The sequence below is a fragment of the Lagopus leucura genome, unplaced genomic scaffold (assembly GCF_019238085.1).
Source record: "Lagopus leucura isolate 7727_CA_CO unplaced genomic scaffold, USGS_WTPT01 Super-Scaffold_1, whole genome shotgun sequence".
NCBI classification, from domain to species: Eukaryota; Metazoa; Chordata; class Aves; order Galliformes; family Phasianidae; genus Lagopus; species Lagopus leucura.
This window is the reverse complement of record NW_024962250.1, coordinates 22,179,152-22,421,465: the sequence shown is the minus strand read 5'-3', so window position 1 is coordinate 22,421,465 and position 242,314 is coordinate 22,179,152. Positions and strand designations below refer to the sequence as shown.

The 242,314-nt window shown below is 45.0% G+C and overlaps 11 protein-coding genes across 15 annotated transcripts; 8 read left to right on the top strand and 3 right to left on the bottom strand.

Annotated features, from left to right (window-relative positions):
* The first annotated feature begins 21,084 nt into the window (after nt 1–21,084).
* On the top strand, nt 21,085–80,484 carry SPTLC2 (serine palmitoyltransferase long chain base subunit 2). The gene is made up of 12 exons (XM_042866159.1): nt 21,085–21,210; nt 32,494–32,688; nt 39,559–39,713; nt 40,734–40,882; nt 41,194–41,318; nt 41,912–42,005; nt 44,534–44,639; nt 45,443–45,662; nt 47,444–47,570; nt 74,568–74,703; nt 75,477–75,606; nt 79,763–80,484. Exons 1-12 carry the CDS (start codon nt 21,085–21,087, stop codon nt 79,880–79,882), a joined length of 1,683 nt encoding a protein of 560 aa, XP_042722093.1. The 3' UTR covers nt 79,883–80,484.
* A 5,951-nt stretch (nt 80,485–86,435) lies between these two features.
* Nucleotides 86,436–102,100, top strand: ISM2 (isthmin 2). Of its 2 annotated transcripts, none has more exons than XM_042870461.1 (6): nt 86,436–86,940; nt 95,704–95,964; nt 96,314–96,674; nt 97,070–97,210; nt 98,036–98,107; nt 98,550–102,100. In XM_042870461.1, the coding sequence occupies exons 1-6, from the start codon at nt 86,806–86,808 to the stop codon at nt 99,065–99,067; spliced, it is 1,488 nt and encodes a 495-aa protein (XP_042726395.1). In that variant the 5' UTR covers nt 86,436–86,805; the 3' UTR covers nt 99,068–102,100. The 2 variants fall into 2 exon arrangements, with proteins under 2 accessions (XP_042726395.1, XP_042726391.1); XM_042870457.1 differs by having other exon boundaries at nt 98,030–98,107.
* Nucleotides 102,101–107,197: 5,097 nt separating this feature from the next.
* Nucleotides 107,198–112,639, bottom strand: AHSA1 (activator of HSP90 ATPase activity 1). The gene is made up of 9 exons (XM_042863628.1): nt 112,515–112,639; nt 112,229–112,419; nt 111,995–112,077; nt 111,526–111,643; nt 109,877–109,965; nt 109,432–109,566; nt 108,587–108,688; nt 108,019–108,070; nt 107,198–107,613 (listed from the first exon to the last, which is right to left on the bottom strand). The coding sequence occupies exons 1-9, from the start codon at nt 112,592–112,594 to the stop codon at nt 107,441–107,443; spliced, it is 1,023 nt and encodes a 340-aa protein (XP_042719562.1). The 5' UTR covers nt 112,595–112,639; the 3' UTR covers nt 107,198–107,440.
* Nucleotides 112,640–113,007: 368 nt separating this feature from the next.
* Nucleotides 113,008–125,836, top strand: VIPAS39 (VPS33B interacting protein, apical-basolateral polarity regulator, spe-39 homolog). Of its 2 annotated transcripts, none has more exons than XM_042863664.1 (20): nt 113,008–113,029; nt 113,132–113,224; nt 113,329–113,428; nt 114,662–114,802; nt 115,767–115,805; nt 116,132–116,196; nt 117,635–117,691; nt 118,642–118,734; nt 119,377–119,410; nt 119,859–119,961; nt 120,049–120,076; nt 120,265–120,338; nt 121,272–121,347; nt 121,627–121,761; nt 122,116–122,157; nt 122,526–122,615; nt 123,060–123,146; nt 123,525–123,614; nt 123,961–124,065; nt 124,333–125,836. In XM_042863664.1, exons 2-20 carry the CDS (start codon nt 113,132–113,134, stop codon nt 124,351–124,353), a joined length of 1,473 nt encoding a protein of 490 aa, XP_042719598.1. In that variant the 5' UTR covers nt 113,008–113,029; the 3' UTR covers nt 124,354–125,836. The 2 variants fall into 2 exon arrangements, 1 of the variants encoding a protein (XP_042719598.1); XR_006177500.1 differs by lacking the exon at nt 113,008–113,029 and having other exon boundaries at nt 113,092–113,224; nt 124,333–124,550; nt 124,633–125,836.
* Nucleotides 125,837–126,997: 1,161 nt separating this feature from the next.
* Nucleotides 126,998–132,151, top strand: NOXRED1 (NADP dependent oxidoreductase domain containing 1). The gene is given in 7 exon segments (XM_042862996.1): nt 126,998–127,076; nt 127,430–127,616; nt 129,316–129,488; nt 130,051–130,231; nt 130,472–130,626; nt 130,823–131,045; nt 131,669–132,151. Coding segments are annotated over 7 exon segments (1,290 nt in total). The 3' UTR covers nt 131,961–132,151.
* A 6,656-nt stretch (nt 132,152–138,807) lies between these two features.
* TMED8 (transmembrane p24 trafficking protein family member 8) lies at nt 138,808–145,867 on the top strand. Its single transcript, XM_042864044.1, has 6 exons — nt 138,808–138,901; nt 139,086–139,164; nt 140,948–141,077; nt 141,991–142,132; nt 142,437–142,736; nt 143,670–145,867. The coding sequence occupies exons 1-6, from the start codon at nt 138,808–138,810 to the stop codon at nt 143,885–143,887; spliced, it is 963 nt and encodes a 320-aa protein (XP_042719978.1). The 3' UTR covers nt 143,888–145,867.
* Nucleotides 145,868–150,396: 4,529 nt separating this feature from the next.
* Nucleotides 150,397–158,280, top strand: LOC122175355 (probable serine/threonine-protein kinase DDB_G0272254). The gene is made up of 13 exons (XM_042862984.1): nt 150,397–150,521; nt 150,786–150,962; nt 151,502–151,607; nt 152,136–152,258; nt 152,777–152,996; nt 153,940–153,963; nt 154,755–154,877; nt 155,287–155,474; nt 156,224–156,423; nt 156,725–156,816; nt 157,131–157,185; nt 157,695–157,792; nt 157,968–158,280. Exons 1-13 carry the CDS (start codon nt 150,397–150,399, stop codon nt 158,174–158,176), a joined length of 1,740 nt encoding a protein of 579 aa, XP_042718918.1. The 3' UTR covers nt 158,177–158,280.
* A 358-nt stretch (nt 158,281–158,638) lies between these two features.
* On the bottom strand, nt 158,639–167,092 carry GSTZ1 (glutathione S-transferase zeta 1). 2 transcript variants are annotated; one of them, XM_042866093.1, is made up of 9 exons: nt 167,014–167,092; nt 165,374–165,425; nt 164,407–164,474; nt 163,657–163,737; nt 163,057–163,182; nt 162,482–162,557; nt 161,647–161,699; nt 159,670–159,719; nt 158,639–159,080 (listed from the first exon to the last, which is right to left on the bottom strand). In XM_042866093.1, exons 1-9 carry the CDS (start codon nt 167,032–167,034, stop codon nt 158,954–158,956), a joined length of 654 nt encoding a protein of 217 aa, XP_042722027.1. In that variant the 5' UTR covers nt 167,035–167,092; the 3' UTR covers nt 158,639–158,953. The 2 variants fall into 2 exon arrangements, with proteins under 2 accessions (XP_042722027.1, XP_042722037.1); XM_042866103.1 differs by lacking the exon at nt 167,014–167,092 and adding an exon at nt 165,909–166,011.
* Nucleotides 167,093–167,145: 53 nt separating this feature from the next.
* Nucleotides 167,146–196,636, top strand: POMT2 (protein O-mannosyltransferase 2). Its single transcript, XM_042864865.1, has 21 exons — nt 167,146–167,339; nt 167,553–167,637; nt 168,382–168,486; nt 169,561–169,669; nt 170,480–170,588; nt 172,307–172,466; nt 174,812–174,918; nt 175,967–176,049; nt 176,501–176,610; nt 178,628–178,694; nt 179,528–179,600; nt 180,954–181,032; nt 181,768–181,919; nt 183,550–183,641; nt 184,920–184,996; nt 186,563–186,634; nt 186,850–186,909; nt 187,110–187,215; nt 190,646–190,786; nt 191,398–191,512; nt 192,063–196,636. Exons 1-21 carry the CDS (start codon nt 167,146–167,148, stop codon nt 192,166–192,168), a joined length of 2,202 nt encoding a protein of 733 aa, XP_042720799.1. The 3' UTR covers nt 192,169–196,636.
* Nucleotides 196,637–203,974: 7,338 nt separating this feature from the next.
* NGB (neuroglobin) lies at nt 203,975–206,560 on the top strand. Its single transcript, XM_042871567.1, has 4 exons — nt 203,975–204,078; nt 204,345–204,456; nt 205,317–205,436; nt 206,091–206,560. Exons 1-4 carry the CDS (start codon nt 203,975–203,977, stop codon nt 206,235–206,237), a joined length of 483 nt encoding a protein of 160 aa, XP_042727501.1. The 3' UTR covers nt 206,238–206,560.
* Nucleotides 206,561–208,229: 1,669 nt separating this feature from the next.
* Nucleotides 208,230–233,014, bottom strand: TMEM63C (transmembrane protein 63C). Of its 2 annotated transcripts, none has more exons than XM_042871218.1 (24): nt 232,914–233,014; nt 220,552–220,665; nt 219,924–220,144; nt 218,897–218,976; nt 218,443–218,530; nt 217,381–217,418; nt 216,808–216,950; nt 216,524–216,575; nt 216,128–216,236; nt 215,537–215,610; nt 215,335–215,415; nt 215,142–215,262; nt 214,904–215,037; nt 214,571–214,693; nt 213,959–214,112; nt 213,455–213,561; nt 212,242–212,328; nt 211,756–211,821; nt 211,498–211,660; nt 211,302–211,407; nt 211,009–211,176; nt 210,595–210,710; nt 210,202–210,273; nt 208,230–210,092 (listed from the first exon to the last, which is right to left on the bottom strand). In XM_042871218.1, the coding sequence occupies exons 3-24, from the start codon at nt 220,119–220,121 to the stop codon at nt 209,880–209,882; spliced, it is 2,493 nt and encodes an 830-aa protein (XP_042727152.1). In that variant the 5' UTR covers nt 220,122–220,144; nt 220,552–220,665; nt 232,914–233,014; the 3' UTR covers nt 208,230–209,879. The 2 variants fall into 2 exon arrangements, with proteins under 2 accessions (XP_042727152.1, XP_042727143.1); XM_042871209.1 differs by lacking the exon at nt 232,914–233,014 and adding an exon at nt 232,537–232,593.
* Between the last annotated feature and the right edge of the window lie 9,300 nt (nt 233,015–242,314).

Here is a 242,314-nt window from a genome sequence, read left to right as displayed (position 1 = left end):
TTTAGTATCTTACTTCAAATTCCATGCCAGAAGAGTATCCTTTCTATGCCCTAGGTAGGTTAGGTGTAGTTACAGCTAAGCCCTTGAAGTTTGAATACCGTTAAGAGAGAGGTTACAATATGACCAGAAGAGAAATGTTAACTCTCTGGGAAGGTCTGGGAGAGTAGCTGAGGAGCTCCATTAGTGGCTTTAGATGGAGACAGGGAGGGGAATGCTCATCTCCCTTAGATGAGATGAAAAGGCAAACTCTGTTCTTAACTCAGAAGAAAACATAAAACTTACCTACACCCTTATCACTGAAGCTGAAAGAAGAGGGGATGCGTGGATCTAGACAGTTAAAAACTAAACCTGACTGAACCAGGCTGAGATTGAAGTATCTTTACATTTTCATTTCTTAAATGCCTTCAATTCCCTACAAATATGATAGATCATAGAATGGCTTGGGTTGGAAGGGACCTCAAGGATCATCAAACTCCAACCCCCCTGCTACAGGCACGGCTGCCAACCTTCATATCTAATACTAGACCAGGCTGCCCAGGGTCCCACTCAACTGTGACTCGAGAACAAGAAACCATACTGTTTGAAATTGTAGTAAATGCTGAAACACAGCAATAACTATTACTGATGTCCATCCAGGCTTTTTATTTAGATATGGCTGTGCTGAAAACCTGAGATACAAACTTGCAGTCAAGCTTACTATCTAATGCTACTGTGAAATACACTCAATATAATTTTGTAAGACACCCACAAAAAGAACAAGAAATGGGCATATCAGAAATGACCCCAAAGAAATGAAGTCATCCTTGTATGAAGACTAGGAATATAAAATGGAAGAACTTCCTGAATAGCTGTTAATAACAGCAGTGTTAAGTCTGCAACTGTGCTCACAGCAAACAGTAGAGTACAGATGGGCAAACCACAGAACTTCTACAAATTATACTCCTGAACATGGTTTTGAAAAGACAACGTCCCTTGAATGACAGAGTAATGAGCCTCCATCCAATAAGTACTCCACTAATTTTTCCTTCAGGGCAGAATGACTAGAAATCGGTGGCCAGGTCAATACCAGTAACAGGTTGTGGCATTTGCACTTTACCTGTTAAGGTTTGCAATGACTCAGTAGGATTTTTCATAGCCCTAATTTTTTATATCAATCAATACCACAAACATTTGCCTCTAATCAGAGGAGTACATGCTGAGGTAATCTCTGTAAGTTCCTTTTTTTTTTTTTTTTTAGAAAGAAGCATTGTCCAAGTGCCACAAGCTGAAATGCTTCAGTACCATAGGTATCAGTCTTCTAGGATGCCCTGCTGTGTGCAGTTGAGGGGAAGGAAAGAAGAGGTCATCTAGGCTAGCTCTGCAAGAAAATGTATGTAATAAGCTAATTACCACAGAATAATGATGTGTTTAATTCAAATCCACCTGGAAATGAAACATCTTGTTTAGCGTATGTACTCTGTTTACTGTGTGATCAATAGATAAACTGTCTGTCCAAAAGAATACAAACAACCACTGATACATATTTTTTTTAATGTTCTACAGTAAAGAAAAAATAAAATCTGCAGTTAAATCAGAATCAATGTACAGTGGGATAAATATTGGAAGTAGAAGAAAAAACTGCCAGTACAAACCTAGCATTTTAGTGCACCTGATAATACTGTGCTAGAGAAATCCACTGTTATCAACTGGGCTGCACAGTAGTGCCCAACACAGATATACTGCATGTCTTTTTTCTTGGCAACCAGGCAGTAACTTACTGGCAAAGCAGTCCCTAGAGCTGTGCCTGCTGCCTTAAAGATTCTGCTCTTAGGTATTTTTCCTTTGAGAGCTTGTTGATGTTTTTTTCCTTCAGTGTTCCATGTCAGATAAAAGATGGACCTAAGGAGTAAAATGGATCTAACCTCTGCTGTTTATGCTTTGCTGAGCTAGTATATAGGAGAAGCTGGTGGATAGGGAAGAAGCTAGTTAGTAAGAAATACCCACATAACAGCACAGTATCTCAATCTTACTGCCATGCCTGTAAGTCCAGGTTGAAACTGGCTTGCATTTTACCAACTTCAGACAAGAGCTTGGATTTATCTTCACTTACATAGGTCACCGCCATTCTCTGCATTACAGCTCAAGCAGGACAGATTTAACACAAAGAAAAAAGTAATTAGTGACAAGACTTACTCCTATTCAATGAAGATAAAAAATTGAGTTACAACTCAGTGAGCTCTAAGCTTACTGTAGTTCCGATGAAATCAGAAGACTTGCCTACATCTGAACGTGTTACATCAAAAAGTTAACAGATGTACACAGAGTGTGGGAATTAATGATCCAGAAAAAGAAGTTGCTGGAGGCCTCAAAAGACCACTACATTTAAAAGCTTTGGACTGTGCCAATGCCTCTATGCATTGTAATAACCAAATCTAGTTGATCTGGTACAAGTAGCGCAAGACGCTGTTGACACAGTTTTAACATGGTACAAAATAAGTTCAGCTGTTTATACTTAGTAAATGGCAATCACAAATACCTTAAAATAACTTTCCTATGCAAACAACTGAAGACTGTCTAATAATACATTCACATATACTCTAATGGAGTTGAGATAAGATCAAAGTTGCCATTGTGTGAGTTACAGCTTAGCTCATACAGGTCTTTCCTTGCATCAATTGATACCTGTAGTCAATGGGCCGCAGAAACAGTGCTTTTAAGGCACCTCTAGAATTCTCATCCAACCTCCCTCTGAAAGAGTACTGTTGCCAACAGATTATCCATGCTAGACTTTGAAACCTCCCACTATGATGACTGCCATTTCTCTCAGTAACCTGTACCAACGCTGCCCCCCTCACCTTATGAAGAAGTTTTGTCTTATGTCCTGCCTGAGTTTCCCAAAACACCCTTTCTTTGCCTTGCTTTTCTCTTACCATCTACTACTACCTCTAAGAATTTGGTTCCACTGCTTTTGTAACTCCCCAACCTTTAGCCTCCTCTGTGCCACACAGAAGAAGGACTCAACACCCACATTTATTTGCACATCATCTCCCCTGTGTCCTTGGCTCCTTTGTAACCCTCCCCTACACCTTTTCCAGTTTCAGGTGATAGACCAGCCTCTCAGCTAGTGCTGATCTCTATTACAAACAAGGTGCCAACAACAAATGAATGACTGAATCCTAGTTTCCAAACTCACTAGATTCACTTAAATCCACTGGATGGATAGGGTGCTTTGTTTTTGGGGTCCCAGTGGACAAAGTAACAATCTGAAGTGCCAGAGTAATTCTAGCCCAATTAGCTCTATCCCCATCCAGTTCCTGCTATTTTAAATGTAAGACCCATCTTAGGAGGCTCTGACTATGCACAGAGACGCTGAAGGAATTAACCAGCTAGCCATGCATCTCTCTAAGGTGTAAGCATTTAGAGGACAGCAAGGAGCCAGATCCGACTTGTATTCACATCCAAGAGTTTGTGCTCAGATAGGTACCACAGAAAGTATCTACTGCATCTACTACTACAAGGAAAAGGACAGAGGGGATGAAGTGTAAAAGTCTACAGCAGCTTTCCCTCTCTTCAGAATAGAGAATATGATTACTCCACATCAGTACAGTGAAAGTTCTAACCCTATTTAGGCATTTCCCATCTCATTTCCATTCCATCTCTGACTTTTTCCTACATTGTTCCTATGTTGCTGATGAGCACCTTCCACAAAAATTCCCATGTGCAGTGGACTGTACCCTGTATACTACCTGGGGGTTTCTTTGGGTTGACTCCCTTTTTTTGTCTGTAATAACACAGCTTAGCACTAGTGTGAAATGAACCGAATGGTAGAGTCCTCCTTCACGGTCCCTTGATGCTTATTAACTCAAGTGCTCAGTGCTGTTGACTGAGCCAAAGGAGGACATTTGCTCGCAACAGCTTTTCTAATCACCTTCATGCATTGATCTCAAGGCTCTTCCAAAAGTTAGGTCAAGACCATTACTCTTTGGAAAGTCGCAAGCGATGTCAAGTTATAGCAAAACACACTAAAACTGAAATAGAATTAAAGCAAGGTACAAAGAAACATTCACCACAGAGAGAATAAAAAGTGAATCAGGTGAGAAGACACTATTCCTTTATTCTTTCATGTTGGGAAGTCAGCACTTCACGCTGGCTTTTAGCTTCCTTCTAGGTGAATTTAAAACTCATTCTATATTTACTGAGAAAGGCCAGAAGAATCAATAAAGGGCTCGGCTTTCTAGACCTGATCTTCTCACCAATCATTTCTGTCTCTGTTCTGTGCTAAGGGCTCAGATAAGAAGGCTTTGTTTTTGTTTTCAGTCTCCTTAATGGATAGGTTTCTTAATTACGATGGGGGAAAAATGACTGCAATTTTGCAGTGGTAAATTAAAATCAAAATGAGGTAGCAAAGAGCAGGGTCTGGAGGGGAGGGGTGCAATCAGAAACAGCTATTGATTCTGAAATGATGGAGGAGGCCAGGGGAGAGCATACAGACTGGAAAGGAGACTCATCTTTCAAGTGCTGCTCTTGCATAAAAACAATCAGGCAGCAGTGTTGGTTGTTGCTGAAACTTTAACATTAGCTTTGTTTTCAAACTGAATTTAAATTTTGGAAACACTTGCCTGTTCATAAGGGGATGGCTCCTCACACAAATCTTGAGATGATGGAAACCTGAGTGTGAAGAAACTCTTAGTTGTAGCAGTAATAACAAAATATTTGGAAATAATTTATTCTAAGAAAAAACATCACTGTTCACAGCCAAGTAGGCAGAGAAAATGCAACATCTTTATGCTGAGCACAGGACAAGCTGCAAGATCTAACACCCTTCTCACTCACAGTTATTGCATAGGATGTCCCAGCTTTTCTTGAATAGAGAGGACTGATCTGGCATTGTCTTACCTCGTTGCAGTGACTGAGACCAAGTGTGGGCACAGCTTTCTGCCACTCCAGACAGCACGCTTTCATATATTCTGGCTTTTTTCCCTTCAGCTTTTCAGCTGTTCCTTTAACAATGAAATCAGATGCTAGCCGGACATTTTGTCAAATACAGCCAGCACCTGGACAGACTGTGCAACAGGACTAATCTTCTAATAACTGGTTTGTCTGACTGTTCTCATTGCTGTGATGAAGCCTGACTTCATAAAAATGCTGATTATCAGGTGTTTGGGGCATAGAATCAGGAAGATTTTAACCCCACTATTGCAAATAATATTCTAAATACAGCCATTCTAAATACAGCTGAATACTTCAAGTAAGTAAGACTCTATTTTCAGCACAGACAGCTGAAAACACCTTGGAGGTCCTCTGAAAGCAAGAGGTTTGTTGCACCATGCAGGAGACATCTCTTCCACTCTTCACACTAACACTGGTCTACAAAATCCTCATCCCAATGCTGGTGACAACATGGTGTTTCTCTTGCTCCTCCCACAGGGGCTGGCATTTTGTATGACTATGTCCTTGTTCATAAGCCATTTTCCTCTCATTCTCCTCCAAGCAGTGCAACAAAATCTGTTATTTTCTCACTTCCTCCATCTTTGTAGCCACGATTCTGCCATGTCACCTGTTCCCTGCCTGACTCCCAGCAGTAGGGCTAATTATCTGGCAGTGAGAACTCCTCATCTTTGCCTAATACCCTGTCCTCACTTGAGAATGGCAGAAGCACACCTTTCCAACAACTGTATCTGTGGCTGCTCCTGCCTTTGACAGCTGATCCTGGATATCAAACTGAAGTGCAGGACAGATATTTCTAAGCCCTTCCTGGCTGTCATTGTGCTCTAGAGAAATCTGGATTTGGCACAGTGCTTGGATGCTTCAACACTTACCTGGGCCAAAAGTGGAATCAGTCCACAGATATCTCCCTCATCATCACAGGAGTTTTACGCAGCACAGCAAGTCTTGTATATTCTTATCACTACCACTGTCTAATTCACTGTCAGTTCTTTTCCTAGGACAAAAAAAAGGACAGAAGTTAAAAGAAAGATTCCAGGTGAGCAAACATAAGAAGTGAAGATATGGCATGCTTCTGAACCCTATGACCTACTTACTCTTTCCCTGAAGCTTCAATGATCACTGCTGCTTTTTAGGGAACAGCAGAGGCTGCTTAACGCTGAAGGCTGCAATCCCTGGCTCCACAGATCTCTAATGCCTCCTCTTCCTGGTATTCACACAGGAAATGCTGTTTTTTCAGGTGATATGGAACCTACCAAGAAACCCTGTATCCTATTCTTTGATTAAGTGTGCAGGTACTCAGTGTTGTTATCATTGGATATTCTTTTCTGCAACAGAAAAGCAGGAGAGAGAGAGAAAAATATTGGTCAGCGTTGCTTAATTGAGATCTAATAGCCAAGGTCGGTGCTAAGCCAAGAATAGATAGCAGAAGCCTCCCATGATATATTTTTGTGATGAGATGTTCATAGCACACAGACTGATCTATTATTGGTTTTCACCATGAAAAATTTAGCTATTGCCCGGAATATTCTCAAATCTATTTTGCATTATTTCCTTGCTTTTTCATTTAAAAATATGTTTCTAATGAGACCTCATGACTGTGTGAATTAGCAAATCTCTGCTGAGTAGAGAAATTGCTTCACCTTGCACAATTGCAGCTATATGTTCTTCTGCCAGACCTCTGCAAGATGACAAAACCTGTTTATCCAAGTCTAGCATGCTCTTCTGGGCTAGAAACAAGAACCTTTAAAGGGAAAGGTGAAGACTCAATTGCCAATGTGCTACAACAGGCACATCTGTGAGGAAGAGCACTGAGCAGTTGCCTCTAGCAATGTTCTGCACATCTGTAATGTTACAGTGCAACAGAAGGAATGTGATGGTCTGCAGCACCTCTCTGGTATTATGTGGCACTTCAACCTACAGACTGGCATGACCACCTACTCGCCTTGCATGCAAATATTGGAAAGAACAAGTCTGTAAAAGATGCATCAGTGCTCTTCCCCAGCCCAATCATTTCCAGACATCTTAGGCTTCCTCCATTTTTTTTTTCCCCTCCACAGATCACAAAGCATCCTGCTCCTCAAATCTTTAACCGAGAACACAGGAGGGAGATGATTCGCATGACCTCACAGACATGTGAATACTAAACCTAGAGAGCTGATGAAAGAGTTAATTCCTCTGAAGATGAAAGGAATAAGGTCTCCGAGGAATGCATCTTAGTACATCTATTCCCTAGAAGATGCTGCTCTACTTTCTTTGCCAGCGTCTATAGCACAGGATATGGTCTGATCCTACTCAGTAAGAACAGAGAACACAGTCTGCATAGGCATCACAAAAAACGTGAATACAATAGGTGCAAGGAAGCATTGTCTTCTGGTGCACGGTTACCTTGTGTCTACCTTAGAGCCTTCTAATACCTATCACTGGAGAGCACCAAGCTCCTATTGCTGCTATGGTTGAAGCTGTTCACTGTGATGCTCCCTAGAGCACCTCTCTTGCAGTATGGGTGCAAAGTCCTCCAACAGACAGCTCTCTGCACACACACACACTATGTACCTAACAACTGCCAACTGGCTCACTTCACTGCTCCTGAGAACACTGTGTGGATGATGATCATAGCAGTTCAAACCACAGTTGTTCCGCTTCTGTACTGCACCAGCAACTAGTGTGGAAGGTGCCCAAATAGCGGCTCTCTTTTACTACACCCCAATGTTCACCACTTCTTCAGTCCAGAGACAGGGCAACACAATCCTCAAACCTTCTTGTAAGAGGAAGATTGGGTCCAGGCCTTCCAGAACAACATGCAAAAATAATTGCCTAGGAGCCTGGCATCCAGCATGGAAAGGAGAGGAGAGTGTGGTCGCCATGGTAATGCTGTGCCTCATTTAACTGCAAAGCAACCTCTCGTGTCCTTACATGCAGCCATTCCCACACATCTGCCCCGTGCATAGCACAGGCAGCAGACTGCACATGTAACCAGACACAGGCATTGCCCCTCTGCCCACATCCGCCCCACACAGGGAGGGCACAGATATATTGTAACCTCCACTATTCCTCATATATGATGCACACAACACATACTTGCTGAGCAACACACATTCTCTCAGCTCTCTCCCACTCATGCACTCTCCGTCTCAAGAGAACCAGACAGACTTACAGTCTCAGCTCCTACAGCTATAGGCCCCTCTGCTGCATAGGTATAAGATGCTTTATAAGCACAAAATCAATCAGTCTGCCAGCCACCAAAAGCTGCAGACTCTTTGCCTCCCTCAGCCTTGCCACAACACCTGACTATGGATCCTATGCAGATTATTTTTGGATGCATTTTGTTTCAGTTCCATGGGATGAGCACAGAATAAAGGCCCCAGGAAACTGATTTATAACAAGGCCATATGCCACTGTGCAGTACAAAACCCAAGGGAAGCTGATGGTTAGGTCACTTGGTGCTTCAGATTGGATCATGCTGCACTCACTTCTTGGCAGATAACCATAGGAAATCAACATCAATCCTGTTTCTCCTCAACGTATCCTATGGGTACCTGAAGGAAAATCCAACTCCCTGCAGGAAAGCAGAAGCACAGCAGCAACTCATTTCATAGCAAGAACAAAGTAGGTAGGAGCTGTGAGCAGCATCCCTACCCCCCTACCATGCAACAGACAGGTATCAACAGATATCAGGTAACAGTCAGCTGTCATAACAAACCATTCAAACTCAGCTTTCATTTACATCACCAGACAGCCTGGAGTCCTATCCAGAGATGCCACTGTCACAACATATTCCGTGAGTTCTTCAAGAAGGTGCTGGCATAGCTAGAGCTTGGGCAATGCCACTGTGGCAGGTACAGACCAGCCCTCAGTGAGTTCAGGCAGGAAGCAGAAACTTCTCAAACACACATACATGGCAGCTCCAGCTAACAGGGCCTGTTGGGCCTGGCAGGCACAAAGTTGCTGGAGCCTGAAGTTTCTGTATCACACAGTACCAGTGTCCTTTTCTGCTCTGTGCTGCAGAGAGTTTTAATCAGCACTTGGCAAATGACTGGCATCTAGCAAATGATGAGGTAGCTCATACTGTACCAGCCACTAGGGTCCAAGCAGTTGCAATCATGTTCCATTGCCACTACTTTGTTTGTGTGCTCTACACACGTGGCCTCTAAAATGCTCAGAAAACTGCCCCAGGTAATGTCTCAGACTGCAGGCAGGATGCCTGCCCATATTCTGTTCTTCGTAAACCTCTCAAGCTCCCCCTGCTTACTTCAGCTCACTCTTGAGAGTGTGATCCAGTTAATAGAAGAGTGACCTGATGTACTTGTATGAGCACACAGCTGAAGTAGATTTCCCTACCTGCTTGCTCAGCACCTCTGGACAAGGTGGCCCCAGTTATCGCAGTACTGGTCAAGATTGCACAGCACATCCTGCCCTCTCTCCAAGAAGGGATAAGCACATAATTCCCATGCATCTCCTTTCTCTGTTCACTCCCATCTTCACTACCTGTATGCCTGACTATACCTGACCTCGGGTACCTCTCTGAAAGCAGAGGCCCCACGTGCAGCCCCACACAGAGGTAGAACCCGGGAAGGGTCTCTGCAGCCTGCAGAGCCTACATACAGCCAACCAAGCTGACATCGCTCTGGCACAGAGAAAGGCATCTAATGTCTGAGCGCACACTTCCCCCTTATGGCTATGTCTGATATAGCAACGGCCCAGACCTGCAGCACCTTCGCCAGGCTTGTGATTTTCCCATGAATGTTGAATATCTTTCTTACACTTGCCACACACACATCTCTCCTTCTTCTGCATTAGGGGAATAAACACAGAGCCACTCTTACCAGCCTGTTTGGCTGATGCAGATCAACACACACGGTGAGCAGCACAAGAAAGCAAGACAACTCCAAGCACTCAGTATGTGTCCTGCCTCAGATGTCACACTGTCCCTCTGACGGAATCTTAAGCATCCATCCCTGGTTCTGGGGCACACTTCCCCTACTGGAACATCTTTCCTTTCCCCAGATTGAATACAGCTTTTACTTTGATTTTGAATTGAAAGTTTTTAAGTAGATAGTTATGATTAATGATTCTGTTCAGTTTCTCCCTCTCCCTCCCATTGCACTGCATGGCTAAAGTCTCTCTCTTCTTATCTGAGTAATAATGTCTTTATCAAAAGGAGAATCAGCAGTCTTTATAAGTCTTCTGGTTTCCGGTGCCCATCTTCTTCTCTGGACTAAGCTTCAAGTAGCTGTTTCTCTCTGTTCTCCCATCACCCCAAATACCATATTTGTAATTCAAGAACAATTTGCTTCACAGGAAAGGTAGTTTCCTCTAACATCTACCCTATGACCACCTTACCCTTCCCCCACTCACCTCTTATTTCTGTTCACTGCTCTGAAGGAAAATGAGTCAATTTTCTGGCTGATTCTTTTCTGTTGGATCGTTGAATTGAACTGACCTGTTGCAGATGGACACTGAAGTACTGCATGCTTCACTCATAAGAGGAAGGCAGATATTTACTGATATAGATAAATGGTAATTTGAACAATGAAGACAGCAACTTAACAAGATTCAAAATGGCTAGATATCCTTGACTATTTGCTATGCAGAGGGTGGGGGATGCATAATGAATCTAAGATCAAATCTTAGTGAATCTAGGATAGCTTAAAAACAATAAATCACTTGTCATCAGAAAAATGCAAAAAAACCTACTGACCCCTATTGCTAAAGGAATCTATATCACACTTACCAAGGATCTGTCAGCAAGGCATCACCACATACTGGGTGAATTCTGCGCAGGCATGAAATGACCTTGAGAGGTGTCCCCATTCAAGGAGAATTCTTCTCACTCTGGAAGTAGAAAGGTGAGTATATAAAAAACAGCAATAACAACAAATCTTTAAGCCATCTCTTCTATCAAGCTTTTCCTCCCTTCATCCAGGTTTTTCTAAAGAGTACAGGAAGGAGAACAAAAACCTGCAAAACTGTGTGGTACCCAAAGGGGGACAAACTTCTCCTTCTTTCATTCCTTCTCCAAGCTAAGGATTGGTCACTGCTCACATGCTAGTATACCATCCTTGCCACCTCTCTCTTCTCTACAGGATGTTCTCTTCTCATGTATCATCTATGTAAAAGCATCAGGAAGGGATGAAATGAACGCTATCAACAAAGACATGTTTTCAATGGAACACTGCAGCCCCACGTGCCCTCCTACTTCAGTCAGAGGACAATATGCCCAGTCCTGACTCCTACGTAATAAACATGTAATGCCTGTTGCCACTAATTCCCTGGCTGATCAAGCTCTCTGCCAAACTGACAGACTTAGCTGGATACCACAGTTTCTCACAGCTTTGGCTCTATGACCTTTATGGCAGCTCTTCAATGCTAAATGCCGAGGTGAGGAGCTGTGATTTAATTCCCATAAGTTAAGCATGTTCAAAGGTCAGTGACTCTTCGCATTCCTCTATGGACTCGTGCCAAGTGCTCAAGGCGCTCTCAGCTGACAAGAATTATGTTATACCACAATCTTCATCGTCAGAAACTGGGGGCTACAGGGACATGGAGTTAAAGAAAAGAGGCTGTGTCGCAGTTCAAAAAAGAGGCTGTGTTGCTGAGCCATGGGACCAGGGACAGTGGCTACAAAGGAGAAGGCTTCAGCAAAGGACAAGCATCCTCTGATTCTCATACATGCTGCAACCAAAGGGCTGCAAAAGTCAGGAGCTGGCACACAGTTTCACAAGAGGAACAAGGATAGCCACCCAAGTGACACTGCATGGAGCATTCTCTTCCACTCCCCTATCAGTAGTGTCAGTGGTCTACAAGGGCTTTTAGTTCCGATCTTCACATAAGACCAGGTGAATAAGGGGGAACTTGACCAGTTTCCTGTGGTACCAGCAATATTGTCAGAACAAGGAGAAACAGCTGCAGTTCTCCTTGAAGTCAGCCATAACACCCTCTGCCAGTGCTTCTACCCATTTCTCAAAGTGCTTGCAGCTACTGATAAAGAAAGGCCCCATCTGTTCTGAACTTGTTTGCCAGGATATTAGTGGGAGGAGTGTTTGGTTTCTCTTCCATATAGCTAAGTCTTAGGCCCAGGCTATCAAAGGCATTTAAGTGCCTAGAAAGAAGTTAGGAATTAAGCATTTAAGTGCCTAGAAAGAAGTTAGGAATTAAACTATCGTGAGGCTCTGGGTCCTAATGAGGATGCAGTTATATTGGTATTGAATGTTTTTTGCTGATTTGGCTGACAGTGCTTGGAAAAGTTCTGCTAAAAAAAAGAAAAAAAAGCACCCCATTCTGCTGACATAAGCTGCCTGCATATAAGGAGGGCTTCACTGGTACAACTCTGCTGCTACAGCGATATCACACACATTTACATGTAAATTAGGGCTTTGTTTATTATGCCGCACAGATGCAGCCTTTCTCCTCGTCTTCCATGGAGAGGGTAATGGTCTCACTAAACTGATTCTATGGATGAAGAAAGCAAGCCACAAAAAATGAAAAATAAAAATCAACTTATTGGCTCAGTGCTGACAGAAAAAGCACAGAACCTGGTCAGTGCCTACAGGAACAGGACTTTCTTCAGCACTAGAGCTGGGGTGACAAGTGAGCATGCCATTAAAAAGGAGCCCACATCACATCAAGTATGCAGGATAAAATCCTGTGTTTGAGGTGGGAGAGCTAACAGTGAATGCACTAGGGAGTCCCAAAATGGACAAGAGACTGAGGCCTGTTTAGGTGCAGGAAGCATTATCAGCAAGGAAACGAATCCAAAACCTAAGGACAGGTTCTACCACACTGCCTTACCACGCACCAAACTGAGCAGCCATGGGCACAAGTGACAATGAATGTCCATGCAAGAATACGAAAGCTGAGGCAATACAGACGACTAACAACATACCACAGGAACCACACATGAGACCAGAAGCTGCTGAGATTACCATGCTTCCAATCACTGTTTCAGTTATATACACACTTATTTTACCTCCATTCTGCCCGTAATCCTGCATCTTGACCACACTCTGTCAGACCACACTGCTGTTAACAAAAGCTAACACAAGACGAGAATGATGATAAAATAATGAGTTTCACCTCAGCTGTTCATTCCCAAATCTGCCATTCCTGCTCTTTTAACACAGCTCACTGTTTTCTGCTAGGATAGTTTTAACTCCTATCAACTCTTGTCAGTGGTGAATGCAAGAGTTCCAGGAATTACAGCCTTTGTTGGCCCTATAGTGCTAGAGGGAGACTTGAGAGAAGACACATCACTACGTAGTTCCACTGTGATGGCATAAGAAAAGATTCAGACTTAAGACTCCAGAAAAAAGCGGGTGTTGCCAAGGGCTGGATGAAACAGTGAAGGTGGGTGAATGTTACTGCTGGCCTTAAGTCAACTGCAACCAACAGTTCATCTCAGCTATGGAGAAACGTCATTCTCCACTCTAAAGTACTACACAAGTCACTGATCAAATGAAAGGCACATATCCAGAAGTTTGAACCGGGTGGAAGAAGATACTTTCTGAATACTATTTTGTACTGGAGTCTTGAAAATGGAGGATGAGAAGAAAAACAGATAAATCACAAAGGCTTCAAACAAGGCTAGGATGACCTTGGCAGTCAGCCCCAATTGAAACTTGCAGAAAAACAAATCTTTGGTACAGTTAGTTACCTACTTCTTTCTTAACTGAAGGATTAAAGCTGTACGTAAAAGGAGTAATAAATGTAGGTGGTTAAGTAGGTGGTTAAAGTCATTAATCCCCTCTAATAAACTGGATTCCCGCCCATGCTTAGTTTTGCTGGTCAACACCCAGATCCTACACACATCATCTACCCCATCCTACATCAGTTTTATTATGGCTCATCAGACCCATATTCATACACATTTTTCAGTACCTACATCCTCTCAGGCCTCTTGCATCTCCAATCACAAATCTCCCATCCTGACTTGCTTCCCATTTCACTGAAAGCCCGGCTAATTTCTCCAGGCAAACATACAAATTCTGATCCAAAGATTAGTGAAAAGGTGAAACAAAAGCTGTGGTGATTCTAGAACTGTGGCATTCACCACAGAAGGCTTCAGGGAGACAGAGAGAGTCTTTCCAGAAGCAGAAACAGAACTCTCAGCTTAGCTAAATTTAAACCAGCTAACTACATTGTTAAAAAAAATAGTGGTACCTATTTTCACTTGCCTGCTTGCAGCAGAAGGAAGCAATCTGTTGTGAGCATTCAACATTTATCTAAGCTGAGGACAGAAGAATTGTCACTCATACACCAGACCAGCCAATCTCCCAAACAAGCATCATTCCCTCTTAAGGGCTACTCCAAGTGCTCTCCAGCTTTCCAGGAAATTTAGCTACTGTCTTGACAGATTCTCCTGGGACACTATTATTGCTCTGTGTTTTTTTAAACTGCTATTTAATTAGCTATGAGATCCCCAAAGAGCTTTCCACACTCCTGCTGATTCTTTCCCTAAACTTCAGACACATGTTCTGCCATTCAGAACTCGAGCTAAAATTCAGTGCCTCCCTGGAGTTATTTCCTTACACAGTCCCTGAAGGTTCAGTGCTAAGGTACCATAACTGTAAAAGAAAAACAAGAAACAAAACCAACACCCACCTCACAGCACTGCAGAGGTCTGCCCAAAGTGTAGCTTTTTCAATTACACCTTCAGCAGTGAGTTCACGTTTAGTTCAGCTTCACCCGGAGACTGAAGATGAAGGAGAGATACTTGGAGACTGTGGACTGTTCCTTCCCAGAGCAACCCACCTGCTACTAACCGCTTTGAATGCAAGCGCTGAATCATGACTTATTCTGTCTGAATTGCAAATGTGAAAGCCAAAGATTTAGGCTCATTTCTGACTGTAGCCACCTCGAGATGTTCGATTCCCCACAGAGCTGACTTTATTCACATAACTAGTTTTGTCTCAGCTGCCAACTCTCTCCTCAAAAGAAATTATAGCCCACAGACATAAGTTCTGACAATCTCTAATTATTGTAGAAGGCAGGCCCAAGTTCTGTTTGGGACACAGAAACACAAAAATTTTTCTGCTACCTAAAAATAAATGTCCCACTGGTTACCTAGCTGCTCCTTCCTGAGTTTGTTTTCTGCTGTTCAAACTTCACAGCTCTGCCCTGTGATCCCCAAACCTACAGATGATTAGCAACTGTATGCACTGACTCATGCCAGTGATGTAAGCTCTCTATCGATATGAGCTCGGAGTGCAGCAATCCCTGACTAACTTGTTACTTACAGTCTACTCTTCCATTTGACTCATTTCATTTTTCTTATACAGTTTCTTGCTTCATACAGATGGCTCAGTAAGACTATTTGCTTTGCCAGCTCACAGGTAAAGAATCTTAGAATCATTAAGATTGAAAAGACAACAAAGATCATTTAATCCCACCATCAACCCATCACCATTATGCCCACTAAATCGTGTCCCTAAGTCTCACATCTACACTTCCCTTGAAAACCTCCAGTGACAGTGACTCCACCACTCTTGGCAGCCTGTTTCAATACCTCAACACTCTTTCTGAGAATAATTTTTTTTCTAATATTCAACTTCAACCTCCACTGGTGCAACTTAAGGCCATTAGCCCTCATCCTATCCCTGTTACCTGGGAGAAAAGACCAGCCCCCACCTCACCACACCCTCCTGTCAGGGAGTTTCAGAGAGCAATAAGGTCTCCCCTGAGCCTCTTCTTCTCCAGACTAAACAATCTCAATTCCTTCAGCCATTCCTCTTAAGGCCTGTGCTCCAGACCCTTCACCAGTTTTGTTGCCCTTCTCTGGACACACTCCAGGTCCTCAATGTTTTTCTCGTAGCATGAGGCCCAAAACTGAACACAGTACTCGAGGTGTGACCTCACCAGTGCCACATACAGAGGGATGCTCATCTCCCTAGTCCTGCTGACTGTACTATTTCTGATACAAGCCAGGATGCCATTGGCCTTCTTGGCAATTTGGGCACACTTCTGGCTCACATTCAGCCAGTTGTCAACTAACATCTTCAGATCCTTTTTCTCCATTCAGATTTTCAGCCACTCCGCCTCAAGCCTGCAGTAACACATGGGCTTGTTGTGACCAAAGTGCCACTTGGTCTTATTGAAGCTCACAAATTGGATTCAGCCCATCAACCCAGCCTATCCAGATCCCTCTGCAGGGCCTTCCTACTTTCAGGCCAATCAACAATAACTCCCAACTTGGTGTCATCTGCAAACTTATTGAGGGTGTATTCCATCCCTTCATCCAGATTATCAATCAAGATATTAGACAGGGCCAGCCTCATTGCTGACCCTCATGGAACACCATTCATGACCATTTGCCAGTGGATTTAACTCCATTCACCACCACTCTCTTGGAAAAGCTCTCCAACCAGTTTTTACTCAGCTAAAAATATAGCTGTTTATAAGCCATAGGCTGCCAGCTTGTCCACGAGAATACTGTGGGAGACAGAGCCAAAGGCTTTACTAAAGTCTAGGTAAACTATATCTATAGCCTTTCCCTCATCCACTATGCTTGTTGCCTGGTCATACAAGGAGCTCAGGTTGGTCAAGCAGGACCTGCCTTTCATGTACTCATACCGGTCAGGCCTGATCCCCTGGTTGTCCTGAACATGCCAAGTAATTGCACTCAAGACAATCAGTTCCAAGACCTCCCCCAACACCAAAGTCAGGCTGACAGTTCCCCTGTAGTTCCCCAGATCCTTCTGACCCTCCTTATAGATGGGCATCACATTAGCAAGTCTCCAGTCATTTGAGACATCCACAGTTGACCAGGGCTGCTGATAAATGATGGAAAGTAGCTTAGCAGTCACTTCCACTAGCTCCCTCAGTATCCCCAGGTGGATCCCATCTGATCCCATGGACTTGTGACAGTCTACATGGAGTAGTGAGTTGCTAACTAATTCCTCCTGAATTAGGTGTTATTCTCCTCATCACCATCTTCCAGCTCCGGGGGCTGAGTACTCTCAGGATGGTAAACACTTTTTTTCCTGGAGTATCAGCAGAAGCTCTCTGTTCAAGCAGGCCGGTCTTCTCCTGTTGGGACCTAAAAGGAGGTTCAGAACTTGAATTTGTTCTGAGTTTATTTAGATCATCTTCTGTGCAGCCATGTAGTCCAGAGACACAAGCTGCAATCACCCCTATACACAGGTACCTCATATGTCACACTGAGCCTGATCCGAGCTGCCCACAGGTATGACACCAGGAGCTCTGTGGGATGTGCTTGATGCTGCTTATGGCATCAGCTGTGCCCTGTGATGCATCCCCGTGCTGGGACCTGTCCTCATTGACATCCTGGGCTCTTCTGTCACTACAACCCCAGGGTAAGTGTGGCTTTCCCTCCCCCCGTTCTGTACCAGAAGGGGAAAGGTGTCCCTCAAGCTCCATGTTAGCCTGTTAGTTCATGTTAGTTCACTGCAGAAGACAGGGTGGGTCTGAGGCCCCAGGCGCAGAGAAGCACTACAACAGCTGCATGAGACTGCCAGGTCCTGCAGGAGTCTATCAGCAGGTTCCTTAATGTTTTTTCTTTCTTGTCATTCCTAAACCAAAACTGAAACCATTGTATTGTACGACTCTGTGCTAGTCGTGTTTCAGGACAGTCTGCAGGTGCCCATGTGTGGAAGGGGTCTGGGCTCTCTCACTGAACAGGTAATATAACAGTGTGATCCAGTGCCCAGCAGCAGAAGCAGCTTGTCCGCTCCAGAAATGAGGCATCAGCAAATGAAACTCCTGCGTACACAGTGGGCAGGGGGCAGAGGGTGTTGCCTCAGACATTCCCTGCAGGTGCTGGCTGATGGGGCATGATCCCATGGCACAAACCGGCCAGTACAATGCAATCATTTCTGTTCAGGTGGAGAGGAGCAGGAAAGAAAATACCAACAGTCAACCATGGCAACAGGGGGAAAATCCTTCAAAAAAATGATATAGTATGAGGGTCCCTAGTACACCTCTCTCACTTGCTCACTCATTTCCTTGCTTTTTCATTCATAATCTTCTTTACATTTCCTCAGAAGTAATTTCAGCTCTACAAAAGCTCTCTGCTCCTTCTCCAGAAAAAGCTCAGCAGCAAGAGCAGTCCATGTGCTTTACCAATAGCACTAACTGCACGTGCAATGAAGCAAGTCCACTTGCCACAAACATCCAAATGCTGAGCACAGGTGATTGCTGTTCTGATCATTAGAACCTTCCTAGCAGCACCAGCTTCACAGACCTATCTTGTAACATGAGAGAGGGGACGTGGCCCATCCCATCCTTTGTCTCTGCTTACTGAAACCAGGTGAAGAAAGAATGTTTCTCAGACAAGTCTGTACGCGCTCCAGTGGCAGTCCAGATAGGGGAGCAGCCACAGCCCGTAAGAACAGGAATATGGCCTCACACAGATCTAACTCTTCGTGCCCTCACACCCAGCCTGGACTTGCAATCCTTGGGCCTGTATTTGTATCCTCATTATGAAAACCTCTCGTGTCCATAGGTGAGTCAGAGATATGAAGCATGTTGGACATGCTGCTCTGCCCATAAATGGGCTGAAAGAAACTGTAAAGCTCTCTCAAGCCTTTCTCATGAAAGAAAAATGACTTCCAAAAAAACTAATTAACTTTTGCTAAGGACCCTACATTCATATCTAGCTTGCAGTGTGATTCATGACAGAGGCCCCAGGATGCAACTACAACACAGGAGAAACGAAGAACAAAACCCACTATCAATAATAGCAAATTAGAAGAGGATGAGACTATTCACTCAACTTCATCCACCTGCTAAATTTGCACTGTGCTGAGATTTACTCTGGTTGTTTCAAATTACATTCTAGTAAATACTACAGCCCTTCCCTCTCAATTACTCTGGAGAAATCAAAGGTCAAACTCTTCTACATTTTCAGTATTTACTAAGGCACTTTAGTTTTATTGCTCTCCTCCTACCAGCTGTTTGGTGGTGTGGTTTTCCTTTTGTGGGAGTTTGTTTTTATTGGTGGTACCAGCAAAATCTGGGAATTAAACTTGCCAACTCAAATGACAGGTTGGAAAGCCAACATTATTTCACTGCAGGACTGGGTGCATGGGCAAGCATTCCCACTCAGCGTGCATACCTGTGATCCAAAGCACAGAGATTTTACACATTTTAACATGGGAATGTTCATACAATTTCTGTGAAGTACCTGCCTATTCCTGGAATCGCTGTACATATCAGAATGTGGTACTACACATGTACTGTGTTAATTTAAGATTTGAGTAGGATGTCTTTGGTGATAAAAGGTTGCATGTTACATAAACCAGGTGCCACGTATCTTCAGAAACCTATTTACAAAAAATATGGCTGTTGACTAAGTTTTTAACCGGTGCTTTGATATTGTTATCGCTCTTATTATCAACCCCAGCAGAGTAGTTTAACTCTTCCACAAAGTTGGTGGAGTATTGAGTCTCTGCTTCTTAGGCTGCAGATGTCCTCCTTATTATCTAGGAACAAAAACTTTCCAAAGAGAACAGTTCCACTGAGGTGTTCAAATTACTTGCTGAAAGTCCTTAATTTATTGGCAGGGAAGGCACAAAATCTATTAACAGCTATCAGAGGTGGGTTTTTTTCATTTGTTTCTTTTGAGGGGAGCTATGACAGTAAACAAAATCTCCCAACCTGCAACTCAGCAACCACTTCTTGCTGCCTTCTCCATGCTAGCCCCTCAGGCTGTAAACAGCTGTTTACGAGGGTTGATAGTGACAGGACAAGGGGGAACTGTCTTAAACTGAGACAGGGAAGGCTTAGGTTAGATATTAGGAGGAAATTTTTCACACAGAGGGTGGTGATGCACTGGAACAGGTTGCCCAAGGAGGTTGTGGATGCCCCATCCCTGGAGGCATTCAAGGCCAGGCTGGATGTGGCTCTGGGCAGCCTGGTCTGGTGGTTGGCGAACTGCACATAGCAGGGGGGTTGAAACTAGATGATCATTGTGGTCCTTTTCAACCCAGGCCATTCTATGATTCTATGGTGCTGAGAATTAGCAGAAGTTGTATAAAACGGCACAGATACAGACGCTTTTTGGTTCCCTCTGGTATGATGTTTGCCAGCTCAGACAAGTAATATGAACCCTCAAAACTGAGGACAGAGCATTTAGTTTGTCTGGTCTCAGGACAAATGTATTTCCAAACCCCATCAGAAAATTCATATTCAAACATACAGTGAGTCTAAACACAGGCAATTATCAGCCTACCAGCAGCCAGGGTACCACCCCAGCAAGGCACTCAGGCAGACACAGCTTTAAGTCCCCGTGTAAACGCTACTGACTTCAGCTGTGTGTGGAAATGGTCTGCAGGGTTTGTCTGTCGGGTCACCTGCTGTCCAGGCAAACAAGGGCCAGAACTGCTCCTCTCCCTGGCAATCCGAGGGCATCAGCAGCTGACTTTGACATCTTAAAATCGTTGCTTGGTGAATCTTACCCAGTAGCTCTTCCATCCCAACGCTCACTGACGGCTTCTTTTGTCCCTCACGAAAGCCGCTGTGACCCAGCCCGAGGCCCGCTCGCCAGGGACAACCCCCACGTCCCAAGGAAACCCATTCCCTTATAATTTCCTTCACTTTGAACAACGAGAGCGGGCACGGCGCTTACCGGCCAGAGCTCTCCTCCTGCTCCAGTGACCAGAGCACCGTTGGGAACTGCAGGAGCACCAGCTGGAGCAGATGCGCACACGGACGACCATCGGCGCGCCAGCCCGCCCAAGCGCCCCATTGGCTGCCGCCTCAGGCACCGCCCTGCTATTCCCCCTGTCATTGGACACAGCCCGCAGTCCGGTTCGCGCCCGCCCTCCGTCTCGTGCCGCCATTGGTTTCCTTATCCCCTTCTCTTCGTTCCCGGTTCTGTCTCTGAGGGCTGATTGGGCAGCTCTCATCATCTGGCTCCGCCTCGCTCCGAACTTTCTGCTTTGCGACTGGCCGGCAGCTCCCTTCCCCTCGTTCCCCGCTCGCTGATGGGCGTGCTGCTCTCCCCATTGGGCCGCGCCCTCACGCCTCGCTCCTCCCCCCGTGCTCCACAGCACGCCGCGTTCAGTCGCCGCTCGTCTCTTCCCCGAGCGTGACGTCTCCGCCGTCCATTGGGGGAAGCAGCGGCTCGCGCTTCCGGTGCGGCGCGGCGCGGCCGGGTGGGGGCAGCGGAGCGGCAGAGGCGCGATCGTGTCCGGCAGCGGCGGGATGGAACGGCCCGAGCGGGCTGCGGCGGCGCCGGGCGCTCAGCCCCGTGCCAACGGCTGCAGCGGCGCGGTCCACGGAGGGCTCCGCAACGGCTACGTGCGCGGCCTGCCCGCAGCCGACACCCAGGTCAGCGCGCCGGGAGTGTCCTGCCTCCCGGGCGCGGCCGGCAGCGATGCGAGGGAGGAGGTGGACGGGAGGGGAAGGGAGAGGGGGGGCAGGGCAGCGCCCGGCTCGGGAGTTCGGGGCGGGCGAGGCAGCGCCTCCGTGCTGGACTCTGAGCGGGCCGAAGGCAGCCGGCGGGCCGAGGGGAGAGCTGGGGGGCTGCGGCGGAGCCCCGCGGAAGTTCGGGTCTCGCAGCCCGGTAGTGGCCCGGAGCCCGGGGGCCCCGCGGGTAACGGTGGCCGGGCCGCTGCCCATGTCTGGGATGCCTGGCCATCCGGGCTGGCCGTCCCGTGCCGCTGGGTTTCTGTGGCTTTAAGCTAGAATCCCGCTCCCGTGTAACAGGTCCATGCTTTAGCAGAAAGCAGCAATTAGTTCCTTGATGCTGCTCTGTTGCTACAGGTGCAGTGTGTCCTCTGAGCAGGAGCTTCCTAATCTGGGAGAGTGAAGGGCTTTGTGCAGTGCTTCTCATCTTGCTGTGTTATGGATGTATTGCTGGGCGTTTGCACTTTCACAGTTCCAGTTGTTGTCCTGCAGAGCACCCAACTTTTGTGTGTTTTGTAGTTAGTGGTTCTCCCAGAAGCGGTCCCAGCAATATGGAACTTATTTTATCAGAGATCTACACCTGATACTGCTGCTGGAGAGAAGCTTTCCCCTGCTGATGTCCTTCCTATTGCTCCCTATTCTCCCTTGCAGTTCCTCAGGGAAAGTTCATACTGTCACTGAGTGAACCAGGTTGAGAACTGATGCAGGCTAAAGGCACGCTTTTTGTTTTTCTTCCCAGGTTTAACCCAGGTCATTTCCTGCATTTCTTTCCCTGGGTGGGCACTCATGGTCTCTCCCTGGCACTCGGGAGCAGATAGCAGCACACTGTTGGGAGTGAACAGTCGGGGGAGGTTACGACACCTTTTCTTGGCAGCTTATCCAGGTTTATTGTTGAGGAAGTTATGGCACTGTCAGTCTTGCTTTGCAGGCACCAAAAATTGCTCACTATGAAGCCTTAGGTTTAAATCTTTGTACTAAGCACGAGTAGTGGTGGTGTGTGTTCTGTTGTTCTTCTTTTCCACCCCCTCCCCCAGCCCGTTCCACACATTTTAAGTGGAGGTTCTGCTTTAGAAGAACAGCAAAGAATGGAGTGAGGGAACATTTTCTTCAAGGATTGTATACAGCTGCATGTTTGGAAAACGTGAAAGATGGAGTATGTGAATGGAAAAGCTGCTGATGTCAAGCTGAAGAAGTTCAGTGTGTTATGAGAATTCATATTCATTTGTTGGCTTGTGTATGATAGTGTGTTTGAATATGTCTTGCAAACCAAAGGCACTTGAGATGATCGCTTCTACAGGGAGGAACTCTTACTGTAGTGCTGATGATCATTAAACATCTTGGCAAAAAGCTGAAGTCTAGTCATGCAAGGTGATTATAAGAAAGCTTTAAATCTTTCTGGCACCTGCTTGTTGATCAAGAAGTTGTTTATGATTAAAAACCATGTGTTCCTTTCTCCAACATCTTACATGGTCCGGATCCCTGACTTTCAAATTGAGGGTCAAAGTGTTAAAAGTCCCTTAATTGATGCTTGGGACTGCTCAGGGCTACTCATAGTTTACAGGATTTTTTGTTTGTTTGTTTTTCAAATATCATCTGTTCTAGGAGTTCAGGACCCCCAAAGATACTGTCCCGAAAACAACAAAGATTTGGCTGTTTGGCTTTTTTTTTTTATTTAAATCTTCATTGCTCTGTCTCTCCATAGGAGAACATGTTAATGCTTATCGTGCGTTAAATATATTTGTCTGTGTAGGTAAACGTTTGCATGTATGTATGTACCATGTATAACACTTGAGAATATGCAAGTGGCAAAGTCTGTGGAATGCAAAGTAATTGAGTACCAAAAAGGAGGTAGCTTATAGGTGTAGTAACTGGGTAATAGAAAAGAACAGAAAAGTAAAGGATGGACAGGGAAAAAGATTCTTTTGCAAGAGTGCCTGTTTGGTGCCTGAGAGAAGTAAGAGGCAAGAAGAGAGGTAAGGTCTAGAGAAAATGAATATGTTGATGGAAAGAGGAAGGGGAAGAAAAGCCTTTGGTATAAGGAAGTGTTGCAAACGCTGATGATTTATCTGGAAAAACCTGGAGCTTGTGAGAGTATCACTCAGATACATCACCACACCTTCCTGTAGGGCTATGTAGGACAGGCAGACTTTATGTCTTTTTAACAGTGTAGAAAAATAGTAAGATTAACTGTACCTAAGATGTCTGTGCTGTAAGTTGCTCAAGTAAGCTTTATTTTATTCAGTTTTTTTTCCCCTATGAAAAAGTTCAGGTTCAAGGGGATTATCTTTACAGCACAAACTTCAAGTTGTGCTTACAGCTCTCACCACAATGAGAGACTGATATTTAAAATTGAATGTTCTCTACTGCCATTCCATCATGAACAGAAGAGGGGGGAATGTTCACCTTCATTTTTAAATGCTACTTTGTCTCCTGCTGGGATCTAAACTGCTCATCCTTTTTCTTGCTAAGAGAAGAAACCTGCCTGCTGAAACTGTGGGAGCTGACTTTGGCTGCCTTGGAGATAATGAAATATTATCAGTAGCTCAGAAAGGAATAATTTGAAATTAGGATTTCAGCATGTAAAGAAAATCATTCTGTTCAAGTACCGAGATAAAGAAAGAGCTGTTATTTTGCTTTGCTAGGAAGTCCTGTGTTCAAAGTACTTTGATTCTGCAAACAATCAATCTCTTTAGAGATTCAAATTCAGTGAGTGCAACAATCCCACTGTAAGCTTTTTTTGTTAAAACAGGAACAGTAAAAATGGTTGAAGAACCATCTAGTAATTAAAAACTGTGGAAAGTTAGTGAAAAAAGTGAGCAACTTCTGATGCTGTGTACATTTAAGAGCGCGTGATTAAAATAAACTAATATTTGAGTTCTTATGCTTTAGTGTAATACCACGCTAGGTAAGATGAAGGCCTGACGTCCCAGAGAGTATTGTCTTGAATAGAGGAAATAAACATAACTGAGAGAAAGAAAGCAAGTCAAGTAAAATAATAGCACTCCAGGTTGTGTGTGATTCTGCTTTTTCTGTTCTTCTGGTCTCTTGGAGAGGGTGCTATGTGGGCTCAGTAGAAAAAACAGTAGTGAAGTTTTATCAAGACACTTTGGAATGCTATTTAGAGTGCAAGAATAATCACTTTTTCTTTCTGTGATGCAATCTTAGGCTGGAATATGTTTCTCCAATGCAGTGTCTTTCTCTGAAACGAACAACTAAGGATTTTTTTAAGATTGTGTTAAAGTAAATAAATTCTTGCTTAGAGCAGGGAGATTGGGACCTATTTAGTAAGACAAGATGCCCATGTTGACTTATTGTAATCTGTCTGCTACTTTGAACAGAAGTTCACTAATGTGTTTTTCTGGATTTCTTAATTGAGCTTCTCACATTAGGATGGCTTCTCTTACAGTTTTAGATGTTGCTGAAGAAATAATCTCAAACTAAACAAACAAAAGAAAAAAATGGAATATAGGGTTGAGATTTCAAGTTTTTAATTTGTTGTGCACAGTACTTCCAAGTCAGTTACGTAAGTGTACTGTACAATACACTTATACAAAGAATTGTACAAAGAATTTTTAAATTTCTGGATGATTCTAGGTTTTCAAATACTGTGCTAGAGTGATCTCCAGATAGTGTATTACAGACATCCTTTAGTAAACAGGGTTTCACATGACTTCCTCAGGAAGGGAAGAAATACTTTGATTAAAGAGAGGGGGATGACTGAGAAAGCTGAATTCCTTTAAAACTGTTACAAGTCCTGAATTCTCACAGCATTAACACCAGCAGTATAAGCTTTTTGCTAGTAAGTTTGGCATGTACATGCTGAACACAGCTTCTGTGGTCCTTTAAGGTTACAATTAATCGCATTGCACAAAATCGTCTCATGAAGCGCTTCAGGGTGCAATAGAATGCTGGCTCCATCCTCATTTTATAGATGCTGTTGCTGGAATCGGATTGAGACTTCTTTGGGAGACTGTACTTCGGAAGAAGAGAACAAATACTGGAAGTTTTTCTCATTACAGCGAGTTCATGATTGCGGCGATATGAATAACCTTCGTTCGAGGTGAACGAATAACCTTCACTTGAGATGAAGGTTAAGATAAAGATTTTTGAATAACTCTGTCTGCTAATTTTATATTAACATAAGAGGTTTGAGTATGAAATTGGTTGGTTTTTTTGAGCCTGTGTGCAAATTTTAAAATGCGAGTACTTCATGACAGACAGAGAAATTGAATGCTCTTGGATCTTAAGAACTAAATCTCATGAACATACTCACGAGGAAGTGAGAACACATGGAGCACTGTGCCCGGTACTGAGCTTCCCATTAAGATAGTCACGCATCTTCATCGGTCTATGAAACCATTGGAGGGCAACAAGAGGCTGAGGAAACTGAAGCATACGAGGTATGAGGAGAGACTGAGAACTACATTTCTTAGCCTGAGGAGGAAAAGGTCCAACTGGTTGGTTGGAGGTTGTAGAGAAGATGGTTCCAGGCTCTTGAAACTGTGTGGCAATAGGATGAGAAGCAACATGTTATTTGGAAGAATGAGAAACACTGACTAGATATTAAGGATGGTTTTTTTTTGTGGGTTTTTTTTTTTTTTTTCATGAAAACAGTAAAATCCTGGAAGGAGTTCCCCAAGAGGCTGTAGTCTGTCCTTGGAGGTGTTCAAGCCTAGGCCGAATGTGGCCCTCAAGACCCTGCTGTGCTCAGACCTCCTCTGAGCTAGGGGTGGACATGATGGCCACTGGGGGTTTCTTCTGACTGGAACTAGTCCATGATTGCACAGATAAACTCCTGGACTTTAGGAATGTGCCCTGGGTTAGACATGAGTGTTTCATCCTTGAACCCCGATAAAATTGTAGATGTTAGGGTTTTTAGCATGTATTCTGAGGCTTGTGTCAGGCACAAAGAAATTTATTGCGTTCTGTTTCTAGCTCGGCTTTTTCATAATATGTTGCATCAGTAACACAAAACTGAACGGAGTAGAAAATTGGCTGACCTAGAAAAGACTGTGATCTCCTTCAGATGTTTTAACTGACAGAACTATTTCTGAAAAACCCTATCTGTGCAATGAGGATACTTTCCTAATAACAAATGTAATTATTAAAGTCTGTAAGCCTTTGTGGAAGGAATAGCTAAGCACATCTTTCTAGCTAATGAGTATTAGAAGCCATCATATTAAATTAGTGACTGTAACATCAGTGTCAGACGTGTCTGAAAATTTCTTTATCCGTACTAGTATAAGAACAAGCCCACAGTATAAGAACAAACCCACAATTAATGTGACTGGCTTCTCTTAAGTCTGTGTGTGTGTTACTGAGGCCAGTTTGAATCAAATATTGAAATGATGTTGAAACTACCATTTTAAATTAAGCTACTTTGTTCCTTAAATGCTCCAATAACATTTTATAACTATATGCAAAATCACTTTTTGTTAAAGCAACTACGTGAGTGGGATCATTTTGAAGCAAGTTGTTGTCCTGTCTTAAATGTACAGCAAAAGCTGTTTTTCTTAAGTAAACATCATACTTTCAAACTCTTGACCAGAAAACCAAAGCTTTATTTTGACTTTTTTCTATTGACCTCAGTTTCTCTAGGAGCACAAATTGGGAGCCATGCTGAAGCTGGGGGCAAAACTCCCAGCCTTCATTAAAACATCATTCCCTGAGAAAGAGCTGCTCTGCCTTGAGAAGTGCAGCCTTGCTGACTGCTTATAGCTGAAGAGGCAGGAGCTGAAATATGTAGGAAGTGGTGGGTTTTAGCGTTTGTAAAAACCTGAGAGCCTGTGGCTTGGTCTGTTAGTGATCCACTGACTTGTTCTGTCTTTGAAATTCTTCATTGCACACTTAATAACTGAATGTATGTAAGGCATGTTTTATCAAAATGCTGTGTATGTATCAGACTGATTGAACATATTAAATAACGTAGTAGATCTGAGGTAACAAGATAAACTATCAGGAAAAAGTGTATTCTCAGAGTTCTAATGGTCAGTTGTATACATGTAGGTCAGTACTAATCACAGGCAAAAATAGCTTTGATTGTATCACTCATTTAAAAAAGGAGGTATACATTTAAACTGTGAACATGTGTGAGGGATTTATACTTCTTGCGTGGATACGGCAAAGGCATCCTAGTTATCAAAGGAGTGTCAAATTTGTTGGGAAATAATATTTGCAGATTCAAGTGTTTGATAATCTGCACCAACAAGAAGCAATACTTAATGGCAATACACCGGAGTGATAAAGTTTGTTGTGTTTAAAAAAAAAAAAAAAAAAAAAAGTACCTCCAATGATTTTTTTTTTTTTTTTTTTAATTTTTATTTTTCTCCTGAAAGATTAAAATGTGACTCAAACCAGTGCCTTCTAATTTTGGTAGTGAATCTCAGTGTTTTTACCATTGCAGCAGTTTGAGATGTGAAGGCTAAGAACAAAGCAGCACAAGAAGAAAGTCTGGAGGTGACAGGGAGGAGTTAACACAGAATAAGTAATAGCTCAGGTGAGGCTGCCTCTGGGAAATCACCATTTAGTGCTGTAGTTTCTTTCATTCTGATTCTCTTGATTCCATATAACAAATGTGACTGCTTTTGAGGTACATGCCCTGTCTTTCCACGTATTCCCTGTAGCTGACAGGAATCTTTGACCAAAAAAAGCAAGCAACATTGGGAAGTAGTAGTATTATACATCTAAAACCAGGAGCTGTATGACTCCTAGTGGAATATCTGCAGTATGTGTGGTACGTGTCATCAGAAGCTGCTACATTTTAATAGGAATTCTGCAAAGTTGTCTTCCAGCAACTTTTAAGGCATTTACATAAAATCACTGAGCTCATCTGGCTTTTGTTTTTCCTTGCAGCAAGAAGCAGAGCAGTTTTTTTTAATACGTAGTGTTGTGGTTTTCCTAGGATAGCAGTATAAGTGCTTATGGTGTTCACTGTTAACTGTATTGCATGTGCTGTGCTTCTCTGCCTGAAGTGTATGCCACTTGTGCAGGGTATTTACCATGGCAAATGTTTTTGATAAACAACTTTAAAAGATTCATTGATTAAATCCTGTCTGTACTGTCTGCGCTGCTGTCTATGCATGTTCCTGTGCTTACACATGTCTTTTGTCTTCTTGCAAAACTTCTGTAATGCTTTTGGAAGTTTATGTGCTGTCGTCCTGCCCTGCAGTTGGAGTTTGGCTTTTGCATGCTCCTCTGTATCCACCTGTTTCTGCCATGCTGACTTTGATGAGAGGGAGCTCTTAGCCTAACTGGCTGCTGACATAGGTGTAGCACATGCCCTGAAAGCCCTTTCTCTGACTGACCTTGAGAAGTAAACTTTTCATTAACAGATAGGTTAAGAATAATGCTAGCTTGATGTGTCCTGTTTTGGCTGCTTGCAGTGGGAACTTAATAATGCAATTTATCTGTTTGCTTGATTCTTTTTTTCCCCTTTGTAAATCCATGATAGGGTGACACATGGAGGTCCTTCTGTGAAGACCTGTCCAAACTTAGAAAAAGGGCAGTTGTGAAGGTGCAAGTAAAAGCAAGTTTACTGTTAATGACTTTTATCAGTTGCATTTTTCCCTTACTTTGATAACTCTGATGGAGTTATCTGTGCACCTAATAAGACAGCAGAGGTCTCTGCTGGTGAAGCATGCAGTTAGCTACCTATCTAGTTGTGAATTTATGTTTAGTGGGGTGACTTAAATGAGAACTGTGTCTGTGTAGAAGACACTGCTCTGTCCCTGATGTCAGGTGGCCTGTAATCGTGCTAAGAGCTACCAATGTAAGAATGTTACGTGAGAATTTGTTTTGTACTTGTCATTGAAGAATTTGCCTAAAGTGAGACAAGAAGCAAAACCTTTTCTCTGTGGAGCTGGAGTCTGGTTCTGGTGGTCCCTGAGCTTAAGGCACTGCAAGAACTGATGCTATCTGTAGTACAGAGTGTTCTTTAAAGCACAACTTTGCACAGCACTTAGGTAAGAATGTAAGCTGAGGTGTGCTTACAGTGTGTGTGTACATCCATAATCCCATCCTCTGTACCAGAGACATTATCATGATAATTGTAGGAATTGTATGTAGGTCACTCCAAATCTAATGACTCCTATTTATTTCCACGGGAATCACAACAGTTACAAAGAACACTATAACACTACTTTATAGAGCAAATTCTCAGCTACAAGATGCTGTGTTTTTGTTGTGGTTTTTTTTTTTTTGTTTTTTTAACATAGTCACTACCATCAGCTATTTGCTGCATTTTTACCAGCTGTGAACAACAGCCTGCACTCATCAAAATCTGTACCAGCGGAGGATGACCTGCTGTTGCCACTGCTGAAACACATCACCCAGTGCCTCAGTGTGCTCACATCCACTCTTTGGTCTCCATAAACATTCAGCAAGTCTTGATGAATGTCAGTGGGTGCCATTTTTTCTGCCTGGAGGAATTCGGTGACGCATTTTTGCTTTTTCTTCACTCCCATGTCAAACACTGTTTTGTCAGGCTGTCCTTCTGCTCTGTATGAGCACAGTGGTAGAATAATACCAGGAGGTGAAATTAATTTGTCTTGAATCGATGCTTATATTACTTAAAGAGTCTTTCTTAATGAAATGTTATTTTTGACAATGCAAGGCAACCTTAATTTTAGCATTTTTCACAAGCAGGGGCATCTCTAAAAGAGAAAAAGTGTTACATACTGTTTCTGATTAGAACTGATTTATTTATTTATTCATCAGTAGCTATTGGTGATTAACCTCAACTGTTAGTTTGCAACCTTTTGTCTCTTCCTGAGAAAGGCATTAGAAGCTTTGATGTGATCTCCATTTATTAGGTGCTAAGCCATTTGAGTTGTCACTGCCATCTGTCTGCTCATCCAGAAATGAGCAACTACTTACAGACAGCTATAGATGTAGATGTTACACATCTCCAGAGTAGCTGCTATTTGGAGCCCAGGCTGTCAGCTTGAGGACACCAAATTCAACTGTAATTCATCAAGTTTTGAAATTGTAGTAACCTGGGAGCTTTGCTGCATGATGCAGTAAAACTTTGTGGTTTCATGAATTGGAGCTACAATAATAAAGTTAAGAGGTCTTGAGAGTATTAGGGAAGAGAAGGCACTTGTGTTTTTTTTCCTGTGCAGGGTTGACTTACAGAGCCTGCTGATTGTCGTTTGCTTTTACCCCTCCCCAGCAGCTGTTCATTCTTGTTTGTTGAGATCTCTTAAATGAGTTTGTGGAGCAGTGCTGTGAAGATTGTTAGAGTCTAATAAATAACTTTCTGCAAATCACTGTATTTGCAGCCTGCGTCAGTTCCATGTTGTTGGAGAGATGCTGTGCTGAAAGTCAGGTTAGCTTTCATTGTGCAAGCCAGAGGGTGGTGCAGATGGCTCAAAGTGGGAGTGAGTGGGACAAAGGGAGACGCTTTGGTTGGCACTGTTTGTGAGGAAAACATACTGTGAAACTCTTGGCCTTGATAAAACTTTTAAGTTGCCTTCATCTTAGCTGCAGTGTAGTAAGCCTGGGGGGATTTCTACACTTGTCCAAAATTTTCTGACTTAAGCCGCCACTGTAGGCAGCATGTTTTAAAACTACTTCAGTATTAAACCTTGCCTCAAAGCACTGCAATTCTGCTATTTATCTCTGGCATAAGTGCAGCTGCTAAAATACATTTCTACAGTATCGTTGTTTTGTTTCCACGCATGTACGAGTTCTCAAGTCTTGACAACCACAGTCACTACACTGTGAAATTCTATATTGCTCTGCAACCACCTGGGTGTGTGTTGGCAAAGGAAATAGGTAGAAATGGGTATTGGGGGAAAGGTAGTGTGAAGTTCGTGCTCAGTTATTGACTGCGTAGCTATAGCTTGATTGTATCTTATGAAGCTTCTAAAAAATTAAGCTTAAGATAATAGTATCACACTTGAAATACAGACTTGCTACAGCATCTGGAATGAAGAGATGCTGGTTTCCAAAGAAAGTATTGCATGGAAAGCTTGTGTGCTTTAATTGATTTGTTAGCTGTTAAATAAGTTACTTCAACTCTGGCTTCCCTTCCCATATGATCCTATGGATGCCATGCAAAAATGACCTGTACTGTTCTGCGGGGTATGATTATCATTCTTTGATGTATTTAGGACCATCCTTTTCCCTAAGTGTTGATGTTTCTTTGGTTACAATGTTTTATAAAATAGACTCCTTATTGTATTTGCCTGTAAACTGAAATTTGAGAACAGTCTACAGAAATTCAAACATCATTATTGACCCGGCTCTTTTTTCAGTGTGCTGTTATTATTAATGTAGTAATTTATTGAAGCTTATCTTGGTTTCCTTCTTGTCGTCCAGCCACTCCCTTGCACATCAGGCAACACCCTCCATAGTAGGTTTGGAGAAAGTTACAGAACTGTATGCCAATAAGTAGTGTAGTTGAAGCTGTGACATTCTTACAGCTATGGTGTTGCCTTGGGTGAGCACTTGCCTTGTTATTTCAAATATTTTCTGTAACAGTCACCAATACAACACATCAACCATAATTGAGGTGCACACCTATTATGCAACTGGTCAAATTCTTTTTTTCGGGAGATAGCTTTTAGGTAACAAGATGATGTGCCGTGGGGATTTGATGCAGAAAGCTTTGCTCTGTTCTGTGTTCTGACATATATGCAATGTTGAGGCTGTGTATACAATGAGTTGTTTGTCTGTGATGCCATGTCCACCACATGGATGAGTACAGTGGTTATGTCAGCATCTTTAGGCTTAAGGCTATGGAGAAACACAGAGGATACTTGTTTTCTTACAGCAGTGTAGGCTTCCATAGCAGAATCTTGTTTGAATATTGTCCAGTTCTTTTGGATCTCATAATCCCGAGAATACATTCTTTATCTTATTGAACTGTTCATTTCTGTTTCTGGATTTCTGTGGGTTTTGTTTAGTTGGATTTTTATTGTGGGTTGTTTTTTGGTGTTTTTTTTTCCTCTTTAGTAGGTCTTGAAAATCCCTGCTCTGTGAATTCGGTTATTTGAAAGTCTTGGTGGATGAGGAGGCTTTTTCACACCAGCCTTGTATATGGAGACTAACAGTGTTTGTCATGACTGAACCTAGCTGGATTAGGGATTTGGGCGAGGGAAGGGCAGAATCAGTTACAAGATCAGAGGGATTACTCAGAAATGCCTGTTTGATGTTCCTTGAATGAGTATCTTACAGCTGCCTCTCTTTAAATTTTTACTTCAGATAGATCACATCGTGCACAATGGAGGATTATACAAAAGACCTTTCAATGAAGCTTTTGAAGAAACACCAATGCTGGTTGCTGTGCTGACCTATGTAGGCTATGGTGTTCTCACACTCTTTGGGTATCTGCGAGATTTCATGCGGCAGTGGAAGATTGAGAAGTGTCAAAATGCAATAGAAAGAGAAGAACAAAAGGTAAAGACTGAGAAATTTCAATGTGGAAATTGTGTGGCTGAGGCCTCTAGTTTAAATATTTATTTGCAGAGCAATATTGTTCAAAATTTTCTACTGTTCTTCTTGTATCTGAAATGCTCTGTGTGTTATGCTAGTACTGTGGTATGGTTAAACAAAACAATGTTTTGTTTATTTGGGTTATGTTTTGGTGGCATAGTTATATGGTCTGTTTTACTGGAAACTACATCAACAATTATGTCAATGTGCTGAGTGATGCCTCGGCTGCAGAAACAAGTGTTTCAGGGAGAAACACCTCATATGCCAGCACAAGTAGCAAGAGAAATGCTTCTTGAAGGATCGAGCTGGAGTTTCACAGCAGTGGTATGCTTTCTGATGCTGTTCTGGTTGCTGTCTGTGTTTTGATTTGGAAGCATTCCCTCCAGCCCAAGTATCTGTAAAGAGAAGCTTGCAGTAAGAGCCAGAGTGTAAATTGGATGATTTTGAATTAACATGAGATTCAAAACGGTATTGGGTTAGCTGGTGAGTAATTTGAGGCACTGACTCACTGATAGCATTTAAAGAATTTTAAAAGCCTTTTAGTGAAAGTTTCTGTTAGCAGTTAAAAAGTCTTGCCATCTCCAGCAGTCAGTGTAATACCGATAATCTTAAATTGTTTTAAATAATTTTTAGAGGCCTTTAGTCCCCACTCAAGTTACTGTTAAGGAGCTGCCACTTAAACTGGCAGTTTGTAAGCTATTTCTGCTAACTCTCAGTGTGAGCTGTCCTAGCATAGTGTGAATACCAGTGAGGTTTCCTCCGAAAGTCAAAGTAGATTGGCTTACTCTTGCTGACCAGGGTTCTGTTTTTCTCGGTCACCGATCCAGCTTGCAATACTTCAAGGCAGTTTGTTTTTCGCTTGCTGGTTTCTGGTTCTCTAGGCAGCCACACAAGCAGTTGGAACTGGCTAGCAGAAAATAAGGGTGGGGGGAAGCAGCTCAAGAATGTAAACAAATTACTAAGGATAGGAGGGTGGAAGGAGGAAAGACAAAAGACAACTTCTTTTAGAGGCAGCATGAGGCAAAGTTTGTATCATGCTGTGGTAGATGAGATAAGATGCAGTGCTGATGCCTAAAATGATTTCATGGTAGCTTCTTCTTATACTTATAGTAGCTTGTGGTAGAATTAAGCTGACTCATGGTAAGACACATAATTCCAAAACAGAAATATTCTTTCAGGAATTTAATGAGGAATAGATATTTCATGTTTGGTAACAGTGGGGAAGCTAAATTTATACTATTTCCAAAACTAACTTCTGGAATCTAGAAGCAAAACTTTTATTCCCTTTCAATATCCAAAATCTGAATGAATATTGCAAGCTAAATCTCCATTTGTAACTCGATGTGTTGTTTAATTTGAGCTACTTTGGTTTATATCACTTGAGAATATGACATCATTGTATTTTTCTACTTATATCCTTGAAATTGATGCAGAAAAGAAGAGCAAACAGCTGCAAAAATATACCAGTGCTAGATGTTAGGAGTTTAAGTATTTGTACTCATGATACTTGAGGATTAAAAAGAAGTAACTGAAAGATTGGCTACTGTATTTCTGTGAAACACTTGTTCCCATACCAAGTGGGAAAGGTGCCTGCTTACAGTAGCCTTTTTCTATGAGAGTGGTGATAACTGTACGTTCACTTCTGTTACAGAAGACCTCAGGCAGCAGTTCTGATTGGGGGTAGGTTATTGATATTGGGTTCTCCATAAGGACTGTCACAGGTGACACAAGCAGAGAGTTTGTTAGCAACTGATTATCCCAGTTCAAAAATAAATTTAATCTTAATTTTTTTTTATTTTCTGAATTAATTCTAGCATTGCATCTTCTCCTGAAAGGCTTCTGTTAAACAAGTAAGTTTCCCAGACAGATGAATTGAAACTCCCTGTGTGTTGACCTTGGCTTTCAGGGAAGAGCTGCACGTGTTGTGTTTTTGTTTTGTGCATAAGATTTCTGTGGCTGGATCTAATGAGAAGCACTTCTATCTGAAGGCTCAATTTGCTGTGTATCATGTCATGGATAGGCCAGTCAATACTGCATATGGATGGAAAATAAGAGGTCCTGTTCAAAAAAGTTCAGGAGTGAAAGAAATGCCAGTGTAGTGTACTTCCCTAAATCATGTTTTTAGTGCTTAGGTTGGAACAGCTATTTCTGATGCTGGACAAATAGAAAAGTGATCATGTTAGATTCAGAACTTGACCTCACATTTTGATGCTTTGAGTTTTTTTGTCTGCAAATGAATTGATGGTAAGGTGTTGCAGTGTACCCAGTGTGGGAGCCAGGTTTTGTTGTGGTACAGGGGAGTGCTCAATATCTTGGTTTGAGACATTTTGTCATTTTCACATACTTGAATCTCTCAGGCAACTGGCTGACATCCCTACTGATACCAGCGTGCAGGAAAAGCTTAAAACTCCTGTTTTTTAAAATTAATATATCAGAGAAGCCCTGGTGTAGTTTCTAGCAGATTTAGGTCCAGTGACCTCTTTATGTGAAGTACTATTTTTATTACATGAATCTCAAATTGATTATAATTTTCTTAGCAATCAAGCAAAACAATTGGCTTTAGTTTTCTGAAATAGTTTATAAAACACTTTGTAGGTGAAGAGCTCAAAGCAAAGGCATTGGAAGTAACTGTGTAGATGAGCAGTATGAAGATGTTCTGTGTGAGCAGAACTAAATTACACTCTGCAAGGAAACGTCCCCGAATGATGCGTCCTGAAGTCATGGAATTGAAGTATATGGATATTTCCTCGTGGTGTGTTTCTGAAAACGATTGAAGTTAACAGCACTGAGTAAGCTTCAGTCTGGAATGTGGTTTTAGGGGAAAAAAAAAAAAAAAAAAAAAAAAAAAAAGGGGGAGAAAAAAGCCTTGTGATTTTTTTTGTTTTGGAGAGCACTTGATTTCAGTAGCTAAGTTCTTGCTGAAACTGTTACATCATACTGTGTGCACCAGAACTAGAAAATGGAACTGGACAAAGATAACTGGAAGAGTAGGATTTCTAATGCATGTATGTTGGGACTGCCTCTGACAGTGGGTAAATATCTTGCAACTTATTAGAGAGCAGCACAAAGCAATGAATGATTCTAGAAAAAACTAGTATTTGCCAGCACTACACAAAAAGGTAAAGGCTTTGCTAGTGTGGATTACCAGGAGGGTGTAGTCATTGTGTTTTGGCATCAGTTCAAATATATCCATCTGGGCTTTTCCTGGAGACTGGTACGTGTAGCATATCCTGTCAGAAGCACTGGTCTGTTTTAGGCATGGGTGAGTGGAAAGATAAAAACTGCCAGTTACCCTGGAATCACTGTATGTGTACTCAGTTTAACCTGATGCTCAGGTGTAACTTCTTCAGTAGCCATGCTTGTAGCATTTCATAGGTAAAAGGAAAACTGCTTTTATACTTCTCCTGATCTGATTTACCTACTAATTACATTGTCTATTTTATACATGGAAGCAAACTGTCTGAATGGGAGTGCTAACTCTTTAATGTACCTCTCTGTGCTTGACAGCTTCCCTGTGCCAACAGTATTTCTGGTATCTGAAGCTTTCAAACATTCTACAGTTGGATTTGTGGGGACAAGTACATTTGGGGTGGTGAACTGCAGACTTCTGCTCAGTATTGTCGTAGCATCTGCAAAGCTCATTGTAGGCCTGCGAGAATATAAAAAATTGCCCACAGTTGCTGCTGGACTTTTTCTTGTCTCACGTAGCAGTGAGATGGAAGCAGCCTTTTTCATATATATATATTTTTTCCTTTTAGAAGCCTGTTTGTTGCATTTGCCTGCCTGATTTCCATTCAGAGTTAGTTTTGTTTTATTAGGGGAGGGATGCATTAGATGAATTGCAGGTAAGCCTTGTTGGTGCTGGTGGCACCATCTGTTAGCTTAGATGCAATGCTGTAAAAACTTGGCTCTAAAAGCAACATAATTGCTGTGTTTGCATGTTACTGTGCTCCAAGCTAATGGTTACAAAGCTCTCATTCTGACCTTCACTTATATTACTAATTAACAATATGATGAAATCTTGGATTTACGAGTTGCCTGTGCTAAGGCACTGCACCCCAAGGGAGAGCTTTATTCTTCCCTTGCTTCAATTCCTTACTGAAATTGCTATACTTTTCAGGCTTATGGAAGATCTCTAGTCCTTAAGTTTATGCATCTGGGGTTCTTTCACTATTAATGTTCTAGGTTTTTAATGCTTCCTTAGCACTCCTAAAAAGTAAAGTTAGTGTCCTGTATTGGACATGAGTTCTTTTACTCATAATTTGTTCCTTGAATTTCTGTTAACTTTTGAAGCACACTTTTTTTTTTTTATCTCACGATAATCCATAAGGTTTAAAGAACTTCACAATAATGTCTTCAGAATTTAAAGGTTATGCTGCTTGTCTTGTAAGATTGTACTTGCATTATATCTTGGTGATATCGACCTGTTGTGGGTGCCTATCTTTCTCTCACCAGTTGAGCTTGTTAGTCTTCCTGCTTTGTCACCTTGTTTCAAAATGAAACACGATTTATCTGATTAGAAACATGAGGTAAGATTGGACTGTATCAGCCCAGGCATACCTGCTTGAGTTAGAACAATGACTAATTTGCAGCCTCCATTCCTAGCCAAGAACCTTGGCTAAAATTTCAGTTGACTTCCTGGGTCACATATTTAATGTGCTTCAATAACTACTGCAAAGTCACATTCTTATGCAAAGTGGTTGAGAAAAGCTGGAAGTGGTTAAAAATATCTGAGGTTATAACTAAAGTTCAAATCTCTTAAATTTTTTTTTTTTTTTTTTAACCTCCACTTCATCCACCCCTATGAAAGATGCTGTAATAGAGGTTTCAAATACTTACCAGTTAACTATTCGGAATCTTAAGTCATGAATTGGGATCTTAGTGTGTTGCTCCAAGTACTGTCATGCTTATCACCACTCTGTTAGAGTGAAGTAGCTGTGTAACTTTTCATATATGAATTAAGCTTTTGAATGTGTTGATGTTTTTTTCCACTGCAAAAGGGTCAAATTTGTAAGTGCTTCAAGCCTGAAACCTGCCATCTTTTTGGGACAGTGAGATACTGAAGGTGAGGAAGGTTAAAGTTGTGTTACTTCTTCATAAAACTAATGATTTTCCAGAGGATTATAACATTATTTGTTTACTTTCCACCTTGTTAATCCAATTTGATGGAAGGCCTTCAGAGAAGACATGGCAAAAGTGAATGCCAAACTATACTTGAGTAAAGGAACAAGGAAGAAATAATTCAGTGCATCGTAACTCTTTGAAATCTCATTCCCATTGTCTTCCTTTGCTGAGGAAGGACATAGAATGACTTGGGTTGGAAGGGACCTTAAAGGTCATCCAGTTCTGACACTCCTGCCATGGGGAGGGTCATCCCCAACTAGACAGAGCCCCATCCAACCTGGCCTTGAACTCCTCCAAGGATGAGGCATCCACAGCTTCTCTGGGCTGCCTGTGCTGGTGCCTTGTCATCTTCTGAGTAAATAATTTTCCCCTAACATCAATCTAAATCTTCCCTCTTCTAGCTTAAAACCATTTCCCCTTGTCGTATCAGTACTGGATGGTGTAAAAGTTGATCTTTATCTTTTTCTTTATTCTGTGAAGGGGAGATCACTGGCTAAATCTCGTTTTTCCATAATTGAAATGATGAAAAAGAGTATCTTTGTGCCTTCTTGGCGTGTCATTATGTGCAAGAAATTCAGAAGGGAAAGTAGATGCAGCAACATTTACCTAGAAGCTGTCTTTCCTGTGCATCTTCAGGCAGGAGGATGTAAAAGGTGAATCTAGATGGTTTGTTTACTCCAATCTAAAAGTTATGAAACTTGTTATGAAACCGTAAAATGGGGAAGCTAAAGGAAAATGTACTCTTCCTTCAGTTGAGCACTGCAAGTAGAAGCTTCTCAGTACTTATTTGTGTGAATTGTTATTAAAGAAACTGGTATAAATGCTCCCAGTTCTGCTTCCGTGTTAGAAATACCAGGCACTAGTAGTCGGTCAGACAGATCTTCTATCTTATCCTGCCACCTAATAAAAAAATGCCTCTCTCCATATTTTCAGTTATGTTGTGAAAAACAGGAAGAAATGTGATGCTGGCTCTTTACCTTTGTCATAAGTCTACATTTTCCTTTTGTAGTGTTTTACAAAGGCTTGTTTTTGTGACATTAGCAAATGAATTCTGTATTGTTATGATCACTGAATGTCAAACTTCCTTTACATTTAATAGTAGTGATGGAATCTCATGACTTTCAAGCATTTTAAGTAGGCCAGAAAAACACGTTCTTGAGTGCTCAGATGTCCTTGCTCTCACACTTTGGGTGACACACAAGAATGTCAAACTGTTTTCCTGACAAAAGTTGGAAGGGAAGCTGGAATTCAGGAAACTCTTGTGCACAGAAAAATCCTGTGGGACTTCAGTCATGATAAGCTGTGGAGAACAGAGGTGCCGTAATGAAGTTTAATTGTTTGGCTTCTGAATAAAAAAAATGTGATAAGTTCTAACAATAGCTCTGTAATAATAGTAATGCTGCTTTATTATATGCTTTTCTAACATACAGAAAATATAATAGAGTGCCTCAACCTTCTCAGTGCTTTCTCATTTCCAGGTGATGTTGCACTGGCACGTGCTCTGAGAAGTAACAATACTGTGTTTAACAAAGTTCGGTTGGGATTTTTTTCAGGACTTAAGAATGAAGAGTTCTCAACTTTTTCCTGCATTTTCTTGATTTATTTTACTTTATTTTACAAATTACATTCATTGATTCAGAAAACACCTTGTTCCTTTTATTACCAGTTTGCTGTATTGCATTGTTTCCTTTCATTTTCGATGTGTTTCAGGACTTTGTCCCATTGTATCAGGACTTTGAAAATTTCTATACCAGAAACCTCTACATGCGCATTCGAGACACCTGGAACCGTCCAATTTGCAGTGTGCCAGGGGCCAAAGTGGACGTGATGGAGAGAGTTTCCCATGACTATAACTGGACATTCACGTGAGTCAGATTGAAGGAAAGGCTTCCACCAGCTACTTCTAAGTAGGGTCTCTGAAAGCACATTGAAGGCTTTGCGGTTAAAGAAGTGATGAATTATGTTTATTTTGAGATTTACACTGGCTGTTTTGAACCACGTCTGGCCACCAAGATGACTATATGATCTTTGGTAATAACACTTACTGTGTTATTATACTTACAGAACATGATTCTGCATGCATTAAGATTTCATATATAGTCTATGAAATCTATATTCCAATGGTAAGACATACGCTTTTGTGTGTGGTGCACAGAACCTGGAGTAGGTCCTTTGGATTGCCTGACTTCTCGTGCTCACTTAGAACCAGTCCAGACACTTGTAAATTTGTGAAACACAACCAAAAATTCAAGGGCAGATGTATTTTGTTGTCTTCTGTTTTTTTGTTTTTATTTTTAAATTGGAAATGACATAGCACAAGGCTTGACATGAAGAGGTTTGCAGCATAGTATTTGGTGAAACTAGTCATATTTTCTTGGCTTTCAAGGGGAAAATAATTAAAACTTCTTTTTCCACTAAACTTCTTTTTTAATCTCCTTGTCACGTAGCATCAGCACAACAGTGCCAGATGTGTTTCCTTTCCATGGTTAGAGGATATCCTGCTTGAGGGGCTGCCAAGTTAACTGATCTAGATATCTTATTTTCTAATTGGACAGCAAATTGTGTGTTTCTGAGATGGAGGAGGAACAATTTTGAAAACAAACTGTTTGAAAATCCTGAAGTAGTATTTGATATAATAGCATAACTGCCTTTTTATATAGACTGTTGCGGGAACTTCCATTTTTAGTTTGCAACTATGAGAGAAGGAGAATGTATTTTTTGTTGCTGGAGTTTGATAATGAGGATCAGTGCTGAAAAAATTTAATTGTTGATTTTATAGACTTTTTACTAATGTTTCAGTACATACTCTATGAAACTCAAAGAATAGTCTTCTGGCTGAGTTTTGCAATGTTGTGTGTCCTAATTTTTAATTTTTTTTAACACAGGTACACAGGGAGAGTGATAAAAGGTGTTATTAATATGGGTTCTTATAACTACCTTGGATTTGCACAGAACAATGGGACTTGCCAGCAGGCAGCAGCTAAAGTTCTGTCCCAGTATGGAGCTGGGGTGTGCAGCAGTAGGCAAGAGATGGGTAAGTTGGAGGAAGATAGGACGTTCCTTCAATGTTTGTTTCAAAGTATTTAATTTGATCTCAAATCTTCTAAACATTACTTATTTCAACTCTGGAACTTTAGACTAAGCAATAAAGAAATCATTGTTTTAGTGAAGATAAATTGGCCTTCTGGGTTTAGTTTATACAGCACAGCTGTTGATTTGTTAATGTTTGCAGTGTTACTGTCTGGGGTTTTGAGTAAAGACTGTACTGGTTGATGAAGATGTTTACTGTAGAATACAGCAATAGTGAAAGCTTTTAACCCTGAATTTCTTCTGTTTAATGTGCAGGAAACTTGGACAAACATGAGGAGCTGGAAAAGCTGGTTGCCAGATTTCTAGGTGTGGAATCTGCAATGGCATATGGCATGGGATTTGCAACCAACTCTATGAACATTCCAGCCTTAGTAGGCAAGGTATGGCTCAAGTTACTGGTAAGAGCACATCTAACAAAGACTGTGGGTTCAGTTTTCTAAAATCTACTTGTCTATTTTTTATTTTTTTTTTTACTTCCGTGACAGCACCTGCAAATATTCTCTGTGGAAACTAAGTCACAGAAAACATTACTAGCTTTGTAAAAATCTTTGGGCAGCAGCATCCTATGGACCAGTAGCACTCCAAATCTTGAAAGAACAGCTTAGCATGTTATGGCTTGCTTCCTCAGGCTACTTGTTAGTATAGTAAACGGTGGTTCATTGACTTAAAGATATTTTGATGCTCTTGAGACACCAAGAATTAACTGTCATTCTGCAGGACTTCAGTGGGTGGTGAAACAAGTAATTATTTAAGCTAGCAGCAGTTGTGTGTCTTTATTTACCACATTAAGGCTGCAAATCATTTCTTAGCCAGTCTTGCCTGAGCCAGCTGCATTTATGTTGGATTTTTTTCCTTTGGCTGTTTGGGTTTTTTTGTGTTCTTAAATTAGCTCTGAGCAATTGAGAGTTTAAAGGTGTTGCGTGCTGTGAAAATTAACTTTTTCAATATCTTTTCCCTTCCCCTTCTAATTCAGGGCTGTCTAATTTTGAGTGATGAACTGAACCATGCATCTCTAGTACTTGGGGCAAGACTGTCAGGAGCAGCTATTCGAATCTTTAAGCACAACAGTAAGTATCAAATGGTGGACGTTGCCTTTCTGCTGCGTCTTCAGATCAGATGGAAACTCTTTTCTAATACTTGGAAATCCCATTTCATGTAAGAAATCAGTTGCTGGTTACCTGAAAGGTCTGCTGCTGACTGCTGCTACTATTCAGTCATTTTGAGTTGGAAATTGTTTTATATATTCAGTCTAAAATAGTAGGGCTTAGATCATTAAGATGGGCTGACTTGCATCTCTGCATGTGAAGAACAACACATTGCTCTCTGGCAGGTTTACAGGCAGTAGTGTTGTAACGTAGCTTCTTGTTACCTGGTTAGCTCAGCACTGTCAAGCTCATCTAATAGTCCGTGTCACGTAGTAACGTAGTCTTGTAGAGGTCTAGGTTATGATTTGAGGCAATAGGAAAGTTTTTAACTTTAGGATGAGATGCTAGCATGGTCCTACATCTAGAGAACTTTAACAATAGAGATGTCATGGCCAAACTTGACCACTGTGTGCTCATACAGTGTAGCACAAAAGGGATTTCAGGACATGAAGCATTGATTAACTGCTACTTGTGTGTATTTTGAAAGCAGATACTTAGAATTGTCATTTTGCTGGTTTCAGCTTCCTCCAAGGGAGGCGTTTTATTTTTCAAATTAAAAAAGACTCTTCTTAGTCGCAGTGAAGGACATACCATCTTCCTGATTCATGAAGTCACTACCTTCATTCTTCAGTTACTCATAACTCGTAATGCACTTTTTATGTTATCATTCTCTGAGATCACGTTGACTCTTCTTCCTTTGAAATCTCTGGTGGTGACAGCAGAGTTTGGGTGGCTCTAGTTCTTTTTCTTTCCTTGTCCTACTGGGTGGTAAATCCTTTACTGTGTTTCTTTGTTTATTGTTTATTGTGTTTATTTAGTCTTTCTTGCTTTCTCTGTTGTTTGAGTGCTTTTCCTTAAAGAAGTACAGAGAGTACTGGTAACACTTCATTATTTTTTTTTTGGTCACCATTCTTCATCAGTCTTGAATGCAGTGCGTTTTGGTTGCTGGGCAAGATCACAAAAACTTTGCACTCATCTTCTGTGTTTATATAGGCATATTTCTGAATATTGTCCCATGTTCCAGAATTTTAGGGAGTGCTCACAGAAATATAGTCCTGGTTATTATGTGAGAAGGACTTAGAAGCTCTGGCATTATAAGGAAGAACAGATGTGGGATTATAGGGTACAAACTAGCAATGGTGAGCCTATGGGTTACTCTAGAAACTTCCTACATGTTGGGGATCCATGAAAGAGAATGGAGTAGCAGATTAGAATCAGAAGGTAAAATGCAAGCAATAAACTGCATGTATTCTTAGTACTATCTTGTTATGGTCTATGCTGCTTTAATTAATCTCATTTTTTCCAAGACACGAATGGCTTCACTCATTATTTTTAGAAATTTTCATTTTTTCCCTACTTCACTGTGTAGTTTGTTCTTTTTATTAAGGTTAGACTTACTTTGTAATCCTTCTCTTCCTTGAAAGATTAGAGCAGAAGGCATTTACTCTAGTATTTTCCATAACTGCTCTAAATTCATCCTTTTTTCCATGGGGGAGATAACGGAGAAAGGGATTATTCCACTGTTTATTTGATCTTTGTCTTTTTTCTGATCACTATTTCTAACAGTTAAGTTGACCTGTTTTATTCTCTAATTTCTAGTCTAGTTCTACTTCATAAACTCCACTTGCTGCTAAAATGGTTTTAGTCTACTGGTCGTCTTTTCATGATTTATGAGGTTCTTTGTGCTCTTTTATTTGCTTGTTTCTTGCTCAACATCTTAGTTTTTATGGTTGGATTGCTGCTATCTCTGTTTCTTCCTCACGATTTTTTATCTTCAGGACTGATTTCACATGTATGCATTTGTTTATGTTACACTGTTAGGTGTACTTGGATTATGTCAAGTGTTTTTAGTCAAACCTAATAAGGTTTCAGATTACATGTCTACTAACATCATCATCCATCTAGCTTCTGGTATGCTTAGCATTGTCATTATTTCCTGCACTCGTTCTCCCTTTTTCCTCCCTGTTTGTTTTTGTAGTTTCCCGTTCCACACCTTTTGTCTCTTTGTCTTTTAAACAGAAAATCCTTGTTCTTCACTTTGGTCAGTCTTCTACTTTGGCTGATTATCTTTGAGCTTGCTCCTTATTTCTATACCTAAAGACACTGTTGCCCCTTACATTCCTTTCTCTTTTCCTAGCAATGGTATGCCTTCCTCCACCCCGTATTCATTCTTCCTCTGCCCTCCTAGTCCTTCTTTGCAACTTGTGCTACTGCTTGTACTTTTAATTTAGGATGGTCAAATTCTTCATCAGAGTTTGTGTAATCACCCAGTCCCCCTGATCTCATCTATAGGCCTGCAGCTAGATGAAGCCTATGCTTACTGATTTATATATGGTCTCTCTTCCATACGTAATCCATTTGTGTGTTTTTGGAGCGATGCTATCTGTTGTCATGTTAGAGCTCAAGCCAGTAGCTGTTTCAGTACCATTTAACAGTAATTTCTGGTGCAGATATGCGAAGCCTGGAGAAGCTGCTGAAAGATGCTATTGTGCATGGGCAACCTCGTACACGGAGGCCCTGGAAAAAAATTCTTATCTTGGTGGAAGGAATATACAGGTACAAACTATACTTCATATTCCTAAGACCCTCTGCATATGATCTAGCTGCTTAGTGTTTGGGTTCATTTGTCAAATCAAACTGAATATTATCACTTCACAGTTATTTCATGAATCTCTTATCTGAGGTTTAATTGAAGTATGTATGCTTAACATCCTAAACTTTTTGTTGCTAGTATGGTAGGTGCACCTGGTATTATCACAGTGCTCACCACGTCTAGATCAGGTTTTAGAAGTTAATCTAAATTGATATTCATATCAGAGCTGAGGTCTTAAATTGCTTGTCTATTCCATTCTTACTGTGCTCAGTGGATGATGCTGATGTGAATGGAATTATGCAATGTGAAGGTTTTTTGTGTGTAGGAGTATGTAGTTTTTGCTAATTGGCATTAAAATCATCAATGTGACTTTCAGCACAAAACAGTTCAAGACTATCCTTAGCCCTAAAAACAGTAAGCAAGTAGGATGTCAGATCAAAATACTGATGTTAGAGTGGAAGTGTAAAAGGGATAATTTAATTTATTAAACTATCAGCGATGATGTTCCTTTGCCTCTTATTGCTACTGCTACTGATTTTTCAGTATGTCAGCATCCCAAAGAGGTTAAACAGGTAGTATATAGTTACCTGAGCAGTAGGTCCAAAGAGGACTTGTTTTTCAACTCTGCAGAAGAAAAATGCATATAGAAAGTTCTATGTGGTCACAATTAATAAGAGTAAAGAATAGAAATTTTAGTGATGTCTGGCTCTGCAAAGAGAACCCCAACCATTAAGTCAACTCACAATTAATTTCTGTTTCTCAACAGTATGGAGGGATCCATAGTCCGTTTGCCTGAAGTGATTGCCCTTAAGAAGAAGTATAAATCCTATCTGTACCTTGATGAGGCTCATAGTATAGGTGCACTGGGTCCTACTGGTCGGGGTGTAGTGGAGTATTTTGGACTCAATCCTGAAGATGTGGATGTTATGATGGGAACATTTACCAAAAGCTTTGGAGCTGCTGGAGGATACATCGGGGGCAAGAAGGTAAAAAGCTGAAAATGAAAAAAAATGAAAAAAAAAAAAAAATGTTTGAGACTGGTGTTGTAGCTCTTTATTAAGCATTTCCATGTTGATTTGTTTCTTAAATTGCCCTTATTGTCCATTTGTTTCATAATTTTACTTACTGTCTAGTACAGTGAAAGTCTGTTCAGTGCCATTGAGCCTAATCTAATAAACTACCTCATAATTCTGTAGTTTGCATGTCGTCAGTGGTGAGCTTAGTTTTGCAGAAAGTCTGGTTAAGAGTGTAGTATCTTAGGAACGGTTAGGAGCCAGGAAGCAGGAATTTCTCAATATTACTTCTAATGAAGAAGGAAGAATGCCAAAAGCTTGAGGTTTTTCAGCTCATTTGGAAAAAATCCATTTCTTAGCTTAGCATAGTGGGGATGATTTCTTCTGGACATCAAAAGTTTACTTTTGAAAAGACTTCCTCGTGTGTATGGGCACTGATTCTTTTGTATTGAAAGGTACTACTAGAACATACTGGCCTTTGTCAAACTGCTCCTTTTGGCAGGGATGATGTAGACAGTTACATGTGTCCCTTCATATATCCTTGCATGTATAGTACAGATGAGACTTATAGTAAACCTTTAATTCAGAGGAAAACTCTACTGTTTTCCTGTCAGGATGATTAGTTGTTTAGATGCAAATAGTGATGTACTTCACTCCATCCGAATGGGGATGGGACTTGCAGAAGTTCTTTTCTGAGATTTTACTGCAACTGGCATAAAATGAGTCTGACATGTTAACCAGAACAAAGCACCATCTTATTCTTTTTCCAAGGTAGCAGAATTAACTCCCTTGGTGTATGGTGAAGCAGCCAGGAGTCCTTCATGGTTGCTTTTTAGGTACTCTTGTTTGTGGAATTACTTCAGAAGAGGCCTTAAATGCTCCTGCCCTGGGTTATTTCAAAATCCTTTTACAACTTCCTTTAATTTAACTCTGACTCCAGGCAGACAATAATATAAAATTGAATGATTCTGCCTCTTTATAATATATTCCCTGCTTGTGCTGTGGATGGGGCAATCTTAACAGTTTTATGATGGAATCTGTCCTGGCGTTTGTACTGGTTTTTGGGATATTTTACTGGAGTTGTCTCATCATTATGAAGGGTTTTGTTTCAACTAAACAACAAGCAACCTGGATCAATGGTATGTTTGTCTTTTGTTCCCATATGACCTGTCTTTACCCCCTAACCAATCTAGAGTGTATACTTACTTGGGAAGTGCAGGAGTGGTAGCCTAGATTCTTGCAATCTTAAAGAGGTTTTATTTATATTGCAACAGTAAATGGGAGAAAGTAGTGTTTTGTAGCCTGTGCTCTGTTTGGTGATTTCTTTTATGGGGAAGCAATTATATTGAGCATAATACATAAGCTCCTATGGATACTGCTCCCCACTGTTTCACTTGTTTTATACTCCTATGATTATAATAAATGCTCTTGAAATAAGGGTTTGCACACAATTTAGTAGTGCAAGACACCTCGTTGCAATCTAATGCTGTTGTTATTGCTAAGCAGATCTGTCATAGTCACTTATCTTTCATCAATGGATATTCTTGCCCTGGGGATATAATTATAGGTAGTCACATCTCTGCTGCTCACATCTCAACTGTTCATTACTTATACTGTAAAATAAGTCCCTGAGCTATCTGTTGTTTTCCAGGACATGCTGGAAGAGGTTTGTTGTAATGGCCTTACTCTGTTGCTAAAGCATTCCTCTGGAGTGCTGAAAAAGCTGTGTCTGATGGCCTCTTGTGTTTTTCTAGGAGCTGATTGATTACCTCAGGACTCACTCTCACAGTGCTGTGTATGCAACATCACTATCACCTCCTGTTGTGGAGCAAATCATCACCTCCATGAAGTGCATTATGGGTGAAGATGGTACAACTTTTGGTGAGTCTTTGCAACATTAAGCACCTGGAAGAGGGCAGAGAAAATTCATTCAGCAAATACATTCATGATTGCCTGTAGGCTTACTATCCTACTTGGCATATCAGCATAATAAACGTGTAAAGTGTTTTCGGCTAAAGGTAAGTCATCCTAGGCTTATGCAGGAAAGTACTGTTTTGTATTGATTTTTTTGTTGTTGGTCTGTATGTAGCTTTTCTAGCTTTCCCCTCTTTTGTTCTTCTGTCCATTGTTATTTTCCCAACTTTTTAGAGTACTTTGTTGTATGTTTTACAGTCTTGCTTGGTTACTGGAGGGGACAGTGGTTTCAGTTTTTCATCTGTAGCGTAGCTTGATGTTTTCACCTTGGTTAAAGTAAATGAGGGCATATTTTTAAAATCCCTTTTTACTTAAGGAGCTAGAGGCAGAATTCAAGATCAGAGGATTTAATACACTGACAGAGGTGTGTTCAGCTCTCTTGATTCAATTTTTTTTTTTCATGCTAGATAAGAAAGGGAAGATCTGTAGAATTCTTGATTCATGTAAAGTCCTAAAGCCAAATTTATGCAACTTGTTTGCTTCATAAGTAGAGGTTGTTTTTTTCAGGCATGAAATAAATAACTTACACATCAGAAGGGCAGGCTTGAAACTGAAATTGTACAGCACTTTGCACATAGAATACTTTTCCATCTTCATTTTTTCTTAAAACATTGTGAGCAGCTCACACAGCATGGCAGCATAGCTCACAGAGGATCTCTCAGTGGCTTTCAATTCAGATGCTCTTAATATATTTAAGCATTTGAATTCTCATTTACAGTAGTTTCAGGCATCTGGCCACAAGGTGGTGGTGTGCACTGATGAGTGGTATTTGCTTTTGAACTTGGATAACCTGGTCAGTTAACTCAGCTGGTAACTCTTACAGTGGAAAAGTATACTGGTTAAATAACTTTAGAACCGAAGTTGTCCCTGTTAATGCCCTCAGAATGGATAATAAACTAATTTCAGACTACCTAAAAAGTTGTGCCAAAGTGCTGCATTTTGCATCTTAAAAATGATTGAGCTCTTTTTAACTAACGATGTGCTCAAGTGTCGATTGATTTGGGTTTCCTCCAATATCTGTTTAGCGTAATGAAGTTGAAAAAAGAAATGTGAAACAGAAATCAGTTATAAACTATGCCATTTTTGCCCCTTTCTGAGGCTACAGGATAGTATTCATTCAAGCTGTGATAAGGGAAGCAATGTCCATGGTCTGCCTTTCTCCTGCCATTATACCAGCAAGACCCATCCACACTGAAATCAGGAACCAGTCAGTTAAAGTAGCCTTAAAACTCAAAATACCTTTTTTTTATTGTGTTGCTTAATATGCACATCAAGCTATATCCTAGTTTGGTGCATAGGACTGCCAGTATTCCTAGCCACTCTTTCTACTGCAAAAAAAAAAAAAAAAAAAAGCTTATGGTGTTTGAAGGCTGGATCATTTCAAGGAAGCTTCTACTTCAGAATTATGATTGAGTTTTAGTGCTTTTTTTTTTTTTGTAGAAGTGCTGGGTATTGCAACTGAGTAGCCTGTATAATCAATGAATATAAAGGTGTTATAATTATGAAATAAACAAGAGAGTTTAGCTAAGCAGGTTAGAATAACAAAAAGAGAATAGATAGAAAGCTTACCCATGTCCTAGGTTCGCTGCAAAACTCCAGAGGAGGGATCTCCAGATGAGATCCTTCCCCACTGGCAGTCAGCTTTTAAATGGGTCTAGGAGAGGTGCAGCCAGGCTCCACCCCTTCCGGCAGTACAGGTGAATTGCCTTCAGCTGAGCTCCATGGCTGACTCATTGCTCACCTCAGGTGATCCATCAGAGGTTCAGGCTGTGATTCAGCAGTTCCCATACACTTGCCACAGTTCTGTCTGGTCAAAAAGGATTTCTCAGCTACAGCTCTAGTGAAAGCGTTAGTGTCTCTGTAATTATCTAACTCAGACTTTATCTGGCGTAAGTTCCTTACAGAATAATTCTTGCATGGAGTTGTGGAGTTGGTTTTTTCCTTTTTTTTTTTTTTTTGTGTGTGTGTGTGTGTGTGTGTGTGTGTGTGTATTGCTGTTTCCTAGTTAAGCTCTTTAATTTCTTTGAGGCTTTAAAGATAGTAGTACTTCATAGGATTTTCTGTGCCTGAAATTAGCTAGTGTAATTGTGTGAATTGAACAGCTGCTTAGTGATAACATGACAAAGTCTTCTCCTTATTTAAGGGATTTGGCTGAAAAACTTGTCGTTTTGATTCTGTGGAATTGTGTTTGAGGGTCTGAAGAACTGCTGTCTGCATTTGGTTTGACCACAGAAAGTCTGAAGTAGAGTAGTTCTGGAGAGTCGTTAACTGTGGAAGGCATGCAAGAAGTAGTGCTAAACTGGGAAACTGGGTTGCTGATAAGCATCTCTGAATAAACCAAGCATTACAAAAATGTAACTACTTTTAAATTAATCAAGCTGAACTAATGGATAAGGTGGGCTGAGATAGGACAGTGGGTTTTCTCTGTTTTCCAAGGGTGCAGTAGGTGGAGCTGAATCAGAACGATAAACTGTTTGCTAGATCCAAACCTTATTCATTCACAACTAACTCTTTTAATGGCTTCAGGAATGCTTGCTTGTAAAGTCTTTGTGGCTTCTTTATCTGCCTGTTTCTCTTCACCATTGTTAGTAAAAGTAACCATTCTCCGTGGCATCAAACCTTTGTGGAAACTGTGGTTTCAGATTAGGATGATCTGTAACTGAGGAATATGTCATAGAAAGTAATTCGTTTTTATGGATAAAAGATTTTTGTGTATTACTTTGCAAGAATAAATTAAAATTCTCTTCTGTGTTTAGGACTATTTCTGAATTTAGTGAAACATCTAGAGGCTCTGAATTTTCAGTACAAGGTGTTGTAGTTACTAAAACCTTACATAACTATAAAAGAAAACATCTAGTTTCAGATCTTTCTCACAAGCTGCTAGAGAATAAGCAAAGTATTTGTAATAGGCAGCACGCACAAAATACAGATGCTATGAAAAGTTGAATTGCTGTTCACAGAGAATGTAGAACTGACAGTCTGCAAATATGCTGCCTGAACTGGGACAGCAGTGTCTTGTGTCTTGGATTCATTCAGTTCAAACTAATCTGTTAATTCCAGGTACTGTTAATGCATGTAAGTGACTGTCTGGACTCAGTCTCTGAAAGCAGTTACAGGAACACATTTGTACATAAATGCAAGCATATTACTTTGCCTTTCAGCCAGACTGTAGAAAAAAAACAAAACAGAACAAAAAAGCAGTTTAACAGACAAAATGATGGTGGAGCCCTTTCTTGATTAAAAAATGTTCTTCCAATACTACTTCTGAAACTCCTCTACACTACTTGGTTACTGTAGTACATCTGTCCTATTTTATTTCTCATTATTTCTCTTACACTTGAAGACCAAGTAAATATGAAGGTAAAACATGCTTAACTTGTGATTACTTTGATAACTTTTTCAGCAGAACAGTCCTTAAGAGTGGTGAACATCTTAGGCATGTTAAATGTCTTCAGGGAGCTCTCCGGTCAGTGATAATGTACCACAGTCATTGTATTTGATTCTGCTATGTAGTAGAGTAGAGTGAGGAGAAGGGATGGAGAAAGCCTTTTCCACAGGTGAATTTTTGGTGCTGGTGTTCCAATTCAAAGTCATTATGACTGAGCCACATACAGGCAAGTGTTGCAGAAACTTGTCAGCGGCTCAAGGTGTGCTTCTCTGTCTCTCTGTTCAAGTCACAAAGTTGAATAAGTTATGGCTGGTTTTATAGATGAACATATTTTCGATAGTAACTGAAAGAAAAGCCATAAGCAGCTTTTTGGGAGTTCAGTCAGTATACACTAAGATGACAAAATGATTCCTAGAATGGGGCTCTGAAAACTTGTAGGGCCACTGAATTCTTGCCATTCCCATGGTGTTTTGTTTATTTAAATTGACTGGGGAAGATGAGTCACCTGGTGGTTATCCCGGTACATTAGATATTGTTAGCTTATATGGTATTAAGTACTTAACCTGCCTTGGTGAATTTTTCAGACTCAATTGTTCTATTTGAAAGTTGACTTTTTGCTGTTACAAGCTCACTAGGACTGGGAATCTAGTTATCTCCTTTTTTTTGTAAGAGATCGTAATGTACCTTGTGCAACTGGGGCTCTGCTAGTATTGTTGGTTTTCAAGACCCAGCCTCTTTGTTGCCCTGATAATGTTGCATGGGGACAAATGAAGAAAAACATATAAAGGAACAAGACATGGGTAAATTAAAACATGCAAGATGAAGCCAGTCTAGGGACTGGTTAACCTCTGTCAGAGATAAAATATAGTTTGTTCTCCTGCATATTAAAAACTGAATGCTTAATGTTTAAGTTTTAACTGTTAATAGCTTATAAAGAGGTGAACTGCTTCTTTCCATGTCCATAGTTCAGCAATAGTAGTTATGCATACAAGTTTACTGTCATGTATTTCATTGTCAGGAGGTAAGTATCCCATGCCTTATCAGTGCTGTACTAAAATAGCATTTGTAGAATAAGTTATGGAGACACCTTCGACAAGATAGCGTTTCAAATTTGTGTGAATATTGGCTTCAGCACTGTATAGAAAACCAAGTTTACTATCTTATATAGCTCTAAAGTTTTAGACAATGGAGATGGAAGTATTGCAGTTTGTCTGAGCTGCTAAACTATCAAAAACAACTAACTTTTGAAGGCTAGCCAGTTAGCTGCGTCTAGTTTGATAGGTGTTTGTCATCTTAGCACCTTAAACTTGAGTAACTAGTAGTGTATCTGGTCAGTTTTAATAATTAAAAAAAAAAAAAAAAAACCATGATTTGTAATCTTGCTGTTGTTGTATGCAGTGGATTTGAGTGAATTAGATTAAAAAAAAAAAAAAAAAAGTCGTGTTAAACCAATTATTACCAACAGCAATTAGGATGTACAGCTGTGTTGGCAGGGAACCGTGAGCTTAACTCAACAATTCAGAAGGCTGGATCATTGCTATGATTTTGATATACCCAGGAAGATACACATTGGAAACTAAACTAAGCCTGACCCCTGTAAATTCTAGGAGAGAAAAGACTGGAATTATACTGTATAGAGAGAAGAGACTGTATATTTAGTTAGGCCCTTGAGTGTGCATATGACTTCAGCTAAATCAGCTGCCTTATCAGTAGGCTTCTTCAAATCAGACATTCTGTAAACATTCCTCTTTTCCTTATAAAAATGATCCAGAAATATATGCAACTATACAATGTAAGCAGTGGCAAAGAAATGGCTCACATTATATTAGTTGATATAGGATTCTGAATAATGTATAGCATATTTGTAAATAAAGTTTATCTCTTGTCGTTGGTAGCAGTAGACAAGCAAATGGAAGCCCTTCTGCTTGAAGGGGGAATAAATACTCCTTGTACAGGCTGAGGTTGAAAATGTTCAATTAGCATTAAAATCGTTTCGTTTGAATTTCCTCCAATAATGCACTTGTTAATGAGGTGTTAAATTATCACCTTGAGAACCCAGGTTCCAGTCAAAACTAATTTGAGCAAAGTGAAAACTTTTTTTGTTTCTACCCTTGAGAATCTCAAGCTGAGCTGGGAAAGGGTTGGAAAAACAAATACTCTAGGGGTTATAAAGAGAATTTCCTGCTTCTCTCCAGGGGACTGACAGCTTTAAACATCACTCTGTATTTGTGCTTCCAGCTGGGGATCTTTTAAATCCAGCTTGTTGCTGCATCCTTACCTCCCTCCCACTGTGCATGGCAAACCAAGAAAAATTGCTTTAACTTGAGCTGAGGAGGAGAAATCCTTCAGCTGCTGGTGCTTTGAAGATTGTTTAGAGGCATTAACAGAGCAGTTCCCATTGTTTTCTGCATTGGAACGTGAGATTCTTCAGTCCCACTTCTTTTGAACTTCAGTCAATATTGTGATGTTTGTGCAAGAGCTCGTAAAGCTTGATAACTCTGCATTTGCTTTGTTCTGGTAATATCCCAGTACATGCTATTTATGTTCCTATATCTACATAGCCTAAATATTGATCCATCATAGCAGAAATAGGACTAAGAACAGGGCTTTGCTGAAGTATTTTCATTTTCTTTCAGTTTGTTTACTGTGTTTGAATTGAAGTGTATGGCTCTCTTTTTCCTCTCAACTCTTGGTGTCACATTTCTACAGTATGTAGAGTGCTGTTCCTCCTGGGAAAGGAGGAAAGCAGTAGGCAGCAGCTTGCTGGCATATATTGTTGGCAGCAGAGTAACTAAAAATGTTGTTAGTCTGTGAATGTCAAAGTAAAGCATTTGAAAGGAAGTAATCACAAGTAAGGTCGCGTGCCCTCTTTTGGCTAATGAGGAAATTGGGTTTGTGATTCACAGTAGTTTACAGCAAAGTTGGTTTGTTTCTGTTTTTAATACCTGAATAACCCACGTAAACACAGTTTCCTATCATCAGTCCTGGCAACTGCAGCAATTTTCTTTGTAGAAAAGCTAATACTAGTATTACAGTGTTTGCAATTACAGGCACGTGGCAAAACTTTTTTCTGTGAAGTACATTTAAGGTCATTTCAATTCAGAGCTTACAGGGAGAAAATAGATAAATTAACAGGTTTTTTTGATGTATTAGTGAAATTGAAGGATTGTTTGAAGGCTGGCATAGAGGACTTTGGAAAGATATTATAGTAAGACCTTTCCTAAGGTTATAAATGCTCAATTACTTCCCTTCTTGTTTGAGAGTAGGTTAACATGCAAATATGAGGCCTATGTAGTCCATAGGTACTTTTATTTTTCCCTATAGTAATGTCTGATGTGGAGTGGACTGGAGCCTTTTTCTTTATGATATTCTCTATGTAGATCAGATTTGTTAAACATTAGCACAATTTTTTGAAAAGATGGTTTATAGTACAGATTTTTTTTTGTATGTTCCTGGATGAAAAATATGTGGCTTTCTACGCTATTTCTATAATGTATGTGGAGAACATCTATGCTTCATAATATAGGGTGAGTTCCAGCACGGCAGCAGTAATGCAAACAACATATAGCTATTGTTTGTTTTTTTCTCTTTGAGGAGAATGGCTTCAGAAGAGATTTTTTTAACTACTAATGTGAATGAGCTTTAGAGATGAAATTATTTCTTAGAATGCAGTCGTTTTTGTTTTTCTCAGACTTAAGGTGACTCTGAATACATGTTCTATACTGAATATATCCTTACTTTTTGACTATAGCTGTCTTTAAAATGTGGAAGTGGGCTTAGTGGCTGATCTTATGCCTGATATTCGGCTGGAGGTGATAGTCTGTATGTTTCTGTGTAGCATTTTATGACATTTGGCAATGAATAAAGGAAGGTAGTATGTTAGGTTAAACTGTTCACAACTCATCCTGGTTTAAAAAAAAAAAAAAGCAAAACATGAAAAGACAATATCTTTGATCATCTTCTCTTGCACTACAATGGCACCCTTCTTATGTTGGTGTTAAAAATCCCAAAGCGTAATTAGCTTTGATATTAGTTTCCATTGTAGAAAAACAGTATGCACAAAACAGATGGTAGATATAGTTTGCACTCGTTGCTATGTTGTAACGCTACTGAACTGTCTCCATGGAAGTCTATTATAAACATCCTTTATATAACATGCTTTGTCAAAGCTTGCACATTCCTTAGCTTGTAAAGAAGTGTGGTGTTTTTATGTGTTCCTGATGTTCTTTCTCTCTGGTGACTTCCAATTGGCCTGCCAACTTGTATTGTACCAAGGTTTGAATATGTTTATTTCTCTCTTCACTGGTGCTTTGTCTTGTTCACAGGATTAAGAGCAAAGATACATGCATTTTAAGTTCCAGTGTACCGTAGTAAAAACAAAATTGAGTTCTATTTTTTTATTTTTTCCTTTGGGAGGTTAAGTTTCACTGATACTGTATTTTTCATTTTCTTCCTCCTCTTTGCAGTAGAGGCATCATGGTTAGTTCAGAAGAACAGTCTGAGCACATATTTCTTCTCATCAAGGCACAAGAATAGCTGTCAAGTAGGATATTTGCAACTGTCTTAGCAATGGCTGTGAATGTTATTCTTGGGACTCTGCATTTGTGAGAATGCACAACTTGAGTCAGTAGCAGTACCACCAATCTTACAAATCCTTTCAGAAGTTAACATACAAAGTCAGATAATATGTGTACTCAGGCAACACAAACTTAATTTGTTTGTTCTGGAGTGATACTCTAAATCTCATTATTTAAAATTATTGATCCATCTGATCAAATGCATTTTATATTGAACTTCAAAATAAAGATGACTGCAAATCATAATTATTAAGATGCAATGAATTTTATGCATGTCACGGGTGTGTAACCAGATTCAGTTAACAAAGCACATTAAGCACAAACAGTTAAACAGTGCCCATCTGTGGAGGTGTTTAAGACCAGCTTGAATGGGACCCTGGGCAATCTGATCTAGTACTTGATCTAGCAGTTGGCAACCCTGCCTGTGGCAGAGGGTAGAGCTTGATAATCTTTGAGCTCCTTTCCAACCCAAGCTGTTCTTTGATTTTATGAATTCACGGTAAGCATAAATGAAGAATGTGAGGTGTTTTTTCTTCAGTGTGTGAATTTCAATAAAGACTGAAAAACCTTTGTAAAACTGAGGAGACGGTATTTCTAGGTGTACCTGTTTTTGATCTGGTGTAATATTGTAGTTACTGTTGAAGTAAAATAGCACATACAGGCTAGACTTAATTCTAGTAGCTGTTAAATAACCAGTTGCAACAGTAACCTTGTCAGCAGAAAGTCCTTTCCAGAGTCTTAAATAAACAAAAGCACATTTACTTTATACCAGGGAAAAGTCTCTGTTATGTTCTCCTATCTAATGAGAATAAGTTCTTGGAGTAAATACAAGTCATTGGCTTTACGTTTGAGGATGAAATGGTTCTTTGAGTTAACTCAAATAGGTAGCTTACATTGATACGTATCTACTATCTGGCAATTCCTGTGTTTAAAATCAGTGTGCTGCTGACAATAAATAATGTACTTTAATTTGTATCCTCTCTTATATAAAATAAAAGCTCACATGAATACGGAATTGTGCAGCTCTTCTGTTTAGGAAACTCAGAACATTTTGTTTTTGTCTTTTTTCTTAGTGCTACAACTGTGTAATTCAGTCTTTTGCAAAGCAATGCTTACCTCATGGTAATTTAGGTTAAGATCAAACTGATGTGTGAAGTCTGTTTAGCTGTTGTCCTTGAACATTGTCTATAGCATCACATTTTGTGGTGGCCCAAGTATTTCCAAGTTTTGACAGAGAAATCAAACATAAGGGAATGTATGTCCTGCTGAATAATCCTTCTCTAGGTAATCCTGCAGACTTCAAAGACAGTTTGAGGTCAGCAGATATCTACTTTCATTAGCATACAGGGAGTCTGAGATGCTAATCACTCTGTATCCCTGTTATGCGTCACTTTCTTATCTATATAGAAATAAAAGGCAGCTTTTTAAAATCAGGAGAGGGAAAAAAAAGCACTGTAGCTCAAATATTAAGTCTTATGAATGTTACTGCTACAAACAAAGTCAATGGTACTTAATTTTTTTTTTTTTTTAAGACTTAAAAATGTAAAAACATTCTGTTGAATTCTTTACAGCTGGAGTAGGCAGTTGGTGTCCCTTTAGATGTGAACTTCAGAGGACTGTATGGTGCCTTAGAACAAAGAAATTATTTTGAAATTTGACACTTGAACTGGATGATCTTGGAGATTTCTTCCATCCTTGCTGATTCAATGAAATAGTCCCATGAAAAAAGCTCTAGACTTGGTGGCCCGATAATCTCTTCAGCAATGTGAGAACAAATGTGTGGAAGGAGAAAATGTTATGGGCAACAGGTCAGCTGATGCATCATATTTGAGGGCACAAAAAACATGAGCTTCACTGAATAGTATGTTACATGTCTCAAATGCCAAACTGGCATAGGAATTATCCAGGTATTATGACAGCTGAAATGTTTCCATATCAAATTACAAGTAATCCTGTCTTTTGTTTGTACCAAAGAGTGGTGGTCTTCCTATTTTGGAGTGGTATTTTAAAATGTGAAATGTGAAAAAATACATCTACTAATTTCAAGGATGAATTGTAGGCTGTTTTGGTGGGTTGTTTTTTGTTTTTGTGTGTCACAATCCTGAAGGTGTCTTCTATTTTTTGAGAATTGTAGCTTGCGTAAGTTTTGCAGACAGATGGAGCCTTTAAAAAATTTGGACTCCCAAGAACTGTACTGAAGTTCACGGGACATAGGTCGGTAAAATTGACTGTGGACTGTGTTACATTTTTCCTGTTGTTTAATATAATGGCATCTCAATGCAAATATCAGTCTGCTTGTATGGCAGGATGGATTGGGGTTTTTCAATTAATAATGAGTTAGTTGCTGTCTTTAGAAATTTCAGGTTAATTAGGAAATGAAAGCTAAAAGAATAGCAATAAAACCTGTAGCAAAACTATTTAATACAGCAGAGGTGGAGAAAACAATATAGTACAAAAGAATTACGGTGTAAATGATTCATTATTAAGGTAAGATGATGCAGTTAGCATGTGATTGAAAACAAACGATGTCCCTTACCTTGTGTGTTCCTGTATACACCCAATGGGAGTTGCCACACACTCTTCTGTGTATTCTTAGGGATAGCCTGCAAAATCTTCATTGGAAGCTACTGCAAAGGTGCAAGCAATGCTCAAACTCTAAGGAAAGTTAGTCATATTAGAAACAGAAACATACATCTATTTTTAGTGAAGCTTATTTGTTGACTGTGTTGTCATGGCCTCACAGCATACATTCATTAATTAAGAACTGTAGAGTCTTTACTGTCCCTAAGGTAAGAACTATCCTTGCCTGTACACAAAGAGGAGACAATTTCTTTTTTCCCTGTAAATTTTTTGTTCACGTGCATAATTGCTTCTTAGAGGACTGAGAGATGTTGTGTATTATCTCATCCCCACACACACCCTTTTTTTTTTTATTTTTTTATTTTTTGAGTTGTAGTATTCTGAGTGGCCAGCCTCTAGCTACTGGTGGAGGTAAAAGCAGAAATGTGCATCAGTTGTGTGCAAAGTCATCTCTTCAATTTTGGGCTTTTTCCTCCTCTGTTTTTTTGTGCATTTTTTTCTTCAAAGGCTGTAATTTATATGTGTTAATTTGATCTTGTTTAGAGGATCATTTGAGAGTAAATTGAGCTAAACCATCTTTTAATAACACTTTCAACAGACTTTGTTTGTTGCCATTCTAGAATTAGAACTACATGAATGTTTCCATTCTATTTTGTTCTATGCATTTCCTGGAAATGGTCAAACTTGGGCTTGTGGTTCCCCTTTCTTTTCCCGGGCCTGACACTCACTCTAGCTTTCCAAGATGAACAAAACATTCCTGTGTTATGAAAAGAGGATGTGTTTCTTAATCACTGCATGGAATATATACTATTGAAAGAAGGGGAGAACAAAAGTAAAAATTTGGCTTGGAAGCAGATTTGGAAATGTTTTGTTCAAGTAATTATTGCTTTTTATTTGGCAGAGTTTGAAGTTCTAGCGTGATACAGTCTGTAAAGAAAATCATCCAGTCTCCTATTTTGTTCTAAGGGAAGGTACTATTTTTATTATTACTTAGTTATTCTTCAAGTTCTAGTTCTCTGAATTATTTGAATGTAGTTGGGATGTGTTTCTAGATGTGTTAGTGGAATGCCAACTAGTGGTGTTTTCATCCAAAAGAGGTGGAAAGCTGTTCGTCCTTCTCCAATTTATTTTGTTAGCTAGCCTCTAGTTCTATGTTTAAGAACTCTTGCATACTAGTTCTCAGAGAATACAGGTTGCTATTCCTGCTTTCAAAATGCAACACTGTGGAGAAGAGGTACATAACCAGGAAAGTGATAATCTACTGTGGTTTATTTAAACTTCAATCTATGTCATGGACTGTTAATGAAGTACATCTAACCTTCTGTAAGACTTGTTACGGAGGAAGTTGAGGTAAGTAGCTTTTAAAGATAATTCAAGATGTCTCTCTAGGTTTTTTTTGTTGTTTGTAATTGTATATCATCAGTGTCCTTCATGAGAGAATTGAGTTATGCTTTTCAAAAAGTGATCTCCTTCACTTCTGTGAGTCTAGTGAACCCTGGAGCTGCACAGTAGGAGCCTGACAGACTGGAAGTTGCATTAAACAGCTTTGGGTTTTTATTGAAAACACTGTCCTTGGTTCAAAGGGAAGGTAATTATTCTGCCCTAGAGTGACAACTGCCCTTTTATTGACAGCATACCATCTGGTTGTGGTAAATTATATGACTCTGGCAGGGCTGCAGCTTTTTGGTAGCAGTGGGTGACTTAGATGCTTCGTGTCAAGATTGATGGAAAATAAATGAATATTGTTTATGGTAATGATTTATTCCCCTGTTGTTGGGCACAAAGCTTTTTGCTTCTTTTAGCGTCTTTCAAACATACCTCTACAGGGGGAGGGGGAGAAATAGGAAGCAAGATGGTGCATGGGGTTTTCCAGCAGCAAATTCTTGCTGCAGGTTCAGTTCCTTTAATCTCTATTGAGATAGAGCTTGAATAACTGGTAGTGAAAATCTTGTGTGCTTCACTTGTAATTGGCACCATTTATTGTCCTTTACCACCCTAGGACTATTAATGTAGTAAGGAAAGTGCGTATTGTTAAAGGGTTTTTCCTCAAGGAGTGGTAGTATTTAAACTTGTTGGTTGCTGTAGCTTCAGGGAGGTAGGTTCCTTTTCTGAAAACTTGCCAAGTAGTGAATTTGCATCTATAAGTAAAAGGTAAGAGTGATGTTAGATAGCTTGTTAGCTAATTCATCCTCCTGGCTACAACTGCTTTTTGCTTTCCCAGCCAAAGTGTTATTTCTTCTAATCTGCCTAATTTCATGATATGCTCAGGCTCAGTTCTGTGCTCTGGCAAAAAAAAAAAAATAAAAAAAAGTCTGAGCCAAAGATGATTGTTAAACAAATGTCTGCGTGGTTCTTGGGGAAGAGAAGCAGCTTTGATTCTTACATGTAAATTACAGCTCCCCTCTAAGATGGGGTTAAATAATTGCAAATGGAACACGTTGAATGTGAGACTTACTGTACTGTATGATTTGTTGAGGATGTTGGATGGTCTCCACTTCCAAATTTTAATCTTAGTTCAGAACATGATGATTTTTTTGTCACGGATTATAACTTCTGCTTCGGAAACCCTCTCCGTTTACTGTTTGTATTTGCTTTTTGTAATAATCACATCAACGCTATGTTGAAGCCTTTTCTTGCCAGGGTATGTTGATGCCTTTTGTGAGGCTAATTGCTGCAGAGAAAAGTGTCATCAGCCAGTTCTGCAAAGCATTTTAGGGTTTTCTTTACTTGGCAAAGGTAGTGGTAGTAACGCTCATTACCAGTTCTTACTTTTCTACCACTTCTATTTTTAGAGCTGGAATTCTTGCAGTTATGTTTGCACAGGGTAGCATGAATAACATTTATCTTAGATTTAGATGTAAAGAGAAAACACTTTGAACTTTGCTTTGCTATGCTTGTTATTTCTGTGGCTAAGCAGTTTGGACATTCATGGGGGGATTGGCTGCAGGTTAAAATAACTGGAGCCATGTTAAGTTGTAACTAAAATTCAGCCAAGCATTTTACTCATAATGAGCAAAGTGCCCTGGCAACTTTGACTTGCTTTTTGGCTGCCAAGATATATAAGAAACGGATGTGTGTTATTTTGGGGTTTAGCAGCGTAGGTCTGCATCTTTTGTGGGCAAAATACCTCAGCAGCTTAAATCCTTTTGGGGTAGATGGCTCATGTCACTTGTGCGCCATGTTGATGAATAAAAAGTTGCAGCATACTTATTACTAGTTTGTCAAAAAGAAAGACTTCAAATGTCATCATCTGTTGTGGAAGCTGGCTAAGAGTGCAAGATGGAAAGGAGTTAACATAGGTAACTGCAGGTGTTTTCTGTATCTAGTACATGATAAGTTTTGGATAATTTTGAGATTTATCAAAGAGAATGGAGTAGGAATTCCTGGAAATTGAAATTTAAGGTTGTTCAAACACTGGAACTAGGCTAAGTCATAGAGGTTGTGGAATCTCCATCTAGGACAACAGTCAAAACCCAACTGGTTATTGTCCTGAGCGGCCTGCTGTAGCTGACCTTGCTTGGCTTAAACCTTAACTTAAATCTACTCTTTTTCAGTTTAAAACCATTACTCAACACTCTGTATTTGTACAGAACATATCTTTGTTTAAAAAAAAACAAAAAAACAAAAAAAAACAACACCTCACTTCATCCTTATTACAAACCCTCTTTACTTATTGAAAGACTACAGTGAAGTCGTCCCAGAGCCTTCTCTTCTCCATGTTAAACAACTTCAGCTCTTTCAGCCTCTCTTCATAGGGAAGGCGCTCCAGCCCTTTGATCATCTTCAGGGGCCTTCCTTTGAACCCTCTCCAGCAGGTCCACGTCCATCTTAAGTTGGAGCAGAAGATAACCACAAAACTGAACATAGTATTCCAAGTAAGGTCTACAAAGAGTGGAGCAGAAGGAAGGCATCACCTCATTCAAGCTGCTGGTTACACTCTTTATATTGCCCAGGATATGACAGGCTTTCTGGGTTGCGAGCATGCATTACCAGCTCTTGTCCAATTTTTCATTCAGCAGTACCCCCAAGTTGATTCTTATCAGAATCACTCTCAATCTATTAATGCCCAGCTTGTATTCATGCCCGAGGTTGCCCCAGTGCAGGTACAGCACTTTGTGCTTGACTTTATTGATGGGTCCACTTCTCAAGCACATCCATGTCCCTCTGGATGGCATCCTTTCCTTTGACTTTCGACCAAGCGAATACATTATCTTCTTGCATTTCTTGTTTAAGCCTTCTACTTCAGGACCAAACCTTTTCTTCCCGCAATGGAGAATAAAATAAAGAAGTTCTCTCCAAGACATCAGTTCATTAGTGGCTACAGTCTGTATACTGATTATTGGGACCAGCTACTGCAGATTCTCCTCTAGGAGTGGAAGCATACTTTGGTAAAATATTCTGACATAACCTGAGCTAAATAAGGCTGTCTTTCTGACACTTGTAGGTCAGTCACCTCATGTTTCAGTTGCAGCTTAATCAAAATCTGTCACTGAGGCATCTGGTAATGATGGTATGTTTGTTAAAGCAGCCCTTCATTCACATACTTCTTAATGACTTGGACCCTCTTTTGGCTAATTGCAGTGACAGGGAGTCATTCTTCCCTGTGGATTTTTTTGATGTACCATTCCTAAGGAATGCAAATATTGAAGGATGTGCACAGTAACCTCCCTCTGAGTCCTTAAATGTAGGATTTGATAAGAATACAGGATGTGAATTAGTGTGACTGAAACAAGGTCAGCCTGGGGAAGATGCAGGTTGATTTTAAAAAAAAAAAAAAAAAAAAAAAGAGAGAGAGAGAGAGGAAAAGGCAGAAAGTGTGATAGTTGGTTACTGACAGTGTATGTGCATAAATGAATACTGGTATATGAGATGCTTCCCACTGCCAATTCTGTGAATAGTTATGAGGCAGCTAGAACATACTTCTAAGGACTGGAGTGACTAGTTCAACTGTATGCAGAAATATGTGGTGTTGAGGGTGGTAGACAGCTCTTAAGTGTGGAGCAAGTTCTTAAATGTTTATCTGCCACATGGTAAAGCAGCAGAAGTTAACAGCTAGAGTATGTCCAAGTGTTACTTTTCTAGTCCCAGAAAAGCCACTGCTGTTTTTGATAGGTGTTCATTTATACAAAAATGGTGCTGAGTCTAGGCAAAGAGATAACATTGGTGTTCTTTCTTTAATGGCTAAGGATTAATAATTTCAAAGTTTCATTGTTTACTAAACATCTTTAATGGAAAGCTTATTACTATTGGAAATTACTCCTTTTGTATATTCATATATGTTACTACATATTTTGTTTATGCTGGTTTGAAGCTGGTGAATTTAGGAACCAAGACTAACCAGGTTTGAAGCTGGAGGGTCTTTTAACCCATCTTATTTTTTGAGCGTTGTATCAGTAGCATTATACAGATTTACTCTCATTTCTTTAAAACTTGAGTTTTTGGACTGTTATAGCAGGTATTTTCTTGTAGAAAAGCTCCCTGTTCTAGCTTGGCAAGCATTGGCTTCAATCAAGTCAGTTGCTTTGTAATGCTACTTTTATTTAACTCCATAAAATATTTATTCATGTTGGTCTCTAACCCTATGCTGTATGTCAAAGTGCCTGCACACATAATGAAGTCTGTTGTTTGTGGCAAAAGGTGCCTCATCAGATAACTGTAATACTGTCAAGGCTGTGCTTGCATGAGTGACTGTTTTAGTTGATTTTATTGCCGTGTTACGCAGCACCTATTTTGTCACAATTTCTCTGAAAGCCTTAGGTCTGTTTGCTTGTGTCAAGAAATTACAGTTTAAATGATGCACAGATTGGGGGAGTACAGAAAAAAATAGATAATACTTCTTTCCAGTGTTTTGAATGCATATGTAACCTGCTCAGTCAGGTTCTTTTGTGATCACCAGCATAGACTTTCCGGGAAACTGGGGCAGTGCCTGTGTTACATGTCACCATAGTTTTTGAAACCTCTTTTAAGTTTGAATGTTTTAGATGGAGTTTCCTTAGCAGATCGTATTTTTTCATTCACATCAACAGATTCACATGATCTCTTTGTGGTGAGAGCTGTATCTCTTTATGATGAAGTTTGTGGTGCTAACAGTCTGTCTTGGCGAACTCTGAATGCAGTTGGGAGTTGCAAACAAAATCAGAAAGTTCAAATATAAAAACATCCATCTGGGCTTTGAAATATGCCAAAGGCTTCATTCTCACCAGTATATGTAAACTCAGTGAGTACACAATACATGCACCCAGCTGTTTTTTGTCGTGCCTTTAAACTCTACTGGAACTGTTTAGCTTAACAGCAAATGCAATGACAGATACTTCATATTAGCGTAAGTTTTATTTCTCTGGGACCTTTCAATGCTAGGAACATTAGCCGCCGTCATTTTTCTTTTCTCATTTTTCTATTTCTGAATCCCTGGCTTTGCTGTTGCTTTTTTATTTATTTATTTTTTAAAAAAATTAGATTTAACTGCTTTCTTCTCTCCTTTACAGAACTGGGCATTTTGCTCTCCATTGCACTGGTTCCGCTGTCAGCACACTCATGTAATCCAGGCAAATCCCCTGCATACAATTGTGTTACAAAACCATAGACACGAGGTTAACTTGGAGTGGTCGTTAGCCAAGCCCTCCACTGTGGCTCCTAAAATAAATTGCTGCTAATGCTGCTGCCATATGGCTGACAAACATGAGCTCTCTACAGCCTTTTGATTTCCTAGCTCATGCTTTCAAGTGTGCTGGCTCTTAAACAAGGCTTCTCCTCCCACATTATTTGTAGTTTATCTCCTGAGTGGTGAACTCAGGAAGCACGCAAGTGTGTCAGAAGAATAAATAACTTGATTCAGCTGTCCACCTCGGTTAGTGGCTCTGCAGTGCTGGGCTGCCTCCCGGCTGCACTCGGCCGGGCTCTGGCCTGCCGTGGTCTGGGCACCAGGGCGTGCTGCTTGAGGTACAGCTGTGAGAGCAGAGGGCTTCAGGTTACCCCTGTGTAGCACTGGCCCCTAGTGGAAGTTCCTGGACCCTCCATCACGTCGGGTTCACTATTAAGCGTGCTTCCCGTTTCCAGATTGCTTTTAAACCCAAAAAACCCAGCAGAGCTGTTGCTTCTCTCTTCGAACATTTTGCTAAATACTGGCATTTGAGTTGTTAAGCAGCAATGCACATCTGTAGCACTGAATTAAAGGATGATACTAATTACTTTCTTTTTTTAAAGTTTCTCATTGCTTTGGCAGGTTCTCTTGGTGTTTGCATGCATAAGCTGTTGCTTAATAAAGCAAATGGGAGTATAGTATTTCACCTTATATTTTTTAACATGTCTGTCTGCCATCTCAGATCACTTAGTGTAATTGTATATAATACTTAGCTGAAGACTTGTAATGAAAATCTGCAGACAACATCTGAAATGAAAGATGTAGAATTCTTACTGCAAATATTGGCACCAGTGCAGCATTCACGAGTGCAAATTCAAAGGAGATGGTTTGATCTGTGTGAAGCCACCCAGTTCTTAGAACTCAAACACTGACGTAAGAAAAACATGTCAGAGGAGACAAGACCTGTCATGTGTGATGAAATTTTTACTCTCATTCCTTGTCATTAGCTTTTGTGCTATGATCTCAGTACAAACCAGGAACACTGTTGTAAACCTTCATGTTTTTTTCTGAGCTGTTGTAATTCTGGTTCAGGGTTGCCTGTGTGGGGGACTGAAAAAAGAAAAGATTGCTATGTGAGAGTGACCATTCTGGCCTTGTACAGGTGAGGGCCTTTGGCAAGATTGATCATTGATTGATTCCTCCCTTTCTGCCCTAGGATGTGAGTTCATGTCATCTTTCTGACAAATGATGTTACAAACCTCTTAATATCTAGCAGATATTATGTTCCTGAGTCGTTAACATTTATTATGGCATTTGAGCATCATCACGCTCTCTCTGTGTAACTTTTCTCTGTGTAACTTGGAAGATAAGTAGTATTTGATGAGTACTGAAAAGGAATTTTGCTCAGTGTTCTGGTATTTTATACTTTAAAATCTCTCTCCTAGTTTTCACCTTGCTGGCTGTAGCCCACAGATAGGTACTACCTGGCTTTGAATCTGCCTCATGTTTCCACTCAGATGTTCTTAACTGTCCTTTCTTAACCTGTCCTTTCTGCCATTTGGCAAATCTAAAAAAAGTTTTGCTCTTTTGTTTTGTTCTGCAAATATAACCACAAATCGTGCTTGACTTTGTGCTTCTTAGGATAAGTATTGAAAAAGGAATTTTCTATACTGTATATGAAAAATACTTTTATGTAAGTAAAAAAGAAAAGAAAAAAAAAAAGGTACCTTTATGCCTGTTCTGCTTCTCTAAGAAGTTGTCTGTGTTTTTTAATGTTGAGATATTTACAAGTTTAGTGTCCAGAAAACAACTTGAGTTAGTATGTTAGCATTGCAAAAGATCTTCAAGCCCTCAGGAGGCAGCTTAACTTCTGAAAGCTTAGTGGAGAATCTGTTAAATCAGCAAAAGAATATTGAGTTCCTGGTTGAGATTTGAAAAATGCTTGTTTCCAAAACAGAGTATGTTGAATTATGTCTTCCACTGAAATAGCCAACCAAAAGACAGAAATGTAGGAATAATAAACAGAATAGAAGTGTAAGCCTTTGCAAAAACAAGGGGATTTTAATGTGGAAAAATTTACAGGCATGAATATATTATAGCATCACTCAGACTTGAAAAAACAAAGTTCTGGAGGATGATATGTAACCAAGTTTTCATCACCAGTTTACGCAGTTAAATACTTCAAAATGTCAGAAACTACAGGTTTTCTGAAGTAGAAATTATTGCTGTCTGGCTTATTGATAGAAACAGATATGGGGAAAGGGTTTCTTTCTATGCTAATGAAACAGTGTTGTATCTTCAGCTGTTGATGCTGGTGCTCTCAAAGGCATATATAAGAACATTGCAACTTGATCCATATCTTTTCCAAGTAGCATGTATTTAGACCACTTTAACTTCTGCTTAGGGAGCAGGACATGATGGCATTACTGTTCTGTCTTCATAATGGATTGTGGCTGTTTTTTTTTTTTTTAGTGTGTTTTCAGTGATGGATGGGTATTCTACTGTTTTTGTGATCTTTTACTATGTACAGGTTTTGTGCAAAAATAAAAACTTCTAAGCTGTGTGTGGTGAAGAATTTCCATAAAATTGGGTTGTATGTTAGCCATATCATTGTGGACTGATGATTAATGGTCAGAACAGTCTTTCCACTTTTATTTTTATTCCATGTGGGGATATGGAGGCTCAGTTGTTACCAACAGCAATCAGTAAGCATTGTTGTTTGTGTTATCAAATACTTTTCAGTGTTGTTTCACAAAGAAGGAAGTTGAGATCTGCTTCTTTGCTGGTTTTTATACGCACACATTTTCTCTCCCCAGCTACCATAATCTGCACAAGCACTTTTATTTGACTGGGAACTTTTTTCCTAAAATAAGAAAATTAACTTTAGTCATACAAAAGCATTAATAGAATCATAGAATCACCAAGGTTGGAAAAGACCTAAAAGATCATCCAGTCCAACCGTTCACCTATTCCCAATAGCTCCCACTAAACCATGTCCCTCAACGCAACATCCAGTCTTTCCTTGAACACCCCCAGGGTCGGTGACTCCACCACCTCCCTGGGTGGAGTCCCTGGTAATACAGGGAGAGGGAAATTGTTTAATAAATTCTCTAGATAGATCATGGCCATCAGGGTAGGAGAAGCAAGAGACCTGCCTAGGTAGTCCTGTAAAATCAATAGACATCCTAGCAAACTGTTTCTGTGGAGGTCATTTTTACATAAGTATTGCCGTGGTATTTTTCCCTATTTCCACTTCTTTTCAGTGGTCTGTGGGGACAGGACAAGGGGAAATGGCCCTGAACTTGATCACTGATATGTGAAGGAACTTCTTCACAGTAAAGGGTGATGGAGCACTGGAACAGGCTGCCCAGGGAGGTTGTGGATTCTCCTTCTCTGGAGATATTCAAGATCCACCTGGATGCCTACCTGTGCAGCCTGCTGTAGAGAGCCTGCTTTGTAGGGGGGATTGGATCTAGTGATCTCTAGAGGTCCCTTCCTGCCCCTACAATTCTGTGATTGTGTGATTTTATTCAGGGTAAACTTACTTTGGGATAAACTCCTTCCTTGACTGAAATAAGCCATACTAAGAGAAATGATTCTGCCACAAATGAGGAATGGTACATCTCTCAGTAGATGGTTTAAGGCTTCTTACCTGTACCTCTGCACTATCAAGAGTTTGTAAGGTGGGTACACCTGAAAAGTGTGAAACAAATTGCATTCGAGATCTCATCTGTTAGAAGTTAATAGAGAGTTTCCATCTCGTGCCAAGATTAACATGCCCTGATCTTTACTGAGTTCTGGTAACTTAAAATATGCACTTAATATGCTGCAGCCAATCTTCAAAATCTGCTTATTAGATGCATGCTGTTTCTTATCACAGGCAGTGTGCTGTTATTAATAAGTATCATTGCAGGTTCTCAGGGAATTTTTACAAATACTTACTAGTGTTTATCACATATAAAAAGTGGGACTGAGGACATTCCATTTTGTTACAGCTTCAGCTGTTTCAGTGAGACTGAGTACTTGGAGCAACAGATGTCTGTTTAGAGTGGAATAATTCTGCATGTACTGAACAGCAATCTGTTCATATCCAGAGATCTTTTTTTTTTTTTTTTTTCCTGTCTTTCATTTAATCATTAAAACTGAAGGTGTTAGCCTTCACGTGGTATGGAAGATTCAGATATGAAATTGCTCAGTTTAACTTTGTTGTTCATGTTGGCAACAAAATACATGTGGAATTAAGAATGCAAGATTAAAGGTATGTTGAGCAGTTACAAAATTAGTTAATGAGCAAGTATATAGTAATTTCATTATAGTTGTCTGATGTGATATATTTTCCATTGACTGATATCTCTTGATCAATTAGAATTGTATAGGAGCTTTAGCATACTGATAAGTTTCACTAGGAACTATTTTATGTGTGTCTTGCTGTGTTGCTTTGAGGCCTCTGTATAAGAATTAATTGAAAACTTTAGCACTTAGTTTCCTTTGCTACTGTTTCACACACTTTTGTTTCAGATCCAGGTGACAGCAATCCCTGGTATAACAAGCAAATAAAATCCTGCTTGTGGAGTGGGTTGTTTTGTTGGTATTGGTTTTTGTTGTTGGAGGGACAGAGTGCCGCTCACCCCCTCCCTGAAGTTGGTTTCCTCCTCTAGGACGGCAGTGTCGGTCAGTAGACAGTTTATGTACAATGCAGCATGTCTTTTATTTCTCATGAAGCCCCACTGTTGAAGTGTTGCATTGTTTGGAAGGACAGATTTGTGACTGTTTTCCAATTACTGCCTTGAGATCATAAGAGGAGCAGAAAATAAACGTGTCCTAGTTGAACTAAATTTTCCCTTGAGTCCAGTGCCATCTATGTTAACTTATTCATTAGCCATGATAGCTGACAGAAATATTATAAATATTAGATATTTGTAGTGGGGCTTTTACTACAAATTCTAGGTCGTCTTTGTTCTTTGTAGAAACTATTTCTAGTTTGGAGTTGAGAAGTTACTCAGATATAAAAGGGATCCATCTTTTACTTTATTTTTTTAATATATTCAGCCTGCCCGTGCAAAAATTCTTGGATAGTTTTTATTAATCTGCTTTTTCACTAAATAAAGAGTTGTCCAAGAATCCTCTTGTCCAAGTGTTTGGACATTCTGTTCAAGCACAAGCTTCTGTGGTTTAAAGAGCAACGTGGCTAAATGATTGTCACTATTTGTATTTAACCAACTCACTGCAAGAGTTTAGATTTGGTGCGCTGGCATGTGCAAATTTTTTTTGTTGTTATTCTTTATTCTGCAGATAACTAAGGTAAGCATCAACTTCTGCTTCAAAACTCTTGAAGTACTTGCTTGAGTATCTCTTAGATTGTTTTCACTATAGCTAAAGTTTATTTAAATAATGTGATCCATAAAATATGGTAGTCACCATGGTGATATATCATCCCTCTCACCTGTGAGAGTCTCCTCTGGCAAAGATGCTGATTTACTTTCCACCAGTGTTATGGTAGATATCCATCTTATGTGTGTTGGCTCAGCTTGCAATACAAAACACTCCTGTTGCAGTTAAATCACGCTTCAAAGGTTCTGCGCTTGATGGAATGGGCAAGTAATTTGCTTAGAGTTTAAAAATATAAAAGCATGCATCTGGCATTCTTGGCTGTGTAAAGTTGATAGCAACCACAAGTGCTATGGGCAGCACAAAGGCATTAGAGGAGCTTTTAGTTACTCTCAGTCCTGCTGCTGTGGGAGTTTGCATGTTAATAATGCTTTGGGGGGGGGAGGAGGGGGGACTGCAGCTCTATCGGGTATTCTGCATTCAGTGTGTACAGCAAGCTGTCTGTTGGTATGAAAATGAGCAGGGTAGGTTTAAAGTGACTGATGCCATCGTGAACTGGTATTAGGTTGTGTCAAGTAAAAGCACATTCCTCTTCTCTGTCAGCAGTAAATGTTGAGCTTGTTTTAACTACGTGAGCAAAGGTAGTTATTACATTTCTTTTCTCTGTTCTTGTTTCTTTCTCTGCTGAATCCACACAACTACAGCTCTGAGCTAAGGGCTGTAAAGGGGGTGTGCTTCTCCTCCTTTGATGGCATGTGACCTTTAATTCCATGGTAGCATGTTCTTTAGGGGGGTGGATGTAGGGTTTAGGTTAAATGATGTCCTGACTGCTATACGTGTTTTACTAAATTGCAAGAGCAATCTTGTTAGAACTGCAATAAACTTGTAAAAGGGTACAAAAGCAAAGGACAAGTTATTAGCTAATACTCCTAATTCCAACATAGGTCTGTCAGTAGTTAGTTTAAGCTATTTACAGGGCCCATAAGGGACTTGAGATCAGTTGCTGTGATAAGGGGTTCTAGTTTTCCAGCCTTCTGAAGAATTCAATTCCAGTAATCCTCTCTTTCTTCCTTCCCCTGAAGGTCATCACATTCCACTTTCCTAGATTAAAGGATGTTACCAGAACTGTTGCACAACTCCTGTGCAAGAACAATTGGCAAGGGTGGTGTCTGAGTAGGCCTTCTCTGAGTGATCTGAAAATGAAGCTGTGCTGGAACTGCCAGGAAAGCCAGCTGCTGGAGGAGTGTTGCAGGCCTGGCAGTCTTTCTAGGCCTTCAGATGAGTAGATGAGGACAGAGCTCTGAGCTTTAGAAAACATCTGGGCTGGGAAGGGATTTTTGAAGATCTGTATGAATACCTGAATGTGATTTGGGTAGGTGTGGAATTAGCAACACCGGTACCTGGTCACTGCTGTCTCCAAGCAATGCGTGCTTCAGCTTTGTGCTCATGGAGCCCATGGCAAAAACTGTAGAAGCAGGTAAGAGCCTGCTACACCAGTGGGGCTGAATCCCAGCTCATATTAACAAAGATTAAGACTGAGTGTATGCTTCTTGCTTTATACTGTAAACTGTACTCAAAATAACACTTGATATTCCTCTTACAATAGTAGAATCCTTAGAGTTGGAAGGGACCTTTAAAGGTCATTTAGTTCAGCTCCTCTGCAGTGAACAGGGATGTGCACAACTACATCAGGTTGCACACGGCATGGTCCAGCCTCACCTTGAAAGCTTCCAGGGACACGGGGCATCAACCACATCTCTGGGCAGCCTGTTCCAGTGCCTCGCTGTAAAAGACTTCAAGTGCAGAATTTTGTATTGGTGTAGAAGACTAAGCTCAATGATGTGCAGAGGAGAAGAGCTGCATATGGTGCAGGAAGAAGGGAAGCTAGAGGAACCTCTGCCAGGTTCTTGTTCATGCTGTCTGCACACTTGACTTCGTTCACCACAACTGCCATTCTTTCTCAGACAGTGGTAATGATGCATGGTTGGTACTGAGAAGTCACCATTGGATATACTCTTATGATCTCAGTAATTTTGTTGTGTTTGTGGCAACAAGTTTTTAGAGAGAGAATCAATTAAGCTGACAGCTCTGGAGCAGAGTAAAAGCTGACAAGCTTCTCAGGCCACAGGCCTTTGAAGAATGCAGCTGTCTTCCAAGTTTGTCTGTTGCTTTAGTAGTTGCTTATGTCTCTGTAGAGAGCTGTGCATAAAACTCGTATCTCAAAGCACTCTTCAGTATGTAAGGACAAATCTAGAATCATTAACTCATTTTATGAGAGTTTATGGAAGACTGTGGAGCAATTGCCAACTACAAATTAAGGTTGCTTTTTCATCTTTAGCCTGGAAGGTTCCTGGCAATTTGGAAAACTATGAAGGTGTGGAAGTTTCATCTTCTGCTTAGCTGTACTGTAAACTCCGTGCTGTGTGGTATGGGAGAATCTGCATTCTTGGCTGTGTAAGAGGGGCAGATCGCAGCAGTTACATCCAGCAGTGTAAGTTATCTCAGTGCTCCTGCAGCCGTGAAATTTCATGTTTAATTTGATAGAATTACTGACATGAAATGTTGTCAAAAGTTGTGCATTTCTGTACAGGGACAAGCAGATACATCTTTCTCAGGAGATAATGTGTAGCTTTTTTTTTTTTTTTTTTTCCTTGTATATAGGTTGTTCTTCTAAGCTGGCCTTAGCCATTTGTGGTTTTATTGTTTGCCTGAACGTTAGAAATGCAAGCAATGCCATTTAGCCCACTATCTCTTGTCTCTGGACTAGGCCTAGTTTGATTCTTTGTTTGTGGGATTTTTTGTTTTAGGGTTTTGTGAGATTTAACAAATACAACAAAACATTGCAGGTTGGGGTATCTGAATAACCAAGTCATTAGTTTGGAAACATAGGAAGAAGCTGAATCTCAGCTAGATCAGCAAAGATCAGGGTCTGATCTAATGTGAGCCAGTTACAAAGTAAGTTTCATAAACGCAAGAAGCATTTTAATGAAGTCTTGCTGGTTTGGGGTGAAGAAGGGAAGAAAAATTAAGCTCCTTTGGAAACTCTAGGGGATAAAAGATTAAGAAAGCAAGCTGTTAATGGAGGAGAAGGGAAGTTTTAAATGGCAGCAAATACAATTAAAAGTACCAGCTCCTGCCCACAAATAACAGACCAAGTTTTGCAAACTCAACAGGTTTCATTCCTTTTTGTTACATTTCTTTGATGGGATTTTGCCTTTGATTCTGTGGTGGTGGGTGGAATGTCTGATACTCTTGGCTACAAATACTGTATAGGTTCTTAAAACTGCATTTGTTCTGGCATAGGAGCTTAGCTGTGTGGGTGTGAATGTTTCGTTGAGGCTTGGTGTTTGTTTTGGGTGATCACCTTATGTTATCTACAGCTTTAAAGGGGGGCTATTGATATCTAGCAGCCAACTTCACTGTGGTATACATCAGCACTGCTGTAGATTTAGTGCTTAAGTATATGAATTACTCTTTTGGTGAAGGTAATGTCTAGATGATCAATTATCCAAAAAATATACTGCGTGGACCTGAGACAAGCAACTATAAATGTTACCTATTGTTGTCTTATCAATGGCATAGTGTTTAAACTTTTAAGCACATTAGAATACTAGCTAATCAGAAATGTATTATTGTCAACTGCTTAGGAAAGATGGTGCAGATCTTTTCCTGGGCAATACAGAAAAGTAATACACTGTGCTGGGTTAGAATTTAGCTGATAAATAGGTTATTCTATGCATATCTGAGTATCTGGGATATTTGAATTTTACTAGCAGTCTGATGTCCTGTGTGCAAATTTTGCCAGGTGTCCAAAAAAAATCAATTCAGAATTGGCTGATCACATGATAAATTGGCTGCTGCTGCTTGTGCATAATGAGCTGGATTATCAGAGGTAATCTGTTTAATTTAAGCCCAGCTTGCTGTCAGTGAGAAAGGTTACGGAGCAGCCGCTTGATCAGTTCAGCAGGCAGATCTGAGAGGAATGTCGTCATTCCGTCAATACAGACAGGCAGGAAAATATATGGTGAGAAGCCCCAGCTGATCAATATAATGATACCAATATTCGTTAGCTATTCAAACTATAAACCAACCATTCTTTAGCAGGCAGGTATCAGTGAATTTTGAACAAACTTTGCAGCTTGTTTAAAAGCAGCTTATTGTACTGTTTTGATACTCTTTTGATACATTTCAGGTATGGAAAAATTAGGGGGGGTAGATTAGACAGTTATGCTTGTTCTTCTCCATTCAGTAACAGCCTTATCAGAAAATGAGAAACTAATCTTGATTAAAAGAGAAAGAAGAGACTGAATTCTAGTTTGTGTTTAATTTTAACACTTCTGTAAGCACAAGTTTTGCATTTGTAGTCTGTACCTAAGTGAGAAGAGATCTTGTGCTGCAGTTACACATGTGGTTTATGAATGTTGTTTCTATTGTCTTCATTTCTTTTCTAGGGAGAGAGTGTGTGCAGCAGCTAGCAGAGAACACAAGGTATTTCAGGAGACGACTGAAAGAGATGGGCTTTATCATCTATGGAAATGAAGATTCCCCTGTTGTGCCTCTGATGCTGTACATGCCAGCAAAAATTGGGTAGGTTTAACAGATTTTTTTTTTTGCCCATCTGCTTTAAAGTTAGCATGCTACAAGAGTATTAAGACTTTTCTAAATGTAAAGAAAGACTGTTTTGAAACATGGCATGTAGTGGCAAAGCTTGTTCTTATTCACATATAGAGATTTTTGCATCTTTCTTAAAAATGTTTGGCATTAGATTAGATGGTTTTTTGGTGGGTTTTTTTTTTGTTTGTTTTTTGTTTTTTGTTTTTTTTTTTTCAATTTGAGTGTTCCCATGATAAGCACTTCAAAAAGCAGTACATCCTGTGGCTCTGTAATGTGCCTCAATTGAATTTAATTGGTAGAAACAAACAATTTTGAAATAGCAGAAGCATTTGCTTTGGGATATTGCAGCAGGGGGCATTCCTCATATAGTCAAACTTCTGAGCCTTAGTTCCTGTTTCCTATCTGAAGGATTTTCAGGCTTAGGTTACAAATCCATTTAGAAAGAGCCTGCCAAAAGACCAGCCTCTGCCACATATAATCTTTCAGCTTTGTTAGAACTTAATACAGTGAAAGCTTTTGAGGAAGACCACCTTGGGATTGAGTTAAAGAGAGCCTTTGTAATTAGATGTTCTACCTCCCTGAGAAAGAACTGGAAGCTCCAACTTGTGGTGTTAAAGGCTTGTTTAACGAAGGCATTTATAGGTAAACATACTAAGACCTTTGTGCTGTCACTGCTCTGTCTCTAAGGTGTCATTCTGACCAATTTTCCTTGATTTATTTTTTTATTTATTTATTTATTTTGGCAGTGCATTTGGGCGTGAGATGCTAAAGCGGAACATTGGTGTTGTGGTTGTGGGCTTCCCTGCAACTCCCATCATCGAGTCCAGAGCCAGATTCTGTTTGTCTGCAGCTCATACCAAAGAGATGCTTGATACGGTAAGTGTCTCATCTTGTCTCTGTCTTGCTCGTGTCTTCTGTAAACAGAGATAACAATTCTAGTTTTCCTGGGTTCTTTTTGTTGTGTTGGGTTTTTTTGTTTTTTTAAAGAATGGTTTGGTATACGATTTGTGTTTGGTATACAAATTAATTAAACCTGATGTTCAAAGTTGTCTGTAGTAAAGTGGACGCCATCTCCAACAAATCAGAACAGCCTTCTTCAGTAAATTTCAGGGACTTTTTCCCATTTCACATATGCAAGAGAGATGGTCTGATTCCCTTGAGATACTTTTTTTTCCTTTGTTAAATGGGAGCATAGTGACATTCTCAATTAGCTCTGTGAAAGATCATGGTTATTGGAAGAGGTGCTTGAGGAAAGACAAGAATATGATCAGAGGAACTGCAGGCTGGACAACCTCACCTTGATCCTTGGAAGGGTGATGAAGTAAAAAAATTCCTTGAAACTAAACTACTTCCAAGCCTATTACGGACAAGGTGGTTGGGAATAGTTATTGTAGAATTATGAAGGAGAACTTGTGCCCAGTGCTCAGGTATGATCAGGTGGAGACACTTTATAATGTGAACAGCAAATAGGAGTTGTAGTTTAAGCAAATCCTTACCAGCATATCAACAACAAAAAATGTAGTCTTAAGCCTTTAATCCTTAGCTGCCACACAGTTTCTACATCAGTAACGAAAAATGGCCCTTCTTGATTTTAGATTTGCTAGGAAGAGTAGTAAGGCAGTAGCATGTAGAGCTTGATAAGTGTATCAGGTGCAGCTCTGTACCAGTAGAACCACTTGCTTTATATCTGTGTTGCTGTACTTATCGCTTTCAAACTATTTCTGCCCTTTAAGACCTGAAGGATTCCACCCTGACACTCCAACAACCAGCTGTTAAAGGGGTTCCTTTCCCAGCTACTTGTCCTGTTACTTTTCCTGTAATTATGCTAAGTAAATTGTTTCTGTTCTAAATAATTCTGAAATGCTGTTTTTTGAGAGCTCTCTCCTTCTCTTTCTTTTCTCTATTGTAAAATCAGTAATACTAGACTTAAATTACTTGGAGCATAGCATTAGAAATGAGTGCATTGAAACAAATGGGGGAGCAATAGCTTCTGATCGGGTAGACACAGGAGAATGAATGGGAAATAGGTGGGAGGAGGGGAAAAAAGAAAATGTAAGTCTCTGAAATCGTATTCCTGCACGGTGAGCTGCAACTTAAACTGAGCGAACTTGATGTGCTGATGCTATCTGAGCAATCACACCATCTTGCTGTCTGCTACTCTGTCTTCTCCTGGTGACTAACTGGCTGGTTTCACAGGGTATTTATAGGCACTATACTTGCTCTCTTCTAAATCCAATCTGCAATTTTTATTACTCTGCTTAAAAAAGCGCTCTTTTCTTATCAGTCTACTTACACGTCTTCTAGCTTTCCAGAAAGTTTTGTGTGTTTAGCTCTGAGGACTCACTTCTGAAGTATACATCTAGGTGCTAAATGCTCCAAACCAAGGAAAATGCTTGTTTAATATATTGGGGTTTGTCTGCCTAAGAAAATTAATCCAGGACAAAATGTATGAATTTTGAAGTGAATGAAGAAATCTTGATTTTTATCTTGGTGTGTGAAGGCTTTGTTCCAAGTTGGCATGAAGTGCTTCGGAGTTTAAAGTGACTGCATGCCCTGAACCCAGAACAATGGCAAGTGGAGTTAATAAGTAGCAAGTCTTTGTGTCAGTGACTGTGTTCTGCTTTTCTGCTGACACAGTGAAACAGAATCAGCTTCAGGCAGCTAGTAATTAAGACCATGGTCAGATGGGTTCCCTCTGCTGAACTGTGGCAACGATATCCAAGAGGAAAATAAATGAAGTGAGTAGAAGTGGAGAGAGCTGGCACAGTTTCCACAAGTCAGTGGTACAGAGAACTTGGTAGCCCATCCATGTGTGCATGGATACTAATGCTGTTATTGTGGCATTTTTTTTGTAAATAAAATTAATCTGAGTACAGAGCAAGGGGAGGAGAAGTTTATCTTATACTTGTATAAGATATATACTTGTATACTTGATATTTGTAATGCTTCCTTGTTCTTATTAAATAAAACCATGTGATGGGGAACAGTTCTCAGTTACAATTTTAACCATTTTATGTAAATAAAACTTTCCTGCCTGAAAATATTTGGCTCAGGATCAGAGTGAGGTCCTTCATAACCTGCATCCCTGTGGGTTGGTGCTTTCTTTTTAGTGATGAATAATATATATTACACTCTTGAAATCAGAGTTCACCAATGCCATTTCTTTTGTAGTCTTCGTTAGTCACATGGTCCTTTTTTGTTTTAAATTAATAAAATCCTAAATCTGCATTCAAGAATAACAGTTAACAGACTCTTTCAACAGAAATTAACCTTAAATTGTTTCCATATGGGGTCTTTACTTTAAGCTCTGGCAAACTGTGCCCACGCTCTTGTTTGGTTTTGTTTTTATTGAGGTCTAACTTCTGGTCTTGTCATTCCCCCAGATTTTAGAATGGAGAGGTTCTTGCTGCCAGATATAACAAGCATGAGGGGCCATTGTTTAAAGAAATAAGAACTTGGACTATTCATCCAGGAAGGAAAAGCATGTAGGGATATTAACCTCCATCTGCCAGCTATTCTCAAGAGATAGGCATTTGACCCAGAACATGTTAAAAGTAGAGTGTTGTTGTTGAATTAATGGCATTCTGAAAGAATGCTGAACGTACCTATCTGAACAAATCTAAAATGTAAGGGAGTGCAGAATGCCAGCCTTGGGAGTTCAGAAATCTCACTTAAGTTGGAAGTCATCTTCTGCACATATCTTTGTCACTCACCATGGATAAGATAGATAATTAGTATGACATACTGTTGCACATTTATCTTCAACAGCTGACTTATTTTTACCACCTTGTTCCAGGGATGGTCTCCAGAAAAATAGAAGCTTAAGGTCTGACTTCTAACAAATTCTACTGTGAGCCAGTGTCTTATCAAAGAGATTGCATCATTATAGTGGAGATTCAACTCTTTGAAAGGGTAGATAGCAGCAGGACAAGGGGAAATGGTTTGAAATTGAGGGAGGGAAGGTTTAGGTTGGATGTCAGGGGAAAGTTCTTTACAGAGAGAGTGATGAGGTGCTGGAGCAGCTGCCCAGAGAGGTTGTGGGTGCCCCATCCCTAGAGGTGTTCAAGGCCAGGTTGGATGGGGCCCTGGGCAGCCTGGTCTAGCATTAAGTGGGGAGATTGGTGGCCCTGCATGTGGCAGGGGCATTGGAGATTCATGATCATTGAGGTTCCTTCCAACCCTGGCCATTCTGTGATTATCTGAGCAGGGACTTTCCTCATTTCTTATGCTAGCAAGTGCTTGACTTCTGTAGAACTTCAAATGATTAGCATTCAGGTCATATGGTGAAAGATTTTGCAAGCTCATTAGCAGTGCTCTTGGCCACCCGTTGGCTAGGTGTCCCTCTATGGCTACAGTTAGAGAAAGCTTTTTTCCAGGTGGAAAAAAATGCTTGGGGTCCTATTCAGAATGGCTTTTCATTCCTTGACAAAAAATATCCCATACAATACTTAGCACATCTCTAATTGCACATGGGCAACTCAGTCTAATCAAATACAGATATTTTAAAATACACCAAGAAAAGCTGCTAGCATAAAATATGCTATTTTTCACTATCTTGTAATACAAAAATTATGGTATTTTAGTAGTAGATAGTATACCAACAAATACAGTATTTTCATACTGAACGATAGAAAAAGAGGCATCAAACCTCAAGTACGTTTTCCTGTTTCGGCTATCTTAACCCCCCCAGAAATGGAGGACTGCTTTTTCTCAACTGATCCATGTATGGACAGGCATGGCTTTAATCAGGCTGACAGTGAAAATTAAAGTAGTATTGCTAGCTGCTATGTTTGTGCTTTGGAGTTGGAATAGTCAGGTATGTTCAGAGTCACTGTTGGTGAAATTACTTGTGCCACTCACTTGGTCTGGAGTCTGCCAAATATTAAAACACAAAAAAATTGTGCGTACCTGAAGCTACATCATTCTAGTCTGGTAAATTTCCACTTGGCCTGTGGGCATGCAGAAAGGAAGATGTGCTGATAGCTTTCTTGCATTTGTTTCCCCTGCTGATACACTGTGGTCTCTTTCTCAGGCTTTAAAAGAAATCAATGAAGTTGGGGACCTTTTGCAACTTAAATATTCCCGTCACCGTTTGGTACCTCTCTTGGACCGGCCGTTTGATGAGACTACATATGAAGAAACAGAAGACTGATCTCCCTCCATATGCCTTGGTGGGAGGGACATACCCCCGTGGGACACTCTGTGGCATGCAAGCCACAGTCTGTGAACAACACACTTCTGACTGCTTAGTGTAAAAGACATTTCCTCTCAATACTGAAGTGGCCACCATCAACTCTAAATGGCATTTTGTAAATAGAGAGAGGAGAAGGAGGAAAAAAAAAAAAAGCTTTGATTCATGTGTCTTCAGGGTCTGGCCCTAGAGGTGCTTGGCTTTATTTCTTCACGTTGCTTTTTTTATTTATTTGTCTCAATAAGTTCACAGCAATCCACGTTGGCTGTGACTGATGAGCTCAGTTTTTGTATGCACCAATAGCCTCCCAGATGCTGGCTGAGATGTTGTGAGCATGTGTGATGCTGGCATGGCAGCATTTCCAGTGTCACTGCTACATGTCTGACCTTGTAGTAAGGGGTGAGCTGACCTGTCTGTTGATTGGAGACTTCCTAGAGAAACTGTTGATTGCTAACTTTGACATATTTAACAAGACTGATAATCAACCAAAGCTTTTTTCTTTTGCTGTTACTTGCTTAAAACTTGAATATAGCATTTTTTAAAATAAATGTGTTGCTGACGCATCACTGACAGGACCATTGTTCCCAAACATTATTTAGTTTTACAAGTCTCAGGCAGTAAGACTTCTGAGACTCCAACTACTTTTCCTTCCCAGTATGGATACCAGATTGTCTCCTGGGTTTGACAATAATTATCCTCTTCAAATAGGGTAAGTGGTGGAGAGATTGTATTGTTGCTAGTGAATTTTAAAATGGGGATGATTCGTCTTTTGTCTGACATACTTCTGTGGCGTTTTGTTTTGTTTTTTAAGCTGGTCTTAATGTGTATTGCTTTCTTGATTTCTCATCTTCACATTTCTTTGTCTTTGCTTTAGAACTAGTATGAAACCACAAACAAGCATATCTAGTAGCTGCTAGGTTCTGGAAAGATGTTCTTGGAATTAAGTAAACTATAGCAAGTGTTCTGCTGCTTGTTAAGTCTAGGACCTCTGAATAATCAGACTTACATGATGGATTGGAACTACTTATCTCATACAGGTCTGTGAAAGAATGATTGCTACCTTCTGCCACACTAATTCACTGTTTCTTGTCATGTATGGGATTTTCTTGTTGTGCAAGGCTTTTATGCAGAGAGTATGAACAGCCTGGATCTGTATCAAAATGCTTCAGCTGGCCAGCAAAGTCTCGGTTGGTAGCTGCATATCATGTCTATGTAGGCCTTCCCTGAAAAGCAAATGTCTTCACAATTGCGATTAGTTTGAGATGGTTTTTTTTTTTGTATTTCTGTTACTGTGACATCAAATCAGTGTTCACTGAGCCAATTGCTGTTAATCTTTTCTTTCCAAATTCCACACTGTCCTACTCTGATCGAAGTTTTGAATAGCCTCCTTTGCTTTAGCACACCTAGGAGATGGACTATATCATAGTCATTGTGTCTTGAGTTTTTTCAGTAAGCAAAATGGATTGCTTAAGTGATACCAAAAAATGTTATGAGCAGGATCAGTTGCAGGATAGTTCTTGGTGTGTTTTGTTTTTTCCTTTTTACATACTCCTTCCTCCTTCCAGGCATACAGATTATCTGCAAAAATACTAGTGCTTTAACATTGCATAATTTGGGTTTGGGTTAGCATGATGTTCTTTGCAGAAGTTTTTAAACAAATTCTTCATCTTAAAGTTAAAGCAAACTGCAGTCCAAAGTAATGTGGTGTTTATATAAGTTATTTTATGTTCCTTCTTGCAAGTAACAGGGAAAGAGCTCTTTGGTCCCCGGAACCAAGCAGTTCCACGAGTACATATTGTTGATTAAAGCAGAATTGGTTTCTCTTTTACGCAATATCTTCACATCTTTGTAGATCTTTTTAATATAGCTAAAATTAGAAACATCGTTTTGACTTCTACCATTGCATTTCATAAATTTAATTAGATGAGAATTAAAACTGCTATCAGAATAGGTTTGGGTTAACCATTTCTGTTTCAGTCCCCTAATGCTGATTTGCTGGCCTTCTGGAGCAAGGTGTGTGCAACCCAAGAAGTCTGTAACCTGCATGTGCAGCCTTGCTAGCTATGAAGTAATCTCATTTGTTCAGACACAGAGTAAACTGCAGTTACGTGAGCTTACTTTAACATTCGACCTTCTTCACCTGCATTCTGCCCAGGACAAGCTCTGACATTCCAGCAGATGACCTGCTTTCTGACTTGAAGCAGCTTTACCTCAAAGAATTGTTCTTTTCCTTTCTTGTTTGTAGCAGGGAACAAGAGGAGGTTGGTGCAGGAATCCCCATTCCTGACTCCACTCCTGATACTGTTGACAAAATGGAACAGCTTGAGCTGACAAAACCAGCTGACTCAGAGACATAGGCCATGGATCAGTGGGGAGCTGTTGAGCCTTCTGAGATGTACAGCATGCTTGTATCTGCAGTGTGGTCAGCCAATTTGAACTCTGTGCTGTGTTAAATTAGAGATGGTAATAGCAGACAGTATAAGTCTCCAGTCTTAATCTTGTTCCTGAAATTCAGTTTTAGGGCAACTTATTTTTGGACAGGAGGAAAATGGCTAAATAAATTTCAATAATCCAAATAACTCCTATGTAATGGGTCTGGAACTGTCAGTGTTTTAAAGTTATAAATCACCATGTTGGAATTCCTGTTGTGCTTGTCCCAGTTGTACTTGTTTGAGGAGATGGTGTTCATGCTAAACTTCAGCCTTTAAGTATTTTTCTTCTGTGTTACGCTGTCTGCATAGGACTTTGAATTCCAGGTTTCAAAGACATTTTGGGAATCATCCAGGCCATTAGTAGCATTTGCAAACTAACTACTTGGTCACATTTCTTTGCCATGTCCTTTTGGAAAAGCAACATTTCCAACCTTAACATCGCCAGAAGGCGGTTATTTAGGGGAACCTGCTTTGCCGAACTCTGGTACCTCATAAAACTACTCCTGAAAATGAATATTTCTAACAATGGAGCTTTTTTGTGTAAACAATTCACCGAGCTTGAAAGCCAAGAAAATCATTTCATACCTGTTGAAACACTCTGCTCCCACAGGTGAAGGAGCAGACCACTGCTGGTTTGTGGTAGGTAAGCCTATAGCATGCACACTGTCACTGTGGTGTACGGGGAGGACTGCTGATCTGATGTTTATGTACTGACGAGAAATCCGTCTCCATTCATTTCTACTGTTAGGACGAAAGGAAAGAACCAATCTTGAGAGATCACAAAGAAAAGCTACTTGAGAAATAGACTCCAGTCCCTGCCAACTTCTTTGAGACATTCTAATTGAAAATGACTCTTGGTATTTCTTAAGAGGGACAAAATTCAAAGGAAAATGAAAGCTACTTTTGAACAAAGGATTTTGCCCTGTACTGTACATTGTCTAAACTTATTCATAAATATACAGTAGTTACTTTCCCCATGCCTCTCTAAAGAACTTAGCAAGAAAGAGTTTGCCTCTGCTGAGCTGGGTGATAGAAGTTCAGAAGACTTTAGAAGCTGCTGATTGTATTCTTTTAAGAAAATAGACACTCTTATTTCCCATCAGTGAAGAGTGTGAGATCTGATGCTTGTTAAAATCTGGCCTTTGCAAATCAGAGACCTTTGTCTTGAGGAGCCTGATTTGTGTTTTTTCTAATTTTTTTTTAGTTCTTTGGCAGAGTGGAAACAAAGTAGGGTGGGTTTTTTTCTGTTTGTGTTTGTAACAAAATATTCAGGGCTGCTTTTTTTAATTGCTTTTGGTTTTTTTTTTTTTACACAAGATGTGAACTCATGTATAATATATGTATACGGTGTATTTAACTTTCAGTTTCTGTGTTTTTTTCCTTTTGAAATAGCATCTTTAAAACTATTTTGGTTCTTGGTTTGGTGGTGTAGTATGCTTGTGCTTTAGGCAAAATCTCAGGAGTGAACCAACCAAGCATCTTAAGGTGATTAAGTCATTTAGTGAAGGAATCACATCATCTGTCCTCTTTTGCTGTCTCTTTAAAAAATGTAGAAGTGGAACCTGCTGCACCTTCAAATAGAATAGGAAAGGGGAGTGTTCCAGTGAAATCAGTGATCCAGCCCTGTGCTGTGTGGATGAAGGAAATCTGACTTCCTGATACAGCAGGGGTGGAGAAGGGGGTAGTTGGTCGTCAGTAATTCTCAGTGTGCAGGGATTTTTCATGAGTACTGGAACAAGGATCCTTAAGGTAGGAATGCAACTTCAGTGCCCCAGAGGGATACTTCTCTAAAACTTTTCCGTGCCAAGTAATCAAATACTTTTCCTGCGCAAATATTTATTTCTTTACCTTCAAAACATCCTTTACTTATACCTGTCTTCTCACCAGAAGCAATATGATCTATTCAGGCAGATCATAGGAGAGGTTAGAGAAAAGCTGTGAGCGTGAGCTGTGTGCTTCTTCTGAGACAACATCTTGCAGCATTGTATTTGGAATGCATGAGCTCCCTCAATTCATCACAGAATGGAACTTGTGCAGATTTACTCTGCACTGAGTAAATTGCTTAGTGAAAATGGCTGCAGTTCGTATGCAGCCTGTGAAAGCCAAGCTCGCCGGGATCTCTGTGGCTTGCAGCTTGTTTGGAGCTCAGAGGTAGTGGTGTTCTTTTCTAATGGTGGTGAAGCAGTGAGCTATCAGTGAATGCCTCATACTCATGCCTCAGCAGGGGAATTGCTGGCTTCAGAGCTGGTGTTGGACACCAGTTGGGAAAGCACCAAAGTTTGTCTCTCAAAGTTTTAAGAGGAGGAAAACAAAACCCAGAGCCTCATATGTCACTGTGATAGTTTGTGTTCCTGCAAGCATTCCCTGTCTCACAAGTTGTCTGTTTAAGGGTTGGGTTGTGAATTTAGAGCGCAGCCATGTTTGTGTGAGTGCTGTGCTTTATCTGTGACAGAGGAGAGGTGTTTGGTGCAGACACTGTTTACATCCCCGGAAGGGGTGGGTGTAGGAGTTGATGACTGTGTGTTGAAGGCCTTAAACTGTGACTCTTGGTATGAAGAAGTAAAATTAAAACTGACCTTGGAAGATGCAGTGGATTTTAACCCGTGTAAGAATACTCTGTGCTCTTAGCTAAGCAATATGTGCTCCTGTTTCCTTGTGAGGGGAAAGGGCCAGCTCTGCTTTCTGAGCCCAGGCAGCAGCTGTTAAGGAGCAGGGAGGTGCATATTTAAGGCCAAAAACAGTGCAGCTCTGCACTGATGTTCCTATGTAGTAAACATTGGTGACTGGCCCTGGGCCGCTGCGAGCATGAGGATAACTGAGAGGGTTGGAGATGTCAGCAGCAGCGGCAGCTAGCAACGATTGCAGCAGGAGGTGACTGGGTCTCACCTGAGTATGTCACAGGTTGGTGTAATTCCAGAAATACCCTCGGTGATGTAAAATGTGCACCAGAGCAGCTGGTTTTTATTTTTATTTGCCAAATCTCATGCTGTCCAGACAGCGTTTCTGCTACCCCCTACCGGTTTACTGAGCTAACTACAGCCCCAGCCTTCCGCTGTCGGAACAGCGAGAGGTGAGCAGCACTGGAGCCTGAGGCTCTGGGCCATCAGCCCGAAGCCAATGGTGGCCCACGTTTCCACGAGCCCTGGGCAGCATTACCGAGTCACGGCACTTAATCCTGAATTGCACTGTGTTCCTATGCCTCTGTGTTGCTATAATGTACATATCTATTGGATTCTTTTGTAGATAAGACATTTTAGATAAAATTTTTAAATGGGCTCCCCCTCAAATATTTTATGCCAGATGTCTAGTTTTTTTTACACTGGGGATTAACATGAGGTTGGATGCTGTGTGGACAGGGAAAAGATAAATGGATGGTACACTGACTTTAAAAAGGTAACAATGCATGTTTTAAAAGAAAACTGGAGGAAAAAAAAAACTGGGAAAAAAAGAATCCATTCAACTATATTCTATGTTCTGCATAATAAAGAGTTTAAAAAGAAAAGCTCTGCTTGCTCTTCCTTAATGCCGTCTGCAGGGCTGGGGGAGCTGGGCGCTCAGAGGGAGCAGCGCCGTTCGCCGTTCCCGCGCAGGAGCTCTTCTCGGGGGCGGCGGAGGCTCCGGGCCCCCCTCCGCGCCGCTCCCGCCCCTCCGCCCGGCGCCGCTCCCGCGCTCACTGCGGCCGCGCCGCGCCCTCCTCGCGTCACGCGGCCGGGCCGGGCCCCGCCGACCCGCGGCCGCCCTAGCGCCGTGCGGGGGTCCCCCGCGGGGCAGCGCTCGGTGCCGCGGGGCCGGCGCCGAGGAGGCGAGCCGGCGGCAGGGAGCGCCGCGGAACAAAGAGCCCCGGGCCGTGCCCGGCGGTGGGGCAGCGCCGGGGAGAGCCCGTCGGCGGCCCCGCGGCCATGCCGCCGCCGGGAGGGGAGGAGCGGCCGGCGGAGCCCCGGAGGGGCCGCGCTCGGAGGGAGCGAGGGGGCGGCCCGGGGACGCCCGGAACCCCCGAGCGGGGCAGGGGCGGAGGCGCGGCGGGGTCCGGCCCGGAGCCGTCCCGCGACGGGCGGCGGTGCTGCGGTGCGCGGCGTCGCCAGAGGAGCGGCGGCCCCGGGGAGTGACTCCGGTGGGGGAGGAGAAGAGGAAGAAATCAGAGTGCCGCGGGCCCGGAGGGGGTGGGGAGGCGAAGCCCTCTCCTCCCCCCTCCCGCACGCACTTGCGGAGCGCTCAGAGTTGCCCTTCAGCATCGGCGGCACCGGGAGGCGAGCCCGTCGTGCCCCGGCTGCGCTTCTGCTTTTTCTTTTTCTTTTTTTTTTTTTTTTTTTTTTTTTTTTTCCCTGCCCCTGTTTTTTTGTAGTAGTTGTTGTTATTGTTTTTACTTTTTATATATATATATTTTTTCCTTCTGGTCGGTTTCCCCGCTCCTACCGAGGGTCGCCGTGCCCGGCGCTGGACAGTCACGGAGCGATGCCGCTGCCGGGCGGGAGGGTGGTGCTCGTCCTCGGCTTCGTCCTGCTGACAGCGCTCGTGGCCGCCGTGCGGGGGCTGCCCGTCAGCAGACAGCGCGGCGGGCCCCGGGAGAGGAGCTCCAAGCTGGCCGAGGTGAGCGGGGAGCGCGGCCGACGGGCGGGGCGCGGGGGCCCAGGTGAGAAGCGGAGGAGCCCGGCCCGCGGTGCTGCGGCTCTGCCGGTCCGTCCCTGTAGTGAGTACGGGCGGCAGCGGGGAGAGTCGCTGCTGCCGGCGGCCGCTCGCGGGTATCTCGCGTCGCAGCGGTGTGAGGCAAGGAGCGCGGCTCTCAGGTACGGCGCGGGGTTGTTGGTCGTGAATGGGGAGCGTTGTGCCGAGGACCGCAGCAGCACGCACAGCGTGTCCCGCTTCCTGCAGGAGCGCAGGCATCCAACGCGCGGAGTTCTGAGGGCGGAGGTCCGGGTGAGACGGAGAGCGGAGCCCTGCGCTCCCACACGCAGCAGCACGGCGGGGAGAAGGTGGTCGGTGTTGTGCCGTATCTACTAACACGTGGGAGCTGCGTTTTGAGAGGGAGTCCTCTGTTTTTGGCGCATGTAGGCAAGAAAGTTCAGTGCTAGGGAGCTGGACTGGGCGACCTTTCAGGGTCCCTTCCAACTCAAACGATTCTGTGATGATTCCATGATGAATTGAGAGCAGTCGTGCCTAGCATGAGCTGCAGCAGACAGCACGAGTGCAGTAGTGCGGTGGTTAAGGAAAGCGGGAGTGATTTTGGGTCATAGGCACAGATGGTTCGTGTTGCAGAGCCGATAGGTCCGGTCTCTATGGCAGCAGGGCCGCCACATCTGGAGTATTGGTTACACTGTGGGTAATGCCCTGCAGATGTGGGCAGGACGAAGGGGCCCGCAGGAGAAAAACAGAAGTGATGGAGCGGGGCAGATGGACAGCCACAGCCATTAAACAATTACAGAGTGATGACTTATTCTAATTAAACATCTTTAAATAAAACTAACATTTTTTTCTCCATTTAAATTTAAATGGGATTTTTTGTAATCTCTACTGAGCCTAAGTTGCCTTTCTGTGCTAAAGCAACGTAGAAAAATTAAAAGGCCATTGTAGCACTTTTGAGTTAGAAAGTCTTTTAGTTGCAGGAAGGACAGGCAAAGCATGCTTTATGGGTGCAGCCTTGTTGGTGTGTCCTAGATGCTGCACACCTGCAAGGGCGCCTCACTTCAGCCCTTGCAAGTGAATCGAGTGCTCACATTTGCTTTCTCTCCACTGCGATACTGTGCAGAAAAGCCTTGCCCTAATTACTCTTGAATCTTTTTTATTAATTCTCTTTCTTCCAAACCGCACCTGAAAATCTAACAAGAGAAGCCATCTACAAATTGTCTAGCTCTTTGGCTATGTTTCAGGAGGTGCAGGGGTTCCAAAGCAGCATGAATTGAACAGCAGGGATTTCTCCTGCAGGCTGGCTGCCTCGTAGCCAGACATGGGGCTCACTGCAGTATCCCTAGCTCACACGTAACACTCCAGGTTTGGGTAACAGAGTGCTCAGAGTGCTTGTGTCCCTGTGGGGACAGCTCGTCACTTTGCTTAATGCCTTGTTTGTTTCTGAAGTCAGGGGGTTTCAATGCAAAATATGTTTTTATAAACTCCCTGGATTCCAAAATCTTGGCTTTGAGCATTGTTGGTAGATGTTTGGATTCTTTCCGACTGATACAAATCAGTTCCAATGCTCTTCTAGGAAGCATGAAATGAGTGATGCTCCACCACAACAGCAAAGCAAGCTCTAGAAGTGACCAAACTTGTGTTCACCAATACAGCTACTGTGTATAGTTGTGCATAGAGGTACCTTTAACAGCAGCAGTACCAGCACTGTGCTGGCAGTGAGTCTCCTGCAGTGAGGCCATGCTGTGAGATCCAGGAGCGTGCTGTTGGAGTTCCCCTGTCTGAGGCTGCAAGCAAAGCTGTTGTGATGAGAGATAAACGATGGTAACAAAAGAAATGCCAAACAGTGCAAGGGCTGTACTGACTGTAGATCATAGGCTTGTGAAGCTTCTGGTGTAACTGGGCCCATGGGAAGTAAGGAAACAAGAACAGTGCTCGGTATTGACCGATCGCATCCGGCAGTGAGAGAAGCAAGGGAAACAGAGTTTGGAATGAAAGTTCTGCACTGAGATGTTCTGTTTGCTGAATGAAGTAGTTGTGGCAGTTCTGATCAAAATCACAAGCAGCTGGGGGCCCAGGCTGGAGGAGCACATGGAATTAAGTGTGGCATCAGGTGGTGCGTGCCTGGCACTGCAAGCAGAGAGAAGGGATCCCAAGCCAGGTTGGGTCAGCTGTGCTGGAAGGAAGTGGCTGGACTGGAGCTGCCGGGCCATGGCCAGTTCTCTCGGCACCTGGCAGTGCAGGCACGCTGCGTGGGGACACTACAGGGACAGGAGGGGTCTAGGTGGCACCCGGCCCCAGAGCCTAACTGCTGTCACTGCGCGGGCAGCCCTGCTGCGTCACGGCAGTCACTGCCTGCGGATGTGCTTTTTACCTTTTCATTTCTTCAGCAATTAAGCGTTCTTGTCCCTGGCTTTGTCCTTGGCAGAGGTCGGATTTGCAGGCACAAAACGTGCACTGAAGCATCCTTCCGCCCTGAAAGGGACTCTTTGTGCGCGGGGAGGTACTTTACCCTTTGTAGCAAATTTCCTTTTGAGGAGTGCCAAATTATCTTAGTCAACACAGTTGAAAACCCTCCCGCCCTGGGGCCTAGTCAGGCGCAAACAATGGGAGCTGGGTGCAGGGGAGCTGCACCACCGGGGGCTCCTTCCTTCTCGCAGTGCAGACATGGCTGTGCGGCCCCACAGCCAGAATCAAAGGGGTTCCTGCAAAAGGCACACGGAAGGGAAGGGATTAGGCACAACCTCTAGGCATCGCCCGGATCTCCTTGGCACAGCGAGTGTTCCTGGAGAGCACTCCCATCTCCCCTGCTGCTGCTGGCCTGGACCAAAAGCCCCCACGGTCCCACAGCAGCTGGAGCTGGGGCTGAGCGCTGCTGACGGAATTGGGCTCCTGCATACCTTAAGGACTGATGATGGCAGTTGTGCTTCCAGCCACAGTCCCCTCAAGCGCAGCTGTGACACATGAGCAAGCTGGTGTGGGGCATGCATCTGGGATTTCTAGGTGGTGTCTTAGGGTTGGGAGTGGAGAAAGGAGCCTTTTGCTTTCCATGAAATCAGTAAACATTTTTCCACTCATAATTATTCCCAAACCATCCACCTGGCACTTCCCCGTGGGTAGGGTGAGGCAGGCCGGGCCGCTTGGTGTTCCCAACCATGTGGCAACTGTGGTCTGTTGGTGCTCAATGAAAACACCACAGTCAAGAGGCAGGGCAGGGCAGGCAGCAGCTCTTCTGTGTAAAAAAGCTCCCATTACAGACAGAAGTTTGTAAAAGTGTGAGGACTTCTTTACTAATAGAACATTTTTGAGGGGAGCATTCATTAGGCTGTCAGATGCTTTTACATGGCCAGCTGTAAAAGTTGGCTAGCACGCTGTGTCTCAGGGCTGCTCAGCTTCTGTACCTCTCCTGTGTGGCGGGACTCAGGTTGGCCTGAGGAGCTTAGGTGCCTTAGAGATGAAGACACCAAGAGAATGGTGACCCACCTGCCCAGCAGCCCCAAGTAGCTTTTGACTGTGGGTTGCATTTATTTCCCAGGGAAGGACATAGCTTCAAAGGGAAAAAAACACTGTAAATTCCTCCCAGTTATTGCTGCTTTTGCTGCACCCTGGTGCTCCCAGCTGGGCCAGGAACATGTCCTGAGCTGTGGCGGCGATCATTGTGCAGGGCTGTTCTCTCCTTGGGAGAAAGAACTCCAGGCTGCTTGGCAGGAACTGCGTCGCGCTGCATCGGCTGTGGGGAGGAGGGACGGGAACACTTGCTCTGCTCTGTTTGAGGGTTTTGGTCTCAAAGTTCTGCCTGAGCTGCAGTGGTGGAAGAGGCAGCAGCTGGAGCAGTCAGAGGGCTGCGGTACCCAGGCTGACAAATGTATGTCATTAGCTGGAACAAGTTAATGGTTACTGGAGCACATGGGTTTTAGAGCTGCAACAAGTTAACGGCAACTCAGTCAGGCACATTAAGAGCTTATGTGAATTAGGGCTCAGCTATGTTAACAGAAAACATGTGCCCAAGCAAGGGGTTTACCTGAGAGAACCAGAGGGTATGGCTCTGCCTGTTCCCCTCTCTACATGGTCCCTGAGGGGCCCTGGTCCCGCTCCCAGTGCTGTGCTCTGTCTGGCATCCAGCCAGCTGGGCAGCTGCAGGGTCTGGAGGGCCCTTCTAGGCGAGATGCCCCCGCCTGCAGCGTGGCCTGCTGGGGCTGGCCTGTGAGCGCAGTCCCTCAGCACGAGGAAGGCTTGGGGCCTCAGATGCTGCAGGGATATCTTGGCTGTGCCAGCTGGACATCCTGCTGGCCCCGTTTGGTCCTGCACACAGCCACACGGTGTCCTGGCTCCCTACAGCCATGTTTCTCCATGCTGGAGTGTCTGCCCTGCTGAGTCTGGCTCTGAATTAGAGACAGTGTAGTCCCAGACCTTGGAAGAGTTCTGAGATTGCAATTTCCACAGTTATGGCAATAAATGGGGGACGTGAGGCAGCCTTTGATGCTGCCTCCTGTAGCTCCCTCCTAGGGACAACTGGGCTATGGCCATTTAGAATTAGAGTGTTTCCTTATGATCTGAAGTATTTTGATAACTGTGAAAGTTATAGACATGGGGGTGCAATATCTGCTTGGCTCTGTTTGGTGCCAGCTCCTACTGGTCCATTAAAAACAAGGTCTTCCCACACCAGAGCAATAACCAAGTGCCTCATCTGTTCCACGAGCACTTACAGAGCTCTCCCAGAACATAAAGGGAGCTGCTTGTGTCATTATTTGATAAAAGAAAACCAAAAAAAGAACTCACATGAGTTGATCCTTAGGTGAAAAGGCAAGCAGAGCAGCTGGGAGGTCTTGGTCCCATCCTTTGCTTGCATTACAGCCCCCATGCAGGTAAGAACGTATACAGAATGAAAGAAGAGTGGAAGCTGAAGGTGTGTGATCTTCAGGAGCTCTTCTGTCAAAAAAGAAAATTCTGCTCTCTGTTTGGTACATTGCCGGTTCATGAGCAGTCAGGTTTGCCATAAAGCACAAGATGAATGCTGAAAAGTCAGAGGGAGCTTGGAGAAAAGAGTAGAAAGATGCTTGTGTAGGCTCAGCTCTGTTCAGGAAAAAATTAATACTTCTGGTTGCATTCTTATTTCAGTATAACGTGGTAAAACTGTATAAAGGAAACAACACAATCAATAATGATTAAGCAACAAAAAAAATCTCCATTCCTTATAGCCCACAGTGCCACACAGCTTTCAGCAAAGGTGTCATTTTCTTCACTGCATTGTTAATGACCCCCAAGCATAACTTGAATGTTGCCTCTCATCTGACTTACACGTGCACAGATTTCAAACTAAGTGAGTTTATGTTCCCACTGACCAGCTTGGGATAGGAGCAGGCAGAAATAACATCCTCCAAGTGCCAGTGCACATGTTCCATCGATGTTTTGCCCCATGTGAGTTGACTGGAGTGTGCTTGGCTTGGGTTTATTCTGCTAACAAAGACCAACTCTGCTCAGCAACACATGGAGGTGCAAGGAGTGCTGCCACTGGGATCATATGTAGAGATCTGGCAGCTTTCAGCGGCTATGAGATGCTGTTGGGGGGACGCATATTGGTGATGTGGGTAGCAGCAAAGTTTTGTCATAGGACAGCCTAGCACAGGGACTGATTTGATGATGCTTGCAGGTTTTAAACTGCTTTTTTAACGCAGGGTTAATCCAGAGTCTCATAGAGTTTACAGCCAAGTTGCAGTTTTTAAGACCAGAAGAAACAGTCAGGTTTCTTCTGCTGAATTTCTTCCCACCACAGATGCTTTATATATGTTTGGGCCAGTACCTTGTGCAGGGCTGCCTCCACAAGAGATAAAGCTTCTTTCTGTGTTAGCTTGTTCATGTGGTTAGTCACCTACAGCATCAAAGCATGATTCTTATTTTTCAGCTAAATTTGTATGGCTTTGACTCGCAAACATTGATTCCTATTATGTGTTTTAACATTGGTTCCTGTTATGTGTTTCTGTTCTGGATTAGAGTCCCTGGGGCCTGATGGGTTGTTTCCTTAAAGAAGTGGGAAATCAAGTTGATTGTTTTATCTTTTTAACCTGACAAATGAATTGTATGAATCTTTAACTGGAGAAATCTTTGGTGCCCTGGAACGGTTTTGCAGCTGTTCTCTTCAACATTTTCAGATTTCCAAGCAACTTCAATAGAACTGTTTGGACTAGAAATGAGAAAATATCAGCTTTTAATCTCTCTTCAAAATGTGTGGCCTTTCCCCACACCTTTTCTGTATACCTTGTCAGCCCTGTTAGGTACAAAATGTGTGTGGCACTGGGGTGAATTGCTGACAAGTTCCTTCCACTTCCTAATGCCTATGCTCAGTTTGTGCCCTGAAGTGTTTAGGTGACTCTAAACATGGGAGAGCTGGGATTACTTGGGAAGAGTTCCTGGGCTGTAGGAAGGCAAATGTGATCCTGCCACTTTGATTTTATAGCCTTCAGCCTAAGCACAGTGTTCACAAATCGAACAAAACGCTGTTTCTTTCCCAGCCAGATAGGACATCACTGGGCATCATGTGGACAAGGGAGGAACTGGAGCTGGGCTGTGGCAGTTCCTAGTTTGGTTTTTCCTTTGCTAGTACAAGCTGGTCACTGAGGAAGGCAAGAACTGGGCAATGGCCAGGAGACACTGACGGCTTCCAGGCACCATGCTGTGCATTTCTGATGCATGGTGGCAAACTTACTCTCTTGATGGTAGAAGATGGGAATTGCCAACAGCATGGTTTGCTGCATTTTACTGATGGCCAGGTTTGGGCTAGAGAGGACAAGCTGAATACGACCTCATGCATAAATTCCATGCAAAGGCTCTGTAGACAGGATTGTTTTAGCTGCAAACAGGCAAGGTCTTTTTTGTGAGTCACCTGTGGGGGCCACCCAGGCAGACACCCGCAGGTGTCTTTGTGCCCCCAGGGATCTGGGAGCAGAGGGAGCTCTGTCTGCCCAGTAATGCTTCCCCAGCTCGCTCTTCTGTGACACTTTTACATTTTCCCTGTGGGAACAGTACTCTGAATTTCTTCAGCTTGTTTGGGCGTAAAATCTGAATTAGGCAGTGGGTGTAAGTTTGGAGACTTAGAGTCTGCTCCTGGCTCAGTCGCTGTGATGTTCTTGAGTGAGCTCGGATCTCATTGCTGGAGACCTTCATTTCCACGTGTATTACATTTGGGTCCTCTGTGAAAGGAGCTTACCCATTAAGGCCCATTAAGCTTGTTATGTTCCAGCACCAGCGTCTGCTGGCTGTGCTGTGCCCAAGGGCTGCATCAGGCCCAGTGCTGTGGGCAGTGCTGTGTGGCCAGCGCTTGCCCAGCACGTGAGGCCATGGCCAGCCTTCCCTGTCTCCCTGGCAGGGGCTGGAGGCCTCGAGGAGGGACAGCGGGGTTGCTCTTCTGGACCCATCTGGTGAAGTCTGTCACAGGCTCTTCCCTGCGCCCAGCCCGCTCTGGTCAGCAGCCAAGGGACCAGCAGTGTTCCTGCTGCTCTTTTCCCTCCCCCGGGAATGGGGAGGGGGATGCGGGCTTTGATGTGCAGGCACAGGACTGGGGACAGGCTGTGTGTGCTCATGAGAGCCTGGCCGGGCTCCAGCTGCCTTTGAAGTGCTCCAGTGATCAGGATGAAAGGGAGGGGAGTCCTTCTCCAAACCATCTGGCTCTAATTGCAGGTAGAAATGCCTCTCCGCATCCCCCGTGGGGAGGGGCATGCCACTCTTGGTTAATCCCGCCACTCGTCTGGGCTGGGGCGGAGGGCGAGAGTTTGGGAACAAAAGGGGGTTTCAGCCAGGCAGCCAGAAATAGACGCTTGGTAGAGCTGCTGGGGCTTCGGACACCTCTGCGCCCAGTATGGAGCCGCAGGGCCCTGGGGAAATTCCCAGGGAAACCCATGCCGTGATAGGGCTTTGCCATTTGTTCCGTCTCTGATTTCATCCCTCTGATTCACACCCTTCCATGCTAGTGTGGAGGTGAGGGCTGTGGGGACACAGAGCCAACCTGGCTGTGCGGCAGCTGAGGGTCCCTGCCCGCTCCTGCCAGGCCACTCAGGGCTGGGCAGCAGGGCTCTGTGTGTGTGTCACTGAGGTGGCAGTGGCAGACAGTCACTGGTAGTACATACAAGTAGTTTGCTTTGTTGTATTTGGCTGGGCATTCTTCCCAAGGAAATAAAGGCAGTTTGATTATATCAACAGTTCTGTTTCCTCCTTGCAATAGTTTTTGGGCAGCATCTTAATTCTCACTTACTTAAAGCAACATGGGTTTAGTTTTAAGTCATCTGCACTAGTACTGATACACAGAGTGATTTCTCTAGGTGAGAAATCTTGTTGTAAATCCCATCACATGAGCTCTGGCAGCTCTGTGCTCATGAGCAGCCGTTGATGTTACCCGTTGCCAGGAACCATGAAACAGCCAAAAAGGGAGAACAAAGTGGAATACCAGGTGGCACCAGGAGTGGGACAGCAGAGACATGCAAAGAGAGGGTGATTGATGGGATGGAAGCACAGCCTGAGCAGACTTGTAGGCTGCCTGAGTGCATTGAGGTCCCAGCACAACGCAGGCCTCTTGGTGTTAATTAATTGTTAATCATTGTTCTGCTCCATGCTGCGGTGAGATGAGGCAGGAGAACTGTTCAGCAGAGAAGAGCAGATCCTGCTTTGCTGGGCAGCAGCCACCCTCAGGAGATGGCTGGGTGAGCGAGGGGCCATCCTCACTGCCTCTTCCCCCTGCAGGTCTCTGCCTCATCAGACCCCCGTGCAGCCGGGGACGAGGAGCTGCCATCGTCGGGCAGGGCACGAGGCCTGCGGCGCAGCGGGCAGGCAGGCCCACGGCGGCATCGGCGCCGTGGAGCCGCTCAGCAAACAGTGAGGAGCCTGGTGCAGCCCCAGCCCAGTGGTGCTGGCCAGGAGGAAAGCCTGCCCTTCATGCTGGACTTGCAGAGCTTGCCAGGGCTGGCCAACGTTGACCTGAGCGCCCAGAACCCCAACATTCAGGTGAGAAGCAGGGCTGGGTGGGATACGGGTTGAGTGATTCCCTAACAGAAAATTTTTCAAGAGCAGCTTTCTATGGCTTTATGTGGTTGTGTCTTGGTATCTTGGCAATTGTCACAGGTGCAAATAGCAGCTCGGCTTCTGAGGGGCTCCACTGGCCAACCTGCAGCGTTGCCACAAACAATGCCTTTCATTCTGACCCTGCTTAGTCCCTCCGAATGATGAGATCTCTTGTGCTCGTAGTCCTGTATACCAAAGCAGCTATGGAGCAGTCCTTATGCCTGAGGACACGCCACAGCCATGCCATCAGCCATGCCTTGACTCGCCACTCTGCCTTGTATCTGGCTTCCAGGTAACCATTGAAGTGGTGGATGATCCTCAGGCTGAGATGGAGATGGACCTGTTGAAGGAAACAAGCAATGACTGGTCCTTGACGTCCTCTGAGTGGTTGTCCCACAAGGACCTCTTCTGGCCTCTTTTTTGGGAATACACTGACCCCAGTGAGGAGGAAGAGGAGGAGGAGGAGGATGACAATATGGGTGTAGGGGACAGGGATGAGGAGGAAGATGAGGAGGATGAGGATGAAGAAGAGGAAGAAGATTACACTGCGGAGTATGAGGAGGAGGAGTCCATGCTCAGTGGAGTAGGTGATGACTGGGAGCAGCGGTGGCCCAATCAGAAGAACTGGATCTTTAAAGAAAAATATAATTATGGTGAGTCCTCTTGAGCATGGTCAACAGCAGCTGTCCTGCAAACCAGAACTATCCTCCCCTGCTCAGCCCACCCACAGCCCTGTCTCACTGTAGTGTGAGCACCCATGCCCAGGGGACCTTGAGCACCAGGGAGGTTGGGAATGGGCAGTGACGGCTGGGTCTCAGAGACCATGAGCATAGCTGTGAGAATGAGAGTCTTTGCTTGAGGGCTGCCAGTGAGGGCGGGGTTGGCTCTGAGCATCATGTGTCTAGGCACCGCAGGTGGCCCTGTGTCCTGTAAATGGCATCTGAGGAACAGGGCAGAGCTGAGAAATATCTGGGGTGACTGCTGGTTCCTTCCTGCTGAGGCTTTCTGCAAGATTCATCCCTCTCTGCCTATCCTGTGCCACATGCAGACTATGAAGATGAGGAGGAATGGAGTCCTTGGTCTCCTTGCAGCATCACTTGTGGCAGTGGCAACCAGAAGAGGACGCGGTCCTGTGGCTATGCCTGCACAGCAACAGAGTCAAGAACCTGTGACCTGCCACGCTGCCCTGGTGAGTTTTTGGCCATCCTGGTGTTCAAGCACTATTGGGACACTGTTCTGCCCCAGCAGAGGCTGATGCCCCCACTGCTATTGCTCAGCAGGCTGGACCTGCTGCCAACATGGGGAGGGAGGGAAAAGGGCAAAGGGAGCAGTCTGCTCTCAAGGCAGGGACACTCCTAGCTATCAGGTCAGCAAGGGGACCCTTGTTCCTCAAATCCATGTGCAGGCCCCAGTTTTGGCTGCCCTCTCGAGTTTGAAGTGCCAAATCCCTCTTATCCAAAGGACTGCTCGTGGTTCAAGAGCTAGCTAAGTTGGATATGATCTGGAATAATGAATGTGGGTGCTTATTTCCATGAAGAAGCTCTGGTGGGGCTTCATGGTGCCACAGGCAGTTGTGTAAAGTGCAGGGATGGTGGATTGAAACCCCAGCTCCCTGTGTAACGCCTCACACCTGTCTCGCAGGGAGCCTGAAATCCAGTCCCAAGGTTTACGGAGAGCCATCTCCATGCACTGAGATTTGCATAATCCCTGTGTCTGTGCCCTTATGGCCAGTTAGTCTTGCATGTCATCCTCCTACAGGCACAGGGTCTTGTCACCAAAGCAGTGGAGGGAGAGGTGCCCTTAGGGAGGAAAAAAAGCCTGCCTTCCTTTTCTGGACGCTTCATCTCTGGAAGTGTTCAAGGCAAGGCTGGATGGGATCGAGGGCAGCCTGATTTAGTGGATGGCAACCTTGCCCACAGCAGGGGGTTAGAACTAGATGATCTTTAATGTCCCTACCAGTCTAAGCCATTCTGTGATTCTTTGTTGGTTTTTTTTTTCCCTTCTCAAGGAGCAGAGGGAGAAATAGTCTTCCCTACAGAGGAGACTCCTTTCAGAAGTGACAACACCACAGAGCTATTCAACTCAGGTCAGCTTCTGCCTCGTCCTTGTGCTGAGAGCCTAGGTGCTTTCATACAAAACCCTGTGGGAAGATGCAGCTGGCTGGGAGGGCTGTCCTAGAGGCTCCCTGGTCTGTATCCAAACCTTGCTCCTTTCTCCTGCACTGCCATGTGCAGGCTTAGCTATGTTTTATTGACAGCAGTGCTGGGACACCCAGTGACTCCCACAGCCATGAAGGATACGATGAAAGCGGTCCTACTCCATGGCTTGCAGTGGTTGAAGCCAGCCTGCAGCCTACCCTCCTGCAGCTCTGCCATGGCGGGATGCTGCTGTCCTTCCCCTCCAAGAAGCCTGGTGGCTTCTGCCAAGTTTTGTGGAGTCTTCTGGTGGAGCTGGCAAGGCTGCGGATGAGCAGTGGCAGGGCAAGGAGGGGTGCTTGTGCCCTCACCCTTTTTCTGCCTTTCTCCTAGATGTGGACAGCTGTGAGAAGTGGCTGAACTGCAAGAGTGACTTCCTCACCAAGTACCTCAGCAAGGTGCTGACGGACCTGCCCAGCTGTCCCTGCTCCTATCCCCTGGAGGCTGTTTACAGTGCTGTCAACCTGCGGGATGAGCGACAGGGCAAGAGCTTCCGCTGGCGGGATGCCAGTGGCCCCAAAGAGCGCCTGGACATCTACAAGCCTACAGCACGCTTCTGCCTGCGCTCCATGCTCTCCCTTGACAGCACGACGCTGGCGGCCCAGCACTGTTGCTATGATGAGCACACTCGCCTCATCACCCGGGGGAAGGGTGCTGGCGTCCCCAACCTCATCAGCACTGAGTTCTCCCCAGAGCTGCACTACAAGGTGGACATGTTGCCCTGGATCCTCTGCAAGGGCGACTGGAGCCGTTACCATGCTGTGCGACCACCCAACAATGGGCAGCAGTGTGCAGACAACCCGGCTGAGGAGGAGTACCTCTCCCAGCTGCAGGAGGCCAAGGAGTACTAGCCACAGCCATGCTGAGAGGAGACATGGGGCCACCACGCATCTGGCCGCTGACAGATCCTGCCCTGACCCATGCTGCAAGGGCTGGAGCCATCCCTCGTGTTACCCTCCCTTAAGGCGCAGCTGAGCTCCAGCCCTCTTGATGGGCTCCTCGTGGGGCCAAATGGAGCAGGGTCTCATCGCCTCAGTGGGGCATCTCAGCTCCCAGCAGGTTTGTGAGGGTGCAGGAGTTTGTCACTGTGTCACCCCAGCTGTGCCACTTGGGGCAGGCCCCCAGCCCTGCTCATTTTTGGGCACTGCAGAGCTGTGCAGGGGATGAGAGGCAGGGGCTAGTGTCAGGGGAAAAGGGTCTGCTCCCTTGTACTTTTTCTAGGGTCTCCTCCATGGTCTTGCAATGCAAGCTATGAGTGAGCATCTGCAGTGTGGAGTGGCCTCAGTTCCCATTGATGTCATGCTGCATCTGAAGAGCTGGCTGGATGCAGGCAGGGCTGCCTGGTTCTGTTGGTGTGCCTGCCCTGGCACGTGCTGGCCTCTTCTACAAGAGGGGATCGTGCTTCGTAAAGGGACAGGGCTGTCCCAGCACTGTATGTGGAATGGAGCCTCCCCTCTCCTTGGCTATTTGCATTCACAATTGGGAAGGAAAAGGTGGAGGCTTAACAAGGTTTTGTGGATTAGTGAGCATATGTGGGGCAGGGCAATGAATGGCCACATAGGCTTCTGTGGCAAGATCATCTTATCTCTCTGGTTTTAGCTGCTAAAGGGAGCACTCAGTGCCAAAGTGTAAGAGAGGTGGACCTTTGAAATAGTTCTTCACAGGAGAACCATACAGGTCTGCGTTGCAGCCTCTCTACCTCAGTGCTTAGGAGAGTAAGCTGTCTGCCCCTGTGCAAGTTCTATCACCAGCCCTGCTCTGTCTCAGATTCCTGGTGGCTCCCCAGCAGGCTTCAGTGCTTAGAAGCCAGTTCAATATGGCCCGGCATAGAAAGTCCTACATTTCCTACCCACTGCAGCCAAGCCACCACTTGGTGCTGTTACTGGAAGAGGAGCAAAAAGTTCTGAGCCAAGTTCCCTGTGGTGATGAGGACAAATCACCACTGGGAGCATGTGACTTTGCCCTTTCTTGAGTTTGCTGCTCATCTCTTGTCCTTCTGAATGCATTCTCTGTGTGGTGTTTGCCTAGACCCTCACCAAGAGGCAACCAAGAGAAGCATGTCCTGGTTGCACCCTGCTACTTTTGGGGCTTGCTGCTTTGCTGAACAAGCAGACATTGTTCCAGTTGAGGAAGAAACGTGCTAGTAGTGTCAATACATGGTGTCTGCAAATCATGACACTCCCCATGGCCACTTTGGTCTTGCCTGTTGTTTTTTGTTTTTTTTTTTTATAGTCTTACACAGATTCTTGTCAGTGTCTCCCATCATGTTTTTGGGAATTGCAGAGCTCCTGAACTTCACACAGGAAAGTTAGGCTGAGCACCTTGATTTCTTTGCATTCAGTAGTTGAAACTGGCTGAAACTGTTCTCAACTTTCATTTAGCAAATCTTTTGCATCAGAGGAAATAAAAGAGCAATTCAAGCAAACAGGAAGAAGACTGGAGTAATTTCTGAACTAGAGATTTCAACTAGGGCAGTTGATTACTCCTTGTTCTTTTGCAGAACACTGTCAGACCAAAAGATGTCTGTCTAGGTTCTGCTGGCCTTGAATTGGCCATCCTGTGCTAGTTCTGTCCTAATCCCAAGAGCCTTCTCCAGGATGAGTGAACATCCATAGTCAGATAGCTCTTTGGACAGTCTTTCTAGGACTATCTAGGATCATAAGCTGAGTATCTGTTGATCCTCTTGCTTCAGTTACTAGTGGAATATTGCATCCATAGACATCAGTAAATAGAACTTCATTGCTGGTAAAATGAAAATACTAGTGAGGTTACTGCTGAATTATTTAACTGTTTTTTCACACTTAGATCCACAGACCCCAGTTGTAGATGCTACCAAAATACAGGTAGGTGCAGTCCATTTTCCAAAGGGCATGCAGTCTTAAGATGTCAGGCATTACATAAAGAGTAAGGAGAAAAATGCAACCAACAAGCATGGATGGAAATACAGACCATGGTAAATCACTACTGCATGCTCCCTAGCTGAAGTGGTTGTTTGCTCCCTAGCTTCCTATGAAGAGGTAATTCATAAGGAGATTGTCCAGAGGGAATGACAGTGATCTGGCATTTTGGTTCTGGGAGCCTGAGATGTGTGCAAGGATGCTCACTGACAGATATGGAAGCATTAGTACTGGAAGCAAATAAATTGAGTGCTGAGCTGTGGAAGAATGAGCTTCGTGCCTTCTGTTTCAGAGCAATTTAATTCCCATAAGACATCTTTAACTAATGCAAACAACCGCATGTTCCTCATGGACAGTATTGGACCTGTGCATGGAAGGGAGACCTCTGTAAATAGTTATCTAGAAAGAGACTTTTGGTAACTCAGCCAGTTTATTTCACTGGTCCCCAAGGCAGCAGCCCTAGTGAGGGCTGTTACCCAGGTATTGCCCACTCCCATGGTTATACTGTGGATATCAACCAGTCTAACCCCCCCAAAAAAGTAACTGTAATTTCTGCAGTAAATGCAGTTACCATCCAAGGGCAAGTAGAAACACTTATTGCATTAGGCCCCTACAAAATTCTGATTGAAAGCCAAGTGGCTGTTCTGCCTGGCTGCCCCTGTGGATTGGAAGGTTACAGGCATGAACTGGAGCAGGAAGAATGCAACAGTGATGTTCCTCCCTCGCACCTTACACACCAGGAGGCTTTGCAGTGCACCATAAGAAAAGTAGACATTGAGCAAGCATTTATTTTTACGTGCCATCAAAGATTCTGTCCATCCCACTGCTATTTAAGTGATGAATCTCTTACCCTCCACTCTATAAGTTTATTGTGTTGGTTTTTTTTTTTTTAATATATAATATATATGAGATTTATTTCTACAAAATTTCATAGAGAATTCTTTATTCTGACACTGCAATAAAGCACTTTATGTATGTGTGTGTTGCTGATGTCATTCAGTTGGGACTGAAGCATACACTGTTGGAACCTTTTGTTCTGTCTGTGCAGGATGCTGCTGCACTGAGTGCTGAGTGCCTCAGGTCCCTTCACTGCTGTGCTGCAGGAGCCTGGTGGCTTTGCTTTCTTATCATATGCATGTGGTGATGTTGAGCACATTTCAATAGCAGAAGTGCATGCAGATGCTTCTGAATGTTGTGAGCAGCAGTTTCCAGTTGATCACAAATGCTCAAAGGAGTCTGATTTTCCTGATGCTATTTCCAATCAGAAGGTGACAAGGCAGAAGGATGCAAACCAGGGTACTTTGGATTTCTTTTATAATTGTGATTCAAATCCTGGCAGCTTGAATTGTGCAATTGTAATGGTGCAGAAGGCTCAGGTCTCATGTTCTTTCCAAGCTTTGTCCATCCCCAACATGTACATGGTTCCTTCGTATGGACTGTGTGTGAGAGTTGTGGTAGCTGAAAAGCAGGGGTGGGTGATGCTGGTAGACAGGGGCTGTGTATGTGTATGGGTGTAAACTGACTGTAGAGAGAGATATTGTCCATGTGTGTCCCCCACTTCTGTCACTTTTGCATGTATCTGTGTTTACCTCTCCTTCCCCATCTCCTGGCTTGGCTAATTGCAGAGCTTGGTGGGACAAGGCCTTTCTCTGTCATGCCTCGAGTGCAAAAGAGCTGTAAGATATCGATGAGGTTCAACTAACAGCAATAACAAAGAAGGACAAGAACATGGAATGGGAAGCCAAGGGATGCCAGGGGAGGGCTACAGGAATTGAAATTCCGCACAAAATGATGGAAATCTCCTACAAGGTCATTGGGGGCTGCTGAGAGGTGCACTGCCTGTGCTTCAGCCCTGATGCCAAGTTTTATTACATACTCAGACCTTACAGGAGCACCCTGCTAATGACAGGTGTGTGCATGAGAGCAGATGAGAAAAACACAGCATCTTCCCAGCTGGAAAACTGATTTGGCAAACAAGCTCCACAGCCAAAAGCTAATGATAGCAGGAGGATTAGCAAAGCTTTCTAAGGATCACAGCTTTTTGTGGCTGTTAATTTGCTGCATAAATTGTGACCACTTCTAAGCAAGCTCCTGTTATTTCCAGCTGTTTACCCTCCCCCTCTCTTACCCCTTTTGCCTTGTGCTGGCTGTGCACCTGTCAAAGTCTATCTGGGACAGCAGTGGGTGGCTCTGCTCTGCAGCTGCCTGGTGCCATTGTTGGCCCCTGCCTGGGGGCTGCAGGCTGTTCCACCAGGCAAAGGATGCTCCAACACACCAAGCTCCCATTGGTCTCCTTTGCATCAAAACCACCATTGCCTGCAGCCTGACTTGGGGTAGCAGGGTGAGCTTGGCTCTCAGGAAAACAGCAAAAAGTCACTCTGCTCCTGGAATCAGAAGTTACTGCTCATACAACATGCATTTATCCATCAGATGAGGTCTCTGTGTTACTGGGCCTTGCTCCAAAACTCTTACAGAAATCTTACAGGAATAGGAGGTGAAACAGGACGAATTACTGCCCTAGCTCTGCAGGAGAGGAAAGGGAGCACCAGAACTGGAGATGCTGTCTGAGACCACAGTCTGCAGCAGTTTCAGGTTGTTTTTTTGCCTGCTGCTCTACACACACCACTTCTCAGCCTGGTGAGTTGTCCCAACCCAGTTTGGCAGCTTTGTGTGTGGCTCAGCCACACCACTTCCCTGACACCCAATGTGCAGTGGAGTGGAGCAGTCTGGGGCACAAGGTCCGGCCTTTGTCTGAAACACAGCAAAGTTGGTTGTGATGATAGTCCTTGGGCCTTGACTTAAACCTGAGCCTTTGGAGATGGAAAGAACACCCTTCCAGGCAGAAATCAAGCATTCTAGCCTGCAATGGGACATCGCTGTAGCAACACAGTGGATGGGCCCCCATGTTCACAACTGGGAAAGGAATTTCTTGCCCTCCTTCCCCTGCCAGGCAGCATCCAGCTGCCCTGCAGAAATGCCGGAGATGAGCCCAGCTGGCAGGGCCTGGCCCCTGCTTTGTTGAAGGTATGTCAGCTATTCTCCTAACCCAGCATGGGGCCTCGCAGTAGGGACCACAGCCCTGCCTTGCCAGGCCCCACACAAGGTCCCCCAGGTGGTCTGATCCCCAGCAGCACACCCTACTCCAGCAGACCCTGCTGGGCTGTCCTGCAGGCACTGGCTCTGGGAGCTGAGCAGCATTTGTGGGACCACCATAGGGCCTCTGATGTGGCAGGAGAAAGGCCTTTGCACCTGGAGTGGTGGATCACAGATAATGGATTTGTATGGGACCTCCTAAAATCACATAGCTCTGCCATGGGGACGTGGGTAAATCATCTCTCACCAGTGGGCCCTCTCTCCTGGTCTTAAAACTCTCCAGAGATGGAGAGGTCGCTGTATTCCTCAGATTTACTGTTCTCACATTTTCCTAGCAGCCAACCTAAATCCTTTAGGTTTTAAGCCTGGTGCATCTTATCTGCAGTGGTCACAGAGAGCATATTATTTCCTTATTTGCTCCTACTTCTCACATATTTGCAGACTTTTATCACTGCAATCCCTCTTCCCCTGCCTCGCTCCTCTATCTTCTCATCTCCAGACTAAACAAATGCTGTCTGTCAGGTTTTCCTCAGAAGCTGCACTCATTCTTGTTGCCCACCGCTGGATTTTCTCCATGTAAGCCACGTCTGTCTTGATATGTGCAAGCTCAGAACAAAGCTGTGGAGCTGGAGCTATCTTAATGCTCTATGGAAAGATTTCTTCACAGAGCCCACAGACCTGCTTGGGCAGCTTTTTTTCCTCTTCTGTCATTATTGAAATTTATTTTCATTTGAGAATTCACCATAACCCACCTGTCTTAAATGTCTTTCACAAATGTGTTCCAAGCCTGTCATTTCCCCGTGTATGCGTGTTACTGGTTGTTCCTGCCCCAGTGCAAAGCTTTGCAATTCAATAAGGTCAAATGTGCATGTGTTTTCTCCTGAATTGCTTTTCAATTTTGTCAAGAATATTTTAAACTCTAAACTTTAACATCTATCTCTGATGTCTCATTGCTGTGAAAAATTCACTGCTTACTTACGTTTTCTGGTTGTTTCACTATTGTTTTTTGTTGTTGGATTTTTTTTTTCATTCACAAGCCTTTCCCTCTTAGCTTGTGTCATTTGAGATTCTTGAAGACCGTCTTGGCACAGGAATATGAAGTTGCTTTTCTTTCTCATCTTACATACCTCTCCCTCCCCAAATAGCTGAGGGTCTGCAAACTGTGTCCAGATCTCCTAATGCTTCCAAGCAAAGCAAAGGTCTGGGGCACCTCATTAGCATCTGTATGGCTGCACCAGATGTCACCTTTAGATGGACAGGTGGATGCTTTGCTGAGAACAGGCAGACTTTGACCAGCATGAAGTAAAGTGAGGCTCCACAGCAGTACTGTAAGGCATTGCCACTACTATGCCCCATCACAGTAAGTATATCCTGATACCTTTTGTCTCTTGGCCTAAGTGCTAGCTCCGAGCCTGGCGTTTTAGCACCAACTTTCCTTCAGGAGTGGATGAATTTCATGCACTATGTTGTGAAGAGCAGCCCCAGCCTGGCTAACTGTCCTGTGGGGGTTGCCAGCACGAGGCGCATGGAGCCAGCTGGGGCAGCACTGGCATAACTTATGGCTGCCAGTTCTGCTGGATGACAAGCCCTCAGGCAGCCTTTGAGCGAAACCCAGAGCCTGAGAGCCTCTTGCTCACAGGCTGCTGGCTGAGGCCAAAGCGTGTCCTATTAAGAGTAGCAGCAGGATGCCCAAAGTTTGTGATGAAAGGAAGGCAATTAAAATTCCACTTCAGCTGCCTTCCTGTTCCACTTCCTAGTTTTCCAGCAGCAGGTGATTAGCTCAGCCTGTCTTCTGCGGCCCTTGCTCAGCTGTGCCAGTGAGGCTACACAGACAGCAGCACTGCTGCCACAGCGTGGTCAGCGGGCCAAGCATTGCCAGTACAGCGCAGTTCAGGTATTGGCTTGGTTCAAGTTAACTCAGAATGAGCTTATCTTCCATCTTCAAAAAATTTGGCTCTTCTCTTATCAAAGCTCTCATCTTATCTGGGCTAGTATGTTCACAGAGGTTTCACATTTCCCATGTTTCAGTCCAGGATTGTCTAAAAACAAACACATGCTGTGCAGTAACATCAGTGCATGTATACAATGTCAGCCTCCTGCATCCTGCAAGACACTTACAGTAGCTCACCCATGCACATGAATCCCAGGGAAATACTTCCAGCACCTTTCTCAGCCAGATGGCCTTGAAGGGTACAGTGAGGGAACATGGATGCAGGGAAGTCTTACCCTATGTACAAGTGGTTGGTCCTTCCTACAACTTCCTTTTCAGTCATATAAAATTCCTACCACACTCTTGATATTCCTAAGCACTAAACCATAAATAATCACTTCAGGATAATGCGAGAAAAAGTCACCCGACTGATCATCTCCTTTTTCCTGAGACCTGGTTATGCACTTCAGAAGACACTACCAGCAGAAGAGAACAAGCCAGCAGTTTTCTCTTCCTCCCCCACAGAAGCAACAGCTGAAGTGGGGTCAGCCAAAAGAATTGCACCTTGTTTATTTTAGGGGAATAAATCCACCCCCACTGAGACACTAAGTTTGTTTTGGCCTGAAGCTCTTGGAAGTAGCTGACCCTTGCTGGAACCATCTTTTAGGTGGGAGTTTCCCCAGCAGTGGTCTGCTGATTTTCTTGGACATTGGGTGATTAAATGATTGGCATTCCCATAGTAGAGGCTGGTGTAAGTACATGAAAGGATTATGTAAAGAGAGGGATATGCAAGGGAGGAGAGGCATGGCTTTAACAGGATCTTAGATCCCTTCAAAAATGGCAAGGGTTTGAAACATTTATTAGTAGATCAAAAGCAGAAAGAAAACAAGCAGCTGCTCAAACTAAAAACTGCACCAAGCTCATGCCCTCCGTGCATCCAGAAATGAGAAGTAAATCACATTGGGATCAACAATCCTCATTGATCAGTGTATTTCCAGACGGATCCCTCCCTCAGTCTGGCCACTAAACCTTTGAACTTAAGCCCATCTGAGGACACAAGTACGCGGTGTTTTTTTTAAGTTAGGTTTATTTAGCAATAGAAGTATGTACATGTAAGAGAATCCCCTGCAGCATGAGACATGCATGAAGCAGTGAGGGACTGAAAGTGGTGCTGCTCAATGGCTTTCCTCATCACCTATCATCCCACTCTACCCAGCAGCAGGGCCAAGATTAGAAAGGGAGAGGTGAGAAATGTATCAGTCCACGTGGCAGAGTCTTCAGGCAGCTCTTTCCAACAACCATTATTAAAACAAGCGGGCACCATAGCCAAATGTCTGTTTAATGCCCTCAAAGTAGTAGCGCTGCCAGCCTTGCTTTGTTCTCTCCTCCTCACTGGCAGGAATTCCCTTGCCTTCCAAGCACACCTCTGTCTCACCACCTTTGTCAGTGAAATTCAAGGTAATTGTTGCAAAGTGCCCTAGAGGAAACAAAACAAACCTGTCAGCAAGTGCAGTACAATACAGAATATCCTGAGGAGCTTCTTCTCTCACAGAGCACCACTTTAAAAAGACTTCTCAGGATCCTTCCAAGAAGGATCTATTTATGATTGCTGCAGGCCCTCCTTACAAAGACAGGTTGGAGACAGTTCTGTTTTCATGGGGTTCAAAGCAGCCACAGCCAACCAAGCTGAAACTGCTACTTCATCATTCCTAATCCCTAGCTGCTGCCTTGGGGTAGCTCATGACTGTGACTTGACTGTGTAGGACATGAGCCTGGCTAAGACACCCTGGTGATTCCCCAGAGTGAAGTGTGGCAAGCAAGGCTGAAATTCTTCAAACACAAGCTAGAGCTGTAATACCATAAGCCAATTTGGACAACTTACCAGCTGGCCAAGACTTAAATCTCCATTTCATAACAAGTTGCTTCTCAGGGACCTTAAAAACAAAGAGAGACTGAGAATAATTTCCCCCCCTTCTGCCCCCCCAAATTCTGCAGTCTAATTTAAAACAACTATAACTGTGCTTGATGTGAAGTCTTTAAGAGTCCCCTGAAAACACCACAGCCTGATTTTAAGTGGCCTTTTCTTTCCACTCATCTTCTAGGCAAGGCTGAAGCAGATAAGGAATTTAGCCCCACAAAGAATAAAATGATAGGAGGAGTAAAGATGAAAAGGGTCACTTACTACAATTAACACTTTTCCCACCCTCAACAAATAATTAAAATCGCACAAACACAGGACAGATGCAGGACTAGATAACAGCTTTTTTCCCCAGACCCAAGTCCTGTACACAGATCCATGCTATAAGAAGCCCTTCAGTAGGCACAGCAATTAACTACCGGGTAACAGGTAGGGATTTGTGATTCGCAAATTGAAGGACTATTGAAAAATTGCTTTTTCAAAAACAAAAGCTGCCCCAAAGCAAGAAGCAGCTGCATTAATGAGTACTTACTAGGTCAACAAACTCTCCTGTGACACTGCCATCCAGCAACTGAAACTTGCCTCCTTTATCAGCCTCCAGGGCTGCGTGTGCGTGGGTGAAAGCTTGGACCATCTGAAAAGAATTCAGGAAGAGACGTGGGTTACTTGACATTATCTGCTTGCAAAATTATTGCCTAATACCTCCCATCTAGCTACAAAACTTTTGGAAGAGGAGGCAAGAATAAGTTCTTCACCAAGGAAAGACAAAAACATTGCCCTGGCCAGAAAAGCAAGGCTACAGCTGATAAAGCAGCATTTTACTTACCAAGGGAAAAGAACCCCTAGCTTTCACTGAGAGTTCTATGCACTTGTTCTCTAAACTACAATTTCATTAACTTTGTTGAGTTCCTTAGACAAACCTTTACTTTATTCTTAAAAGCAGGGGAACTGAAAACTAAGATTCTGAATAACGATACAAAGCTACTATGTATTTTACATAACAGTATGTAAAGGAGAGGAATCTGTTCCATAATTAGGGTTTGATAATACCTAAACTTAAAAGTAAAAAGCAAACAAAAAAAATAATCCAAAAGCACGCAAATGTAAATCCCAAGAGATCTGGTCACATGCAGTAAGGGATACACCTACAGATAGGTGCTGACAGCTGTCTGGAACTGGCTTCTGGATGGCATTAATCCATTCTTGTCAACTGTGTGAAGAAATGCACACACGAGCTTTAAGCAACTGTTCTGCAGACCAGCTTTCTTATTCCATTCTCATGGTTTATGAGTGTCCAACAAAACGCCTTAAAAAGCTTCTTAGGAACAACCTCCTATGTGCAGCAAAGAGCAGTTCTCAGAACAAGCCTGGAGTTACCTCTTGAGTAACGAACACTCGGTAGAGCTCCTCAGGAGATGTTAAGAACGTGTCCTTCAAGCTGATCTTACACGTAGGGATCTTGACTCCTATGGACTTGGACTGTGCTGTGGCAGTACTGCTGCTAGCAGTCGTCTAGCAAAACAACAAACAAAACTGGAACACACCCGCATTTTTTTTCTCCAAAACCTCAACAAGCAGTCATGTATCCAAGGAAAAAACAAAGGCCTTGGGAAAAGATGCAATACTTTGAGTACAAAAGGCAGATTCATTAATCTGCTTGAATAAGAAATATCATGTTCCACAAATAGCAAAAGGCCTGCACTATAGACTGCTGGTCAGTAAGTACACATCCCATGAGCAGAAGCTGCTCTTGTAAGCCCCGGTATCCAGTACACCGCGCACGCTGTCAGAGTTCCAAATGCACACTTGCAGTTTTATTTACCTTGCTGTCTTTTGCTTTAGGTGCCACTTGAGGTGCTGCTTCCATATGTTCACCATTCACTGTAGGCAATATCATGCCCTGGGTGAATTCTGGAAAGACAGAAATGTGCTCGTGAAACTAATAAAAGATCAAGCAAGCCTTTTATCTGTTCTCTGGAACACACAGCTGAAAAGGCCTTCCTGGTTTCTGCCCTGCTTTTGCTAGCACCCACATCTTGAAACCAATTAAAAGAAGTAAAAATAAATAAGAAGGAAAAAGGTCTCACATTGCACCCACTACTCCCTACCAAAGGGTATAACAAAACCTGTCCACAGTAACAGTTAGGAGCTTCCTTCCTGTATCTAGCCCAAACATACACCATCTTACACTTGTTACTTTCGCATCATGGTTTGCCTTGCACTGACATTTTTTTCTCTCTCAGTCTTCAATACAAATAGCAACCAGATTTCAAATACTTCTATCTTGATCTAAATCAATCTTACTTTTCCATTCCTTTACAGACCAGACTGTCTGTCCCTTTCTCAGATCACCGTAGTACAGAATCAAGTTACTTCCAACTCCATCTTCAATTTACTGTCTTATGCAACAAGGTAACAAACCCTTGGATCCAGGGGAGGTCCTACCAGTGCCCTGCCCAGCAGTACTTGCGCAGCTCCACTAGAAGTTGCAAGCCTCTTTTGTCATCATGTTTGCTTTTTATATAGCTCTATCACTTCTGCCTTTACCAATTATAGAACAGTTGGCTCACTCCTTCCTCTTCATCTGTTCACATTGGCACAATTCCATCATATATCAGAACGTTATTAGAAATTGTATAATCTTGCACGCTGCAGTTTTATTTCCCACCAACTATTCTTTATTCCAGCCCACAAGATCATATGAATCTTTTTGAACTGCATTCTCATCTTCTTCTATGTGACCTCACCTTCCAACTTGCACACAAACTTAACACCCAAGGATACTGAAACGTGAGCCAAGAACAGCAACCAGCAGTGGTTTGAACAGAACTTGAATGACAAATGCCTGTGGCATAATACAGTAAAACAGATATCACAGGAACTCTTCACACTTGCACCCCATACTAGAGTGCACAGCTGAACTCAACCAAAGCACACTTCTGGAATCAGCTTATAATGCAAAAAAAGGTTTTGTTCCAGATGCTGAGACAGCTCACTCACTGACAACAGCAAAATCTACAGAGCATTTTCAGGTTGTCAGTTGCTCTCGCACCCAAATAGCATTAGCTGTCTTTAGCAGTGTAGCAAAAGAGAAAAGGCCATCTTGAAGGGAGAGAGCAAGATGAAGGCCAGATTCTACCACATGTAGTAGGTGATATTCTACACTGGTGGGGTAACAAACACATCTTCCTGACTTTGTTTTCCTCTACCATTGAGCTTCAGTACACAAAGGAAAGCCATGACACACTGTTGTTGGATTACCACTCAAGACAGCATTTCTGGATTGTGCTACAGTGCCCAGAGATAGCAGCAGTACTTGCCAACTGCTAACTACTTCCAAGAGACAGAAAGATAACTGTTGTTGCACAGACAACTTCCTGAGTAGACAGGGTGAGGAACCCCTACTCCCTCCTCTCTTCACATTCAACACTAACCCACACAGGTCTTATAACACCTCTTCTTCTGACATACCTGTTTTGAGAGTGCTAATGTAAGTTTTTATTGCATCTCTGATTTTTTTTGCACCTTCTTGCTTCATCAGGGTCTTCAAGTTAGTGTCAGGCTCATCTTTAGCAAGGCTGACAAGGATCTAAACAGGAAGGATAGGTGCTAGTTAACAAACTGATGCCCACACAATTCTTTTAGTGCTTGATACAACATCACAGAGGGACTTTAGCCATGCCTTCACATGCAGCAGCACAGCTTTGAAGTCTTTCACTTCACCTACGTCAGCCTACGTTCACATGCACATCTACCTAAGAACTTTCATATCCTATGGGTCCCGTACAACTAGAAGACTGAAATTCATCAGACAGAGACTGCTGAAGTTATGTTGTATCTTTGATGTTCAGAGTTTCTACAGAAAAGAGATACTCGTGTTCTCTGGATTCCCCCTAAACCAGAGGGGCACCCAGCAGTACCGGCCCGCTGCTGGACTTACCTCCACTTCATCAACGTCATTCTCATCTGAGAGATTAGGAATCTCCACGTAACCTTTGTATTTCACTCCTGTGGTCGAGGTGCCTGCAACGATAATGGTTTTCTTCAGATTAACACTTCCTACTCCACCCGTTCTACACACAGCCTCGTACAGCATCACAGCACAGCATTTCGGAAGCATCCGTCATCTCACACTCGAACCGGCCTCGAAATAACGGCAGCTGCCGCCACTCACCCGTCCAGGCCAGCTTGATGGCCCACTCGTAGAAGAAGATGAGCTTTCCCTTGCGGTTGTTGATGGAGGCCTCCCCGTCCAGCTTGCTCACTTCGGTCACCTCGCAGGCCCCCTCCTCGCCCTCCACCCTGACGGGCAGGAGGAGGGCCTTCAGCCGCTCCGTGGACCAGTTGGACGCGTCCCGCTCCGTCCTAAGAGAACAACGGCCGCCGTGACTCCCCGTGCCGGGCCCCGACCGCCCCCCCTGCCCTCCCAGCCCCGCGGCCGTCCCGGCGCGGCCGCTCACCAGTGCCAGTTGTTGACGTTGGTGGCGTCCGCCCGCTGCTCCACGATCCAGCGCGGGTCGCCCTCCCCCCACGTGGCCATCGGGACCGCCGCCGCCGCTCCGACCGCCCGTGGAAACTGCTAGAACCGCCGGCCCCGCGCCACCTCCCGGCTTCCGGCACCGGCACGGTCCCTTCCGGCGCTTCCCCCGCCCCCCCGCCCAAGTTTCTCCGTTCCGCCGGGCGCTCCGGCCCGGACCCGCGGCTCCCGAAGCCGCCCCCGCGGTCGCACCGAGTCCCGCCGTCACGGAGCGGCCGCCAACAAAGGCCCCGACCCCGCGCCGCCACGCGTTGAGAGCCGGGAGTCGCAGCCTGGCGCCCGGAGCCGTGCAGTGCACGCCGGGACTTGCAGTCCCACTGCGGCGCGGGAACGGGCGGAAGGCGGCGTGCAGACTGCCCGTCCCGGCGTGCCTCGCGCGGCGGCCGCCCTTCCTCCGGTGCCGTGCCGCTGCCTGGGGTGGAAGGGGAGCGCGGGGAGGTGAGTGGCGGCGGCGGGGGGCTGCGCTCTGCGGGACGGGACGGGACGGGACGGGACGGGACGGGACGGGAGCGGCGCTGAGGCCGCGTGGCGCCGTTGCAGATGAGCAGGGCGCGGGCGGACGAGGAGGAGTACTGGCACAGCTCCAAGTTCCGGGCCTTCACCTTCGACGATGAGGATGACGAGCTGTCCCAGGTGGGAGCCGAGCCCCTGCCCCGCCCCGCCCCGCCCCGCCCCGCCCCGCGCTGTGGGGCTGCGTCCCCACGTTGGTGTGTGAGCAAACTGTCTTCTTCCCGCAGCTGAAGGAATCTAAGCGGGCGGTGAACAGCCTTCGGGACATCGTTGATGATGATGATGACGATCTGGAGAAGGTCAGCTGGAGCGGGGAGCCCGTGGGAAGTAAGTGCGGGGTGCCGCGGGCTGGCCCTGGGTCTGGCCAGCCGGCCTCTCCCATCACGAACTGAAGCTGTCCCACATCACCTCTCCCTGTCAGCCCCCGAGGCTGAGCTGTTTGCTCCTGGTGTCCCCAGGGGGTGGGTCTGCCGAGGCCCAAATAGTATAAACAGATAGAGTGGGGACAAGTGGATGGAGTTCATTTTAGTTCCCCTGTGTATATCTTAGAGCATAGAGCAAATATTTTGGATGTTATGGCCTCACGTGCACCAGGCTCCGCTGACCTGCAGAGTTCTCTTTCACACCGCTGTCTGTCACCATTTAAAGTTCACCCTGCTTTGTCCCTGCAGTGCTTTAAGAAGACATTTCATGGTTCAGTGTGTGTTGGTAAGCTGTCTCCTGTGGTTAAAGTCTGAAAGAGCACTGTAAGTGTATTTCTAGGGGTGACGGATGTGAGTTCACAAGCCACACCTGATGCACTTTGCTGGTTTTGGGAGTTCATGACCTGCAGATAATGACAGCCAGTGAGCCGCTCTCAGAGAGTGAGATCTTAAAATCTGGGTCACCCGCAGGGCCTTCAAGGAACCTATTCTCCTGTGTTGCAACTCTTCCCACCAGTTCTGACCTTTTCCCTTTTCCCACCTGAAGCTGAAGTCTTTACCTATCATTTGTTTAGTTGCACCACCACATCCCCAAAGTTGATTGTTCTGTAGCTGTGCAAAAAGAGGTGACAGCTGTGTTGCAAGCAGAAAGAAGACAAAGGCACTGTCAGCAGCATGTGTGCATTGACAGCTGTTTTGTCTGTGTAGGGAGGAACTTTATCTTAGCTTTCTAGTGCCCAGGAAGGTGTGCTGTAATGCTTCTATAATTCAAGTTAAGACAGGGATTCTTTGTCTTGCTTTGTTCCTTTGGATTGTGCTTTACCCCTGTACAATTACACACAAATGTTTGCTGGGATATGCTTTTTTTTTTGTTTTTTCCCTCCCTCTCCAATATAAGCCATAATAAGCTGCACAACACTGCTGAATGCAACCATTTCTGGCTGGAGGGCAATAGGCAACTCTTTAGCAAGTAATGTGACATGGGATTGAAATTCTTTGCTGGGAGTCTAGCTTTGGTGAAGTGCTAGTGCAGAACTGACCAGGACACGCTTGGTAATATTCATGCCCTGCCCCAAGATCTGTATTTACAGAGTGGTTTTCTCATTCTCTGTTCTAAATTACCTCTGTCTGTGCATAGGCATCTCCTGGTCAATCAAAGAGACAGCATCCAGCAGCAGCTCCCTGGAGGGCCGAGACACTGGTCTACAGAAGGGCTCTTCCTCCTATGCTGCTCTTCCTAAGCAGGTTTCCTCCTATTCCCTGAGCAGCTTGTTTAAAGGTAAGGTGCCACATATGGGTTTTCCCTCAGGAGTATCAAAGAGAAATTATGTTGCCTTACGTAAATCATTTCAGTGTGTTACAAAACAAGGAAGCTCTAATTATTTTTCTCTATGGTAGTGTTATCTGTCATTGGTCAGAAATTGGTGACTGTGCCTGTCTTGTGCAGAGGTACCCAGCTCTTTCATTAAGGGACATGGATTTGAAGATTTTGGCTTCTGTGGAACCAAGCTTAACAAGAATAGGAAGGTAGAGCTTGCCTGATTACTGCAATCTGTTTTCATAATGGACAAGAACAGCCTACAGAAGGACTTGCTTGATCCTTGTAGGCCTCATTTGACCCTCAGCAGTATAGAGAAGACGGCTTGATTATCCTTTACTTGGAGCTCAGCTGGCTGCTGTTGGTTGGTTCAAAAGGCACCTGGTAGCAGCAGAGGTAGCATAGCTGCTGGTCGGGGATTATGCAGCAGGTCACTGAGGGGAATTAAGCAGCTTGCAAGAGTTCAGCTCTGTTACCTCACAGGACAGCGAGCCAGCTTTTACTTTGTCACTTTCTGGTGTTTTTCTACTAACGTATTTGATAATACTGTGAAAAACTAAAGGCATCAAAATTGCAGCCCTAGTGAACTAAAGTGCCAGTGTTGCGGTGGCCTAAGCAGTAATGCATGCTGCAGCCTCTGCTTTGCAGGTAGATGAGCAAATTAAGGCTCTCTAACCTCTCCTAGCTGTGGCAAAGAGGAGACAGATGGGGCTAAGACACAGTTTGTGATGCCACAGACTATTTCAAAGATTGAGACTACAAAGCAGGTGAGCCCCAGCTATGCCAGCAGCATGAATCACTTTATGAGAATGGCTCATGCTACACTGGCTTAGTGACAGCTCACCAGGTTGCAGCCTGAACTTGTGTTCCCTTTGCAAGAGATGTGCCAGTGAAGAGTCTTTCATGACATTTGTTTTGATTGCAGGACGAAACAGACTTCCAAGTTTGCCGTCCCTTTCAGACGGTAAGTTTTGAATCCCTGTCTCTCTTTGGGAGGTTTACGTAAACCAAAGTATCTCCAACAAAGAGCAGTGTCATTTTCATAGCACTGCAGAAATCAGTTGTCTGAAAGTTGTTCAGCAAACCAGAGGAAGTGTTGGTGTGATGGTCTGAAGGAATCTGATTATATACTGACGGCCTTTAGAGGGTTTAGAGCAACTTCATACTGCTATTTGATGCTTGACTTTGCATCTTCTACCACAAAAGGCAGTTTTGGAAGTGGGTGTGAATCAGGATTGTGGTGTGTTACTCAGTTTTGTCCTGTTTTGTTGTTTTTTTTTTTTTTTTCAGCCTTCGCAGACACAGGAGTTAAAAACTATGCCCCAGAACTGCGCAGACCAAAAGCTGAGTACAAGGTGAGCAGTTCAAGTGACAGTGCTCTAAGGGTTCCATAAAAAGTGATTGATTACTGTTTCAAAGGCAGAAGACCATGGAGGGATTAGAAAAGGGAGCTGTGAAATGTGGAGTCAACCTCATAGTAACTTAGGTGTTTTCTGTTTCTTTCCAGAAATAAGGAATTTTGTTGGGGGATATTAGTTATTCCTTTCTGCCCAGCAGTCTCTGTGAAACAATTACCTCTTTAATTCTGGATCTGATGAATTGGCATCACTTAGGCTTTTTAAATGAAACCTAAAGGTTATGAATCACTGTAATGCCCACCCTGATCAAGGGGCAGAGAGGTGAGGTACCAGTTGTTAGGAATGTTCTTCTCCCAGAGAGGCAGTGTTAGGTGTTGCAGAATCTTAAGGGATTTGGGGACAGGGTGAATTCCTCCTGTCCCAACCTAGTAGATGTGAAATTGTAGTTCCATGTCCCCAGGTTCAATCAGTAACAAAGCTGAGTACAAGTTCCCAACAGATACAGGTAAGCATGCTAGTAGCACAGCTGGCCACACATATTAACACAGACCCCAAGCAGGATTGAATTTCACTAGTGGAACATAAAAGTACTCTATGGGTGTTTCCAATAGCTGTTCTGAGCCCTTTATGCTCGGAACTTCTCAGACTCATGTGCAGTGGTCCCCTAATATGGGAAGGGACTGCGTCTACATAACAGACTGTCTATCTGGTTTTTCAGTAAGCTTTTGATTAATTCAAATTCATTGTTTGTTCTGGTTGCTTCCTTTCTCTGTCTCTTTTGAGGCAGAAGACTGCATTACAGTCACTGGCTCACAAAATTGTAAATGCATTCTTAGAATTTTGAGTTCTGAGGAGGGGCTCATACCACCTTTTATATGATGCTTCCAGATTGTAGTGTCTGTAAGCTCAAGGGGAGGAGTTTTGGGCACTGCAGAACCTGTAGCATATTACCTGAAGATAGTGTAACTGCACTTAACTAGTCCTGTGGGAATCTCCAGGCACTTGCCCAAAGCTGTTGGGTTTTCCAGTCTGCTGTGGAAGGCCCTCCAGAAGTCTGAATTGTAGTAAGGAAGTGATTCCTTTAGCCTCAGTTCTGGATTTCTTAGTTTAGCATGTATTTTGTTTGTTCTTCTGTAAGTAACACTGGAGCTTTTATTTGCAGGCAAGACAACCTTTTGAAATGCACTTCTTGTAAAGCAATAGAAAGATTTTCTGTTAACTTCTGAGCCTCTGTCTTTCTCCCCAGTCAGCATATAGACTCTGAATGCCCAGCATCTACACCAGAAGACTGAGGACGTGTACTGCTAACCATCCTGGAGCATCTGAATGACTGAGAAGTTACACCAGGGCCATCACTAATACAGCACAAAAGGAAACTGACTTGGGAATGCTTGTCTAAAGTGGCCTTCTGAGCTCTTTGTTTCTCTTATGGCAGGATTACAGCAATGACTGGAGCCCCAGAGATACAGTCCGGCGAATGCAGAGGGGCAAGGTAAGGGCATTCCTCCTTCATCTGCTTGCTAGAGAGAGTAACTGCTCCCAAACTGCTTTACACTCCCCTGTGCATCTGGCTGTTCCAGGAGCAGGAAGGGAATCTGTGTTGCTTGCAGCATCTATCCGGAATGGTGTGCTGTGCCTGTCTGTTGCTTTGCCAAGTGACAATGCAGAGATCACTTCAGGAGACCTGCAGGGTTTTGTTGGGTTGTTATTTGAATCATCCCTTCAGTAGTCTCTGACAGAAAGTGTCTGTACTTCTATGCCTTCCTCTACCCTTTCCATTCCCTGGGGCTGGGTTTTTGGAAAAGATTAGAGGTAATGAAAATAGGATTAGAAATAAAGAAAATAGGAGCAATATTGGTTACACTAGAGCTGGAATGTTGGTCTCGACTGCCTCAGTTTGCAGTGAGTCCACAGGAACTGTGTGCAGGGATTGTCTTTAAAGTGCTTTTGAAGTTACCTGTTCTTAATGTGGTTTTGTTTTGCATATGTCTCCTCAAAGGGGACAGATGGACGAAAGGCTGACAGAGGTCACAGTTACAGAATAAGAAGGAAGAGTTGTGCAGCTCTATTTTTCTGTTTTCTTCAATGGAAAGGTTCCTTCAGAGTTTCCTCCTCCTGACAGAGGTGGTGGCTTATAGCATGCAGAGAAGTTTTGCTTGTTTCAAGTGTGCTGTTGCAAGTGTGCTTGTGCTGAATGCACAGCATCTGCTGTTCTAATCCAGGCAGTAATAAGAGCTAACTGTGTGCTCCCAGCTGACAGATTGTCAGGGATCACACAGCACATGGTTTCAGCAAAATGAATAGTTCTCTGGTGGTTGGTGGAGCAGTTATCTGTGTTGCTGAAGGGCTCATGTGGGAAGAATAGGTAACACCTTTGGACTTAGTTCAGCCTGGAGACTTGCTGGTGTCTGTATAGCTACTTAAATCTCTTTTTATCTTCAGGTCTGTTCTCTAGAGAGGTTTCGCTCCCTGCAGGACAAGCTGGTGCTCTTGGATGAAGCTGTGGCAGGACATGATGGAAATGTCATAACAGCTGTGAGTCCTCTTCTGAAACTTTCTGGATGACCACACAAGAGGGTGTTTGTGTGAATACAGTCACTTGGCAACCTAATCTTGCTAGGTTGGGGTTGTTCTTTAGTCCAAAACAAGAAGTTATTGAAAATTGTCAAAGCCTATGGCTGAGAAGTTCTGTATTGCTGCTGGCTTTCCTGCCAGTCTGCAGAATGTATGTTGACCACTAACAGCTGAGTCAGCCAGAAATTGTTCTTTGCAGCAATTTCTCGAAGGCCAAGGTTTAATCTGCTTACTGCAGCACAGAAGATTTGAGGGGCCTCTCCGTTTTTTCTGGTTTCCAAAGCATCAGGCAGCAGTTGCGGTGTCAGAGCTTCCCTGATCCAGGTCTTCTAAGCCCTTGGGTCCTTCAGGGAACGGTTTTTCTTCGTAAATCTCTATCTCACTTAGCTAAGCTCCAGAGAAATTGGCAACTGTGGCTCTGACTCACTGCTTCTCCTGTGTTTATGGGTAGCAGAATTCACTTGAGTACTGTAAGAGCTGTGCCTTCAGAGACCCTTTGCGTAAGCTTCCCTGCGTCTTGGCCAAGCTTGACAGTTTGTTGTCTGTCTTAATTCTGGTGAAGACACTTATGTTCAGCTGAGAGCTGCCTCTCTGTGCTCACAGGTCCTGATATTCCTGAAACGGACACTAAGGAGAGGTAAGTGTGACTGGGGTCAGGGTTTCTATTGCATGTTTCTGTTAAGGATGAAGGGGCCAGTTCTTCTACTGGGTCCAAGTCATAGAGCCGGCAGCTGAAGTATCACTGCTTTGCTGAACATGAAATATTTTTGTGGTAAGTGTCATGTGGGAGGGGGTTGGTGATGCATATGAGGAGTCCCAAAGAGGAACTTTGAGTACTGGTCAGTAGTGATGGTGATAGGGTAAATGAAAATTAATTTGTAGGGGTAACACTCTACTATGAATCCTCTTTGCAGCCTAGAGAACAGTTTTCTCTTGTGCTCAAGCCTCCAGGCATGTGCTTTGAGTTGGGTTAATACTTCTGAATCATACAAAAGACTTGCAGTTCCATGCACTACACTTAGCCCCATCAGTCTTGGTCATGTTAACTTGCTTTACCCCCATATGTGTATTCCTTTTTCCTGCAGAGGTCTTGTTTCGAGAGCTGGAGGTGCGGCAGGTGGCCTTGTGTCATCTCATCCATTTCCTCAAAGAAACGGGTGAGCAGAAGCTGCTTCTGGATCTGCTCAGGTGAGGGCTTGCCCAGCCATGTGGCAGGGCTGAGCACCCTGCTAGGAACCTGCCTCCAAGTTAATGCTTGCTTGTTCTGTTTTGCAGGTTCCTAGACAGGACTGAGGAAGTTGCTGTGAGTATTCCCTGGAGCAGAAGCTCCATCTCCTTGGCAAAGGAGTGCAGAGCATGGGAAGGGCAGAAAGAGGCTGGCTGTAGTATCTGGTTGTTTAGATGACAGCTTTGCATTCCTGTTCTGCCCCCTGAGGTCCTGTATGTCCCAAATCCATAAGAACAGGCTGCTTTTTTTCCGTCTCTCTCCAGCTCTCACAGTACCGGGAGCATTTGAACATCCAGGATGTAGAAAAGAAGAGAGAATTTCTGAAGGGCTGCGTTGGGTAAGAAAAGATGCAGGAGGATGGACTTAGATGTGGATGCTTCACAAAAGCTGGTAATAAGGACAATTAGATCCTTGTCCTAGCACTGCACTTATGTAGTCCCAGAACTGATACTGGTTTTACCTCGGTGGCAGTGCAGTATTGTGGACATAATGTAGACCAGAGAGGAAGAATTAGTGATCACTAGTCTAGCATCTTTTGCTGCTTACTTGGGGCCAGAAATGCTTCAGAGACATTCTGAAGGGTGCAAAGCTTGGGTGCCTGAGCACTTAAGGAAATTGGTAGGGGCATGGTAGGGGTGGCCAGCAGGGACAGGGAGGTGATTCTCCCCTTGCTCTTGTGAGGCCCCATCTGGAGTACTGTGTCCAGGTCTGCAGTTCCCAGTACAAGAAAGACAGGGAGCTGTTGGGGAGGGTCCAGAGGAGAGCCACAAAGATGATCAGGGGACTGGAGCACCTCCTTTATGAAGACAGGCTGAGGGAGCTGGGCTTGTTCAACCTGGAGAAAAGAAGGCTGTGGGGTGACCTCGCTGCAGCCTTTGAGTACCTAAAGGGAGCCTACAAACAGGAGGGGAATTAACTCTTTGAAAGGATAACAGCAGGACAAGGGGAAATGGTTCAAAGTTAAGGGAGGGAAGATTTAGGTTGGATGTCAGGGGGAAATTCTTTACAGAGAGAGTGATGAGGTGCTGGAGCAGCTGCCCAGAGAGGTTGTGGGTGCCCTGTCCCTGGAGGTGTTCAAGGCCAGGTTGGATGGGGCCCTGGGCAGCCTGGTGTAGTATTAAATGGGGAGGTTGGTGGCCCTGCATGTGGCAGGGGGGTTGGAGATTCATGATCCTTGAGGTCCCTTCCAACCCAAGCCATTCTGTGATTCTTCCCAAGTATACTGGATTAAGAGCTGCTGACAGTGTTTTCTTCCTGCATGTATGGCCAGGCTGCCATTTTCAGCTGAGGATATCTCCCACATCCAAGACCATTATACCCTGCTGGAGAGACAGATAATCATTGAGGTATGAAACCTTTGATTTGCTGGTCAGAAGGTGACTAGCTATGAGAACCCTGTCTGTCCCTAGCTCATACCATGCTGGATCTAAACAGCCTGGCTAGTGTAGTCTGACTGCTAAGCACGCTGCTGATCCAGGCCCACGTGGGAAGTACCAGACCTCAGACTTGAGAGCGCGTTGAGGCTGTGCTGGTGCTGTCCTTTCATGACACTCTACTCAGGTGTATACTCAGAACTAGATCAGGCAGCTGCCCTGACTCATGTTCACATCTTTTTGTTTCCTCAGGCCAATGATCAACACCTGGCGATGGCTGGGCAGTCAGAGATATTTCGGAAATACCCTCGCAAGGCCTCAATTCTCAACATGCCACTAGTGACCACTCTCTTCTATTCCTGCTTTTACCACTACACAGAGGCTGAGGTGAGGATAACGTAGAAGGCAAGGGTTATGTCTCATCCCTGTAGCCCTCAATATATGGAGTGGTTAAGTTGGGCATGTTAAGGAAAGAATGAATGGGAGGTCAATTAGCCCTCAATTATATAAGGCTATTGGTCTCTGGAGTGCTGAAAGTGCACCAGCTTCAGGGAGCTAATGGGGTGGGTTAATTGCTCTCTTCTGTCAGTTCTTTGCTCCTTTGTCACTTTCATGAGCAAAAAGCTTAAAGACTTCAATAGCAGGGACATTCATCATGTGCAAAGCAGTACAATTGAAAGCGTCTGAGCCTCTTCCTTGGTGTCCTCTGCTTAGTTTGCAATCACTGTTTGCTCTCTCTAGGGAACATTCAGCAGCCCAAGCAATCTGAAGAAGACATTTAAGGTATGTGCGCTTCTGGCTGGTGTGGCAGCACCAGCTGAAAATGTAGGCAGCCAAACTGTGTTTAGCAAGGGGACGGGCTTGGAGCTTGAGGGTGTCTGTGCTGGGGCAATGTAGGGAACACTGCATTCTTCTTGACTAGAGCCATTTCAGTAGCTCAGAAAGGTACACTGAAAACAGGGGCCAACTAGCTGCAACATCACCTGTAAATCCCCACCTCCGGCTCAGTGGCCATGACCTCAGGCAGTATCTCACCTCCTTGCCTGGCTGTTGTGAGTTTTGACAAGATAGAGGCAGATACCATTCTCCTCGGTACCACACAGTCCTGCTAAGCTGTGCTAGTGCTCTGAGTGCAGCTCTCTGCCTTGCAGATTCCTGATAAGCAGTATGTGCTGACTGCCCTGGCTGCCCGTGCCAAGCTACGAGCCTGGGAGGATGTGGATGCACTCTTAACTACCAAGGTGAGATGGGGAAAGCCTTACTGGGGACTCAGTTCTAAGTACTGATATCTACTAATAGCTGGCTTGTTCTGGGTTACCGAACAGACTCGTTTATTTCAGCAGGACCCAGCATTTCTGGTACAGGGTGTTACATGTTCCTCTTTTCCCTGAGCTCTGCTGGGCCTGAATTGGCTGCAGCTACTGAGCCGGGGAAGGGGGCTGCTCTCATGCACTGTTACCAGTTGGTTTGCAGCCAGCTTTAGCTTAGGCACTGAATAAAGGGCTCTGCCAGTAGTACATATGGTGGCTGGCACGAGGAGAGATGTTATTTCCTTCACTGGGGAAAAACTGTTCCTGCTTTCAGATTCAATCTGTGGCAGCCATGTTCTTTGACTTCAGCCTCCTCTGGCAATGGCTGGAAAGATTGACCTTTAGGATTAACACAGGGTTTGGCTGTCATTTCAGAACTGGCTGGGCTACACCAAGAAGAAGGCACCTATTGGCTTCCACCGGGTGGTAGAGATCTTGCAGAGGAACAATGCACCTGTCCAGGTGAACAAAGAGCTGCTGCTTGTGTGCTCCTTCTCTTCATTGAGGTTTGGACCATGACCGATTCCCCAGGTCACCTGCCTGCAGAGCACGCTTTCCACAGTGTATTTCCAGCTGCTTTTGCTGCATTAAATTTCCTTACGTTTCATCTATCAGGATGCTAAACTGATCCATAGGGATGAGACAGTGCAGGGCTTGGGACTTCCTGAGGATGGCCTTAATTTTTGGGGGGTTCTTAGCAGACTTGTCCTGGCCACTTGTTGCCCTAGGATGGAAAGGGCCAAGTCTGTGTAACCAGTGCCTTTGAAAGATTTTGCGATGGGTGTGAAAGAATGAGGCAGGAAATACCTGCAAAAGGGAACTGTCTTCTTTCCCTTGCAGGTGCTGCAGGAATATGTGCGCTTAGTAGAGGATGTGGAAACACGGTTGAACCTTGCCACCAAATACAAGTGCCATGATGTTGTGATTGATGTAAGTCTTTGCTGTGTGTATGAAGAGAGGGGACAAAAGCCTGCTTTTTCTCCCTAACTTTCCCATGTCACTCTACTGTCATGCGCCTTGTGAAGTTTTCTTATTCCTGTGGCTTGAGGACAGCATATTGTTCTTAGTGAAAGCCAAGTGAGCCAGGAGCACGACTCCTAGAGTATGTGCTGTGCCCAAGCCTCTCTGCTTGTGCAAGTGGACTGTGCAGACCCAAGTTATTGATTGGAACTTGAGGGGAGGTTGAGGGATTGACACCTACTCATCCGCAGGGCACCATCTAACTGATCAAGTATCCTCATCACTCAGATAGGTGCTGGTTTTGTTGTTTGTCTAGACATACAGGGATCTAAAGGATCGCATCCAGCTGATGGCATATAAATGCAAGGTGGAGCGGGGCTCTGCAGAAGAAGAGAAGATAAACAGCCTACTCAGTAACATGGTAAGAAGCACCTGCTTTTTCTACAAACTTTTTGAAGACAGCCATAGGCTAGGTGTGCAGTAAGGGCATGACACCTACATTCTTTTCTCTCTGATGGGAAGTTAATGTTATGTTTGGGGTTACATTCAGAGTAAGAATGAAGGGTGATGCTGATAAAAGTAGCAGGTTTTTGCCGCAGTTGCCCTTTTCATGGTCTGGGTCTTGCTAACTTGGCCCAGGGGAACTGTGGTCAGCCTGATGTTAGTCATGCTTTGTTCTCTCTTTTAGCAAATCCGGTGGAAGAACTGAGCACCAGTGAAGTAACCTGCTTGGACGTTGCCTTGCCAGTACAAAAGGAAACTGTAAAAGCTGGTCCAGCGCCAACAGAGCAGCTCTGTTACTACTCATTGCATGATCAGTGTTTGTCAGTGACACTGGGTGCTCGCGGGACAGAGGCATTCAAGCAGGTTGAAGACAACTGCTCTGATGCAGCCAGTGAAACCATGGTACTGATCCACGAGTGTTGATTCTTTTTGGAATCTGATTCTCTTTGACCTGGTGTAGGACAGTCATGGCTTTTGTTTACAGAGGGAAGTTGCTGGACCAGGCAAAGTTGTGTTTGCTTATTGTGGTGTCTGGGCTCTTTCTAGCAAGAGGAACAGGTCAGTCATTCATGGGTCTCCAGTAGGCAATGCTGACCGACCAGTCCCTGTAACATTCAGGCTGGCTTGGGCATCACCAGTCATGGCTGTGGAGAACAAGGCCTACTGGACTGTGTTCTTCCCACATCAGAGTGTGAAGGGGGAAAGGGTCAGCTGCACTTTGAAGTCTTTCTTGGTTTGTTGTGGCTCACACCAGGAAAGAGGTTTTATGAACTCCTGCAGAGAGCCAGGGCAGCAGCCTCTGCCTGTATCCCTATGCTGGCACTTGGTAGCTCTCGGCAGATCCCTTCATCAGGAAAGAGTGGGCACGATGTGTGGAGCTGGTCAGAGCTGTGCTACATTGGATGGAGAGCAAGAAGGGGACCGCTCACTTAGCACAAACCTGATGATCCCAGGAAGGATTGAATTGCACTTTCTCAGAAACACAATTCCTCAGGCAACTGCTGGCTTCATCCTTCCAGACCTCTCTTCAGTTCCTTAAATAAAGCTGTCTCTTTCTCCTCAGGCTGTTTATTTCCTTTCCACATTATGCACTTTGCTGCTCTGTGCTGATCCTTAGCAATTTATCACACCTCCCTCAAAGTGAGTATGCAGGGTGTTTTCTCATATCCTGAAATATCACTGTGAAGAAGCCTTGCTTGCAGCAGTACCTTGTTTCATACTTTCCATGCTGTCAGTACAGATTAACTCATTTTTGTGTTTCAAGACCATTTGCTGCCATGAAGGTTCTCGTACAGAGCTGAAGGCTGCGTACAGCCATGTACAAGTCTGAGGGCAAATGTGGGCTCCAGCATCCCTGCTGCACTGTGCACTGTGCAGTCTCAGTTTCTGTGATCACTCTTGTTAGTTTTTTTTTTCCTGTTTTGTTATTGTTGGTTTTGGGTTTGTTTGTTTTGTTTTGTTTTCCCCACAGAATCATAAGCATGCTTAGGTTGGAAGGGATTTCATGATCATCTTGTCCCTTTCCCCTGCTCAGGTATGGTCATCTGAAGCAGGTGGACCAGGACTGTCCAGATAGGTTTTCAGTGTCTCACATTTGGAGATACTGGCTCCTCAGCCTAATTAATTCTGTTCCTGTATTTGACCATCCTCACTGTTAAAACAATAAATTAAAAAGTTTTGTGCTTGTATAGAATCTCACACATTTCAGTTTGAGCCCACTGTGTCTCGTTCTATCACCGTTAATGAGCATCTCGGTCTCTTAATTCATTTCCTCCCATCAACTACATGCATTGATGAGTCTTCCCCCGTGCTCCCCTTTTCAAGCTGAGCAGTCCTAGCTCTCAGCTTCTCGTATGGAAGATGCTACAGCCCCTTAGTCCCTATGCTAGACTCTAATATATTCATGCTTCTCCTGCATTGAAGTGTCCAGAATGGGACACAGAACTCTGGCTGCAGAGGATGGACTGTCTTTGACCTGTTGGTGCCATTCTTTCTAATGCAGCCAGGATGCTGCTGGTTAGGGTAATGCTTTCTGCCAGGCTTATCCATGTGCCCCAGCCCAGGAATTGCTGGGCTGTTGCTAGTTGGAGTTAATGTCAGGGAGCAGCAGGTGAAGCTGAGCAGGCCCTTGCAGGAATATGGTTAAGCCCAAGAATAAATCTCACCTGTGTTCCCCAAGCTTGTGTCCTGGATACCTCATCTGTGGGAGGTTAGGAGCAAAGAACAGCAGGCTGTGCCTACTGATCCCTGAGCTTGGTGCACAGAATGCAGTGCTTCTGACCTGCGCATATTGGATTTCCAAGTAAATGCATCCTTTGGCTTGGGGTGGGTTCTATGCAAGCAGTTAAGTCTAAGTGGCTACAGCTCATTCTAGAGCCTGCATCTGTATTAACAGTGTAGCAGGTACTGCCCCACTGGTGTGGATGATTCGGGGACAGCCTCAGTGGGATGCATGTTTCTTTAATACCCGTCTTAAACGCTATGTGCTTTTGTCACTTATCTATTATTAGGCAGCCGAGTCCACATGATGAAAGTAAATAATTGATAGATTTTAATGGAAGGAAGCAAAAAGAATAAGGAAATACAACTTATCTGCTCTCACCAGCTGAGGTGCACCCCTTTCCCATGACCTCCCACAGGCAGGAGCCAATGCAAAGGTGCTCAGCCCCCTCCCTTGTGGTTTGTTTTTTCACGCTCGCACAGCTGCTAGCCCTAAGGGCACAGCCATACCCTGCAGAAAAAGCAGAGCCTGCTGCAGCTCCTGCTAGCCTAAGCCCTGCTATAGGAATGCTGCCAGCTCCCAGGAAGGGCTGAGAGTCCCATGGGGCAGTGGTAGCCAGGTGCTCACCATGGCAGCAGGAGCACAAAGAGGGACAGATCCCCCGCAGAGGTGGAATGGTGGCTGGGTGTGGGTGGTGGATGGTGCAGGTCAGGACTCTAACCACGTGTGATACAACAGGCATGTGTTATCCTCATCCCTGGCTAGAGCTCGGCTGAAGGTTTTTGGGTTTTAGTCTGTTCTTTATCTCTGTGCAGATCTGTGGTACACTGAACAGTGCTGCAGGCTCTATGGGATGCTGCATGTGTGGGCTCAGACACCTACTGGAACAACTTGTTCCCAATTGCTGCATTGTATTTGGGAACCAACCAATTTTACAGGTCCCTTGTCTGCAAGGAGTCCTGAGAGCAGCTGGAGTTTGTGCTCTGTCTCCCTTTCCTAACCAGCAGGTGCTGAGTTGCACTGCAGTGCTGCACAGATGGAGGCCATGCTTCTCTCCTAGATCCTCACTGCTGCTGCCTGTCCTGAGCTTAGATGGGGGATATTGAAGAGGTTTTTGCATCCTTCTTGGCTGCTGAAGCAGTAGAAGGAGAGGAGGCCCTGCTATATCTGACAAGGCGCTGCAAGGGGCTGGCAGTGAGTGCGTGTGCCCATGCTGTCTTCTTCTGCAGACTTCTGCAGGCCTTCAGGTGAGGTGGAGGTGAGCTCCTTGTGCGGGCTGGCTGGTGTGGTCATCAGGGGGTCTCACAGCACCCAGCTCATTGTGGAGTTATTATCTCTAGATCTATCTGTGTCCGTGACAGGGGGACAGCAGGCCCAACAGCCCCCAAAAAGGGGAGGGGGGGAATTGAAAGGAAGGGAAGAGGGAAGGGTATTAAAACACACACACACACACACACACACACACACACACACACACACACACAAAAAAAAAAAAAAAAAAAAAAAGGCAACAATCTGAGCAGGAAAGTTAATTTACAAGTTATAATAGCAGAAATACATGTTAATTGGGATTGAAGCTAATAATACAAATAAATGAGAGAGACAGCATCCAAAAACTGAAGGGAACACAAGTTGCAGACGAGCAGTAAAAGAGGGGCAATCTTGTGATGACTTGTGTGCAGTTTTATCTTTGCCTCCAAATGGAAAACAGAACAGTGGAAGTCTTCTGGGAGATATGGTGCTTCTCTTTTGAGAACCAGCTACCCAGAAATATTGACAATGAATGGAACCGGAGCATTAACTCTTTTAAATCCCAGTGCACCGAACAATGTTATGATGTGGAATACCAGTAACAAAAAATCATAAAACCACAATACTGAGCTAAGACGTGGCACAGGTACACCACCACCCATCCTGGGGTAGTTCCAGATAGCACCAGATAGTGGATAGTGTGTCACTGGAAGAGCTGGGGAAGTGGCTGGGGAAGTGGCTCTGTAGGAGCTTCTTGCATGGCTCACGCTAGCTCTCTGTGAAGTTAAGGATTATATAGGTATGTGTATGCAATGATATAGTTTGATTGCTTTTTATCTGGTTCTGGATGGGTAAAAAGTCACCCAGTATTTACACCCACACTTGTCAGCTACTCAACACCCAGCTTTGTCTGAAATCGCAGTCAGTCTTAATACTCAGGGATTTTCCCCTTAGTTAGGCTGTTTTCCCTCTGAGAAAACCAAGGAAAGAAGATTGCCTCCACTACCAAAGGGGTTTTCATCCCAGAAATCTGGTGGTTCTCCATGCTTGTGACTTGTTTCCACCACCAGTATATGTGATTTATAATGAGCAAATAGTCCTATGTTAGCACATGGTGTCCCATGTCCCTTCTCAACAGCAGTCCTGTGACACTAGGCCATGCTCCCCATGCTGACTTCTCCCTGAGCTTGGTGTCACCATGGGGCTTGATATGCTGGGTATCAGCTCTTAATTTGCTGAGCTGCTTTGCAGCAGCTCACATCAGTGCCGTGGGCATCACAACATCTTGCCTGGTCCTTGACCTCAGGGCCCCTTTTCATCCCCCTCCTCCTGGGAGTGTAGTGGTGGCTTTCCCCTAGGCAGACATACTTTCCCCCAGGCAGACTCCTGGCACATGGAGTTTGGTTGCCTGATATGTTGGGCCAGCAGAGGGCCAGTTAGCCCCAGCATGAGCAGTGTGGACGCCATGCCCCTTGGCGTCCAGCCCCAAGCCCCATGGCTGCTGCACACTCCAGGCTGCAGCCATCACCTCTGTCATTCTGGAGACTGTCGGAGACCAGGGTGGGATGCAGGGGGTGGGGCTGGGATGCTCTATGTAAATGTATGGCCTGGGGAAGTCCTGAAAGGGCAGGACTGCATGTGGCACAGGGAAGTCATGGCTTCCAAGGGCCTGACAAAATTTCTCTGCTTCTCCAGGGTGAGCAGCACTGGGAAGACCTTGCTGACTTCTCTGGCAGATAGCCACAGCCTGAAGGTTGGCATTATTGGTGGAGGCCGTCTTGGAAATCACCTGGCCTGAGCACTGGTGGCAGTGGGTCGGGCTCCTTGCTCCAGTGTCCGCATTTCTACCCGGCGCCCTGAGAGCCTGTGTAAGTGCTCCCCAGCTGGACCAGGCAGCAGGTTGGGCTTCTGCTGTGCTTCTGATGGCCCTTCAGGAAGAATTCAGTAGAGAAAGTTTTCCTGCCATACATATTGGAGGTATAGAAACTTCAAATTTTATTTGGAGGAAGAACATGCTGTTGTGGAAAAGATCCTCATTTGGCTGGAAGCCCTCTGTACAAACATGAGTTCAATTTTCTGCTTTTCTTCAGCAGTGCCAGCTGAGCGTGGTGGAGACCATCCACCCTGTTCCTTTCAAAACTAGCTAGTTTCAGGCCCACTTTAGTTTAGCCTTCCCTCCTCCCTCCTCCCCCCCCCCCCCAGAGACACAGACACTCATTTGACTGTTCTTTTTGAAGCTCTCCTTACCATTTGTCAGGGGCTGGGTGGGTGACTGTGACCCCAGGCTGTTACGTGGCCATCCAAAGGCAGCTCACCAGAAGCATCCCTCTACTTGTCCCACCACTGCAGGGCAAGCCCCTTGCTAGGCCCTGGGGTGCCTTTTGCCAGTGCTGGGTCCACGGGCTCTGAGCCCTGTGTGCCTTGCTGCAGCAGACTTGCAGAAACTAGGGCTCACCTGCTTCTACGACAATGCGCAGCTGGCAGCCTGGGCAGACGTCCTGTTCCTCTGCTGCCTGCCATCGCACATGCTGTCCATCTGCTCTGCAGTTCAGCCAGCCATCCGGAAGCCCTGCATTGTGTACAGCCTCGTCACTGCCGTTCCTCTGCCCAGGTAAAACGCACTTGGTCATGCTACCATTCATCCCGAAGCTCACGGGGCAAATGCAGCATAGTGCTGGCATGGGAGCACAGCTCTTACAGCATCTCATGATTTTCTTGCAACATTGCTTCAAACCTAGTCAGTGTACTCAGCCACTCCCCATCTGTTGGCCACTGGAGGACTGGGACGGGGCTCTGAAGCAAGGTGAGCCTAGACACCCTCGTCCTCTCCTTGGGCTGCCTTTGCTTTCAGGTTGAAGCAACTCCTTTGCTACAATGCCATCGTGAGGCCACAGTACCAGTGCCCTGGCAAGGAGCCTACAAAGGAGTGGGGGACAAAGGGGTCGGTCACAGAGGCACTGCAAGACCTTGCTGTTGTGCAGGCAACATGCCCCCTCAGCTCCCAAGGTACAACCTCTCATTTTGGTTAAACTTGATAGTGAATATTAATTTTAGCACCCTCACCTAAAATGATCCCAGAACAGAGATTTCAGATAAGCTTGCTCTCATTGCTAATGCAATTGCTTACAGGAGAGGGCTGAGAATCTCTCTTCACACCTGTGTGCACAATGGTTACTGACATTTGATTTTCTTTGTTGTGCAGCGAAAATAAAAGTCAATGGCAAATGGCTGGTGGCCATTTTCTATGCAGCCCTGAACAGCAGCATGTGGCAGAGCCTGCCTCACCAGGAGGCACTGGCATTGCTCAATGACCTCTGTTTCCCTGGACACTGCCATATCTGCGCAGAGCAGAAAGCTTCCTGCCCACAGTTTACATGCGAGAGTTTTGTCAGCAAAAGTTTTGCCTCTTCAATGACTCAAGAGGAGTAAGTAAAGGGTTGGATGCTGAGGTACTGTTTTCCCAGGCCTTCTCTGTACTCTAAAACTTGCCATATCCCACAGCTGAAGCATAGAGTTGTCTTGCTGGGTTGGAAAGTGCTGAAATGTGTTTTGCTCTTAGGGACAATATACCTGCCAGGAAAGATTGCTTTAGATGTGCTAGAAATAAAAGACCTGGACTGTCATCACTGGGTTGTTTTGTCCTGGTCCCCAGTTCCTGTATGTCTACTGGTCAGGATTGTCTGAAGCCACAGGTCAGGACTGGGCTATCAGATGCAGAAAACAAAATCCCCTGGGAATATTCGGAGAAGATTTTTTATGGGTAATTAACTTACTTTAGCTCACAGACAAGATTGTTGAGGATGTTAAGTTAGGACATTCTACTTGTGGGAAAACGCCCCTATTGGTTCAGGAGCTCCCTACAATCATTATGTTCAGCTTTGCTTTGTATGGTGCAATAATGACTGGAACTTCAGATTCAGGTCTTGGAGTATAATTGTTCCCCAAAACCAAAGAAAGAAGCTAGCATTCAGATTCTAAAGAAAACTGATATTTGTTAAATTATTAGTAAGACTGTTATTGCCTATAGAAGATTGTTTTCTCTCCTCAGAACCTTCCCATGGTTTGACCTGACAACTGCACAACTGAGAGAGTCTCCTTTTAGCCAGCTGCTAGAAAAGAGTGAGTCTGTCCAGAACCACCTTGCTCTGCTGTATCAGTCATCTTTTGGAGACTGGCCCACAAAGCAGTGTGTGCTGACCAGCGCCAAGACTTCTCCTACATTAGCCATACCAGAACCTGACGTGGTGTTGATTAAGGACTCCTCACTGTCCACAACTTCTTTGAAAGTTTTTTCAGGAATTCCAGAGGAAACTACTGACTATGTTTCTAAATCCTCATAAACTGAAATGAAGTCTATGATATGCTGAGATCTCGTCCCAAAGGGATGAATGCCCAGAGATGTTGTCAACTCTTTTCCATCCATTTCCATTGCTGGTCTCAGTAGTGTCTAGTGGAAGAACACACTGTAAGGACTTTGTATTGCAAAAATAATGCCAAAAAGCAAATAAACCTTTACTTATCAATTTCTTAATCATAATGCAAAACACTGATGGAAGTAGGTAAAAGATTATACAATAGAATTACATTGTCTTTCTTTCCACTCTGTTTCCGCCTTTGAGGATCTCCATTTTGCATCCATCCGCAGTCTTGCCAAACATAAAAGCAGTCCCCTTTCTAATGTATCAGCATGGAGATCTCTTGATTTTTCACATTTTGAAACAAGAATGTGCATACTTACTTTTACAAGTTTCATGCCCCTTGTGAAACTTTCTTCATAAACCAGCTTCTTTCTAAACCTGCTGGAATCTTGCCTGGTTTTGGTCTTTGGTCACACAGACATCTTGGCCTGTGATCTGACTCAGCCTCATCGGGTTCCTGTTGCAGTTCCAACAGAAAACTGAATTACAGTTCACTTGTGGTGGTACAGCTCTAACCCAAAGAACTGAACAGACCTGGGGCCCATTTTTTCTTTTCCATGTGGGATCTCAGGGAAGTCTGTCACCAAACAAAATCATGAAGATTTAGTCAGGAGCACTCTTTCAGTTGAGCCAGGCTTTAACCAACACTTAACTCACAATTCCTTGCTGGTGACAGTTTGTGTTCCAGCGAGGTTGTACAATTCAAGTCCCATTGCTCTTACAGGTTCTGTGATACCTCGCTCAGGGAAAAAGAACATTTAACTAACTATATATTTTGTCCAAATCCACTCAGGACCCAACGTTAGCGTATAGTATTCTTTCACACTTCCTGCCTTGTGTTGCAGTACTGTTTGCTGTGATAAACCACTTCTTGGTTCTGTTTCACACAAAATCAGTTCTGTGATTAGGGCAGGGACTGGTTGTTTACATTGTACCTTGGCACCTCCAGACTGCTGATAGCAGCAGGCAACACAAATGTGCACCAGACACTGTGTGTGCCATTTGTCTTACGTTTGTGGTTAGCAGTGTTCCCGGTCTGCAGACACTAACACCTGGGAGAAACTTATTCACTTGAGCAGCAGGGAAATTATTGCCAATCACTGGAAATTAAAATATGTCTAGGATTGATTTTTTGTCTTCTTAATCAACTGTGAAGCAGAAATGAAAGACAGACCGTCAGTGGTAAAGTCACATCTGATTTATATGTTTTGCTTCATTTGGTTCCTGGAAGCACATGAATTGCAAAAAATTCTTACAGAAAACAGCCAATGCTCTTGAACCATGAAACCTTGAAACGTGTTTGCTGTCATCAAAATGCCAAGAGCCTTTTATATAACGTGAAAAATGTGAAACTATACCACCCTGGACAAATAGCAAGCTAATAAGGGTGTATACTGCTCTCCCAGGTGGGCTTCTTACACAAGTGGAACTGCAGCGTGACTCTAACCCTGAGTCTGTGTGCTCTGTGATAAAAGGAGAGCATCTGTTTCTCCCCCAGTCTGCGCCTGTGGCAAAGGAGGAAATGTAGAACGGGGCTCTAAGCCTGCTTCCTGGACAAACTGTGAGAAAGTGAGGGCATCTGCTTTCTGTCCAGATCGAGACTTTTGTTCCAGGAACAGACCCATGTTGTCTCTGTATGGGAGGGCAATGGATCTGCTGAAGACAGGCTCCTCAATCCCCAGCAACTCCCGCACATATCGTGAAATCTCCTGAAACACAAATATATCAGACCAAAATATCAGAAATTCTCACTTCACAGGACATCAGCTAATACCATTTGGTACCAAGGTAGCAAAAAAAGAAACTGAGTTTCTGGATTTTGGAACATTTTCGCACTTAAAGTTGCAACTCAGGAAGGATCTGAAAGTATGATCCTGGTATGACATTGTAAAAGGAGTGGAGACTGCATGTTCTCCAGAGTTACTGTGGGTGACAGCCTCACAGCAGCTTTCTTTAGTGGCACAAACAGCCTGGCTTTCCTGTTTGCACAGGCAGAACAAACAAGTTACAGGTGAATGAGCTGGAGTCTGCCTAATGCAAAAACATTGCTGTTTGCAAAGTTATATTGTTAGTAACTAGGTCTATACATAGAAGATCTGGAAAAACTAATGAAGCTAGTAAGCCACATTGCTCATTAAGAAAATCAGAGGTGACTGGCTGGCTGAGCCTGCTTGCTGGGACTGTCAGTGAAGAGGCTTGCCATTATTCTTGAAGTCACTTGCAAGGATGTAACCTTCTGATTTGACTGAAGCACTGAAATGCAGTTCACAAGGTTTTATTGGTCTTACACGGCATTTCCTCAGAACCTTCTCCCAGCCTTGCTTTGAGCCTCAAGAGCAGTACACTACTTTATCTGTGATCAAAATAACACTGGAGTGGTATTTTCAGTGCCTTTGATATACTTTAAAATACCAGTACAGTGGAATTAAAATCAGTAGTAACTTCACTTGATTGTGCTGAGAAGCTCTCATAAAATTTAATGTGTAGTTCTTTATCAAACTGCTATTTCTCCTATATTGCAAAATGTTTCTGTGTCATTGAACTGATACTATCATGCTCATTTCTATAGTAACTATCAGGCTTTGGCTGCTATCAGTCTTTTCCTGATATTTCTGGTTGGGAAGCTTGCATGCCCCCGTGTGCAGCATTACAGTGTTACCTTTGCACCTGCTCCAGTACGCTCTTACTGAGGTCCCTAGATGGGCCACAGTCAGCTTGGACCTCTGTGAACCTGAATCCCACCCAAGTAGGGTAGAGGTAGAAGACACAAACAAGCAGCAGGATGGAGCATGATTTTGAAGAACATCTAGGTTCTGCTGAACTCTGAGATTATCTTCACTCACCAGCTTTGGAAAAAGATGGTCTAATTTGTAAGCTTGCTGGAGTATGTCAGCTAACACTTACCCTGGCCTGGTTAGTTTCTCCTTCACTTTCTACAAGAGAAAAAGCAGGTCTTGCAGTTGATTTCTCTAGCCTGTGGCTTAGCTTCTCCCTAGCTGTTAAACAACTACCATATAAAATCCCTATATCCCAATGAGGAGCTGGGGATTAAAAATCATATAAAGAACTTGGTAAAATCATATAAGAACTTTGGTAAGTGCAGATGACTGACTGCAGAGGCTGTCTCTTCTTCAACTAGACATACTCTTGAAAGGTTTCTGTATGAACAAAGCCAGCACTGCAATGTGAAGCCTTCACCTCTGGGATCAACATTAAAACTCATGGTACTAATAAATATTTTTGGCAGCATATTCAATTTCAAACAAACAGTTAAGACTGCTCAGCCAGAGGGAAGCTTAGAGGTGAAATTGCTTTTTGGTACTCTAGAGTAAAAAAGCAGTGTTCATATGCTATTCACTGGAGCACAAAGATTTTCTCTCTCCCTGGTTATTTGAACTTCCACTTTGTGCCCTCAGAAAGCAACTGTAAATCAAACGTGAAGCAATTGGCTTGGCTCAGTAAGTGCAGCCTCAAATCCCTGTTTCCATTATGGAGAGGAAAGAGGAAATGAAATTTAAGTCAACTTGCTCTGATAACAAAAAGAATCACTGAATCAATTCTAGCAGTACTACAACTGGGTAAATGATCCCATCTAACTTCTGAGAATAAATGCAACTAGGTATCACCTTCCTTTAAAACCAGATGACTTTTCCCATCTGTGATCCAAAAGAGTCCTGTCCTTATTCCCTGAAGAGCTTTGCTCTCCTAGGAAAGAGCTGCAAGCATTTTGGATGTGTTTTATCAGTTCAATTTTCTGTTACATTTCCCTTTAAGGATTATTTGTGTGGTCGGTTTCAATTTCTTAGCCACATAATGAAAATAGGAAGAAAAAGCAGGCCAGTAACTAAAGCCTAAACTAAACTGAACTGAACTGAACTGAACTAAAGGTAGTTCACAACTAAATCAAAACCTGTTTTATTCCTAGGCTTGTCTTAGATCCACTACCTGACTTTGAGCTGGTATTTTCCTCTCTGCTCCTTTCATACTCCTACAAGGACCTCACAGGGACGCTGACACTCAACTCTGTTGTTGCAGTCTGAACTCTGCTGTCCTCTGGCTTCTCGTGCCAGGTCTCTGCACGTCTACGCTTTGTAGGCTCAGAAGGCTCTGATCACCAGGTATATATGTACCTGCTTTGAACTGCGGGTTATGTAAAAACCTAGTACCTTTTGATCCCAAATCAGACCTCCTTCTGTTCCTTCTGCATTAGCTGTGTCTCTGATGTGGTTTCTTACAGCAGTAGCTTATATCAGTGGAAAGCAGTTTTATCTAGGTTTCCTCCTACATGTTATTTAAAGGCTCTTTTTAGTACATAAATATGTTTCTTCTATGGCAAAGGTCTTTATTACCTTTTGTTTGTATTCAAGATATAGAAGTTTGACTTTGCAAGAGACTGGATTTGATTGTCAAAAGGGAGGATGCATTTAAGGGAAAACACGTGATTACAACTGAAATCACAGTCAATAGTGGATGACCGTGATTCAGACAGCAGATCCATTCCTGATTGAAATATCTCTTGGAACTATTCAAACAAATCTAAGCTCATGCTTCTCTAGCTATGACTACTGTTGCACAGGGTACATACTGTTGGGTATCTCAGCACTTATCTTCAGTAGTTTTCTTTTTGATGCTGATTTTAAGGTGACGGGTAACTGTAAGCCGCAGCAGTCAAACCACATGTCCCAGGCAAGATAAACCTAAATCACTATTAATTCCTCTACTTTACACTTTATAAAACATTGGGAACATCTGTGCTGCTTCCACAGTGTACGTACACAGTGATGTGTAAAATCTCTTTTAAAAATCCAGATTTCCTTTGGCTAAACCCTGCGTTGGCTGAGTGTTAGTGGTATATTGGGAAGTAAACCAAAAAGCAATAAGTATTAGTGGATCCTTTACTATTTTGATGTTAATCCTAAATTCACAGCCAGTGTCTCTGGTATCTCACACCACTATACAGCTGCTGGTTTCAATAGAACTACAGTATGTAGAAAAGAAGTGTGATTTAATGAAGAGTAAACCTGAGTGTGTTTCAAATACTGACCTACTTATGCAACATGTTTAGGTGAGGTTTCTTGTGTTTCCTATTGCCATCCCTAAATGAGGGATAAGAAAATAAAATGAGGAGTAAACGAAAGATCAAGACTCTCTTTTTCATCATGGTCCTAGTGAAAACTAAATGAATTTAAAAGGATACAAAAATTACCTACATTTAGTGTAAGTATGAAATGCTGCATCTCTGCACCTTCAGGAATCTTTGGAAGGGCAAGCCACAGCCTTAACCTTAGCTTATCTGTTGGTGGTTTTAAAGAAACAAGATCTTGAGAGGAAAATAACCAGAAAATTACATGTTTACAAAATGGGGAAGAAGCAGAGACATTTGTGTTCAGCAGAGTATAAACAAGGAAGTAATAATGAGTTGCCCTCCTGCTGCTTGAGAATCGTAGTTTGACTGTTGCAGGTTAAAGCTGCCCAGATTTGCAGATGTTCTACAAATTAAATCAAAGAGATCAGTAAGTGGAAAATTACTGAAAGGAAATTCTGAGGGAGTGCCTATGAAAGACATTTGCATCTTACAAAGCAATTTTCTAGGGTCAGAGGAGCAACACAGGCTAAAAGAAAGACAAGGCATTTCTGATGGGATGATGTTGTCCTGGAATGGCAGCCTGCAGCTCCCAGTCAGCTACAGAGTTACATCTGAAGACCTGAATAACACAGTCATTGGGTTGAGCAAAACCAGTTGCCTGGTTTCAGGCTCACTGCTCACACAAAATCTGTCTGGACAGATGAGTGACAGCCCTGCACCCTGGTGAGCAGGAGAGGCTGGAGCTGGACTCTGACAGACCGAGGCAGCCGCAGCACCGCAGCACACATGTGCACCTGCATGTGTCTGAAGTCTGTGATGCCCAGGGCTGGCAGGCTGGAGCAGTTCACCAGGATGAGGCGGCGGCCAGTGATGCCATTGGCTCTGAAGCACTCCTGGGCAGAGAAGCAGAAGGGAAGGTGATGGCAGGTCCATAGCCCTCGGCCATCCCCTGCCAGTGTTGTAGAATCATAAAATCACAGAAAGGCTTGGGTTGGAAGAGACCTCAAAGCCCACCCAGCCCCTGCCATGTGCAAGGCTGCCGAGGGCCCAATCCAGCCTGGCCTTCAGTGTCTCTAGGGATGGCGCACCACAGCTTCTCTGGGTGGCAGCACCAGCGCCTCACCTCCCTCTGAGTAAAGAATTTCCCCAACATCTAACCAAAGACTCCCCTCTTTTCCGTTAAACCCATTCCCCCTTGTTCCATCACGGTGTCCAGGGCCTCCGACCCAGGAAGCGGCAGCCCCGCACCTGGTACTGAGGGAAGCCGAGCCCCGACACCCACTCCGCCACCTCGGCGGTTCCCCAGGCCAGGACTGGGCGGGCGAGCCCCAACCTCGGGCTCGGCCCCATCAGCGGACGCGCGTCCCCCCATTGCCTCGGTAACCGCCACTTCCTGCAGCGCACCCCGCTTTCCCTTCCGCCGCCCCCCCCGCCCCCCGCTGGCAGCGCGCCGGCGGCTCTGCGGAACCCGTTCTCGATTGGCTCCGTTGTTGGGGAGGGACACAAAAGCCGCGGTACCCCGCACCGCCCCCTTCCCGCACGCACGCCACTCGGCTCTTTCCGCCTCTCTCTCCGCTCGGGTGTTTCCGCCGGCGGCGGGCGCGGAGCTTCGGCTTCGTTCGGGTGTTTCCGCCGAGGCGGGCTGCCGCCCCGGGCCCCGCGCCCGCCGGCTCTGCCCTACCCATGTCGGACGTGCTGGCTGTCGCTGCGGGCTCCCGGTTCGAGCCCCCGACTGCCGGGGCGCCGGGCAGCTTCGGCGGCGCCGAACTCTCCTCGGGTACGTGCCGGACTGCGGCGGGCGGGGGGCGGCGTGGAGATGCGGCTTGGGCTGCCGTCGGGCTCCGCGAGGCGGGCGGCAGGCGGGGAGCGCGGGGGTCCTCGTTTGAGCGCTGCCTGAGCGCCTCCTGTCCGAGTGCTTTCCCGATGGAAAGTGACTTCTGTCCCTGCCTTTTGATTGTTAGAAAATGAAGCCGCAGCCCAGAGGACGGAGCCCGAAAAGCAGCGGGGTGATGGCTCGGAGCGCAGCGCCTCTCCGTGCGGGTAGGAAAGCGTTCGTGTGTTCGGTGCCCCGCGGGCGTAAGCGGGTCTGCTTTGACCTGTGCGGGAGCGGCCCCTGTGCTGACGGAGAGAAGGGGCTGCGGACCGAGCTGTCTGCTTTCGGGCAGTGTGTGCTGGTTTCGGTGTAGGAGCAGCTGTCCCTGCGGGCTTACGTTTTAAAGCCTATGAAATGACGAAGTGTAGCTCATGGCTCACCTGTTCATGCTGCAGAATCGATCAGGTTGCAGTCAACTCCAGAAGGTTTTGTAGTTTGTGGTAAGAACTAATGAGCTTTCGGGAGATGTTCAGGGCGGTTCAGTACTTAAGCACTTGCACTGTGTGGAGGCTGAGCAAACATATTCCTTACGCTGTTTTCTTGACAACGTTTTTGTTCTTCAGCTTTTGTCTTCTGCATCAGCATTCCCCTAATGCTGCTGCCTGGCCACCTTATCAGATGCTTGGCGTGTCGTTACGGCTGGGTGTATGGAGTTTTACTTTGTTAGAGTACGTGTGTTGCTTGGGACACAGTTTCAGAAATCTGCAAGCTCAGTTTGTCAGAAAGTAGATTACACTATTTGTTAAATATCAGTCTCATTTAAAAAAAGAAAAGACAACAGCAAGCGACTCAGTAAAACAGCTGTTTGATGTCATCTTAGTTTGATGTGGATCACACTGATATCAGCCTTCTTGAGTCCAGGCGTTTTTTATATCACTCTTTATTATTCTATCCAGTCTTATTCAAGGAATGAATATAGGCTGTGAGCGGAATGGCCAAAGTAGTTGCTGGGTATTCATGGGTGTTACCTGATGAATTTGTGTACGTGGAATCTTCTTTGAAGGGAAGGGGTCCAAAAAGGATGATCCGAGAAGGCTGCTTGATGAGGAGTTGCTGAATGCTGTCGATCTGCTTGAAAAGCTTGCTCATGGCAGCATGAGCCGTGTTTGCCCTGTTCTAGTTCTAGTCTTCTGTATACACTCAGTATGGAATATGTTCTGAGTGGAGCTGCAATCTTTTTTTAAGCTATTCCACACTAGATTAATAGTCTGATCCGTTGCTAATGGGACTATTTCTCCCGTGTGAAAGGATTTTTTTTGTTGTTGTTGACAGTAATTTAGAAAAAAAATCTTCAGCAGAGATAGAATGCCAGGAATGTTTCCTTTCTTGCTCATTCTTTTCCTTGTTTGAACCTTTCTTTTTGTTCTGGAATGTCCCACTCGTCGCAGTGCAGATCTTGGACCTCTTTACTGTTGCTGTTCTGCTGTTGTGTGGTGTACAGCTCTCTTGTCTGTGCAGCATGTCTGAATATGGCAGAGAGACCTGTGTGTTCTCTGTATTTCTTGGGATTTCTGATGGGGAAGGTTGTGGTAGGACATTTTCAGGCTGGCTCTCAAAACTGTTCTGAATCCTTTCACTGTGCTAGTTGGCCTCTGATGTCATGTAGTAGCTGGTGTAACAGAAGGTATCTTGAGCAGAAAGTTGCTGCTAATTTCTATGCTCACAAACACTGCGCTGAGCTTATGCAGTGAATTAGCTGCTGTCTAAAGGACGTTAAATATGGAATGTGTCTTTGAAGTTACTCCTTCTGTCTGGTGTGGAAGACTTTCATGAGAAGACAAGGGCAGAACTCGGGTGCAAAGGGCTCTCTGCAAAGGCATTGGGCAGGATGCTCAGTGTCTCTGTCCCTCTGAATTCTGGCTGCCTTGGAGTGATCCTTCTCACAGCTGAGCTCTGCTGCTTGTGACCTGAGTATAAGTACTGAATTGTGGTACTTTCTTCCTCTGAGAGGTTGCAGATAGGGTCATCTGTGAGTGCGGATGTGATAGAAGATTCAAAGGAAGACAGTTGCACTTTGGAGGACCAGAAAGTGGCTGAAGCAGAAGAGAAGCTGCCTGACCAAATCCAGTCCACTAAAGAGGTAGGTGGTTGTTTCTGACATCTAAAAGGAAGGAAGGAGGTGCAGCAGCATTTCTTCCACCCTACTGCTGTGCTTAATAACTGTGGGACAGGCTTTAAGTGAATCAACTTTCATCTTAGCAGAACCCTTATGGTCCTCCATATGTTAGTGAGAGGTAGAAGTTCTGACTGACTTTGCAAAATCTCTCTTGTGTACTACTGTAGTCCTTACTTCCTTGCAGTTTCTGGTGTGCCAGGGTTTCAGGGTTATTCTTATCTTCTGCCTCTTGTCTGGGTCTTCTAGGGATTCCCTTCATGCATGTTTATGGAATAGAAGTGGAAGGCAATCTGCCATCTTTTGTCTCTTTTCTTGAGCAGCCAATTTGCTTGTATTACAAATACAGCTGGGAAAACTCGTGCAAGTGTCACACAGCTCAGGAGCTGTGTATTTTCATATATGGAAAGAGGGCTGGCCCCAGTAAGCCAGATGGACCTTTACCCAGGATGCAGTTGATGTCAGTGTGACTGTGCTGCAGTGCTGATACAGACAGAGCTGAAAGGCTCTCCCTAGAGAAGCAGCACTTTGGGAGTGCTTCCTGGGAGCAGTCAGATGCATCTGCGAGGCTATTTCTTTGCTGAAAGATGACAATTAAATCTCAGAAAGATGCAAACGTGCCTGCCCAGAGACTCCTGGGAAGGCTAAGGGATGTGTGGTTTGTGACATGAATGCAGTGTGTGACTGCGGAGTGTGTGGTGCAGTGGGGAAAGTAATGCAGCAAGGTGCCTCAGACCAAGATGCTTCTTTCTAGTTCTAACAAAAGCTTCTGCAGGATCTGACTTGACTTCAGCGTTAATTACTACTGAGTTGCTGTAAATCCATCTGAGGACTTTATTACATTATAATCTTTGTGACTGGGTGTATGCACTTTGTGCAGGAAGCTCTTGTTCGAATGACCAAGTACCACATACATCAAGGAGCAGGGGATATAGTCATGATTCAGTCAGATCACACTGGTGCTGTGGATATCCTTTCAGCTGAGCTGGAAACTGCAGACCTCCTTGGAGAGCAGAGAAAAGGTGAGGCATGAAAGGACCTAACTTGTTAATTACTCTGTGGCCACTCTTTTTTTTTTTTTTTTTTTTTTTTTTTTTTTTAAGTGCCAGTGCCTGCCTTGGCCAGAGAACAGTAGAGACTGTCTTAGAGGCACTGCTGGTTCCTGTTCACTGCTGTTTCCCACTGGCCTGTGGGCTCCTTGCTAGTGATGTGAGAAAACTTCATATCTGACTCTAGAATACAAGAGCTTTACTGAAAACAGTGAAGCTATTTACAGTAATTTGGCCAGTAGTTATATGAGGTGATGATCTTTTCCTCTTGCTTCAGCTCAGCCTCCCCCTCTGGCTCCACCTACTACATGGACCACAGGGAAGATGAAGGAATTCAAAGCCAAGATGGGAAAAGAGAAGAGTGCTAGGATGGTGGTGAAACGAGGCGAGGTGGTGACAGTCCGTGTGCCAACCCATCCTGATGGGAAACGTGTCTGCTGGGAGTTTGCGACAGATGATTATGACATTGGATTTGGAGTCTATTTTGACTGGACCGCTGTTACTAGCACTGCCATTACTGTTCAGGTCAGCGAATCCAGTGATGAGGAGGATGAAGAGGAGGAAGAAGAAATTGAAGGTTGGTGCACACTTTAAGAGTTATTTTGTGGTGCTTGTTGCCATGCTGCTAAGAATGTTTGTCAGATGCTATAATTTCCATCTACTTTGCTTACCCAGTCCACTTGTTATCTCTGCAGCCCATTGGGGTTTGGTTAGGCTAAAATGGCAGAGTGGTTAGCCCTTCCTGCTTCAGCACTTATCAACGTCTGTTCTCCTCCAAGAGCATTTTTTGAAACCTAATACACTGAAAAATTAAGGAGAAATCACTCTTCCAGCTGATAACAAGCTTTTCTAGCTGAGAAATTTTTGGTAGTAGATGATAACCAAAAGGTTCTTTTTTGTTTTTACGTTGTCCCGGTGTATCGTTAACTTGTGCTGACTGTCTCTGTACCTGTGAAACGCATATTACCTATTCTGTGGTTTCAGTATCTTTATGACCAGTGCACCTGGGGGTTTTGGTGTCTGAAATCAATCTTGCAAGTTCTCCAAAATGTATAGGTTCATATTTGAGAAATGTATTCTTAGAGTGAATTGAGGATGTACAAACAGTGAAGCTATAGTGAAGACCTTTTCCACCTTTTCCTTGCTCCATGTCAGTAGCACTGGTCCTCCTTAAGGAGACCTGGTTGTGGCATATATAAGAGGAGTGAACTGTCTTAAGTGCAGTTAAGTCCAGGGAGAGTAGGCCAGGCTGGCGGACAAGTATGTACTGTTTCATTAGTATTGCGAAGAGAACTGATCCTCAACGTGTCCTTTTTCTCACAGTAAGAAAAGTTGAGCTTTGTGGGTAGTATTAGCAGAGGTCAGGGCAGACACTAATGTAATGCTATCATAGGTAGCCCTCGAGATGAAAATGCTTACATTCCTCTGTATTCTGGTCTTGTTTAGCTTTTTATGAGCCATCTAATAGCTTAACTGATGCTTTCATGCTTTCCTCCTCTTTCCCTTTTAGGACTTGCCCCTGTTGGTGATGTGGAAAGGGGCTCCAAAAGCTCTCTGCGGAACCGCTATGGAGAAATCATGCCTGTGTACCGAAGGGACAGCCATCGGGAGGTGCAGGCAGGCAGCCATGACTACCCAGGCGAGGGCATCTACCTGCTGAAATTTGATAACTCATACTCTCTCCTCCGCAATAAGACTCTGTTCTTTCATGTCTTTTACACTAGCTGAAGGGATGGGAAGGGGCAGGGATGGCAGACAGGAGGTGGTGAGCATAGCAGGCTGCCACCCAGCCCTGATACTCCTTGATGAGCACTTCTGTGTGACAGAACAAAGGCACAACTCTGCTAGCGACTCTTCAGACACAACTTGGTTTCTCCCCATGCCCTCCCTCCCAGCTGTCCTGGTGGAGAAGAGTGGTTGTGAGTGGTTGTTCACAGGCAACTGTTATTTGTATGAAACTCTGGGAGTCCTGCTCTCTGTAGGTATAGTGTTGGGCCTTCATCATAGCCAGTAAATGCCCAGAGGCCAGGTGCAGCTGGTCTTGGTTTCTTTCTGTTGCAGTGGTACAAAATGAAGTCAAAGAGTTCTTCATCTGTTGCTGTTCTGTAGATCTTCAGGCTCTTCTGCTGTATCTGGATCACTAGAGGGCAGCTATCAGCTGCGAAGAGACAAAAACATGTCTGGCTTGTCACCAAACCACTGATAAACTTATCACTTACTGCCACTATGTGTCACCAGCTGCCAGCACTTCCTTTGTTCCTATATGTGGGGATGCAGTGTGGCCATGCTACAATAGCCAGCTCCAACCTATGGTACCCATGTGTTAGAGCAAAGTGTGTGGGGCTGGGGAGGGGAGTGCACAAATAGAAGTTCATAGGAAGATTTTCCTCTGGATCAAGAATTAGATATTGCATCTGTAGATTACAGAGATATAAAAATTATGATAAAATCTCCAGTGACCACAAAGTTTTGTTTTTTTTTTTCCTGTAATCCAGATGTAAAAACAGAAGAAATGGTTTACTGCTGTATTGAATAAATATGAAAAGGTCGGGATACGACCAAGAAATACACAAGAAATGTTTCTTTGTAGCAGCATGTTGATTCACTGGCATTGCTGCCAGCTGAATAATAGCATATATAGGAAGGAAGATGCTCCCCAGGGAAGCATAGTTTCTCAGCTGCTATTGCTGTTACAGAGGTGTTGTTGCAAAAGAGCAGAAACTCAAAAGGGGTGGGATTTTCCCAGTCCTTTCTGTAAACCAGAATGAGCAAGTCCATTGCTAGCCCTGATCATGTGGTGAAGGATAGAGTTCCTTGACATGTTTTAGTGGCTATGATAGCACTTCCTGCTTGAGTATTGGCAGAGTTGAACAAGGATTATGTTAATCATTCAGAGATGAGTTTTAAATCACATTTATCAGCAACTGTTGTTTATTTTAATACTTAAAATCATGCTCTTTTTAAGAATAGTAATGTGTTTACACTTTGTTACCTCTTTGCAGAGACACAGAATGGCTTTTTGCATGGTGATCCTAGTAGAATTCTGAGTTTTAATTTTTAAATCCTCCAGGTAAGGCACCTCTATTTGGTCCATTCCCTTTATTGAGGGGGATTGATGAAGAAAATGATTTTGGGGTAGTTAAGACCAAAGATTTCACTGTACTAGGAAGGCTGTATATTTCCTCTTATGGCTATATTGTAATGCTGTGGAATTTTCTTTATGTTCAAGCTCTTCTTCTAGCTATCTGTGATCACTTATTCGCTGCCCCAGAGCACTTAATAGGTCAAAAAGACGTGTGTGAGAGAGAGATGTTTATAATGGAGCAGCCCAAGCTTGGAGCAGGAAGAAGGAAAACCAGAAAACTGGTTGCTCCATGGGTGAGCAGACAGGAAGCAGAGCTGGCCAGGATAAGGAGCAAGCTGGTGCTATTCTGGGCCCTGAGTTGAAAACCTTTCTCAAAGGAGAGAGAGGACCTGGCCACAGGGGAACTGCAAAGCTGTCCCTCAAGCAGAGGGAAACATAGGGCAGCCTTAGGGGGAGGTAGAACAGTAAGACTTGGTATCTGTCATAGTAAAGTGATCTTTAGTTTAGCAGCTTGGGGAATGTTATTTCTTCCTTTTTCCCCCTCCTGGGGAGATGCAGAACCATCTTGTGGTCTATGTACAGCATTTGAATCAGGCCTGAGCCACTTGCATAGGGCTTCCCCCACGCCCGGGGGCCCCCCCCAGGGGGGGTGTTTTTTTTTTAACCCTTTGCCCTTGAAGTTCTTTGACAATAAGAAGGTAACCTTTAATTGACCAAAAATGTCAGCGCTGCCCAATGCAATTACTGCCTTTGGTCCTTTCTGATGTAATCTGCAGGGCCCTATGTGCACTTGTTGGTTAATGTATGAGACACTGTGTGGCACCTGATCCAATTTTTAATTAGGATTTATTTATGACAAAGGGAATTTTGACCTATGCGCAGCAATTGTAGAAAATTTATCCTGATCCTCAGTTTCACAGCGTTCTGTGGGATACTGTTATTGCCACTATATAAATGTTTCTCCTATAATGTGGCCTTCCTATTGCTAATTCACAGCCACTTCTCCTCTCATTGTCTGTATTTTGATCATATCCTCATTCAAAATACATATTTTAATCTTGTAAGATGAGAAAAAGACCTGCCTGACTACCAGTTCTGGTCGCTTACTGAAGCAAATAGTATGTGCAAGTTATCAAGGTAACTTGTTAGTGGTTTTAGTGAAGACAGACTGTCTTGTAGATGATGATCCTATTGCTCAGTTCTAGCTTTCTGAAATGTGGACCAACCTTTTAATAAGGCTCAGGTCATTTGTTTGGAACTGTCCCCATCTCTTAGTCTCATTGACTTCAGCTTAACAGAAGCATTGAATCAGGCATGTTATCCCAATCTGTATGTGCCTGTCCTGCAAAAACATTACGCCCTTAAACAGACTTGGAACTAAAAGTATCTACTATCACACATCTAATAGTGTGTATTATTTCACTGCTTATGCTTTCCAGAAGCATGTGGTATCTCTTATGAACACAAAACAATTTTTGGCATAAAATGTTTCATCTGCAGGAAACAGAAGCTTTACAGTTGCACAGGATAATTACCCTTGGTTTATTCTTTAACTTTCATGTCACTTAAGTGTTTCTCAGGTCTTAAAAGTATCATTCATTATCTAAGTGACGACTCCTTTTAGGAAGGATCTGTAGTCTTTATTCATTCTCTGGTAAATCTCCTAGCTTGGATGCAAGGCTAGTGATTAACAGTGGCCACTTGCATTCAGAATTGAACTCGTAGTTGTTCAAAGAAATAATCTCCTTATTTCTTGTGTCCTTTTTTCTGTTATCTGTGTATCCTGGACTTGTATCTGATCCCGCTGTCTGCTAAAGCAGTGATGGAAGCCATTTTTGCTCTAATTGCAAACTTGTGGAACTAAATATTGGGTTTAGAAAGAAAAATGAATTTAGAAGGCATTTTCACTTCATTGATTCACAACTTGATTAAGGAATAAGCTGCTTCTACATTTTGTGAAGTTGTTTTGTTTTTTTTTTTTTTTGTTTTTTTTTTTTTTTTTTTTTGCTTTTGTAAAAGCACAGAATTGTTTTCCAGTTTGTTTTGAGTATGACTTAGAGACATAAAACAATCCTGTCGCATAGGATTTGCATAAAAATTGGGTTGTATAATTGTCCATAATAATAGTAACAATCTGTTGGGTATTTTTTAATGTCAAAGCAGGTAATAAGCTATCCATTGTTTTATCTTACTCTTCTCCCTTAGCACTAGTGTAGCAGCAGGAGTTGAAAGTGTATGTGCTTCACTGAGGACTGAGAGTTAAAATTGCTTAAGTCAGGCACCGCTTGTACTATTTTAATTTGCTAACCAACTCTGGAGGCCCACATTAAAGGTATTGGTGTCATATATAGGCTATTCCCAAAGTAATATTTGGGACTCATTTAGTAGTTATCTACATTAATACTACCACTAAGCCACTTACATGAACAGTAAGATGAAAATGTGTGCTTAAGGAGAGAAAGAGCTTAACTGACTGACTTGAGGTACTAAGACAAAAGTTGAGTTACTATGCAACAGTCTGAAAGGTTGCCAGATTCCTTTCTTTTTGGTCCTATCCTGTGAACTGTCTCCTTGTAGCTGTGTGCATATAGTTGTGTATTGCCTGCAGTGGGGCCAGTTGTGCTGCTGGACTTGATAGGGTAGACTGGAGGTGACCCTTGTCACGTGTCTAATTGCTGAAAGAGGTACTTGTTCTTGTGAGCTGGAAACTGGGGGTAGAGAATTAATCTCTAAATGAGTTCACTTTGTCCCCACTGCTTGTACCCTTCCTTCTTGTCTCACTACTTCCTAGTATGCTTTGCAGAGGATTTATCACAGGGTGCCTTAGGAGCAAGGAGCATGCCTGAAGTACGAGCCACAGATGTCATTAATCCAGGGGTTTTCTTCTTGTTTCTCTGCCTATTTGAGTAGGGTTGAGGCACTAAGATCATGTAATGAGAGAGTCCTGGTTGGCTGTCCTAGGGATTTAAGTTGTTCATTAGTCTGCCTTGTTGCTGTAAGATGAGTAGTAAAATTGTTAGTTTCCTGGCACACTAACTAAAGTTTTAGAGTGAACATCAAATGGTGGAGTCCAAACACATCTTGCTAGGCCAAGAATTTCCTGTGCAATTATTCCGCATTTGCCTCCAAAGAGTCTCTGGCATTTTATTCTGAAACACTCGTGCTATTGCAGCTGAAGACAGAACATCAGGCTGAATGGATGGATCTGTGGTTTGACAGTAAGGATTATCTGGTTTAAGCCCATCTGGACTGGTGAGTGAAGTCTCTTAGGCATGAAGCTGAATGCTAACCATTAGAGCTAAAGAGGCTTTACTTGACTTTTAAGTTTAGAAGCTGTTCTTGGAAACTAAATAGTTGGAGGTGATCTCCCTGTAACTTCCTGAAAACCTGAGTGACTAACTGCTCTCCTCAGAGTGGAGCAATCTGCTCTCAAGTCCCTGCTCCAATCTGCTAGCATAGTCTTTCAGTGGAGAGTATCTTGTAGGTGGTCATATCTTTTTTTTCCAGACATATATTCTTGTAAACTGTGACAGCTGTCTCTAAGTCTTTATTTATGTGACATGAATATATTTGTTGTCCCAGAACATCGAAATTCATTTGTCTGTACCAACCCATTGCTTTTCATCTCCTCTGAAGAAACTAGTTTTAAAGGGAGGTTACTTCAACAAGATGTGGCACCAAACTCTTGCTGAAGAGCACATGTGAATATTTATAGTGTGTTTGCTTTCCTTCTAGGCTTGGTTTGTATTGTTTATATTCGATGTGTTGTGGCTGATTTGTAATATTATATTGAAAGTTATTCCCTTTAAATAAACTTTTCACTATGCAATCACAATGTTTGTCTTCTGTTTAAAGAGAATGTATTAACAAAAGAAAGTGAAATACAGACTTACCAAAAGAAACATGAATACAATGAAACTGATTTTTATAAGCAACAAAATAGCAACTATTCAAAATGTACTTTGCACTGTAGTGGACACTTCAGTTGCAAACACATAGGAAAAGGTGCTGTCAGCTAGTGATCACTGCTCCAGCTAGGACATTCTCTGTTAAAATGACTTGTGGTGATTATTTATTTATTTATTTATTTTAACTCTTCAAATCATCTGCAGTGTTTGCATTTGTACTGAATATTTGAAGACCTGGAGAGGAACAAGCAAGTAGCCAGTCTCGTAGAACTGGCTCAGAAAGAATTTGAATGGCCTATCATTCATTGCTTCATACTGGCTCAGTTTACAGAGATCACTTTTAGCTAAGTATTCTGTTACTAAAGCTTTCAATCTGAAAGATTAAGAACATATTTTCAGCTACCAGCTACTGATGAAATTATCTACAACAAAGTGTTTGTCTTTAGCAATTTCCTCATAGCTGCTTGACCATCAACTTCATCTCGCTATGAAGTCTGAATTTGTGTAGCCTAGAGGAAGCATCTTCAGAGAGTGCTTATTGGTCAAAGTGAGACCTAGGGCGGCTGAAGCTATGGATACTTTCTCATGTGTTGTTTCAAAACCCAGTAGGGCAGATGCTGAGTTCAGATGTCTCTCTTCTCATCTTGTGTTCACCTGGAGCATTTGTACAAAATAATGGATGGGCAGCAGTGATCACACAGAGTTGATCAAAGGGATCCATAACTCTGCCAAGTTAAAGATACTGTCTCTTTTTAGGAGCATGGAAAAGAGGCAGCTCTCTCAGTATTTGACTGCCATTAGCTCACTATGATCTCTGCCGTCTGTCCTGGCTCAGGCATGGGGCCAAGAACACAATTAAACAACTTCGGGGATGCAGGGAAGCGATGTTGATATTTCAAAACGTTATTTCAGTCTTTCTGTAACTTTAGTGGTTGGTTGAGCTGCAGCAGGATGGACCAGTTCTTTGGCAGCGGGCTGTGCTGGCCCCGCGCAGGAGGACGCTTTCCAGTTGCACGTGTGGAGGACGGTTCCCTTAGCCGCTGAAGTGCTGTCGCTGGCGTCAGTGCAGCATGCAGGGGCGGCGGGGTAGCCTCGGCCGCTCCCTTCGCGTACGGGCCACGCGATCCTCGCGGCGAGGAGGTGGTAGGGGCGGTTGATGCCCGGCGGCCGCCCACAGCTGCGCCGCCCTCCGGCACCTCTCTAGTGGCCAGGCACGGCCGCTTTTTTTTTCTCTCTCCCCAGCCATGCTGCCCGCCTGCCGCGGCCCCGCTGTCCGGGGCGAGCTGGGAGCGGGCGGTGCCGCCTGGGACAACGACCTCGCCTTCTACGTGCTATGGGCGCTGCGGGAGCCGCCGCGGCGGCTGAGCAGGTGCGGCCCGGCCCGGCGCTGCCCCTCCGCGGGCGGCGGCAGCCCGGGCAGAGAGAGGGGGGCGGCGCCGGGCCGGCCGGACGTGGTGCGGCCTTAGGCGGGTGGCAGCTCTCCCCTCTGAGGGCGACGCTTTCCTTCATCGCATCCCCGTGCAAAACGCTCTTGAGTAAAAGGAGCCCTCTCTTTCTATGCTTCCTTGGTATATTTTTGAGCGTTCCTGGTTCTTCTCTGATTGTATGTTTTCTTGTTTGCTCTCCCTCCCAGCCAGTCCAGCAAGATGGGTTACCAGGCCTGGCTGCCCCTGCCACTGCCTAGGCAGCTGGTAGTGTTCAGCCTGGGGGACTGGAGCTGCTACTCCCCAGACACCTGCATCACAGTGGACGTGTTGGTGGCACCGGGCGTCAGGGTGCAGCGGCTCGGCACGCTGGGGCCTGCCTGCAGGTAGCTGTGTGACAAGGCGCTGCTGGGTGCTGCTGGGCTGCCCTGTGCTTGGCCCTCCTTTTCCCTTTCTTTCAAGGCTTTATATGAAGTAGACCAGAGCCTTCCGGGATGGCTCTGGGAAGAGTGAATATAACAGAGGCATAACCAAAAGCCACAGGCACGTTGTTTGCACTAAAACTATCACAGATCCTGTGGAAGAATCTGTTTAGAATAGGAAGTCTTAACTGTCTAGTATGATGGTTATTTGGATAAGAATACCCCTTTACCTCTTAGAGATTGTGTTAGTTCTCCAGAGCTGTCTCGCATGTCATTGGCCATAGTGTGAAAGAGAATCAGAGACAGCCCCTGTCCTGCTCTGTTTCATGAGGTTACATTTGTACACCCAAACAAAAGCTAATCCCTAGAGCTTCCTGTGATGTCTCTGCTGCTTTCAGAGTTCTTATTTTTTGGCTTTGAGGTGCTCCCAGCAAGTTTAGGAGCAAGAATTCCTCAAAGGTTGGTGCTAGCTGTAGGCTGAAAACCCATGATGCTCTGTGCAGGTCTCTGGTGTGGGAAGGAGACTGGCAGACGGATGTTTTCATGGCCTCACTGAAAGAAACGCATGATGGCAACCCTGTGAAGCTTGTCCTGACTGTCCATGGACAGGTGAAAGAAACAATAACCCCTCTCCCTGTCCTGGATTCCAAACCACTTCATCTCTGCCAGCTCTGAACTTTAAACTTCCTTTCTCATTCTGTTGTGTTTCTTCTCTTTGCTACTTCAAGGCAGGGCCACATTGCATAGATCTGTTAACATATCTGGTCTGAACCTCAGCCTTCCTCAGTAATCCAGTCCTACTCACTAAACACAACTTTGCTAAAACACCTCACGTATTGCAGCAGATATGCAGCAGAGAATGGCTCACTTCTAATTCTACTTTCCTGGATTTGTGGTAGATGAATGACTGCTTTACAGTGTGCTAATGTCCTTGGATTTAGAATTTTTCACTGTCTGGCTTTTTTTTTTTTTTTTTTTTTTTTTTAATTTTGTTGGATTATCCCAGAAAGATTTGGGCTATTTCCTTGTTGGGAAAAGGAACCTGTCCCTTGCAGTACATATTTATGCTCATCTTCTGTGGCTGATAGTTTGCATGGACTTTTGTTCTAACACCATACATTGTTGCTCCTGTCCCAGCTGCTCCATGGAGTCTCCAGCAGTACACCTGCACACTCATTTCTGGTCCCAGAGACCACCCAGTCCCCAGTGCTTCCTGCTGATGATGGGCCCCTTGATCAGGACCTGGAGGATCCTTCTGCTGTAAGTGTGCACTAGGTCCTTCTTCTCATCAGTTCACTCCTCCTTGGTATGTGCTCTGTCAACTGAAACTGCTCAGCTTGTATGTAGCAGCAGCACATGCTGCCTTTCTCACAGAAAGTACCTGACTAAGCAGGTTTTGGAGTCAAAGGTTCATTTATGCTGCAGAAGTTGGATAATATCTCTAAAGGGGTTGAATTTAACAGCCCTGATGGGATCACTAATCCACGTGGTTACTGGCATCGATGCCCCTCTGCCTCTCTGGTTGCCTCTGTACGAGCTTGCCTGTGGCAGCCAGTAGCTGAAAGCAGGCCGCTGGCTGGGCACATGGCAGTGGGTGTCTGCGTGGCTTGGTATGTGTTTGGCAGCTGATGTTGTTGGCATGCTGACCCTGAAGATTAAATAGGAAAGCCTGAAAACAGCCACTGCATCAAACTTGTCTCTGTCCCTGTTACAGATAAATTTGCAGTAGCCTCAAGTCTTTCTCTTCATAACTGCTTTGACTAGAGCTCTTGTCACAGGTTAAGGGTCAGAGCTCCAAGATGACTGCAAGAGCTTCCTGGCCTGCTAGGAAGGACTTCCACACATCACTAAGGAGCCTAGTGGTACCCTGCGCCCTGAAGCAACCACCTCATGAGATAGAACCCGGTGATGCCTGGAGGGAGAGTCCTGTCTGCCCCAAGGAGCCCAGGAAAGCTTTATTTGAACCCAGAGCATCTGAGAGAGAGCTTGATGTAGAAGGTAACTCTGTCAGCTTCTGGATGTATTTATGGGTCTTATCTGCACTGTATCTCACTGCTGATGGCAATAGGTTTCAGTTTGTTTCTTGGTGTGCCTCCAAGATAGGGTTGGGCTTGTCTGTGCCTGGCAAAGTACTGAGAACTGCTCCTTCCACCTGGATAAACTGCTTGAGCAGTTTTTGTCTATTGGGAAAAGGATATAGATCATGATGTATTCTTTAGTGCCAATACTCTGTACTGTAACATTATATGCTTTATCACTTCATATGAGTAAAAGTGTTGTAAATGAGGGCATGTACCATTAGCCTTGTCTTACGAAAGAGTAAACAGAGGCAGAAAAAAGTAACCTACTACTATGTTCTGCAATCTCTCCATTAGGCTGTCTGTTCCCCTACCATCAGCATACCACTTGGTCCATAGAAAGACATTGTTTATTTTTGAAGTATGGAGGATAAAAGAAGAAGTGTATATAAGTAGTATAATTATACTGAATTTTCAGTAGTGAGGAGGTAGCTGCCAAGGGTTTTAGGAATTAAACCTTTAGCTTCTGGAGTGTGAATTTCAAGTCAGCTCCAAGGTGTGACCAAGTGCGTGTAAATATTTGACAATAGCGCAGTGTCACTGTGTGAAATCGTTTACTGGGACTTGCTTCTCACAAAGATAAATTTAGGGGGGGAGAATGAGGTTTTCATCAGCAATGTAAAATGCAACAGCATGATAGCCATCAGAGGAGGTGTGCCTTGCTCTTATCTGTCTTCTCCATCGCGTCTGATGGGACTTTCTTCATGATTCTTGGTCTTGCAACTGGTTGCTATCAGGTAGCTTTGAGCTGGGGGACTGAGGAAAGAAGGCCAGGGGGTTCTTACACCGCAGAGCTGAGTGTTTCCCAGGGTATGTCTGCTGGCTGCTTTCTTTATGGAGCTCTCTCTGTGTTTCTTCTGCAGATCTGGCAATGGAGGAGTTGCAAGGTGAAGATCTGGTTTCTAGACCCTGGTTTGTCTTTTCACCCATGGCGATGCTATTCCCTTTGACATCACAGGCTGCTTGTGTTTGATCCTTTATCTCCCCAGCAATCAGGAATAGCCAGCACTGTTGTCTGTATATATTGCGTGCAATTGTGTAGGTGCTTTAGTACTGTCAGGCTCTCTAAGAGTGCTTCTGTAACCCCTTTGAATCTCAGGGACACTTCTGGGTGTGTAACCATTTGAGACAAAGAATAAGATGTGGAATAAGATTTGATATAAAGGATTTTTTAGCTTGCTCAGCCAAATGCAGGGGTTGGGATGGGAAAAGAGGAGGAACAGAGCAGTAGGAGGAATGTCGCTGGAAGCAGCTCCAGGTTTTGGGTTGGTATGTCTTAGGCATCGATAAGCTTTTATTGGTAGCCATTCCCCATGTAAGTAATGCAAGCAGAGAACACAATGGGATTTCTTTCTGGGAATAGGTGCTCAGTGGGATCCAAGCTTGCCTCTGCCTGCCTGTCTCTGAAGTGGCAGCTGTATGCGTCCTACATCCAGCCAGAGTCCTCTTTGCTGACTCCTTCTTATGATGACACTCTTAGTACAATTCTTTTCCTCCAAACCCAACAGAAAATCATGCACAGGGAGCTGTGTTCTTTGCCACTCCAATGATTAGAGATCTGCAGTCTTTGCTTTCCTATTTCCCTCCCTCTGAGCCCTCAGTTGCCTTATTCTCTCCAGTTAAGGGAACTGAGGAGTGTCTTCTGACTGCTCCCAGCACTGTGCTCTCTCCTCCCCAGGCAGCCCCAGCCCACGGTGGTGCCATGCCATGTGCCTCAGCGATCACAGAACGGTTGTTCTGGTTGGTGGAGAAGGGGCTGATCAGCAGGCCTGCAAGGATGCTCTTTGGAAGTTGGAAATTGGTGAGGAGTTTAAGGCTGTCAAAGGCAATGGGGTGGGTGGGAATAAAGGATGAATTGGGTGGGAGAGTGTCCTTTGAGGTCTGCGCTTGGGGAGGGAACAGCAGAGGGGTCACAACTCCTAACACAGTCACTGTGAGTTCTAGGTAGTGGCTGATGGTGATGTCACTCCAGGCAATTTCCCAGTGTGCTGGGAAGGTAACTGCAGGATGCACAACAGAATTTTCATGCTGCCTGCTGCTGTGCTGTGCCTGTCAGGAAACTTGCACTTTGTTAAAGAGATTATGTTGCTCTGGAAAAGCAGACAGGAGAAAGGGAACAAAGAACCTGTGTTAACATCTGTGCTTATGGCATAATGATGTCCCCATTTTAAACTCACTTACCTACCATCTGCCTGGTGTTGCTCCTACAGACAGCGATTTTTGGTTTCCAGTGAGTCTCCAGCAACGAAATGCTATGCCGTCATGCTTACGTGGTCACACAGCTACCTATGACCCAGACACCAAGCGTATCTACATTTTTGGGGGTATTAGGGAGGACAAAGACTACAGCGGCATCTACATTCTGGACACAGTCACCTGGAAATGGCTTCTTGTGGTTGTAAGCACTGCAGCTCTTCTAAAATAAAAGCACATAAAGTGTGTTAGGTCCTGCCTGAATGTAGCAATTGATGTACTGATGTCTGTACTCCAGGTCTGTTGTTGCTGCAGGTTGCCTGAGCTGCTTAACTTTCTTGTATCTGTCAAACCCAACTGTGCTGAAGGGCCATAAGCTTGGCAGAAAAGAGGGCATGCCTAAAGTGAATGAAACAATGTGGAAAAAACAGCTGCTGCAAGAGTGCTGTGTCTAATCAGGATGGTGGGTGGGAGGTACTGCGCAAGTAGCAAAGGGAAATGGCATCTCATTCTGCATGGTGCTATTGAGAGCTACATTGGATACTGAGGAACTGGTCTTTTGAAGTCAGAGAGCTGCTCTGAGCATGGCAGGTCTCTTAGCTCTTTGGATTGCGCGTCCTGTTCTTGAAACAGATCCTGTCAGCTAAGGACTGTCTCTTTCCTGGCTAAAGCAGAAGACTGCTGTTATAGAATAATACTGGGATGAGATCTTTCTGTTCCCTGTCTTTTTTTGAGACAGCTGGAGTGGGAGGTTAACTTCCTACTCTCATCAGAGCGTTCTAGTGGTGCAGAGTATGGAAAGGATTTACTGTCTGCTTGAATGGCAAAGATCTGATGGGGGAGCCAGTAAAATGAAAATTGAGACTTGATGAACTCATGGCATGATGTGGAACCCCTTTCTTATGGGTCATGCAGCAAATTACAAACTTCTTATAGCAGATATTGTGTTCCTAGGCTAAAGGAAGAATGCCATCGCTCAGCTACCACAGTGCAACTTTCTACCGCAAGGAGCTCTTTGTTTTTGGAGGAGCTTTCCCTAAAACAGCATCACTGGCAGTTGGACCCTGCAGCAACATGCTCTATATCTTCAATCCAGAACATGAAATTTGGTACCAGCCCATCTCAGAAGGGGAAAAGCCTCTGCCTAGGCTTGGGTGAGAGGCTCTTGCTCTGGAGCTCCAAAATAGAGCAGGAAACCTCACCTTCCCTCCCACCTCAGTGAGATTCCTAAATATTAGATGACTTTCTCCACAATTTCCTCCATTAAGATAAGGCTGTGTTTTGAGTAATATTCTGTCAGGGCTCTGTCCTTGGGCTGCAGTGGCTGAGGATAGAGAGGGGTGCAGACAGAAGCTATTGCAACCCATTAACAGAAGCCAAGGCAGGCTGAACAAAGGCTAACACACTGGGGAGAGTGCTGAAGATGCTTTGCTCATTTGCTGTTTCTCTTCTCAGGCATTCAGCTACTCTACTGAAGAACAAGCTGCTGATCTTTGGGGGTCAGAGGTCTTGTCTCTACCTCAGTGACATGCACATCTTGGATCTGGGTGAGAAAGTCCGTACCATCTTTGGAGGTCTGTTTTAAGGCAAGGACTGTGAAATAAGGCCTGCAGAATGGAAGGGCAGAATTAACACTAAAAATCCTGACTAGCAATGGAAATGGAAAACTCTGGTTTAGTGGGGGTGTAAGGGGGTGGGTAATGGGAAAAACAAGACATCCTTTTTCTGGAAGAAGCTGGGCAACAGAAAGTACAGGTAGCCGATGTGACAGTGTTTCAAAGTTTTTGTCTGATTATAAAGTAGAGAAATACTGTTAGCAGAGCTTTTTGGACATTTAATCAACCTTTCTCCTGCCTGTCAGGTTTCATGGAATATACACCAGTTGCACTCTGTGCAGGACAGCCTTCTGCACGCTGGTAAGATCTTGTTGCAGATCTAGAAGCATTTTCTTCCACTGTTATTCTCTGTGAAGTCAGGTTTAAAAGGTGCTCGTGATCAGACCCAGTTGCATACCTTTGTCTCACTAGCCAAACACTGTGGGTGGCCCCTCTGCTGTGGGACCAGAAATTCCCATGCCTGGGTCTTCATAAGTTGTGGGGAGTACAAACCACTTGGGTACCTAAGTGGAAATCTGAAATGGATGCTATCTCCCATTAGAGAGGTGACTTAAGTCCTTGCTATCTTATTCCATATCGCAAAACACAGAAGTTTTGCTAACTCCTGAGGTAATGAGGTGCTTTTCAGGCTTGATTTATGACATGATCTGCAGAGAGAAACTAACAGTTCTTCCAGGATCATTCAGCAGGTCAGGGCAGAAGAGAAGTTAACTTCTATTCCCCAGCTTAAGCCCCTAGTCTGCTCCTGAAAGTCTGCTCACCTCTGCCCATTGCTGGCTGACGCAACCCCACCTTTGCTCTGGTCTCAGTTTTCATGCAGCTCTGGCTGTGTCAGACTGGAAAGTTCTGATCAGTGGAGGCTGCAATGCCAAGGGAGCCCTGCAGGATGCCTTTGTTTTTAACCTAGGTGAGTGAATCTCCCTCCCTATTTCCATAGCTTTTGGTGACAGTGAACTGCAGTGGTGTTTCTGAATGTGTAGTCTTGTGTGTTTGTTTCACTCCTTGCATTAGGAATGTAGGTGGGTTTGTTTGTTTGTTTGTTTGTTTTTCCCTCCATTATTTATAACCCATTTCTACTTTAGATACTCTTTCATGGAGCACAGTGATCCACCATGACCTCTGCTCTGTGCCACGAGCTGGCCACACGTTGCTTGATCTGACTCCCATGATGGATGTGGACAAAGAGAACAAGAATAAGCATAAACTGCACACGGTGCTGGTCTTCGGGGGCTCCAACTGTGCAGGGGCCTTTTACAACAGCACAAAGAAGATCCAACTGGACCTAGGATAATGCAGGATAACCAGAATGAGTCTGTCCCCTCTTTGCCAGCTTAAAGAGGGTTAATAATGAGTCCCAGTAATAAATGAGTCCCAGCAATGTGGCAAGTGAATGCTGCCTTAGCACAAGATATCACTGTCTTGCAGTGTCTTTCTGTATGCTATGGGTATTGCCCTTTTAGGGCAGTTGATACACAGCATCAGAATGGGAGAAATCCCATATCGTATCCCTGGCTTGGGTGCCAGAACTTTCAGTGGGATCTGAGATAAATCTGCACAAGAACACAGTTACAGGCTTCTTGTTTCCTTTCTTGACCTACAGATTTCCCTTTTTGACCTACAGAGCTGGAATTTCTGGGATGCTCTGAACATGACTCAGGTGTTTGGTTTCCTTTCAGATGAGCAGAATGGGATTTGCTGCTGCAGCTTGAAAGTTCCTCAAAGTCAAAGTACCAACATGATTCAGACATAGAAGGAGGGCATGTAATGTGAGATTTATTCCTTTAGCAAATAGTTTGCAGCTGAGGACTAGGAAAATGCACAGGGCATTGTCTGTGAATGGGAGAAGGAAGAGATTGCCGTAATTTTCAGCATATGGGAGTGAGCTGGTTATATATTTCTGATTATAGCTTTGCTCTGAACAGGTTTTTATTAATTCTGCAAGATTGCTGCTGGACATAGGGAAGAAGTCAAATCAGCTGTCCCACATAGTGAGATGTTAGTACAGGGCTTCCTGCTGGCACTCAAGTCCTTGCCACTCCAGCTACTTGATTTAATGGGTAGAAGGGCCTCAAGATCGCAGCTCTGCAGGAGTGTCTGGCTGCCGGGATGGGTGGCTTACTTTGAATGCCTCTAACTCCAGGAGAGCTTTGTTTATTCTAGTTATTGTAGGATATGGACCCAGGTTCACACCGTATCTACAAAAAGAAAAGGATTTGTGAGGTACAGTCAGACAGCCAGTGAGCAGAAGGACAGAGCAGTGTTCTGTGCCTGCCCAGTGTCAGCATGTCTCAAATCTGCACTAAGAGAAGTTCTTTCAGGTTTAAAAATAAGTGCTAATGGAAAAGCTACCTTGTTCTTCCATTTTCACTAGGTGTTTATATAGCTTTTAGCTTATGGTAAGAAGGCAGTACAGCTTTCTTGGGAATCTTGCAGTTACTACTTGAGCAGGTTTACAAATACAGTCAGATTACTCTTATCTCTGCCTTGTGCAATGTAGATATGGGGCAAAGAGGGAGAGAGGATGTAGGGTGCAGGCAATCTTAGCTTTTCTATTAGGACACAGATCAAGCTTTCTCTAGGGGCCTCTGGGAAGAAAAACTAGCTGTTCATTTCCAAAAGCCTCTAAGAGACAAAGAACTTATGACAAACTCATGCAGAGAAGCATGTATAAATGGATAGAGCAGGATGTGGATCTTCCCTAACAAAAGGAGAAGCAGAAGTTTTGTCAGTTTGGCATAAGGAGTAGGTGCTCTTGAAGAACACCTCAAGCTTAGCCTTAATTACCTTTCAGCATTGCCAACTTGAGGCACCAAGCACAGATCAGCCATGGATACCTGCAAATGGAGCACAGAAAAGAGGCCAGAGTATTACTCTTTCAGCTGGTGGTATCTGATATCATTTCACAGATAGGTTTAGGACAAACAAAAGAGTTGTCACAACAATCCCATTATTTAAGTGAGCACTAATAATGCCACAACAGTGATAGGAAAGGATCCTTACAGAAGTCAATAGCACAAAAGCTATCAGCCCCTAGGGAGCTTTCTAATTATCAGCTGATCATGGTGTCCTCAAACATGCAGTGCTTCTAAAGCAACTGCCAGTAAGTAAACAAGTGCTGGCAAGTTGCAGAGGGAGAAGCTGGGGGGATGGGTATAGGTGTTGCGTGGCTGGGAAAGGATGTATAAATTTTGCTTGTTTGCATTGCAGAAGCATCAGAGCTCCACCAAGGTCAGGAACTGCTGAATGACAGGACCTTTGTATGCAGGCTCAAGGACTTCCAATCTGAAAAGAACACTCCTTATATATAATACAGGTAGCTGCTTAACTGCACAAAAGGCAACTGTTTCCACCCTGTTACCCAGGTCACGAAACTGTAGGCACCTTTCAGAGCACACATTACTTTCCAGCATGAGACCTCATTACTAATATTTTCCCACCTTTTATAGGCAGGATCTCACTGTTTGCCAAACAGGACTGCTAAATGGAACAGGTCTGAGTTGCCTCTAGCTTGGAAAGGGTCAGAACAACCTGTATGCAATGTCTTCCTGCAGTCTGCCCATATTAAAATTGGAGAAACAGAGCAGCAAAATGATATAACTTGGTTAAAGTTTACACAGGACAGAGTTAAGAGCAGAATTTGCATTTCTTGAGCCATGCTTTGCCCCTCAGATGGGACACTAAATCTACTAAGAGTGAAAAGAATCATCACAGAATGGCCTGGGTTGAAAAAGGACCTCAAAGATCATCTAGTTTCATCCATCACACAGTGGACAGGGTCACCAATCTCTAGGCCAGGCTGCCAGAGCCACATCCAGCCTGACCTTGAAGGCCTCCAGGAATGGGGCATCCACAATCTCTCTGGGCAACCTGTTTCAGAGCATCACCACTCTGAGTGAAAAACTTCCTCCTAATACCTAGCCTAAATCTCCCCTGTCTCAGTTTAAGACAGTTCCCCCTTGTCCTATCACTATCCACTCTCGTAAACAGCCGTTCCCCCTCCTGTTTATACGCTCCCTTCAAATACTGGAAGGCCTCAATATCCCCAGGACACCAAGAAAAGAGTGGCTCAGCAACCACATCAGCCATCTCAGCGCCCTGGGATGCATATCATCTGGCCCCATGGACTTATATACATTCAGTTTCATGAGAAAGTCTCAGACTTGTTGCATTGTTACAGTGATATGGAATCCACCCCCCTCACCCACACTTGGAGATTCAGGGTCCTGGCAAACATGGGGAGCCTGACAACCAGTGAAAACTGAGGCAAAGCACTTATTGAGTACCTCAGCTTTTTCCATGTCTCAGGAAGCCAGTTCTCTGTTCTCATTTATTAGAGGGGAAACACTCTCCTTGATCTGTCTCCTCCTGCCTATAGAACCCCTTCTTGTTATTTTTCACATCCCTCGCCAAGTTCAGCTCCATCCATGCCTTGGCTTTCCTCATCCTATCTCTACATGTGTGGACAAGAAAAGTACTTAGCCTTTTCCCACATTGTTTAGTGGCAGCCAGTTCACAGACTTTAGACAGGAGTGCAAGATCTGGCTATCAGCAGTTTCTAGGCAGGGATAAGTAAACATCTGAATAGCTATTTGTAAGTCAGTAATGGCTTAAGTAGGGTACAGCTATTTTTCTTATAGTATAGACACTGCATGAAGTACAAGGCACAGGATATAGTTGTGCTGTGTCTCTACAACTAATTCCCTTTCCCAGTTAATGGAACATACTGGGACACATTACACAGTACGTAACTCTGGTACTTACCTCATCTCCCACACAGTAGCGTCCAGCAGTGTGCTGCAGAATCTGTTCTAGTGCTGCCAAGAGAGGTGGTATACTGGAGTAAGGCATTGGAAGATCATTTGAAAGGAACCTCAGAGACTTTTTAAACTGCGAATTATGAACAAGGACATTTTAACTCTGAGAAGAGGATGAAAAAGGTGCAGTACAGAACAGAATCTAGAAAGAACATAAATCCTACAGTAACATAGTTACATGTCTTTGGTTTTCCCTATGCTTTCTAGGACCCAGCTGTTTCAGGCAATGCAGATGAGGTCCTAGGAGCACAATGTGGATATATGTGAGAGTAGGAAGAGAAAAAGTAGAAAAGTTCACTATCCAGAAGTGAAGATGCACCCGCCATTCTAGAATATGGAGGAAAGTTTGGAAGAAACAAAAACTAAAAAATACTCTGCTACATGCCAAATTCTGTGGGAGTTTGCCATCAGATTTCTTTAGACAAAAGAATACCAATATAGGTTGATAGAATTTCAAAGCAAAAGGCACTACTTCAGGAGCAGCTGAGTGGAAAGCAGAAGTGGTGTCAGCCCTCATACTTCAGGGTGAATCAACTGTGGCATCATAGAGGATGGCCCTGGGATTTTCCTCTTCCATGCACAGCAGTGGAACTACACTGTGGAGAGTATTTTTCCTCCAAGACCTTAGAGAGCTAGTAGTACTGGACAAGGGACTCTGAGCAAGAAGACCACTGTGTCTCCCAGCCTGGCTGAGGAGAAACTAGGGCTCCAGTGGTGCAGCATGCTGGCTCACAGTTTTGAAGAGCAGTGAAAGTGCTGAGCATTTTGGATGCAGGATATACCTTGGAATCCAGATGTGATGCAATGCTGAGCCCATTCCATTTTTCTCTCCCCCATTTTGTTCAGGATGCTCAAATTCTGTGAAGGCAAACAGATTAAAAGGACAGCTGTTGGCTGGAACCTTGCCTAGAGAGGGCAGATTAAGAAGTGCCAAGCTTGAGTGCCCTGCCTGAACTTGGTCTGCTGTGTCAGCCCTGACCTCCCTCTTGCTGAACCATGTGCTCTGCTTTCTCCTAGACCTGTTCTTCTGTAACAGAACCTGCCAGGATATTCATCTGCCCAAGTTCTTGGGCTCACTCCCTCTTCCTGAAACACTGTATGCCCTGCACTGAAACCATATGGGTTCAGTTGTTTCTGGAAAGAATGATGGGGTGCTATGGGATTTTCTTTGTACGGAATTCTGTTGCCATTGGCAACAAATCAAGCAGAGGCTAAGCATAGATTTCACCTGCTAACAGAGTCTTAAAATCTGCCACTCTATTGGCCAACAACAACACAAAGAGACTGAGATTTAAAGTTACAAACTCCTGGAAATCCATCCGGTTTTCTCATTTACATGGATATGACCGGGCAATACCTGGAGTGGCTGAATGCCAGAAGCAATGTGATCCGAGATCATTCTGACTTGGGCTCTTTTCTTTGGATCTTGGGGCAAGAGCCTGGGGTTAGGACAAGTGTCTTCCAGGTACTGAATTATAGCCAGCTGTAACAAGCAAAGAGATAAGGGAAGGTTATTGGAGAGAGAGGGAAAAGTAGAAAAGTATGCATCCAGAACACTTAGGAAAGGGAAATTTCAAATTGGTCTGACAAAATACAATAGTTTTCAAATAGAATTTGTTCCTAGTCCGAGGAACAGCATATCCCTTTAGATGCTTGGTTAAGACTTTCTGATTTAGACCTGCTGTAATTTCAGACAAACTGGCACAGCACTCTAAGCCAGACTACAGACTGCTCAGTAAAAGGTGGAATTTTGAACCAAAGCTGAGTTGACAGGATTTTCCCTGTAGGGGTTACATGCTATTTTTTCTCCCCCCAGGTGGGATTCTTTAACACAAATGTTATTTATTCTGTAATACACAGATGAGAGGTTTGAGGGAACATAAAGGGAAAGCTTCCCCCCCTGCCTTCTGGTCAGCAGCTTGATTCAGTGTTTAGCAGGTATGTGGCTGTTACTCACCGACTGACTAATGGTGATACCATCAATTTTCAAGGCTGGGACTTGCTGCATTGGATTCACTGCCTTGAATTCAGCAGAAAACTGTGGAAATGAACCCAAGATTATTGCAACCAGAACTTTTTCTTGTTTTCTTCCTCAGGCTCCCACAGGGCTTTTTAAAAAAAAAAGCAAAAAAGCCCCCCAACAAACTGGCTTTTCCCTCTGCCTCAGTGCTAACATTTGCACTAAGTTGTGCTGCACCATTAGCCTACCACAGCAAGTTCCTGCTGAGGCTCAGAGATTACTTCACCCAAGGTGAGATTGCCTTACCTCTTTATAATCCATCAGTGCCAAGCCCAGGATGGGTGGCAGTACAGCAGTATCACTATCACCATTCTAATTAGAGATCTCTTCTGGCAACACAGCCTTTGGCAGGCCATTTGAAGCTTTGTGCTGTATCATTTGGCATCTTTTGGATGGCCCTCTCTGTTCTGCTGTCCCTTCCTGATGCTAGGTTATATCATGCTAAGCAGGAGCAAAAGATCTTCAGACTTATGAAATTCAATCACAGATCTTTGAGGCAGAGGTGAAAATCTTTAGTCTCCTGCAGTCATCTCCTTTTACTCTGCATCCCAGGGAATACTGATTGAAAGCAACTACTACAGAGAAGCTGTGAGGAATTTAGTAACTTTCCTTAGTGCTCATCCCAATTCCCCTGCTGATCCCCAAGTTCAGTACTTTTGGAGGGACTAATGGTAGGTGTATCCTTACCTGCTGCCCCCCATCCTTCAGGAGGTTCACTGGTACCTGGTCATAGGCAATCCCTTTAATAGCCAGCGCTAGGGAGAAGAGAGTACACAGCTTCAGACAGGCACACTGAGACCAGTTTCATTGGTAGTGAGCTCATGGAAATGTTACTATCTCCATTTGGGGAGGAAAAAAAAAAAAAAGGTTTAAAACAGAAAAACACCCTATACCTCAAGAAAGGCAGCCTGAGTCCTGTGAGAAGACAGCACTCTATGAAGGACCAAATGTAAATGAAGGACCAAAGAGCAGTCTTGTCAAAAACACTGTATTATTCAAAACAAGCTTTGCTTTTTGCAGCACAGCACTTGCTGACAGAGGCTTAGGTAGGATAGGTGATCCTGTGCTCACCTTCCAAAATGTGTTCAAGACTGTCTCAGTCTAAGTAGGGTTCATTCCCAGCCCTGTTTGGCTCTTAGGGTGATCTGATCCATATAGGCATAAAAAAGAGTCTAGTGTCTCTTGAAATAGTGTGGAACAAACAGCCATTTGCATCATGTTAGCTTTACAAAAGCAACAAACTGCTGTAACAAACTGCAGACAAATCTGCAAAAAATACTAAGAGAACAGAAAACTCTTCCAAAGTTTGTTAGCAAGGTTTGTCCACAGTTGAGCAATGAGCTGCTGCTTCTGCCCTCCAGTATGGAAAACTGGGGAGAAGCTTACACCAGCGATGTGCACCCTCCTGCTTGAATGTTGGATGGCTATAGAAGATACCCTTGGATTCCCTTCTAACTGAGAAGACCTCCTGCCTGCTCCTCTCATCCTGCAGCTCCAGGTAGCCTGTGGTGTTCCCTCCCACTCCAGAGAAGGTTAAGTAAATGCTGTGTCACTGTCCCAGGTTCATGTTTGCTGATCTCTATTAAGTGACTCATTTGTCAGTGAAAGGTTGGGGATATCATAGCAGCGCCAAGACAGTAAAACTAGTTCTTACCGATTCTCACTCTCCATGAACAGGAGCTTCGGAAATAGCTGTAAAGTATTGGCTGAGAAGAGAAAGACATGAAGTGGTTACGTGGTGGGAATACCAGAATATTTTAAAGAAAGGCAGTGCATGATCAGAAGGCATTTCAGGAGGCATAAGATACAGCAGAGCAAGGCTTGTCAGGGGAGAGAACTTCTTTCTGGAAGTCTCTATTCCTATTCTGGCTGTACAAGTAGTGCTCCTCTTTTTCATTCTGGCCCTCTGAATGTTCAGTTGCATCTCTTTTCAGCAATGTACAAGTGATCTTAAAATTGTCCCCTACAAGGTTTCCCTCTGTCATGTATCTTTGAAGCTAATTCCTCAGTGATTGTGCCAAGCATAAAACAGCTTTTCCAAGCTGAGGAAGGCACAACCAGCATCTTTCCAATTGAGATGAGCTACTGCTGTTCAAGACGAACACCAAGAGGGCAGACAACTCATCTTCATCTCAACTCCAGCACCAAGGCAGCTTTCCTGCATGCTTTCGCCCCAACCAAGCTCTCACCTTTTCTGAAGCCATGGCCAGTGTGTGCGGTTCAGCCCAGGAAATAAAAGAACTGCGCTTCTCTTTCCCCTTTAACTCAGCCGGATGGGGAAGGATTTAGGAGCCAATAAGTAAAGCACCACGCCCCCAAAGTCTATGTTCAGGACATAGGTAACCAGCCAGTTGGATTCAGTCCTGGGAACTGCAGCCAGCTGCACATGCATCCCCACATGCTGTGCTGCAGCCCCAGCTCTGCTGTCAGAACATATTAATCAGCTTTGAGCTCGGAGCTCGCTTATCTTTAAGGTCCCTTCCAACCTAAGCCATTCTGTGCAAAACTTTAGAAGCCATACTTCTTTCTCTAGCTTTTTGTCCTGGATAAATAAGACAGCTGGAGAGACTGTCAGGCTCTCTGCAGTTGCCAGTGCAGAGACACAGCTCAAGGACATGAACTGATGGGACCGAAGCCGTGTGCAGTACTTCTGTTTCACTGGGCAGCAGCTGCCAGCTCCTGGAGGAGGGTCCCCAGGGCTCCTGCTGCCCTCCTCCCATCAGTACCAGCCCAATTGCAGACTGGGCTGCAGAGAAAGAAACAGGAACTATGACTTCTAAGTACATATATATATATTTATTTTTTTAATTTTAATTTTTATTTTTTATTTTTAAAAGGAAGCATATGGTGTCTGTAAGATGCTATTTGACTTGTTCTTCCTGGGGACCTGGCTGGCAACGTTTTGGCTTGCAATCTCATTTCTTTCACCACACCTGTTGCAGATTCTGGTCCCTCAGCTGGCAGAAACATTTCTCTTGACCCGCTCCACAGCTCCTTGTCCCTTTGCAGCCTGCACTCATTGGTAACTAAATCGCGTTAAGCAAATTGCTTCCCCTACACTTCCAAGAGCTCTGCCACTGCAGAGCCGTGGATCTGCCTTTATTAACCACCGTTTCCGCTCTTCTGCAATCCTGCGGGCGCCGCAAGGCAACGAGGCGGACAGAAAGGCAACAACCAGCCGGTGGCGGCCGGAGTGCGGCCCGGGCCGTCTGAGCAGAGGACGGGGAAAACACCGCCTTCCAGCGGCTCTGCCCCCCGCCGCCGCCGCCCGCCCTTTCCCGAAGCCGCCGGTACCTTGGCCGCGGCGGAGCTCATTCCGGCAGCAGATCCGGCGCTCCGGCAGGACTACGGCTCCCGGCGTGCCCCGCGCTCCGCCTCCCAGCTCGCCCCGCACCCGGCCTGCTGCCGCGCGGCGGAGCCCCGTCCATGCCGGCGGCGGGGGGCGGCAGGGCCGGGTCGGGCCCGGTCCGGCAGCGGGGAACCCGCCGGCCGCAGGGAGCGCCGCCCGTCTCCGCGCTCGCTCCTCGTCCTCCGGCGGGGTGGCGGGCCGCTCTGGGTCTCGTCACCCTCCTCAGCTTCGCCTCCCGCTTCCACCGCCTGCCCGAGCCACCGCACGTCTGGTACGGGCCGGGGGTCGGAATCTTAGAAAAGGCGCTGCCTAATAAGGCTAAAGTACGCGCCACGCTGTCGTCCCAGTGAATGCAATGTGTTGTCCTTCATAGAGTGTGTGGCAGTAGCCCTTTACATGATGAAAAATGGGAGGAAAAAACCGACCTGGATTTTTTGACAGTTGTCGACGTTGTAGTAGGTTGTTCTGTGTTTATTTTTTCCAGTTGGGATGAAACCCACTTTGGGAAGATGGGAAGTTACTACATTAACCGGACCTTCTTCTTTGATGTCCATCCTCCTTTGGGGAAGGTAAATGGCATTGCTCCGTGTGTTTCAGAAGCCCCAGATTTGTCCCTTTTTTCCTGGTTGATGGCTGTGGTGAATGCCAACCTTTCCCAGTGGTTGTTGGCTTCATGGTGTTTGCGTTCTGCATCCTGAGCCCTAGCTTGATCTCCTCTCTGTAGAAGTGCTTAGTATAAGGAAACAAATCAGTGTTGCTGCTGGGTATTGGGAAGGTTTGAGCATGTGCAAGTTGAGAAATGAACTATGTGGTCCAGAGGGGATGTTTAATTGAAGCTTACAGATTAAAGGAAGCAAATGGTTTTTGATGGCTTCTATGCAGCTCAGATGCCTGCCACGAAGCCATGGCTTGCTGTAGGGAACTTGTCCTAGAGTAACAGAAGATTTGCACAGGATTGGTAAGGCACTCTTCACCTCAGGTTGTCTTCCTTTTAGGCTCAGCCTCCTTAAGCTCTTGGAGCATGTTCAGAGACAGAATTCATTGTGCTAAACCCCACACACAGGGCTACAAGCCTGCAGTTTTCATTCTAGTCAGAGCTGAAGTTTTGATCCCTTCTGATTTTGTTTTTGGACGAAGGCAGTATGGATGCATGTGAATTCTGTGCAGAAATCCATTCTTTGGATGATGTGTCTGAATTAAGTTACTATGCCGTGAATTGGACTTGGCTTGTATGAAAATCTTACCTGCTGCTGTTTTGGGTTCTCCCTTTGGGTTTTCCTTCCTGATCAGTTCCTTAACTTCTTTTTTTTTAGATGCTGATTGGACTTGCTGGCTACCTGAGTGGATATGATGGAACGTTTCCTTTTCAAAAGCCAGGGGACAGATATGAACAGCACAACTACATGGGAATGAGAGGGGTAAGGCATGAAAGGCTAGTATCAAGCTTTTTAACTCTCCTGTGCTTTTCAGTACAGAGTATTATGTCTTAAGAGCAGCTCTATTAGATTAGATCAGAGATCTGTTTGGCCTTGTGCCTTGTCTCTAAGCTCCCTAAAAGAATGCTGGTAGTTGTACTGTGAGTAAATCCTGATGTCTGGCTGTGAGAGGCTATGTGAAAAGTGAGGTGATTCTAGAGGTTGTCTCTTACTGTGAATTTTAAGGGACTATAGTCTTGAGTGTGACAGGTGTATTACCTGTCCTGCAAAGGGAATGGTGCTGAGCTTGGGCTTCTGCTCACCCTGCTGTGCTTTGCTGAACTCCCTCATGGCTGGGAGCCAAGGATCTCAAGAAAACCAGGATCATTCTGCTTCTAGTGAAACCAAGCTGAATGAGCCAAAGTGGGAAGATTACTATTCAGACTGGTATTCTGCTTGAAACCCTGTCTGTGCTGTTACTAAAGGAGACTTAGAGCCATAAGCATGGCAGCAGATAACTCCAGTCAAAAGAGCTGCCAATTGCTGGTGTGTAGAAAGAAGGATGAAAACTGGAAGGTGTATTTCCTTAGTTTACTTACCCAGTCTTTAGCTACTCATGGTTCTACATTTCCCTCAGCCGAGTTCTCTGTTCTTTGTCCTTCAGCTACCCTCACTCTCATTTGTCTAGAGAAGGTGATGTTGGTTTGCTAAAGATGTAAGATAGAGATACATTTTTCTTAGATTTTATATCCTAATATCTTGTTGAAATAAGTTGAATATGATGGACATGTAATGTGTTTACTTGACATTTGTTTTTATGAATCTGATGTTGTCTAGAAGGAGAATGACTAACTGTTGTTCCTGACACCTCTAGAGACAGAACAGTGTAAGCAACTGTTGTTCTCTGAGCAGTATCTTTGCTCATTTGGCTTTTGTCTGGTGATACCAGGGAGTCAGTTCAGTAGCTTCAGCACCTTTTGTTGTTGATAGGTATACAGCATGAAGGAAGGAAAGGGATGTGTGTGCTTTCACACTGGGGAAAGGTATAACTCTTCCCATTATCTTCTTTCCCTACAGTTCTGTGCATTCCTTGGCTCCTGCCTGGTACCCTTTGCCTACCTCACAGTGCTAGAGCTGTCCAAGTCTCTGCCAGCAGCCTTACTCACAGCTTTCATCCTTATTTTTGGTAGGTGTTCCTGCTACAGCAAAGTGGAATAGATGAATTCAGAGAATGTCATTTCTGGCTTACCATGTGTTACCTGGAAGGTTATTATGCCTACTGAAAAAGGCTCCCAAAAGCCAAGTCCTTCTGTTTTACATGCAGCTTTTTAATTGGCAATTCTCTTGAGGATTTTACAGTCAAATGTTTATTGGTGACCCCAGCATGGACTACATTTCACATCGCTTTTAAGAATTTTTACGACACACACAGTCAGAAATAATTTTGCCCACTGGTGAAATATTGATGTCTCCCATATGAACTGCAAAGATATTTAATAACCAGTTGCACTCTATGGAAGAGTTCACAGTAAGAAATAAGTAATGCTCTTTGTGGAATTGAGCCAACAGTGGAGCAATGAGCATTTCAAATGAAGCTGCTCGAATCGGAGCGTTATTGGGAGATGCAGATATTGAGGCACGGGGACTTCAAATTCCCATTTTTTAAAGATGGTATCTGAAAGATGACTTCTCCTTCTGCATCATCCTCAGGCACCGTTCTGGTGCTTTAGTAGATTAATCATCGCTGTCTGCAGCACTCTCCATCTGAATATGTTTGGCACACTGACTGCTGTTTCACAGGTACTGCTCCTCTGCCTGGTTTCTGTGAGTGAAAGTTTATTTCTTATCCAATTAGACATTGAGTTGTTCCAGCCTGCTTCAAGTTCTAAAATTGCCCTTGTTCTTTTTGGCTCAGCTACACCAAATAAGCTGTCTTCCTGCCATGTTAGTGCACTCTGTAACTGCAAACATTTTTGCTGTTGTTGTGTATCTGCAGATACAGGCTGTATTACTTTGTCTCAGTATATTCTGCTTGACCCCATTCTGATGTTCTTCCTTATGGGAGCTGTTCTGAGTATGGTGAAGTGTAACTCCTGTGCAGATAGGTAAGATACAGATTTTTGTTTTTTTTTAAACCATAATTACCCAACTATTGCATGGATTAAGTACTTGAACACATCTGAAACTTGGTAGTCTGTGAGAATGGCTAAGACTACATTGTTCCAGGAAACTTGGAGGTGAAAATGGTGCATGGTAGAGGAGATAAACCCCTTTAGTATAGGGGTTTGTGAAACAAGGGAGAAAGGATTATGACAGAAGTAAACTGAGAGAGAGACTTAAATACATTATTTTTCAGGAAGAAGAATTTCAGCAGAAATAGCGGTTATGAAATGGTAAATCTAAAATGAAGTTTAAAATCTTTTTAAAACTCCTTGACTGGAAAGAATGTGGCATGGGACACTGTCGGTTGGAGACAGAGGAATGAAAAATTTTTGTAGTTTGCCAAGGCTTTACTCCTTAATGGCAAAAAATATTAATATGCTGTCTTGGCTTAGTCTCTTTGTCTCCAGGCCAGAGTAGCAGAGCTTAACCATGACTGTAATCCTACAAGTACTTATAAATCCTGCTGGATGAGGTAAAGAGTAATCTGTTAGATTTAAAGAGGTTAAAAACTTGAGAAATACAGTTAGGATGATGGTTAGGATATTTGCTGTAGACTTATCCAAGCAGAGTGGTGATTTATAGCTGTTTGGATTTGTCAGGGGGCTTCTTTATGACTGAGCTGTACAGAGCAGTTTCCACACAATGCATGCAGAATTTGAAGGCATAAAATCTTAGAATGCTGTATAAGTATTTTTTGTTTCATGTGTTGTTCAATAATGGATCCTTTAAGTCTTAGCACGATTGCAGCAAGCATGGCTGAAACACAGACCACAAAGTCATATAGGGCCATGTGAAGCCACTCCAATTTACAGCTCTTGCACCAGGGAGTGCAAGCACCAAGATACAGGGCAGTGTTTGATCAGCTCGTGGTGCAGCTGTGTGTACCATGACCTGAACTTTCTCCTGTCTTTGAAAACAGGATTAGCTTTACCTAGTCGATTTTATATATATTAAAAGCCAGCTCTATCTCTTGTGTTGCGTAGCAGAGCAGAAGGGTTTCTAACCAAAGCACAGGTATCGAGGTATCAGGAGTCAGGAGGAAAAGGCTTTTAAATTTCCTGTCATCCTCATTCATCTTTTTGCTTCAATTTTAGTTTAGTTTGTAATGTCATTGCTTTTTGCTACAGCTTTTGTTTATTCTTTGGTTAAATGTTCTTCTCTATGGTCTTTCTGCTTTTTTGAAAGTGGCTGCTCTTTTTCTGATACCATCCTCCCTGTCCTTACATCTGAGCGATGTAATTTTGCATTTTTATGGAACTCATTAATGAAGTCTGAATTCAGATTTCAAACCCTTTACAAGTGAAATTGTCTTTCAAATGATAATTCAGCTTATACATGATGTCTGTGCTCCCTTTTTTAAAGGGGAAATACAGGGGTGCCTACACTGATGTGATGGGCTCTGCTGGATCCTGCATCAAGAGCATCCTTGCATCATGAGAATCATCTAGAGAGTGACAGAAACACTCTTGTTGTGGTTTTTTTTTTTTTTGTTTTTGTTTTTTTGTGGCTTTTTTTTTTCTTTCCTGTTAACTCATGAGCTCCTGAGGAGAAAATAGAATGTAATTTTGTGAGGTAGTGATTTGCTGTTTGTTTTTCTGATCACAGCTGCCTGTTCATGTAGCCATAATTTATTTTCTGCTTTCATCTCTCTGTCCTGCAGGCCATTCTCTGCTTCCTGGTGGCTGTGGCTGAGTCTGACAGGGGTGAACCTTGCTGGAGCAATGGGGGTGAAGTTTGTTGGCCTTTTTGTAGTCCTGCTGGTTGGTCTGAATACAATCTATGACCTTTGGGACTTGCTGGGGAACCTCAGCTTGTCACTGGTGAGTGTTAAAAACTTATTTATGTTAAGGATTTCCTTATTTTGCTTTCTTTTCTTTTATCTATGTAATTTTGGTTTTTGATAACTATGGAAATAGCCAAACAGTGATAATCTACAGCAAACAGGCAACTGAGGTAGATTATGATGATTAGTGATGAGCGTTGTGATAGAAAAAACTATTGCCATTTGTTTTTAAAAACTTGTATATAATCTCATAAGAGTGCAAAAAAAGGTTGTTGCTTTTTCCAGTTGGATGAATTTTATTTTGGTCTAGGTTGAAAATGGCTGTACAGTGGCCCAAAGCATGATGATATTCTGCTCTGTTATTGACCTTCTGAGGAGTCCATGATACCTGGCAGACAGGTGTGTTTTGCAGTTCTGAGTTTGCATAAGCGTAGAATCATAGAATATGATGAGCAGAGCAAGCTCAGGCTGTACTGTCTGTGTCACAGGCTGCATAGCAGCAGTGTGCTGTAGTCCAGCAAGAGTCATAGGCAAACTCTGTAATGGCAGTCTCTGCAGTTTGTCCTGAGGATGGTGAGAGCCAGAGACTGCTTGATTTCACTCATCTTTAGCTCTTCTAAGCTCTAAGAAATTCACTAGTGTATTTGGGTGCCCTGTTCTAATATATTGTATACTGGCAACCGTGAAATCTGCTACTGGGAGAAATATCTCGATAGACTATTTACTGTTTTGCAACCAGCAGGATAAAAAATAATTCTTCGAGCACATCTTTTGAGAGGTGTTCAGTTCTCTCCTTGTCTTTCATGAAGCTTGGAAATTCTGTTTCTTTCACTTACTGTTTTTGTCCTGTCTCATAAACAGGGGAGTCTTGGGGGGCTTTTTCTATTCCTGCTGTGTGATTTGTTTTCTCTGATTAATGTGAATCAATATGAGCTGCAAAGATGCCGTATTCCAGCTCCAGAGAAGCACTTGTTGAGCAAAGTCAGTTAATTGCATTTGAAATGGAACAAATCCATCATGTCTAAGCTTTCTGCCAGCAGCTGGCTGCACAGTGATTTCACTTGTGCTGCTGGCAGCAAAAGCAGCAAGCCCCTGAGTGTTAGAATGTGTAAAGAAATTTACTTCAGAAGGTAGATGCTTCTTTCTGAATACCTAAATATTTGGCAACTGTGGTGCTTGAGGAGGGAAAAAAAAGAAAAAGAAAAAAAGAAAAAAAAAAAAAGGGTTAAACCCATGAAGTTTGAATAACTTATCTCTGCATTTGTTAGGAAACTACTTATTTACATGCAGTGTTTCAGGGACTAGACTGATTCCTACAATTTTCAGCTTATCTTAGTTCTCCATCCTAGCTTGCTTGATGCTTTCCTTCTAGTGTTTTCTCTTTTGACATTGCATTGAAGTCTGTGATTGTAGGCTTTGATCTTTGTGAAAGAGATTTCCATTTCAGTCATTTTGCTTATGGGACTGGAGATTAGCTCATGTGCCACTGATGCATAAATTTGGTTACGTGCCATCAGTCAGCATTTGTCCAAGTGTCCAGTAGTTGTTAAGTCTTCTGCTCAAGTACCTCAAGTGCTGAGCAGCTGCTTCTCCTGTTGGCTTCAGTCGGTTCTTATTTCTGTAATATGTTCAGCTCTTTTTCATAGAATCATAGAATCACTTGAGTTGGAAGGGTCCCTTAAAGACCTTCTGGTCCAACTCCCTGCATTGAACAGGGATACCTACAGCTGTATCAAGTTGCTAAGAGTCCCATCCAGCCTCACCTTGACTGTCCCAAGGAATGGGATATCCACCCCCTCTCTGGGCAACATGTTCCAGTGCCTCACCACCCCTATTGTAAAAACAAACAAACAAACAAAACTTCCTTTTTTTTTTTTTTTTTTTTGTTTTTATTATAGATTCCATGTTGGGGAAAAAAAAAAGGAGGAAAAAAAGATAAGAACATTTGCCTTAATCAGTTTTGTAGTTATTTGTGAATGAACATTGATGGTATTTTCTTGTCCCACAGCTGTTTATTGCCCATCATGTGTTTAGATGATTTGTTCTGTGACCAGCAGAGTTAGCAGGATGTGATCACACAATCACAATCTAGCACAGCTGTGTACAAACTGCCACTCTCAGTGATTTTCATGGAGTGCTCAGCTTTTGTGTCAAGGCAGCTGAAACATTGAGGATGTGTTGCTGACTCTTTGTAACTTCTCGCTGGGGAGCAAGAAAAGAAGTTGGAGTGTGAGAGTATCCTTGCTAAGTGAGCTGGTTTCTGTGGAGGAAACCTAGGTACCTAGCCCTTGTTGCATTCTATCTATATAGGGAGACACTATCTAGTAGCTTATGCAATCATCTTTTCCTTTCACTCTTTGATCTAGGTTGTTTTTGTTCCAGGTTGTGTTTGGGAAACATTTCCTGGCTCGAGTGCTCTGCCTCATCTTGCTTCCACTCACCCTTTATGTGGCAATGTTTGCTGTTCATTTTGCAGTACTAAATAAAAGGTATTTCAGTTTTCTTTTCTTTTTTTTTTTTTCTTTCTTTTTTTTACAGAAGAAAAGTCATCTGTCATCTTTGAATTAAAGAACACTGATTATGGATTTCTCTGTTCACAGCATCAAAAGTGCAGCCATGAGCTGTGTCTTTGTTTAATTCCCTTCCCAAACTTCTGCATTGTTCTTAGAGAAGGGCTCTGGCCAAGCTGGCAGTGAAACAGAATTTGAGCTTGAGACATTCTGACATGTGAATCGAGTATCCTAACCAAGTCCTCAGTGTCTTCTTCTTCTTCTTTTTTTTTTTTTTTTTTCCTCCCTCCTTTCTTCCTGAACCTGAATATGTCTCAAATCCATTCTCTTTTTTTTGTTGTTGTTCTTTAAATTGAAAAGCACATCTCACTCCGCCAGCCTACCCTTCCCCTCTCCCCAAAAAGGCAGTGCATTCCTGAAAAATTCTTTGACTGTGATGAAAAATGTCTGGTAACTGTTCCTGTAGAGAGGACTGTGGACTGAATGCCTTCTGGTAAGGAGGGCATTTATTTGGAAAGCAGCAGCAAAATAGTCCAGTAATGATTTTCCATATGCTGCCATAAGAGATGAGGTGAAAAAAGCATTTAACCGTTAACAAGAATGTAAAATTAAATATATTATTTTTTCAGTTCAAGTCAGCTGGTTTTACCATTTAGCAGAAATGAGACTTGGGAAATCTCAAGAAGAGGCTTTATTAGATATCAGCTAGCAGTGGGTTTTGTTTGTTACAAGAGCACCCACAAAGACAATTGATTGTGCTTTGTTCAGTGCCAGAAGGAACACATTTTTATGTTCTCGTGTCCTTGTCCATTTCCTGCAAGAGTGTGTGTATCAGCTGTGATTCACAGCATTAGAGATGCAATTAAGGAAAACCCAATCATTCTTCTCCTGAGACCAAGTCTCTTATTTTGTTTTCGTCTGGTTTTCTTTTTCTTTCAGTATAAACAATCTGATTGTGCGCAGCAGAACTTTGTATGCTATGCTTTGCCAGTCTTTGAATTGTCACATTTTTTGCTCTGTGTTTCAGTGGTCCTGGGGATGGTTTCTTCAGTTCTGCCTTTCAGTCCCAGCTGATTGGGAACAATCTTCATAATGTCTCCATTCCAGAGCGTGAGTGTCCAAAGGAGTGAATTGTTCTGAGCTGTCAAAACATGTGGGACTTTAGATAAAAGCTACATCTCCTTTGAAGCAGTGCAGGATAGATACAGTTTTGTGTGTATGCACCTTCACTTTTTTTGGCCTTTATTTTGTTTCAGACAACAAAAAGGGATTTCACCTGTTCAGCCTAGAACCTGGCTCTTCTCTTTATGTTAAAATGGTTTGGGAGAGATATATAATGTTTGGTTGAAACTTCTAGAACAGTTTCACTGAATAGTAGTGGATGGTGATGGAAGGAAAGCTTGCAATGAGCTATTTGGATTAACGCTTCAGTCAGGAAATGTGCTTTCATCAAAACAAAGCAGGAACACATATGCCTAATTGGAGCACTGTAGGCTGGCTGCAGGAGGTATTTATAGGAGAGATGGCTTATGCTTTTTTTCCCTTGTTCCTTCCCATTTAGATTTGGCCTATGGATCTGTGGTCACAATGAAGAACCTTCGGATGGCAGGGGGTTACCTTCACTCCCACTGGCACCTCTACCCAGAGGGTGTTGGGGCTCGCCAGCAGCAGGTTGGTGTCCTGCAATACTGCTTCTAATTGCAGCCATCTACTCACTCCCACTGCACTTAGTGTTAGGTCTCATTGTGGCAGGAGCTGTGGTATCTTCTCAGCATCTGTTATCTTCTTGATGCCAGTGTTGAGCACTTAATTTGGAATGCTGAGTGTAAAGAGCCCACCAGTTTGCACCAGGGAGGTGACTGAGAGTAACAGAGCTTCACTGCAGTAGCAAGGCCCATCTCCATAGATGGAGGCCACTAGGACTTAAATATAATGAAAAGTAATGTTCTGTAATGAAAATGCAGTTGTTACCTCAGGCGAGAATGTAAAACTATTACAAACAAACCTATTACTTGTGTTAAAATCAACAGAATAGAAGTGCTGAGAGTTGTTTCCATTTGTGCCACAGGCCTCTGTGATGTTTTGTGAATTAATTTCTCGTCTGTGCCTTATTTTCCTCATCTGTCACCAGGGAAATTGTAAGGCTTTGTTCATTCAATTGGATATCTGTATGTTCATAAGCTGCCCATAATGAAAGGTGCTTAGCCAAACTCTCAAAGGGCTTATGTTTAAGTGATTAACCAGTAAATTAAAAAAAAAAACAAAACCACCATGTAAGTATTGCTAATTAATTATTACAGAAGTTAAGCGCATTTCTTGTTTTTTGTCCGTCATGATCAAGTTTCATAAATCTTTGCTGCTTCTGTGGCTTTCCTAAGATAAACGTCGATGTCTAAAAATTGTTCTGAACTGTTTGACAGAAAGTTTCTGGAGAAAAACAAGTGTTTGTTTTTAACTCAGTCTCTGTTATGAGGAAGAGGATTTCAAAAATAAGCTTTAATTAATCTTTTCTTGCTGTTCTTCCCAGCCAGAAATACTTCCAATGCTGTCAGGTGACAGTGATGTTTACTGTAGATGGAGCTATAATGCCAAAACTGGCTTAAGAGCAAGCCAAATTTAAGTGCAGAATATGCTTTATGGCAGTAGAAACAAGCAAGAGGGAATTGGAGGGTGTTGATGGGAATTTCGTTTAGAGTAGGTGGGAGAGGATGGAGATCCTCTTTCCTGCCACTGTGATCCCTACCCTGGAGGGGTATGCAGAGAGGAAGGAATTTACAGCTTCAAGGAGACCTGGGGAGTAAGAGATGGAAATGATGATCTCTCTGTCTTCTCTCCTGATGCTATGACCTCAAGGTGTGTGAGGTTCCTACTCACCCTTTTTCCCACCCTCAGACACTCCTGTATGTTCTGCCTCAGTCACCCATCGACTAGCTGGTCTGCTTGCACCCAGCTGGGAGGCACAGGTGTGAGGCTGGGCTGGGGTCCTGGAGAGCAGAGCTTGCTGCTTCTGCAGCTGGGAGAGAAGAGAGAGCACAGAGGGCAAAGTTCCTTCTGCCTGGAAGTGTGGCTTTCAGTAGCAGCACCCTCAGACCAGATGGCCTCCCCGCTCTTGGTAGCAGTAAGAAAAGTTACTCTGTGTGAAGCTGAGCAATTTAGTGAACGTTAGCTAGTTAGCACGTACTGCTTTATGAGTTGGTCCCTGAAACCTTAATTTGGAACTTTTGACACTAGTATAACAGTTATCTTAATCAGCCTGTTATTATAAATATCTACCAATGATGCCAGTTTAGAAAGCCAGTGCTGTTTCCATCTACTCACACTGGTCAGTGAAAATTCAAGAAGTTCAGGTTCAGATATCCTGTTGTTTTGGAAGGAATCTCTGAATGAGTGTAGGAGCAGGGCAAGCTGGTTGGTTGGAAGCTTTATTCGTAAGGCAAGTGAACTGCTATTAAGTGTAGCCCTCCAGAGCAGATGTGCTGTACCTGATTAAAGGGTGTGATCTGGGTTAAGCAGTGGCCAGCAATTGGCCTTCTATATGGACCATCATAAAGATCATGCCAAGTTTTTCTGTGTTAGTGATGCATTCATTTGGACCTTCAATTTGCTGATGAGTGCATCTTTGCTATTACCAGCCTTTTTTTTTTTCTTTTTTTTTTTTTTAATAAAATAATTTATCTTCTGCTTTCAGGTCACAGCCTACTTACATAAGGATTTAAATAACCTATGGATTATAAAGAAGCACGATTCAGATACAGGTAACAAATACTGATAAAGAGTCTCTTATAATTACTGCTTCATTTGTTAACATAAATATTTTGAGTTCCTTCCAGGGCAAAGTGTGCTTCATAGATATGAGATGAGATGGAAGGGAGCACAAGGGCAATCTGACTCTGCGTTTGTGTCTGCCCTGTCATTGTTTGCTTTTTTCTCCATGTTACACAGTCAAAGTAAATCAGCTTTTCTCAGCTGAAGGTCACCAGATGGGGTTGCAAATAGCAGAGAGGAAATTAATGTAAACGCAGTCCATATTTTGTGGAATCTGTTATTGTGACTGTGGGTCCTGGAGAAGTGGGTTCCAAGTATGCTGTGGTGCATGGTGTCCAGGTGGCTTGCATGAATGCTTGCTTGGGACTATTGAAGGTGTTATTCCTCAGGTAGTGCAGCTGAATGATTGGGCTAGGCTAGTTTCCTTTCTTTTTTTGCAGCATGTACGCATGAAGATCAACAAGGAAGAGTCTAAACAACAAACAAATTCAAATAACCAAGATATAATGATATGAACAGTCTTGCAAGTGTCACTTTATAGTGCATGAAAATAAAATGCAGATATCTAGTTATGGTGTTCAGTTAGCCTGGCCGAGCATCCCCTTTATTTAAGGGCAGTATGTTCTGCTTTGGGCCACATTTGTGCACGGTTGTATGGAGTACTTTCAGGGCTGGTCTTTAAACTAGAGCAGTGATTCACACCAGGCTTTCAGTCTACACAAATGGGTTTGCCTTGTGTTCTCTGCTTGAGGCAAAGTTCCCTGAGAACTCTCTGTGGCAACAATTTGTTAGTGCACAAGCATGATTGGTTTTCTTCCTCCAGCAGATCTGTTGGATTCCTCCAGCCCTGTGGAGTTTGTGAGGCACGGAGACATCATTCGCCTGGAACATAAAGAGTAAGGCTGATGGCTGTGATTTGGAGAGTCTGAGTGATTAGATAGGAGTGGTGGGGGATTTGACCTGCTGAAGACTGCGTGGGTAGGCCAGCACAAGTGGATCATGTGACAGAGGTGTATTAATGTCTGCATTTGCAAATGGAGTTTTTCTTCTGTGGTTTGTGTTTGATGGCTGTCTGTAAAATGGGAAACCTTTGGCAGAACCTCTCAGCTTCATCAAGCAGCACAGAGATCTGTTCAGCTGTGTGAGATGCAGTATGAAGGTAACTGCATACTGGTTCTGCCTGTACAGACAGTATACACCCCCTGAAACTGAACAAAAATGATGACCTGTGCCTTTCCTCACTGTGATGGGAACCTAAGAGACACATGGGTGCCCTAGTGACTCAATATTTAATCTTATGTAATCTAACCTCGCTGTGCCACAATGCTCTGTCACAGTTTTTATTTCTTAACAGAAGCTCTGTATTTGTGAGCCACATCATACTGTGTTCAGTATTACATGTTCACAAATCATTGCTTAAACCTTCCAAAATGATTGTAAGACTTTGGGGAAAAAAAAGAAAAAAAAGTGCCTTGGATTTTGGATTTTACTGCTAAATTTCTGATAATAAAGGTGATGAAATCTGGATTTGGTAATACTGTGCTCACTTAACTCAGATGCTGGATGGGGATAGGCTTCTGGCATGGGAGGTACAGCTGCAGCACTGGGGGAAAGATCCAGTAGGTGGCTCTCAGCTCTTTGTGTTGGAGTTTTGTGTGCAGGCAGGCGGGGCTGGGAGCAGCTCTGCTGTGGGAGATGATGGCGCCTGGTGTGGGTGGATTTACTAAAGACTGGGATATGGCCAGGCTTCTCTGCTTGCCTCATCTAGCAGCCATCACTGGGGAGGGGTGTTGTCAGCACTGTGTATGGCTGTGCTAATGGGGGCTGCTGGTCCCCACCTCAGTGCATCTGACTGAATGATACAGTCTTCCTCTCAAAAACCAACTGATAATCAAGGGAGGTCAGAATCTTATTTTGCTTCTTGCAAAAGCTAGACTTTCATCCCTACCTTTGCTGTTCGTAAGAAGAGGATTTAAAAAAGGAAAATCTGCAGTTTCAGTAAATGTGTGTGATTTACGAGCTAGAGCAGTAATCAATGTTATTTCCACTTGTAGATAGTGTTTATAGCCTAAAGGTTGGATTTACTCATGTTGTCCTCCTTTCCCAGTGTGGCATAAGTTTGGAGTTATGCTGGGGGAAGCAGCTCCAATTGCTGACAGCTCTCTCTGAATGGCTCAAACCAAAGTTCTTATAACAGATTGTCTGATGCATAAAAACAAAGCAAGGCTTGACTTCTGATTTCATTCCAGAACTTCTAGAAATCTTCACAGTCACCAGCATGAGGCTCCCCTGACAAGAAAGCACTTTCAGGTCACTGGCTATGGCATAGTAAGTGAATGGCAGGATTCAGCAAAAGTTCTTTCTTTTTGGCAGAATTCAGACCATGCCAAGGGAATTTATTTCTGCTTTTAGTTTGTTAGTTGTGGTGATAGATGTGGATCTACTGGGCTGGAAGAAAAGATCATCTAGTATAAAACAGTGTATCTCATTTAAGGTCTATTTAATGTGAACACAGGCAAGGAAATAACTTAAGCTTTTACTGTCAGTCTAGCTTTGGCAGCTTTCAATTCCATGAATGCCAAACTGAGCAACCTTGAAGTTGCTCTGACAAGTATTATTTTATATATTTGGCCTTGTTGTGTAGACTACTGGTTTTTGTTGATAAGATGTTGACAGAATTTTGCATCATGCAAACGAAATCTGCTTTGAGGGATGAACTTCCAAAAGCAAGGGGGTGTTGCCTAAACCCCTTCTGTGAAGCAGCCAAGTTACCCCCTTTTAAAATGCAACTTTGAGGCACAGTCAAGTGTGAATTTGGAGCAAAAAATATGAAGTTTGGCAAGATAAAAATGTATTTGTGGGTAGTTGCTCATATGAAGAATCATCTCTTCCTTATGGGGAATCTCTACTGTGAAGTCTGAGCGAGAGTAGTGTGGGTTCCTTTGCTTAGCTTCACCACCATTAGAGTTTCAGAATTTCTTATTTGCAGTGCTTCAATCTGTATGTCTTCTGATTGATTTTTGTTTCTTTGTTTTTCTCTGCTGTGGTGGGTTTCCATGATAGAATGGAACAGGAGACTCCAATGACTTCTGGCGGATTGAGGTGGTGGGCAGAAGGGCTGGGAAGCTTATCAAAGTCCTACGGAGTAAGATCCGGCTCACACATGTGGCCACAGGGTGTATTCTGGGCTCTTCTGGAAAGACTCTGCCAAAGTGGTATGTAGCTTGTGTGCTCTGCCTGCCCCACTCCACAAGACTTCGAGCTGCTGTAAGAATAAAAGAGTAATCAGCAGGTACTAAAAATATAACCAGAGAAGATCTGGGTTAGAGTTATGCAATTTGTTACAGTGAAGGTACCTGGTGGGCAGCAGCTCTGAAAAATCCCATAACAATCCAATCCCACACCTGTAGATCTAAGAGTGGCATGGGCATAGATTCTGTTGTCCATTAAGTCCAGGAATGGATAACAGCCATATTCTTCAAGGCCATTTTAGTCTTAAGGTTCACAGTAAGTAAAGAACTGGGGCAGTTGATGCTGTTCCATGCCATACTCATCCAAACTTGTTTTTGTTGGCATTAACTTCTTTTTGTGGTTGGCAGTCCTGCCATTTTTGGGTGCAGCATCCGATGTGAGGGCAGCAATAACAATCTGATATTACCAGGGAGTTCTCAAGTTATGTATCTTCATCATAAAATGAAGGATATGCAGAGGTTGATGCCAGCCAAGCTACTGTATCTGCAAAGCTGTACTGTATGGAATGCTAACAGGGATCCTGACACAGCAGGCTCTGTAGTCATGGTGCTTCTGTTTCCAGAGCTGCCTCTGTTATTGCTAGCTTAGGTTTTCCTCAGCTCTTTTACAGTAAAGAGGATTTCTATTATATCTGGTGAATGCTGAATCATACATAGTGAGTGCAGGCAGATACTTCTGCCGGTGACTGCCACGTCAGGAATGCAAATGGCATTTATATTTTTCTGGTAAGACTGGGTTTGTGGGTAAATAACATAACTGGTTTAAAATAATAATAATGAGACAAATCACTACCTCTGACAACAACGCTCAAGAAAGAGGGTATATCTTTTTCCACTAACATAAGCTCACCCTGTGAATAGAATTCAGTGCTGCAAAATACTGATGACATTAAGAGCTGAGAGGAGGGAGGAAACCTGGTAACTACTACCTGGTAACTATATATATATATATATATATATATATATATATATATTTTTTTTTTTAAGACTTCAAAGGGGAATAATCATTGTCCTTCCAAGACAAGTGATTAATTAATGGATTAATTGGTGAAAGTAAGCATGTTAAGAGGCGATTGGTGGAAAATAATTAATTCATCACATTACTGCAGGCTCCGATACACTTTTTCCTGTAGTGTTTGGTGTGACCTGCTAGAAATAGAGTGATAGAGCAAGTGAAGTGAACCATTGTTTTACCAGCGTTCCTTCCTCTAAAGTTGAACCTTTGTTTCTGTAATAGAGTTTCTGTAGTCATGGATTGACTTGATGATGATGATGATGATGATGATGATGATATTTCTTTTTTCTGGAGAGACTGTAAGAGTTGACTTGAAGTAGATTATACTTTAGGCAGCCAAACTTAAGAAATACGGGCTGTGTATTTAGTGGAATTTTGATGTAGGCTGCCTTTCAAGCTTGTCTAAGTTTCTACATAGCATTGGAGTGACTGCTGGAGTTGAATGATGTGGTTGATGTTATGGGAAAGCATGAAGCCAGATAGGAGAGAGAAAAAAAAAAAAAAAAAAAAAAGAGACATGAGCTAGAAATACTGAGTGATCTTTTTGGAGTAGTGTTTGAATGTTCTATTGTTCTTCAGGGGTTGGGAACAAGTGGAAGTCACCTGCACACCATATGTGAAAGAGACTCCGAATTCCCTCTGGAATTTTGAAGATCATATAAACCCTAAGTGTAAGTCATTTATTTTCCTTTCCTTTGAGGGTACATCTTGGCTTGCTGTTAGGGAGATGGATGAACTATCAGATGTCAAGAACTGGCAGTCAGCATTTGGGATTTGTCTGTTGTTTCTCAGCTCAAATGTGAACTTGTTAAACTTAGGCCAACTATTTAGAGATGTATAGGCTTTTTCTGCTTCAGGGCAGATTCAGCTTGGATATTAGGAAAGGGTTCTTTATTGAGTGGGCGGTCAAGCACTTCCCCAGGGAAGTGATCATACCACCAAGCTTACAGAAGTTTAAGAAGTGTTTGGACAACGCTTTCAGGCAAATAATGTAATTTTTAGGTAGCAAGAGGTTGGACTTGATGATCATTGTCCCTTCCAACTCAGGATATTTTATGATTCTATAATTTAACTGTTTGTACAGTAAACTGGAGATAATGCTTCAAGTATAATGGGAAATATAAAGACTTATTAAAGGATTTTGTAATCATCCTGGATGGCAGAAGCATGGAGTTTTATAGGGAGTGCAGTGCAAGTTATTATATTTAATATGATTGGTTCAATTGGGGATTAACCAACAAAAACACCACTGTGTTTTTTTGATGTATCATTTTCTCTTATGAGGGGATGCAAAATAATGACACTGTGGTACAATCAAGTAGTAGACAGTAGAGGTATAACAAAGATTGAGAGGAGACCTGAGTGTGCCGATAATGAGAGGTGACCCTTGCAGCTTCATCCATGAGTTAGGTATGTGTCATAGCTTGGCCTGAATTATTTGATGTATTTTGATATATTTTGATATATTTTCTTCCCAAGAATTGCAGATGACTTGGGCTGATTTCTGAATTACCGAAAACTGGTGTACTTCACCCTTACAGAGCAGCTGTGCAAATCAGAGGAAAGGAATTCTGTGCAATTTATTTGGCATTTTCCTCTTCTGTTGTAATGCCTTGTGTATTATTATGCTCATGGCTCACTTACAAATAGGCAACAGCTTATGAACAATATCTAATTTCAGGTGGAAATAGGTATCTGCTTCAGGGACTTCTTTGTATTTTTCTTGCTCCTGGGAGTAAAGGAGGAAATCTAGGAATATATCAGTTGTGAAATGGAGGATACTTTGGACTGCAAGCCTCTGTGTTTAGAATTTGAATGAATTGCACAGGGAATGAACAGGAGTTCTAGAAGCAGATTTGTCACAAGTAGAGGGAATTTGGTTTATTATGCAAGAGTAAAAAAATGTAAAACATACAGAATTCTCATCTATTTTTTTTCTCTTCCTATAGTGCCTAATATCAGCCTGGATGTTTTGAAGCCTTCTTTTTTGGAAATTCTTCTAGAGTCCCACATGGTTATGATCCGGGTAGGGTATTATTAGTTCTAGATGGCATTTTCTTCCTCCTTTGTTTTTCATTTAAAAAAAGAAATATTTTTTTTTCTGAAACGTGTGGGTGATAGCTGCAAACTAGGGCAGAATTTACACACTCCAACCACCTGCTTGCATTCTTGCTTAGTAAAAGGGGTGGTCTTGAGGTTAATTTTTCCAGAAGTTTGGAAGCCATTTGCTTGATGCCTAGTTCTGCTGTTGATGTAATATAGTTACAGTCTAGTTCTGTAATTGCTCTGCTGCTGAAATTCTGTTCCATAAAGGGGAGTTTAGTATTTTTCCCATGCTGTTGAAAGTTTTAAAGTAAAATTAGTATTTGTAAGGCAGGAGGATATTACTGTGGTCAGACTCAGGAAAATTAGCTGAATAGACACTAAAAGGACAATAAGTGTTTGAACTGAAAATGAAAAATTCCTGATAATTTCTTAAGGCTCATTGAGATGCTGTGTTTTCAGCCTTTCTCTTCTCTTTTTATCCCCAAGGATACTTGCAAATGGACTAGATTTAATATTTTCAAGGTGGTCTTTCCCTGTGGTTGTTCTTTGATCTTGGCCACATCCCTTCATCTTTCAGCTACTCACTCCTTCATCTGAATAGAAAAGTTCAGTAGGAAGGGGCCTTCTGAGATCAAGTCCAACTGTCTGACCATTTCGGGGCTGACTGAAGGTGAAAGGATATTTAATAAGGGCATTATTCAAATGCCTTTTATATTGACAGGTGTGGCATCAACCACCTCTCTAGGAAGCTTGTTCTAGCATTTGACTCCCCTCACAGTAAAGAATTTTTTCCTGGTGTCTAGTCTGAGCAGCTTTATGCTGTTCCCAGGTGTCCTGTCATAAGTTCCCAGGGAAAAGAGCCTGGTACCTCCCACTCCACTTCCCCTCCTCAGGGGGAGGCTGAGGCTGCAGAAAGCCCTGAGGTCACCTCTCAGCTTTCTATTCCCCAGAGTAGACAACCCAAGCATCCTCTCCTCACAGGACGTGCCTTCTAGTTCTTCTACCAGCTTTGTTGCCCCTAAGAATGGGAATCTACCATTTTGGGAAGAGAGTTTACTTTTTTGTTTGCAGATGTCTTCTCAAATTCTCGAAAGAAAGAAGGTCATCAAATTATTATTAACAGTAAGCATTTCTATGACAACCCATGATAACATTGTCTCAGGTAAGAAAGCACCTGCATGGGTTTCCATGGAAATAATCTTTCTGAGGATTTTATTTCAGGGTGGAAGAAAGTCTGTTGAAGCAGTCTGTTAATGAACAAAGGTCTTGCTTATGCAACATGTGTACTCAGTGACAGAAAACCTGGTAAAGAGAAATGAGAGAATACTGCCTTTAAGGATACTCAAAGAACGTTTTCACTTGTGTCATAGTATTAAAACATTTGTTGTCCTCATGGCTATTTCCAGAAGATGATGTGTGCATGTAGTCAGAAAGCAGCCTTTACTTGGAAGAAATATTCACATACATTTGTAAACCCAGACATTTTGGGGCATTGCTTGCAGCACAACTACCCACTCATTTCAATTTTATCTTGACTTATCTGTAGGGAAACAGTGGCCTGAAACCAAAGGACAACGAAGTTACATCTAAACCCTGGCACTGGCCCATCAACTACCAGGTATATTAATCAATCCTCTTCCCTTTCTGTTTTCAAGTACTTTACTGTGCTTCTTGAAGCATAAGACCTCTTAATCATTTTGAGGATGATGTCAACTTTATTTTGTAGCACCTGAGCTGCATGGAAGGGAATGTGTCTCACCTTTGGCACTAGAAAATAGATATAAACCAAGTTGATACAAATCCACTTTGCTTACTTCTGGTCTGTTTCCTCAGGGTCTGCGTTTTTCTGGTGTCAATGAGACAGATTATCGGGTTTATTTGCTGGGAAACCCGGTAAGTTGGAACAGGAGTTTCCAAGCCACTGTCTTTAGCAAATTTTACTCTTGCTTTTTCCACTGATAACGAATCCTTTCATCCTTCTTTTGGACTGTTTCTCTAGTAGTATTCTTATACTTGCGCGTAGCTTTTCATTTCCTCTCATGTTCAGTCCTGTTTCCAGCCCTAAGTCTTAAATCTTTCTCTTTCCTACATAGGTGGTATGGTGGCTAAATCTGTTCACTATTGGGCTATATCTTCTGATAGCAATTTCCACTGCAGTGGTGCTGAAGAGAGGTGTCCAACTGACTTCTGAACACAAAGGTGAGGTCAGTTTTCCTATGCCTCCTATGCAAGAGAGTCATCTGATAACGTCCTAGTTTGCCGATACACAAGAGCTCATATTGGGAATCCTATATTAAAAATCTTCCCGTATGTTGTATTAAAGCCTCTGGGAATTTAATGCATTAAACTCAGGAAGCTGCATGTACTGAACACTGGGCTACATAATGCTTTGAAAGTGTACTACTGAATGATGTGATTGCTAACAGAAGATGCTGTACAAGAAATAATGACTCTGAGTAAAATCTGGCTTTCTGTCTGGCAAACAATGAGTTGCCAAATTTCCTAAGCTTGTAAGCCTTGATCAGAAATCCTCAAATCACCAAGATCCTGAAAAATGTACATAGAAAGCTAATGAGGAAAAGAGCTCTGTAAATAATTCACAGGAAGGAGTTATGATAAGCTCCTGAACAATCTTACCACTCCTTTGCTGGAGAGTACAGAGCTGAACTTATTATAGGCTGGCATCTGAAGGTGATCCAAGGGTATGAAGCACAGTAGGTTTTTGCTAGGTTATTTTTTTCTAGGAGGCAAAGGTCTGGATTCATTAGTAATTCATATGCCAGCTGTGCTCTGCCAGGTGATTGCCCAGCCTAGCATGACAGTTGCTTAGGAACTGTTAAGAGCTGAGATGCTGGCCACAATTGCTATCAGTTATGTCGATTGCTTGTTGTGGTTTAATCCAAGCAGGGTTCTAAGCATCACATTTGCCCCAAGTCAAATGGGGGAGAGAATCAGAAAGGTAAAAGTACAGTAACTTGTGGATTAAGATAAAGATGATGTACTAAGTAAAGCAAAAGCTGCACATGCAAGTGAAGCAAAACAAAGAATTCATTCATCAGTAGGCAGATGTACACCCACTTCCAGGAAGAAAGGGCTTATCACACATAATGGTTTCTTGGGATGACAAATCACTTGAAGGACCCCTCCTCTGAGCTCTGCAGAGAGGGACCTGGGTGTCCTGGTGGACTACAGGTTGGCCATGAGCCAACAGTGTCCTTGTGGCCAAAAAGGCCAATGGCATTCTGGGGTCCATTAAAAAGAGTGTGGCCAGCAGGTTGAGGGAGGTGATCCTCCTCCTCTACTCTGCCCTGGTAAGACCTCATCTGGAGTACTGCGTCCAGTTCTGGGCTCCCCAGTACAAAAAAGACAGGGATCTCTTGGAAAGAGTCCAGCGGAGGGCCACAAAGATGGTGAGGGGCCTGGAGCATCTCTCCTATGAGGAGAGGCTGAGTGAACTGGGTCTGTTCAGCCTTGAGAAAAGAAGACTGAGAGGGGACCTGATCCAGGTCTATAAATACCTAAGGTGTGGGGGGCAGAGTGGCGAGGCCGGACTGTTTTCAGTGGTGAGTGGAGACAGGACAAGGGGAAACGGCTGGAAACTGCAGCATAGGAAGTTCTGCACAAATGTGCCCAAGAACTTCTTTTCGGTGAGGGTGACGGAGCACTGGAACAGGCTGCCCAGGGAGGTGGTGGAGTCTCCTTCTCTGGAGATGTTCAAGACCCCCATGGACACCTACTTGTGCGACCTGGCATAGGGAACCTGCTTTGGCAGGGGGATTGGACTCGATCTCTGGAGGTCCCTTCCAACCCCTATGATTCTGTGATTCCTCCTCCTCAGCTTTTGTTGCTCAGTGTGACACCATATGGTATAGAATACCCCTTTGGCTAGTTTGGGTCAGCTGTACTAGCTGTGATTCCTCCCAACTTCTTGTGCCTCCAGACTCCTCATTGGCAGGGCAGAACTGGGATTGTTTAGTCTGGAGAAGAGGAGGCTCAGGGGAGACCATGTAGCACTCAACAATTTCCTGAAGTGAGATTGGGAAGAGGAGAGTGTCAGCATCTTCCCTCAGGTCACAAATATGACCTGAGGAAATGGCCACAAGTTGCACCAGGGGAGATTTAGATTAGATGTAAGGAAAATCATTTTCTCTCCAAGAGTGGTCAGACGCTGGAATGGCTGCCCAGAGAGGTGCTGGAGTCACCATCCCTGGTGGTGTTCAAGAGGCATCTGCATGAGGAGCTACAAGAGATGGTCTAGTAGCTTAGTGGATAGTAGTGGTAATAGGAGGATGGTTGGACTAGATGATCTTGTAGGTCCTTTCCAACTTTGTGTTTCTATGATTCTGTGAACAAGAAGCTGAAAAGTCCTTATCTTAGTGTAAGCGCTGCTCTGCAACAATTAAAACATCAGTGTGTATTATCACCTCTATTTTCATCAAAAATCGAAAACAGCATCAGTGAGCCTCTACAAAGAGATTCAACTCTATCCCTGCCAAAACCTTGATGCATATTTGTTGAAAAGACTGTTTTTGATCTGGACATATCAATAAGGAAGTGATAAATGTCTGCATCAGGAAGTTCCCCAGGCATACATCTACTGGTCACATGGCCTTACCTTCTTTTGCTTTGCAGATGCCTACAATCTGTTTTCTAACACTGCTACTTATCCCACACAAGTTACTTGATACCCAGTTTCCTTTTCATAAATTCCATTTGCAGATGCCCTAGAAATCTGTGAAAGGCAGGACTGTGTACCAGGAGTAGAAGACCATTGAGGTTAGGTTATGGAGTGGTGTCCATGAGAAAAAGTTTGTGAGATTCATGCCTCAGGTAGCTTAACCATGAACAAGACCGATCTTCAGTAGAGATACTTCAAGGAGCTACCTGAGTTGGCTGTAATGGAGATTGTGTATTGATCCAAATTGTCTACTCTCAAGTTTTGCAAGCATAGTGTACCATTGTAATATGCATGCTGCTTTGAAATAAGTATTTCCTGATATTTCATGCAAAATAAATGGTTAAGGGTCTTTTATTGCACCTGATGCCAGGGTTGTAGAGCTTTTAAAAAATCTGAGTACATCATACGTTAACCTTTGCAGTATACATCAGTGGTTACTTCATTTTGTAAATCTCTGTGTTGAAAATGAAATCTCTGTGTTGGAATGTGTGATGTGACACTATTCAGTCCCACAGTGATTAGCTATTGGCCAAGTCATCTGCACAAACCAGAGCTCTCAGTCCCTTCTCCAGGCTCTGAAAGGTAGGCAGCATTTCCTTCTGGGAAAGGCTGGCAAGGTGATCATCTAGCTGGCCTGTAGTCTTGTTGCGGACAGAATCAAAGACATCTGAAATTGAAATGACCTGTGCATACATTGAGGAACTGCAAATTTGGTCTTAACGTAGAGCCTGGTCAATCTGCTGCTAGTCCATTGAGACTTTTTTAGATAACTCTTATGTAATACAGTCATATAATACAGCATGTAACGATATATTACAACATGCTAGGTACTGTATAGTAGGAAAATGTAATACTGTGAATGTGCAGCATACTGCTGACTGTGACAGAGCTTGTTAAGAGAAATTGTATGTTGAATTCTTTTCTGCTGAAGCATGTTTGTTTGTGTTCCAGAGCTGTCTCGAGTTGTGCTCTGTGGTGGAGGGCAGGTTGCTCTGGGCTGGCTCCTTCATTACCTACCCTTCTTCATGATGGGCCGAGTTCTCTACTTTCACCACTACTTTCCTGCCATGCTTTTTTCCAGCATGTTGACAGGTAAATATTGGATGCTAGGAGAAGGTGAGGCAGAGACATGGGTGAAATTCTCTTGTTGTTAGATGGAACGTTTTCAGACTAAACAGTTTTACATTTTTTGCTTGTGCAGAGAGCTTGAAAACATTGACTTAATGAAAATGTTCTTCACAAAGCAGCTTGTGTTGCCAAACTGTCTCTTTGTGTTGCCACCCTCAGGGAGCAGCTGTGTCTGGAGGTTAGGGCATTTAAATTGAGATGTGATCCCTATTCTCTGCCGTATCATTGCTCTTCTATAGTCTTTTATAAGTGTTACTTTCCATTGTTTATTGTCACTGCTTTTCTGGCAGTTTCGTTTGTAATTAGTTTTTCTAGCTTTTCCTGTGCCTTAGTTAGCAAGCTGGAGCCTGAATGTCTTGTCTGTTTATTCAGGTGGGAGGGAAGGAAAAGAGAACTTTCTGCTGATAGGAAACAATCTCTGTAGTTGTGATGGTTAGCAAGGGAAATGAATTTAAAAATCAATAAGGTCCTCTGGTGTGTGTGTGTGTGTGTGTGTGTGCCACAGTGTGGCAGTGTAACAACTGTTGTCTTTGGCATCTGCACCGATCCTGACTTCTGTCTCATTATTCTCCTAGGAATCACCTGGGACACACTACTGAAGTTTTTTTCTCAGTTCTTGTCACCCAGCACTACAGCTAGAAGAGTTTATGGAGGGGGGATCCTGACATTGATTCTGCTCGTCATGTACAGGTGAGGGCTGAAAGCTCAGCTCTTTCTCAGTGTGAGAAAGTCTCAGTGGAGACTTTGTGCCTATTAATCGATGGTGTCTCTGCCACTCATTTCTGCTGATCTTGACTTTAAGACATCGAGTCCAATCCTAAGCTCTCAGCAGTATGTTTTAAAACATCCTTCAATTGCAGGGAATCTTTCTTTCATTCTACTACTCGGTGCGAATGCTCCATTCCCTTCTGAACTCACAGTTCAGTGTTTCTGATTCTACTCCCCATACTAAGTGGTGCCAGATCTCTCAAATACAATACAGGCAAATTCTTCATTGCTGTAGATCTTCTTAGCTGGCTTTTCTCCAAAGCTGTTGCTTTCTAAAAGAGAACAACACTAGTGATAGGAGTGTGGATTATGTATGTATTGTGTTCAGCAGAGGTTAGAATGTCCCCAGTGGAGTTTAGAGCCATAGTAAATTAAAAAAAAAAAGTCTCATACCCATATGGATTAATGTGCTACATTGTTCTCAAGACGGAAAACTGTGCAGTCCTTGATGGCATTTTAATTCTTCCCACAGCTTCTACCTCTTCCATCCTCTGTCCTATGGGATGATAGGACCCATGGCATCTGACACCAGCAGCCCCATGGCAGGGCTCCGGTGGATGGACTCCTGGGAGTTCTAGAGCCACCGAAGAGCATCTGGGGACAAAGAATAAGAAGGATGAGGACTGCTGCACGTCAAGCTGGTTTCTGGCGCTTTGGAGGACATGTAAAGTGTCCTCTCTGGTGAACTCTGGTTGCAGTAACCCTGTTGCTCTGGCATTTGTTTGCACTGTCTGCATTAGGAGATGCAGAAGCTAATCCTCTTAGAAAGACTCATGAATCTTTAGGTGATATTCCTGGACAACTGGCTGGTTAGATCTCAGTTCTACTGAACAGTGTACTGGGACTCTTCACAAACAAACAGCAGTGGCATTCCAGCAGTCAGAGCTGTACAAATTGGGGACTGTGTGTGGTTGAATGTTCACCTGTGTTTGTCTGTCTTCCTTCTTGTGTCATTGCAGTTTGAGAGCCAGACAGTGTCCAGATATTGAAACATGAATCATGCTTCATGACCTTTCTTATGGTAAGGTTTTTTCTTAAATCTTCAAGTAAGCATGTGGGGATCTCTTTACTGGCTGTCTGCATTTTTTGCTCCAACCTTGAATTTTTAGAATTTGACTGAAAGGGGTCTGCTTGAACCACTCCTGAACCACTGTGCCTCGTCTGTCTCCCAGGCCTTTTGCTGACAGAGGAGATGGAGATTGTTTACCCCCTTATACTGCCTTGCTTTCTAGTCACTCTTAATCATTTATAACAATAGCCTGTGCTCAGAGCCAGACTGCTCCTGCACTGCACTTTGTATCTTCTTTCCAGTTCTGTCAGACACTGTTAAGGAAATTACAGTGGGAACAGCAGGTGATTTGTTTTCTGCCCCAGTGTGCTGTGAAGGCTGATCCTTGGGTGCTCGGGACTGAAATGATTGGGTGAAAATTTTAGATAGCTGTCATTTGTCTTTTGATCCCAGCTATCTCAATGCCTCTATTTCTGGTTTTAGGAAAAAGGATTTATCCTAAGGAACATAGCAGCTGCAGAACTGGCCATTGGCATCTGCACACTGTGTTCCAATATTGAGCATGTTCCCTCCTGTTAATAGCTGTCCATTTAATTACTATATAGAAGAAAATGTGAGGACAGGCTAAAATTCTTTAAGTGTCAGGAACCCTTGGATGTTAAATCCACCCCTTCCATGGAAGTGGAATGTTACTTATCAGATGCCTTTCTCCTGTATTAGGTCTATTTTTGTAAATGTTCTTTGTATTCCATCTTCAGTTCCTTACCCAGTTTGAATTTCTTGTCACAATCCTTGGTTGCTACTTAGACCTCAGCTGTGTTCCTGTGTCAAAAACTAATATTTGCAAAACTCTTTATGTATGTCTTAAGGAACTCAGGCTTCTCTTTTCAGATTTCTTGCTCTGCTTCTCAGCCTTCCATTAAAGCTTGTTTACAGGTCTGTGTGTCTGCTAAAACATCAGTTGTTCATTCATTTATCAAACCTTGAATTCTAATGCAACTCATACGGCACAGAAGGGCTGTGTTAGCATCTCCAGGACAGTTTTCTGTGTGAGGAACTGGGACTCTAGTCAGACTGCCTTTCATTCCTTTTCAGTAGAGGAGCCGTAGGCAGCTGCTTGCTGTTGTAAGCTTCTGGCTCAGAGTGCCACAGCTCTCTCCAGAAGCTGTCTCCTATAGAAACTAACACAGATTGTCTGTGATTTTGATTCTAAAGGTTTTGAGTTTATCACCTGCTGATAGTTCATCATGGGAAGCTGTTGCACTAATTAGCTGTTGGATTTGATTATTCTTTTCCACTTGCCTGTTGCAAGAAGTGCTCCCACCTGCACGAGCCAGGGGTTCACAGAGATGATGCATAGAGAAGGATGTGGAAGCGGCTGCATAAGAGCTGTCCTGCTTTATCTCACAGCAGCTGAGAATTGTTAACTGTTGGCAACATGGCAGACAGGCAGTGCAGTGCTGCCTTTGTAGCAGTGTGATTCAGCATCTTTGCTCTGGGTGAGACTATCAGCCTAATGCCTTGCTGTCCTAAGTATGAGTTCTTCCTACAGTAGTCCTATTGTCATGGAGAGGAATTTCCATAAGTGCTGATAAAAGCTGTGATTTGAAGTGTAGGGGTTTTCCCAGCCTTTGATTTCTATTTAACAGCAAACAACAACCAAACAAACCTAGAAAACTTGTGTTATGGAATGATAATTTCTAACATTGTTTATCTGCCATCTTAAATCTGAAAGCACAAAGCTCAGTGACCTCAGCTATTTTGGTGATGTTGAAGGTGTCAGCATTGTAAGAACTGCCTGAGGAAGACGAGCCTGCGTGTTCCGTGCTCAGAGTACTTTGGTCCTCTGTTGCTAATAGCAGTGGGTGGGCATTGGTGGCTCAATATAGACAAAGGCTGCGTTGTTTTCTTTTCTTCTCTTTGTAGTAGCCGATGCAGAAATTCTCTTTTGAGAACAGTCGGTTGGCACTGAGACTGGCCTGTTTGCTAGGTGTTACATGCTGGTAGTGGCGTGGAGATGCACAGTGAAAAAAGTGCAGATATTCCACCAGGGGGAGCAACCTCCAGCTGATTTTTTTTTAATTTTTTTTATTTTTTTTTTATAATCTGGACTTAAAAACATTAAAAGGTTGATGTTTGAAGACTAGAGGGCAGACATGAAAAAAGAACACATGACATCTGCCACTTCTGGGCTCCATGGGATGGGTTTTCAAGTAACTGAAATGATGCTGATGTATTCTTTCTGTTGAAGAACACTGAAAAAATAGTATTTGATTTAATACTTCCTTCTCAAAAACAAACATGCAAACAAAAATGCACCTTCTCTGGTAATAGCTGGAGCAGTATAGTAACCAAAATTTTGTGAATAAAAATATATTTGGGTTCTCCTACTGACTCTGACATAAAAAGATGTGGTGCAGCATAAGGCAAAGGGTACAGGGCACTCTGCATTCTGGACAGAATTCGGGCTGTTTCAGTTCTGTTCTTCCCTTCATATTTGTGAACAAGTTCAGGCTCATCCTGCAGGCTGATTATCACAGTCCTCTTCCTCAGCCACATGGAAAATAGCTTGTGGTGCTTTCCAGGGCCAGAAGATGCTGTTCTCTGGAGCAGCTGTTTCTTTGAAGTTTGCTTGACAGGGCTGCTTTTATCCCTAGTGAAGTATTTCATCAAACGGTGTCTGTAGAGTCAGACTACAAAAAGCTGCAGATCTCCAGGTTCCCTGTTATGGTTTTTTTTTTGGTTTTTTTGTTTTTTTTTTTGGTATTTTGTTTTAATCTGATAGCTATTGTCACCTCTTCAGTCCTTGGAGGGTAAATAAAAGGCCTCTTGACTCATTTGGCTCATCCTAGACATGCCATTCATCTTAAAATGTGTTAGCAGCTCCCTCTACACACCTCTGCACACCCCTATTCCAGCAGGAGGGACTGCCCCATTTCCAGGAGGTCAGCTACACACGCTGCAAGACAGGGCTTTGACTCTGGGAAGGATTTGAATGGAGATTCCTTTGCCAATATTACTGTTGGTTCAAGCAGAGGACTTTGTGTCATGTTCTGCTTACTGCTGTTGTTCACAGTTCACAGAGTGGGACAGCCAATACCACTCTCGTTTGCAGTTTTATTTTTGCATCTCAATTGAATGTTCCTGGTTCACAGAGAGCATGGATAGGATCCTCCTTTTTATATCTCTCTCCTGTTTCTTCCTCAAACTGCAGGAAGTGTCATTTTCCTCTATGTTTTAGGCTGTGCATCCATTCATGTCTGAACGAGGAGTAAGACAGGGCACCCTGTAGTATCCTGTCTGAGTGAGTAGCTATTGCAGTGAGAGCAAAATGAGTACCAATTAATGGAAAGCTAAGCAAATGTTCATAGGTAGGATTTTTTTCTGCCAACTGCCCTTTTTGTATACTCTGAGAATCTTCATCAAGGGACTTGAGAGCGAAATAGCTGTCAACATTAGAAATGCAGACATTTATCTGAAGTCCTCTGCTGCTGTGCTTAGATGCTTCTGCTGGCCAAGCTTGTGTGATGGATTCTGAGCTGGCCCTCTGTTGACAAGTGCTGTTGTAACACCATTCCCTCCTCTCAAGGTACTGGTGGCAGTGCAAACACCTCCCTATCTGTGAGCCTGCATCTCCATCAGCTGCAGAGTGTAGGTAAGGGTGTTCCCCTCTACAGCAGAGGGACTGCACTTGGAGTCAGGTGGGGCCCTCCCACATTGGTCAAGTACCAGTTATGAAAGCAAAAACATGTGGACTGTTAGGACATTAGCAGGGGTTCTTATGTGATCCTGTCCTGTATTCCATGCCTTTCTTACTAATGCTGCTGTACGTGTGTGTGCATATATGCATGTGTGAGCACCCATCCGTGATCTGACTGTCTTCTGATTCTTCTGAGATGGGATTACTGCACTGTACAGTGTGCAGAGAGAATGTGGGAGAATGGTCCCTTGAGCTATGAATATATTTTGTACAGAGAAACGTGGAAAATGTGGTAGAATTTTGAATTCATTTTTGTAATAAATACCTCTTTCAAGCATTCTTCTGTGGTTGTGGGTTTTTTTTCCTTTTTTTCTTCTTCCTCCCTTTCCTCCCTGTCCCTCCCACACACAACTGAAGTAGCAACATGGATTTGAAATTGAACCATTGGAGAGTTTGACTTATGGCAGCGGTGATACAGAAACCATTGCCAGCATCAGCTTTATCAGCTTTCAGCATACAAATGTTGCTGGGCTGCAGTTCCAGGTTAAGTCTTGCTGCAGTCCAAGCAATGCACCGGTAAGCACAGCAGAAGTGGAGCTAGATTGGCTGAGGATAAAGTACTATCTGTTGACGTGGATTTATTTCTCTATGTTGAAATTGTGTTAAATTGTAAGTACGCGTAATACGTGCTGTTTAATGGGTATATTCATCAGGCTTCTGGTAGGTTGCCTTCAGACATCTAACTTGACAGATTGGGCACTTTTTCCAAGAAATCAACATTTATGTATGAGTCATTCTTATTTTGAATGTGTAGTATCCCTAACATCAGCTCAATGCACAATCTTGTACAAATGAGGCCATTGCTGTGAACTAAATGCAAGAATCTGTAATAAAACTGGAATGTTGTAAATCAGGAGCTGTGCCAGGCTGTAGTGACAGAGCAGCGTGCATTTCTGAGTACAGCATTGCAAGGGGTGGAACTAGAAGGGGGAAAAATGCAGCCTTACTTGTGCAGCTATGCAGTGATGCCCAAATCAATGCTGGAGGAGAGCCGGCCAGCCTGCTTAGAGCTCATCCAATGGCTGTTGAAGTAAAGTCAGGACGGCTGGAAACTGGACTTTGCCTTGACAAGGTGATAGAATAGGCAGACAGAGCTCCTGGAAGGCCCGGTGGTATTCTGTGCTGCTTCAGAAAGCTCAAGCTGGTTGTGGGCTCTCATCCTGGAAGGAAGGGCTGCTGATACAGGAGCTGTACTGGGGTGCGGGGATAATAAGGATGAATAAGGAAGAGAAATGCGCAGTGTTCAGAAACTGCTGATTACATCTGAGGTAGAACTCTACTTCCTAGTCCTGCAAAAGAATGGCTTCTGTCCTCAGGTGAGTGAGCTCACGGGGGTGGCACGGGTGCTTGATGGCATTTGTATAATGCTCTGTATGTAGTTTTTATTATACCACGTTTGGAATCTCTTGGATCTCTAAATTACAGCCATTTTCCCATTATGTGGTTCTCAACGTGAACAAACCTTTTTTTCCCCCATAAATTGGTGTTTTCTCTTCATTTAGATCCTCAAGCTTTGCTTAATGTTTTTGCTAACCAAATATAGAAACTTGTACTGCAAACTTTAACTTGCTTTCTCTGTCTCTCTAATCTCCTGTACCTCTTTTCTCATTTTCTTCATTTTACCCATATGGTTTCCCAAATTGTACAATGCCTTCCAACATCGCACTCCCAAATTCCATATGCTGAAAGAAATCTTCATGATTCCGACCCCATCTTCCTGGTTTACATCCAAGTACTGGCGTATATATCCTTATACTTCTGTTTTCTAATATGCCATCTCTGAATGTAGTTCTGGCCCATGTAATACATCATCTGAAAGAAGAAAGTTTGTGCTGTATCTAAATAGACATAGTCTATTGGGTGCTGTGATTGCTGGAAATTGTTTACCATGTTTACCATTCCTGCAGCCATTGTATTAGCCCCAGATTTCACCCTAAGCTCATCATCTTGCAGCCCTGCAGCTGATAAAAGGGAGCTCTTGGGCTCTGCTTGTCTGATTTTTTTTCACTGTAGTTTTGGATGAGGCAGTTCAGCAGTGTCCGTGTTTCTCCACTAACCAGAAAGAGAGTTTTTTTCTTGCTCAGATGAATGTGTCTGCAACTGATCCCTTGACATGCTTTAGGGACGATAATTATATGGCTACAAAGCAAAGAAGGAATCTAGCTGACAAAAAGGGAGGGGCTGGTTGAGGTGGGAGTGAGAACGTACGTGAAGTGATGAGTCTCTGTGAAATATATGAACTGTTTGAGAACAACCCAAACAAGCCACTGCAGTTGAAGAAAAATGAATTTCAATAATCTGGTAACTTCCAGGCAAAATCCCATGGGAAGCAATTCTGAGGAGAGAGATTTAAACAACAGGTAACGGGAGCACAAGTGCTGGCCATCCCAGAGCAAAGCATGGGATGGAAGTGCCAAAGAAGCCAAAGAGAAGCTTTTCATCAACTTCAAATACAAGACAGAAGCGTACAGAGAGTGACAACTGCTGCGCTACTAGGGGCTGCGAAGGTGTCATATGGAAGGGGGAGGACTGCTTCACAGAAGGGGGGTGTAATGAGGAGCATCAAAGGTAGAAGGAACTGTAAGTAGGACGAGATGGATTGAGAATTAGACCACTGCTTGGCAGAGAGGAGAAGGTATGGACAGGCAGATCCCTGAGAAGTTGTGCACCCATCCACAACTGCTTTTATTATAACCTCCCCACTGAGCTTTCTACTTTCTCTGTGCTGGTTTTTATCAGGTCAGTTGGTTTCTTTCTTGTAATCATCCTGTTTGGCCTCTTGGAGTATTAATGCATTTCTCTTCTCTGTAAATCTGATGAAGTTTCTGTTTATTCCAAGGATTGTTACTGTTTTTTTAAATGATAGCAATGCAAGTAGGTTGGAGGTCTCCTCAGGCAGAGCTGTAGGACTCATGGGTGCAGGCTGTCTGTGCCTGCTGGGCTTGAGTCTGGATTGCTAATGATGGCTGTTCAAAATCCAACGTAGTTCCCAATGGGTTGGAAAGTACTTCATGATGCGGCACAACTACATAATTCCCTTAACGACAGAACCAAAGTACTTCATCAGCACTCGCACATTTTGACTCTGCAGTTTGCAGGTGCAAAGTTTCTCACTGAACGAGAGAGCATTTGTGACAGAGACCAAAACTGGAACGGCTGAGGTAGGTGGGGAGGGGAAGGCCACAAGGATCCTCAGGAGAGGGGTGGCACACACAGAAGCCACAACACATGGGGTTTGTGTTGAAAGCAGATGGCTGAGCATAGAGCCGAAAGGTGATGACGCTCACACAGCCCCGCATGAAGGCAGGATGCAACTAATGCAAAACGTCTGCTTCAATAAATCACTGCAAAAAGTGCTGTGCTCAGGGAAGACTGCTGTGGGACAGATGGGGCAGGAGATGCCCCGGTCAGTGGTGTCCATGTGAGTTGCAAGAAGGAAGGAAAGACCAGAGGCTGGAGACGATCAACAAATGTTTCAGATATTGACACCGACAGCACTACTGAGAGGAGTGAGCCCAGTGGAGGGCATAGAGGAAGTTCCTCAGGGAGAGCAGCTCATTGCAGCAAGCTGGTGTCAGCAACTGTAGGTGATCCAGAGCAGGTGGGAGGGTGGCAGGTGGAGGCCCATGCCCCTGTGGCTGTCCCTTGGTGGGACGGGAGCCAGGTGGCTACTGGCACTGTCGTGCTTGCCAGGCCACCAGGCGTGTTTCTGGTGAGATTCCAGCCTGGTGGTGGGGCACCTCTTCGGGGTTATCAGTGGTGCTAACAAGGGGGTGAGTGACTAACAGCTGAGGTAGGTCCTTGCGCCTGCAGGAGCCAGACCTGCCCACACCCCTCAGAAGTCAGCAGTGCTCAGGCAGGTGGATGTCAGGCAGACAAGTCTGTGTGTCAGCCTTGGTTGGGTTTCACCTGTCTGCACACTCTTCTCCCCAGCCAGGCCCTGGGCAATCTGGGGTGAACCTGAGGATGCCCAGTATCAAAGGGACATCAGGAAGCATGTTTCTGTTTTGTTCTGCTCTTGCATTCTCTCCCATGCATTGTTCCTCCTCTCTGTCTCTCCCCTTCCTTCAACTGAAATCTCCAAGGCCAGGGTTGTGGCCCTGTTCTCCCCGCAGGCCTAGCACTGCCTGCAAGCTCTACAGCTGTTGCCTTAATCATTTTATGGGGAAAATTATTCTCTCCTGTGTCTTTTTTGCTTCTTGTTATGTAACTATTTTGTGGTTTGCTTTGCTACAGAGCTGTGTGGCTTGAGGGACAGTGTAAGAAGATGGCTGGAAATATAGCATGCCTCCTGCTCCTGCCTGAGGGGGGGATGAGGAGGAGACTATGGGCTCTGTGGTTCGAGATGGGAAAGAAGAGTAGCAAAGGGGATTAATGAGGCCCAAGAATCTGGCTGCACGGTGAGTGAGGAGCCCAGGGTAGAGGGATCAGAGCAGCACTATTCATGAAGACTCAATGGGTAAGGAATTGGAAATGAGCAGGAGCCCAAAAGGAGGGGGAGGAGGGGTTGGGTTTGTTAGAACAGCAACAGTGGTGTCACAGTAGCCCTGTAGGTAAACCGAGGCAGTGACACTTGGCAAGGAGAGCGATGGTACTGTACTTTGAAGGGGACTGTAAATTAGATAGAGACCCATCACAAATTTTAAACAGCATAAACATAGTCTTCTGAAGCACAATAGAGCTCTACTGAAGGTCAGAGCCCCTTGCCAGCCATCTGCCTCACTGTTTTGCAGGCACCCTGATGGTGACTGGAGCAGCCTGTGCTGCTGAACTGGTTCTTTTTCACTCTTCACAGCTTCAGGGGAGGTCTTGCAGGAATCTAAGAACAATTCAGGAAAGAGCTGAGCTCTGGGCTGGCTGCACAGAGCTCAGGGAGCTGGGACCATGGCAGGAAATGCACAGACATGGCAGTGTTTGTAGTACTCAGCCTCTGGACACATCCTGGGGCTTCCTTATGCCACAAGACTAGCTAACCACTTGAACAAGGAGGGAGCTTTCCTGCTCTTTTTTTATTCTTTGGATCCTCCCCGAACTCAGCCTGTGCTGGCAGCACTGTGGTTCTGCAGCAGCTTCAGAAACGCCTCTGACAGCCCCAGAGCTGTGAGGGAGCAGCTGCTCTGCATGCAAGAAGCAGCGCTGTGTCTCCTGGGCCCTCACTTTAAGTCATGTAAATGATGTTTGGATGTTTCTGAGACTTGAAGTCCCTCCTTTCTCCCACCTTGCATCCCTCCTGACAGCTCCCTGCTCCTGTGCTGGAGGATGTATGCTGGTAGAGAAAAGTACTGCTGTCTTCTCAAGACCCTTCAATAGGTAGAGCAGAATGTTGGGGAATAGATTTGCTGGGCAGAGGGCAGGGAACAGCTCCTGGATGTGTCCCCACACCATCCTAAGGGAGCCAGTACTGAAGGATAAGGAACTGGTTGGTTCCTTTTCATTCTTAGCCCTCATTGAGCAATACTTTACATTTAATACTTTACTTTACTTTACTTTACTTTTTTTTTGAGCAATACATTACAGCCCTACCAGCTCACTGTCCCCTGGGGCACCTCCATCTTCAATGGGAGTGGGCTGGGCATGCTGGGCAGGGGCTGCTGCTACAAAAGTCTGCTCTGTGCCAGCAGCAGGTGGCCACCGTCTATGGCAGGGAGGGAGGTACAATGAGGGGAAGTGAGCTGTCATTTCCCACTGCCATCGTGGTCATGCATTTAGTGCTGCCATATGAGATGCTCCTTCCACTTGGAGCTGTTGCTCTGGGGTGTGAGCTGCACAGTGCCTGCGTGGAGCCAGGGAAAGGTGTTCCATGTCCCAACCAAAACTGAGGCAGCATTCCCAGGCTGTCTCCCTGTTTCACCATGCTCATCTCCTGCCTTGTACTCCCTGTGCCCATCTCACTCATCAGCTGATCCCTCAGCTCCAGCAGCCTGCCTTAGGTGCTTCCCTTCTGCACAGGAACTGCTGAGTCACAGCCCGAACCACTGATTGAGCACCTGGGGAAAGAACCCGGTCAGCCCTGGGGCACAGGTGAAGGCAATTCAGCTGTGTGACCAGAAGGGGTGGAGCCTGGCTGCACCTCTCCGAGACCTCATTTCAGGGCTGACTGCTGCTGGGGAAGGATCTCTTTTTGGAGATTCCTCCTTGGTGAAGCTTTCCCCTGTGAATCTGGAATCTTCTGATATGGGTGAGCAATTTTCTTTCCTTCCTTTATAGCACCTTTTTAGTGTGCTGGTCCTTCTGTCATCACACCTCTGTTGTAATGATTTTCTCATTGTATTGATCTGGTCAATTGCTACACCAGTGACATTCAAAGCAGAACTGAGGTTTTCTTTTGGCTCCTCAGCCAGAGAGCTGGAGTCTCCTTGAGGAGCTTGGTTCCCTTGTGAGTTTGCTGGAGTTGAAAGTCTGGATCTAGGTTGGAGCTCTCTGTACCCAGCACTGTGTCCCTTCTGCCCTAAGGCTGCAGGGCTCCAGGAGCCCATATGAGCAGGGCAGGGCTTTGGGTCCCAGAACTGCCTTCTATGGCCCTGCCACTGGGCTGCCTCATGAATAGAAAGAGCCCTGGGTGTTGGAGCTGAGCTGAGGCATGGTGCTGTGCCTCCTGCCAAAGATGGATGGTGGTGCTCTGAGGCAGAGAGCCTCCATTCTGCTTGCACTGGGTCAAGGTGCATCTGGGTTGGGGTCCAGGCCACTGTCTGCAGCAGGACGTGAGATAAGATTAGCACGGTTGTTATTCCAGAGTGGGGCAAGGGTTTCAGTGACATTGGTGCTTCTGTGGTGTTTGCATCCTTCTGCAACTCCTGTCCATGGGGCTGCTCTTCTTTCCTGGGTTCTGCTACGCTCCTTGAGCCCTTGCTTGCTTACACTCCTTTGAGTTTCCTTTGTGCTCCCTTGGGCTAAATTAAACACATCATTTACCTTTATCTGAGCAATAAAGAGAAGTTCATTGCATCATAGAAACACTTGAGTTGGAGGAGATTCTAAAAGGCCATCTAGCCCAGCTCTCTCTATTGAACAGGGATGTCTACAGCTGATCAGGTTGCTCAGAGTCCCACCCAGCCTCACCTCAACTGCACCAATCACACCTACTGACAACCTGAATCCTTCACTACTCTTACTGTAAAAAAAACTTCTTCCTTTTACCCAGTCTAAGTGTCCCCTTTAAGTTTGAAACCATTTCCCTTTGTCCTATCACCATAGACCCTGCTAAAGAGTTTGTCCCCTTCTTTCTTACACCTCCTTTAGATACTGACAGGCTGCTCTCAGATCTCCCCGGAGCCTTCTCTTCTCTAAGGAGAAGTTGGGCACCCTGAACCTGTCTGACAAAGCTGGTCTCCGCTCTGTGTACCAATACCTTCGCAGGATTCAGCCGTTAATTACCCTGAAATGACAGAGGCTCTTTGCGACGCCGGAGCGGCACCTGCCCACAGCGGTGACCGAGGGGCAGCTCGGCGCGGTACCGCCCGGCCGGGGGGGCGCGGGTGCACGGCGGGGGGCGGAGGGCGGGCGGCTCCGCTCCGTTCCGGGCTCCGCTTCTCTGCCGGCCCCGCTGCGTGCGGAGCGAACCTCGGGCGGCGGGGACGGGGGCAGGTTCCCCGGGCGGGCTCTTCCCCGCCCCGCTATGGAGAGCGGGATGCTGTCTCGCACGCAGCAGGAGCTGATCCGGGAGAGCTGGCGGCGGGTGAGCGGCAGCCCGGTGCAGAACGGCGTCGTCCTCTTCTCCAGGTGAGCTGGGGCTCGGGAAGCAGCGTGGCTCCGCGCCCGGGGTGCTCGACAGGAGGAGCGGATCCCCGGGGCGGCGGGCGGTGCGGGGCTGCCCCGCGCGGTGCCCCGCGTTGCGGCCGGGCAGGAGCTCGTGGAGCCGAGCCGAACTCTGCCGTGCGCATCTCAGCGTCTTCCCTACGGGCTGCGACGCCGTTGCCGGCGGGTGAGCGGGACTCCGAATGGAGCCAACAAAGAGAGAAGATGGGGCCTCTCTCCCGCCGTTGCAGGTTGTTCGATCTGGACCCTGACCTGTTGCCCCTTTTCCAGTACAACTGCAAGCAGTTTGCCAGCCCCCAGGAGTGCCTGGCTGCTCCCGAGTTCCTGGATCACATCCGAAAGGTGAGAGGGGTCGTGGCAATCCGCGGGTGGGTTCGGGACCGCCAGGAGTCGATGGGAGCGCGCGGGAGGACTGCTGTGTCCCCGAGACGGGGAAGGAGCGGTGCTGAGGCTGCCTCGCGGGAGCTCGCGTACAGGAAGAATTGGGCATAACGCAGCGCAGCCCTTTGGTGAGCCCGGAGGAGCAGCCCTGCTGGGACAGAGTGCAGCCTGTGCTGCCTTCGTAACCCCATAACCTCCATCTTCAAACCACCCTTTATAACCTCCATCTTTAAAGCGGCGTAGCGCCTGCTCGCCTGGCCTTGTTCCTTGTGAGAGGCTCTTTTCTTGATAGCTGCAGGCTTTCTGCTATTTTCTGCTTACTGAACAAGCAACGTCCATCTTTATTTCTGCTCTTATTGCCTTAAGCTGAAATAGCTCTTTGCTCTAGTTGGAGATAATTTGCCTCTTGAAATTATAGAGTGCGGTTCTATCACCTCTTGCCTTTGCTGGGCTTACCATGCCCAGGTTTTAATCTCTCCTAACTTGTTCTGTCTGCTCCCTTCATCCCTCATTAACTCTGTTCTGCTCCCACGTGACTCTTCATCCCTCTGGGAGCCCACTGCCATTTGTGCATTGCCAGAGCAGATCTCCTGGCTGGGCTCTCCCCCACCTCCCCTCAAAATACTTTGGCCTACCTTAGCATTGTCTCCTATGCTTTTGCACTATCCTGGCAACTTCCAGAGGTTCCACTTTCTCCTCTGGGAAGGGAGGCCAACAGCTCCTCTGCTGTGCTGGGAGGTGGTGGTAGCTGCTGAGCTGAGCAGGGTGAGCTAGAGGGGCTGGCCTTGTACAAATGTGGTGCAGCTGCTGTGCTCCCCCAGGTGATGCTGGTGATTGATGCAGCTGTCAGCCACCTAGACGACTTGCCCTGTCTGGAAGAATACCTCTGCAACCTCGGCAAGAAGCATCAAGCAGTTGGTGTGAAGGTTGAGTCCTTTTCGGTGAGGTGTACTCTCCCATCCCACTATGGCTGTTTGTGCAATCCTTGATGGTTCCAATTCTGAGCCACTGGAGATGTTGGCTTGGCCTGGGAAGCCCTTGAGCACCCCTTGTTTCCTGCCTGGAGAGTGAGGGCAGAGGGGAGCAAAGCAGTTCAGAGGCTGTTCAGTCAGTAGAAGGGAAAGCTCAGGGGAGGCCTTATTGCTCTCTGCAACTCCCTGAACAGGTGACAAGGTGGAGGTCAGCCTCATCTCCCAGGTTATGGTGATAGGATGAAAGGGAACGGCCTCAAGTTGTGCTGGGGAGGCTGAAGTTGGATATTAGGAAATATTCCTCATCCCGAAAGAGTGGTCAGGCACTGGAAATGGGCTGCCCGTTCCAGGTAGGAAGTGGTGGAGTCACTGTCCCTGAAGGTGCTCGAGAAGCATGTAGATGTCACACTTAGGGATATGGTGGCATTGGGTTGATGGCCGGACTAGATGATCTTAGTGGTCTTTCCGAACCTTAACAACTCTGTGATTCTATGATTTCTCCACCTGGAGAGAGCGATGGCTTGGTGCACCATTGTCTCTCACCCAAAGTGGTGCGGGGGTGAGGGAAGGGATCTGCCTGTTGTTCCCCAGCACTGAGTTGACACTTCTCTGTTTGGATTGCAGACAGTTGGTGAGTCCTTGCTGTACATGTTGGAGAAGTGCTTAGGTGCTGCCTTCAGCCCGGATGCGAGGGAGGCCTGGATCAAACTCTACAGTGCGGTGGTGAAAGCCATGCAGCGTGGCTGGGAGGTCCTCCCAGAGGGGGACTAGCCCTAGGCCTGGCCCTCTACAGGACGAGCACTCACCCCTCTGCCTCTCTCCACCTGTCTGTCTCTATGCACCAGCCCACCTCCTCCAGCCACATGTGCTGGGTTCTCTTCGTGATCTCACCTTGCTTTGACGCTGCCATGTCCCTGCTTTTCCTGGTGGCCACAGGGTATCTCTCTGTAGCCCAGAGTGTCCAGCACAGCACCACTTCCCAGTGCCAGGTTCCTGTGTGCCAGCACCTGTAGCTGTGCTTTGGCCTTCTGCTGGCTCTCTACCCTCTTGTTGCTGCCCATCCCCATAAGATAGCTGCTGGTGAGAGCCTCTCAAGCCCCACAGCGAGCTCTCATCCTGCTCTCTTCACCCAGCATCACCATGGGCAGTGATCTTGGTGCGCCTCTGCCCTTCTCCTGTGTGAGGCTGGTTGCAGTGTAGTGTGTTCCCTGCGAGTGTTTCCAGTGGTGGGGGATCACATTAATACCAAGGTAAGGCTGCTCTCAGTGATGTAGGCTGCTGCCCAGAAGGGTTCCTGTAGACTTGGCCAGTTGATTTTAATGTGTGAGAGTTGGCTGAAGTGCACCAGCAGCAGTGGCTATTTAATGTTTTGTATTGAGAAGAATGAAGCAAATACAAGAAATCATGTCTTAAAATAACAATGAAAGTTGCAATCATGTCATGGCAACGGCTTCTGGAAATGATGCTGGCTCTTGGCCAGGGGAAGAATGCCTGTAATTTTTCTGCTTACGGGGGTAGGACCTGGAGTGCTTCCTATCTGCACACAGTGCCCATCTGCAGAGCTTCCTCACCTTGCAGAAATAACTCTGCCATACCTGAGATGCAGTCACCGTGGAGGGGAGAAGGCACACGGCTAACACTGAGCAGGTAGGGCCATGTTAGGGCAGGAGTACAGCACCTGCCAGGAAGCTACCAATGAAATGGCTGGGAGGCAGAACCCATGTGCTCCAAGGGAGCTGAACTTGATCTCGATGGAGAAGGTCATCTTTAAGGGAAGTCATCCCAGGGTAAGGACAAGGAGCAAATGCTCATCTGCAGCCAGTGCCCTTTTTCACTTCTTCAGTGCAGGAGAAGGCCAGTGTTCAGGGCTGTGATTGTCCCTCCTGTGCTGACCTATCCTCCCTCTGAGCAGGAGGGCAATCCATGAGATGTGTCACCATTCCTGTCCCCTGCCCTGTGGTGCTGGTGGCTGTGCTGAGCACACAGCAAGGACCCTGATTGTGAGGGGAGTGGTGTCAGGGCAGAGCCGTATGTGCCATGCATGCTATCTTCCCCAGGATACCAGGCTGTGCTCTTGCAGTCTGATACAGAGTAGGAGAGGCGGGGAATGGGGCAGTTCCTGTTACAGCCCTGATCTGGGGCATCAGCACCACAGGCAGGAATGTTCTGAACCTGCGTGGCACATAGCCACGTGTGTGAGGAATTGAGTGTGTGCTACTGCAAGAAATGGTCCCTTTGTCCTTTAGCTTCCACTCCTTTTTTGTGCCATGTTTTGTGTAATTCCTAGGGGAAACAAACTAGTCTGTGTGCCTCTTATACCCAGATGTACTGTTTAATAAAGAACAATCGACAGTCTCTGCCCTTTGGGGTGCCTGTTTATTTTGAGAGGCCTAAGCAAGCTTAACAAAGGATGACAGAGGGGTTTGCTGGGCTAGATTTAAATGTTCCAGTTCTTCACCTAATCTGACATCCCTTACCCTATACCAGCTTTTCTGAGGTAACACCACTGGGTGCTCCTCTTCCCCCTGCACCTTTTCTGCTCCTGCATCTTCCCCTTACCCCTGAAGTGCTTCTAGCCCAGATCGCTCTTCCAGTTGCTGCCTTTTCTTGACCTGCTGTGCTGCTGCCACAGTGCCATAGGCTGGATACAAAAGGGACAGACAGTGCTTGCCTTTGGAGAGGGTCTGTAGCTGGGCAGAGGGTGACAATGGCTATCACTACCAGACAGGAGTAACGCGTAGAGGGGATGACTGCAGGCAGCAGGTGGGTGAAGTCATTTTATTCAAGGCACGGTCATAGCGATAAATAACAAGAAGGTACAGACCTCTGGCACATTCCTACAGTGTGGCAAACAAGGGCAATCCATGCCTGAGCTCCGCAGGACTCAGTGCCACTCGCAGGCACTTGTGTCCCCCCAGAAAGGGAGCATCAAGTCATTGGATGGGGCCACCAGCATCTTACCAGCCCCAAGATGAGTGGCTGCAGGACACCAGTGTAGGGAGCTGGGATTTCCCCTCAGAGTCACTTCTGGTTGCCACAGCCACCACTTGGGCATGTAGAAGCCAGGGAGCAGCAGGGCTGCCAGCCTTGAGAGCTGAGACCTCCAACTCACTGCTGGGTGCCCCAGGATTTACACACTGTGCCCCCACTCCCAACAGCTTCAGTAATGCTGGGCAGGGGAAGTGGCACAGGGCATCCCTGCAGTGTTGTTCTCTGGAGTCAGACCCCTCCATCACCCCTGGGGAGAGCAAGGACTGGGGCAGGGCACCCTCCCAGAAGTGCAATGCAAATGTCCCCCTAGCAAGGGAAAGACCCAGATGAGCTCTCTCACATCCCACTAAGGTCTTGGGCACCACCCATGGCCAGGCACCAGTTTCAGCCCCTACTTCTACAGCATTGCACAGAGTGGGGAGAAACTGCCTGAGCACTGCCTCATTCCTGAGCAACTGGCAACTACAGGAGGATGACTCATGGGAAGAGGCAGGATTTCAAGAGCCCCACCTCTGCATTTTCAGAAGGTAGCAGATGGGTCGGTCCCCCACTGGCACCATAACCATTCTGCTATCAGCTGCCTGCTATGGCTTTACCCCAGCAGGAAACCACCCAGGCACAGCAGAACTGTGTGCGCTCACCCTGTGGGAGCAAGGCTGGGAGTGCAGTACCTGCTCCTGCATCCAGGGCCCAAAAAGCCCAAGGATGCTGCCTGGGCAGGAGCAGGTGGTGTGCACACACCCAGTGCAGCAGCATTTATGCTCCAGAGGCTCCTGGACAACCCAGGGAGTGCTGCCAGCCCCCTGTTGCTATTGCAATGGGATGGAGCTGTACGGATCCCCACAGGCAGCCCCGCGGGGAGTGAGGGGAGTGTGGGCTGTAAGAGTGGGAGGATGGGAGCCACCAGTGAAAGGCAGCTGTTGTCATGGCCACAACCTGTCCCTGAAGACCCGAGGGCACAAGCACACTGCAGCAGCAGAGGGAGGGCACAAAGAGGGCAAGCCCTGCCAGGACAGTGCTCTCAGCACTACATGGGTTGGGGAGGACAGCACCCAGGGCCATGGGAGGCAGCAGGATGGCTGCAGCAATGGATGGGCAAGCTAAGTTTTGTCATGGCAGAGAGGATGTGTGACCAGAGGCAGGGCCTCCCTCCTCCCCTTGCAGTACAGTCTTTTAGGGAGACCTTAACCCAAAACCCTGCAACCTCTCCTCCCCATCCCAGACTGGATGCGGCAGATGGGGCTGCGAGGGTGCAGGGTGGCCAAGCCTGTCTGCAGTGGCAAGGCCACGCTGCCTTGCATGGGCTGAGGTCCCTCCTTCACTTAAGTCCTGATGCCCCCCTGCTCCAAAATCAGCTATGTGTGGGTCCATCAGTGAGGTGGGCGCCCACTGGTGTTGGCTCTCACCCTGGGAGCAAGATGCTCACTGGTAGCGGGGCTGGCTCTCCATCACGGGGCCGGTCCTGTACTCGCCTTCCACCGTCTCCAGCTCTGTCTCAAAGTTTTGCAGACCACAGTCCTCCCCATCCTCTACCAGCTCCAGGTGGTTGCCCATGGTGCCATAAGACTGGTGTGCCGGGGAAGCTGCCGGTGTCAGGCTCAGCTCGGGCTCCTGCAGTACTGTGGCCACAAAGAGCTGCCCCAGGGGCAGTGAGATCAGGGATCAGAGGCTGGATGTAAGGGGATGTTGTCCCAGGCTGGGAGTGAGCTGGGAGCCCACAGCAGGGTTAGGGAGATGTACTCACATTGGAGTTGGGAGTGGAGGAGACGCTGCTCCGCTCGGCATCAGTGAAGGTACCCTCGGACTGATCAGACATCTGCAGAGGGGAGACAGGAGGAAGCCGCACAGGGGCAAGGGGAAAAGCTTTGGGACACTCCAGCCAGAGCAACATCCCTCACCGAGGCTGGGTCCAAATCCCAGCCAAAATAGGATTCAACCAAATGGGCTAGAAATGCTGGCCATGACCCTCCCAACCACAGCACCACCCAGCGCTGACGTCTGGAAATGGGGAGCTCCTGCATGGGTAAGAGCTGACTGCCAGAGCCAGGACCGATCCCTGTCTTTGTTCTGATCCAGGTGTAGCCAAACTCTCTGACTCTGTACTGCAAATGCACCCAAGCAAAGCACACCTGCTCACCTGGTAGCTGGATGGTTTCCGTGGCTGTAGCTTCTTCAAGCAGAGGCCAAAGAAGGAGAAGACAATGCAGGAGAGGAGGACCACAAAGGTAAAGAGGGTGACAGGGCGGGTGGGACCTGGGGCAGAGACATGAGGTCAACACGTGAACCTCCAAGGACCTGCTGTACACCTAACTGAGCCTCAGGCTGGCGTATGCTGGGGGTGCTCTGAGCTCTCATCCCCCTCTTCCAAACACTAACTGATACTCCTGCATCTCTCAGGTCTTCATCACGTCTTCCCACCCCTCTTCCCACTCCCTACATTGTGTCTAACTCAGAGGTGACACCATCATCCCTCAAGGGTACAGCTCATCCCCCAGAACTTCAGACTGGTGACCCTGAGAAGTGGCAAGGGGCAGTCCCAAGCTGTCCCTACCAAGGCGCAGGACGGAGAAGAAGAGCAGCCAGAACATGCAGAGAATGGGGGCCACCACAACTTGGCTGATGGCAGCCACATGGAGCCGCTGGTTCAGCTTGGTGGGGATATACACATAGTAGATGTTGTATCGGTCCACCATGTGCTTGAGCAGCATGTAGAGCAAACCTGTTGGAAAGACAGGGGATCTTTGGTGGCTGTTCCTTCCTTTCATGGGAAGTCTCCACACTGCTACTGATAGCTGGGACAAGCTGTTCTCAGCATGGATGGGGACACAGTGAGGCCATACTCACCAAAGGGGACAATGATGGGGCAGGTGATGCTGTAGGTCATGACGACAGAGAAGATGCAGCAGGTCCACGCGTACTCCAACCCAAATTGGAACTGGTAAGCTTGGCTCTGAGACACAACCAACAACACTGTTACTGTCTTTGCCTCTCCAGGTGCACAGGATCACCTGTGTATTCAGAATAAGCCGGGGCCATGTACCCGCTTGATGTGGAGCCGCTCAGGCTCTGACTTGGCGAGGCAGAGCCGGGTGGTATAGACAAAGAGGCCAGGGATGCGCAGCAGCTCCATGGCTGTCCCAATCAGGCTGGAGGTGACAACGTAGTTGACGAAGAAAGCGCCATTGTCTGGGAGGAAAACACACCTGCCCCATGGACAGGGAGGGTGAGAGGACAGCAGAGTTGGCACTGGGCTCTGCTCTGCAGGCTCTCAAGTTTTGGGGAGAAGGCTTTTACTCACTGGAACTTGATGTCAGCCTGGTCCAGAAAGTGGGTGTCAAAGAGCCAACGGAAGAAGAGATCCAAGCTAGGAGAAACAAAGGGGCAGCTCAGGAAGGGGACACAGAGCAGTGTGGGGGACATAGAGCCTGCACCTGCCTTGCCTTGCCCTGGGCTCAGATCACACTTACTGGAGCCAAGACTATGCAGATACCTGACCTGGTCCTTCTTGGATCTGCTGAAGGACTCAACACAAGACAGGCACCAATAGCAACTTAGGCTAGCTGTGACAGCCTGGGACAGATCTTCACCTACTTTATGGGGTGTATTTTCTGTCTGTGCCCATCTGGGTGCAGCTTGGCATCACTAAAGCACGAGCCTTTTCCTTCCCAGGGACAGCCATGTGTCATCTGTGATGGAAGCAGCTCCTGTCCCTCAGCCCTCTCAGGCTCACTTGTGGGGAGAAGACAACCCCAGTGTGATGCCCAGGCTGCAGGTTGGTCTGTACCTGGTCAGTCCCAGTGAGGGCAAGATGATGACCATGAACACCAGGAAGAAGAAACACTTGTGCATGGTAAGCTGGTTCTCACTTGACCTGGGGAAAGGGAAGAAAAAGAGAACTTTGCACTCCTTGTGAGTGATCACAGAATCATAATCACCAAGGTCGGATCACCAGTCCAGGATCCAGGACAGGATCACTCAGTCCAACCATCCACCTATCACAAATAGTTCTCACTAAACCATGTCCCTTATCACAATGTCCAAACATTCCTTGAACACCTCCAGGGTCAGTGACTCCACCACCTCTCTGGGCAGCCCATTCCAGTGCCTGACCACTCTTTCAGAGAAGTAGTATTTCCTAACATCCAGCCTGAATCTCCCCTGGTGCAGCTTGAAGCCATTCCCTCTAGTTCTATCACTGGTTACATGAGAGAAGAGGCCGACCCCCAGCTCACTACAACCTCCCTTCAGGTAGATACAGAGAATAATAAGGTCTCCTCTGAGCCTCCTCTTTTCCAGACTAAACAATCCCAGCTCCTTCAGCCACTCCTCGTAAGCCCTGTGCTCCAGACCCCTCACCAGCTTTTTGTTCTTCTCTGAACCCATTCCAGGGCCTCAATGTCTTTCTTGCAGTGAGGGCCCCAAAAACTGGACACAGTACTCGAGATACATCCTCACCAGAGTTGTGTACAGGGAGACAATTACTTCCCTGTTCCTGCTGGCAACACTGTTTCTGATGCAAGCCAGGATGCCATTGGCCTTCTTGGCCACCTGGGCACACTGCTGGTTCATGTTCAGCCCAGCATCAATCAATATCCCCAGGTCCATTTCCTCTACACAGTCTTCCAGCCACTCTGCCCCAAGTCTGTAGCATTGCCTAGGGTTGTTGTGGCCAAATTGCAGGACCTGGCATCTGGCCTTGTTGAACCTCATCCCGTTGGCTTCAGCCCAGCTATCTAGCCTGTCCCGATCCCTCTGCAGGGCCTCACTACCCCCAGATCGACAGGGATGGCAGATCAACCCTTCCAGTCAACATGGTGTCATCTGCAAACTTATTGAGGGTGTACTCAATGCCCTCATCCAGGTCATCAGTAAAGACATTGAAGAGGACAGGGCCCCAGCACCGACCCTTGGGGAACACCACTCATGATGACGCTGCTGGGGCTCCTCTCTTCCAGCATGGCCCTGAGCGGTCCTAGAGGAGCAGGGGGTCTCCTTACCTTGTCCAATGTGACTCAAAGAAGGCTGAGTAGTAGACGAGGAATGGCAGGAAGACGGAGAAGGCCCAGAGTAGCAGCGTGGGGAAGAACTGGGTAACAATTGGGTTCTGCAGGAGGAGAGATGGTAGACACCCTCTTAGGACTCTGCCAGCTCCAGGGAGCAACAGGCTGTGCCTGCCTACACTGCCACTGCTCCATCATGTTGCAGGCAGCTCCCTGGGCAGGTGTACATGGAGCAGCTCTTCCATGAGCAGGGACATGTTCCAGGAGGCAAGAGCTTGAGGACAGCCAAAGGCATCACAAAAATATGCTAAGTTCCCGTGCTCTTCCAACAGCTCCCATGTCAATAAGCAGGAAAGCAATGTGCTGCCAGCAGCTTCTGACATCTCCTGGAGCTCTTCCCACCCCTTTTCTCCTGCATAGCCACCAACTTGCCCTTCCCCATGAACATAGGCACCAAAGCTCAGGCATGCTCAGGGCTCAGGACTGTGTTCCAGGGACTACCTTGAGGCTTTCCACAGGTCGTGTGACATTGAACATGTCCATGGTGTTGACGATGATGGCCGGTGTGGTGAGGAAGAAGAGGAGGATGAAGAGGCAGATATTAAGGAGAATGAATCGCACCCACCAGGATGTGCCACGGACTGACAAGTTCTCCCTAAGAGAGGAAAATATAACTTGGATGCAGTGCAGAGGAAACACCACTGTGTGTCTTGGGTCTTCTGTCTCAGTCCTCCAATGCTTTGTGCCCTGCTCCCCACACCAACCACCCCATAGCCCTTACTCTAAGCCTACCGTCGCTCTCTTTCCTATGCTGCTGCATCGCAGATACAGAGATCCCAGGATCTGAGTATGACCACAGTGAGGCCTGTGCTACAAGGATGCCTTGGAGTAAGGCTAGAGAAGTCACAGCCTGGCAATCGCTCCAAATCTTGTCTGATCCTGCAACCTATGAAGCGATTGTTCCAGTTACCATAGGTAACTTCAGCTATGACCACAGGAAGGTTCTCCACAGCCCCTGTCACCCTGGGAAGGTGCTCTATAGCTATGGATATGGTTTCCCCTTCCCAACTGCTGGCCCTTCCTCTCTCCATTCCTCCCACCCTGGCAGCTCACCAGATGATATCACTGGGTGCTGGAGCGTAGCGCACACCCCACTGGTGTGACTTGACCACGGTGGTCACAGAAGACTGCTGGGGATGCTTCCGGCAGTGGATATGGCTGTAATCTTTCAAAATCCTGCAGGAGGAAGCCCAGGGTCAGGTCCAAACCACAGGCTCAGAATCCCCCCTGCTTCTCATGAGTCTCTCCCTGCTGCTCAAAACAGACTGGCTGCCTGGATTTGGCTGGAGGAGCTATCAAAGTGCCCCTGCTGTCCCCAGAAATGGTGGCCCCATCCCGTACCACCACCAGGTCATGCTCGCACCAGCAGGCCCAAGAGACACTCACACAGCTGTCATACGCTCATCCTGGAAGGTGACAAAGGCCATGTCAAGCCGCTTCAGCGTGATGCGGTTGCGTTCAGCATTGAACTCATCTGTGAGCTTCTCCTCCAGTTCCCCATAGTACTGCTCAGCATCCACCTGTGGGAGCAGCGAGGGCTGGGGCATGGGCAAGCTACTGTGCTGCCTGCAGTTCTGCCCACACTGGGACCACGTTGCCTGCAGCCCAACTCTCTGCTTCCTACCTGCTCAAAGCCACAGAAGCGACAGCAGAAGATCCGGGCACAAGGGTGGGTTTTGATCATGATCTTTCCCTCTTTTTGTGCCTTGGTGGTGAAGTAAAGCCGGCCCTTCATTGCCTTACGCCTGCCAGGAAACAGATAGAACAGTTCTTCTGCCTCCATCAGACAGACAGGTACAGGGTCCCCATGTACTCACCTCTCTGCATCCAGCTTCATCAGCTTGCGCACATCAAAGCAGAACTGTACGTTGGTGACAGTGCAGCTGGGATAGGCCTCACTGTGGGCACATGGACATGGTGACACCAGGGGACAGTGACAGGAATTGAGACAAACTTCTCTCTCCTCCCCAGGGAAGCCCAGGTAGGATGGGGACACCCTGCTGAGATGAGGCTACTCACTGGAAGTGCTTAATGATAAGTGAAGGGTCTGTGATTTCCATGGGAATGTGAGTAACCATCAATGTCCGGGCGACCTAGGAAAGGAGAAGAGGCAGAGGATGGGGCTGGGGTCCATGGACCATTCATTTGCTATCTTGTTCAGCCCAGATTGCAGTTTGTGGTCATATCTTCTGCAGTACAGAAAGGGAAGGGATGTGCGCTAAGGGAAAGGGCTCAGACACTATTGTGCACTTAGGTGGAGGCACTAGGAGTTGCAGAACCCACAGCCTTTGTCCCTTGCTGGCCTCCCGCATGCAGGAACAGGAGAGCCTGTGGGCAACTGCCAGCCCCAGGGCTTCAGCTTCAGGGCTTGACTGGACAGCCAGCTTCTGACAGCTAGACACAGCTGAGATCCAGTCTCTGCGACAAGGCAGCAGAACATTTGCCTCCAGACTCTCTTCAGAAGCAGGAGAAAAATGACCTTGTCTTTTCATGTCTGTCCAGGTCTGAGCTGCTTCTAAAGCTTCCTTTACATACACCACAGCAAATCCAGAGTTGTCCATCTGAGCTGAAAAAGGCAGGGATGGTGGCTGTGGGGAGGACACAGCTCACCTTCTCATTCTCTCTGTATTCCAGGTGGATGGAGTGGTGAGCCATGCAGAGGATGGTGAGGATGAAATAGATGAGGGCAAAGATGCTGTGCAGCCACAGGAGACGATCTCTGGAGAAGGAGAGAACTGCATCAGCTCACGCTGCAGCAAATGGACCAGTGTGATATTTAGCACTCTGCCATAGCCACCCAGCCAACCAGCAGAACCCTCTGAGCCTGCTGCCAGTGCTGGAGACCTAAGCCAAGAATGCATGTGGTGCATACAGACACACAGCCTCCCACATGTGCTGTGCTGCTCACGTAGGCCAGGCCCCAGAACAATGCACTACTGCAAGCACATCTGGGTGCCTGCAGCACTGCAGCTGCACATGCAGCTGCCCAATGCCAGAGTTACATACTGTGTTGGGATGTTGGCGATGGTGGTCCGGCCAAAGTGAGTGGGGTTGTGTCCTGCAGGAGAAGAGGACAAGCAGAAGTTTATGAGAATCTGGTGCAGAGAGCATCTTCATGCTTGCAGGGCAAATGATGCCTGTGGGCCCTCTTTGCTCCTCCTGTCCTCCCACCTCCCAGGTCCCCAGTAAGCCCCCACCACCCTGAAGAACCATAACTGACAGAAGGATCCTTTCACCTTCCAACCTCAAAGTGCAGTGCTTGTGCCACCCTGAGGCTGGGATGCACCTACCTAGGAGGTCCCCCGAGAAGTTGACAGGCAGGATGACAGCCACGGAGAGCACACAAACCAGCATCAGCAGGACCAGGAGGTGCCGCTGGAAGGAGAGGTAGGTGGTGGCGTCGATCCCACACTTGCTCTGAATTTCCTCATCCCTGGGAGAGAGCAGTGGGAGTGAGTGCTGGGGATGTCACCACCACCACTGTCACCACCACTGTGGTCCGCTGTCTCCATACCCACTCTGGGGACACTAGGGCTCACAATGGAGCTGCTCTAGCCCCACAGAGTCCTTGAAAACTCAAGGCATTCTGCCTGCAGCACGTGGGATTTGGGCACAGAGCCAGTAGGCCCTCAGGCTGCCATCCCATTGTAAAACTGGATCCTACTGGGAGACGCTGAAGCCCTGTCCATTGGGGCAGGAACCTGGGGTCAGCAAAGCAGTGGAGGACAGAGAGAGAGGAGCCTCTGCTCTCTCCCCTGGGGGCACTTCAGCAGAGCTCTCCTCCATTGCTCTAGCTCTTGGACCACCACCCACAGGGACCAGCTCCCTACAGCATGGCCACAACACTGACAGTACATACTTACTTCATCTGGTAGATAGAAAGGAGCCAGGAGCAGAATCCCTGGAAGGAGAGAGAGACAAGATGAGGTAAGGGCCACCACCCCCAGAGCCCTAATATGGAGCTGACCCTGGGGACCCTAAGGGCTCTATCTCCTCTGCTTTGTCCCCCTTCTGTGGGGGCTTATAATGACATTGAATGCAAGGAGCTGCAGGCAGAGCCTTGTGGGATGCCCTCCTTTCTCCTCCTGTGAGAGCTGTCCCTGCTACTCCTCTCCTCTCCCCACCTTTACCCAAGATAAAACTACTCACTGAACACAGACACAAGTGACTTTACGTAGATCTTCTGCCACACTCTGCTTTCAAGTATTTCACTTACTACTGCCAATATTTGTTGGCCTCACAAGCTCTCTGGCAGATTTCCTGTTTCTAAGTGTCAGAAAAATAATTTAAGTACTTGTTTTCAAGCTTTCTACAAATGTTCCTACAAACTCCTCTTACCCCTTGCCTGGAATGCATTTTACACCTAACCTGCCAGAGTTCAGATTTTCCTCATTTGGAAACTGCTTAACTTTAAAAAGGTTAAATTATAAATCTTAACATCTATAAATCTTCCTTAATCTGCTTTTTAGCCATGCTGGCTTTCCTTTTGTTTTTTTTCTCCCTTATTTTTGATGAGTAACAAACATCTGCACACAATATCCAGTATGATGCCTTTAAATAGTTATTCTGCCACCTGCAATTATTTTGCTCCTCTACTTTCCCTGCCTAGTTATTTTTTTTTAATAAGTTCATTTTTTTTAATAGCTATAACACAAATTGACTTTTGAACTTTTGCTATCAAAAGACAGAAAGAGACAGCAAAATGGGTTGGACTGTGCTTGTTTCTAGTGTAGCCTGTTTAGTGCCTAATGCCACCGAGAGGAGAAAAAGGCACATTTGCAGCAGTGGTAGAGTGGTAGTGAGGGTAGCTCTGGGTGCCCTCATGGCATCTCTGGCAGTGAGTGTCCTGAGCATCTCAAAATGGCTTTGCTGAGAATGCCAAGAGCAGCTGCAGACTGCCTTTGCCATAGCTGCTGTGTACTTACCATGTCCTTATTGTCGACATCTAGGGGGCTGCTCTCTGATGGGGACTTCTCCTTCTCACTCTGCTCCCCGTAGAAAAGTGATGTCAAACTTTGGATGGATGAAAAAGAAAGCAGTGAGTGAGGCACAGGAAAGGCTGCAGAAAAGAGAGGGAGAGCAGCCACGGGGAAACTACACTGAGATTTTCCTCAGCAGCCCAGCTGCTGCACTGTTCAGGCAGTGCATCCTACCCAAATGGCACCGAGAGCCATGTCACCACATGCCCCATGTCATCACTTTTCCTGCAGCAGACAATGCCTGTGTTCTGCCCGGCCAGGAGTGCTGGCCTCGTTGCCAGGTCATCACCTCTGGCCTGGACAAAACAGCAGCACTCTCAGGACTCCTCTATGGGCTGCACTACAGCCCCATTAGAGAGGCTGAAGCCAATCACCGGCAGTAGCCTTGTGGCTTGCTCACCTATCATTGTCCATCAGCAGTGCCAGGCGCCCATAGTCCCAAGCTGCTTTCCGAAGGCAGGAGAAGATCAGGAGAAGGAGCTGAAGGAGGAAGGAAGGGACAGTGAAGGGTTTTGCCACACGATCTCCCCATCTCCCTCCTTCCTGTTTTCCTGCTGATGAGCTCACATAATACTCTCCACAAGCCAAACTGCTCTTGTTCCACAACCTCACCATTGGTGCTGCAGGTAACATCACAGACACTGACACAGCACAAGTGGTCTCTGAAGCACGAAGCCTTGAGTGTATGTGCACCATGAGAGACCCCTGAAGCTGGATTATTTCCCAGTGCGGCAGCAATCCCTGAGGTGCTGGTGACTGCTGCTTCTGCAGCTGCTCAAGCATTATCTGCTATCCACCACAAAGTGTGCAAGGCTCTTGGCCATCAGAACTGTGTGACCAAAGCAGCAGGGAGCACCAGCACACAACTGCATACACGTGTGGCTGTCACCACATCTGTAACACACACCTGTGCTCACAGCCACCATATCCACAGCCTTCCCTGTAACCCCAGGTGAAGCTCACTGTGGGCCTTGGCTGAGCATCATTACTTGGATGGGCAGAAAAAGTCCCCATGTGCACAGGGGTTCAGTTCCATTCCCACTACATCTGCAAAGCACCAACCTGCAGCACCACAGGAGGACATCTACCAGATGTATCTTTGGCTACCCAAATACCAACACAGCAAGGACTGTCCCACAGAATCAGAGGAAAGGGCTGGAAGGACCTCACAGCTACTTGGCCCACACAGATCATAGTAACAGGGCATTACAGGGACCCAAACATCTTCTGGTTGATCTCCTTTCTCAAGGAGATTGCCTCCAGCATGGGTGAGATGTGGCAACAAGGTCTCTTTTAGGACACAGCTATTCCTCATCTCCCAGGGGTACATCCTTTTAGGGGCTGGGACACAGCAAACTGAGTTTCCAGCCCTGACCCCCATGTTCTCCCAGGAGTCTGTGGACATGGCACCCTCCTGGTCTGCTCACCAGCCAGAGGATGAAGTTGATGGCGAGCACAGTGGGCACGCCACCAAATGGCAGCCCTTGCAGGACGGTGCTGCGCGAGCGGGCACTGAAGCATTGCTCCTCAGTGCTGTTCACCAGGGTGTCCAGGAAGCTGAGTATGTCCAGTGAGGTGGGGCCAGCTCCATCCAGCGCTGGTTCCACCGAGTACACGTTCTCCATTGGTGCTGTCACAGGGCCTCACCCTGCAACACAGGGCCAGGGTGAGGATAAAGCAACTGCTGTTTGAAAAAGGGTCATGGCTCCCTCCGGTCCTTCACAGAGGTTGGGAGCTTGCTAAGGGCAGGGAGGGAATGAAGCTAGGTGCTGAACTTGCATTTTCACAGAATCATAGAATCATTAAGGTTGGAAAAGATCTCTAAGATCATCTAGTCCAACCCTTATTACCACGACCACTAAACCACGTAACTCAATGCCGTACCTCCACAGTTTTTAATCACCTCTAGGGAGAGCCATTTCCCCAGTCCTACTAGCTACAAGGGAAGGGCTGTGGCACACAGGGCAGAAGGGAGTTGACGAAGTCTTACAGTTACCTCATACTCTTCTCCTTACCCGCATTAAAGCCCATGCTATTTGGTTGTCTCTATCATACCTGAGACAGGTCTCTCACCACCTCTCCACTCAGTCTCGGAAGCTGAGTTCAGCCATGGCCACCCTGTTGCAGTCAGCAGGTAAGAACGAGGACTCAAAGCATTGGCTCGAGTTTCTGAGAAAAAGAAATGATGATGTTAGCAAGGGGGCTGCTAGGGCTTCCCTTCATTAATTCCTGACAGCCAAAGCTACTGTGGGACGCAGTCCAGGCCTCCCTTCTCCATCATGGTGTGCGTGATTTGAGTGTCATGGGACTACCCTTCCATTTTCCCACCAGACCAGGATTACTCCTTCCAAGACTTCCTCCACTTCTTCTGAGAGCTGATGGTGCAGGCTACAGTAACTGCCAGTAGGAAATGCTTAAAGGCCATTAACAGTCAAGGCTGTTTCTTACTTCCAAACCTTTTCTACTACTGTGCTTTGGAGGAGACAATCCTCTCCAAACCCGCAGTGCTTGGGAACCCTGTGAACAAACATCCTACAGAAGCCAGTGTAAAATAGCATGATCATTATTAACAGAGATACTGCAGACTTGTGTGCCAGGATGGTGCCAAATGGCTGCTGAAGCACAGGAGGAGAGGATCAAAAACCTCTCTGTTTAGGGACAGACGGGTTACCGACATGAGGGGGAACAGCCAGACAAAACACTGTATTTGGAGGCCTTGAGCAACCAAAAGTAATTTTGAAGTTGATCATACCCTGAGCAGGGGCTTTTGTCAGATGATGTCCAAGCAGTCCCTTCCAACCTTGGCTATTTTGCATCTCTACTCTTGGGCACTTGTGCTCCTGACAAGGTGACCTTCCAGCCTGCCTGGAATTTCTATGGAGTTAAATGAGTTCCTTGTCTTGCAGACCCACTGAGCAGAGATACTGCGACCACAACCTGTGAGACTATGTGAAACCTCACTGCACCCACTCACACGGACTCTGCGAGCTTTGTATTTTTGCCTAAATTGCAGACAGCGACTTTTTGCAGCCCCTGCAGCCACTCAGCCCCAGCTCATCACTGATGCAGGATGCTCCTCGACCACATGGACAGGACAGGACAGATGAAGAAAAGCAGGAGCCACAAACTGATTAAGCAGTGACAGAGGATGCAAACAAAGGCAGCCAGCACCTCAAGAGACCTGGGTATACAAAGTGTTTATGGCATTTTTTCCTATCAAAACCAAACAGGACAAAGTCTGCTTCAATACCAAAGGAAATCTGATTGAGAGGTCCTTGGGGATCACAGGGAGAGCATACACAAAATACCTCAGATTAGAAAGGGGATCTTCCTGAGCTCTACAAGGATTTGCTTTTGTTGAGAAACATTTACTGCAGATGTGTCAGTGTGACAGATGGGAGACTACAGCAGTATGCGCATCTATGTGCACTGCTGTAGCCTCAATCTCCCCCTCTTAGATCACTCAGCTTAAGTTCTTCTTGGAGGTGTGCAGCCATATATGCACTGACATGGCCAGTTCATGGCATCTGGAGACACCCCAGCCTCAGCTGGGTATGTGAGGGGACAAACAAACAGCAGCCATTTGTTCCAGCCAGGCTGCCTCTTGCCCACTGTGAGGCCATCAGGGCCCGTGGCCGGGGTCAGCACTTTCCTACAGAGATGTTCTCAATCTGTTCTTTCCATGTGCACGTCTTCCTCCCTCCCCTCCCCATGTAAACAGCAGAGCCATCACCATCTGGCATTTCCAGCTGCTAAATAATTCATTGCCTTTTTGTTAACACAGAGAGAGTGTCTCTGGCCGAGGGAGCTGTTGGACCTTCAGTAAATAATCAAGGAGACTTAGCAACCTCTGAGTTGCTTCTGCCACCAGCAATCCAGCAGCCAGCAGTAGGATCCTGCAGTTTGTTTCTAGGCTCTGTGCTCATGTCCATAGGGGGAACACACTGCTGCAAGATGACAGAGTGAGAGGACTGGTGAGAGGATTGGTGTGAGTTGGCTTCTCCTATCAAGCCATTCTTGCTACCATCTTTCACTAATAGCGGGCTGTATTTGCTGTCACTCCAATCCTTCCTGCCTGCAGGCTTCCCAAATGCAAGCCTTCACCTACCCAGTGCTGCCAGTCCCTGTTTCTCCATCCAGCAGTACTTCATCAATGTCAGTCTTCCTGCACAGAGACAATTAAGGAGCAACAGAGGCCTAAACCCACCAGATGTCTCCCCTCTCTTGAGCACCTCCTGCTCCAAAGAAGCCATCCCATCATGCTCAGTCCTGTAACACAGTGCTTGTAGCAAATCACAACTCCTCTGAAGATGATCTCAAGCTCACTTTCCTGCCTTTTCACCAGTTCCTTCAGATTCCCAAACCAGTGCCATTTTGGACCATTTTTTCCATCTGATCCCAACTTTTATGGTTCTCTTAGGAGAACTTCTGCAAATCTCATAGCAGCAGCACTACCAGAAACTGCTGGAAACAACCAGATAGGTAACTCGCATAGGAACAGCACATGCACAAAAATGGCAAGAGAAGATTTCTGCTCCTGTGCACAGCCTGAGCCCAGACCTGTAGGACATGGGCAACCTCCCTCCAGAGCAGAGATCCCCATAGCGAGAGGTTGCATGGGTACTGTAAGTCAGATAGACAGCTGCTGCCAAAAGACCTAAGCCACATTTTCACATCAGTTTATGAGATAATGCAGTACTTCGCAATACTCCGTTAACAGCACAGAGAAGTCCAACCAAGTGCACATAATCAGCACAGCAATTCCTGTTTGCTGCCACGCTGCTGCAGGGAAGCTTCCTGCCATTGCGCTTTTCCTGACCTTTATGGGGCAGCAGAGGAAATGATGTTGTGAATAACAAAGCCAGGTGGGTGTATTCACATCCAGGGGTGCCGTAAGAGCGCCCTGTTAGCGTGTATGGCCAGTGTCAGTCACAGCCAGGCATCCCTCTGGGCAGGCACTGTCCCTAGCAGTGACAGTGGCAGCCACGTGAGGAAATGCAGAAGAGGCAGGGCTGCAGCTGGGAAAATGAAGCAGTAACAGACAGGCAGGAATCACAATACGTGCCCTAGCCCATTAAGGTCTTACAAGAGATACGCTAATACAGGGTTAAGAAAGGTGCAGGGTGACAGAAAAGCACTTGCTCCTCCTCTTGCAATGGCTGTTAACAGGCAGTGCATTTATCAGACTGACTGTTCAAAATTATTTATTGGATGATTTCTATGAACCATTTGCAGTGTGTGAGGTTTGCCTTAAATAATCAGTGCCCTGATTGCTTTGTTTATACACCAGCATCTGCTTCTCCTCTCTGGTTGGGCGGGCACTAATCCAGAAAATCAGATTTCCAATTAAAAATCAAACACTTATTTTTCGTAGACACAATTTTATAAAATTTGTCTTTCCCTTTAAACATTCTGACAGCAAACTCATCTGTTAGAGCAGTAAGGGAAAGCCAGAGTAGCAAAACACCAAAACAAAGCTTTGGGAGAGCTCAGATAACTAAGCTGGGCTCTCCAAATGCCAGTGCTTGCTCAGCCTCCACATGCTGTTTGGGCAGAACAGACTCACTAGTTTTTGTGGCAGGTCAGCAGCTGTGGCACGGGACTTGATCCTGCTTCTGGTCAGCAGGGAAGCCAAGCTATAAAACCAGATATTTGCTTGCCTAATGTCTCCTGGAAAGCCATCATCCCGCTACACAAGTGCTTCTCTTCCTTCCCAAGGAGCCAGGCAGCAAGAGGGAAAAACAAGGACCAATGTAACAGGAAAATCAGGTTCATGCCTGTCTGTGTCCCTGGCCATGTACCTCCAGCACCTGGCCTTGGCTAGCAGCGAGTGGGGCAGGGTAGGAAACATAAGCCATTGCCACTGACTCAGCATAGCACAAGGCTGGGGCTGGGAAGTCTGATCCAGGCCCTGCATTGAGCTCAGCACAGCCTGGCCAAGGCACCAAAGGGCACGGTGACCTCTCCGTCCCTGCAGGTTGGTGTACAGCAGAACAGGCATGCTGCATACCACATCCAGCCCTGAGTGGGCATGATACTGAGGACACCATCCCCAAGGCGCTGCCTCCAGGACATAGCTCTCAGGACAGATACTGGGTCAGAGAACATGTACCAGCTCCATCCTATTAGCCTGCCAGAAAACAGACATCCTGCCAACAGGGAGAAACACATCAGAAACAGCAACCTGCCCTGCTGATCAGACCTTGGAGTCAGTAAAGTCTGGAAACAAACGACCACCTGGCAGCAGCTGATGACCCCTATCAGGCATAACCACCTGCTCAGAGACTCATTTTGTCATCACCAAGCAAGACATGACTGCACAGAGAGGTGACAAGGACCCAGCAGCTGACATCCCTTGTCCCTGTGAATCCCCGCAGTGGTGGTGCCCTCCTCAACCACTGCTAGCCAGCTGTCCCACCAACAGACATCATCTCATCTCCAACACCCACCAACACCAGCAAGGCTGACAAGTGCTGCTCTTATTTGGTATCAGAGGCTCAGGAAAGCACCTGGAGGCAGACAGCTGTTTCCCCTGTGAGGGTGACATGCCCACATAGAGCAGGGTGCCATGCCAGCACAGAGAAAAGCGCTGCCTCCTCTGGGATAAATCCTACATCTTGGAAACACGGGCATGGCTGCTCGCAATTTCTGTACAAGCCCACTGCAGGTCACATCTGCAGTTCACACCAGCAGAAGGTGCCAGAAACACTGTGGGCTCCAGAAATGAGGAAAAGGAAAGGTAAGAGAGCAACTCTTCCATCCCCAGGCCCCTCTCACTACTCAGGAGCAGTGGTAGGCAGCGAGGAGAGTGGGAGTTTGGTGTGCAGCCACCTGCTCCTCTCTATCTGCAGCACAGCCCAGCTCTGCCCAGCCCAGCCCTGGGCAGTGCCGGGCTGGGCAGGGGGCTTCCCCAGGGCAAGGACCAGGCCAGGGTTGTGTTTGTGGTGCTCAGTCCCCCAGACCAGGAGCAGGGGAGCCAGCCAAGCCCCCACCATGGGCTGGGGCTCCCCTCCAGTTCCCGGGCCCTGCCACCGCCAAGTGCAGCTCTTTCTCCTCAGCCTCCCACCTTACTCCTGACCTCCAAGTCTTTCCTTCAGGTTCTGCTGGACATCTCCCTTTGCTTTGCCCTTGAGGTTCCAGCATCCGCAGTACCCCTGCATCTGGCTCAGCTCCTGGAGCAAAGGAATCCTCCTGCCCTGCCCAGCTCACCTCTTGGTGAGCACGAGAGATTCTTCCTGCAAGCGGTGGGTTATAACACTATATATATACACACACGTAATTTTAAAGCATTTGCAGTGCTGGAACACTTTCCATTGCCTGAGCTCAGTGCCAGGAACACAGAGTGAGGTTCAGGCTGCAGCAGGAGCCCACAGACACACATCGCTTACCAAATGTGGCCCCAGCACAGCTCTCCTCCCACCTCTGCCAGGCTTCCAGCAGCACTGGGTAACACCAGATGACCAGGATGAATCACACCGCCCAGTGTGTGGGAGCTGGCAGCACTGCAGAGGATTCACCCAGGGGGTTACATAACAGGGCTGTGGCCGGGCCTTGGGTCAGCATACAGCAAAGGGAAGGGGAAGCCTCTGGTTGTGGGCACAGCAGCCTAGGAAGGGAAGACAGGGATAGAAGGTGCTCCCCAAAGCTTCTCAACCCTGTGGGGACCCACCACACGGCCATCCTCCTCCCTAGCATGCAAGCAAATCTGGTCCTTGAATGGGAAGGGGGTGGATGCTGAGCCAGGCTCCCAGCCTCATCCCCCAGCCTTGTGCAGCCCACGCAGCCCGCAGAGGGAGAAGCGGGAAGTGGCTGCTGTGGAGAGAGGCTGCTCTCCAGGCAAGCTGCAGGCTCTGCAAGGTACACACTGTTCCAGCCTCCTCCTGCTGTCATGGGTGCAATGGTGAGATGGCTCGTTCCTGCCACCTGTCCCCTCTCCGCAGCCACGTATCCCCTGCAGGGTAGGGCACAGCCTGGCAGGGCAGGCAGCCCCTCACCTCCTCAACCCACTTCCTCCTTCCCCCCAGAAGGGACATGAGGAGCTGAGCAGCCTCAGAGTATCAAAAATAAACCCCAGGCAGTGGGAGGGGAATGAGATGCCTGTTCTGGCCATGTCCACCATCCAGCAGTGCCACACAGCCAGCGCAAAGGTTGGATGTGACAGAGGAAAACATGAGAAAGGGCTCATTTCCCTTACGGGAAAGAAGGAAGTGTCACATCTGGGCGCACACAGAGGTTGGGGAAAGGACAAGGCATGGGGAGGAAGAGAAAGTGTGGGCCAAGAGGGGCAGCACAAAGCCAGGATCAGTGATGCTTTGAGCACAACTCACCCTCGGAAAAAGGCTACCTGGGATCAGAGAGATGAAGTTGATGGACATGTGGAAATGTCCCCTGGAAATGCCACTGGGATGTCCTCTGGCCAAACCCCACCACATGCAGGGCAAAATCATCTCTCTGCAGAAACCAGTAGCAACACTCCTTTCAACAGGGCCTTAAAATTACCTCATCATTTTGGATGGAAAGAAACCTTGGAAATTCAGCTGCAGAAGCTGTCTGAATAAACTGGAAGTTAAAGAAATTCCTCTCACACATGTAACTGCTGGGATGAACTAACCCTGAAACCTAACTATTACCTTGGAACACTAGGACAGTTGTAGGCAATAGCAGTACACACATACAAGAGATAGCAGGGTAATTATGGCATGGCAACATTCAGCAATATTCTTTATAAGTCCCATTACTTGTTTTTGTACAGCTTGGCGCAACTCTGTGCAGAAACACATCATGCCCTGACCTCCCTGCCACAACTGAGCTAACCTGGAAGTCCTTAAAAAGTAACATTCTCAGGAGGTGGCATAGCTTCTATCTATTATATTATATAATATATAATATCTATTATATTATAGCTTCTCTTAGTTCATTCACTTTTGTTCTGCTTCTGAACAAGGAAGAATTTGATGAAATGTTATGAAAGAAAACAGAAGAAATTAAATACTTGGATGAAAGAATTAAAAACTTGATGAAAAGCTCCCAACACAAAAATCCAATGAAAGTGCCTGATCAGAATAGTAGCAGAGCAATATGAAAGGAAAAAAGCAATAAAGAGGACTTGGAACCAGAACAAATAAAAGAATTATGACTTTCTGAAGCACATATCTGACAAAAAAGTAATCAAATGTTGCCCGAACTGAAAACCAATTTAAAACTTGAAATTGTAACAACCTACATGCTAAAACTTTAGATCACTCTAATCTGGGAAAAAATAGGTAGAAACGCACACGGTGTGTTCTTGTTATCAGAGATATGCTCACTGGCTGAGCAGCTGGAAATAAAACCTGATGAACTACATAAGCAGCAAACTTTTTCTTATTAAAAAAAAGCAGAGGGGAAAAAAAATAATCAATTATTTGAGTACAGAAATAAGCTTATTAAAAGTTCACAGAATTCCAGTGAGCTCAAGCAGGAGTGCCTGCTTCCCTTTCCAATCCCAACAAAAATGAGCGTGAAAGGAAAATCTCTGCTAGTTCTGAATTCTCATAAAGCAGTCAGGTCATATCCTGGTTATATTCTATTCCTCCTAAATTCTAATAAAATTCTGTTCCTACTGTGGAATCATTATTGTTAAATTCACTGTATTTGCAAATAATGCTTTTATAATGTTTTTTTTTTTTTTAAAGACACAGATTTTAAGCAGTTTCATTCAGCTAACTAGGAATCATTTTTCAAATGCTCGCTCTTGACATTTGGAATCAAAATTCATTTTCCACTGAAATACAGTTGGAACGAATTTATAATAAATAATGAAGTGAAATCTAATGGGGAAACGTGTCACTCACCATCCTCTAATATAAGAACTACAGGCATTAAGAATTGAAACAAATGCATGTCACGCTGTCACCTCACTCACTTAAGAACGGTGCAGCACCCTGCTCAGCCAGAAGTACCACAACTTATACTCAGCACCAAGAATCAGCTTGCTCCTTAGGCAAACAGCAGCAATCCATAAACACAGGAAGATTACAGCTAGGCAATTACATCAGCACTTTCTGATCATTCATTTAAATCGTGACTTTGGCCCCTCCATCCTATTCAGCAGCAGGCTGAGAGCCAAGCAAGCAAGGCACAGATAAATTTACTCTTGAATCTAAGAAGCACGGCTCATTCTTCTGCCTTTTTTCTGCCACTTCCACGTAGTTCTGCGAGTTGTGTCCTCACCTCGAGGAAAGCAGCCCAGAAACAAAAGGAACTGAGTATACTCCCAGCCCAGAACCTGTGAGCCCTGGAAATCTCTTACTGATGTAGAGACTGCTGACGCAGGCTCGGGGGAACTAGACAACCACCCCTATTTCTGCTTGTTTCTCTGACACTACTTTGGGGATCACACCATGGCGACCAAATTTCTCAGAAGATGTGACTAACAATCACAGACATGCTGAGGCTAGAAGGTATCTCTGGAGACCATCTTGCTCAACCTCCCTGCTCAAGGCAGGTTACCTACTGGAAGTTGATCAGGGCCATGTCCAAGAAAGTTGTGAATATCTCCAATGACAGAGATTCGGCTCCACACCAGAGCTACATCGAGCCCACACTGGCCTGCTGCAGACAGGTCCTCCAGCCCAACGGTCCCAAGCCCAGGATCACTGGAAGCTGGGATCCCAGCTGCACCGGTGCCCTGTGATCTTTGGCCAGCCACTTCTAAGTCCAGTGTTTCACCACCTTAGCTTGCCAGCCTTCATTCAACCTCTCAGCACCTCCAGTCTCCTACTATCATCTTCTAGCACAAAAATCAAGCAGTCTGTGGTAGAGCCCTTTTTTACTCTCTCTTAGGAGGAACTTAGAATTACCTCGAGATGTTTTTCCCACCTCTCATACCCTGCTCTTTAGCACTTGGGGGTGTAGAGAAGCCTGGCTCACTTCAACTCAGCCTTCCCCATGGCTCACCCAACCTATCTGCAGATAGCAAGATGCAAGACAAGAATGCTGAGGGTAAGGGAATCAGGTCACCTAAAGCTTTCACATGTTCCTACTGAGCAGGAGCACTATGTCTCCTCTTTGGTTCTCCAATTTAAATATACCGTCACTTGAGATCAAACTACAACAGCTCTAGAAGCCCCTCCTTAGCCAAAGCAGGACTCATGGGGACAGTGCTGGGAGCTGCACAAATGATCCTGGTGCTGAAGTGCTTCCGTACAGTGGCATTTAAACTCCCTGGAGACTGAGCAACATTACAGTAATTTCAATTAGGAATGTGATTTCCCAGCCAAAGAGGCTTGCTCCGCAGCCCTCAGCATGGATGCAGCACTTAAGTCTGTACAGCCATCCACTGAGAGGGCAAACAGGGCAGGCAGGGTGGGACCATGCTGACGCTTCTGTAACCACCACAGAGAGCCACAAACTAGACCCAACAAGGAGGGAAGTGCTGGAGAGGGGAAGGTAAAGCAGGGCAGGGGGATGAGAGAGGAGAACCCATGAACGAGGCCTCTCTATCCCACCTCCTGCCACCTGTGCGGAGGAATCCTGTGGGATCTGCCTGGCCCTGTCTTACCCATTAAGCACCAACAACCATGCCCTGGCATGGGAAGGGCTGTGCACAGCTATCTGGCCCCAGCTGATCACATTGTTGTCATAATGGTGTGAGTTTACTCACACCATTGTTGTCACCTAATAACAGGGGTGATAGCAATCAAATTTACCAGGCTGAGCTGCATTTGAAGCAGTAACTTAAAGCAGCTTTTAAAAGACATTTAGGCACTTTAAAGTGTAGGTAGATACCAGAGTGGTCGTGAAAAGCACCGGGGCATCACATTGCTGGAGGTCTCACAGCTAGGTAGGGACTGAGCACAATAAGGCCACAGCTGAGGCAAACTGGGGCTGGAGCTGCTGCACAGAAACCAACCAAAAAAGAACAAATACGCTCCACTGCTTTCCCTGAAATGATCTCACAGCAAACAGCTTTTGATCTGAGCTCAGTACATAAGCAATGCAACGTTTTCTTCAAACTTTTGGCTAACTACGCTAAATATATTTACAGCAATTAAGCTATGTAAGTAAGAATAGCTGTTTCATCAGGCACAGGAGTGATGACTGCAGAAGGCTTTGGTGTTTGCAGGACTCATGGAGGAGTCAGCACTTGCACAGCAAGCATACTGATATCTTCATGTGAGTTTAGGTGATTGATTAGTTTAATAACAACTGAATTCACTAGTGGGTGTCAGAAACATTTCTCCTTCTCCCTGCTGCTTTAGTTTAGTGATCAAGACCTGTGAAGATGGGTATTTCCTGCGAGGAATATTTAAAGCAGACATTCCTCCTTCTACAACTCCTCAAATTCTGGCTCTGGAGCTGTGCTGAACCTCAATTCCCATGCCTGGGGCCACAAGATTGGATAGCAGAGAAGCAGTGGCCAGCAGCAGGCATCATGCTCCCAGCAGGCCACAGTGGCTAAAGTGTGGGCCTGCCAATTCATGGAGTGGTTTGGAGAGCAGGGACAGAGGGATTGGTGTGATATCATGGGGAAAAAAGAAAAAAAAGAGAAAGCACTGAAAGAGACTGAGATAGTTATGGGAAGAGCAGAGCCAACATGCTGCCATGGCAAGCAGGCAGAGGTTTAAGCTTACAGGGAAGCCAGAAAAGCCCATATGTGCTATGGAGTCGGAGGCTGCAGGGGTCAGACAGCCTCCATGCTTTTATTTATTACTCATTTGTTTACAGAGGGCTGTTTGCCAGGCTACCAAAGACAAATCCTTCCTGACAGAGCTGCCCCTGCTTCCCTCTCCATCTGCTCAGCACCGGCACCGCTTTGCAGGCAGCAGGGCCAGCAGGGCAGACTCAGCTCTGCCCCTGCAGCACCTGGTCCTGCTCCCTCCTACTTCTCCCACACATTCCCCAAACTTCCCTCTGAACAAAAACCACAGCATCCCCCTCCATCCCAAGCAGTACTTTCTGCCTCCTCCCCTGCTCAGACAGGCCTGCCCTGTACCAGTATTGTAAGGCACAGTGCAACACGGGGCAGGGTTCCATGGAGAGAGGTGATCACCCCCACCCACTTGCCCACCCAGCCTTCTCCTCCCCTCCTGCCTCCACATGCTCTCCCCACTGAATTCTCACAAAGAGGAGAAAGCAGAAGCACAGATCGGTTCTGGAGATGGCAGGAAAGCAGTTAAAGGAAAAAAAGATTTCATGCAAAAAAAACCGAAAAAAAACCAAAACAAACAAACAAAACCAACAACCAAACCAACACCAAAAACCTCAGCCAAACAAAGGTGCCTCTTTCTGCTGGATAACACTGTGGCAGAGAGACCTCTGCATTGCACACCTCTATGCAGCACCGCTGCCACGCGGGAGGACATGAAGTGCGGAAGGGAGAAGGCACGGCCCCGGTCTGCAGACAGAGCCGGGTGAAGTACAGTGAGGGAGAGCAGCTAAGACAGTGACACAACCCCAACCCTACTGCCCCGTCTGCTGCAGTTATCACTGCCCAAAGCCGGGGGCGGAACGGGGAGAGGCCCCTCCGGCACCCCTCCAGATGTGGTCCCCGGGTGGGCTGTGCGGCCGGGATGACGTGGGGACCGAGTACAGCTGTGGCATGACACAGCGGCGGGATGACATTTCGGCTGGCACAGAAGCAGCGGCACAGGCACCCAGAGAGCTGCCCGGCCCTGGGGCTCCCTCCCTCCCTGTACCGCTGAGGGCTCCAGGAGCCCGGGGCAGCCCCGCACCGCGCTGTGCCCCGCCGCCCATCCGTCAGGTGCAGACGTAGAGCCACGCCGGTACACGCCGCAGCACGAGGGCGGGAAACGGCACCTCACCCGCGAGAAGTACCCAGAAACCTCCTCCGGCAGCAAACCGGCCACATCCCCGCATCCCCGACCCGCGCGGCCTCTCCGGCATCCCACCGCCGTCCGCCGCCGACGTTCCCGGTGGATCCCACGAGCGCGTCCGCCGCGAGCCGAACCCCGGTGCGGCTCCTTCCCCTCCCAACCGCCCAGCACCGGCCCCTCCCGCGGCCGTGCCGGCCTCCCCCGACCCGCGCCCGACACCGACCTGCCCGCTGCTCGCTCCGTTCGGGGCCCGCCGCCCGGCCGCCGGGTGCCCGGCCCCGGCACGGGAAGAGGAGGGGGTCGGGGCCGCCCCGCCCCGCCGCCCGCCCCGCTGCGGCGCCCCCCCCCTCCCCGCCTCTGCGCTGCTCGGAGCCGGGGCCTGCGCTGCCGGAGCCGCCCGCGCTCCAACGGGCCCGCCGGGCCCCGCGGCTCCGGCTGGGGGGAGCGCTGCGGGCCGGGCGGCGCGGAGCGGCCTCTGCGGCAGCCGGCCGGGAGAGCCGCAGGGCGGCACGGCACGGCGCGCGTTGCGGAACGCAGCGGCGTTCGCTGAATCTCTGCTGCGGATGCGCGGCAGCTGAGAAACTTGACGGGGGATCCTACCAGTGCCGAGCGGCCGTAGGGTGGGACGGAGGCCTGAGCCGCCAGGGTGCAAAAGAGGCTTCGAGAGCCCGTTCTCCCCCAAGTACCCACTGCGCTCCTTCCGACCCAGCAATAAAAGCCGAAGGAGCAGCAGCACGGTGGGCTGCAGGTGTTCCCGGCCTCCCCGGTTCCCATCCCAGCCAGCAGTCGGGAGCAACCACCAAAGGGTGACCCCGGAGAGGTCCCACTGACGTCCCGTTGCTGCCGCCCCATGGGGGTGCCCAAGTCCCACACACGTGGCTGCAGTGCTGAGTGAACAGCATCTGAGGCACTCTCTAAAAACTCGTTTAGACTCATTGGGTCGCTTTAGGGCTGAGGAAGCACAGACCAGTACAGAGCCCCTGCCTGTTAGGGGAGCTAAAGCCTGATGTGCACAGCCATGAAGGTACGCTACACTAGGGAACCAAAGAACACAATGAGCAGGCAGTCAGGAGCCTCCCTTCATGCTGGCACTGCTTTTGAGCCATGGGGATCCAAGGAAAGAGAAGAACCAGCTGTCTCCCACAGTGCCCTTCCTTCTCTTTAACCTCCTCATGGCTGTGGCCCTGGCATAGAACTGCTGATGGTGCAGAGCAAAGCAGGGTATAACTGGATGTCCACCAAAAAAATGTTATACCGTCAGTGAGACCTTTGTCCCCAGCCTGTGGCTTTGAGAAGCTCCCATAGCTAAAGAAATGTGACTAACATCAGGGAACACTGGAATAGACAAGGACTTCCGTTCCTCTCTATCTCCCTCAGCCCCAGCAGCAGCTGTGATGTAGAGAAGTTGCTCAGCTGCCCACTCACTCCCAATGAGCCAGCACTGGTCTTACAGTATCATTCAGGCTCTGAGGCCATGACAGCTCCTTGTGGCAGGTAACATGGGCTGTGTCAGGACTCTGCAGGCTGCACAACATGTGCTCTGCAAACACTGAGCTGCAGAGGTTGTGGGAAAGACAAATGGATGGGGTTTTCTAAAATCACTCGTGACGGTGGATTGCTTCTGGTTCCCCAGTGCAAGACTCCCATTTCTCAGTGAGTACAGACTGTATTATTCACAAGCCATGGCTTCTCTGGTCCATTGAGCTGGAAAGCAAGATGCTCCATCATTTAAACTGGGAAATGCCATGGGGAAGCACTGACTCCTGAGTAGAGCTGGCCTCCTCAGCTGGGACCCTGACACTGATGAAGAGCGCTATGAATATGGTTTTGCAAGGATTGGGACATTCATGTGCTGGTTGTTCCCTGTCAGGTTGGCCCAGCAGGGTGCAGTGGGTCTTGCCTGTAGGCAGATGGTGGAAGGAGAAAAAGCAGAATTTAGATTTGGAGCCCAGGGGAAGAAGAGCAGGCAGAGAGGTAGCCAACCCCTATGAGGCATCCTGCATGGGTGCACTGCTGTGCAGTCTCTCACCACGCCATGGGTCAGGCAGAGAAGCCCTGCATGTGGTGCTAGGTTAGAGCATCCTCTATACAGCCTTGGGTGCAGACCCCTGCTCCTTGCCTGCAAACTGTTTCAAAGACAGAGTTATCTGTTACTGGAAGGATTTCTTCTCATTACATGGTGTCTATCCTTTATAAGCAGGAGTTTATTCTCACCCTGGTGACCAAGAAGGGGTTATCCCCAGATAGAGAAGCAAGCTTGTACTTGAGGGAATTAACCCTGCAATCACACAGTGCTGGGTGGTCCTTCTCTGAAGCTGACATCACACAGCCCTGCAGTACTCACTCTCATCGCAGCCATGAGTGCTCAGCATTTCTTTACACTGGGCTCCAGAGCATTGAGTAGACACCCAGCAAGCATTGCCCAAGCAGTTCAGTAACCACACAAGGCAAGTGCTGTTGAATCCCACCTCAGGCAGCCCCTTGGATGGACGCAGAAGGCTACTCCCTGATCCTCCCCAGCCTTTTCCCTTCCTAGTACTGCCTGTCACCTTCCAGAAACACCTCCCAGCTGCAGTAGCTAAGGAAACAGGGCTCCTGCAGGGAGCAGCTTCTTTCATTGGGTACCAGCACTGCAGCCTCAAGGGCTCCCAGGGAGCTGAGATGTGCACCCGAGGCTATGGCAGTGCCAGTCCCACACACAGCCATACAGAGCCTCTGTCGGCCTGTGTTAATCCCAGAGACTGAACACAGGACATCACTCCCCACTTGCACCTCCCAGCAGTCACACCAGCCACCTCTGCTGCGTTAATTAAGAAAGTTAATTTCTTAATTTTCAAGTGCTCACCCCAGACCATTGCAGGGCTCTCTGAAGGCAGCTTTCAATGGGTAATAACAGAGAAATGGGGACCACAGCTGCTAAGACAGGAAATCATTTCTCCTACCATCAGCTCCCTCATGGGTTGCTATGTGCATGCTTGTAATTTCAAATTTGCTTCAAACATCACCCATGAACCGGGCTGTGTGACCAGGCACTAATCAGTTACATTAAAGTATGCTAATTGGCTCTCCTCAGTTGCTGCTCTGATGGGACAGCATGCCTCGATGCTTACAGGTGTGGCATTTCTCCCCAGCTCTCAACCTCCTTTTCCCAGCTGCCTTCAGCAGTGAGGTGCTCCTGAGATGCCACCCCACCACCACAGCCCCACACCAACAGGCAGCACAGCAGCATGGGTGGCTCAAGCCATCCAAACCGCTGCTATGGTTCCAACACATCTGCTCATCCTGATGAATGATGAATGCCAGCCACCCTGCTTGCAGCCATCCTTGCCTCCAGCAGTATCACTTGGGGGTCCCACCTGCTCTCCTGCCCCTGCAAGCAGGTAGTGTATCTCCTGCCCAGCATCCTGCCACTCACCAATCCATCTTCCTCCCTACTGCTGCCTTTTACAGCACTGAACACTTAACTTACCCCTTGAAGGAAGACAAATGGAAGATCAGCACCTAGACCTGCAGGCTTGCACTTCTGTTCATCAGACACTCATGCGTTCCCTGAGAAAAGTCTGACCTGGGGTCAGACCCACTGCCACTCACCTTTTAGTCAGATGCACTGACTTGGCCTTGTGCCTTGAAGCCCAGGGTACGCACATTGCTTACTTGTGGCTCTGGTAATGTGTGTCAGTGTGAAGTTGGATCTGCTCATTCTCTAGAAAAGACTTCTTCCTCTCTTAAACAGATGTATCTGAGAGAGAAATAGAATAAACATTACACACAGCTTGTAGAGAGGTAAGAGATTTCCTGAAATGGAGGTCATTCAAGAAAAGTGTAGATGTGGCTCTTACAGACAGGTGTTACAGTTGGTGTTACAGTTAGAAAGATTACCATGGTGAAAATGGGAATACAAACAGGGAAGGAATGTTCACCTGTATCTAAAGATCTAGGTTCACAGGAAAAACTCCACAGAGGAAAGATCTCCAGAAAGAAATCCTTTCCCTGGGGCAGTCAGCCATTAAATGGGGTTTAGAGTCTATTGGCTTCACCTGTGCTCCCGCAACTGACTCAGTCCTTTACTCAGGTGATCAATCAGTGGTTCAGGCCATGACTCAACAGTTCCCATACAAGTGGTGATGGTGGGCTGATGGTTATACTACAACTTTAATGATTCTGTGATTTGCCGATCAGAGCCAAATCTTTCCTACAAATTTAAGGGAAACATCCCCTCTGTATTAAGAGCTGCAAGCGCTAGTTCCCGGTGGATAAGAAGATCCAGTCTGAGTCCTTGACCTTCTGAATCAGGAAATGGCATTTGTGATGATGCTTCAAGCAATGAGAGATTGATTGCACAGATAGCAGGGAAAAGTTACGGTAGTTTTAATGAGAATGTCAATGGATACTGGGGGCAGATGTGAGCTGACAGCCTGAGCCAGGAGAGCCAGCATGGGATGTAAGGAGCCATATTAGAGCTCAGGCCAAGCACAGAGCCTTGCATGCAGGATGTGACCCCATACAGGGTCGTGCCCGGCCATTCTGCCAGCACGCAGCCAGCACTCCATGCACTGATGTTCTCCCCGGCTAAAACGAGCCGCCAGGCACCCAGCTAATGAAGATTCAACAGCATAGTCTTTTCTGAATGCCACTAGAGCCATTAACCGTATCCAGGATGCCTCACACGCAAAATACTTGACAAAAGCATCTTTGCTATCTCCTTTCCTGTACGTGCGCCTAAGCTCCCCTGAGACCCGGCGCCTTGCACAACGGCACAGCCCAGCACAGCTGCGAGCTGCTCAGCACCAGCTCCGTCACGCGCCTCCGCAGCAGCCCGGGGCCCGGCCGAGGCTTCCCGGGGCCTGCGCGGGCTCGGCGGGCCTCCAGCGCCACCTACTGGCCGCCCCGCGCCTGTGCGCCTCGGGGAGCGGGGCGGCCCGATGGGGGCGGCTGGGACCGCGGCGATACTCCAACCCCACCGGGCAGGAGACGGAGGGAGGCAGCTGGGAAAGTGCCTGGAGAAAGCCCGAGTCTCGTTGCCGCAGGGACTGCTTCCTGAAAGGGCAGGTTTCAGCTGGCAGGAGCCTACCCTTGCTTCAGGTAGCCTGGTGTGCGGCTGCCCTTGATGTGCTGCCACCAGCCTGACCTTGGGCCTTGTCGACGCAGCACCAAGGGCTTCATTTGCTACCAGATTTATCAGGTGGCTCCTCGTATCAAGCCAGATCTACTCCAGGAAAATATGCCATTCATCAGTAATAGCTACTGAGGTGCACAGAGACTGGTGATGGGGATGAACAGTGGAACACCTCAACCTACTCAGGGGTTGTTGTAGGAACCCCTTCCGAGTGGGCATCAGAATGGCAAGGTAATGGCCCTTCTTCTTTGGGCACTGGGACAGGCTGCCCAGGAAGGTGATGAAGTCACCATCCCTGGAGGTGTTCAAGAAATGTCTGCATGTGGTACTGAGAAACATGGTTTAGTGGGCAATGTTGGTGGTAGGTGGATGGTTGGACTAGATGATTGTAGAGGTCTTTTCCAATGTTAATCATTCTATGATTCTTCTGCACCAAACCCAGTGCTCACAAGGCCAAGTGCATGGGATCCAGCTTCTTCTGCATCTACCAGAGGCTGGTCTTTCATACAAAAGCACCAATGGCCTGGGGTGAGACAGGCCCTTCACTGGACTCAGGCAGCTGTACACTGTGGTATATGGGGACAGAGCACTGCAGTAAGCAAGACAGCATTTGACCTGGTATATGGATGGCTGGAGATCTGGTTTCTGCTTCCAATGCTGTTAGAACATTCTGCATAATGAATCCTAAAAGGAAAAGGCACACGCTGGAGCAGGTAGAAATTAAGTAGAGAGAATCCATGTAGCAAGGAAGTGTTCATTTAAAATCATCACCACCTGTGCTGTAGCTGGGGCAGTACTTAGAAATATGATTGCATGTATGAAATATGACTGCAGTTATGTACAGTGCATGTAGTGCCCCAGTCGATAGCTAGCATTTTTGTAGAGCCTTAATTTATCTGCATCTGCAGATGCAGTGCTCTCACAGATGCACTGGAGGAACATCTTCATGACAGGACAGCAGCCATGTGACAGCAGGGAGCAAGATCTCTTCTCCCAAAACACTACCGCAGCCGGCAGCAGGATTAATCCAAGTCTATTTTCTGGAATTGATTTAACATTGTGTTCATTTATCTGCAGCTCTTGCTGAAGCATTTCATATTTCAGATCTGATTTCATTGTTTCCAAGGCTGAAAGGCTTGCTTCTCTGGGGAACAGCAGTTCTGCAAGAGAACAACAAGTAGGAGCCCTAGGGAAGCAGCAACGGGGAAAGAATATTTTATCTTTAGTAACTGGTCATTTCCATTTTGGAGGTAGTGAAAGAAGAGCCATCTGGTGGGTGCTGAATATTCACTATGTAAACAGTGACTTGGTTATGAATATGTGCATGCAATATTGTTTATTATTTATAGGATTCCCTAGATGTGCAGATTTGACACAGTGCTCAACAGCAAGAGACCATAGGAGAGGAAGCCCAGGCAACTGGCTTGGGGTTGGGGAGAATAATGCTGCCCCTATAAAAAGGGGAATAACACCTCTTCTGGAGCAGCAACTGCTCCTGCTGACAGCAGACTTCCACTGAATTTGTGTCAGTGAATTTGGGTTTGGATTGCCTCCATTCATGTTTATTATTTTAATTCTCTGTTCCTTAGAAGATATGCAGTGCCCTGTCTGGGAATGACCTAGCACAGCACAGCTGGGCCAGCTGCTTTTACTTGCTGTGGTATTCACCTGGGGGGGAGGGAATCTATGGCTTGACTCGAGCTTTATTGCTCAGGAGCTTCACATCAGTCAGCTTAAACAGAAGACATACTATTGTGCATTTTTCCTGTGAGCCTGCTAGAAAGAAAAGCAAGAAAAGGATTCCCATGGAGACCCAGGGTGACACTGTGTTATCTGTCAGGTACTGAAGAGTGCTAAGGATAATGGGGATTCAAGAGTACCTGGACACATTCAGAAGATGCCCAGACCTTTGGAGGAACATCGTTGGTTGTGCATTATTTTTCCTCTACTTCTCCCAAAAGATGTTTAGATGTTTATATGACTTCAGGAATGAAGGAGATTGTCTAGGAAAGGCAGGAAGAATTGTAAGGAGTTTCATACAGAAGACAGTGTTGGTGACTGCTCTGATGTTTTGTGGAAAGAGCTCAGTATTCCTTGCTAAGTGACTGCAAGCAGCCTGTATTCTGCACTCACAGGACTCTCCTTGTCATCACATCTGATACTGGAGGAATGTGATCATTGTGGCAGTTTCTTGGCTGTAGGAGGACAAACAGTCTCAGGCAGCCAGCACCAACTCATGCAGAGCATTGAAAAAGCAAATAGGCTAATGTTTTGAAGAATGACTTGTCCTTGTACCTAAGACACTGCATCCTGCTTTAAATCCTGTGGGTTAGGAGACACCAGCTGACACGTCTTAGAAAGCAGCCATTTTTTTTCCTTGTCTAAATATATCCTTGATGCTCACACTGCTTGGGCTGCCTGAGTCATGGACTCTGTGGCAGAAGTGACAGCAAATGTGCTGCGGTTTGTTCAGATGTTCTAATGGTGGGTTTTGCTCAAAAGACATAAAACATCTGTTAATATCTATTCAGTAGCTCATCCTTGGAGGCAATTGACCCTTTGTCAATAAACAGTTCCTCTGTCTTCCTAAGTGCTGGAAACCCATTTGCTATAGGATGCTGTTGCAGGGGAAGCTGGAGATCAGGCATGTTTGAATGAGTCAGGTTCTAGGTGCATTTTTTATTCATTTCCATTTCTCCTCACTTGCATGGATTATTGACCCAAAAACATCTCTTTCAAATACAAAGACACAGCAAGGCATGGATATTTCTTTAGGTGGCACATAATTTACTTGTTTATTTTAGAAGTCTTTTCAATATATGACACTATCTGAATCATAACATGTCCCTGCCTAAATACCTTGCACAATTCAGATTATCTCCTAGCTTATTCCTACACTAAGTGATAAGCTGAGAGGTTTGTAGTGAGAAAACTGCAGCCAAATTAACCTTCAGAAAACCTGTCACACTGAGACAGAAAGGAAAAACCCTCTCTCAACATTGTCCTTAAAGGAAGGAGAAAGTGAGAGCAGGTGAAGATTGACCAGATGGGGACTGGAAAAGATACGGAAATGCTTAAGTAATAATTTCAGATACAGCGTGCACTTGGCAGTGTGTTAAAGCCATGACTATTTTTCAGCTGTTTAGTTCCCACCTCTTACTTTGTTAATAAGTGTCCTCTTCACTGAAACCCCTGACACAACTGATGCAGCACAATGGGCAATCTAAGTCAAAATCATTAAAATCTGGCTATGGAGATCTACACTGACAGCTGCCTGCACTCAGTGCTGGCTGCCCCTCCACTCAGGTACCTGAGCAACAGACAATACCCCAGGTCCTTCAGGCTTTTCATCAAAGGTTTCCAAAACACAGCACAAGACTGAATGAGGTGACTTCATCTGGAGAAGACATGGTAACCATTTTCAAGCACATAGACATCACAGAGAGAAAAGGATTTAAATTTTCTGTATCCACTGGGAATGAAATAAGGACTAAGGACTTTAATTGCTGCAAAGGAATTTCAAGTCAGATAGGAGGAAAATCTGAAAAGGTGGAAAATAACTGGATGAATTGCCTTGGAGTAGTGGAGAATCCGCAGGGATATTCAGGATCTAGTTGGACCCTCTTCTGCAAGGGATGGATATATCTGGGTCAAGGAGAAAGAGGCAGTGGGAAAGGTGGTTGAGTTGGCCTCTGACGATCATTTATCACTTTGAGTAGAAACTTTGTGTTAGTGTCCTATTTCAGGATGTTCAGATATGTCCCTTGATGGCATAGGCAAGTGTAAGAAAGGACTGAGCTCTCTTTTCCTCTCAGTGTTCAAGTCTCCACCTATGTAGATCTGAAGCTGGACAGCATAAAAGCCTGCAGCTCTGCTGCCAACCATGCTATATAATTTTTGTTGCTAAATTGAAGACATCAGGACTCACCTGCTACATTTCATGGCTGTTCAACTTCACCTAACCAAACAGGAAATCTCTCCAGACATTGTGGGTGTTCAAATTTTGAAAGTTAACTAGCTGGAAAAAGGAAAAAATCTCACAAGAACTTTATAAGGTTTGTACTTAAATGATAATTTAAGACGAGCAGCAATGAGTTTACCACAGAGAGCATTCATTTCTCCCAAGCTATCACAGTAAACAGCAGATATTAACTCACTCATTTCAGAAAAAAATCACCATCAGGATGTATCTTGAATGTTAGACTAATGGATCTGAATGAAGTAATGCACATTTTGAGCTGGAAGAAATGATACATTATTTGTGATGCAATTTAAAACAAGGTCTTGAAAGAGGTTGAGCAGAGTGTATCAGCACATGGAATTGACTAGAACTGCATTTTATTTTGCTTAAAATGGCTGAGCATAGGGAACAAAGGGATCCAGGGAATAAGCTACCAAGATGTTCATCTGTCAGTCATTGTGACCAAGTGTAGCCTATGTTATTGAGCTAGAAAATGAGAACGTCAGCTGGCTGACAACTGTACAGATTATGCCACTTCCCTTGCTTGGGAAATGTTGGGAAATGTGCCCCCGCACACACATGGGGAACAGTACCCACTTCACACACACACAGGGAGTAGGGGAAAGTGACATGACGAGACTCAGTTATGTTAACACTGGAATGAGAGCGAGTATTATTTCAATGTACTATGCTAATTTTTGGAAAACATCTGCACAGTAGGTAATAACAACAATAGATTGCTTCTATTGGTGTTCCTCACGCTCACTTGTCATGGTTTTCCAGAGGCAGACACGTGGCTTGAAACCTGCCCTATACGAAGACAGGAAAATTCTAATACATAGATTAAATAATTTATCTACAATTGAAAGCAGGATGGAGAACTACTCCATCTCCTGGGTCACAGCCAGAGTCTGTCCAGGGAAA

What these genes read in the sequence shown, in the direction of transcription:
- SPTLC2 (XM_042866159.1), top strand. Translation starts at nt 21,085, where the DNA reads ATGGAACGGCCCGAGCGGGCTGCGGCGGCGCCGGGCGCTCAGCCCCGT. An exon ending in GATACATCGGGGGCAAGAAG is followed by an intron (nt 45,663 to 47,443) that starts GTAAAAAGCTGA and finishes GTGTTTTTCTAG; the next exon opens with GAGCTGATTGATTACCTCAG. An exon ending in TACATGCCAGCAAAAATTGG is followed by an intron (nt 74,704 to 75,476) that starts GTAGGTTTAACA and finishes TTATTTTGGCAG; the next exon opens with TGCATTTGGGCGTGAGATGC.
- ISM2 (XM_042870457.1), top strand. Translation starts at nt 86,806, where the DNA reads ATGCCGCTGCCGGGCGGGAGGGTGGTGCTCGTCCTCGGCTTCGTCCTG. An exon ending in TAAAGAAAAATATAATTATG is followed by an intron (nt 96,675 to 97,069) that starts GTGAGTCCTCTT and finishes TGCCACATGCAG; the next exon opens with ACTATGAAGATGAGGAGGAA. An exon ending in TGACCTGCCACGCTGCCCTG is followed by an intron (nt 97,211 to 98,029) that starts GTGAGTTTTTGG and finishes TCCCTTCTCAAG; the next exon opens with GAGCAGAGGGAGAAATAGTC.
- AHSA1 (XM_042863628.1), bottom strand. Translation starts at nt 112,594, where the DNA reads ATGGCCACGTGGGGGGAGGGCGACCCGCGCTGGATCGTGGAGCAGCGG. An exon ending in CATCAAGCTGGCCTGGACGG is followed by an intron (nt 112,078 to 112,228) that starts GTGAGTGGCGGC and finishes TTATCGTTGCAG; the next exon opens with GCACCTCGACCACAGGAGTG. An exon ending in CTAAAGCAAAAGACAGCAAG is followed by an intron (nt 109,567 to 109,876) that starts GTAAATAAAACT and finishes TTGTTTTGCTAG; the next exon opens with ACGACTGCTAGCAGCAGTAC.
- VIPAS39 (XM_042863664.1), top strand. Translation starts at nt 113,132, where the DNA reads ATGAGCAGGGCGCGGGCGGACGAGGAGGAGTACTGGCACAGCTCCAAG. An exon ending in ACAGGACTGAGGAAGTTGCT is followed by an intron (nt 120,077 to 120,264) that starts GTGAGTATTCCC and finishes GTCTCTCTCCAG; the next exon opens with CTCTCACAGTACCGGGAGCA. An exon ending in TTTCTGAAGGGCTGCGTTGG is followed by an intron (nt 120,339 to 121,271) that starts GTAAGAAAAGAT and finishes ATGTATGGCCAG; the next exon opens with GCTGCCATTTTCAGCTGAGG.
- TMED8 (XM_042864044.1), top strand. Translation starts at nt 138,808, where the DNA reads ATGTCGGACGTGCTGGCTGTCGCTGCGGGCTCCCGGTTCGAGCCCCCG. An exon ending in CGCAGCGCCTCTCCGTGCGG is followed by an intron (nt 139,165 to 140,947) that starts GTAGGAAAGCGT and finishes TTCCTCTGAGAG; the next exon opens with GTTGCAGATAGGGTCATCTG. An exon ending in AAATCCAGTCCACTAAAGAG is followed by an intron (nt 141,078 to 141,990) that starts GTAGGTGGTTGT and finishes CACTTTGTGCAG; the next exon opens with GAAGCTCTTGTTCGAATGAC.
- LOC122175355 (XM_042862984.1), top strand. Translation starts at nt 150,397, where the DNA reads ATGCTGCCCGCCTGCCGCGGCCCCGCTGTCCGGGGCGAGCTGGGAGCG. An exon ending in ACCTGGAGGATCCTTCTGCT is followed by an intron (nt 152,259 to 152,776) that starts GTAAGTGTGCAC and finishes CTCTTGTCACAG; the next exon opens with GTTAAGGGTCAGAGCTCCAA. An exon ending in GGCAATGGAGGAGTTGCAAG is followed by an intron (nt 153,964 to 154,754) that starts GTGAAGATCTGG and finishes TCTCCTCCCCAG; the next exon opens with GCAGCCCCAGCCCACGGTGG.
- GSTZ1 (XM_042866093.1), bottom strand. Translation starts at nt 167,034, where the DNA reads ATGAGCTCCGCCGCGGCCAAG. An exon ending in TTCATGGAGAGTGAGAATCG is followed by an intron (nt 164,475 to 165,373) that starts GTAAGAACTAGT and finishes TCTTCTCCCTAG; the next exon opens with CGCTGGCTATTAAAGGGATT. An exon ending in TGAAGGATGGGGGGCAGCAG is followed by an intron (nt 163,738 to 164,406) that starts GTAAGGATACAC and finishes TCATTTCCACAG; the next exon opens with TTTTCTGCTGAATTCAAGGC.
- POMT2 (XM_042864865.1), top strand. Translation starts at nt 167,146, where the DNA reads ATGCCGGCGGCGGGGGGCGGCAGGGCCGGGTCGGGCCCGGTCCGGCAG. An exon ending in AGCTTTCATCCTTATTTTTG is followed by an intron (nt 169,670 to 170,479) that starts GTAGGTGTTCCT and finishes GTGTATCTGCAG; the next exon opens with ATACAGGCTGTATTACTTTG. An exon ending in AGGTCACTGGCTATGGCATA is followed by an intron (nt 181,033 to 181,767) that starts GTAAGTGAATGG and finishes TTTCCATGATAG; the next exon opens with AATGGAACAGGAGACTCCAA.
- NGB (XM_042871567.1), top strand. Translation starts at nt 203,975, where the DNA reads ATGGAGAGCGGGATGCTGTCTCGCACGCAGCAGGAGCTGATCCGGGAG. An exon ending in TCCTGGATCACATCCGAAAG is followed by an intron (nt 204,457 to 205,316) that starts GTGAGAGGGGTC and finishes GTGCTCCCCCAG; the next exon opens with GTGATGCTGGTGATTGATGC. An exon ending in TGAAGGTTGAGTCCTTTTCG is followed by an intron (nt 205,437 to 206,090) that starts GTGAGGTGTACT and finishes TTTGGATTGCAG; the next exon opens with ACAGTTGGTGAGTCCTTGCT.
- TMEM63C (XM_042871218.1), bottom strand. Translation starts at nt 220,121, where the DNA reads ATGGAGAACGTGTACTCGGTGGAACCAGCGCTGGATGGAGCTGGCCCC. An exon ending in ATCGCCAACATCCCAACACA is followed by an intron (nt 216,237 to 216,523) that starts GTATGTAACTCT and finishes CTCCTTCTCCAG; the next exon opens with AGATCGTCTCCTGTGGCTGC. An exon ending in TTTGAGTCACATTGGACAAG is followed by an intron (nt 212,329 to 213,454) that starts GTAAGGAGACCC and finishes CCCTTTCCCCAG; the next exon opens with GTCAAGTGAGAACCAGCTTA.